General features: G+C 38.3%; 3 long non-coding RNA genes and 2 pseudogenes across 7 annotated transcripts; 3 read left to right on the forward strand and 2 right to left on the reverse strand.

The window, feature by feature from the left end:
• Positions 1–31,928: 31,928 nt before the first annotated feature.
• LOC105480096 (uncharacterized) lies at positions 31,929–153,329 on the reverse strand. 4 transcript variants are annotated; one of them, XR_011619929.1, is made up of 9 exons: positions 153,265–153,329; positions 142,643–142,707; positions 117,947–118,038; positions 111,728–111,777; positions 55,884–55,946; positions 44,929–45,062; positions 34,380–34,429; positions 32,916–33,070; positions 31,929–32,056 (listed from the first exon to the last, which is right to left on the reverse strand). It is a non-coding gene; the product is annotated as an uncharacterized lncRNA (long non-coding RNA). The 4 variants fall into 4 exon arrangements; XR_011619932.1 differs by lacking the exon at positions 55,884–55,946; XR_011619930.1 differs by lacking the exons at positions 142,643–142,707; positions 153,265–153,329 and adding an exon at positions 125,692–125,829.
• Positions 76,587–77,243, reverse strand: LOC105480597 (eukaryotic translation initiation factor 4E pseudogene; annotated as a pseudogene).
• On the forward strand, positions 91,488–104,275 carry LOC105480095 (uncharacterized). Its single transcript, XR_986285.2, has 3 exons — positions 91,488–91,692; positions 94,656–94,795; positions 99,947–104,275. It is a non-coding gene; the product is annotated as an uncharacterized lncRNA (long non-coding RNA).
• On the forward strand, positions 114,100–226,199 carry LOC105480093 (uncharacterized). 2 transcript variants are annotated; one of them, XR_986283.3, is made up of 3 exons: positions 114,100–114,243; positions 222,504–222,709; positions 225,416–226,199. It is a non-coding gene; the product is annotated as an uncharacterized lncRNA (long non-coding RNA). The 2 variants fall into 2 exon arrangements; XR_011619933.1 differs by lacking the exon at positions 114,100–114,243 and adding an exon at positions 117,912–118,009.
• Positions 226,200–232,144: 5,945 nt separating this feature from the next.
• LOC139361929 (ribosomal protein uL30-like) lies at positions 232,145–232,880 on the forward strand (annotated as a pseudogene).
• The last annotated feature ends 55,478 nt before the right edge of the window (positions 232,881–288,358 follow it).

Raw genomic sequence — 288,358 nt, forward strand, 5'->3', positions numbered from 1 at the left:
CTCAAAAGTGAGGTTGTTTTTACATTACTGTTTCCTATTTCAAAATACAAAACAGTGGGGAAGTGATGGAGCCAGATGTAAGGAAAGAGATCAAGAGTTGAGAATATGGGCACTGCTTCTGGACACTCCAACTTACTCAAGCTAATATTTTACTCCTTTAAAAGCCATGTTTATATACATTATCTTTTCCCCAATACATGCCTTTGCAAGTGACTTCTAAGTACATATTAAAAGTTGATACATACAACCTTTTCAAATAAAAAATCAATAATACCTGTATGGATGGCTGAGTGCACTTTGAATTAAAAATGTATGCATATATTTACTGAGCATTATTGAGCCTCGGTGAGAACCTTAAGGTTTTTCTAGAGTGGTGGCAAAGGCCCAAGGCTCTTAAACTAACTACTCCACTTCAGTCATCTGGAAGTACCAGAGATATAGAATTATAGAGAGAATATATAGAAAAATAGAAAAACCGAATGAAAATAATACAACTCTTTCTCTTCTAATTTAGTGTCTAATTTAAGCATTTGAACGTTTTTCAAAGTAGTCATTATCTAATATGATGTTGTTTTGGCTCAATTTAACTTAAGAAGTCAATTTTAATAAATCTGTCTATCCTGGAACGCTTATGCTAAATATTGCTGAAAAGGTATATATAACAGAAAGCCTTGAGTTTCTCTGTTTGTAAGATGATAAAAATTTATCATAATTTGAAAATTCTTCTACGTCTTTTTCTACAACCCAGCTACCTAACAGTATCAGGAAATAGGAACAAAGGAAACATAATTTTAGATAGTTAATGTGCCAGTGGTAGGTTTCTCCCTGCAAGCAAAACCTGGAACTTAGCTTTAGATGGCAGATAATTTCCCCCCTCCCCTGCCTGCCAACTTGTTTGTTGTTTCTAAACAAGCCCTTCAGTTGATATTTATTTTTAATTTAATCTACAGGTCCTTTGTCTATAATTACAATTTATTTGAGCCAGTCCTTTGTGACTGTAAGTTTAAAGGTAAAAACGTTTTAACCAGGTGCATTTTACCATTTTGTTATTGCTATTGTCAAAAGAGTAAGAAGGAAGGAGGAAGGAAGAGCACATAAGGCAAACATGTCATGTTGAATACCTAGATCAGAGAGCAGAGCATATGTCCCAGAGGCAGGCTATCGAGTGCAAATCCACAGTGCACTAGGAGACTTACTATTGGAATTCAAAATTACAATACATCTCTTTTGGATGAAAAAGTTCTGCTACATTGGCAATGGCTAGTACTATTGAAGACCTGCTCACCTTTGACCCAGCAATTCTAGTCCTTGGTATATAGATAGAAAAACTTTCATACTTAGGCACACAGAGACATGTAAAAGATTTTAAAGAAATATAAACAATGCTGACAAACAACATATATACTCATCGTTAACAGGGGAATGGATATAGCGTGTCATGGTCATACAACTGATAAAGCAAAGGGAATTAACTAGAACTCTGTGAATCAACATAGAAAAAAGCTCACAAACACAATTTGAAGCAAAATAAATAACACTTGTACAAGTAGATATGTGGCATATTACCAGGTATTGAAACTTTTAAATTGTGCAAAACAACATTATGTAGTGATTATTGATACAAACATATGTGGTAAAAGCATAAAAGCAGTGTAGAGTGCTGAATGCAATAGTGGAGGGGTAGACAGTGGACTTCACCTATGTCTGTAAAGGTGTATTTCTCAAATAATTTGAAGCAAATATGGCAAAATGTTTAGAAAACCAAACAGGGATACTTAGGTATTAATAGAGTACTGTACTTTTCTGTAAGGTTGTAATATTTCATTAAAAAAAAAATTGAACAAGAACAAAAGCTTACTGGCCTCGATGAATTTTTTTTAGGTTTTAAAAATTTTATGTACCACATTTCTTTCTTTTTCTCTTCTATTTAAGTTTTTGCTTCTCCACAAGCATATGCAAGAGCTTTAGAAAAAAGATTTACTAATAATTCTTCAAAGAAATTAAACAGGGAATCACAAACAGAAGAATCTTCTACAGTTCTAACCAGATTATTTTCAACTGGGCTGAATTTTTGAAATGATAGGTCATTTGTCACACATATTAAAGTTAGAGAATTTGAAGACTTCCCAAAATATCAGAGCCCAGAAGGCTCTGAGGATGCTCCAAGCATTTGAAAATGGTTGTCTATTTTCTCCTCAATCGTTTCTAGGGGCTTTCACTTCTTAAGTTTAACTAAACTTCTTCCAATATTGCACCCCCCATCAGTGTCATTCTGGAACAACATATTCTCTTTGGGCACATGTGCACTGTTCATTTTTATCTGCATCCACTTTTGAGAGCTTTTAATAGTTGCCTTTCAGGCTACACAGTAAGGTTTGCCATTCTCGTGGAAATATGAATGAACGCTTACTTCCTTTCACCTGTAAAGTAAACTGAATCTAAGTAAATCAACTTATAAAGGGTTGGTCTGGCCCCATGAAGTTTCCATTTGCAGATGAAAGTTTTCAATTTAATCAATCTGTACTTTGAATATAATCAAAAAAGAAAGAAGACATCAAGGTAGGATTCCTCTTATTAAAAATATATTTTCCATGGTTACATTTCTCTATTTTCTTATTTTTATTTCTGAGGAGCTCAGTGTCATGTAATCTTCAATAGAATGGAAAATTCTCCAACCAGCAATAATCCAGGAAGACATCAAAAACACCCAGACAGAATAAGGCTAATATTTCTTCACCAGGTGTCTAGCCTCTTAATCTAGTGATAATATCACATTCCAAAGGAAAAGGCACTGAGACCCTCCCAACTACTGCTCTAAGCACTTACTTCTGCACCTAGGATTACCAGCTTGTTGAGCAGCAAACATTCTCACCTGCACCTGAGGTGGGGGCTGATCTCCAGTTGCTGAGAACAGCAGCATTTAAGGAGTAAATGAGAGCCCAGGAAAGATTTGGTTCTTTAGAAACCAAAACTCAGCAGCAAACTTGCTGGTTTCAGGTGCAGGTGTCAAATTATCTGGGGATTCATTTATGCTTCCTGAGACTGTGGCCTTTCTTTGGAATTTAGAATTTAAAAGGTGGTCTTTTCTGAAAGGGTGTATTTTAGGAGGCTGTATTTTATAGGTGTGTTTCAGATTCAGTTAAAAGGATGGCACGGCACACCCTCCTTGTCAGAGGATAAAGCCGGAGACTCCTCTGTGGGTGATATCACATCAGACCCTGAGTAGGGCCAACGGTCTGATCTGATAGAATGCTTGGTGAAGAGAAGTACAGGGAAACAAAGCAAAGGACATTTTGGATCCCATGTATTGTCCTGTTGCTGTGAACTCACCTTAGACAACACAATTTCCCTCTGAAAAATAAAGCGTGGCTATCAGAATACCCTTTGTAGGATTGCTGAGTGATCACTCTGAGGCTGTCTTATGGAGGAGAGGACACAGAAATGGAGTAAAAAAACATGGGTTCTAACACAACTTAGCCACTAAATTGCGGTCTACAGCATCGTTATCTGTACCATTAGAAGAGGAAGGACCTGAGTCAAGAAATCTGAATTCCAGCTACAACACGTTGGAATCACTTGGAAAGTTAAAAAGTAACAACAATGCCCTGGCTGGCCTCTCCCTAGAATAACAGAATTAGCATCTCTGGGAGGTGGGCCTTGCATTAGGATTGGTTAAAAGTTCCCAAGATGGCTGGACGAGGTGGCTCACGCCTGTAATCCAAGCACTTTGGGAGGCCGAGGCGGGTGGATCATGAGGTCAGGAGTTCCAGACCAGCCTGGCCAACATGGTGAAACTCTGTCTCTACTAAAAAGACAAAAATTAGCTGGGCATGGTGGCAGGCGCCTGAAATCTACTTGGGAGGCTGAGGCAGGAGAATCGCTTGAACCTGGGAGGCGGAGGTTGCAGTGAGCCAAGATCATGCCATTGTACTCCAGCCGGGGCGACAGGAGCAAGACTCCATCTCAAAAAAAAAAGAGAAAAGTTCCCAAGATTATTTTAATATAGAGTTAGATTGAGAATTCGGGTAGCGTTTTCATACTTCAAGTAACTCACCTGGAAGCTTACTAAATGTAGATTCTGATGCAGTACGTAAGGGATGAGGCATTTTTAACAAGCTCTCAAGTGACACAATGCTGCTGGTGTACAGATCATACTTGGAGTAGCAAGACACTGGATGATTTCTAAGCACCCTTCCAGCATGGTGATTCAGTGAGTCTACTTTAGCTTTTGCTTTCAACAGAACAGCCCCACCACAGACTGTTGTTGGATAATTGAGAAACTTAAGTCTCCCTTGCTTTCTCTGCCTCACCACTGCCGCACACACCCTTCCCACTCAAGATCGCCTAGATCAGAGAAATGCTTTCTCTATTGCAATGCGCTCTGCTAGGCTTTGTGAAATAATGTCATGTTCTTTAGAATTTAGGAGATACTTTAGAATCTTTTGTTGCTTACGTGACACCAAGGATATTCATTACTCTTGAGTGGTATGATAGATATAAAAACTACAGGAGATTTGTGGGGGATTCACACAAATAACGAGGCGCTCACGATGTGCAGAGCTGAGGCTATGAGGGGATACATACCGGAACATCTCACCCAGGAAGGTGGATGCACGTGGGTGTACAGGAGTAGGATGCAGGCTGGAGATTGGAGTGGCTTAGGGAAAGCTTCCCAGGGAAAATTACTTTCAAGCTAAGATCTAAAGATGAGCAAAATTTGGTGGTTGGGAGGGGTGTCCAAGCAGAAGAAATTGTAGTGTAAATGCCTATATGTGAAGGACACACTGAGGAAATTGGAAGTAGCTCCATTTGGCTGGAACGTTTAAAAAAAAAAAAAACATGAAGATTGCAGTTAAGGGGTAAGCTGTGGCTAGACAAGACTGGGTAAACCATAAGGAGTTGAGTCCTTATTCTAAAGGAAGAGGAAGGCATCAAACGGTTTTAAGCAGAAGAGCAACATGACATGCATTTTCAGAAATGACTTACCGTGTGCTGCGTGGGAAATGGATCATGGAGGCAGGCATATGGGTTAGAGGATGTCTCAGTATGCTAATAATAGTGGAGAGTGAGTCAGGCTAGCTATTCCATGTCCAAGAAATTCTGCAGATACTTGCATGCACAAAGATGTTTGGGCACTAATGCTTATAATAACAGAAATTTGGAAACACAAAAAATGTCTATTAACTTGGCACCAGTTGTATAGTTTCTGCTATATCCATATTATGAAATACCATGTGGCCATTAAAAAGAATATAGTAGATCTGTATGTACTAACATGTAAAAAGTTCCAAGACATTTTATAAAGTGAAAAAAGCAAGTCACAAGATAATTATATAGTATGGATCCCATTATATAAAAACAAAAATAATATATTCTCTATATTTATATTGTATATGTGCATGTAAATAAGTAGGAAAAGGACTGAAAGGATACATCTCAAACTGAGAACAATGGCTTTCCTTAAGAAGAGAAATGGGAGATAATGAGACACTTTCACTCTCTATGCTTCTATTTCGCTTAAGATATTTACAAAAAGTAGTTATCACTTGTGTAATAGAAAAAAAAGAACATGAATGAATTGCTACATTGCATAGTTTAATTCATCAATAGCACGAGTTTTATCTTCATTATGTCTGACGATTCCTATGATTTTAAATTCCAAATTTCTAAACAAAAATTAAAAATAAAAAACCTTTTAAGAATTTAAGATTCTAAAAATTCCTCCGCTTTCCCTTCCAAGGCTATGTCCCAAGGCCACCTTTCTTTCCACCTTAACAATCCTCTTCACTTTAATCTTTCCTCTAGTTTTCATTATGCAGCTACCCTAAACCTAAGATAACTCAGGACACAATCTAAACTTCCAGCAGTTGAAAATAATTTTAAAAGATTAAGTAACAAACAGAAATCAACAGAGATTGAAAGAAAGAAGTTTTTCTCTTCACCCTTCTGGGCACTGAGAATTTTCAGTGCTGCCATAATTTTCTAGAAAGATCCTCTGATGACCCCTGAAAACAATCCAGGACCCCCCACAGCTGCCCTTGGATCCCAGTATAACCAATTCAGCTGTGCACTGAAGGGAAAGTTATAAATTGCTTAGAGGAGGAGGTTACAAAAGAGAGCGACCAGCCTGGCTTTTGTTAGGGTAAATCTGGGCTCCCCAACCTGTTAAGATGCTTTGAAAGAGGTAACAAAATGATCTATAAAGGCGAACCAGTGGGTGTCATTTCTTTAGATAATCAAAAACCTTTTGATTGGGGAATACACAAAAGGCTGAGGAAGGTTAGTAACCCTGGGATAAAAGAAAAATTTCCTTCATCAATTAAAAAACAGTTATGGAAAAATGGGAACTAGAACTCCAATTTCCCAAATGGAGAAAGATTAAAATGTTGGCATCATTCAACATTTATTATATTCAATGTACAATTTAAGGGGATCTCTTGTAAGAAATCAGTTACCTAAAATTAATTTGAAATATTGTAAATCAAAACATGAAGTGTAAAAACAAGGATTTATTTTCTAATTAATAAAAGTAACAATAAAGATTTTTATTTCCATTCTAGTAGACATTCTTTGGCCTAGTAACCTAAGATGCATTCACCAGCACTCACACAGCACCACATTCTAATGCTGTTCCTCCTTTTCTCTCCATTCTTAATTTTTTACTTGCATTTTATTCAAATTCTGTGGAGACTCCAATATTTAATCTGAATTGTTTTTGCTGTTTTACTTAGTTCAAAGTCATTAAGTCTTAGTCTTATCTAAACAAAGTCAGCACAAAAATGACAGCAACACTAAGCTTATTGATAATAAAATTTGTAGCTTATTTTTTTCCCAGAGAAACTAAAAAACTCTTCAAAGACACTTACCACTTAATAATCATTTAATATGACCAACATGCTAATATGGTACATGTGTTAGAAAAAGAATAACAAAGTCTGTATCATGCCAATTTAATCCTACAGTCTCTAGAAAACCTCCAAATTGGTGAAGCATCATAGAGGCATTGTATTTGCAGTGGGTACTTAGAATTATTTGGCTGGCAAAGGAGAGCAGAGCAAGAAGATGCCAACCATATGTAAGAACAGAGTTGACACAGTGACAGCCAAAGCAGCATGTCTGTCTCATCAGCCTGCTCCAAAATACAAAGGCAGTGCAATGGAGCCAGCTTCTTGAAGGCCAAGGAGTCTATGTGAAGAGGAGATCAGAACAAACTCAATGCTTTACATCCTGTAGAGCAACTAAGATGGAAAAAAAAAAAAAAAAACGACTATCTCCAGGGTTGAATGATAAATAATCCAAGTACACAGATCTGATACAGTAAAGTACCCGTACAATGAAGGATATTACCCAATGCAGGATAACTATGGCAAGGGCTGACACTTTATTGCAGTGTCGCAAGAACTTGAAGAGGATTCCAGCAATCTGGAGTCTTCTGAGCCTGCTCATAGTTCAGCAGCTGGCTTTACATGCACTGAGTTTCTCCTACAGCATCCTGCACAGTTTCCTAACACCAGTTCCAGCCCAATGCCTATCTGTGACCCTGTTTTCACCACTCCATGGTAAAATTTGAAAAATATGGGTAATAAAGTGACATTGTTTTTTTAAAAAGTGAAACTAATTTATTTATTTTCAAATGCTCTTACCTTTATGAAATGATGGCTATAAGAGATAGTGGTGACATTGTTGCAGTAATTGTTGTGTTATTGCAAAAAAAATGTGGCTAAGTTGTGATTTTTTTTCCATTAAAAAATAATTTGTTAAATCTAAAGATTTGGTGACTTTTGATGAAATGGTAACAATTCTGGCTGAAATCAAGTAGATTTGGTCAAGTCTCAGCTCTGTCACTTTATTAGCTAGGTGACCTCTTCTAAGTCTCTGTTTCCTCACCTGTTAAGTAGAAATAACAGTAGTGCCAACTTCATAGGTTGCCATGAAGATTATTGAGATAATGCTTAGCACAGAGCACAGTATAGAATAATGCTCAAATGTTAGCTTTAAAAAAAAAAAAAAGCCAGAAGAAACACTAGTCATCATTTCTGGCCCTCAGTTTTCTCATCTCTCAAATGAGGCATTTGGCCTCAGAAATGTCTACATACCCTCTAATTGTGACATCCTATATTTCACCCCATGATTCTAGTTCTAATTCTTCTCATCTATTCAAATCCACAACTTTTCACAGGCTCAGGCTGAATAAATTATGATCCATCCATATAATGAACCACCATCCAGCCATGGGATGACATCCACATATATTATTGAGGGGGAAAAACATAGTTACAAACAGTTATTAAGAGCATAATTTGATTTTTATAAAATCAAATAACAGCATAATTTGATTTTTATAAAACGAAATACATAGAAATGGTAATTTCTAACTCATCCTCCACCCGCCCCAATTACTCTAGGCCAACACTGTCTCACAGAAATATAATGTGAGCCACAATATAAGCCATATGTGGAATGTCAAATTTCTAGTTGCCACATTAAAAGAAACAGATGAAATTTATTTTAAATATATATTTTATTTATTCCAATATAAGCAAAATATTCTCATTTCCATATGTAATCATTACAAAAAATTATTAATGAGATATTTTACATTTTTTATATTGTCTTTGGAATCTGGTGTGTATCTTATACTTACAGTACCTTTTAATATAGACTAGCTGTAACCAATAGCCACATGTGGTTAACAGCTACTACATCAGACAGCAGCTCTAGGCAAGTAGTCCCCGTCCTCACATTGAATTGGAATTGTCAGACTGAAAGGAGATTCCATTTTATTTATCTCATATACCTATTGTCTAAAACCATTTCCAATGCCTATTGGATACTCGACAGCGATTAATTTGAATGAATACACTTAGTTCCAAGATGGGAGACTTTGCATTTTTAGTCCCCACGTTAATCATAGAATAAAAGGCATTGCACAACTCCTTAAGAAAGAGCATAGAAATTTTGAAAAGCATCTCCCCTAAATCACACCTCGCAAGTCATCTCCTACCTTGTATAGGAGTAAAATCAGCCATACAGAAATGTAAGATATGCCCACAAAATGACCAAAAAAAATTTAAAAGACTAAAGTTAATGCCAAAATATATATTATAGACAAACGAATGTTAAAAGATAGGTGGGTTAAAATAAATGAATAATAAAAACTTTATTAAATGCCTATTATGTTTTAAATAATTTACATATCTCCTTTATAATCTTCACTAAAGCTCTGTAAGGTAAGTCAAGTTGGAGGAATGACACAGAGGAGAAAAATTTGGCTGTGAAATTGTTAAAACAAACAAAACCACTTTGGGTTTAAATCTTAGCTCTATGACTTAAGGCAGTTTTCTTAATGTCTCAGTTTTTTCGTCTATAAAATGGTCATTAAAAAAATACCCTTGATTGCTGTGAGGATTTGATTAATTGTCACATAAACTTATGAATGATAGCTAGCATTATTATAGTAGGACTCAATTAAAAACAGGAGCTATTGTTATCATCTTGGTTTACAGAAGGAGAGACAAGTTCAGAGGAATAAAACAGCCTCAGTGTCATGTAGCAAGTAAGTAGATGAGCCAGAATTCAAACCCAGATCTGTCCAACTTGGTGAGCCCATGCACTTTGCACATTACCATGCCTAAGAAGGTCTCATGGCAGAGGCCATAATGTTTGAAAACAGGAAAGACATTTTACAAGCCTATTCACATGGCGAAGGATATAGACTGAACACGATTTCAGGAAAAAGGCACCGCGCTGAACTGAATCAGATCACAGCAGGGAACTGGAGGAACTCAAGGTGAGTCAGTACAGAGAGTTTGGCTTAAGGGAGGCCTTGAGCCAGTTGGAGGAGTTGAGACTTGATTGCCGCCTCAATCCAGTCGTAAATCTGAGAAACAGTTGACCAATCTCTGTGCAATTATGAAGCTCTTCTTTTTCAAAACTTAATTCCTTAGGCTGATAGGAACATTCCTTTATTCAAGTAAAGGCTGAACATATGCTTCTCTACACTTTTCAAATCCTACCCTAAATTTGTCTTAATCCTTTGAGTCTACAGGAGGAGTGGCGTTCATGTTCCCGTATATTAACTGGGTTGTGAAAGAAAAACCGACCAAACTCTTTTCTGTGGTTAAAACATTGCAACAACCTTGCTCAGGTTAGATCCTTTAGCAGAACCTTTAAACCATCACAGCTGCTCACCATTAGTTACCCTTTCTCATTTGGCTGTTTGCCTAAACCACCTCATCAATGAGGTATGAGCTACCACACCTGGCATGTTTATGTTTGAACCTAGTCATGTGAAGAATGTTATAAAAATATACTTTTTTAAAATGAATAAAGTGCAGGTATGTATATTTAGAATCTGCATATAAATATGCATGCACCCATATACACATGATAACATATGTTTTTAAGAAACACATGTAACCAGGGAGTCTCTCCAATTGAAAAGATTATTTACCAAAAACATTCTAATTATTTTGTTTTTCTAAAGGCTATTCTGTATTTTAAAATTGTTTATTCTTTTTCTCAAATGATTTACTTTGGCATACATTATTGCCTTACACACATAATGAAACAAAAATCTACTAGCAAAAATTACTAGTAAAAAGAGGATAAAGTTTCAGGGAGATTGTTATTAACTTTTAATAAAAAGTTATGCCCTGTGATATAAGTTCATAGGCAATTATTTCCCATACTTTTCTAAAACAAATATGTGTGTGTGTGTGTGTGTGTGTGTGTGTATATACACTTGCCAATTTGAAATAAACTGGACAAAAGATTAAAATTGACATCTTATAAATATTTTTAAAGTTTGCAGTCTTCTCAACAAGAAAACAAACTAGACATTACTGATAAACTGAAACATGATTGAAAAGCAAAAAGTATTGTAATTACTCAAGACATTTTCTCCTCCTCTGGCTTGTTAGAGTCCTGGTGGTTTCATTATGTGACACTTTTCAGCACTTTTAGCTGGTTTGTGGCGCAACCCCCCCCAAAGAAATAAGAAGAGTAATTTTCAAAAGGAACTTTTATTTTTAATATGGATTGATTTTTTTAAAGGCAGCTCCAAGCAGCCCAGTATATCAAACAGGAGCCATCACACCAATCCCAACACATCAAGGGGCAGTTTTAACACGTGAGGTTTGTTGTTTCTAGCAGGTATCCATGTAGCGAGAGAGGTCACCACTCAGCGAGGTGCTTTCTTTCTGGTGTATAAGAAAAGAAATCACCAGGAATAAGGGGGGAAATGGGCTTGGGAAACAGGAGGGGACCTTGTCAATCTCCAAGATGCTAGAAAATGATCGTGGAAGTCTTTTGTTAGGGAATCCTATAATGGTATTGCTGCTCATCTCTTGTGGACACGAACAGCAACTAGCCTAAGATGGTAAGGGCGATAGAGGATTAGACAAATCGTGAAAAGGCCCTGGAAAGGACATTACTGGTGTTTGGAATCATAAAGGCCAAAATTGTATCATTATTTACTCTCAACAGCAGTGTCCTTATAAACACAAGTGCTTGGGAGGAAAAAACTGAAGGCATACATAAAATGTTTATTAGGAGTGAATGTGTATAAATTATTTTACAAATGAGGGAAGAACAAGCTCTTATAGGACTATTCTTACATATTCTTAAGGGTCATAGACAGCTTCTTTTAATGTTAAGAATGTATGCTACTTTTAAGAGAAGGATGTTAAGCTTGTTCCCAATCCCTTTTATTTTAAACATATGTATCCCTGAGAAGGTTAGCATTGTGCTGGAAATAATTTTGATGCATATAACAAAGCTATAAAAAAGAACAACAGGAAGATATAGGTAAATGTGTGAGGTTTCAAAATAGCTGGTAGGCTTGTAAGATCACAGAGCAGGTTCCTGGCATTACCCACTAGGGAGAATAACAGAATATTCCTGAATCTTGGATTTCAGGAAACTACATTGTAGAGCACTAGTTTCTGAACACACAAGTCAGTCTCAGCACATATCTGTCAATCACCCCACTGACACAATTGAAAAGGAGAATATTCTATAAGTATTTTTATAGAAGACAGAATCCAAGTCGTGTTATTTAATAAAGGTAAGTGTATTTTGACTAAGATCAAACAATATTTCATCAACTAACTAAATCCCTTTTCCCTGGGTATTTTTTCTAAAATGATTGTTTGGGGGAAATTTAAAATTCATTATTTACCAGTAATTTGGATGAGTTTTTTTTTTCATTCAACTAATAATAGTAAATACAAAAACAGCAATAGTTACAATACTAATCATGAGTGTTTGTCTAATAATGTAGAGTCACCGTTGATGTGTCAAGCACTTGCTCAAGCCAAGGGGGGGTACAGAGATAAATCAATCTCTGCCCTTATAGATTCCAGACTAATAAGGGAGATAAACATGGACCTAAATGATTATAATACAATCAGATAAGTAATCACAGAGTTATCTGTAAAGACCATGATGACCTGGAATTCCGTACATGCAGGAATTGCTATTAAGTGCTTTTTGAATGAAGAGAGTAGCCATCTGCCTGATCAACCTACATGTACATTATTCTGTCATTCTCCCCTTCTCTTGGTTGGACTCCACTTATAGCCTATTTGACCTGTGTCCCTGGCCAGACCTTTGGCCAATTTCATAGACCTAATTCATTCTAGTCATTAATGTCCTGTTGCATCAAAATACAGTATTGGGTGGGGAAAAGTACAGTACTGGAATTATTTCTCCCGAGAAGAAGCAAACCAAAGCTTCCCTAATAGCAATTAAATGTTTCAGAAAGCACAATAACTCTTTTCCATATGTTGGGAAATAAGGCAATCTTATTAGACAATTAGAAGAGTCCTGGACTTGGATAGGGAAACTAATTCATTGTGAGTCTGTAGGCAAGACATTTTCTGAAAATCTGCCCAAGATTTATATCACTTCTGTACTTAACTGGGTTTGCAAGGCTATTTCTTTCTATGCATTTATTTTGCATTTAGGGTAAGAAACCACCAGGTGGACTCATGAGCCTTTTTTATAGCCTCACGGTTCAAACAGCTAGGCTCCCTGCAGGTGTAGTTCACAAAGAAATACAGCTTTTCTTCCCCCATGAAAACAGTTAAGTGCAAATATTAAAAATATAAGGACTCTTTTTCTAGAAAGAATACAGAACACAGAGCAAGACTTGGAGGAGTAAAAACAGCATAGATTTTTAGAACTGGAAAATCTCTTCTTTCTAATTCAAACTCTGAAATGATGGCCCAGAGTAGCTCAGTGACTTTACTAAGGCTACACTGCCAATCTAGGGAAGAATTGAGAGCAGAATCCTAATCTACAAGCTTCCTATTACTCTTCTACTGAACACGTTCCTCACATAACTTGTGTTAATGACTCTTTATAACCCACCAAGGCTTCTTTTCACACTCAAGTTAAGATAGGATATTTCCTTAAATTCACCTTGAATCTCTTAACCCAAGTCTGTACACAACTTTGGGACTTTTTAGGACATTCAAAGCCCCTGAGGATAAGGCCCCACATAATAACTCCTCACAAGACAGGTCTTATCTTCCTGCTTATAACTCCTTAAGAACTGCCACCACTGCCTGCATACCTCCTGCTCCTAGTCCTTGTTTTACATATAGTGGCAACGTCAAACAAGGAAAAAAAAAAAGAGATACGAATGATAATAATTGCTTATACAATTGTCTCAAGCAAATGGAGAGGTTTTATTTCTTTTCCGTCTGGACTAATTCATCCCAAACATCTCCATATTCTGACTTTTTGATACTTTCAAATATAAATATATTGTTATGTTTACTCTTTAAGTATTTGTTCCTTGAAGAGACGTTTTCAAGCACCTATTAGGTGCCAAGCAGGGTTACTGGGTACCGGACCAGCAGCAAAGCCACACTGTGCCTGCCCTGATGGTGCTGACACTCTGAAGGGGAGGGGGTCCAGGGAATGAGCAGCATGCAAATAAATATGTATGTTTAGATTATACTGTGAGTGTAAAGGAAAACAATGAGGGAAATGAGAATGAATGCTGTGGGTATCTACTTTAAATTGAAGTGGCAAAAAAATTACAGCTTCTTTCCCATGATTTTTATAATTTGTCTTTGTGACAAAATCTGTACTTTTCCAGTGGGATGCTACTTGTTTTCTCAGAATAAAACTTTCAGAAAAAGAGACACAAAATAATTTCTCCATATCACCTTAACTTCCTTGTCTATAAAATAGACAATCATAATGTTCCTCAGCCTACTGACCTCATATAGGTACTTTGTGAATAAAATAAGTCCATAAATGTGAGGTTGCCTCCAATATGTCACATATTATCTAGAACAACTAATAGCATTTATACTGAAGTAGACTTTTTAAAAAAAGAATAACAGCAATACATTTGGAAACATCGTGACAAACTGAAAGAAACATTATGTCTCACCACAGGTTTTGATGGCAATTAAAGATGCCCACTTTCTAAAAATGTAACAAAACTTAGGATTCCCAAGTGAGCCAGCAAATGTGCCCCTTTTAGCTTCTGTGCCAGTATTATAGACTCTGCCTTTAATTTTGTTTAACTGTAATAAAAGCTTATCATGCAGCCAAATCCCCACAGCAATGGCCTCAAAGTTCTGCATGTGGAAGCCTGCTACCTTTCAGCTTCCCCGTTAAACACCTGTTCTGGGCTTGGGCCATGCTTCTGGTTTCTCCTTCAGGTGGAGAGTCTTGCTGAAGGGGACAGGCAGGTATTTTTGCTGTCACCAAAGAGAGCTAATTTGGGAGGCCTAATCTCACAAAGGGGCCAAGTTTCAGCTCTCACAGTGTTAGGTTTAGAGTAGAAGGAGCTCCACCCAGAAATGCAACCTGAATACTTCCCCCTTTGCCCCTCTCCTGTCATTGCTGAGAATCCTCTAAATAACTGACACGTTTTACAGATCTCAGGCAACCAGGTCTGCATGGGAAGCTCCCATTCTTTCCTGTCATCATACTAATTTAATACTTTCCTCCTCAGATGGATATAGCACTCTTGACAAGCAGTTGCCTTGTGGTTTATTTCCGTTAATTCAAACTCAGCAGTAAGTTGATAAATTAGTTATGGGGATTGAAGGAAGGAAGAATTTTACAGGTGTGAATTCTTAGCCATGTCTGATCCAAATATTTCCAGAGGAATCATATGCTAGGCAAATACCATCTCCCCACTTTCCAGGCCCTTGTATCTCTGAACAGAAAAAGTTGTCTTTTACAGGCAACAATTTTGCAATTTTGTTTAACCATAAGGATGAATCTTTGCCAGTCCTCCTTTCCAAAGCACTACTATGGAATAAAAACCCAGTTTCATTCAATAGTTTATTGAATAATAAGGGTTGGTGATGCCAGTCACTGATTTCATTTCCAAACTGACTTAAAATGTATAATAGTGCTAGCAGCTGTTGACCATCTTAATGCTGGTGAGAAACAAAAGTAGTTACTCTCTGTCCCAGACCATTTTGATTTTAGAATGGAGAATTCTGTGCATAAAATATTAGCTTGGAGGATTTTGTCATCAAAGTTTTGGAGAAAGAGCAAATAATGTCTCAAGTACCTGCCTACTCAATCATAATCACTATTTCACAAGTAGGGAAGTAAATTCTCAAAAAGCTGTGCACGATTTTTATAGTCCCCAGAAAATTCTGATGGCAGATTAGCCTTGAGAACAAGTACAACTGAGAACATGGTTGGACTCTTGATATTAACTTATTTATTGAGCATCTACTATATTCCAGGAACTCTGGATCATCTGTGAACAAAACAAAGATTCCTGCCTTTATAGAGCCTACATTCTTGTGGTTTTCAAGAATAACGTCCATATATTTTTGGGGAACTATGTCCCTGTTAATTGTTTCACTACATGTTTTTGTCCTACAGTTCTGGAAGATGGAGCCAACACACACACACATACACACAATGCACTAAGTACACATGAGCATGTTTATAAGAATTGAAGTAAAACTGGAGTGATGAGGGCCTCCTAAAATTAATCAGGAAAAGCCACTGGGTTTAACAAGCCTTGATCCTCTGTTTTGTTTTTGTTTTTGTTTGTTTTAGAAAGCAATAGCTATTAAAACAGGCAGGAAAGAGAAAAAAGTCCCAGGTGGGGAATACAAGAGGAAGTGCGCACAGACTGGAAAGAGAACACGAGTCCAAGAAACAAGGGGAACCATTACAGATAAGGCCAGAGTTCAAAAAAACTTGTTGTGGAATTTTACCTTGCCCATTTTCTTCACAGAATAATTAACAGAAGCATTAAATATAATATGTTAATATATCGACATATTATAGGATGGCTTTTCAAGAAAGAAGTGTGTTTTCCAAACACCAGCCATGGACAAAACCATAGGTTAAGGTCAATCTCCACAAGTCAACAGGCTTTTGTGAGATTAAAGAGTCTTTTGGAAGAGTTAACAAATTTTCAGTGTCTTCTCAGTCAATTAGAACTTATATTTTGATGACTTACCTCAGCCATTTATTAAGTTGAAAAGATTTAATGTGCAATGCAAATGTTTAAGGTACATAATAAATTTGTTGTAAGGTCAATACAAGAGATGTTTTCATAAAACATATTTGGCATAATGTCACCACCCTGCTCACCAGGGAGATGCTTAATAAATGACAATCTGTAAAAGGTATCTCTAGAGTCCACTGGCCCTATCGATTATGATCAAGTAAGCAGGTGCTTGAGAAATTACCAGTGATTTTCAATGTTTCCAATAGGCCAATCCTTTTTAATACTAAAGAAAGCACCTCCCAACCCCCAGGTAGTCTTTTTTTTTTTTTTTTTTTTTTTTTTTGAGACGGAGTCTCGCTCTGTCGCCCAGGCTGGAGTGCAGTAGCATGATCTTGGCTCACTGCAGTCATTGTTTTATCATTACTAGGCAGACAGTATGTGGCGCTTGTACCTCTTTCAGAAGCCCACACTTCTGAGGTAGAGATGTGGAAGCCCAGTTAGCTGATTGTGGCCTTTCACCCACGCCCACCTTTCTGGTTATCACAACATTAGCACAACTATATATCCAGCATAAACCGTTCTGCTTTTATCTGCTAACTAGTGATGCTTGGGGTACTCAAAGTAAAGGCTCATTGGTATGTAGAACTCGATTTTCTTATCCCCAATTATATAAACATATATTGAATAAAATACTTTTTCCTGACCCAGGTTTTGGCTTTAAAATGATGTTAAATAGAAGCCCAGATTGAGGGTTCATTCACTCTAAAAATACATGTGAAGGAAAGGCATTGTGTCTTCTGGGCATTTGTATTTCCAATAGATTTTACAAGGTTATCTAGGTTGTAGAAAGATTCAAATCTTTACAAAATCTTCAGAAAGGTTTCAATGTCATGTGACCAGACTATCAAATGGTATTTCAAGTTATTTCCTAGAAAGGCCAAGCGACCTATGGAATGTCTATTAATAATTTTTTTTAAAGCTATGTACTGAACTCTAGCTCTGCCTCACTCTCTCACGTGTTCCAGTCTGCCAATTCACTTCACTGCAGCCCAAAGCAGAGGGGAAGGCAAAGACTACAGTCTGGCTCTCAGGGCTCACTCTACTATTCACTATTTACGTATGTAATGTCAACTCTCTCCCTTTCTCACAATCTCTCTGTCATGAACTTCTTCAATGGAATCACAGTGAATCAAATCTGGAGCTCTTTCCATCCCTGCTGCTAACAGCCTCAATGTACATCTCCGCATGGGTGGTGGAATGGAGACTGAGGATTTCCTCCTCCTACCATACCACCCCTGGCTCTGTGCCATCAAGGTGAGGACAGATATTTACCTGCCAAAACCCCACTCTCCAACACCTCCCTCACTAATTTAAAAATGGTAAGCCTAGTAGGAAAAATTAGAAGAAATAAACAATAATACAAGTGATGACTCATCAAAGCTTAACTCTCAGTGCAAGGTAATCCACATTGCATTGAATCCTCTAATGATTATTGTTTTTACACTTCACAATTGTTGCAGATAAGCAACTCTGTTCACATTATTAAGCACCCCCCAGCTTCAGCTTTCGGGATCACGCGGTTGCAAGAGGGCACATAACAAGCCAGTTGGGCCATTTCTGTTGAGTAACCTTTGTTGTCTTCTCATTATTATGCTTCTGTGACCTTGGCATTCCTGATCATGACAAAATTGTGTCAACTCACTGAAGAAAGAAGGACCATCAAACAGTACTCCAAGCCACGTAAAGGGATTGTTCAAAACTTCTTTAAAATCAAATGAGCCAGACGTGGTGGCTCACATCAGTCTGCAATCCCAATATGTTGGGAGTCTGAGGCAGGATGATTGCTTGAGTCTGAGTTAAAGACCAGCCTAGGCAACACAGAAACACCCCATCTCTACAAAAAAAAATATTAATAAAAATTATTTAGACATGGTGTCGCACACCTGTGGTGCCAACTCGGGAGGCTGCTGCAGGAGGATTGCTTGAGCCGGAGAGATTGAGGCTGCAGTGAGCCATGATTGTGCCATTGCACTCCAGCCTGGGTGACAGAGTGAGACCCTGTCTCAATTAATCAATCAGTTATTCAAGTAATCAATACTCTAAGTGAAGGAGAATAATAGAGTACGATCTCTTCAAGAAGGGAGCCACAGTCCTGTGTCACAGATTAGGTTTAGCTGAGTGTTTGGAAGCCACTTTACTTAAGGGAAAGCTGTGAGTTTAAGACAATGTCTAGCTTATGTTATGTTCAACCATGAATATGTTTTAATCATACCGTTTGGCCCAATCCCTTCTATGTTAGTGATATTATTTGCCCCAATCCGTTTTATGTTGGTGAAGAAAACTCACTGTGACTAGGTAAGCACCCGTAATGCCGTTCAGATATCTTTATAGAAAGATCTAGAAATTGCACTTAATTCCTCTCCCTTTCCTCTCCACCTGTTTAATTAAGTCTTAATTTTTAGTAAGGCACCTCCCTGACTTTTTCTTTCTGCCCCAGGACATCCTTGAAAGAAGTAGCTACATCTCAGAGGAGGCTCCTTGGCAAAGCATTAACCCAGGGACTGGCATTTCACTTTCTTTCTTTTTAAGTTCCTTAGGAATTGAGCTGTTCCTTGGTGCCCTGGAGTTTTCACCCACTGCTGACTGCTGAGGGACCTCAGCCTGGGTCTGCAAGCTGGAGAAAGAGCCCTCCTCCTGCAGCAAAGCTCAGGCCACGGTGGGCAAAACATCATTGCACAATGGTGCAGTCTGGAGAAGGACCCCTCTTCCCGCAACCAAACATCAGGCCAGCCTGTTGTGACTGCCACAGAGTTGATGCCACCAAACAGACTGAGGAAAGAGTTGGCAGCCACAGCTTCACACAGAATTTCTATTCGGTCTACTAGAGACCCACAGCCCGTGGGGGCAGGGAGTGATGGTGGAAGTAAGGATACATAATCTTATCCCCTCTAGAACTCCAGCTAGGATGCCCAGATATTCAGGCTGGTGAGTTTCTTCAGTTTTGCCTTAACCGAGACTTTCTACTTCTAAGAAAAGATGGGAGAAAACTACCAAAGACTTTTTGGACACTTTAGACTCTTAAAAAACAACCATTTTATGGTTAAGTGTAAATTAAATAATGAAACATGTGGGTTGAATTTTCCTTAAAATGCACAAGGGTTTTACAATTAAGTGGAAAATTCTCCTGCAAAATGCATTTAGAATTTGGTTTCTTGCCATGGTATAAATATTTGAAACAGAAAAACATCTCAAAACATAGTTTAAAACTTTCAAGAAACTCAAAATAGGACTTTATTCTGGCATCCTGGTATTAATAATTGTGCTACTACTCTTTAGACCATGAAACTGAAGCAACATTCAAAAGACTCTTGTAATTCATTATGTAATTCAATTATTCCTGTATTAATTTAACAAATCTTTCCCAGCCACTTACTATGGCTCAGGCACCGTCCTAAGCTTTTTCTATCCTGGTCTATGAGGTGACATTGCATCCTGACAGTATTTTGATATTGGAATTAGCTCTCAAAAGGATGAGTCTAAAAGATGTGCATTAAATCCTGGACTAAGCTCCAGAGGGATAGGGGTTGTGTTGTTTTGAGAGAGCTTTGGCATATTTTGAGAAACCTTTGACAGATTTTGTAAGAATCTATCACTTCGATAAAGAAACCATTAGGTTAGAGGTAAGGAAATAGCTACCATGCGTTTTCTTGCCTCTTCCCTGCAACTGCCCATATAAGTCTGACAAGTGAACAATAAATCACTTTCTATGGTTAACACAGAGAAGGACCACTCAGAAACCCTTTCAAGAAAGTGATTGGTAGCCAGCGGCAGGCAGCGTGGTGAGCTGGCATCTTCTGGCTGGAGACTTCTTCAAGACTGGCCCAAGTGTTGGAGCTGAAGCCACACTTTGTTTCGGGGTCCCCTGGCCAATGACTAAGGCAGTGACATGAAGCCAGTAAGGCAAGTTGCAAATGGGCCTCCTCTAATGTGCAATCTTTGCTTCAGAGCTCCCTGTTGGGTTCGCAGAGCCTTTGTCAGGCCCACGGCACAGTCTGATGCCTCCCTCTGCCCACGCCTGCTTCTCCCTTTCCTTTCCCAGGGTTGGCTGCCTGGAGAGCCCATCCTGCAGCACTTCTGACAACAAAGGTTTTGCTGTCAAATATTTTTTGTTTCATTGTCAAAACAGATATTTAGGATCTAAATTCTAATAAAACTGTTTTCACTAAAGAAAATTTCATTCCCTACTCTGTAGGCACTACATTTCTATGTTAGAAATGAACAATAGATATCTAGGCATCTGCTAGATGGACTGTTTTCTTTTGCATTTCTCTGACATAGAAATTTCAGGACATGCATTCCAAAAACGTAACACTAAACTAACAATGACCACATGGGCAACTCAATAAAGTATAAGAATCAAATAAATCTCTCTGTTTATTCACATACTATGATTCATAGGAAAGAAAAGGAAAGAGAAAAGAGGGAGAGAAGAAGGACAAATAAATCTGGGAGGAGACCAGGAAAGAGAGGGGCAGCACACTGGTGACCAGGGACACAAGTAACTTGTATTTTTCTTCTGAATTTAACAGGAACTCAGGCCTATTATTTTCCTTTACTTGCCATAATTTCTTAAAAGTGAAAAATCTGTACCCTTACAATAAAATGTAACAAAAGAGTAAACCTTTGGTTTCTCTGGGACAAGTATTCTGTATGTCTTGTAAGACATTTTATTTAACTATAAACCGTGAAATTTGGCCTTTTAAAATTGCCTTTAATACCACCTTGAAGTAATGGAACATATACTGGTCACACTTATATAACTTTGTGCTTGTTGTTTGAAATCTTCAGGTAGAGCAGAGTTGGTGAAGGACTGGCTAATATCATTACCTGCAGTTCTTGCCTATCCACATGCAAATGACAAAGACAGTAAGTCACTGACATCCTCTTTCTTATTTGCTCTTTACGTTCCCTTACATCAATCATTCTTCTCAAACTTTGCACACTAAAATCACATTCAATGGATAGGAGGCATCTTAAAAAATATGGATGCCTGAAAAGGGCTTGAATAAATATTTCTTCAGAAAAGATATACAAATGGCCACCAACCACATGAGAAGATATTCAACACACTTAGTAAATACAGAAATGCAGCCGGGTGCGGTGGCTCACGCCTGTAATCCCAGCACTTTGGGAGGCTGAGGCGGGTAAATCACCTGAGGTCAGGATTTGAGACCAGCCTGGCCACCATGGTGAAACCCTGTCTCTAATAAAAATACAAAAATTAGCCAGGTGTGGTGGTGGGCATCTGTAATCCCAGCTACTCAGGAGGCTGAGGCAGGAGAATCTCTTGAACACGGGAGGCAGAGGTTGCAGTGAGCCGAGATCACGCCACTGCACTCCAATCTGAGTGACAGAGCAAGACTGTCTTGAACAAAAAAAAGTAATTACAGAAAAGCAAATCAAAACCACAATGAACTGCCACCTTACACCTACAAGGGTGTTGTAATTTTTTTAAAAAAGGAAAATAAGTGTTTGCAAAGATGTGAGAAAATTGGAACCCTGGTACATTGCTGGTGGGAATGTAAAATGGTTCTGCACTATGGAAACAGTTTGACAGTTCTTCAAAAAGTTAAACTTAGAATTACCATACAACCCAGCAATTTCACTCCTGTATACCCACAGAATTAAAAACAGGTACTCAAACAAATATGTGTACACATGTGTTCACAGAAGCACTATTTACAATAGCCAAAAGGTAGATATAGCCCAAATATTCATCAACAAATAAATGGATAAACAAATTATACTGTATCTATAGAAAAGAATATTATTCAGCCATGAAAAGGAATGAAGTGCTGATATATGATACAATATGATGAACCTCAAAAAGATTATGCCAAGTGAACGAAGCCAGACACAAAAGACCACATATCGTATGATTGCGTTTACACAAAACATCCAGAATAGGTAAATCCATAGGGACAGAGCACATGCTGGTGGTTGCCTGGAGTTGGGGGAGGATGGGAATGAGGAGCATCTGCTTAACCTATACAGGGTTTTATTTTGTGGTGATGAAAATGTTTCAAAACTAAATAGAGGGGATGGTTTTTCAACATTGTAGCTATACTAGATGCTACTGAACTGTTCACTTTAAAATTGTTAATTTTATATTATGTGACCCTCATCTTAATTTAAGAAAGAAAGAAGAAAAAAAGAAAGAGAAAGAAAGAGAAAGAGATAAAATGTCTTACAAGACATATAGAATACTTGTCCCAGAGAAACCAAAAGGTTTACTCTTTTGTTACATTTTATGGTAAGGGTACAGATTTTTCACTTTTAAGAAATTATGACAAGCAAAGAGAAAAAGAAGAGAAAGGAAGGAAGGAAGGAAGGAAGGAAGGAAGGAAGGAAGGAAGGAAGGAAGGAAGGAAGGAAGGAAGGAAGGAAGGAAGGAAGGAAAGTGAGCTGTTAAAAAACATATATGGGTGCCTGGTTGCTGCCCTGGATTAGATAAGTAAAAATCTCTTAAAGCCTAAAATTCACTAATTTTAAAAGTTCTCTTGGTGGTTTTATTGTGCAGCAAGAGTTGAAGTGGGCCTCAGTTGTAGCTTTATGAAGATGACTAGGGCCGGGCATGGTGGCTTATGCCTGTGGTCCCAGCACTTTGAGAGGCCGAGGTGAGCGGATGACCTCAGGTCACAAGTTTGAGACCAGCCTGACCAACATGGTGTAACTCCATCTCTACTAAAAATACAAAATTAGCTGGGCGTGGTGGTGCACACCTGTAATCTCAGCTACTCAGGAAGCTGAGGTGGGAGAATCACTTGTACCTGGGAGGCAGAGGTTGCAGTCAGCTGAGATTGTACCATTGTACTCCAGCCTGGGCAACAAAAGCGAAACTCTGTCAAAAGAAAGAAAGAGAGAGAAAAGAAAGGAAAAGAGAGAGAGAGAGAGAGAGAACACACTAGCTAGATATTCAAAGTATTAATACTTTAGATTTTGAAGGTTACTTTTTTGGGCCATTTATTGAAAATATTAACAGAGCATTTACAATGTGCATCATACTACCTGGTACTTTAGACAGATACTTATAAAGAAAGAAAGACGAAGGGAAAGATAATTCTTACTGAGAGTTCTTATTAAGCACAATAGTTTTATTAAATAAAACTACTGCTTACTACTATTTATATACTTTATTAAATATTATCTCAATTACTCCAACAGTTACAGTTACTTTGGGAGCCATTGAGTTAACATTTAATAAAGTATATAAACATCAGTAAAGTAGCTTTCTTTACTGACCAGGAAAAGGAAGGTCAAAGAAGTTATATATACTTTTACTGGGGCCCACCATCTGTTGAGGGACAAAGCAGAGGTCATTTTCAGTTCTCAAGTGTGTAACTAATAGCATCCTGAGGCTCCTGGCGTGGAGGGAGGTACAGATTTACCTGCGGAGCCAAAGTCCCTATGAACTGTGGATGAAAGCAGAAGCTTTGGAGCAAAACAGCCCTGGATTAAAACCCCAGGTCTGCCACTTATTCATCTGCCATATGACAGGAGCCAGGCTAAATAACCCAGGTTTCCTCATCTGTTTGATGGGATAATAATTCCTACCTATTTAATTGTTGTAAGGATTTAAATGAAACAACAGCTATAAAGCACTTAGCATAGTGCACGCTCCATATAAGCACTCAATAAATGGCGTCTCTTATTTTTTAATTTAATTTTTGATAATTTTGCTCCTAGTTCCTAGGGAAGGATGAACTCTGACCCCCTAGCCATCCCTTTTCATATTGAGCAGTAAGTGTCGCCAGAACTGGACCCCTAACCATCCCACTTATTTTCTTCAGGACAGCCTAATACTATTGTTCTCTCCTATTGTTCTATCCAAATGCTAATTTCTAAGAGACTTTAAAACATTTAAATAGCAGAATTTACTGGCACAAGTTGATCATAAATTCAACAGACATAGGAACTAAAGACATGCATCTATTTTAGGGATAAACAAGCTAATTCTAGCCTAATTTTGTTCATTCTTATAAGCACACTTTTTTTGTAATGTGAACAGATGAATTTTACTGCAGGACTAATTTTATTTTCTTATTAAAGTTTTTTTTTTTTTTGAGATGTGCTAAAGGACACATTCCAAGAAGCAAGAGTGTAATTATAGATTTAGCATCTCCTGTATGGCCTGACAGAAGTCTACCATCACTTAGGAAGCCATTACAGCATATACTTAATGTCAGCTTGATAGAAAAAAACACTTTCATAGGTTCTCTTTGATTGACACATTTGAAATGACATCAGTTTCCAGCTTTAAACCCTACTGTTATTAGGTCTCTGTTGCTATTTATGTTAGAAATATGTGCACGTGTGTCAAAACAATATATCAACTTTGCTGATTGGCTGCATCTAGATTCTGTTGCCAGGGGTAACAGAACAATTGCTTTTAATCTTTCCAAAATTGCTTCTTGTGTGTGTGTTTCTTTTTAATACTTGGGGTTTTCAGGGATTTTTTTTCACCCCAGAGCAAAAATAAAGAAATTTTGTCTAGGAAGAAAACGAACACATATTGTCTGTGTATACTAAAAGGAAAATTAGATGCAAAAGTGTAGTTGTTATATTTGCAAATTTCTGTAGCCATCTACTGTAGATACTGTGATAGTCCTATATCCTTAAGGCTAGATTGACCAGGAAAAGGCAATCTTTCCTTTCAAATGATCCAGCACCCAACCATTTGCCCCTCAGGTTCAAGGTCTTTTCTCTTATGGTGGAAGGCCAACTTCATATACTTTATTGAAGGGTAAGAATGTATATGAAATAAAATAATGTGTCTTTAAAGCTTTGCTCCATCTTTCCTGCCTAATTGACTGGGCAGAGAGTCATGAGCAACTTCTTATTGATTATGAATCCCAACTCCAGCCTCTGAACTTTTGAAAGATTGAGAAAATTGATCTACATGCTCTTGTGCATGTACATGCTATGCCTATAAATTAAACAGACAGATTTTTCTGTATAAGGTTTTGTTGTTTTAACAGCTCAGACTTCATTAGGGTATCTGTTAGAATGGTCCTGAATATCAACTTACGCTAATTTAGGATCACGAGGACTGTGATGGGACCCAGGAATTTGGTTTTAACCATTGATTCTGAGGCAGATAGGTCTACACATGAAGAAATATTGCTTTGCTTTGCACTTTCCACATAGCACATACTTTCCTAAAACAATTGAGCAAAACTCCAATGACTATGCTCAGTCCTGTACTTAGATGAAACGGCAAGTGCCTCCACAGTAAGGTTTTCTCAAAAGCACCATCCCCTACCCCTTACACCTAACCTCGCTCCTGAAAAACCTCGCTCCTCAACCCAAACTAAATACCCCAAAATGTATTCTGCTTGATGGCCTCTCCCATCCATTTTTGCAATATTTGAGACTTTAAGAAAATGCAAGTAGGCTTGGGAGGTGTAACACCTCAAGTTATGACCTATGACCCTCCCTTGAATGTATAAGAGGCCTTGGCATAATGAAGAAAGATGACAAAAAAGCATGAGAAAACTGGATACCTGATGTTTTTGGTTAAACTGTGCCCTTCCAAAAATATGTTGAAGTCTTAACTCCCAGTAACTAAAAGTGGCATCTTATTTCCTTACTTTGGAAATAGGGTGATTGCAGATGTAATTGGTTAAGATGGGGGTCACTAAAATGAGCCCTAATCCAACATAACTGGTGCCTTTTTTAAAATAAGAAATTTGAACAGTGCATATCTATAGACGGGGGAAACAGTATGAAGACACAGGGAGAATATCATCTACAAAGCAAGGAGAGAGACTTGGAACACATCCTTTCCTCACAGCCCTCAGAAGGGACTCACACTGCTGATACCTTTATTTTGGACTTTTACCCTCCCAAATTGTGAGAATAAATTTCTGTTGCTTAAACCACCCAGTTTGTGCTGCAACTTTGTGACAGCAGTCCTAGAAAAAAAATACACCTGCCACAAAGAGTCAGCAGAGGCAAAACAGAGCCAAAGATGATTGTCTTTGAAAACAAACTCTTCCTGTTTATGCTGTTGCCTGTGCCTGTAGCTGTCTTGCTTAATAGAGTGAGATGAAATCAGCATTTCTAGCCGGACGCAAGGCCATAACCCTAGAAATGGAGAAATTCCTTCTTACACAGAAACAATCTAAAAATCATAACTTTAATAAGTTATGCATTTCCTTGAAGGTGATAACTGTCCAGCAATACCACCCAAGGCAGCATTTTAAGATATTGGCAGCCAGAGTTTCATATAAAAATAAAATAAAACAAGTTGTTGTTTAAAATTCGATGAAGGCATGTACTTTGTAAAAGAGAGACAATTGCAAACACAACCTGCGAGAACCAGATTCTCATGGCAAACATTTCATTTCAGCAAACAGTGAAAGAAATCATTTGGAGCTTTCCAGGGTAGCTCCACAGGAATCAAATTTCTCTGAAATTGTTCTTTGTGTTGCCAAATCTGTTTTTAATGTTGTCTCACCACTGCTTCTCCTCCCTTCACAGAGATGTCTGTTGTGGCACAATATTTGGCCAAGAGCTGATATAATCTCAACCACCAAACTCAGACCATGATCAATCTGCATAAATCTTCAGACAGAAGGGTTTCAGGAATAGTTTACTGGGAAGGAAGGCAAAAAAAAAAAAAAAAAAGCAAAGGATTGAGTTATAGACTTACACACAAAAGAGGGTATAAGATATGCCATCACACATTTCACCGGTAAAGTAATCAATGTGAAAACCTGGAGGGAGAATCATTTACCTGTGACAGAACAAGGTGAAAGAACTATGGTAGTGGACTTTAAGTTTTCTAGTAAAAAGAAGAACACAGTATAATCAGATCAACATGCAAAGAGTGATGATGAAAATGTAATAACAATGTGGTATTTAATTATAATGTGAGGAGTTGAATGGAATAGAGGACCAATTATATATTCAGTAGAGTAGTAAAAAATGTCAAGCTTGGAAGGAAAAGAGAATTTAAGTCTCATAAAAAGAAGAAAGTGATGAGGAGTGAGAAATATACTAAAACATTTGTCCTGTTTTGCAACCTCAGAACAGTTCACAGCCTTTTTATTATACCCCCAGATGTACCTCTGGTGTATGGGGCTAAGAGAAACAAGTTAGTGTCAATGATCAACACATTTACACTATCAACTTTTCATGTGACATGGACTCCATTACGGCAAGAAAATGATAAAGCATGGCATTAATTTTTATGTCCACTACTAAACCGCAAACAAATAAAAAGAATTTGCTTAACCCTTTCCACTGCAGAATTGATCCTAACCATTCGAATAGAAATCTTTTTCCCTTTTTCAGAAATTATGTTAAAAAACAAAATTTAAAAAAATCCCTGAACACCTGGAGACTCTTCCTTTTATAATCAATTTGATTTTGTTGCTCATTATGGCTTATTGTAGAACAAGATCTAAATTACATTTTGTTGGAACCAGAAGCCAGCTCCGTTTTTCTAGTTCTTTGACTTTATTCCCTTTCTCTGCCTGTCAGTCATTCTCTCTATTTCTCCCTCTCTTTCTCGCACTCTCTCCTTCGCTTGTCCGCCCAATTCACTTTCAGATTTTAAACTTACCCACGTACCCAACATCATAAAGGACATTTTACTCCATCTCTAGTTTTGTGGCTGAGGGTTGCAGTGTCCAGAACAACATGGCACAAAGTTGTTGTGAGGATTAAAATAAATAATGGAATCCCAGCACTTTGGGAGGCCGAGACGGGCAGATCACGAGGTCAGGAGATCGAGACTATCCTGGCTAACATGGTGAAACCCCGTCTCTACTAAAAAATACAAAATAACTCGCCAGGCGTGGTGGCGGGCGCCTATAGTCCCAGCTACTCAGGAGGCTGAGGCAGGAGAGTGACATAAACCTGGGAGGCGGAGCTTGCAGTGAGCCGAGATCTGGCCACTGCACTCCAGCCTGGGCGACAGAGCGAGACTCTGTCTCAAAATAATAATAATAATAATAATAATAATAATAATAATAATAATAGATAAAACATGCCATGTAAAGCTTCAACAGTAGAAAGCTCTCAAGAATTATCATTATTGTTTCAAGTTTTGCTTTCTCTCATTTCTTCCTCCAATGCTTGAGTTTATTTCTTCAGATCCAGGTTTTGGTATGTTTGCCTGAGATGTGGAGTGGGAAGGAGTGGGGAAGTAGAAGAGGCTAAGCAAAAACTCAGGCAGGCAGAAGGAGGGAACTATTGAGTTCAGCTAATAAGGCATAAAGCAAAAGCCAGCCAGAAGCAGGCACAGTGAACGGCGGCAGGTATGCAAGTGAGGAGCCAACATCAGGAGCTGCTGGTCAGAAAGAGACCACAAAGGGTCTGATGGGCTGGGACATTGTCATTCGTGGGAGGTAGAGGAAGTAGAGGTGGCAGCAACAAGACTAAGTTTTGAGGCAAAGCCTGAAGCATTTATTAAAAACAGCAGTTGTGCAAAAATAGATATGCTCTGAATGCAACCTTTGAGAAGGTAACCCAGGGCTTCTTGGGACCTTCCGCCCTAGGCGTACAGGTCTATGCTTACTGAACATCTGCTTCTATGGTCCAAAAGCTCGATTATTTTTCAGTCTTTTATTCTTCAACTCTGAAGGAAGACTGCCCCAAGTCCCTCTACCTCCCCTACACCCAGTGGGGCCTTGACCATATCCACTTTCCTTGTTAAATATTTGCAGTGTCTGTTAATACCTGGCTCATCGTGGGTGGCCAGAAACAGTGTTTGAATGAGTGAACAAATGGACATCCATGAGGTCCTTTACACAAATCTCTTCTCTGTTCTCTTCCTCTCTTTTTTTGACAAAAATCTAACACAATCTCTAAAACCCTCTAAGCATCAGCTTAAGGAAAGATAAGCTGTCTTTCCAGGCTCTGCTTCTGAGTCCCTGAGAGGAAAGTGGTGTGGTCGGATGGATGAGCAGAAACTTTGAAGTACTTGGTAAACAGAACTTCCCGTCTCTTAATATGTTCTAGCATTAAATTCTTTCATCATCTCTCCAAAGTTGAAAAATTTCCCCATTTTTATATATTAGAAAATGCAAGAAAAAAGAAATTAAATAAATTGTTCAAACCCACACATTTCACAATAGAGCCCTTGGGAAATAAAATGATCAGACCAATAAAATATATTAGGATGTCAAAGATCACATCACGTTTTAGAAATAAACCTATTTAATCAGGAGAGAAATAGGCTTGCACCAAAACACAGAACCAATACTACAAAGGCAGAAAAATGAATAAAACAACAATAACAACCTAATAGGTTAGTTTAATATTAATCTGGACACCGATCTTATGTCTTCCATAAAAATCGACTTAAAATGGATCATAGACCTAAATGTAAAATGCAAAACCATAAAATTGGACTACATCAAAATTAAAAATTTCTGCCCTTCAAAAAACACTGTTAAGTGAATGAAAAGACAAGCCACAGACTGGGAGAAAATATTTGCAAAACAGATCTATCTCATAAAGGATGTGTATCCAAAATATGCAGTGAAGTGTCAAAACTCAGAAATAAGAAAACAACCCCATAAAAAGTAGGCAAAAGACTTGAACAAACACATCACCAAAGAAGATATAAAGACAGCAAATAAGTATATGAAAAGATACTCAATAACGTATGTTATTAGGGGAATACAAATTAAAACAACAATGAGGCCAGGCTCAGTGGCTCACACCTGTAATCCCAGCACTTTGGGAGGCCGAGGCAGGTGGATCACGAGGTCAGGAGTTTGAGACCAGCCTGACCAACATGGTGAAACCCCGTCTCTACTAAAAATACAAAAATTAGCCAGACTTGGTGGCCCGTGCCTGTAACCCCAGCTACCTGGAAGCTGAAGCAGGAGAATCGCTTAAACCCAGGAGGCAAATGTTGCAGTGAACTGAGATCATGCCACTCCAGCCTGGGCGACAGAGCTAGACCATGTCTTGAAAAAGAAAAAGAAAGAAAAAAAAAAACAATGAGCTATCACTACATACCTATTAGAATGGCCAAAATTGAGAACACTGACAACACCAATGCTGATGAGGATATGGAGCAACAGGAACTCTTGTTCATTGCTGGTGGGAATGCAAAATGGCACAACCACCTTGGAAGACAGTTTGGCAGTTTCTTACAAAGCTAAACATCATCTCACCATATGATCCAGCAATCATACTTCTAGGCATTTACCCAAATGAATTGAAAGCATATGTCCACACAAAAACCTACCTGCAAATTTTATTGCAACTTCATTCATAATTGCCAAAAATGGGAAGAAACATAGGTAACCTTTAATAGTGAATGAATAAACAAGCTGTGAAACATCCACATATTAGAATATTATTCAGAAATAGAAATAAATGAGCTGTCAAGCAGTGAAAAGACATGAAGAAACTTTAAATACACAGTGCTATGTGTAAAAAGCCAGTGAAAAGATCAATGGTCATCCGGGGCTGGAGGAGAAGGAAGGTGTATCACAGGGGGATTTTTAGGGCAATGATTCTTTCTGTTTAATACTCTAATTGTAGATAACATGACATTATGCTTTTAGCAAAACCCATAGAACAACACGAAGAATGAACCCCAATATAAACTGTAGACTTTAGTTAATGCTGATCCATCAATATGAATCAATATTGGTTCATAACTTGTAACAAATGTACCATACCAATGCAAGACATTAATAATAGGGAAAATGAGTGAGAGAAAAGAGGGAGAATATGGGAACTTTCTGTACTTTTTACTCAACTTTTCTGTAAGTGTAAAACTGCCCTAAAATAATATCTATTCATTTCAGAGAGAGAGAGAAACCAGTTGGAGTTGAAGTCTAATTGTTTTTGCTTAATTTCAATTCTAGATAGATAATATGGTTTGCAACTCTTGGAGGGGATAACAGCTAATACAAGATTGTTATTCAGTAAGTTACCAATAAGATATCCAGGCTGAGGCCGGGCGCGGTGGCTCACGCCTGTAATCCCAGCACTTTGGGAGGCCGAGGCGGGCGGATCACAAGGTCAGGAGATCGAGACCACGGTGAAACCCCGTCTCTACTAAAAATACAAAAAAAAATTAGCCGGGCGCGGTTGTGGGCGCCTGTAGTCCCAGCTACTCGGGAGGCTGAGGCAGGAGAATGGCGTGAACCCGGGAGGCGGAGCTTGCAGTGAGCCGAGATCGCGCCACTGCACTCCAGCCTGGGCGACAGAGCGAGACTCCGTCCCAAAAAAAAAAAAAAAGATATCCAGGCTGCCAGATCTCTCCCCAGGTTATATTAGAATAGCATGACAGGCCGGGCACGGTGGCTCACGCCTGTAATCCCCAGGACTTTGGGAGGCCGAAGCAGGTGGATTACTTGAGTTCAGTAGCTCGAGACCAGCCTGGCCAAGATGGCGAAACCCTGTCTCTACTAAAAATACAAAAATTACCTGGGTGTGGTGGCAGGTGCATGCAATCCCAGCTACTCGGGAGGCTGAGGCAGGAGAATCACTTGAACTTGGGAGACGGAGTTGCAGTGAGCTGAGCTCGGGCCACTGCACTCCAGCCTGGGTGACAGAGCGAGACTCTATCTAAAAACAAACAAACAAAAATGACAATACAAGAGGTGTATGCAGAAGCCTAGTACACACCCAGAAGTAGACATTCCTATAGGACTATCTAAAAGTGGTATAGAAAGAGGAAACAAGGAGAGCAAGGAGCTGGGCTGTATATATGACTTTCTGCAACTCAAGATTCTGGTGAGGTCACTGCTGGGCATACCTGCTTGGTGGAAACCTTGGCCTGAGATGGGCAGAGCTGGCTCTCCTGGCATCTTTGTGTGCAAGCAGGGTCTTGCACACAAGGATATACAGGACATTGTGCCAGGTTGCTGCTGAGACACATCTTCCTGTCCTTGTCATCCTCATGGAGGGCTGGGCCTGTCCAGAGTTGGGTATATAGCCAAGTGCCAATAAGGCAGAGATTGAAATCTGAGTTTCTCTGAGCCCAAAGCCCTTGCACTTTCTGCCTCACCCCACTGTCTCTCTCAACAATTTTTTCTCTTTGGGCCTCTATCTTGAGCCCTCTATGTTTCTCCCTACACAACACCCAACCAACACAAAAGAGGCTAATACCTCTCTGTACCTCTCCATTACATAGTTTTTAAACTTAACACTCCTTTATTAAGCAGTAACTTTGTGCCAAGCCCTGTTAAGTTGGAGATACTAAAAGAGGAATAAGATTAAACTCAAGGATCTCACAGTCTAGAGATAAAGACATGTAAATTACAGTGAAACAAGATATTAATTGCTATAAATAAAGGCAAAAAATTTATTGGAACCACAATAATCCAGCACTTTGAACTCTACAGGATATTATGAAACTCTATGAAAGTCCACGTCATCTACATTTTTTTGTACCTCTCTATCTAGCTTTTTGCCAGAGCCTCACATTTAAAATTCCTTTCAAACCTCTCCCTCCTATTCATATTCTTCAGCCTTTTGTTTCTTCCTCAAGATTGCTAACTCTTGCTGATTTCCAATTCAGTCAAACTGCTAGGCCACTGTATGCACATTCATCCAACATAATTACTGTGATTCTTTCACCTGCAGGAAAGAAGAAATGAGATTTACCCACGGCACATTGTCATTAAGCAGGGGGGATTACCAATATGCAACCTCAAGGCCATATACCACAAGGAGGGTGATGTGGCCAGAAGTGAAATGATGCTATGGAGTCTAGATGACAGAGCCAGCCAGTTCCTTCCCACTGCCAACCCCTGTGTTAGGGCCAAGCTCCAAGGTGGAACAGGGAGGATGGAGAGCAGTGAGCAACTAGTCCCAAGCCCCACATGTCAGGGCTTTTCTCTGGCGGTAGACAAGGGGAGGAATCAGGTATTGACAGTTCCCTGTTTTTCACACTGCCACAGGCAGGCCGTGTTATGCACTCTGGTCTTGGGACAACTTATCACCAAATGCCTCACACATAACCTCTACCTGCTTCTCTACATTCCTTTCCTGTCACTGTCCGGATTCCCAGGTTGCATTTTAGTAATACCATGGGAGGAGATGCTCCTCACAACCACACTGGACTCCTGGCTTTCTGCCTCAACTCATGCCTTTCCTTCCCTCCTGGGATCTCCGAACCTTCTTCTGCACCTACCTTGACCTCTACTCACTATTCATTTGGCCAGGTTCAGATCTCCTGGGATATTTCCTCAACCATCTTCATGCCCACACATCCTTCCTCTATAATATCTTTGTAGTGAATTAATCTGTTTTCAATTCTGATCCTTTGCTAGACTGTGGGCAATTTCAAGTCAGGAGAATTTTGTCTTTCCATTCCTAATGCCTAGCACTGCCTAGAACTGTGTAGACAACAATATATTTGTATTACTGTCTCCTTCCTAATGTGTAAATATATGTGATATAGCACGTGGTTGAAAGTACACATTTTTGAGCTATCCTGCTTAGGTTTGAGTCCTGATTCAGTCATTTACTCTGGATTTGGGGGATGCAGCTAATGTTATTCTTCCTCAGTGTCCTCAAATGTGAAACAGGAATAGAAATACTTATCTTATATGTTTGTTGTGGGATTTGAATGAGTAGATAGATGATAGATAGAGCGATAGATAGATAGATAGATAGATAGATAGATAGATAGATAGACAGATAGATAGATAGCTTTTGAATGATACCTGACACATATTAAGTGCTGGATAAGCATTAACTATCACCATTGTCATCATTACCATCATTATTATCATTATCATCAGATTTGTAGTCCTGACAATAGAGCACATCACAACAGAGAATAGAGTTCTTGGTTCCCACAATGCCTTTCTTGAGATTAAGAAAATACTTGCTTAGATTTATCTGACCTCCAGATTGTTCAGAATAAATGGCTGATACTGACCCTTCGTGTTCAGATCTGCTGACACGAGCTTTGCTCCAGAGTGGTTTCTGCTGATTTAAGTAAGTAGAACAACTGTTAAACAGTACTTTAGACAAAACCACAAACTCTCCTCTCAAATAACATTTATAATTAAAGAACAATTGGCTATTTATAAGGGGGGAAAGCCACCAGAATAGATTTTTTTTAAAGGGGGAAAAAGAGAAAATTGTGTTATTATTGGTAATGACTTTGGAAAGATAAGAAATGTTTCTTAAAAGGAAAATTAGCGAGGCTGTTAATTTTAGAATATTACGTTCAAAATTCTGGATTTCTTTAGAATGATACAGATATTGAGAAGGAAAATGCTAAGGGGAAGAAAAAGAAATTTAAAAAAAAAAGCTATCCAGGCAACTGCAAGAAACTCAAGCCAATATGTAGCATGCATCTGCTGGCAATACCCTCATCAAATAAGGAAATAAGATACAAAACTGAAATTGCTATTCAAAGAAACTTGATAAACAAAATAATCCATTCAGTATAACAGATGTCTGTACAATAGTGTGTGCCATGACTAAAATATCTGACCCACCCACCTACCCACTGGCATTGCTACCAAAAACATCAATTTAAACTGGGCAACCTGAAATGTGCAAAATAAAACTGGCTATAACTACAATGTCAGCAAAACATATTCACGCGGAAAAGACTGGAAGTATTTAAAAGGCATCATCTAAAAAGTGTGCCTCCAAATACTATACTCTCTCTCCTTGGCCCAGGTACACGTTCTGTCCTTTTTTGACATTTTTACCTCTAGTTCAGTTCATTGGTTCTGCAATTTTAATGAGATAAAAGAAGCTATGCTCAATTTAGTTCACTCAAAAGATATTTGTTACCCGTCCTGTATTCCAGGCCCAGCGGCAGTTACTGGAGATACTAAAATGAATGAGGCATGTTCAAGGTCTTGAAGAGTTGACGCTCTAGTGCTATATCTGTTTAGGAGTAAACCGAAGCATCACTTTGGATCTATTTGAGTCTCTGCAAATTTGGACGCACTAGATGAATGGTTCATATTTATCTCTTTGGTGGAAAATTATCAAATTTTCTGGACTATTATATTTCCATTAAGAACATGAATGCCAGGTACCTAGTTTAAGGTTGCTGTTATGGACTAGCCTAAAAGATTTGGTATAAGGCAAGAGAAACTTCAGCACTTTGCGATCTAAATCTAATCAGTAGGAAAGTTACTTCTTATTTTTCATGTTTTCATATACAAAACGGAAGGTTTGAACAATGGCTTTTTATACCCACTGTGTCTTTCTTGGATACTGTGAATATTACCAGAGTAAAGCAATTCTCATATTTCAGGGGAAAAAAAAAGACAATACACAAATGATAACTCTCAAAACAAAATTAATCATCACATTTTTCTGTTGCCTAATTTCTTGATTAACTTCTGATGGCCCTCTGAGACAACGAATAAAAATGCTCAAACAAAAAGGACCTTAAAAGGAGGTGAACTTTCATTGCACAGTGTTTCTGACAGCTTGCTCCTAAGCAAAGCAACTGGCGTCCCTGGGGACTCATTCAACATTCATTTGAATCATGGAGAAAGAGACCCAGTTTGGAAGATGTTTTTCTGCAGTGCAGAGGGGGACTTTGATCCTAGCTCAGATAACAGCTGCTATCCCTGAGAGGATTTTCTGGTCGTTCTATCCCTCAGGCCAGGTAAGTCTCAAGGGAGGTGTCTAGTTGACCTCAGAGCTCAGCCAAGCAACTGATACCTGAGGGAGGGTCTTTGAGTGGGCAAAGGAGCCTGGCATCGAGTGTTATCATTCTGTCAGTCTCTCTCCTGGCTGGAGACAGAGCACACAGGAAAGGAACTCCTAAATGGAGTCAGGTCTCACCTGGATTCTCCCCCTCATTGTAAAATTAAAGGAAAGCGGGAAGCCAAAATGCCATGATAGATTTTGGTCTCTGCCATTATGTTTTCTCACTATTCTGGAATTGTAACAAAGTGTTTCCTTTGAAATTCCTGACCCTTAGCTTTTAAATACAGAAGCAAAGGTGACTATGTATGATTAATCTCTTAGGAGAAAATAAAATATGTTGTATAGTTAATCAAGTAGCATGGAAGAATATAAGACTACATCAATATATTACCTTGTAGGAAACCATTTTTCTTTTTTTTTTTTTCTTTTCCTTTTTTTCTTCCTTTTTCTTTTTTAGTGATGGGTCTCACTATATTGCCCAGGCTGGCCTCAAACTCCTGAGCTCAAGCAATTCTCCCCCCTCAGTCTCCCAAGTAGCTGGGACTACAGGCATGCATAACTGCACTTGGCTCATTTTCATTTTAGAATTAGGTATATTTGAAAAAGAATTGTAGTATCCCCTTTAAAATGTAAAAAATGACATTTATGCAGCCAACAGACACATGAAAAATTGCTCATCATCACTCGCAATCAGAGAAATGCAAATCAAAATCACAATGAGATACCATCTCACACCAGTTAGAATGGCGATCATTAAAAAGTCAGGAAACAACAGGTGCTGGAGAGGATGTGGAGAAACAGGAACACTTTTACACTATTGGTGGGACTGTAAACTAGTTCAACTATTGTGGAAGACAGTGTGGTGATTCCTCAAGGGTCTAGAACTAGAAATACCATTTGACCCAGCCGTCCCATTACTGTGTATATACCCAAAGGATTATAAATCATGCTTCTATAAAGACACATGCACACATGTGTTTATTGTGGCTCTATTCACAATAGCAAAGACTTGGAACCAACCCAAATGTCCCTCAGTGATAGACTGGATTAAGAAAATGTGGCACATATATACCATGGAATACTATGCAGCCATAAAAAGGATGAGTTCATGTCCTTTGTAGGACATGGATGCAGCTGGAAACCATCATTCTCAGCAAACTATCACAAGAACAGAAAACCAAACACCGCATGTTCTCACTCAAAGGTGGGAATTGAACAATGAGAACACTTGGACACAGGGTGGGGAATATCACACCCTGGGGCCTGTTGTGGAGTGGGGGGAGGGGGGAGGGATAGCATTAGGAGAGATACCTAATATAAATGACTAGTTAATGGGTGCAGCACACCAACATGGCACATGTATACATATGTAACAAACCTGCACATTGTGCACATGTACCCTAGAACATAAAGTGTAATAAAAATTTTCTTCAATGTAAAAAATTAACCTACATATTGACCCTGTGAGGTAAAACTACATATTTGTCATTGTATTTATGATATGAAACATCAAGGAAATCACTGAAGTTACAAAGACATAAGAAAAACACGTTTATGATAATTTGTTTGAAAAGGTGACTATCAGAGAAAACTCCAGCCATCACAAAGTTATTCTGCCACTCATAGTTTAATAAGCCTTTATTTTTCATTTGTGCAATCCTCTAATAAATAAAGGAGTTAACATTTATTTGTTAAGCACTTATTACGTGCAAAACATTGTTTTAGATGCTGTGGGGAATAAAGATATTTATAACAGTCTCTAGATTTACTAGAGGGATCTGTACATGGTAGGAAATGGTAAATACCATAGAGATGACATAAACTAGAGGAGTTAAAAAAAGTCTCCCAATGACCACCAGTCCCAGACGCAGTTTTGATTTCAACTATTAACTCAATTGAAAGCTAATTTCAGGATATCAGGATATTTAGCCAATATCTTCCCCATCACAGAGGGAAAACGAGCTGCTATCAGCCCATAGAGAGAGGCTTACACCTCTCTGCAGAGTTATGAAGGCGAGTGAAGACAGGCAATTTGCCTATCTTTCTCCACTCTCCTCTCTTCTTTCAACCTTTATATTCAGGTATGAAGTGTGGCATTGGCTGCAGTAAAGGAAGCTGAAACAAGAAGAGAAAGAAAGTTGCTTCTCCAGGCTTCTGCAAGCCATCTTGCATTCTTGGGCAAACCTCCCTGGCTCAGCTGGGAATATGTGTTTGAGAACCTACATTCTGAAGGGAAGTCTGGCAATACCAAGGGTATCTTCAACTGATTCTTCTTAACAGGTCAAGAGCCAGAGCCTTGATGAGGGAAAGAGAGGAGATATTTTTGTTTTGTCTCAAGGAAAGTGCCTTCCTTTGAGTCCCTGAGACTAAAAACGTTGTCATTATAAGAACTATTGACAAACATTCAGCATGACAGGAATGTGTGTAAAATACACAATTGTGTAGAAAACACAAACTCCACATGGGATGGATTTTGTGTTTTAATTCAATAAGTTAGTTAGATGTCTTGCAGTATACGCTGGGCACCTGTTCAATATTTCTATTCTTTGTTCAATATTTCTATCTAAAGGAGATCTTTACCACTTAAAATAACTAGATCAGTGGAAAAGACTCATTCTTACTCGAGCATTTATACCAGTTATATCAGATGTGTTCATTCTTTCCCCTTTTTTTCCTACTTTCTAATACTTCAGATTGTCCATAATAGGATTCAATTAGGAAACCTACTTTGTACCTTGTGTCTTAACTTGGATTCTTAACCTTTTAATCTTTTATCCTTTTATGAAGATTTTACATTTCCCCCTTTCTGATATTACCCTTCTTCTAAAGACTTTCAGTGTGAATATCTTTTACAATCATCTCTACATAATAGTGCTTTTTCACATATGTCCAGGTCCCCCCATCTATATCTGCATATTACATACCTATGAACCCGTATCAATACCCCTGCCTACCTACCTATCATGCTAGGGTTGCAGGACGAGCATTCCTCTCTTTTCTGTGTGGACTCCTCTTCTTGTACAGCCAACCAGAACATCCTTGATTGTTTACAAGATGTAACCTTGTCTTTTCCTTGTCTTCTTTTGATACTTTGTCTCATTAAGTTTTTTTTTCTGTTCATTATTATCATTGTCAAGTTCAGCTGGTAAGGTCAGTAATACACCTTCACAGTCCTACCTCAGGGCTGTATCAACTCTCCAGTCAGGCTTATGTCATAATTTAGTTCACATTGTCTTTCCCTCTTCCCATCACAAGACATCACACAGGTCCATTACACTGAGGACATTATGCTGATTAGACCTTGTGAGCAAGAAGCAGCAGCTACTCTAGACTTATTGGTAAGACATGTCAAAGAGTGGGAAAGAAAGCCTAAAATACGGAGGCGTTCCACCTCACTCAAATTTCTAGGGGTCTAGTGGTGTGGGGCATGTCCAGATACCACTTCTAAAGTCAAGGATAAGTTGTTGTGTTTGTTCTCTCCCACAACTAAGAAAGAAGCACAGTGCCTACTAGGCCTCTTTGGATTTCGAAGGCAGCATATTCCTCGTTTGGGTGTGTTACTCCAGCCCATTTACCAAGTAACCCAAAAAGCTGCTAGTTTTTAGTGGGCCCCAGAAAAAAAGGAGGTTCTGCAACAGATTTAGGCTGCAGTACAGGTTGTTTTGGCATTTGGGCCATGTGAGTCACCAAATCCAGTGGTGTTTAAAGGCTCAGTGGCAGATAGGGATGCTGTTTGGAGCCTTTGGCAGGCCCCATAAGTGAATCACAGTGCAGGCCTTAGAATTTTAGGATAAGACCCTGCCATCATTTACAGATAACTGCTCTCCTTTTGAGATACAGGTATTGCCCTGCTACTTGGCCTCAGTAGAAACTGAACATTTGACTGTGGGCCATCAAGTTACCATGCGACCTGAGTTGCCCATCATGAACTTGGTGTTATCTGACCCACCACGCCATAACATTAGGCATTTACAGCAACACTCTACAGTCAAATGGAAGTGGTTTATACATAATAGGACCCAGCAGGCCTTGAAGGTAAGGGACATGAAGAAATGGCCCAACTGCCAGGAGCCCCACTCATGCTACACTGATTCTCCCAGCCTGCATTTCTGGACTCATGGGGAGTTCCCTGCAATCATTTGAAAGAGAAAGAGAAGACTTGGGCCTGGTTTACAGATAGTTCTCCACAATATGCAGGTACTACCTGAAAGTGGACAGTTGCAACATTGCAACCCTTCTCTGGGCCATCCCTGAAGCACAGCAATGGAGAGAAATTCTCCCAGTGGGTGGAATCTGAGGGTACACCTGGTTGTTCACTTTCTTTGGAAAGAGAAATGGCAAGACAAGCAGTTATATTCCAATTCATGGGTTGTGGCCAGTGATTTGGCTGGATGCTCAGGGAAACGGAAGGAACATGGTTGAAAATTGGTAATAAAGAAATGTGGGAAAGAGGTAGGCAGATACACATCTCTGAATGGACAAAAATATGAAGATATTTCTGTCCCATGTGAATGTTCACTGAAGGGAAGCCTCAGCAGAGGAGGATTTTAATAATCACAGGGATAGAATGACCATTCTATAGATACCAGTCAGCCTCTTTTCCCAGCCAGCTCTGTCATTGCCCAATGAGCTCATGAACAAAGTGGCCATGGTGGCAGGGATGGAGTTTATGCATAGGCTCAGCAACATGGACTTCTACTCCCAGAGGCCAATCTGACTATGGCCCACTACTGAGTACCCAGTCTGACAGCAACAAAGACTAACGCTGAGCCCCCAGTATGGCACAGTTCCCAGGGGTGATCATCCAGCTACCTTGTGGCAAATTGATTACATCAGACCATTTATTTCTATCATAGAAGGGGCAGAATTTTGTCTTTATTGGAATAAACACTCTAGATATAGATGTTTCTTTCTTTCACACAATGCTTCTGCCAAAACTACCACCCAAGGACTTACAGAATGCTTTATCTACTGTGCGGCATTCCATACAGCATTGCTTCTGATCAAGAAACTCACTTCACAGCAAAAAAAAAAAAAAAGAAAGAAAAAAGAAAAAAAGGTGTGGCAATAGGCCTATGTCTGTAAAATTCGCTGGCCTTATCATGTTTCCCATTATCCTGAAACAGGCATGATAAAACAATGGAATGGTTTTTTGAAGATTCAGTTTTTGCCCATTCATGATATTGGCTATGGGTAATTAAACTAAAGAGCTTCTGCACATCAAAAGAAACTACCATCAGAGTGAACAGGCAACCTACAGAATGGGAGAAAATTTTTACAATCCAGCCATCTGACAAAAGGCTAATATGCAGAATCTACAAAGAACTTAAATTCACAAGAAAAAATCAAGCAACCCCATCAAAAAGTGGGCGAAGGATATGAACAGACAATTCTCAAAAGAAGACATTTATGCAGCCAATAGACACATGAAAAAAATGCTCATCATCACTCGCCATCAGAGAAATGCAAATCAAAACCACAATGAGATACCATCTCGCACCAGTTAGAATGGCAATCATTAAAAAGTCAGGAAACAACAGGTGCTGGAGAGTATGTGGAGAAATAGCAACACTTTCACACTGTTGGTGGGACTGTAAACTAGTTCAACCATTGTGGAAGACAGTGTGGCAATTCCTCAAGGATCTAGAACTAGAAATACCATTTGACCCAGCCATCCCATTACTGGGTATATACCCAAAAGATTATAAATCATGCTACTATAAAGACACATGCACACATGTGTTTATTTCAGCACTATTCACAATAGCAAAGATTTGGAACCAACCCAAATGTCTATCAATGATAGATTGGATTAAGAAAACGTGGCACATATACACCATGGAATACTATGCAGCCATAAAAAAGGATGAGCTCCTGTCCTTTGTAGGGATGTGGATGAAGCTGGAAACCATCATTCTGAGCAAACTATCGCAAGGATAGAAAACCAAACACCGCATGTTCTCACTCATAGGTGGGAATTGAACAATGAGAACACTTGGACACAGGGTGGGAAACATCACACGCCAGGGCCTGTTGTGGGGTGGGGGGAGTGGGGAGGGATAGCATTAGGAGATATACCTAATGTGAATGATGAGTTAATGGGTGCAGCACACCAACATGGCACATGTATACATACGTAACAAGCCTGCACATTGTGCACATGTACCCTAGAACTTAAAGCACAATAATAAAAAATAAAAAAAGAAGATTCAGTTAAAGTGTCACCCAGAAGACAACACCTTGCTGGACTTGGGAAAGGTTTTCCAGAACGTTGCATATGCTGTGAATCAGCATTCAGTATGTGATGCTATTTATCCAATAACCAGAATTAACCAGTTCAGGAATCAAAGAGTGAAAATGGAAGAGGCACCACTCATTATTATCCCTTGTGACCCACTAGCAAACTTTTGATCCCTATTCTCATGACTTTATGCTCTGCTGGCCTACAGATCTTAAGCTGGAAGGAGGAATGCTTCCAGCAAGAAACAAAATAATTCCACTGAACTGCAAGTTAAGACTTTCACCCAGCTACTTTGGGCTTCTTATGCCTCTGAATCAACAGGAAAAGAAGGGAGTTACAGTGTTGGCTTGAGTGAATGATCCAGGCTACGAAGGGGAAATTGGACTTCTCCACAAAAATAAGGAAGAGTATGTCTGGTATACAGGAGATCCCTTAGGGAGTCTTTTAGTATTACCACACCTTGTGGTAAAGGTCAATGTAACACTACAACAACCCAATCTAGGCAGGGCTATTAATAGCCCAGATTCTTCAGGAATGAAAGTTTGGGTCACCTCATCAGGCAAAGAACCATCACCAGCTGACATGCTTGCTGAAGGCAAAGGGAATACTGAATGAATAGTAGCAGAAGGTAGTTATAAATAGCAGCTATTGATCATGTGACCACTTACATAAATGAGACTTTAATTATCATAAGAATTTTCTCCTTATTTTTTATGAATACACTTGTGTATATACATATATATATACACACACACATACATTAAGCAGATATCTTTGTTTTCTTTCTGTTCTTATTTTCTTATTATGTAACAGAAGATGTATTGACTTTATGGCAGTATTTAAGTACTGTTATTTTTATATCATTGTATTTAAGGAATATCAGGGGAAGAATAAACATCACTAAGAACTTTTACTTCCTCTTTTGGGGAAGGGATAAGTATTAGTACCTTTTCCTTGTATTCAAGATAGTTGTATCATGTTACGCAAAATAATGACTTCGTTATTATCTGTATTTGGAGATTCAGCATGATTTACAAGAATGCATGTCGTACCAAGGTGACAAAGAGTAGACTTGTGGTGGTTAATTTTACATGTCAACTTGACTAGGCAAAGAAAAGCCCAGATAGCTGGTACATTATTTCTGGATGTGTCTATGGGGATGTTTCCAGAAGAGATTAGCATTTGAATCGGTAGACTGAGTCAAGATCATCCTCACCAATGTGGGTGGACTTGACCTTGTCTGTTGAGGGACTGAATAGAACAAAAAGGTGGAGAAAGGGTGAATTTGCTCTCTGTGCTTGAGCTGGAACATTCATCTTCTCCTTCCCCTGGACATCAGCACTCATGGCTCTCAAGCCTTCAGACTCCAAATGGGTCTTACACCATCGGCCTCCCCTGGATCTCAGGCCCTCAGGCTTAGACTGAAATTGCACACTGGCTTTGCTGGCTCTCCAGCTTGCAGGCAGCAGATTGTGGGACTTCCAAACCTTCAAAATCATGTAAGCCAATTCTTCTTAATAATTTTTTTTATCTATCTATCTACGTATCTATCTATCCATCTATCTGTCTACCTACCTACCTACCTATTGCTCCATCTATAGCCTATTGGTTCTGTTTCTCTGAAGAACCCTGGCTAATGCACCTTTTATAAGGGCTTTACTTTTCTTCTCCTCTTTCTAATATTATCCTTCTTTCTGGGGAATTTCAGTGTGAGTATCTTTTAAAATCACCCCTACATCATTGTGCTTTTTCACATGTCCATCTACCTATATCTACATATGTGTAAAGATATGTGTTTGTGTGTTTGTCTATCATGCTAGGGTTGCAGTATGAGCATTACCCTTTATTCTGTGCAGATTCCTCTTGTTATACAGCCAACCAGAACATCCTTGATTGTTTTCAAATATAGATATCTGATGGGTATGTAATATACATTTATATAATCAATAATATATGAGACATATAATATACATACAATGTTTTCAAGATGTACTCTTGCCTTCCTTTCCTACTTTGCCTCATTTAAAAATTTTTCTTTTCATGCCAGTCATGGTGGCGTGTGCCTGTAATCCCAGCTACTCAGGAGGCAGAGGTGGGAGGATCACTTGAGCTCAAGAGTTCAAAACTGCAGTAATCTATTATCGTGCCACTGCACTCCAGCCTGAGTGACAGAGCAAGAACTTTTATCTAAATAAATATGTATATACATACTCACATAAAATATTTTTCTCTACTCTTCATCATTACATTGTCAAGTTCAACTCTGTACTCAGATATCAGCTTGAGGTCACCTTTTCTTAACTTGTCATTAGTTAATATACATTAAGGAATTACAGTGTTTCCAAAAGTGACTCTCTGAAATTTTTAGAGTGGGCATTAATAAAAATATTTCTGATCTGATCGCCCCTTTGATATTGTTCAACGAAGTATGATAATGAACAGATTCAATCCTCTGAAAATTCCCTTATTTTTCTGTTTGCAAAGATAGCCCATCCCACACTTGGCAATGTGACTTCACCTTCTCCCATAGCAAGGTGAAATTTCTTCCCCCTCTCTTTACCTCTAGGCTGGCCAAGTGACTGGCTCTGGTTTAAACACTGCAATGGCTGTGTCTCTGTGCCGGCTTCTGAGCCTCAGCTTCAAGGGGCCTTGTGACTCCTGCTCCCATTTTCTTGGAACTCAGTAGTTAGTATGCTGTAAAAAAGACCCGAATGGAAGACCGTGTGAAAAAGAGAAGTGAGCTGTGCCAGTCATTCCCAGAATTGCAAACGATACTTCAAATGTGCAAGTGAGACCCTCCTAGACTCACCTATCCCAACTGAGCCCACACGGGATTACGGTCTCGAGAATGAGACCAGTTGAAAAAAGCAAAACAGCCTGGTCAACACACAAAATAATGAGAAAAAATAAATTGCCATTGTATTCAGCAATGAATTTTCTGGTGATTTGTTACTCAATAATACAAAATTGATATCATCTTCATTGCACCTAGTACCCTACTAGTTCACATTAGGTACTCAACAGGATTGAAAATATGTGTGGCAAACAAGCCAATAGAGATGAGAGGACCACCACCTTTGACTTCATTCATTCAATATTTATGGATACATAGATAGATAGATAGATGATAGATAGATAGATAGATAGACAGACAGATAGATAGATAGGTATCTGATGGGTATATTTATATAATCAATAATATATAATACATAAAATACAGTCATATGTACATATAATCACATATATATTCATTATATCTATAAAATCAGGCCCAGTCCTCACGCTGGGGTACAACATCAATAAAATTATATCCTTGCCATCAGAAGTCTCATGATCTACTGGAAGATGGCACAGGTGAAAATGAATAATTATACAGCCACATGGAAAAGTCTGGCAGAGTACTACAGGAACACAAAGAAAGGAGTGATTAACCTTGACTGAGAGAAGAGAGGCGTGGGTAGGAAAAATTGAGAAGAAAAAAATCAGAGCATAGTTAACTGAGTTAAAAGCGGAGACAGCGGCAACAGCATGGAGCTCAGAACCACGCTTAGGGGAAGCAAAATGTACCAAGCTGCTGGTCCATGCACCGTCTTCTGCCATAAGGACTTGGAGTTAAACTGTTTGAATAAGATATCACCTGAAATTCTTTTCATGACATATTTGCCCTCTCTTCCCTTGCCTATTTCAAACTTTATTCCTGCAAGCCTTTTTTTCTATTCTTTTTTTTTTTTTTTTTTTGAGACGGAGTCTCACTTTTTTTCCTTATTTTCTTTTATCTTTTCTTTCTTTTTTTTTGGAAACAGAGCCTCACTTTGTCACCCAGTGGCATAATCACAGCTCTCTGCAGCCTCAACCTTCCAGACTCAAGCAATCCTTCCACCTCAGCTTCCCTAGTGGCTGGAACTACAAGTGTGTGCTACCACACTGGGCTACTTTTTTAAAATTTTCAGTAGAGACAGGGTCTCACCCTGATGCCCAGGCTGGCCTTGAATTCCTTGGCTCAAAAGATCCTCCCTCCTAATCCTCCCAAAGTGCTGGGATTACAGATATGAGACACTTACAAGCTTGCTTTAACACAGTATGATTTACTTCTAATACTAATGAGATGAATCTTGCTATTGGTTAGTATACATTTTAACCCTAATTTTCCATAACATAATATGCATCTATTTATTCAATTGGATAAATACTAGCTGTGTACTTCATCAGGCACACAATTAGGCCACAAGTATCTTGAACTCAACATGTCCCAGACTGAAATTATTTTTCTCTAAAACATGCTCTCTCAATTTTCTATCACTGTAAAGAGAGCTACCTACACAGTCACTCCAGCCATAAACCTGAAGGTATCCTTAACTCTTTACTCCTCAGGAAGTTCCCTCGCAAGTTTCATCCCCATGCCAGCGTAACTCTGACATCTAATCAATCATCAAGTCCTGTTAGTTTCTAAACACCGCTCAAGCCTACCGCATCCTCTTCATCCCATTTCCTGAGTTCAGGATTCTGACTGCTTTCTTGGGTCATTACCAAAGCTCCATTATCTATCATTCTGCTTCCACTTTTGCTTTCCTTCATTCCATCCACTACCTCACCCTCAGAGGCATCTTTGGAAAGTGCGGATCGAATCATATTAGTTCTCTGCTTAAAGTCTTTTCATGACTCCCCCTGCTTCAGAATAAAATGCAAACTTCTAGGCATAATATACAAGGTCCTTTATGGTAAATCTACCTTTATGATCTCAGCTCTCTACTCTCCCATCCCCAACATTTACCACTCACTTTCCCGCAATAGGATTATTTGTAGTTTCCCTTGCTGGCTGAACAATGGTTCAAGCTACAACTGAAGCTTCTAAATTTTTCACATCAGCCACTAAATACAATTCATATCCTGATCTAGCTACAGAGCAGCAACTCATTGTTTAAGGCATATCTCACCTCCTCTGGAAGCCTATCCCTTCATCTATTGTCCTAATTCCTTTGGCCCAGTAGTACAGAATGGACCACTCCTGCCTTTGTGCCCCAATTATATTCTGAACATACTTGTATCATAGTGCATAGTTAGATTGCACTTCATTTCGTGTATTCATTTATGTCTCTGCTTCCTTCCCTCCAATCCTGTCAGCACCAGGCTGACCTCTTTAGAGACATGAAACATCTTTTATTCCTTTGGTATTTACATTATGTCACCCATTGCCTGGATCATAGTAGGAATTCCATAATGAAGATGAATATTTTCCAAATAATTTGAATATGATAAATTCAGACAGAATTTAAAACTATACCAAACATAACTTAAATTTGCTTTCTCGATTGTGATTTTGTCAGCATTATTCTAGTTGTTTGAATTATAAAAGTGCTTAAATTTTGGACAAATGAGAATTTTCTGTTTCTTTTCTAGTTGGTGTAATAACCAAGTCTTTATATAATAAGCAAGTCAGTGCTTCTGTGGAATAGCAGATTTGGACAATTTAGAGTTACAATTTGAGTGTCCAGAAACCAGATTTCTGGCATATTGAAAGCCACCAGTCAATGAATAGCAAAATGTCTCGAAATTCTTACACTAAAACGCATACATGGAAAACCGTGTCTTAGAAATCTGTATTCCAAAGCTGCAACAGAGTACAAGCAGAAAATCAAAATGAGAGCAAGAAACAGCTACCAGCAAACCCACAAGCTGTAGCAAGAAATGACAGCTGTTAGCCAGGGAGAAGATATAAAATTAAGAAAAGCAGGCCGGGTGTGGTGGTGTAATCTCAGCACTTTGGGAGGCTGAGGCGGGCAGATCATGAGGTCAGGAGTTCGAGACCAGCCTGACCAACATGGGAAACTCCGTCTCTACCAAAAATACAAAAATTAGCCAGGGGTAGCGGCGCGTGCCTGTAATCCCAACTACACAGGAGACTGAGGCAGGATAATTGCTTGAACCCGGGAGGCAGAGGTTGCAGTGAGCCGAGATCGCACCACTGCACTTTAGCCTGGGTGAGAGAACGTGGCTCCATCTTGAAAAAAAAAAGAAAAGCAGATCTACGACTTCAAAAAGGACATTATCCAGCGCCAGTAAAAGCAGGATAAACAGTAGCCTCTACCTTAACTAGCCTGTGAACATTACTAAACTATTCTACCCAGTGAGTATATAGCATATAGTGTACAGTTACCATTTACATTAACTACACTGGGGACCATGATTTTTCAACTAAAGTTATGTTCAGTATACTCTACATAAAAAGAGGAATTGTGTAAAAAAATTAGAACATTTTCAAAATTATTAATTTTAAAAAGATGTTTAAATCTTTATCCAAGATATTGAGAATTACCCACTTTTAAGTCTTTAATATGAATAAATACTAAATAAAGGTACCATTTATCGAATACCTTGGAGCTATACATGCTACACTTTACACTGGAGCTTAAAGGATAACTCTTATTATCCTCATTTTACAGATAAGGAAACCGAGGCTCAGAAAAATGAAGGAAATCACCCAAGATCATACAGTTAGTAAGCAGCCGGATAGACATTTGATACAAGTTCATTAGCATTCTGGTAATCATTGACGTTTCAATGACTGAGAGTTCATAAGATTAGTAATAAATGGATCTGTAGTTCAACTCAAGTGCTTACCTTCAATTCACAAATCTGTACCACAATTGAGTGTCCTTTCACAGTGAAAAAACATTTAAAATAATTTCTCTACCAAGATAATCTCAGCAAAAGCAGACATCAACCAGGATGAAATGTTTATTACATAAATCCATGCCTATTTGCTAATAGGGGTATAAGCATTTACCAAAGTTAACAGTTACAAAAACTCATGTTACAACATAAAAATATTGCCCTTTCTCACAGGCGGTCAAGAGTTGAACAGATTTTATAGTTAAGGTCCAAAAAGTTATAACCATCTACAAACTACAATCGTTCTTCTAATTAAAGATATACGAAATACACTAGCAGGAAACATATAAAAGCCAAAGCAGCTGCTATAACTGATATCTTAAAAAAAAAAATAAGGGGTGGGCAATTTTAATTTAAAAAAATAGATAAATATTAACCTTTTAAACTGTTAGTATAATAGTTAAAACACAAGAAATGTCCCCAAGAGTTATTTATTTAAGGGCTTTATCCTTGAAAGTCATTACATTATTCCAATAAAGATGAAAGAGTTTATTTTCTCTAAATTATTTAGTTGTAAGAGTTAGCCTTCAGACAGGTGTTCTATTTATGCAGATGGCAAAATAAATTATTCAGAAATAAAGACAGGTGAAACAGATGGAAAAGCAGGGTAAACCAAGAAAGCCATGAGCAGCTGCTTAATAGGCCCCCAGTGCAGCACCCAATTCTGTACCATGGTCCAAGTTACCTTGTTAGGGACAGTTCTCGATACGTACACCATCATCCACATCTCAAAAACTCCTTTGAGGCCTTGTATCAACTTCACTGATATTGTTATTGTTATTATTAAAGTAAGTCATCCAAAATTCTTTATGAAAACTTAATTTTAAGTGTCTTCACCTAAACTATAAAATATTCCTGTGGGCATTTTTCCTTCCAGATCTGAGAGTGAATTGCATTTCTAAATTACGTACTTGAGGCTCTTTTTAAAAAGTAATTCTTATATTCTAAACAAGAAGAGCTATATTAGGCTTCCTCCTAGCATCTTTCATAAATTGATGGAGTTGCCTATTAAGATTCCCTTTTAACAATAAAGGTCTGTTTCTTACTCCAATGATTTGCCGATTCAACCCCTATGGGTAAGAGTGCCAGGAATACCTACTTTTTGGTAAATTCCGCTCTAGGAGAATATTATAGTAGCGTGCCATCATATAGCATGGCGATCTTCTGAAGAAATTCTGGGGAATATCTGTTTACAAAAATGGACCATGAAGGGGAAAAAATGTTCAGGATGTGCATCCCTGCCTTTGTTTAGTTCATTTAATAATGCAAACAATTTAAAGACTACCCACTTAAGGGAGGTCAGTTCAGGCATAGGGGTTACAGGAACAGAGAGGAAGGAATGCTGAAGGAAAGACCAGCAGCATTCCCTAGAGTGATACATTCTAGCCTGAATGCCAGGAGACCTGGCTCCTAGTCCCTACTCTGCCTTAATCTGGCCTTAAGACCAAGGCTAGTTAACTTCTCTCAGCTCCAGTGTTTTTATTCACTGAATGAGAAAGTCAGAATATTACCAAGGTCCCTTGAGCTCTTGTGCTCCATAAGTCTATATGAATTTGAGAAGGGAAAAAGGTAGTCATACATCCATAAATAAAAGCACTTAATGTGCATTGCTTGCATTAGTTTTTAATCTAATAGTTATTTCAGAGGACACATTTTAGTTGTAAAGAAACAATTACACCTGCTTTCCACAAATAGAGAGAAGCAGAGGAAGGCTATGATGTAAGTTAAAGATTCAGTCTTCTAAATGGTTTCTATGAGTTGGATGTTTGGTGCTGATAAAGTTGACCATTCAAAAACTTGACTGAATTTTTCACTTTTTACTGAAACTTGGTTCATATGATGTAGACATTGCCTTTAAAAAACTTGTTTTGAACCAATGTCCAAAATGCATGTCTAAATGCTCACTGATGTATTTCAAATACTGAGTATTAAAGATGTCTTCGTTGTTATTGCCATGTTGTCTAAACACCATCTTAGCATTAAAAATTAACCCAGGCCCTTATCTGGGCAACATTCAAACCGAATATTTCTGACTTTATTCACCCCCAAAATATTTTAATTTTAGCTCATGGCCAGCATTGTGAAAGGACTATTACTTCACTAGAGGAACTAATGGTCTAAGAGGAGAAACAAATGTGTAAGCAAATCATTACAACTCAGTGGGACAGTCTGTGATCATTGTGCTGGCTTTGTGATGGATTTACGCCCATTTCAGGCCTTATTTAATGTTCTGTCTTTAAATAAACTTGCTGTTATAGCCTACTACGTTTATCTCAGAAGTATGTTTTATGTCATTTATACATATGGAAAATCAATAATAGCAAGTCATATAAATTAAATATATAACCACTGAAGTAAATATATTTGTTGGTAAATTACCACAAAACCTCCTGCATGCCATCAGCAGAATTCATAAAATACAGATGGGCCTTATTGATCATACTGAGGATCCTGGACTTTTTCTTAAATAATTTATTCTTTCCTTCATTTAAAGAATAGATATTGAGTACTTATTAGGTGCCAGGCACTATTCTCTGTGGTAATAACAATCTATTTAGGGACTTTAAACAGCATGACAGCATTTAGACAGTTTGGTTTCTAATTTGGTTTGGAAGATTAATTGAAAGGACATTGAGACTAAGAGACCAGGGGTTAGTTAGATGGCTACTGCAAGTTCAGACAAAATAAAGACCCAAATAATGAAAGTAATAGTTGCCATGGAGATGGAGATAATCACTTCAGGGTATGAGTAGGAGGTGAAGTCAATAGGACTTGGGGACTATTTAGCTGTAGGGAGTAAGGAAGAGAAAGGTGTCAAGGTGATCACCAGGTTTCTGGCTTGCACGAGTGAGTGCAGCTTGGTATCACATTCCTGATTCATCTCGTACTGGGAATGTTTAATGGATCATTAAAGGTTGTTATCTCCACCTTAGAGATTTACTGATGAGATACTATGGTATTAAGCTCTCTATGCGCTATTATAAGGGTAAGTTTACCAAAATAACTATGTGGATATTGGTGGATTGGGGCCAGAAGATCAATTGAATCAATTGTCTTAAGACATGAAGTAGACCTCAAACTACATTTTGTCTTTCTGAAAATTGAATTCACTCAAAGACTTTGTGCAGAAGCCATCTAAGATGGCCATAGACTCAAGACTAAACTCACTTGACTGTCTAGAAAGAAAGAAAAATTCAAGACTGAATAAATAATGTGGTCTTTGACTTGCTCATTCTCCTTTTAAGGAAAAAATAAAAATTGCTGCAAATGATGAGGAACAAATGGTAAAATCATTAATACTCCAGATAATGTCACTGGAAATGTCCCCATCCTTCAGGTGTGGCCTCCACTTCTGCTGCTTCAGTCAACAATATATATTCCTGGTGAACCAAGTAAAGTTATAAAGATACCTAATTATTACTCAGAACAGAGATATCAGTCAACACAGTGAAGAAAACCACATTGACCTTCTGTCAACAAGAAGAGGATCCTGTTACAGTCGCTCTTTGCTGCGTGATCCAACAGGTTATTATCCAGCCACTCTTTAGAGTAAAAGTAAACAAGTCAAATAAATGGTCACTTTCAGTAAATTGACATATAAATTATGAGACATTATGTGCATACTCTTAAGGTAATTACTTTCATCATTACAAAACCATTATTTATAATCTTCTAGGTAGGGCATATTGAAAGTTGGAGATTTATGGATATGATTAATAGAGTGCAGTGGAAACTCAGAAAACAAAAAAAAAAAACGCTAAGGTTGTTTAAATGTTTAGGATCTCAGTATTTCTGAAATACATTTTATAGAGATGAGATCCAGAGAGGATAAATGACAGGCATAACTAGAAAGTGGCAAGATTTGGGGGGAAGACCCAGACATGCTGATTTCTAATTCATTTCACACTAACAAAAAGCAGTTTTCCTGAATGTCTCCAGGCATGCATCCAGCTTTTAGCAATTAAATTCAAACATGTATCTACTCTTTAGGAAGACCAGAGCCTATACCCACAACCCCAGGCAGTCATCTTTCACATATGGCTCCAACAGTATTGTTGGGAAAACAGCTCAAAGTGCCAAAGACATTTAGGCAGGATCCAAGGCATCGCCTTTATATAGAAAGCACAATGCATTGGATTTTTTTAATGTATCTATTAATTTCTACAGGGAGTTCTTAGAATTTCATTGTAACAAAATCGACACTTCACCATTAATGAAAGAATGACTTTTAAGCAAATCTTTGATCCAGGAAAATCATTCTCGTTCTGTGAAAGAGCTAGTGTGCATAGGTTTACAAAAATGAACCCAATATTGAAAAACTTCACAGAATCTCACTCCAGAAAGTGGGGCTCAAAATGGCTAATCAGAAATTTTTTCCTCCCAGAATTGCCTTTTAAAGAAAGCTAACCCCAGATCCCACCGACTTTTTAATGCTAACATAATTCAGAAGCTTTTCTTCAGCAGGAGAATTACAAGTCTATCTTAATAATGCCTGGGGCTAGAGAGTTGGGAAATTAAATGTTATTTAGTTATCTCTATGAGCAAGAAAAGAAACACTCTAAATACCCAACTGAATTTTTTAATCCTTGAAGAAATATGTGATATATATCAAATGTGTATATATGAGATATATATATAAATTTTTATAGTTTCATATATTTAAAAGATTCATTAAAGGTTATTATCAATTGATTCCATTTATCCTGTGGTCTCAACTCACCAATATCCACATAGTTATTTTGATAAACTTACTATTATATTAGTGCACAGTGAATCTAATATCATAATATTTCATCAGTAAATCTTTAAGGTGGAGATAACAATCTTTAATGATCTTAAAGTTATATGTAAAAGATTATATGTAATATATAAATTTGACACAGTTATGCTATGTATCTATAACCATATATAGTTATGCTATATATAGTTATACTATGTATCTATAAATATATATAGTTATGCTATATATAGTATATATATTTGTTATGACTATCTTTTTATGGTTTATATATATATATATATATAGCAAAACTATATCAAATTTAATATCACAGTCCTTAGACAACTACAAAAGCTAGATCGTGGCAGTCTCGTTTTGTTTAATGAATGTATGAGAGCCTACTATGTGCCAAGCCTGGTGCTCAAAGAATGATAGAGAAATAAATAAACATGATCACCAACTCCCAAAGACTTTATAAGGTAATGGAAAGACAGCTGTAACAATAAGAAATAGAAAGAGGTACTGAACATGAAAGTATTGACATTCTGCCCTAGAACTGTGTTAGTGAGTCCTCTCTTGATCAGGAGAATAGAAGGAAGTATTTTGAAATCCTCTCTACGTGCAATAAGTCATTTGTTCAATCATTTAACCATTCTTTGAGCAAATATTTATTGAGGATCAACTACATGAACAAAACAAAGCGCCTAGCCTATCAAAGCTTCATTCTAGTGAAAGAAGGCAGATAATAAGCAAGCAAACAAAACAAAAGACAAATAAATTATGTGAATTTTGTTTCAGTAACAATACTATGGAAAAACATCAATAGGACAAATAGGATATACAGCATGCAAGAGCGTAAGAGCAGGCCCCACTGACGAGACCTACGCTGAAGAGGAGGTATTAAAGGGGCAAGTCATGTGGGTATTTAGGAAAAGGGTATTCAAGACAGCAGGTGCAATAGCCCAGGGACACACCAGGAAGGCCTATCTGTCTGGAGCAGAACGAGCACAGAGCAGAGTGGTAGAAGGTGAAGTTAGAAAAGTAACTGGAAAATAGATGCAGATTGAGAATGTCTTCACTAGCAAGGGTCACTAACTTGAATATTAGGTCATATGTTTATATGAATTTTCATTATGTCTAGTAGGCAAACAGTAAACTGGTAAAATCACAACAGATGTGCTTAGAAGACTTCAGAGGAAAAGTACATCAAAATTAATATTTTAGTCCCTAACAATCTAGTCATACCTTATAGAAGAGTTGACTAAGGAACAATGATTAATAAACATAGAAAGAAAAAGAATAAGATGAGCAAAATGTGATGCCAACTTTCAAGAAACTCTCAGTTCAGTAGATTCCTCTGACCCTTACAACAACCTAATGAATTAAGTATTATTACTCCCATTTTTAATTGAGGAAATTGATGTAAGTAGCTTGATCTAAATTACATACATGGTGGACAAACCAGAATTTAATACCAAAATCTTTAATCTCCAAGTCTTGTGAATTTTCATTCTAAAATGGCCTACTTAAAAATATCACTTTTTCTCTCCTCCCTACCTTTGTAGAAATTGACTTAAACCAATTCACTTTGAAAGAAAGCAATGTAAAATATAACTTTTATAACTGTGTGCTTGTTTATAGAAGAATGAGAACTAAAGGTAGAATGTTTTAAATTGTGTCTATAAGATCTTAATTAATTAGTTTGATACTGTGGAAAATATGTCTCTATATTGCATTCAAAAGTACCCATAATTTGTTGAAGAGTTCATTTTGTGATATAATAAGAGAAAAAAAGATGGGAATTTCTGTTGTCTAGCAATTTTCATTGGTTGAACAATTTATACGGAATGAACTCTTTCAAAAGAAAAAAATTAAAACTAGCAGAAGTCCACTTTCCCATTAGCTTTAAAAAAAAAAATCCCTAAGATTTGTTTTTAAATATAAAGAAAACTGTTAAATAATTCTTTCCTAGTATTCTCTGCTGTCCCATAGAGGACCTGATTAGAAGGTTTCAGAGAGAAACAAGTACAGTAAAATTAAGAATGAAGGTAGATTTTACTTAATAAGCTAATTTCTTGTAGTCTGTATTATTGCAACAATAAAATATATATAAAGTTAAAATTCACCTTCTATGTGTGTCTTCTTGCAATCTCATGCGGCAGGGTGCCTCGGGAAGAAGACTTCACTATCTTTAAAAAAAGAAATTTAATTTTTTTTAAGTGTATGTGTTCATTCACAACTGTTATGTTACCAACTCCTTCCCTGAGTAGCTGAAATTTCCCCTACAGTTAGATGTTCCTCTTCTTTTACATGCTTTGTAATCAGATAAGCAAGGGAGATCACAAATGTTCTGTCCCAGCCCTGGGGCTGTATCAGGAAAGAAAGGCTACTTTCTTTGCCTTAGCTTGCCATATGCATTTTCACATCGTGAATTCTTTACTGCTTGAAAAGTTAACACCGGCGAATCCCTTTAACTGGCCCTCACTGGTTGAATTCAGGAAAGGTGCCAATTATACAATATTCCTGATTTCCAGAGTTCACAAAGTGCGCATTGTCTGAGAAATAGATACATTTTATTTTCTGATTTACTTTTAAAGACATATACCTCTAAGCAATAAAACATCTCAGATTTTTTTTTTTTTTTTTTTTTTTTTTTTTTTTTTTTTTTTTTTTTTTGAGACGGAGTCTCGCTCTGTGGCCCAGGCTGGAGTGCAGTGGCGCGATCTCGGCTCACTGCAAGCTCCGCCTCGCGGGTTCACGCCATTCTCCTGCCTCAGCCTCCCGAGTAGCTGGGACTACAGGCGCCCGCAACCTCGCCCGGCTAATTTTTTATATATTTTTTTAAGTAGAGACGGAGTTTCATCGTGTTGGCCAGGATGGTCTCTTTCTCCTGACCTCGTGATCCGCCCGCCTCCGCCTCCCAAAGTGCTGGGATTACAGGCGTGAGCCACCGCGCCCGGCCCAGAATATTTTTATTAGGTGATCCTTGACTCACTTTTATTGTTCAGAATGTAGTAGAAATACTGGCTGGGAAAGGGAAGACCCAAATTCTAGTCTTCTCATGGTAAAATTAGTGATGGTGGTAGTGACCAGGTCTATAAGGTCCCCTCCAGATCTAAGATTCCCAAAGCTGTGCTGGCCACTGATGAGCCTCTTTCTCTGACGTCCAGCTTTGCCATGTATCTATAGCATTGTCATTAAGCAGTGGTGAACTGTTTTACTGAATCCCTGTTCTAGCATTTCTGGAGAATATTCCAGTTAAGCGGCAGTGCCATTTATCAGGGAAAAGATGTGGTAAGTTGTTGTTATCAACTTAGAGAATTTACCTTTATTCAATTATTTCCTAAGATGGATATGCACTTATCTCTAACTTTGGGAAGGGGGATATAGAAGAATAAGGCTTATATTTTAACTTTTAATTCCTCCAAACGTAAATGTAGACACATTTGTATCTCTGTAAACTTTTTAAAAACCATTCTCATTATTTCAACAATTTAATTTAAAATAATGTTTGGGGACAACTATTCCAGATATGACAAAGTTTTCAGTGCCTCATTCTCTGACATTTTCAGCAAGTGTACAGCCACAACGAAGGCTGAAGTTTGGCAGTACGCTTTTGAAACCACAGCTGTCTTGAACATGCTTTAAATCGTCTTGACTGCACAATGTACTAGAGCAATGAAGTCAATTCTGCAATCCCAGTGAAATGTTCAAGTCTTCTATTTTCTTTTAATTGACTTTGAAGAGCAGTTTATATTTTCTGAATGAATAGGTGATTTTTTGGCTGTTCTTAATTAGATTCTCCTTTTATTGCTTTATAATCAGATAATATGGTCTATATGATTTCTGCTTTCTGCAATTAATTGAGATTTTCTTCATAGGCCAACAGTACATGGTTAATTTTCTATGCTATTTATGTTTCACAAGACAGTATATTCATTCCTTTTTGGATACAAAGTTAAACATTAAACATGTTAACGGTGTTATTTAAAACTCTAGAGCCTTTCTTGTTTTTAGCTAATTGTTCTGTTATTTTCTAGGGCACTGTCTGCTACTGTAATGGAACATTCATGACTTTTTTCTTTTCATTTTTAGCTGTTCTTGATTTACCTCCTTTAAAGCTATACAGTTAGGTACAAAATGTCCATGACTGTTATATATTGTTGGAGATTTTTTTCCTTTCCTCAGTGTGAAATATCCCTCTTTGTCACTTTGGCTTTTTTACCTGACTTCTGTTTTGTCTTAGGTTAATTTAAAAATACTTAAACTTTATTTTTCATTAGTGTTAACCTGGTATGTATTTCTTGACTTTTAAATTTTTCTAAGTAATTTATTTTGCATATCTGTTATCAATAAAATATAGTTGGATTTTTTTAACCCAAACTGAGAGTCAAAGTAATAGGAATACATTTATTATAATTTCTTATGTGTAAACTTCTTCTTGCCATAGTAATTTAAATTTTGCTTGTCTTGTTTTGTTATAGATTGAATTTTTCTCCATATTGTTGTATTGATTAAAGCTGTTGTAGAATTATTTTATTAATTTGGAGATAGAAAGATTTGTTCTACTGGCTTTTCTACATGGTTCAAAGGTTATGTGTTCTATTTCAACTTTTCCAGCCTTTCCCTTATACTTCTAACATATATACTTAATGTGTATTTTCTATCAGTGGCAAAATTTAATTATAAGTGAGAACCCTTAACATACTTTCATGATGCTATTAGGATCATTAAGTTTTTTATTGTGTCCTCAATTTTGAAAAATTATTTTTTAAATTGATAATACACCACATAAGAAAAAAATTAAAAGGTACAAAGAGGAATACAATCAAATCTGTCTCTCTTCCATCTCTGTCCCCTAGCCTTTCAGCTCACTTCCCCAGAGGTGACTACTAGTAAATATTTCTTGTGTGTTCTCACAGAGATAGTTTGTGCATTTATAGCCTTGTAGTCAAGCTTTTTTTTTTTTTAAGACAATGGTATCATATTCTATACACTGTTCTGTGTGTTTTGTGTTTTATGTATATATTTTGCTTTTGTTCTCAGCAATATATTTTGGGCATCTTTTAATATAAACATAGGAAACCCCTTTTTTGGTCTGATTGTCTTTTGCTTTTTTTAAAAAAAAAAACTGTTTTAAAAGGAAATATATTTATTAAAGAAGTAAGACATCCATATGTCTTTTTTTAAAAAAATTAAGACACGCAGTGAAAACTCTAGCTTCTACTCTCTGTTTGCCCACTTTCCAGCGTCAAACTAGGAAATCGCTATTTTCATTTTCTTGCATTTTTCTATTGTCCCAGAGCTTTTCTGTACAAGTACAATAAAAATGTACATGTTTTCCTCCTCCTTACTCACAAAAGATAATATAATATAGTTGCTCTTTGAACAACATAGATTAGAACTGTGTGGGTTCACTTAAACGTGCAAATTTGTTTCAGTAAATATCTAAGAAAGTTTTTTAAAAATTTGTGACAATTCAGAGACTTGCAGACAAATCACATAGCCTATAAATAGTGAAAAATTATGAAAAAGGTAAGTGGTGAATGTATAAAATATACATAGATACTAATGTATTTTATTATTAACTATCATGAAGTGTACACAGGTCTATTAAGTTGAAATTTATCAAAACTTCTATCCACAAACACAGACCATACATGGAACCATTTGTAGTCCAGAGAAATGTGAACAAATATAAAGATGCAGTGTTAAATCATAACTGCATAAAGTTAACTGTAGTGAATACTGTACTACTGTTATAATTTCATTGCTACCTCCCATTGCTATTGTGGTGAGTTACTAGTTATTAGTGTTTATTTCAAATATTGTGTGCTGTGGGATGCTCATCATCTCCACTTGAGTAGTTCCTCTCTCCACTAAATAGCATATTGCAATAAAAAGTGATCTCTCCCAGTTCTCAGATATTTGTCATATTTAGTGCAATACTGTAAACTTTGAATAACACTATGGGACTCATACAAAGTGCCACTGGTGATGCTGGGAGTGCTCCCAAAAAGCAGACAAAAGTCATGATATTGCAAGGAAAAAAAAATCAGCAGATATGAACTGTAGATTGAAGTTTGCAACTACAGTTGCCCGCCATGTCAGTACAATATCAATGAATATAATACAGTAAATGTGACTATAGTACATGTAAATGTGTCTTCCCTTCCTGATGATTTTCTTGATAACATTTTTTTCTCTGGTTTTTTTTTGTAAGGATACAGTATTTAACATACAAAATATATGTTTTAATTGATTGTTGATAGGATTGGTAAGGCTTCTGGTCAAGAGTACGCCATTAGTTGTTAAGTCTTGGGGGAGCCAAACGTTATACGTGGGGAACAGAAAATCAAAAATCGCATGTTCTCACTTACAAGTGGGAGCTAAACACTGAGTACATACGAACACAAAGAAGGAGACAACAGACACAGGCCTACTTGAGGATGGAGAGTGGGAGAAGGGTGAGGACGGAAAAAATACCTATTGGACATTTACATTAACTGGGTGATAAAATAATCTGTACAACAAACTCCCACTACACATAATTTACCTATATAACAAACTTGCACATGTATCCCTGAACTGAATATATATATATATATAATTTTTTTGGACAAACTCTCACTTTGTGTATGTGTGTGTGTGTGTGTGTGTATATATATATATTTTTTAGACAATGTCTCACTCCTTCACCTAGGCTGGAGTACAATGTCACAATCTTGGCTCACTGCAACCTCTGCATCCCGGATTCAAGCAATTCTCCTGCTTCAGTCTCCCAAGTAGCTGGGATTATAGCACGTACCACCACGTCCAGCTAATTTTTTTTTTTTTTTTTGTATTTTTAGTAAAGATGAGGTTTTGCCATGTTGGCCAGCCTGGTCTCAAACTCCTGTCCTCAGGTGATCCACCTGCCTTGGCCTCTCAAACTGCTGGGATTACAGGCGTGAGCCACCACACCCAGCTGAAAATAAAAAATAAAATAATTTAAACACACACACACACACACAAAAGTTAGTTGTGGTTTTCACCTGTTTGAGGAGTTGGTATCTCTAACTTTCATGCTGTTCAAGGGTCAACTGTATATACTTGCCTTTTCACATAACAATATATTTGCAGAGAACTTTCAATATTTTACCCATCTAGTTTCTACAGTCATTTTTACAATGGTGTGGCACTTCATCATTTGAGTGTACAATAGTTTATTTAATCATTCTGCTGTTAATAAACATTTGGTTTTTGTCTAACTTTTTGCAATTACAAAGATGCTTCAATAAATACCTTTTTTATATGTTATTTTACTCACTTCACAAGTGTATCTGTTCAAATAAATCACTTACGTGCAAGAATATCTGTAGGATAAATTCCCATATGTAGAATTGTGCTATCTTCTTAATGCGCAGTTTTTCTTTATATGGATGTTCTATAATTTACTCAACCAGTTTCTTATTGATAGATATTTGGATTGTTTTCAGTATTGTGCTAATACGAAAAATTATGCAATTAATTTCCTTGTATATAAACAAGTGAAATTTCATTTACGTACGTACATATTTGTAAGGTCACTTCCCAGATGCATGATTGCTGGGTCAAGGCCACTGTATAACCTGATATGTGTTGCTTGACTTCTCTCACTGCTCTTCATATAGACTTTACTGATCTTACTCTCACCAGTAGCATTTAGGAGGCTTATTTTCTCATTCTCTCACCAAATCAATGTGTTATCAAAGCATTCAAACTTTTTAATCTTATAGATGAAAAGTGTTATCTAATTGTACTTTTAGTTTGCATTTTTCATAGTATGAATGAAGTTGGGTATATTTTCAAATATTTAAGAATCCCTTATATCTTCCTGCTTTTGCCTACTTTTCTATTATATTATTGGCCTTTTTATTGATTTATAAGAATCCGTCGTATATTGAGGATATTGATCTTGTGTAACAAATATTTAATCTCCAAAATCCCTCATTATTTATTGTTGGTAGATGCAATAATTCCTTGGAACTCTCTAATATTAATTGTCCTTATTTTAAATTATTCTTCTGTTTGTTCTCTTACTCCAAGAATGTGGGCTAATCTTTAAAAATTCCTGTTTATCTGTTTTCTGTGTTTGCTCTAAACCAGCCTCAGTGATGATGGAGGAAAGATAGAATGTACTGTCAGGTAATATTTTATGTCTTGGTATAGAGTCTCCACATCCTTCCTAGGGGGAGAGAAGTAAATGCCTTGGGCAATATTCTGCCCCTCTGGCCCCAGAGCCCCCTCACCTTGGCCTGTGGGCCAGTTCAGCCACTGCCTACTTTAGCATACATAGGTTGGAGAGACCAGAGGCAGGGACTGCCCTGTCACAACAGTGGGGCTGCCAATTACACATTCTGATGTGTGTCTGCGGACCCTTCCTTCTCCTTGTAATCACTGACTCTGAGCTTGGGCTTCCCCGGAATTGTTTCTACCTAGGGATAAGTCCAGACATACTTCTTTTTAGTATGTTTTGCTTTGTTGTGCTTTGCAAACACTGCATTTTTTATAAATTGAAAGTTGGTGGCGACCCTGCATCGAGCAAATATATTGGCACCATTTTTCCAAGAGTATGTACTCACTTCGTATCTGTGTCACTTTTGGTAATCCTTGCAATATTTCAGATGTTTTCATTATCATGTCTAGTATGTGGATCTGTTATCAGGGATCTCTGATGTTACTACTGTAGTTGTTTTGGAGTGCCACAAACCATGCTTTTATAAGACAGTGAACTTAATAGGTAAATGTTGTATGCATTCTGACAGCTCCACCAACTAATGGTTCCCCCATCTCTCCCGTTTCTTGGCCCTCCCAATTCCCTGAGATAAAACAAAATTGAAATTAGGCCAATGGCCTCTATATCTTCATGTGAAGAAAGGGTTGCACATCTCTCACTTTAAATAAAAAACTGCGAGGTAGACATGTCAAAAGGTGAGAGAGGTTGAAAGCTAGGCCACCAGTAAAAGATTGTGATTCACTGAAGGCTCAGACAATCGTTAGCTTTTTTTTTCTAGCAATAAGGTCTTTGTAAATTAAAGTACGTACTTTTTTTTAGACATAATGCTATTGCACACTTAATAGACTATAGGGCAATGTAAAAGTAAATTTTATATGTGCTGAGAAACCCTACTCTTTTGTTCAAGTTTTGGGCCATATCTTCTACAGGTTATTTCTCCCATAATTTTGTCCTATATAGTCATTTTGTTTGGTGGGTTGGTTTTTTGTTGTTGTTGTTTGTTTTAATATTGAGGAATCCTCAAGATTTATGGTCTGCTATTACCATTTTCTTGATAATAAAAATAAATCAGCATAGTTACTGACGTTTCAGTCTGAAATACTGTTTCTCTCTGTGGCATGTTTTTTGTTGTTGTTGTTGTTTTTTGTTTTTTTGTTTTTTGTTTTTTGGCAACAAGAGAGATGCGTGCTCAGGATACAACCTTAATAAAACCTCCCCAAATTGTCTTGAAAACCTGAAAGGTGGGAACACTACCTACCTCTCCGACTGGATGATTTTGCTCATTCTATGCTTCTTGAGGTCAGAGTTGATAATATCTACAAACTTGGGACTTACTTAACATGGTGTCTGGCTCATAAGAGGAATTCAATAAATGTTTATTGCATGATGAAAAGAAGGAAGGAAGAAAAGAAGAAAGGAATTTTAAGAATTATTTCTATTAGGGTTAACTCAACATGTTTTTATTGAGTATATTACTACATGCCAGGTCCCTCTAGGCACAAGTGTTATAAATCTGAGTAAAACACTTTTCTTGCCCTCCTAAAGCATGTGTGTATAAGCAGGGGAAGATTAGAAGCATTCTTCCTAAAGTCTAAGGTTAATATCCTCAGGAAAAAAAAAAAGATATAAATATATTGTAACTAAATCAGGCTTTCGAGGAGAACAGAGAAGGTAATTACTTGGTAATTTGGACAAATAGAGAAGCTTATTTCTAGGTGACTAAAACTAGAGGTAGAGGGGGAGAGAACAGAGGTCTAAACCATATGTTTTATTATAGGCACAGGAAAGGTTTTGCAGATGTATCGCCAACTTTTCCATATACTCTCAGTCATAAAAAGGAGCAATAACTGCATATTTTTAAAAGATGATTTAAAAGTAAAGTTTCTTGGAAATACAGATGACAGATAAAGTATAGCAGGCAAGAATTATTTCAAATATTAAAATAATCTTTTGAACTTTGTTAATTTTAACGTAAATTTTGCTTTTGAACACATTAGGCTCGTGCTTTTAGGAAAGTGGTTTAAAATTAGCAAGCAAGAGGTTTGCTTTTGTGGTGGGTGCTCCATTCTGAAAAACTTAAGAGCTCACTTCTGTTCTCCACCATGCATAAATTCTGTAGCGCGAACAGTTCTCACTGGCGTAGCCTGACACAAGAGCAGGGGCAGGATGCCTGCAACCAGGATACTGGGAAGCGACAGGAGGGGTGGAGGATAAAAGGAAAGCAGACAGCAGGGAGGCCAAGAGAAGAGAGATTGATCTTATGATCTAAAAGGTGACAATGCATTACATTCTAAAAGTATGTTTTCCAACATCCTCCAAATGTTGCCTTCTTATGTTCTATGGCATGTGAGATTGGGTTCTTTCTGATAAATAAGCCTACCTGCATGCACAGCCAGACACTGTAAAGCACGGCAGTGGGGCAGCATACAGAGCTGTCCAGCACGTGGCCATCTTTTTGCAGGATGGCGTGAGATGAGAACAGAGAAGAACTGTAGGTAGGGAGTGGTCTAAAGAACCAGCAGTGGGGACAAACACCCTGGAGAGTGTCATTAAGTTGCTTGATTCTTTCTGCCTCAGCTTCCTCATTTACAAAATGGGGGTAATCACGGTAATTAGCTCTTACGATTGTGGACAGGATTAAACAAAATCACATACTTAAAACTCTCAGCATAGTTCTTGGCACACAGCAAATATTTGATAGTGTACTCTTTTTATGATGATTAATTTCTTCATACCACCCAGCTGCAATACCTTAAACAGGTCATTCTTAAAGCTGCTGTCTGGTGATCCCCAAAGGTTCTGAGACCCTCTCAGGGGGTCCACGAAGTCAAAACAATTTTTGTATAGATGTTATTTTCAAAATAATAATATGTTCATAACAATAAAAAATATGACTTGCCTTTTTATTCTCATTCTGGCATGAATGCACAGTGAAGTTTTCCAGAGGCTGCATGGTATATCATGCCACAGGAGATTGAATGCAGGGGCAGATATGAGAATCTAGCTTCTTTCTGTGAAGTCAGGCATTAAAGAGATTTGCAAAAATGTAGAACAATGTAACCCTTCTGACTAAATGTTTTTGTTTTAGAAAAGTATAGTTACTTTTTACAAAAATATGTTACATGCACTGCTAGGGAAGCTGAGGCAGGAGAACCGCTTGGACCCGGAAGGTGGAGGTTGCAGTGAGCCGAGACTGTGGCACTGCACTCCAGCCTGGGCGACAGAGCAAGATTCCTCAAAAAACATAAAATGTAATAAAATAAAAAAGTTTACATGTAATTAGTTTATTACTATTTTTAATGAATTAGTAAACAAACATTTTATAAATTACGGATCACAAGGTCAGGAGATCGAGACCATCCTGGCTAACACGGTGAAACCCCGTCTCTGCTAAAAAATACAAAAAACTAGCCGGGCAAGGTGGCGGGCGCCTGTAGTCCCAGCTACTTGGGAGGCTGAGGCAGGAGAATGGCGTAAACCCGGGAGGCGGAGCTTGCAGTGAGCTGAGATCCGGCCACTGCACTCCAGCCTGGGCGACAGAGTGAGACTCCGTTTCAAAAAAAAAAAAAATTTCTTACTTTAAATTTCTAGTACTGTAAATATAAATATATGGAACCTACATAAATAAAACCTCTTTGGAATCCTTAATAATTTTTACGAGTGTAAAAGGGTCCTGAGACCAAAAATTTTCAGAACTTCTGCCTTAAATCACACAGGTAATCATTAGTATAATTCCTTTTTTCTCTATTTTTATTGATTTTTAAACTTTATTATTTACAAAGGCTATGGGAAGATTTAGAGTATAAAAATAAGTGAAAAGAAGGATTAAACATCCTATAATCAAACCACTCAGTGACAGTCATTATTAATATGTTGGCCTATATACTTCTCGTGTTTAATTCATGAGTATATCATGCACACATAATTAAAATAGAATAATATGGGACATAATGTTTTGGGACTTTTTTATTCAAAATATAAAATCAACCTATGTCATTAACTGTTTTTCTACAATATCCTTTATAATGACTGCATTATTATTTATTTAATTAAGCTCCTATTTTGGGCTATTTATGTTGCTCACTTTTTTTTAACGTTATACAGAATGTTACAGTGAACATCCTTTATATGCATACTTAACGATTTCTTAGAATGAATTCCTAGAAGTAGAATTGTTGCATCAAGGATACGCCTTTTATTTATTTATTTATTTTTTAGACGGAGTCTCGCAATGTCACCAGGCTAGAGTGCAGTGGTGAGATCTCGGCTCACTGCAAGCTCTGTCTCCTGGGTTCAAGCGATTTTCCTGCCTCAGCCTCCAGAGTAGCTGGACTACAGGTGCATGCCACCACGCCAGGCTAATTTTGGTATTTTTGGTAGAGACGGGGTTTCACTATGTTGGCCAGGATGGTCCCGAGCTCTTGACCTCGTGATCTGCCCACCTCGGCCTCCCAAAGTGCTGGGATTACAGGCGTGAACCACTGGAGTCTCACTCTGTTGCCCAGGCTACAGTGCAATGGCGCAATCTCGGCTCACTGCAACCTCCGCCTCCTGGGTTCAAGGATTCTCATGTCTCAGTCTCCCGAGTATCTGGGATTACAGACACGCACCACCACGCCCTGCTAATTTTTTTGTATTATTTTTGGTAGAGACGGGTTTTCACCATGTTGGCCAGGCTGGTCTCCCATACCCGACCTCAGGTGATTCGCTCGCCTCGGCCTCCCAGAGTGCCGGGATTACAGGCGTGAGGCACCGTGCCTGGCCAGGATATCCATATTTTAAGGTTCCTAATATCTGTTGCCAAATCACTCTTCAGAAATGTTGTACAAGCGCATATATAGGCAGTTTATAATTGACACCCTTGCATTATTTCATATCTTTGCCAATCTGATAGATTTAAAATACCTCATTTTTATGATTTATATTTGTTGGATTACTAGCCTGTTTGATTATTTTTTCATATTTATCCTGGCTTTTTATAGTTTACTTTCTGTAACATGCTTATTAGAATAATGCATTTTTATCGAATTGATGTAACTTCTAAAAGTTGCTCAATTCCCTCAAGTATTATATACTGGGTTACACACTGGCTTATTAAACACCAGTGATTACATAGTTGTACAATGTTTAATATCTTTATAAATATAAGCGAAATCCTGTTGGGTAAATTCAGTTGCTGCAAACCCTCCTCACTGTGTTTTATCTCTATGAAAATTTGAATATCAAAGAATCAGGTAACCATCATTTATATGATCTAAAAATTAGGAGTATGTAATGGAACGGTACAAAATTACAAAATGCTATTTAAAAGTAAGTAAAATTATTTTTTATTTTTAAAAATTATTTTTCAATATTTGAAAATATTCAAAAGCAAATAAAAATAAATATTTTTTAGTTAAATATTTTTTGGTCACAAATAGTTTCCCAAGCCTAGCATGATATTAGCCAAATCAGGCAAAACTCCCACGAATGTTAACTAATGAGAAGAGGAACCATGCCTGTGTGGCACAGGAAAGAGAAAGACGGCTAAGGATAGGATACTGCAGGGATAGAGAGGGCTGGACAGGGCCACCTGGGGCCCCGGCAGACCGTGGTGTTCACAAGTGCTGGATGCGTGTGGGCTGAAACAAAAAAGTGTCAGGCAGTGCGTTAGTCTAAAGTTGGGCTGGCTACAGCCTTATAGTCCCAGCATGCATACCCTCTTCTCTCTCCTCAACCCCTCCCTATCCACTATCTGAGGCCAAAGTAAGAGAGACAGGACTCATGGAGAAGCCAGAAATAGCTGAGCAGAGCAATAGCCCCCAGATTAGCAGGCTGGGGTTCAGTCCCGTGAAAGGCTCCAACAGGAAGAAAAATCCATGCTGATTGTATGGCTCAGTCCACGCAACAGAGGCAGAAGACTTCTATGGAGCTCAGTTTGTGCCTCACACCAAGTCAACAACAGCAGGCTCCAAAGATCCTCCCTGTCCTTGTTAAGAAGAGCTAAACAAGTAGGTTAGACCAAGGCTGTAGCTGCAAAGAGCTGAGCAAGGAACAGACCAACTGAATACCAGCTGCTTCTAACTGTAATACCATTCATCTCATTCTGTCCCTGAAACTCCAGGCAGAATCCTGCACACAGTGGGGCCTGCAAATACTTGATCAGTATTCTTAAGAATTTTTGTGAACTCTTTAAAACAAGGATTTTGTTTACTAAAAATAGTGGGAAAATAAAAGTTACTCCCACTTATGTCACTGATCATTTTATCTAAAGTGGGGCCTGCAAATATTTGATCAGTATTCATAAGAATTTTTGTTAACTCTTCAAAACAAGAATTTTTTTTTTTTTTTTTTTTTTTACCAAAAATAGTGGGGAAATTAAAAGCTTTACTCCCATTTATTTCAATGGTCATTTCATCTGCTTAAGTTTCCTACTGGGAATCCTAGTAAATATTTAAGCCATTCCGATCTACCTTGCCAGTCGCTACTTAGGGAGAATTAAGCAGTGGATTACAAGAATGGTTTCTTCAGAAGCTTTGAAGTCTACTGTTTTAGGCTTTACAATCACAGGAATGTCTCATCCACTTCCCCTTCTCCTTTCTTTTTTAATCTTTTGTTTTTTTAAAAAAATAGCTATAAACACACCAACCTATGTTGCTATAATGATTTTCTTAGTGAACACTGTAGTTAAGGTTATATGCAGACTTTTATTATAATCCCTCATCTTCACTAGTTCCCAAGTTTTTGAACACATCCCTTTACCGTAAAACTTTCCAGGCTTTGTTCCTCGTTCAGATAAGCTTTAAACTCAGTCTGTTCAGCTACTTCTGAGAAGGGAGCAAACAAGAGTGTAATGTTTTGCTCGTGGGTATTGGAAAGCCTAATTTACAAAAGTTCACATATTCAGCAGCACCACTCATTACTTGGGAAAATGTCATCATCCAGGGAATTATCAAAGAATCAAAAGAACAGGAGAGAGCAGTTAAATGATATGTAAAAGGCCAACCAATTTGGCTCCTACTCAGACATCGCAATTCAAAATATCTGAAAACCCGCCTATTGATAAGTGGATATTCCATATATCAGAATTTTCTACTCTAAGAATGAATATCATTAACTTGAGTTATTTTCATGTACTTGAGAGTAGTTTTTGTGCACAGCTACTACTCTTCAGTGGTTTACTTTGGTTTAAAAATTAATCTTCAATTCACTATGGTTACAAAATCAAAACTTCCTTAAGATTTTACATTTACCACATAAAACTTATAAGCCTAATATATTTTAGCAAACATTTTAAGGGCCTTAAATTAATATTTTGTCCTACCTACAAAATGGATTAAATACCTTAAAATATTCTTAATTATATTTACTAATTCAATATATTCAATTTTCCTTTAATTATAGCTTTTTTGACTCAATAAGCTTTTCCAAAACGTTTAAATAAATCATATAAATGTAACAAATAAATTTAACTTAAAAACCTCAAATCTAAGCCAATTACTTAATTCCACATTTAAAAGTTGAATCATAAGTCTGTCATTTACTCTAAGAAGCCAAATTTTCTTAAACAAACTATAAATGCCTGAATTAATAACCAGCACAGATTTTTATGCAAAAATGTCAATACTATGAGTTTGGATTTTATAAACACTGTGTATTTAATTCTGTATTGAGGGGAGTTAAATCCTGTTTACTGGATAATAAGTAATTATGTCATCCTAAGCAAATTTTAGGATTACTTCTCAGTTCCTCAAGACCCTTGTCTGCTTCCATCATGCCAATAATTCTTTTCTGAGTTATTTTCTTCATTTCTTTCTTTTTTTTCTTAGTTATAGCACCTGCCTGCTGCTACCCAAAATCCACAATTACCATTAATATCTTAATGCAAAGCAATTTAGCCATTCTGGCTAAATTTCTCCTAATTGGACCTAAACAGGTCTTCTTTTCCGTCTCAAAATTTCTACTAAATTTTATAATGTAATAAGCCTTAAAAAAAAAAATCCAGTGGTCTTTGAGATATCTGGTGCCTTAACTAATGCTCCTGATCTAACATGTGGAAGCAGAGTAAGATATTTCATTCTAAATAGCATTTATCTTCCTTCCAGGTTAATTAAGTGTTAAGCCTCCTAAGGACAAAGATTATAATTTTTACTCTTTTTTATTTTTATTACTTACTTATTTTTACAGACAGGGTCTCGCTATGTTTTCCAGGCTGGAGTGCACTAGCTACTCACAGGCACAGTCACAGTGTGCTGCAGCCCTGAACTCCTGGCCCCAAGTGATTCTCCCACCTCAGACTCGTGCGTAGCTGGGACTACAGGCACATGCTACCACATCTGACTTTACTCTCTTTTCAACTCCGCCCATACAATGGCCTTCTAACAGTGTTTCTGTTGATTCATGGGGGCCCAGAAATCATGCTGGTGTCCTACATAGTGGCATCTTTTGAGAGGAAGTGCAGAAAACTAAAGTACAAACTTTTTGCTACTCATTCCATTGAGAAGTGGAATCTATTTCCCCTCCCCTTGAATCTGGGCTGACCTTAGTCACTTATTTGACCAACAGAGTAGAGTAAAGGCAAAGTTAGGCCAGCTTCAAGGCTAGGCTTTCAGAGGATTGGTAGCTTCTGCCTTGCTCCCTTGGAGCCCTGTGACATTGTGATATAAGATGGCATACATAGTTGGTCTCTGAGGCCGGTCACTCCGGCACGAGCTTCTAAACCCTTGTACTTTCCTGCGTAATCAGGGTGCTAAGGGACGCATTCGTTCTAATATTTGGTCTTTGACCCCAGTTCTTGACACAGAGCTTCTAATCTCTTGGAATTTTGTGGGTGCTAGGAGCATTTTTTTTGGTGCCTTTTGGTGGGCTCCTGAATGTGTGCTAACCCATGGTTAATGGGAATAACCCATGATTAGAAGCTTGAACTTTCAGCCCCACACCTCATTATCTAGGATGGGGAGAGGGGCTGAAGATTGAGTTAACAGTCAATTATGCCTACATAATATAGCCTCCATAAAAATCCCAGAACTTTAGCACTCAGAGAACTTCCAGGAGGCTGAACATATGGAGGTCCTGGGAGGAAAGTGCACTTAGAGAGTGCATGGAAGTTCCTCACCCCTCTCTAAATACCTTGCCCTGTGCATTTCTTTCATCTGCCTGTTAACCTGTATCTTTTGGTGTATTCTTTATAACAAATCAGTAAATGTAAGTAAACCACTTTCCTGAGTTCTGTGAGTCACTCTAGCAAATGTTCAAACCCAAGAAGGGGGTTGTGGAAAACTCCAGTTTGCAACCACGGCAGACAGAAGTTGTGGGTAAGCTGGGAACCTACTACTTATGATTGGCATCTGAAGTAGGGGCAGTCTTGTGAGACTGAGCCATTAACCTATGGGATCTAATGTTATCTCCAGGTAGACGGTTTCAAAACTGAGTTGAGTCCTAGGGCACTCAGTTGGTGTCCACGGGATAACTGCTTGGTTTAGGAAAACTCCCACATTTTGGTGACCAGAGATATTCTATGTTGATAGTATAACAGGAGAAAACAGTTGGGAGTTTTCCTATTATATACCACTACCAACAAAAAGCCTGAATTCCCTGAGGCTGCTATAAACTGAGGAAGCTCAAGTCATGTGAAGAGGTCACACACGGGTGCTCCGCCCAACGGTCACCCTCACTACTAGATGTTTGAATGAATTATCTTGTACATACAGCTCAGTCAATACTTCAGAAGACTCTAGTTGATCTCTGACTGTAATTACATGAAAGATCCCAAGCAAGAACCATCCAGCTGAGCACAGTCAACCCACAGAAATAAGAGCAATAATAATATAATGTTTTTGTGAGCCATTACACTGTGGGGTGGTTTTACTAGGAAGCAAGATATAATTGGCATAACAGATAATCATGACTACGGTTTTGGGGTTTTAAAAATTTATTTTTAATTGATACATAATAATTGTACACATTTATGGAGTACATGTAATAATTCAATATATGTATACAATGTTTAGTGATCAAATCAGAATAATTAAGATATCCATTACTTCAAACATTTATCATTTGTGTTGAGAATGTTCAAATTTCTCTCTTCTCGCTATTTTGAAATATACAACAAATTATTGTTAACTATGGTCACCCCACTATGCTATATATAGAATACTAGAACTTATTTCTTCCACCTAACTGTAATTTTGTACCTCTTAATAAACTTGTCCTTACTCCTCCTCCCTTCCCAGCCTCTAGTAACTATTATTCCAGCCTCTACATCTATAAGATCAATTTTTTTAGCTCCCACATATAAGTGAGCACATGTGGTATTTTTCTTTCTGTGCCTGGCTTTTTTCACTTAGCATAATATCCTCCAGGTTCATCTATGTTGCCACAACTGCAAATGAGAGAATTTCATTCTTTTTTTATGGCTAAATCATATTCCATTGCGCATATATATATATATACACACACACACACATATATATATACACCACCTTTTCTTTATCCATTTATTTGTTGATAGACACTTATGTTGATTCCATATCTTAGCTGGGATATAATACTGCAATAAACTTAGGAGTGTAGCTATCTCTTCTATCTCTTCAATATACTGATTTCCTATCATTTGGATATACCCAGTAGTGGGATTACTGATTTATATGGTACTTCTATTTTTAGGGTTTTTTTGAGGAATTTCCTCACTGTTTTTTTAATGGCTGTACTAATTTACATTCCCGTCCATCAGTGTATAAGAGTTTCCCTTTCTCTTCATCCTCACCAGCAATTGTTATTTTCTGTCTTTTTGATAACAGCCATTTTAACTGGAATGAGATAATAGATTATTGTGGTTTGATTTGCATTTCTCTGATGATCGGTGATGTCAAGCATTTTTTCACGTACCTGTTGGCCACTGTATGTCTTCTTTTGATAAATGTCTATTCAGATTACATGCAAATTTTTAATAGGATTATTTTGATTTTTTGCTGTTGGGTTGTTGGCTGTTGGTTGTTGGTTGTTAAGTTTCTTATATATTTTAAATATTAATCCTTTGTCAGATGGATAGTTGGCAAATATTTTCTCCTATTCTGTGTATTGGCTCTTCGCCCTGTTGTTTCCTTTGCTGTGCAGAAGCTTTTTAGCTTGATGTAATCTTACTTGTCTATTTTTGCTTTTGTGGGCTTTTATCGTCTTACTCAAAAAACATTTGCCCAGACCTATGTTCTGAAGCATTTCCCCAATGTTCTCTTCTAATAGTTCCATAGTTTCAGGTCTTACATGTAAAATCAACTCTAGCCTAATTTTGTATATGGTGAAAGACAGGGGTCTACTTTTGTGCTACTGCATATGGATATCCAGTTTTCCTAGCATTATTTATTGAAGAGACCATCTTTTCCACAGTGAGTGATTTTGGTACATTTGTCAAAAATCAGTTGGCTGTCAATGCATAGATTTATTTCTGGATCCTCTATTCTGTTCCACTGGTGTATGTGTCTGTTTTTATTCCAGTACTATGTGATTTTGGTTACTATAGCTTCGTAATATATTTTGAAGTCAGGTAGTGTGCTGTCTCCAGCTTTGTTCTTTTTGTTCAGAATAGCTTTGGCTATTCAGGGTCATATGTGGTTCCTTACAAATTCTAGAATTGTTTTCTGTAAAGAATGTCATTGGAATTTTGATAGGGATTGCAGCGAATCTGTACCGTATAGGCATTTTAACAATATTAATTGTTCTGACCCATAAACATGAAATATCTTTCCATTTTTTGCATGTCCTCTTTAATTTTTCATAAGTGTTTTATAGTTTTTATTGTAGAGATCTTTCATCTCTTCAGTTAAATTTATTCCTAGAAATTTTGTTTGTTTGGTAGCTATTGTAAATGGAATTGCTGTCCCGATTTCTTTTTCAGATCGTTTGCCATTGCTGTATCGAAACGCTGTTGATTTTTGCACCCTGATTTTGTATCTTGAAACTTTACTGAATTTGTTTATTAGTTGTAAGAGTTTTTGGTGAATTTTTAGGCTTTTCTGCAAACAAGACAATTTGACTTCCTCCTTGCCAATTTGGATGCCCTTTATTTCTTGCTCGTGCCTAACTGCTCTGGCTAGAACTTCTACCACCGTGTTGAATAAAAGTGGTAAAAGTGGGCATTCTTGTGTTGTTCCAGATCTTAGAGAAAAGGCTTTTTTCCCATTTGGTATGATGTTATATATGGATTTATTATATATGGTATGCATTGTTTTGAGATATGTTCCTTCTATAACGAATTTGAGACTTTTTATTGTGACACAATAATGAATTTTATCAAATTCTTTTTTTGCATCTGTCGAGATTATCATATAGCTTTTGTCCATTCTGTTGAAGTGATGTATCACATCTATTGATTTGCATATGTTAAACCAGCCTTGCATCCTTGGGGTAAAACCCCCTTGATCATAGTGTATAATCTTTTTCATGTGCTGTTGGATTTGGTTTGCTAGTATTCTGTTAAGAATTTTTACATCGGTGTTCACCAGAGATATTGGCCTATAGGTTTGTTGTTGTTGTTGTTGTTGTTTTGCGGTTGTTGTGTCTTTGTCTGGTTTTGTTATCAGGGAAACACTGGCCTCCCAGAGTAAGTTTTGAAGAATTCCCTCTCCTTTGATTTTTTGGAGTAACTTGAGAAGAATTGGAATTAGTTTTCTAAAAGTTTGGTAGAATTTAGCAGTGAAGCTGTTTAGTCCTGGATTTCTCTTTGTTAAAAGATGTTTTATTACTGATTCAATCTTGTTACTTGTTATTTATCTGCTCAATTTTTCTCTTTCTTCATGATTCTATCTTGGTAGATTGTATGTGTCCAGAAAGTGATTCATTTCTTCTAGGTGTTCCAACTTGTTGCCATATAGTTGTTTGTAATCGTCTCTAATTATCCTTTATATTTCTGTGGCATCAGTTGTAATGTCTCTTTTATCATCTCTGATTTTATTCATTTGAATCTTCTCTCCATTATTCTCACTTTCTAGCTAAAAGTTTAGTGATTTTGCTTATCTTTTCAAAAAACAACTATTGAGTTCATTTATCTTTTGTATTTTTATCTCCATTTCATTTACTTCTGCTCTGATCTTCATGTTTCTTTTCTTCTAATAATTTTTCATTTGATTTGTTTTTGCTTTTCCATTCTTGAGGAAATGGAAATCATTAGGCTGTTTATTTGAAATATTTCTATTTTTTATGTATTTGTTTATTGCTGTAAACCTCCCTCCTAGGGCTACTTTTGCTGTATCCTATAGGTATTTGTATATTCTGTTTCCATTTTCATTTGTTTCAAAATGTTTTTAAATTTCTTTATTAATTTTTTGATTGACCCATTGGTCATTTCCAAGCATGTTGTTTATTTTCCATGTATTTGTATAGTTTCCAAAATTCCTTTTGTTATTGACGTTTAGTTTTGCTCTACTGTGATCAGAAAATACAACTGTTATTATTTGAATTTTTTAAAACTTTTCTAAGCCTTATTTTGTTTCATAACAATGTTCCACGTGCTGATGAGAAAATGCATATTCTGCAGCTATTGGATGAGATATTCTGTAAATGTCAGGGCCACTTGGTCTAGAGTGTAGTTTCACTCTAATGTTATATTTTTATTTTCTGTCTGAATGATATGTTGTTTGCTGTAAGTGAGGTGGTGACATTCCCTATTATTATTGTATTGCCAGTCTATCTCTTCCTTTAGATCTATTAATATTTGCTCTAAATATTTAGGTGTTCAGTGTTGGATGCATAGATATTTACAATTGTTGTATCACCTTGCTGAATTGCTCCCTTTACCATATATAATGACCATCTTTATCTCTTTTTACAATTTTTGACTTAAAATTCATTTTATGTAAGTATAGCTACTCCGCCTTTTTTGGAGGGGTTTTATTTGCATAGAATGTATTTTTCTATCTCTTCATTTTCTTTTATTTTTCGCACAAAACTAATGTTTATTCCACCTTTGTGTCGTATTCCTGTATCCTTCACCAATGTTACATGAGGAAAAGAACAAAAGCAAAACAAATGAAAAACTGAAATCAGAATCACTGTTATCAAGTAGAAAAACAAATAAGTTATAATCTAGTAGTCATCAGCAAGAGTATAGCAAAGACAATGCTATAAAAAGAAACAAAGAAAATTGCTAGAAAACTATATGCATCATAATCTTTCAAACCAGCAAAATATGCTCCTGCATACAATAGAACATCAACAGTATTTTTTTTGTGTGTAAAGTGTAAAAATGCCAAGTTGTTTTTTGAATATTGTGGATAGGTAAAATGTATATGTAATTAATGGTAATTCTACTGAACTATTACAGAGTGGGCCAGGAACACATTTATGGATTCTGGGGATGTGTACTGTAATTCTTTGATTGGGATAGTGGACACACTAGTCAAAAAAAAAAAAAAAAAAAAAAAAAAAAGCACCCAAGTACAAGACAAAGGCGAATGAGACTTCTCTTATATCTTAGCAACATTTAGATGGAAGTCAAATTTAAATGCAATCCACTCTGCTTTTTGAAGAGGCTTTGGTTCGGCTCCCAAATCTCAACTGCTTGACACGGTCTCCTATGAGAATACTCAGAAGGTGTCTACTTAAACAACAACCTATTTTTAGTGGTGGAGTGGCTCTTAGTAGCTCTGTCTGCGTGGGACTGACAACCAATCACTATCTTTGGAGGAAGCCCTAACCTTTTCTTGCATACCCTCCCTATATGTGTAACAGCTTTTCTCTTATCACATTCAGTAGTCCATACTGCTATATTATCACCTTTAGCTCTAACGTTAATAACAGCGCCACATACATCATTACTGTAGTCATCAAAAGATTCTCCAATAAGGCGCAGCAGTGTCTCTAACCAAAAGTGATCGAGGTCACTTCATCTCTGCTATTTGTTCAGTGTAATTAGCCATCATCCTCCCAGTTTGTTTTTCTCATGTTGCCACATAGGCTCAATACCACCCTTAAAAAGTGAGTAGTCACAGCCAGCCATTAAATTATGAGACAACTGGATATGGTTGTACAGAGCCCAAAGTCTTCAACAGTATCAAACTCAGAGATCAGCCACAGGTTTGCTTGCCAAGTTTTGCTTTTATCATTTAAAAAAAAACCAGAGGGCCCATCTGTTCTGTAGAGGATGTTTAATATAGTGTTCTGGGGTAGCAACCTCCTGAATAGCTTCTGTTTTCTCCTCTTCTGTAGTCGCGGGATTAGAAGTAGGGGTGTTCTCCTGTTCAATAGTCACCATCTTTGATCGATCTCTCTCTCTTCATTTTCAATCTGTGTGTGTCCTTACAGGTAAGGTAGAGCCTCTTGTAAGCAGTATATATTTTGGTGTTTTTTTCTTTTTTTCTTTTTTTAATCCTTTCAATTACTCTACCCTTTTTTATTTTTATTATTTTTTTTTGAGACAGAGTCACACTCTGTCGCCCAGGCTGGAGTGGAGTGGCACCATCTCAGCTCACTGCAACCTCCACCTCCTGGGTTCAAGCGATTCTCCTGCCTCAGCCTCCCAAGTAGCTGGGACTACAGGCACCCACCACCACACCCAGTTGATTTTTGTATTTTTAGTAGAGATGGGGTTTCACCATGTTGGCCAGGCTGATCTCGAACTCCTGGCCTCAAGTGATCTGCCTGCGTTGGCCTCCCAAAGTGCTGGAATTACAGGCATTAGCCACCACGCCCAGCCTCCATTCAATTACTCTACACTTTTAACTGGAGAATTTAATCCATGTACATTATTATTTATTATTGATAGGTATGAACTTATTCTTTTCAATTTATTGATTTCTAGTTGTTTTGTAAATCTTTTGTTCACTTCTCCCTCTCTTGCTTTCTTCCTTGTGGTTTGATGGCTTTCTATAGTGGTATCCTTTGGTTCTTTTCTTTTTATCTTTTGTGTATCTATTATAAGCTTTTGCTTTGTGGTTTCCCTGAGGCTTACATAAAACATCTTATAACAGATTTATTTATGCTTAGAACAGCTTGATTTTGATTGTATACACAAACTCGCCACTTCTACTTCCCTTCGTCCCATGTTTTATGTTTTTGATTTCACACTATACATCTTTCTATAATATATTCCATAGGTAATTATCAAGCCTTTTAAAAATAATGTTGCCTTTTGACCTTTATAGTACAGATACAATCAATTTACTCACCACCATTATAGTATTAGAGTGTTTTGTATTTGACAACATACTTACTTTTACCAGTGAGTTTTATACTTTCATATGACTTTATGATACTAATTAGCATCCTCTTCCTTCAGCTTAAAGAACTTCCTTTAGCATTTTTTTGTAATGCAGATCTGGCATAATAAATTCTCTCAGATTTTGTCTGAGAAAGTTTTTATCACTCTTTTGTTTTTGAAAGACAAGATTGCCTGAATATAGTTTTCTTAACTGGCAGTCTTTTTCTTTTAGGATTTTGAATATATTATTCAATTCTATTCTGGTTTGCAAAGATTGTGCTGAGAAGTTCACTGATAGATTTATGGGGGTTCCTCTATATGTCACAATTTGCTTTTATTCTTGCTGCTTTCAGCACTGTCTCTTTGGCTTTGACTGTTGACAGTTTGACTATGGTGTGTCATGGTGTGGATCTCTCTGGAGTTCTCTTATTCAATATCCTTACAGAGTTTTTCAATCTATCTTTCTAATTTATTTTCTAGACTTAGGAAGTTTTCTGCCATTATTTCTTTGAATATATTTCTGTTCCTTTCTCTCTTTCTTCTACTTCTGGCACACCAATGATGCATAAGTTGTTCTTCTTGACGGTGTTTGATAAGTCACTTTAAGCTGTCCTCACTCTTCTTCATTTGTTTTTCTTTTCTGCTCCTCAGATTGGATGATGTCCAGTAATCTGTTTTCAAGTTCACCAATCCTTTCTTCTGCTTAACCTAGTCTACTACTACCATTGAACCCCTCCATTGAATTTCTCAGTTCAGTTATAGCGTTCTTCAGATCTTTCATTTCTGTTTAGTACTTTTTATACTTTCTCTTTGTTGAAAATCTTTGTTCTTGTATCGCCGTCTTGATCTCTATGAGCATCTTTATGATCATTATTTTCAATTTCCTGTCAGGTAAATCACAGAACTCCACTACATTTGGGTCAGTATTTGAAAATTTATCTTGTTCTATAGTTTGGAATACATTCCCTATTTCTTCATTTTACTTAATTCTCTGTGTTGGTTTCTGTACATTAGATAAGACACCTACCTCTCCATCTTGTTAGACTAAGCTTGTATGGAGAAGGTTTTCACCGATTAATCCAGCCAGAGATTTTAAGATGCCTCTCTAATCCTTGTGTTTGTCCAGATTGCTATCTCTGTTTTTCATGGTCCTTGATATGGTTTAGCTGTGTTGCCACCCAAATCTCATCCTGAATTCCCATGTGTTCTGGGAGGGACCTGGTGGGAGGTAATTGAATCACTGGGGCAGTCTTTTCCCATGCTGTTCTCATGATAGTGAATAAGTTTCATGAGATCTGATGGTTATATAAAAATGAGAGTTTCCCTACACAAGCTGTCTTCTCTTGTCTGCTGCCATGTGAGATGTGCCTTTCACTTTCTGGCATGATTGAGAGTCTCGCCAGCCACATGGAACTGTAAGTCCAATAAATCTCTTTCTCTTTTAGATTGTCCAGTTTCAGGTATGTCTTTATCAGCAGTATGAAAATGGACTAATACAGTAAAATGGTACCAGGATTGGGGCGCAGTTGAAAAGATACCTGAAAATGTGGAAGCAACTTTGGAACTGAGTAACAGGCAGAGGTTGGAACAGTTTGGAGGGCTCAGAAGAAGACAGGAAAATGTGGGAAAGTTTGGAACTCCCAAGAGACTTGTTGAATGGCTTTGACCAAAATACTGATAATGATATGGACAATGAAATCCAGGCTGAGTTGGTCTCAGATGGAGATGAGGAACTTGTTGGGAACTGGAGCAAAGGTGACTCTTGTTATGTTCTAGCAGAGACTGGCAGCATTTTTCCCCTGCCCTAGAGATCTGTGGAACTTTGAACTTCAGAGAGACAATTTAGGGTATCTGACAGAAGAAATTTCTAAGTAGCAAAGCATTCAAGATGTGACTTGGTGCTGTTAAAGGTGTTCTGTTTTAAAAGGGAAACAGGGCATACAAGTTTGGAAAATTTGCAGCCTGACAATGCCATAGAAAAGAAAATCCCGTTTTCTGAGGAGAAATTCAAGCTGGCTGCAGAAATTTGCATAAATAATGAGGAACTGAATGTTAATCACAATGACAATGGGGAAAATTTCTCCAGAGCATGTCAGAGGTCTTCATGGAAACCCCTCCCATCACAGGCCCAGAGACCTTGGAGGAAAAAATGGTTTCCTGAGCTGGGCCCAGGGTCCCCATGTTATGTGCAGCATAGGGACTTGGTGCCCTGCATCCCAGCTACTCCACCCATGGCTGAAAGGGGCAAATGTAGAGCTTGGGCCATGGCTTCAGAGGGTGCAAGCCCCAAGCCTTGGCAGCTTCCACATGGTGTTGAGCCTATGAGTGCACAGAAGTTAAGAACTAGGGTTTGGGAACCTCCACTTAGCTTTCAGAATATGTATGGAAACGCCTGGATGCCCAGGCAGAAGATTGCTGCAGGGGAAGGGCTCTCATGGAGAAACTCTGCTAGGGCAATGCAGAAGGGAAGGCCTACACAGAGTCCCTACTGGGGCACCAGCTAGTGGAGCTCTGAGAAGAGGGCCACGTCCTCCAGACCCCAGAATAGTAGATCCACTGACAGCTTGCACCGTGCACCTGGAAAAGTCACAGACACTCAATGCCAGCCTGTTAAAGCAATCGGGAAGGAGGCTGTACCCTGCAAAGCCACAGAGGCAGAGTGCCCAAGACCATGGGAACCTCTTGCATCAGTGTGGCCTGGATGTAAGACATGCAGTGAAAGGATATCATTTTGGAGCTTTAAGATCTGACCCCCCTGCTGGATTCTGGACTTTCATGGAGCCTGTAACCCTTTTACTTTGGCCAGTTTCTCCCACTTGGAATGACTGTATTTGTCCAATGCCTGTACCTATACCCCCATTATATCTAGGAAGTAACTAACTTGCTTTTGATTTTCCAGGCTTGTAGGTAACAGGGACTTGCCTTGTCAGATGAGACTTTGGACTGTGGACTTTTGAGTTAATGCTGAAATGAGTTAAGACTTTGGGGGACTGTTAGGAAGGCATGATTGGTTGTGAAATGTGAGGACATGAGATCTGGGATGGGTCGGGGTGGAATGATGTGGTTTGACTGTGTCCCCACACAAATCTCACCTTGAACTTCCACATGTTGTGGGAAGGATCTGGTGGGAGGTAATTGAATCATTGGGGCAGGTCTTTCCTGTGCTGTTCTCATGATAGTGAATAAGTCTCACAAGATCTGATGGTTACATAAAAATGAGAGTTTCCTTGAATGAGCCCTCTTCTCTTGTCTGCCACCACGTGAGATATGCCTTTTACCTTCCACCATGATTGTGAGACCTCCCCAGTCACATGGAACTGTAAGCCCAATAAACCTCTTTTTTTTTTTTTTGTAAATTGCCCAGGGTTTGCCTTTATCAGCAATGTGAAAATGGACAAATACAGCCCCCTAAAATTTAGGATGTACCATGTCTTGTCAGTATCCCAAGATGAGTTTGAGGGAAGTCAGACTCTTTAGATGTAGCTGGAAAGCTTGGGGGATTGGGTGTGAGTTCCAAATCTTTCTGTCTCACAGTGAGGCTGGGTTCAGGTGTCTATATCCCACTCTCTCTAGACTAGTCCAGGAGAAGAGCTGTGGCAAATGCCTTGACTCACGTTCAGGTTGCACCTTCTGATTCTGGAGAGATAGCTTCTGGGAGTAGGCCCGTCATACATCCACCTGTTTGTTTTCTATGGCCCTGGGTTACTTCAAATAGCAAAGTCCTCTGATCTTCCAAAGCAAGGTTGTTAAGGAAACAGTCCCTTGGGTGGGAGCTATGGAAGTTGTGGCACATGATGCCTGGCCAAACTCCTCCCAGAAAGACTGGATAGGCCTGAATTTATCTCTGTGGCAAGCCAGGGAAATAAGTGCCAAGCTCTGGTTTCAGCTAATGGAGAGGTACTGTTTGCTTGCCTCACGGGCTCCCTGATGCAAGTTTATTAGAGGCCAAGCTGTCAAGTAGTCACTGAGTGTGGGTGTGGTAAGCCCCTTATGAAGAGAAAGGGAGAGCTCCATGTGCCTGCTTCTTTCCTGCACTGCCCCAAGAGGTTATAGCCCCTGGAAGTATTTGGATGCCCATTTAAAATCACCTCTTTGTTCTGGGATCAGGGAAGACTCACATATGTTTATTTCCTTCTGTTCCCAGAGCTATTAGGTTTAGGATGGAGCCCTTCAATAGGAAGCTTTAACAATTTGGTGCTCTCAGTGTGTGTCCTAATCTCCTTCTGGTGGAAAAACAGGGAGTTAGCTGTACTTTTTTAGGCCGCTTCTCTGCACCACTCCAGAGGGATGAAGTCCCTGATGGTGCTTGCATGCATGTTTAAAGACACTATTTTTCTCTTGCTATCCAGGGAGATATGGGCATGCTACTCCCCTCTGCTCCAAGAGTCATGAGATTAATCATACAGTCTTTTAGGTGGATGTGGTAAAAGTTGAGGTGCTTAGTATGGGTGCAAACTCCTTCCAGACTGGTGGTGAGTTAATAATTGGCTGTCTCTTTAACTATACAATGCAAGTTAGCTTGAAGCCAGGCCACTTGCCTGCTTGGCAGCCACTGAAAGTGTTTTATGGTGAGAGTAGGCAACAGAGGGCTGTGGTTTTTTAAAGCCTCTTCTGTGCAATGCTCCTGGGAGATGAAATACCTGGAGATGCCTGAAAATCTATATAAGACCACCACTTTATTTCCTATAGCCTGGGGGGACACGTGTGTGTCTAATCCCCACAGTGTATAAAACAACAGGGAAGCATGAGGTCAAGGTCCTCTGTGTGAGTCCAGACACTCTTCTCCACGGGAAGAAACTGGGTGTTGGAGACTCCTTTTTCCAATTTTATGGCATAGTGCCCAGGGTGAGGTCTGTGCCCAAGTGTGCCTGGGCGTCTCCTATCTGTTTTATGTTGTTTTCTTAGTTGCTTAGTGGATGGGAGTCTCTCAACTAGTCTCCGACTTTCTCTTAGAGGGAATTGATCCATGGATAGATGTTTATTTGGTGCACCTGTGGGTGGAGGGCGAGTCAGAAGCTTCTGTTTGCCATGCTGGTGTTGTCACTCTCATGACTACAGTTTTAAACCTGAACCTTCGGCTTTACTTGAGCCAAAGCCAGTGCTGAGTTGTTGAAATATGCAACAGTATTATAGCACATTCAGAAAAACATTTGCTTTCACATGGCCTCTGGCATGTCTCATACCTTTATTCATAGCACCCTGGTAGCTGAAGTCTCTTTCTCTCCCTTTCTTTCTTTTCTTTCTATCATTTTAAAATCATTTTCTTTGGTTTTTATATCTTCCTTTCTTTCTTTCTTTTTTCTCTATACCTTTTTTATGTTTTCCTCTGCTTTCCATTCTCCCCTTTCTTCTGTGTCTCCTCCTTCTGTCGTTTGTTAGTATTTTCTTTTATGGAGACAATTCTAAGAAATCTATTTTTAAAGTAAGTGACATTAGCTCTAGCATTAACACTGTAGCTAGCATGAACTGAGAACATGTTAAATGCTGAAATTATCTCATTTATCCTTATTGTAACCCAATGAAATACGTGTAAATACTTTCAAGTTAAAGGAGAAAACCGAAGCTTGAATTATCATCTGGAATCCTTAAGTTAATCATCCCGTGGATGTCAGATAGCCACTGTCCTTGACCGCCCAATGTGCTTATCCATTAGGTCCAATAATGAAGTCCCAACAGTAACAGGAATAGAGGTTGTGCATGGGAGAACCCAACAGTATGGGCTCCCACTATTTAAGGCTGCTGTTGAATACACAACCTGCCAAACTCTGTTAACAACCTGGCATGAATCCTTTGATAGAGCAGCAAAACCTAAGATCAGCCAAACACTCAGTAGCAGGTTGATTAGATCAAATTCCTTCCACCCTGGAGGGGGTAATGATTCATCCTTACTGGAGTTGGATATTCCTGTCTGCCATGTCTGACAGCACCACCATTCAAAGGCATATAATGCACCTTGTTGATTATATGGATTCCCATATATTGTCAGTCAAAATCAAGGGTTCTATTTTACAGAGAAAAGTTTGCAACAATCAATTCATGACCAAATGATTCACTATTTCTACCACATAGTGCACCACCTGAAAAAAATCACCTACTTATAATGATGGAATTGCTTATTAAAGGTTCAACTAAGGTGCTAACTCAGGGCAAAGACCTCTGTGAAGCTGGGACATTGTCCACCAAGAACAAGTATATAAATTAAACAAATAGTCATGCTATGCCCCCAATAACTGAAATAAACAGGTCTATATAGTTGTCTGACCCTCTCACCATCATTCCCAGTGGATTCTAAGTGGTCTGCTTACAGAATGTGTGCTTCTCGTCCCTGCGCCTTTAGGTTTTATAGGATTCAGAGGTTCTAATACCGAGAGGAGTACTGCTTTCACTAAAAGAATTGATAAGAATCTCAATGAGGCGGAAACTATGACTACCGCCTCTACTTTGGGTTCCTCATGCCAGCGACCTAACAAGCAAAGAAAAGAATTACTATACTTGCAGAAGATAATCAAATGTGATTATCTTGAGGAGTAGGGTTTCTTACCATACAATGAGAACAGAGAGAATCTGGAATACAGGGATTCACTGGGGGTCTCTGGGTACTTCTATGCAAAATGATACTGGTCAATAGTCAATTTTAGCAATCATAGCCCAGTAAGGACAAGGAAGCTAAGAGCTCACATCCCTCAAGGATGGAGATGGCATGCCAATTGAGGAACTGAAGTTTTGGGCAAGGGTGAGGGAAATCTAGAATGGATGTTGGAGAAGCTAGATGATGAATACCAATTATGACCTCAGATTCAGTTGTGGCAGTGGAGATTGCAGCTTAGTATACTAATCCTTTGCATTAAGCTTCTTTTTGGAGTGATTGCAGCTGCCAATACTTTGAAGACTCAGTGACAAATTGGTCTTAACATATGCAGAGAATGGATTGAATCAGGTGCCTCTTATGTTCTGCCTCACTTCTTCTCAGTCTTCTGTTGCCATTTGCAGTTGTGGCTGTGGTGAATAATTACATGGTAAAAGGGGTGAAGAGCTCCAACATTGACCACATATTTCCTCAGGCATATCATTGACCTTCTGTGGCATTTTTCTGGTACTGAAGAAGTGGGATACCCACAGGAGTTTACTGGGCATGGATGCACGCACAGCTCAAGTGCAGGGTCTGAGATCACCACCCAAGGCAACCCTCAATGGGGGATGTGACTCAATGACAAGTGCTTCCACTTACTGATTCCTTGGGTCACTTCCCAAAAAAACTACCTGAATGCAAGCTCTTTTCTCAATCTCTGCTTTCCAGGGTAACCCAGGCTAAGAAAGAAGCCAATGAAAATCCACACAGCTCTTGCAAATAAGATATAAAATGCTGCAGAGCTGAGCGCCATGGCTCACGCCTGTAATCCCAACACTTTGGGAGGGTGAGGTGGGAGGATCGCCTGAGCCCAGGAGTTCAAGTTCAACATAGTGGAACCCCATCTCTACACAAAACAAAATTTGAAAGTTAGCCAGGCATGGTGGTGCACGCTTGTAGTCCCAGTTATGCAGGAGGCTGAGGCAGGAAGATGGCTTGAGTCCAGGAGGTTGAGGTTGCAGTGAGCCGTGATTGTGCCACTCCAGCCTGGGTGACAAAGTGAGACCCTGCCTCAAAAATAAATAAATAAATAAACAAATAAAATAAATAAAATGCTGCAGAAAAACAATAAAAACTTTCATTTTGCAAACGTGCTGGTTTCAAGGGTAACAGAAAATATAATTTTTGACTCATTCTAGCCAATTCCTCTATTATCATAAGCCAAAAGTTAGGATAACTCTGTATTCCCTTACAAATTCTTCCTCACCAAAAGTTAATAAAGAGAAATTACTATAGGACAGAGAATATATTTTGTATTTGTTTTCCATTGCTGCTACAACAAATTATCAGAAATTTGCTGGCTTAAAACATAAATCTATTATCTCACAGTTCTATAGGTTAGAAGTTCAGCACAGGTCTCACTGAGCCAAAATCAAGGTGTCAGCAGAGGTGAATTCCCTCTGTAGACTCAGAGGGAGAATCTGTTTTCTTGACTTTTCCAGTTTCTGATGGCTTCCTGCTTTTTTTGGCTTATGATGCCTTCCTCCATCCTCAAAACCAGCAAGGGGAGATCAACTTCTTTTTACATCATATTATTCTGACCCCTCTTCGGTCTTCTTCTTCTACTTTTAAAGACTTTTGCAAGTATACCAGGTCTGCCCAGATAATCCAGTATGATCTCTCTATCATAAAATCACCAAATTAGCAACCTTAATTTTAGCTGCAATCTTAATTTCCCTTTGCCATGTAATGTAACATACTCGTAGGCTCCAAGGATTAAGACACGGACATATTTGGGGTAGGGTGGAGAGCATTATTCTGCCTATCACAATATTACAGAAAAAGAAAGTTTATAAATTTCCTTTTAGGTCTACTGTCACATTACTTTAGACCCAAACTCTCATTCAGTTTAATCCAACTTCAATTTCTTGGCTGTACTTATATTGACTTACAACATTTGATTACATCAGGTCAGTGAGTCCATTTTCATTTTGTAGGTGAACAGAATGGGATATGAAAAGCAAAAGCCAGAAAACCCCCCCAAAAAATGGGGGAGGAAAGGAAGGAAGGAAGGAAGGAAGAAAGGAAGGGAGAGAGGGAGGGAGGGAGGGAGGCGGGAAGGAAGGAAGGAAGGAAGGAAGGAAGGAAGGAAGGAAGGAAGGAAGGAAGGAAGGAAGGAAGGAAGGAAGGAGGGAAGGAAAAAACTTGGGTTTTATTTTTAGGTAAGAAAAATATGCTTAGATACTCAACCATAAGATCATTGGGTTGGAGAAGGCTGTCCCAGGAGGAAGTACTCATCTGCTTGAAATTAATCTCTTTTAAACTCAAAGTTCTGGTGAGAGATCCTGGTTGTCACAACTAGTCAAAACTCTAGTTAAGTAGGAACTTTTACTAGCATTATTTGTTAAAAATAATAATAATGAGAGAACTCATTATTTAAAAATCATAATGTAAGTTACTTGCATCTTGTCTTTCCAGCTCAAATTTTCTTGAAGCAACTCTTTTTTCTTGATCATGATATTATGGACAATATTAAAGAGTAGATGGTAGACCATAACATCTCTTAGAAAAACAAAAAGGCATGAACTGATAAAATGTATCTTATAGGCATCTTCAGTAATTACCATTCATTGTTCTCCTGCGAATTGTTCATATTTTGTAGCCTCCCAAATCTGATCTGTTAGATTAAATGTGATGAAACGTTTCAGTTGACAACATGTAATATTTTAGTTTACTATTGATCTCAATCCATGTGATTAAGAGTAATTTTGTAAGACATATTTCTTTTGTACTAGTAAATCCAACAAAAGTGATAAAGAAATGGCAGGGAGGCGACATCCTGCATATGCATTTGGCACTTCAAAACAAATGGATTGTTAAAAAGTTATTTGAGATTAGTTGAGCATGAGTAGGTATTTATTGCTTTCTTCTTGGCCAGAAACTTGTTAGTGAAATAAGGCTAATGGTAGAAATATTTCCTCCTGTAAAGCATAATCATCTCTTCTTGAGAAGATTGGTTTTAAAATATCCTAGTGCTTTTAGATATTGTACCTTTTTGGTTATGCCAAATATCAGTTCACTTTGGAAAGCCAGTAATATGAATAATGATGTCATTCATCATTAGTACAGAGGATTAAAGAGAAAACTGGAATGAGAAAGATGTCTCAGAAAGGGAAATCAGTGTCTGGGTCTGTGTTGTACTATGCCATTCTCCACCTAATTAAGTGACTTAATTCCTTTTGAAACTATGAATTTCCACTCCAGAAAGCATCTATTTATAAAGAACCCTTTTCTCTGCCTCATTCTCAAATTATTTCTTTTTGTTGTTGTTGTTATCCTTATTTCTATCGGCAAAAAATATCTATTGATATTCAAACAATATTAAGACCAAAAAAAAGTTGGCCACATTTACAACTAATCTTACTTGTAAAGATGGAGACTACCTGAAACAAAAAATATTTAAAATCAGAAAATTTGGTTTTTTTTATGATTTGGAGGATCAGGAAGGAAACTATTGGGGAACTATATGCAGGCATTACACAAATGATCTTTGGAACCTGTATTTACTATTCCATTCTTAAAGGACATTTATTCTTAAAAACATTATTAAATAAACTTAAAAAGCAAGCAGATCCACTTCTTATTTACTTAAGAGTCAAGTTCTTGAAAAGTGAAAGGAAATTAAATTATAAATAATTTTGTTCAGATGAAATAAATGTAAAACGGGTAACTTATTTCAGTTGAGGACAATGTGAATTGTCCCATTTTCCACATTTCCTTAATCTAAGGAGTAACAGAAAGGTTTTAGAGAAAAAAAATACACAAAAAAAATTTGTCATAAATTGCATTTTAAAAGTCACTGGTAATCTCTAGTCAATCTGCAGACAATGGTAGCATCTTTAGCTCTTTTACTTTTCATCATATCCATTAAAGAAATTCTCAAACATGAAGTCTTTGACATATATTTGTTCACCAAATTCTAATGAGTATCCCTAGGCACAATAAGTAGGACACTACAATGAGGAGATTTATTTCACCCAGGAGGAAGGCAAGTTAGTGAATTTCTTACATTGTATAGTGCTCTGTCCTCAGAACCCTCTAATTTCCACAATCTTACTTGACAAACTCTACAAACTTGATATCACCAGGAAGGCACCCCCATCCATAATTACAGAAGAAGCAAGTGAACCCAAGAAGTCTTAGTTACTTACCAAATAAGTGCACATTTAAATATGAAACCTGTGTTTTATCCAACTCACTAGGTAATTGCTCAGAGAACTCATTATCTAAAGACATAGTAGCCATTAAAAACACAAATACACCTAAAAAAGGCATAGATAAAATTCGTATGTAACAAACCTCTGATGGGTGTTATTTTGTGTGTAGCTATTTAGTTCCTCCTTTAACATAAAAATAATGTCGTTTATGAGATATTTTTCATGTTCCATAGTAAAAAATCATTTACCATGTTCTGGTAAAAACCATTATATTTGCCATGTGATATCTTCCATCAATTTTAGCAGGAGAGTTCTTTAAACATAAGAGACATGTAATTCTTTTGGTGAGGAAGTAGAAAATTGCACTACTATATATTCTTGGTATATTTATTTGAATTAATCACAGTGTATTAGTAATGAGAACATGAAGCATACCTTAATACCAGTACTGACATCTATCATAACATCTGCATTGTATATAGGGGCTTGTCTGTACGTAAAGATTTAATAAAACAATCTTCATGGATTCCCATTTCTATTAGAATTATCAGATTAGGAGGTTGGCTGATTTCCATTTCCAAACATCTCCATGTTAAAAAAAATATTTGTACGTTATGATTACTGCCCTTTGTGGTTGTGAGAGTTTTAAATTCAAAATAATATCACCAAATCCCAGCTAGTCAAAACACTGAAAAATGCACACTGCTCTCTAGGATTAATAATAATAAATTCCATGTTAATGAATGTCTTTTACTAAGTGCAAACACTAGTCAGTTTATTTCATTTAACCCTCATCTCCCTGAGTAAACTCCTTAACTAGGTGTTAATATCCCATTTTACAGATGATAAATATAAGACTTTGCAAACCATGTAACTTGCCCAAGAATAAACAACTAATAAATGTTGAAGTTGGCATTTGACCAGAGTCAGGTAACTCAAAATTCTTGGACCACTAGTTTAAATTATTTTTTTAAATTAGCATGTCAACAATTATCTTAGAAGTTTTCATGAGAAAGAGTTTTATTTACCATACTAAAATATCAGCATAGCAAACCCAATTACTTTTAATTTCTCTGCAAGTGTCTTTTACACACGTTGAAACTATCCTCTCTTCTTAGAAGACAGGCTAATCTGTCTATATTTTGCTTAAATGACAAATCACAAAAGAACTTCCAAACATTGGGTTCAAAACGGTAATAACAAGAGGCAAGAGATATCCTTGGCAGAGAGCATTAAACTGCATCTTCTTGTAGTGAATTACACAGATATTAAGGAGGATGATCAGTTGACAGGGATACAAGTCTGCTTTCAAATCACCGTAAACCCGTCAAATGACTGCACGAAGTTCCATAGCAAGTCACTCTAAGCAAGATAAAGCTTATCTTGCTTTATTTTGCTGATCAACCTAAAGAATCATCAAACTAAATTTCAAAATTATAATAATCCCAAAGCACATGTTTGTTGAAGACAGGGACACGATGTACAGCTTAGCAGAAAGCAACAAGAGTCTTGCGATTTAATGATTTTTTTTTTCAGATTTAGAAAGTATAAAGAAATTAGCAATGGGCTTTTGACTCACTTTGAACTGTAGGACCAATATTATGGCTGGCAGGTATCCCCATAATAGGGACATGTTAGTGCCGCAGCCCCACCCACAGACAGCCATACTGTACCTGTCCTTTTCCTCCCAGTGGGTATGAGGGGCATCTCCCCTGAACATCCCTGAAGATAAGCTCTTGTTACTGGTCTGGCCTTAAGCTCCCAGTTGGGGGGATGCTGAGGTCTCCCACAGATTGAACTATGGCCTAATTTAACGTAGAAATCCTGGAGTCAACACTGAACAACAAAGCCACCTGAAAGGGGCAAAGGGAAGGACTGGGACAGATAATCTAGGTTCAATTCCTGTTCCTGTCCTTGCTAGTCTGCATTTTTGGAGAAATTACCCAACTCTTTGGAGTATTTGTTTGCTATTCTGTAAAATTACAATTGAATAATAAAAACATAAATGGTATTGTGAAGCTGATAGAATGCCAAAAGACTTAGCATAGTGGGTTCTCAGTAATCTTTCTTTCCTTCCTTCTTCCTCCCTTCCTTCTTTCCTTCCTACATACCTGTCACTATATCCAAGGCTCTCCTCCTATCTGCTGGGTGGTAGGACCCAGAAGCTTTAAAGAAAGCACTTTTCTGTCATTTAAAGCTTGCACTCCTCAACCTCCTCATTTGGCTCCATGTCCACGTTTGCAGTTTACCTTTCCTACATCTAACCGAGGAAGCGAAAACTGGTAACCCTCCTTCTCAGTCTGTTTCTATGGAGCCCTAGGGTCATTGTGAGCAGGCCTGGGGAGGATTTTTTCACTAATGCTGAACTAAATGATGCATTAAATTGGGTGAGGGCTGCCTTCAGGTGAAGATGAAAAGTACCCTGGCTGCCCTAGGAGAGAATGCTTCCCCCAGGATGTTTTCAGCTGCACTTTTCCATTCCACTTTAAATAGCACAGGTGATAAGGACTTTATGTGCATAACCCTCTGAACCAGCCCAGCAGCCCAGTGTCACCTTCTGCTACACAGAAAGAGAGAAGGGAAGGTTGTGCAAGAAGAGATGCTTTAGCTTTCCTTTCAATTTTTTTTCTTCCTCACTCCCCTATTGGAAGGAAAGAAAATACAAGCACAAAGAAGGTACCACTTATTTTACCAAAACTTCAAAAGACACCAAATCCAGGTAAGTTTCTGGAGTATTCCAGTTATCTTTGATTATAGTTCCAATTAGGATAAGTTTTGCTAAAATGAGTTAGGTATTTCTCTGTGCCTGCCGTGGTCATATAATGGAGACAATCAGTCATTTACTGTACACATCAGTGCAGGACCCAGGGAAAGCTTTTAGAAGATGTGGGACTCCATCTTTTCAAAGGGTCAAAGGGCAGATAATTTCACAATAAAGGGCAGAGAGACTTGGACCTCAAGGTTATGGGAGAAAACCTGCTATCTGATCAGAGTGCAAATTGCTCTAAGGATTGGTTGTCAATCACAGAAGAATAAGTAGACCATTATATTTTACTGTCTGCTGCTTGCATAGATTAATTAAAGCAGTTTGTGTACTTTTTATCACTTTCTTTGTACTTCATGCTGTTAAAAAAATGAATATGGCATATATCCAGTTTTGCCATCAGAGCTTCAAATACAAAGAATATTGACAGAATATTTTTAATAATTTTTAAGAAAATCTTCCCTGGCTATATAAGAGAAAAAGCTGTTTTTTTTGTTTTTTTTTTTTTTGTTTAACCATACAAATAGAAATTACAGGAATTAGCCCTAAAAATATGGATACTCCCTACTTAAAGCTTACATATTTTTACAAGTAAATGGTAGAGCAGGGCTTTAATGCAGGTCTGTCCAAACTCATACCTCACAGAAAATTGTGAAAATTAAATATAACGAACTCTAAAAACTAACTAGAGCAGTGCCTGGCATGCAATAAGCACTCAATAAAGAACACGCATACACACATTTTATTTCTGCATTTGTCCACAGGGCCCTACTCACTGTATACTCTGTACTCCATAGACATCAAATACAGCTACTTAAGTGACACAGTAGCCCAGCAGCTGGTTAAACATCAGCAAGTAGAAATGACAGAATGGACAAAGAGGCTATAGAGAAAGGAAGGAATAGTTTTTAAGGCGTGCTACCTGGAGAAGAAGAAGGCTCTATGAGGTAGCCTAGATGAGGATGGGGGAAAAGTTCTTTTAAAAAGACAACAGGTAAGAGAAATGCTACTGGCTTAGTGGCAAGTAGGAAGATTATAGGATGCAGTGTGCGACTGAGTTCTGCCAGCCACTAGACCTTAGTAACAGCCTGTCTCTGAGTCTCTTTTTCTGAAGATGGAGGTCATAGGTGAAAAGAGGATATGTCGAAACCCTGAGTAGATGTACGACAGAAGTAGAAACAAGGTCTCCTCTTTGTTTGCCCTGGGATGTAGCCATATTTCCCTATGACCGTATGCCCTGTCTGGCTTGCAGACTACTGTACAGTTTTTGCATTTTTTTCTTCAGAAATGACTCACAAATGCTATATTATTTTACCTTACACAAATTGCTTTCCATAAACCAAAACAGGGGGGGCTTGGAGCAATATTATAAACATGGCACATCTGTTTTTAATAAATGAAGAAGTATTATAAAACCTTTACTTTGGGGAAATATCCAGAATTTTATCCTGAAGAAAAATTGTATCCATCTGGTCCCATGAGAGCTGGTTTTTACATTAAGGAATATTTGTTGGTTGGGTGATTGGAGAGTGGGAGTAGGGAAAAGGGGGAAGTTGTTAGATCCAACACTTATCGTTAAGTGGAGTTAGTTTCTAAAAATGTAGCATCCAGAAACTGGTGAGTAATCCTTCTTCGTAGTGCAATATTATGTCACCAGATCTGCTGAGCTAATGCACAATAAAATTAATCCTCCATTTCTGCAAATGCTGGTGATATGGCAATCACAGATGTGCTGAAATAGAAGTGTTCATGCCAGGCAGAGTTCACGAGCCACAGATCTAGCCAATTGTCAAATTTCCGGCCCACACTTCACTCCAAGCCCACACTATCTGAAGGGAGGAGGAAGTCGCTGAAGATTCACTTATCAGCTTTCCAACCCCATCTCATCTCTTTCTCCAGAGTTGTTATTGCACATTTTTGCCATTATTTTAAAATTTCCAGCCAACTTGGCAACATACTATTTATGAAGACAGCATGTGGTGGGGTTTGGGCAGGAGAAGTGAAAGTAGGTAAGGGCAAAGAACTAACATTCATGGGCATGGGCATTAAATAGGGCCGTCTAGATTTAAACTTCCCAAAAACCTTGTGGAGCTGGTGTTATGCTTCCAATTTTAGACTGGGGGAAACTGCCCGGTAAGCATACCAAAATCAGCACAACCCCAAGCTCTTTCCATTATACCATGCTGACCCAGTCAGTATGTCTGCGCTTACATTCTTCTTCTTAATGATCCCTATTGATTTCCAAAAAGGAAGCACTAGGTGAAAGGAATTTAGGGTCAATCTAGTTTAATAACCCAGCCCAATGAATGGCAAAGTAAAGCAAAAGGTACCCTTAACTCACTGGTCCAGTCCATTATGGGTGTTCATGACTATTCTGCGATATCAATGGGGACCTTCTTTCCAGAATCTGGCCACATGCTCATGGAATCAACACCAAGCCCCTCAAAACTCCAGGAAAGAGATTCTGATTAAGCTTGGGTCACAAGCCCACTTCCTGGCTAGAGAGAGACAGAATCTCTTGACCAATATAAGACAACATGCCAAGGAGAATTGGGTTGCTGTTACCAAAAAGTCAAAATAAAAGATAGCCACTAGAATGGTACTTCTAGAACCCTGCAGTTACCCCGTCTGTTGTTTGAAATTTGTATTACCTCTCCCTCTCCAACAAGAAAATGGGAAACTCAACTCCATGCGGGCAGAGCCATTGTCTGTTTTGTTCCTCTCTCGAAACCAAACATTAGCACAAAGCCCGATACATGTAGGGCACGTGGTAGACACAAGTCTGTTATATAAACGGACCAGGCAAGATCTACATGTTGCCTGAAAGTCTCATCATGAGAAACTAAATGATTTGAGTTTGGTGTTTACTTCAAACCAAGTGACTTGGAGAGCTCTTGTGAAACTTGTTCTTTTTTCAGATGAATCTCAAAATTTATCGTGACTCCCAGCAGGCCCAGCAACAGTGAGGAAGAAGCTGCCCAGCAGTAGCTTTAGCCCTCCCGCAGAATAAACACTCACCAAGTCTGAGTGCTTGGATGGCCAAAATCACCCCAGTCAGGTGAGCTTTAGCAGTTCTCATTTCACTGAAAATCATTCAACATCCTTTATTTTTAAATAAGAAGCTTAGCTACCATATACAATGCGATATCTCTGTTTCATGTATTTATGACCATTTTAGCTTGTGTCTGAATGTCATAGAAGAAAACCTCTTTTAATTGGGAGGTTGATACACTTTTTAAACTGAAAATCAGAAAGCAAGGATTTCCCCTACCTCATTTTTATCAACCCACTACCTCCTGAAAATGTCATTTTTATGTTTCTTCTTACTGACTTTCTCTGAAGCTTTTGGAATTAAGGAAGAATATCTTATTTCCTGTTATATCCGTAGCACCTAGTACAGTGCCTGGCACACAGCTGATGCTCAATAAATAGTTATACTTAATGAATAAGTATATCAGTGTGCTTTTTCTTTAAATCAGTGTCCAATATATACAACCAATTGTTAAATGCCAACTCTATGCCAGTCAGGGCACTGTTAGAAACCTAGAGGGAATGTGCGTTTGATGCTTTTGTTAACCAAGAGAGTTTTTTGTGTTTTTTCTCAGAGACTCGCTGTCAGTAGAATCTACGGTGAGAAAACACTAGTAAGGGGAAAAAAAACAGGTTGTCTAGTAAAGTCATTTAACTTGCTTCAATGGCCTCTTTGGGGCAGGACCACATGATGACTTTCATGGGGTGCAGGCATTTTGCCATTATCCCTTCTTCCAAAAAATAATTAAAAGTTATACTTTACAACTCTACTGGTATCAAGATGAATATAAACAAGGCTGAATTCATCATCATATATTCATTATCATTAGGTTCATTTTTCTTCTTTGTTTTACATGTAATTAAAACATTGAAAGTACCATAGGCCCCGTAAACACTGCCTGCTGCACCTAACGGAGAAGTCAGCGCTGCTTTGGGGGCCATTTGAACAGTACTATTCCCCAACCAGAGCAAGTTCTCCTCCTCCCTCCTTTTCTGATGGAATAAAGCTTCACCCCAAGGAGCTGATCTAGGCTTTCCAGTTAGAATCCTAACTCAGAAGACCTCTCCTTTTCTTGTCCAACATAAGAATACTATGCTGAGACCTAAAAGGGGAAAAGTCCTGCCTGCATTAACCTTCTACCAGTTCCGAATCATGCTGACTCTTATCTTTTCTGTTGCTAAGCTGTGGGACTATTATGCCTCCCCAACACTGCAGAGCCCTCCTCTTGTTTATGTAAAGACTCCAGTTAAGCCAGAAATAGAATTTCACACTGCAAACGTCGTTTAAAAAATGTTAAGACATTCAGGCCTGTGTTCCTGTTCATTATTCTCTGCTGAAACCTAATATTAGTAACAGCATGTACTGAGGACCTGGACCATGAATTAAAAATGAAGTACTTGTACTGGAAAATATGTGAGCACCTAGTTACTTTATTTGGCAGGCACCTGTAGGGACAGGAGTTTGCTCTGTCTTACACAGCACTTTCAGTGATAGTTTTGCAGAATAAAACTAGAAATCAATTCTTTCCAAAGGATTACCTGAAGGGGAAAAGATAACCAAACATTAATCTACCACCTACACTCTTCCCTGCTCCGATGCCATAGACACAGGGTTCCTAAGAAAAGTTCTGATCCAAATCACTTCTTCCCTGAAACTTTGACTTTCCTAAATCACTTAGCCCTGTTGATATTTTAACAAGTGTAATGTCAATTATTTCTTCATCTAGTTTACTCCACCACGGGATTAAAACCACCTAAGGACAAAGAAAGACTTGTATCTCTATTCGATCTCTAGAAAATGTGGGAGAACAGTTATGGACAGAGTTCCTAGATTAAATCCAATGTAGATTGAAATTCTATCTCTATGGCTCGCCACATAACCGAAGCATGATCATGAGCAAATCATTTATCTTCTTTGATCCTCAGTTTCTCCTTCTGTAAAATGGAATAATTATCTTCTTGAATTAATGTGAGGATTAGGATAAATGTAGAGTGCTCAGTACAGTATGGTATGCCGTGAGCACTACATAAATGGTAGCTGTTATCATTATCATTATTATCATATCTCATTACCTTCTTTGTATCCTTATCCTGCAGCATGATAATTAGTACATACTAATGTTTGCTGTGTAAGTCACGGAATAGAGTTCATGCAGTTATTTGATCCAAGAAGAAGGATAATTTGTTTTGTTTGCCTTGGTTTTTCTTTTTGTTGTTGTTTGTTTGCCTTGGTTTTCTTTTTGTTGTTGCTGTTGTTGTTTGTTTGTTTGCCTTGGTTTTTAACAAGATTAATTTTCACCTGAGTTTTCTCCTTCTTTAGTGCATCATCCCTGCTTCCTGAAAAGATTTGTTAAATACCTGATAACAATTTATCAAGGATATTTTTCATTTCTGATGGATTTTACTCCATTGAAACAAACTCCCAACTAGAAACGATCATAGCCCCTCTTGTAGCAATCAAGAGAAATGTAAATCCGAACATGAAAATAGGTTTGTGTACAGAGATGTCAAGCTTTTGGTTCTGTATATGTTACTACAACTTTAAGGATTATTTGGTTTATTTCTTGCAAGGCAATTCACTCACCTGTCCCTGAAGACCAGGTTTTTTGTTGCTTCCTGCACATGTAAAAAAAAAAAAAATTGCCTTTCTACATCTGCAGAAAACAAGTAGTTGTTGTCATCACTATACTTGCCCTGTGAAACCTTAGCAAGGGGATAGAGTTACACATTCCGCTCCTTTTAAGAGGAGCAGAGCATTTCAGCTCCATCGATGGGGAGTTGCAGCCAGTGGCTCTAATAACCTTGGTTTTTAAGTTTTGTGAATTTAGACATTAAATTATGTTTTAAAATATCACAAAATCCAAAACAGTTTTCAAAACCAAAAAAAAAAAGATGAAATAAAAATAAGGGGTTAGAATGATCTCTGATGAAAACCAATTCATAAAGAAAGGTCTAGTTTCTGTTTTTGTTTTCTTTTAAGCTATTGCATAACTGATTGTAGTATGTGGTACAGGAAATAATTTTGCCCATGCACCTGCACAGAAAAACCCAAATCAACGAGTTTGCTTCAGCCATCAATCTGTGGGACCAAAAGCTAAGCCTGAAAGCAAAGGTGAAATAAAATACGAAAATTGCACAGCAGCCGCAGAGGAGTCAGCTATCCAGAGGCCCTACTGAAACCCCATCTTTAGGGTAGAGTTTCAGACACATTTTGATGTTTTGGTCACCTGACCCAAGCTCTGGAGCCCAATTGGCCTCCAAATTTACAGGCTAAGTAATGATGTAACTAGAGTGTGTGGGAACCAGGAGGATGAGACAGATACAATTTTTCCCAGTCGTTTATTAGACTTGGCTACTAATTCTGCTTGTTCTTCAGTTTGACTCCTGGTTATCAGGAAATTCGAACTACTTAAAGAACATAATGAGTTTATCTATAACCAGGGCAGAATTTAGTCACATTCATGTAAAATTAAACCACAGTAACAGAAAATAGTAATTTGTGAAATTCAACTATTTATATTTGAATTTGATAGTAGATATATTTTAATGTATCTATATTTTGTTTTTCTGTACTCTTTTTTTTTACTAAACATTATTTACAGTATCACTTATAATATCATTCTTATGTTGCCTGAGAAAGAAATCCATCAAAATAAATGTGTTGGTTTATCCATGATTTTTCTAAACCTTTTCTTAATCTTAGAGCATTTTTGTCTAAACAGAATAAATGTTTATACTCAAGTAATTTGTCACTATGGTAACTTTTGACCTTTAAAATGCTGACACTGTATCAGAGACGACCAAGAGAAGAAATTATCCTTGTTCGACAAGAATAAGCAGAACCAGTTTGGCAAACTTCAGGATGCCTAGGGATGAAAAGCGTTTGTTGTTCTAGCAATGCTACTTCACGTCAGGAAAATGAGAGCATATCCTGGTTTCATGACAAAAACAGGAGCTCTAACACTGATAGCAAAACTTAAAGATTGAAGACTTTTTTTCTCTAAATTTCCTATAACACTACCCTCCCCACCCCCAAGAAATCATGTAATTTCTAATACTCACACAATATTATCTTTCTAATGTGTAGGCATGAGTTTTAATAAATTTTCTGACTCGTAATCCTAAATCTCTTGAAGATAGTCTTACAGTTGTACCTCGCAAGACTTTATCCACAGTTTCATAACAGAAAATGTAATACGTCTCCAAATGGATGGTATGACTATTTATAATGAACTCCCTGCCTATTTTTTAAATTAAAGGATGTTATATTTTGATGTCATTCATACTCATACAAAGTATTTCCCATTCTCAAAATATTTAATCTAGTTAGCAAATATCTTTAGGAAAGAAATCTCTAAAAATCCTTCTTTATCACTCTCCTTGTTTGAGTGTGTATCATGCCAAACACACACACAGTAGATATGGTGTCTGACATCTTCTGAAACCTGTTGGGGACTATATCAAACATTAATGGGGATTAGTGTTAGAACTGGTGTAAACATAGCAAACAATCTGCTGAAAGTGCATACTCACATTTCCATATGTTATGCAGGAAGCGGAGTCATTTAAGAAGTGAGGTACTCAGGGAGATGGTGTTCAGGTAGTGAGTATTTGACTGGTGAAAAGTAAACACACCCTGGATGTATTTACTCTGTAGTACCAGCATATTCATATCTACCCGACTCCAGTCCTTAAGCTTCTCTTCAAGAGACAAGTCAAGTTTGAGATATGCAATTTCACTACACAAAGCTTCTAAAACATAGATAAAAATGATTTAGTACTTCCAGGTGCACTGTAATTCTTGGCAGAAAAAGTTAATTCCAGGTGTGTAATCTCCTAAAGAAATCTGTTGTCAAAGCTGGATAAAACCATCATATCAGAAAAATAAAAGTTCACCTATGAACAAAGTATAAGGTATGGCTAGGAAAACTCTCTGCTCCATGTAGAAATTACAGCGTAAAAGTGAAACTCCCTTTTACTTATGTAAACATTGCTGGGCTTTGGGCATCATTTCAAAAGAGGTAGAGCTGAACATGCATGAGCATATAGAAATATGACATACTCTCGGTGGGAGGTTTGGGGTGGGGTTCTAGTGCCAAGCCAGACTCTAATACACAGACAAAGGAAGAAAGAAGCTGAGTTTTATAGCTTACAGATTTTTTTTTCTTTATTTTTTCAGGCCTCTGAACCAACCAAATAACTCAATCAACAACAACAAAACCGAGATGGGCCACAAAGTGGAAAATGTTATAACAGCTTAAGTAACAGGGAGGCGGCGGGGCGGCCCTGGCAGGGATAGGAATGCTGGTGGAGGGTGTGGGGAGGAGAGACCCTGTATTATGGAATATTTACGCTTTGCGATTCAATGCACATTTATTAATTGGTTTCTTTTTAAGAGACACTTATTTATGACAGGTTTATGAACACTATAGCATGTACAGAACTGAAGTTCTCCCATGGCTTAGTTTTATTTCCATATGTTTAGACAAAATGAACATCACATTTAATAGGAGTACTAGCAGCTCTTGAAGTGTTTGCCAGTGCTACATCCCTTGGGAGTTGTTACCACCAGATTAATATCCTGTGGGTCACTTAATTTTAAAAACCACATTATAGAGGCATTGTGTGATTAGATGTACTGCTTTTACAAGCCAGTTGGGGTGCGTCCTTTGCGTCTGGTTCAGAAAGGCTGGTGAGGGTAACTTATATAGACCTCCAACCTGGAGTGTCTGAGCAGCCAATGATTGTACAGACACATGGATGAGCAGAGAAAAATGTGTCCTCTGTCTACCATCAGAAACTGCCTCGAAGACAGGATCTAAAAGAAACAACTTGCTTAGTCAGAAACCGGCCTGAACAGCTGGGAGAAATTGGCCACTTCAGAGACTGAGGGGTGGTGCTATCATACCCTGAATCAGGCCTGTTTGTCACAAAATGCTCATAGTAAATAAACAGCCATGCTATTTCCACACTCTGCTATCAAAACCAAGTTCTACCAATCAGAGAGTATTTTACTTGAAAATTCAAAATATGCTCTTTATTTTCTCTGTTAAACATTCTCAGGTCTAGGTATTGGGAAGACCACCCAAAAACAACAGGAAGCATGCTTTTGGAGTGAACAAGAGGAATTTGCCACGGGCTTCAAGGACACTTGGAATGGGATGCCCAGTATTTCCTGCGGGAGTTTCAAATGGCATCAGGTGCAGTGGCTCCAGGCAACCTGGAAGCATTCATCATCATTTATGGTCTACTTTTGATTCTATGAGGAGACGATTCACTTAGGCTTCCTCCAGGCCAGGCCCAAAGAGGTGGCAGGCTATGAGGAGAAGAAAGCCTAAAAGGCATCCAGGTGGGACATTGTGAACTAGAGAACCCATGTGTGAGTTAGATTGCAAGTATCTCTGGTCACATTCACAAGCCAATAAAAACAATGCTGTCCTCCACGAGAACAAATCTAATTAGAACAAATCCCAATCCTTTACAAATATTGTAGACTGAAATGCTTGTTTTAAAGATAAAGACATTTGGCCAGGAGTGGTGGCTCATGCCTGTAATCCTAGCACTTTGGGAGGCTGAGGCGCGCAGATTACCTGAGGCCAGGAGTTCGAGACCAGCCTGACCAACATGAAGGAACCCTGTCTCTACTAAAAGTACAAAAATTAGCCGGGCATGGTGGCATGCACCTGTAACCCCGGCTACTCAAGAGGCTGACGCAGGAGAATAGCTTGAACCCAGGAGGCAGAGGTTGCAGTGAGCTGAGATCTCGCCATTGCACTCCAGCCCGGGCAACAGAATGAGACTCTGTCTCAAAAAAAAATAAAATAAAATAAATATAAAAATTAGCCAGGCATGCTTGTATGCATCTGTAGTCCCAGCTACTCCAGAAGTTGAGGCATGAGAATCGCTTGAACTGAGGAGGCGGAGATTGGAGTGAGCCAAGATTATGCCATTGCACTCCAGCCTGGGCTACAGAGCAAGACCCCATCTCAAAAATGAATAAATAAAAATAAAGACATTTGTTCAGCCCTTCGAACTGTCAAATGAGTATGTTCTTGGAAAGGTTCCTTGTCATCAAATATAAATTGCAATGATCAAAGGCAAACTACATATCAATATGTAACGCAAAAGAGTTTACCAGGAGTCTACATTGGAGGAGATGAACTCGACGCAGAAATGGTGCACCTCTGGGTTTGCCAAAGCAGAAAAATTCTGGACAGCCTTCCCAAAAGTACAACCAAGTTCTTGTGCCCCAGAGTGGGGTGAGATCTTAGAGAAGAAAGGCATCTGAGGGATTATTTTTGAAGTCTTGTTCACAGGTTTAAGCAGTTACAATCACAAGTCCTTCTGCTCAACCACGACCATCTAGGTTTGCCCATTACTTTATTTTTTAATCTGACACAAAAGGAAAGATGCAGAGGTGAAAAAGGGAAGGGTAGAAAGGTGAGTCAGACTCTCTGTATCCTGTTCTACCACTTGCCACATTTCTAAAATACCACGATTCCCAGGCACAAGAGGATGTGTGAATATTTTGTTCTGTTTTTTTTTTTTTACTTAGTACTAATAATACACAAGAGCTGAATAGTTACTGAAACTATTTCCAGTTTCTTGCATTTGATAATAGATGGAGACCCGATTCGAACTGACCTAGACCCTTAGATAACTATCCCAAACAGAGCCATCCCTGAGTAGGTCACAGAGCTTCTCTGTGTCTGTTTCTTTATTTGCAAAATCACATTGTATCACCTGTCAAATTCACAGATTGTTAAGAATTAAGTAAGTTCATGACTATGGAACACCTTTAAAACTATGAAGCACTAAAACGAATTCAGTGGACAGTGGCAATTATGAAGAGGATGATGATGGAAATGAGAGATACTACAAATGAAAATTCTGTATATTTATGAAATTATGGCTTAGTATTTGTCATTTGAGAATTTCAATGGTTTTGAACATGTAGGACTGGGATCATAAAAATTCATGAGCATATTGGTGAGCCTCAAATAAAATCTGTTTTAAATACACAATGTACACTTTCCAAAAGAAAATTTGTGATATGCATATTTATATATTTACTAGCACTATCAAAAGGTACCAAAGACATTAACACTAAGTTCTAAGCATTTTGCAGACTTCTGGAAGCTATTCTTCCCTGCTTTGCCTACGTAAGTCACCTCCCTTGAATGATACTTGGGAAGGCCTGGTCACGATTATCTTTAGATATTTGATCTGGCTGAGATAATGTCCTGCCCTATGAAGGTGCTGTGATTTCCGCCAAAGGGTAAAATAAACATTTTTCTCAGTATTATTGTCCAAGAGCTTTTACTTTTGACACTCTGGGTCTGCCTCAAGTGGCGGCTAGGTGATGGAGGACGAAAAAGAGGAGTGCGTAAAACCTGAAACGAGAACCAGAAGTTTTCCCTAAAAGAAGCTAAGTTTTTTTAAGATGAAGATAAAGATTTAATTTCGCAATATTAATTTCTACTGCCAGTATAAAACTTTATCTTTCTAAGTATCTGTACATGTCTCTGTCCAAAGTACCCTCCTGCTACTAAGGCAAAGGAAAAGCATATTGATTTTTCTGCAAACTCCCATACCTTTCTTTCAAGTTGACTGCTTGGAAATCTATTCAAATTGGAGACTACATCCTGTTTAGGCAGTTGAAGTTGACAGCAGAGCTTTAATTAATAAGGCATGCAAGGACAAAGACACCAGGCCCAAATCAGATGCAGGCGACATCTTCTTGTGGCTGCTCTAAGAAGCACGGCAATCATTTATACTCTACCTTGGTGCTCAGATGGAAGAAATAAGGCTAGAGCATGAAGAGCAAGGCTATCTACTAAGATATGAGAATTACAGCATTCTGGATGAACAGAGTTATATTATCCCTGCTTTCAGATAAGTAAACCAAGAATCAGAGTGCATGGATTACTCTGCAAATGGAGGTAGAAAGCCTGTGCCCTATTTTCTTGTCCATCTTCAATATCCTGTGCTGGGATTTCAAGAACACTTGAAATCCTCTTGCTTTCCTCCTTTTGCCCATTATATTCCTTATCTACGGTGGGCATTTTCAGTGCTGCCAACAGTGCCTATGAATCTATGTTCTAAATGTCAGGACCTGCCAAGGTTTGTTAATTATCCTAACTCCCCCTGCTGGCGGATTTAACTACAACCCCAATTCAAAACTCAATGGAACACAGTAACTGTTTAAAACGTTTTTCAACCTAATTCACATCATAAAAGAGTAGGTCCGAAAAAGGAAGAAAACTGGAAGGTGAATTTTAGTTGAGAACATAACTCACTATAATATAAATAAACTGGAGGTTTAATAGTATTTTTTAAACCAGCCTCTGGGATAAGATTTGTGAAATATGAAGTAGATAAACGTCGGTATAATTTTTCCCCATTCTCTTTTTGTTCCCACACTCCTTTTCATTTTTGTGGCTTGTGATATTTCCCTTTGTCTCTAAGCTCTAGACTTCTACTTAATAAGTACCAATAAAGATTGTATGTTATCCTTAAACAGTGGTAGCATTCCCCACCTGCTAATTGCTTTATTTGTACTTACTGTTTCCGCCCTCTCATCAACAGGGGCTTTAGTATAAAGGGCAATGAAGTAGAACGTGATGAGGCGAACAGGAGCCAGCCGAGTGAATGCTTCTATAATTACACAGTAGCCTGGAGTAGCTCTTCTCAAATCAAATTATGAGCCTGGATTACCTAAAACTCTCAGGACACAGCCCGGGTTTTCATTTGTCTGTAGGTTACTGTCGACAAGCAGCCTTCTTTCCCCTTGCCATTATTCTTCACAGAGATTATCAAAGCTCCCATTCCACTGCAATATTCCCAAAGCAATGAGATGCCATGGAGAAGGCCATTTTCTTAAATGGCTTGCCTGACCCCATGTGCTTTACCACTTACTTTTTTTTTAATTTAAAAAAAAACTTTTTTTCATGTTTATAACCACCTCTGTCATTTGCATATCAAAGTTGATTTCCAGCTGAGCTTATTCATGATTCTTTGGCAAATATTTATGCTTTGTCAATGTCCCAACCACCCATAAGGCAACAGGAACAAGAGTCAATAGGCCTCAGCAATGTTTGGATCCTTGTTTGAACACCTGACTATACCCTCGGAACTGTACACTCCACTGGAAACAGCATAGTAATAGGACGACCAGACTCGAGGTCAGGCCATCTGGAATAGGGGCACAGATCTGATGCTGGCTAGCTGTGTGGCCCTGTAACACCCGTTCACTTCTCATTTTCTCCATCTGAAAGCCAGGGCAATTGAACTAGATAATCTCAAAGGTCCCTTCTAGTTCTGTGGTTTCATAGACTCAGCACAGTGCTGCACGGATCATGTGCACAGGAGACTTAGTGCATATTTAATTGCAGCAGCTAAGCAAAGCAAAATAGCAATCTATTTCTCAAGTGGTTTAAATGTTTATTAAATCAAGATTTGGTCAAAAGTGAACAAAACATGTTGAGATTTGGTTGGTTAGTGCCTCCTAGAGAGAGAATCCAGGCTCAAGTTTTAGCTGTGTGCAGTGTTGGGGTCGGTCTACTAAAGCTTCTAAGAGAGAAGGACTAGATGATCCCTACAGCTGTTTCTAACATTAAAATTACAGCTCAAAAAGATAAAATTCAGGTCACCAATTCCTGTGTGTAATAGTCAGTGTGTAATAGTGTGTAATAGTCAGTGTGTAATAGTCAGTGTGTAATAGTGTGTAATAGTGTGTAATAGTCAGTGTGTAATAGTCAGTGTGTAATAGTGTATAATAGTGTGTAATAGTCAGGGTGTAATAGTCAGTGTGTAATAGTGTGTAATAGTGTGTAATAGTGTGTAATAGTCAGTGTGTAATAGTGCACTTTATCTTCTTGAGGAAAAAATGAATATTTTTATGAATAATTGTTTTAAAAATTCTCCATTCTGTTCTATAATAAAGATTTTTCATTTGGTTTAAAATAAGTATTTAAAATGGGCATAGTGATCGGGAAGATAGGTAAGATCATAACCATTACAAAGTTAAGAGAATGTTTCAGATATGGTCATAGTGATGCAGTCTGAGGTCACAAGCCAATTTGTTAAGGTGACGCTTAGCTATCACCAGAAAGGTAATGAGCATTTTGTTTTCACGGGTAGTATCTTAATGTAGAACGTTATACCAAACAGAACTTACATTACTAGTTGCATTTCTGTTTTAAAAAAAAAAAGCCATGTTTCCCATACTTAAAAAAAAAAACAAAAAACTACTCATTAGCAAAAATGTTACAAAATAAACCTAGTTTTAAATTGTTTCCACTTGAGAACTAAAGGACTTTGTTAATGATGAAAATTTAATTTAGGTTTACGTATTATTGTTCCTAATTGAAAAATTATAAGCATAAGTGCTAGCACTTTCTAAGTACTTCTGTATTTACTTAAAATAAAAGCTATATCCACAGGACTAACCCACCCAACAAGTATGATATCAATAACACCACAGTCCTTTTTTTCTTTTTTTAAGGAGCCAGAGTCTTGCTCTGTTGCCCAGGCTGACAGCAGTGGTGCAATCTCTGCTCACTGCAATCTCCACCTCCCGGGTTCAAGCTATTCTCATGCTTCAACCTCCCCAGTAGCTGGAATTACAGGTGTGTGCCACCACTCCTGGCTTTTTTTGTTTTTGTTTTTGTTTTTGTTTTTGTATTTTTAGTAGAAATGGGGTTTCGCCATGTTGGCCAGGCTGGTCTCAAACTCCTGACCTCAAATGATCCACCTGCCTCAACCTCCCAAAGTTCTGGGATTACAGGTGTGAGCCACCACACCCAGCCTAGAACCACTCTTAACACTTGAAATGGCAATGGCCCCAACACGCATGTGGTACTTGTTGTGAAAAATTATCATCCTTTGTGAGGATAATGGTGAGGATAAAACTGAGATGGATGGGCAAGTGAACATCATTTGGGAATGCATTAGATAAGTAGATACAAAAGAATTCTTAACTTCCAAGTGCACACCTTACACACAGATAACAGGAATTTAAATTCTGGTCATTCAAGTCAAATCTGAAATCCTTCTTCCAAAATTTTCCTGAAACATTTGCAAAACTTTTAAACCTACTTTGCAAACTTGAAAATTTACGAAAACAATGAGATTAGTTCATTTGGGTTTGATTTTAACCAACATTTTTCTCCCTTACTTATGGTTGAAGCAGGCAGAGAAAATAAATTTTACCAATAATTAACTATATAATAGTTATTGCTTTCCAATTACAATATCCTTTCCTTTTATCTTATTTACTTCCCATTAACAATACTATATCTGACTTGGTCTCATAAACTGCTATGCATACACACACAGAGAGACACAAATTTTGTATATATGTGTGTGTATGTACTTAAAATATGTATTTTATGCATATAAAATTATATGTAACATGTACTTATACTGCACACACATGCACACAGACAGCATGCAAAAGGAAGTATTGCTTGGTTTTCAGTTTACTCTGTTTTTTAAGAACAATGCATTGTTTTTTTATACCTCCATTTCTAACCAGCAACTTACTCTCAAAACTTTCTCCTATGTACGCTTGTAAAACATTCTTGTATGACATAATGGTTATGCATCCAGTATCTGAAGCCAGACTATTTGGTTTACAATCCTGGTTTACTTTCCTTTATCTGGATAACCTTAGGAAGTGGCTTGACTTCACCGTGCCTCAGTTTCCTCATCTATAAAATGGAGATCATATGGCATTTGCTTTGTAGGATTTTTGTGAGGATTAAATAAGTTCATATGCATAAAGTTTAGAATAGTACCTACCACATAAGAAGCAGTGAACAATTAGATACTACTATTATCGTTGCCATTGGCTTAGTTAATGCTATGTGTCTACAACTAAACGACTTTCTTTGTTAAAGATTTTCCAAGTACATCAATCTTTCCCTTTACCTCCACCATTCTTCACTAACATAGAAGAGTTTCACTACTGTTATTTTCCACAAATACTTCTGCCAAACAAAGTTCTCAACATGGTTATAGAGAGGCACAGTCCAACAGAACTTTCTTTGATGGAGAAAATATTCTACATCTGCATTGTTCAATACTAGCCACCAACCACATGCAGTTAATGAGCACCTGAAGTTTGACTAAGGAATTGAATATTTTATTAAATTTAATTTTAATTTTAATTAAAAGGGCTATAATGGCTAGTAATTATCATATTGAACAGCACAGTTATGGAGGATTTTGCAGTCACACCGAGACTTGAATACGTGGCTCTACCCCTTACTAACTCTGTGACATCTCATTTTTCAGAGTCTCAGTTTCTTAATATGTAAAATAGAATAACACCTCTCACCTAGAAAAAATGCAGTCATTATAAAGATCCTAGTTTAGTGCAATTTCTATTACTTTTCCCATCTCCCTACCCTATGTTAAATTGGTATTATTTGGGCAGAATGGCTCTTAGAATGGCCAGATACAGAGCAGAAAGAACCTTTTAGCTCTTTTTAGATTTCAAAATTAAAAGCACTACCCCCTCAAGTTTTCACTTGCTCCACTGTAACTTTCAGTCTTGAGTGGAAATGTGATGCTGCTTTTTGTTAGAGACCCCTGAAAATGTCTGAGCATCTCTCAAATGGCAAGAAACTAAGAGAATCCTCAGGACACTCTCACACTGCTAGAGCTGCATGTGGGGTCCCCAGCAGCCGTGGTCATGGAGAGCTCATATATACAAGCTCCCCCAGATGGTGCACTGTGATCCAGCAGCCTCTTATTGCTTGCTCATCAAAAAGCAATCATTGGAGCCTTTGTTCCAATCACCTTGTGATCTGGCATCAATATCTTCATTATATGGAACCAATCTCAAATAGTTGGGGCTTCCAGGAGATTCTCTTTACATTGAAAACCCCTTGCAATTACGTTTTTTAAAGGTGGTAGAAGAAATATTCATGTATCGTGGAAAGAGAAGTGCAGTCTCTTCCAACGTCTTCAAGGATGTGGTCATAGGGGTCTGGGAGACACAACCTCAGGACAAATCTGAGCAGTAAATCACAATCCCAGGTCTACTGTGAAAAACTGTAGGAGTACAGATGGAGGCATTAGCACTCCTAAAATTGGAACTTAATTTCAGAAGGGCAGATTTCAGGGAGTCTAAGATACTTTATCAGCAGCCTCAGTCCTTTTCTGGAGTTATATCCTCTCTGGTGAGAAAACCTTTTACTTCTTTTTGATACTTTAAAAGTTTTAGCCAACTTGGATTCTTACCAGATCCTGAAAATAAAGAGTTTCTGGATATCCACAACTATATCAGAATAATATATCATGATTGTACCAAAAATAGGAAGAACTATACATCCACACAACCATTATAACCTGTATGCCCAGTGAATTGGGGGTTGGGGGACAGCATGGGTGAGAAATATTGATTTCACCCAACTCTGAGATAATCTATCCCTAAAGGAAAAAAACATGTCCAAATTATGTGAGACAGCATGGTGCTGTGGCACAGCAGTGGCTTGCTGTCATAAAGACCCACTCCTTATCACTCAGTGACTTTATCTGGGATTTGGGTCCAGTTACTTGACTTTTTAAGCCTCTGGGTCTGTAATATGTGGATAATACTACTTTATTTTGAGGATTATAAGGATTAATTAGGCAACGTTGGAGTGCTTAGCACAATAACTACTATGGGTTGATAGTCAACAAAGATTTGATTTCTTCACTCTTTAGATATTTTGAAATGATATTATGATCATTCAGTTTAGTTTCCACAGCTAGCCCAATCTGTCCAAATGTCCAAACATTTAGCCCAAAATGTCCAAACTTTACCTTTTATCCACATTTCAAAAATGGGTTAATTATGCATTAAGCTGGGATATCAATGTCAGCGAACTTTGATTAAGATTTGGAATTTAGTAGTCCTAAGCAGGTAATAAGGATTTTGTTTTTCCCTGATGCATAAATTAGAGGAGTAAAACATCCAAAATACAGGTTTGGGGCACTGTTTGCCTGGATTAATACAATTTCTTCACCAAACTCCAGCCTCTTATTGTTGTTACTGAAGAGATCACCTCACTATCGGTTTTGATTACACCAACTCTATTCTCCTCTAGAGCCTTCTTAAATGGACTACACATAAGGAACAGGACCCTTTTGAGCAGCTTTGGAGGCCTCTTCTTGGTCATGATTACATCCAAGGAAGGCCTCACTTCCTGTGCCTCCTTCTGTGTCCCTTGACAGGCTCCTCTCATGCTGACTTGGCCAACATCTTATTCAAAACAACCTCTGAATTTGCCTCAATTTTTAGATGGAATTAACCATACAGTGGGAAGGGTTGAAAAAACGATATTTCAGGCCCATTCCAAGTCTGCACTTTTGTGATTTTAAAGTTATCCAAGTGTCTCAACCATCACTTATTCACTCTCCCATCATAGCTATTTTATTCTTTTCAACAAGTACCAAAGTGGAAACACACATCCTCCTTTCATTCCCATCCTACTGCCTCCGCAAAGCTTTATCCAGAATGGAAAGTAAACTTCTTTAGTTTCTCAACTTAAAACTGTAATTAATTTAAAAAAAAAAAGTTCTTCCGATTTTTAGCTATTTAACTTGGATATCACCCAAACCCAGTGCTGAGCATGTAATTACCACACCATAAATACCTGTTAATTGATTGACAATGTTAATATTATCATTCTTTTCATTTCACATACTTGTTCAGTGTTTTACCTGTTGTCTATTTATCCTCCGTGCCTACCTCCATTGTTGTCTTCTCTTAAACTACAAGCTGCAAAGCATAGAAGCCATGTTTCTTTGACTCAATGTGGATAATAGGCTATAGAGAGATGCTTAAACAGGCTTTTCAATTGATTGATTAATACAACGATTGATGGATGGATAGAGGAAAGGGTGAATGCATTATAGCATTCTCCATTTGCTATTCCAACAGGCTAAATTTACCAAAAGGGTCTCGCTTTGCCTCTGCCCCCTGAACAAAGCGCCAGAGGTAGGTGAGTGAGAGGGGTCAAGGAACAGCCATCCCTACTGCACACAATAGAGGAGGATGTCTTGCAGAGGATGCGGCTTTTTCTTTGGCTAATTGCTGCAAGACATCTTTTGAAGCAAAGTGGTTATTTTCTATTATTTCTTGGTCAGTTTTCCCAGGGTAACTTAGAGTTTTTAAATTGAAAAAGAAAGAAAAAAATCCAGTGAACCCTACATTTTTTAACCCCACACTTCCGAACTTTGAGTCACATTAAGTGCAACTGATTCCCCTCCCATTGACAACGTATTTATTCATTTCCTAGAGCAGTACACATTCCACCCACAGACTGTGTAGGTTTCATAGGTTTTTATATAGGCTTCATAAACCTATTTTTAAAAAGGAAAAAAAGAGATAAGTAAAATATTTAATTCTTTAAGTTGCCAGATTTAATTTATAATGCAAGTTAATTGCAAGTTCAAATTAAGGACCTTGGGACTCAAAACGTTTTTTTGTTTGTTTGTTTGTTTGTTTTCTCTTTTGACCAAATTAAGGAGCAGGCAGGACTAGACACATAGGAGCAGAAGACAGATAGATCTCAGGGTTTTCATGAATTCCGGCTAGAAGTATAAAACCATGTATCTGCTCATATGTGTTACTTCCAATGCAACATACAAATGAATGAGTTCCTTCTGGAGATACATCCCTGTGGGCATTCCAAGGGCACTGACTAAAAGTCCATTACTCTCTCTGCCACTTAAGAAAATGCAAACTAGAAAACAGTCAAATGCATTTTTTAATTGTTCATTCATTCATTCATTCATTCATTCATTCATTCCACAAATATATATAATCTACAATGTGCCAGGTATGGTGCTAGGTACTGCCGATCCACAGGTGAAAAGATATACAAACTCCCTGCTGTCATGAAGCTTACAGTCACATTGTTTGGCCCTTGGTTTGCTAAAAGTTAATTAATTTGACACAGCATACCTTGGTTATTCTGATCTCTTCTCTTTGGCTCCTTGGCACTGGTCTGTAGACTGTAGAAAGAAGAGAAAGAAGCAGGATTTAAGCTAATGGAGGGATATGACTCAATCCTCAACAAACTCTCAGTCCACTGGGTAGGGAGGAACTGGCCAGGATGGAGCCTGTGCCCTTCCCTTTAGCACTGGGGCCATCACAGTAATGTGGCTCTGTAGTCACTCTAGAAATCGTCATTAACCATTCATGGTCAATGGAGACGCATGGCTCTTAGTAGAGGCTGCCATAATATGCTATTGTAGAAGAACATTTCACGACAAGTTATGGTCAGATTGTTAACTTTATAAAGTAATTTATAAAATATTATCTGCAGTATGATACAATTTCAGTTAAAAGAAAAAGCATCTCTATGCACAAAAAAAGATAGCTAGAATATATGACAACATGTTGGCGATGGATATAGTTCTGTTTAGGATTGTGGGTGCTGTGTGTGCATTTGTGAATACATGTGAACATGTATGCATATGCTTTTCAAATGTTTTCTAAATTTCCTGCAAAGAAAATGTACTAAATTATTTAATTATAAGGAGAAAAATTGTATCCCTCTCCCCAGAAATCTACATCAAATATTAGTGCAACAGAAGGTGGGCTCCAATGAAAGAGGAGCCAGACGCCTATCTAGGCAGCCTCTTCCTCCTCTGTGGTTTAGGAGGTGATATTGCTTGACCTGTCCACACTTGGAAGTAAAGCTCTGAAGTTTTTCTTGTCAAATTTTACTTGGACCTATTAGCCCAGAGCAAAGTAGTAACCACAACTTTTCAAGCCCTGCTATTAAGTGCAGTTATGGTGATATTTCATCACCTATGAATAGTTGGTAATTTTTACAATAACACTTAATCTACCAAAATAAATTATACATGTATCAAAAACGTCATTAACAGAAACTTAACACAATGATATCAAACATATGACCTTTCAGCAAGTAAGATATGTATGTGTTTATATATATATACACCCACACATATATATGTATCACCCTTTCCTCTATCCATCCATCAATCGTTGTATTAATCAATCAATTGAAAAACCTGTTTAAGCATCTCTCTACAGTCCATTATCCACATTGAGTCAAAGAAACATGGCTTCTATGCTTTGCAGCTTGTAGTTTAAGAGAAGACAACAATGGAGGTAGGCACGGAGGATAAACAGACAACAGGTAAAACACTGAACATGTATATATATATGTGTGTGTGTGTGTGTGAATATATATATAGTATTTCTAAATCAGCCAAGGTGTTATCCCAACCTGAGACATATATATTAAAAAGAAAGAGTGTGCTAAAACAAAAACAATGGTATAGCATACTTTCTTCCATTTTAGTTTGTTTCTTCCAAACCGAATCCCCACTCCCTTTGCTTGGAGGAAATACAAGGCCATTCTCCAGTGAGGGGAAAGTAAATGATTGTGCAAACTCAGACAGAATCAGCCTGTCACAAATTGGCAAATACAATTAATGGTTAGTTGTCTACAATGACTTCAGTCCTGTCACTTTTCAATTTTCTGGTCAGCATTCCAAAAAGGAACCAACCCTAATTAGTAAAATAATTCTTCAGGTCTTTATAGAGCTGATTCTCTATAAAGCTCTGTGAAAAGCTTATTTTTGTTTGTTTTGTTTTAAAAGTTATCATAATTCCCTTACTCCAGTATGAGAGATAAGAGCACTTACATGCTTAACCTACCTTCTAACTAGAAAAAATATTTTCAACAATTACTATTATTTTTTTAAGCACGCCTCTAGGCGCACTGAGTTTCTGCTGCCATTAGGTAATCTGTGCTGAATGGTTAAAAAAAAAAAAAAAAAAAAAAAGGCATGCAAACCCCACAGAAAAAAAGTTGTATTTGAAAGCTAATAGGAGATTTGCTTCACCCATGTGAATCATCTCTGGAAAATAAAAGAATCTGATTGAGAAGATGATATGTATAGCTAGCACATAGTCAAAATTACAGATATACGTGTAAATGGTTAAAATTAATTACTGGCTCCATTTAGAAAAGAATCTCCTCTGGACAAAAGAGGGTTTGAGTACATCTCCCTGTTCTTCACTCCTCTACCTTTGAGCTTTTGGGGGGCCAGAAATGCTAACCTTAATTAATGGAAGACCCACTAGACCCCAGGCAAGGGTTTGGGTCCCAGGCCCAGGTCTCCTCCTGCGCCTCTCCCGGGAGTAACGAGCAAGCGGGCTTCATTACTGGCAGCTGAGGGGAAGGGTCACTGGGAATGGATTTGCAGGGCCCTCATTGAGCGATCACTCCATGCTGAGAGGAGCTGGCCGTACTCTGGGACACCTGGTCATTAACATTGCTAATTAGCAGCCATTAATCAGGACGCTCGGTTTTTTTTGTTGTTGTTGCATGTCACCGGCTCAGAGGAACCAAGTGAATAAGAAGATTGTTTCATTACCTCCACAAAAGGTAGAATGAAAGCAGTTCCCATCAGCTCAAGATGAGATGGATTAAGGGAAAGGTTAGACAACAGTTTGAGATGAGCTGGGGAGGGGGCGGACGGAGGGGGCCGGGAGACCTGAGCTGTCTGCCCAGGGAAAATCAGTCACCTATAATTAATGAAATCTTCTGCAACCTAATTCTAATCACCGTGTGAGCGGTTCTTCAACGACCAAATTTTTGTATTTTAAGAGCTTTATTTTTTTCTGTTAGTACAGGGAATTATCTTTAAGTTATTTTAATTCTGTTTGATACTCACTAGGTTTTAAGTTTGATATTTTCAGCCTTCTCATTCTAAATTCATCTTCTCCTTCCCAAAGATTATGAAGTCATTTAAAATTTTAAGTAGTTATAACTAAAACACTTTTAGAATATCTTCACTATTTTATGATTACTTTCCAACCAATGGTCAAAAAGTAATTTTTAAGTAATTTATTCTACAGTTTTTAGAATGGGAATAAGAAGAAGAAATGGTTTATTCTTACTACTAACTGCACCCAAAAGTCAAAAGGGAATAAAATGATTCTATCGATTTCTATATAATAATACTGAGAAGAATAACATGTCATTGAAAAGGGGTATGGAGTGTGTGTGTGTGTGTAAATAAGTTGAGTTCTTCTTGTTAATTCAAATGTAATGTGATAAGCATTCTTTAATGGAATGTTTTCTCTTCTGGAATGTAGTGTTGTGTGTATATACCATATTATATTTATCTTCATTTCTGGAAAATGGAAATCCTGGTAACTGGTTGCATATCTCACAGTTGTTTTAGTTATCGTTTTCCATCTAGAAAAAATGCTGTGAGAATACTTATTTAATTAGCAACTAGTTAGCTATGAATTCATTCTTTTATTAAAATGTTTTCACCCAAGAACTGCAAAACAGATCTTGACTTACATGGGAAGCTCTCTTTATTAAAGAAATAGTGAGCATTTTATCCAGCTTTTTGCTATGTTTTGCTCTGAGTTCCGTGGTGGGTTACAAAATGTGGTTTGCAAGTGGTACTAAGTGACTAGAAAGCAGAAATTGCCTAAGTATTTCGTAGTGTTGTGACCTCATTTGGACATGTGTAATAAATATATATTTGCACATATAATATGTACCCCTGCATTTTCAAAGCAAAATTATTCATTTAATGTGCCCTACATTTCAAACAATAAAAGGCTAAACTTGTTTTTTATGTACTAATTTGCTCTGTTTATGAAGAACTATGAAGTTTCGGGGGGAAGGAGGCAAGTATGTAAAACTAATCTGTAGAGCATTTCAATTGGGTTGGAAATCCATAATATGATTTCTAGGACTTCATGGGAAAGTTGAACGCTCAAGGGGAAATTACACAAAGAACAGCTGAGAAAAAGTTGCATTCTGGCACAGAATCATGCAAATGGGGCACATTCTTCAGTTTTCTCATGACGGATTGCCTCTGAAACCACTGAGCCAAGCTGCAGCAATGCTAATGAGGGAGATGCATCAATGAACAGTGTCATCCCAGGGGCTTCTGAAGGGGACAAGGGGGGAGTGGGGAGGACAAGAGGGACTTGGAGAAGGAGGAAGGAAGAAAGGAAGAAGAGAGGGACAGACAGAGAGAGAGAGAGAGAGAGAGAGGAAGGAGAGCAACTGAATTTTTAATACTTAGGCCTAGGTTATTAAAAAACAAAACCAACTTAGCAGGTAGGATGGAAGGTACAAAATGAAGAGTGCTATAATTCTATCCTTTTCAGATTTGAAGGATTTTAAGAAAAAAAATAAGATGCGAGAGAAAACTTTTTAAACCATCTGCCCATTGAACAAAAAATGAAATTAAAGTTGGAAGCTAAAATGCTTCTGCCCAGAGAATAGCTTGTGTGTGATTTCTTTATAAGGACTCCAGACTACAGTGAAAAAGACTACGCGATCATCTATGCCAGGAAAAAAAAAAAAAAAAAAAAAAAAAGTAGCACTGTTTCAGTCTAAACTTCTTTGTGATTTCTCATTTAAATATTTTTTTAATTGTAAAAGCATATATTTGTAGCTCATTTACACAAATGAAAGATAGTTTGCTTGTCATATCAATGATGTTTTGAAAGATTTTTTAATCTTTATGAGCATACACAAAAAGATTAGTTTTTTAAAGAATATTTCTCTTGAGATTAGCAAATGATTACTTGTGTAGAATTCTGTGAGCAGATACATCTTTCTTGAGTTGCCAAAACCATACATATCACTTGCTTCCATACCCACCTAGTAAATACCAAGTTGATAATTTGCTTTGCATTTTACTTCTATTCTGACTTCCAATGCAGTATGTTTCTGGTGGAAATTAAATCAATAGCTACTTACTGAGTGGTTATTACATCTAAGGCACTTAAAGGTATTTTTATAAAGAAATTTGAAAAAACACATAACACTGAAGTTTCAGAGCTTTAAAGTGACATCGAGTTTCCAGACATAATGAGTTAACTCCCTTTATAATAACACCACGGTGAGCACAGCCAATTTGGTATTGATGTGAATTGCGTGGTTTACTTCCAAAATGTCCCACTGAAATGTACTCAGTGCTAGTTCAATCAAAAGTAAAGTTAAAATGCATTATTTTTTCTCTTCAATATCTTGTTTTATGAGCATTTAGCTTTTTAAAAATGTGAACAGTCAACTGTGCCCCCTGTTTGTTAGCACTGCTAATTCAGGTCCTTTAGCTAGGTAAATAAACAACTTAAATTGAAAAAAAAAATAAATAACTGCGGCAAATTTAAATCCTTTAAGTAACAAAGAGTATATAAGGAATTCTGCTCTAACACATCAGTATAGGTTGGTGCTAGAATAAAATCCTTTTTGTTATTTTGCTCAATTTCAACCAACAGGAGCTACATGATTCAGAATTAAAGCTGAAAAAAAAAAACCCAATTTGCTCTATTGTGTATTATAGTTCATATGGTATAGTTTCCAAGACCACCCACAGTTCTGAGACTGCCTAATGGAAGATTGTATCAGCTGCTGTACCTAATGACAACTAGATGAGTTAAGAATGAAGTGTTAGCCTTCATAGTACTTGTGGGCATAAAACAGATTACTCATATCATTTTAAAGATAACCTTGAATGAATGCAAAATACATTCATTCGTGTGACACACTTCTAATCAAGTACATTACCTATTAAAATTAGCTCAAAAAATTTTCTAAGATAAAAAATTAAAATATATTGTATTAAAGGATCTGTTAACATGTATTTAGACGATTTTAAATTATACATTAATGGAAAATGCAAGGCATGTTTCTGACATCTCACCAAGTTATTTAACAGCATAATCATGAACAATGTTATTAATTGATAGTTCACTATTGTCTATCACACTTCTAAGAGATCCTAGAATGTCTCAAAAACAAAACAAAACCAAAAAAAACAGAAAACTTGCCCTCTGGAAAATCTCTAAAGGAGAGAGAATACATTTAAACCACAAGACACACGTGATAAAGGCTGAGGCAGTCCCTTTTCTTGCTCTCCTGCCTTCTTTCCAAGAAAAGGTATTTCTTTGAAGTTTCCTGTTTTGTTTATTAAATCCCTGTGGTTTACTCTACAATATGGCCATGTTAGGCTTAATATAAATATGATTTAAATGACTATTTAATTTGCTTGCTTGCTTTTAAATCTTAAAGTAAAAATGATACTCCAGGAAGATGTATCGTGTTAATTCCACTGGGGAATACCGTTAGCCAGGATGAGCAGGTGTGACCATCAATGAGCTTGCCTCTTATCAGAAGAAACTCTGGTCCGAAGCCGGGCTGCAGACGCACTGTGTGACTTTGGGCAGGTCAGTCCTGTAGCTGCTTTGGTCCTCAGCTTTCTCATGTGTAAAATAAAGGAGTTAGATTAGGCATTTGATCTGTAAACTCTTTTCACTATTTGGATGTTGTAATAATTCTGGTGACACATTTTGTTTTTCAGTAAGAGGAATGGCTACTAAATAATTAGGGTAGATTAACTCTGTGCATCTTTTCCAATTTGAGGATTGTGAAAGTGCGTGGCCTCCATATGTGAAATGTAAAAATAAAACCCTACTTACTGTTTTGGCAGATTTAATCCTCCAAAAGTTTAAGTAACAAAACCTGGAAAAAAAATCCTACTTATATTTCCTTTTGCTTTTGTATGTTTAGTAAAACCAAGTTTAATTTGAAACAAGTATTCCTAACCCTTATTAATCAAACCTTTTTCCTGCAGCGTAATTCCAAGAGGAAGATGCAGGAAGAAACCAAAAGACTTTTAGTTGTTTGTGCTTGTTCATTTTAAAAATGTCTAATTTGTACACAGTTAATCCTTAGACTCAGTGTCCAATACATCCTTAACTGTGGCAGTTTGGTTTCTAGCTTAGGCTCTGGAGTCAACCCTGGGTTGAAATCCTACATCTATCATTTAGTTATGGTGTTATTTACCTTCTCTAAGCCTCAGTACTCTCATCTGTAAAATACAGTTAATAATAAGACCTCATTGAGTTTGGGGAAGGAAAAATGAGATAATACATGACAAGTGCTCGGCACAGTGCTTGCTCCAACGTAAGTACCTTATTAATGTTGTCTTTTATTAATACCATTACCACATGGTGAGAACTGATGCTCCCCTTAACATTAAAGGCTCACTGTCAAAGTAAAACAGGATCATGAAGCATACTGGACATTTATAATAGGAAAGTAACTCAGCTCACTTAGCCAAATGTTGTCCAAAAAAATACTGTCCCTGATCAAAAATCTTCAAAAAATACTGTCTTTGATCAAAAACCAAAGAACTTCCATACTTCCTACCCCACTCGCCTGCATGATCTCACCCCCAAGCCATTATCATGGTGCTCAGCTTATATATAGGACAGTCCTCTCTGCTGGGATGGTGATGACCTGCACTTTCGCCATCAGTCCCTGGAGATCATTTCGAGGTTATTGCCTGTCCTAGCTGGCCCAGTGTGACCCACCCTGCAAGCACCCTCAGGCTCAATTGGTCAGATTGCTCATCATGTTTCACCCTCCCCTCTGTGCCATCACCTATATTTCCACCTCCTCTCGCTCCTCTCCAGGGCAGCCTTTCTTCCCAGATTTGAGTCTGGCTCTCTTAACTCCTTTATTAGCTCTCTGTTTCACTCAGCATCAAATCTAAACCACTTCACATGGCCTTCAAGTCCCGTCCTTCTTCAGCTTCAGTTTCTGTCTCTGCTCTCCACCCACCTCCCAATCTGCAGCTATGGTGATCTACTTAAAGTTCTCGAAACTCCCCATACACACCTTCACCTCCAGGCCTTTAGGGGTCCACTCCTTCCCTGAACTTCTCCCTTTAGACTCCCCTCACTGATTCCTGTTTTAGCCTTAAGTTCTCAGCCTATGTGGAAGCCTGTCCTGACTTTAGATTTGGTTAGGGGCCTGCTCATGTGTTCTATGAAGTTACAGTCCTTACCCTTATCAGAGTTTTTATCAAATATCATTGCAATAGACTACATGCTTGTATCCCCAACGCAGAGTCTTTCACATAGTAAGTCCTCAGCTAAATATTTGTTAAGTAGGTTTCTTTGTTTGTTTGTTTGTTTTTTGAGACAGAGTTTCGCTCTTGTTGCCCAGGTGGGAGTGCAATGGCTCAGTTTCAGCTCATTGCAACCTCCATCTCTCAGATTCATGCAATTCTCCTGTCTCAGCCTCCCGAGTAGCTGGGATTACAGGCACGCACCACCACACCCGGCTAATTTTTTGTATTTAGTAGAGTTGGGGTTTCACCATGTTGGTCAGGCTGGTCTCAAACTCCTGACTTCAGGTGATCCACCCACCTCGGCCTCCCAAAGTGCTGAGATTACAGGTGTGAACCACCACACTCGGCCTAAGTAGGTTTCTTTTCTATCTGTCACAGTACTTAGAACAATGCTAGGATCATCTTCACTTACCAATATAAAACAGACACATTGATCATAAAAGTCATCCTTAATAAGCTTCATCAGGCCGGGCATGGTGGCTCACACCTGTAGTCCCAGCACTTTGGGAGGCCAAGGCGGGTGGATTACCTGAGGTCAGGAGTTCAAGACCAGTCTGGCCAACATGGCGAAACCTTGTCTCTACTAAAAAATACACAAATTAGCCAGGCGTGGAGGCAGGCACCTGTAATCCCAGCTACTCGGAAGGCTGAGACAGGAGAATCACTTGAACCCAGGAGGCGGAGGTTGCAGTGAGCTGAGATCATGCCACTGCACTCCAGCCTGGGTGACAGAGCAAGACTCCATCTCAAAATAATAATAATAATAATAATAATAAGCTTCATCAACTTTAGAAACTGCCATTAACCAGCCAACCACAGAACAGATGTAAGCCTAAAGAAACACATCAGCACTCACCATCCTGCCATATTGTCCTGGAGAATAAAATCATGGATGTTGTAAAGAAATCATTTTACTAAATTTCTACTGAAATTTCTACTGAAGAAATATTTTCTAGCTTATTTATGCATCTTCGAGGCCATGCCTTCCATCTGAAGCCTGAAGAACATGGTGGGAGGAGTGTCATGGGGAGATAAAGGCAATATAGCCATTAAGAATGACTGGAGGCCAGGCGCGGTGGCTCAAGCCTGTAATCCCAGCACTTTGGGAGGCCGAGACGGGCGGATCACGAGGTCAGGAGATCGAGACCATCCTGGCTAACACAGTGAAACCCCGTCTCTACTAAAAAAGTACAAAAAAAAAACTAGCCGGGCGTGGTGGCGGGCGCCTGTAGCCCCAGCTACTCGGGAGGCTGAGGCAGGAGAATGGCAGGAACCCGGGAGGCGGAGCTTGCAGTGAGCAGAGATCGCTCCACTGCAGTCCAGCCTGGGTGACAGAGCCAGACTCTGTCTCAAAAACAAAACAAACAACAAAAAAAGAATGACTGGAAAAATTTACAAAGTAAAGTCATAATGTGCTTGTGGAAGGGTTGGGGATGTAAATCTTTAGAAAATGTTTTATTTATGATTAAGAAAAACTGTGAGGTTTACCAATCCTTTTACCTCTATAGTGCATTCGGGTGTGGGTATATGGAGGTGAGCTGAGGAGTTCTCAGCATTGTGTTTTATGACTCACACTAATTAGCTAAGAATTGCTCTTCTTTCTCTACTCTGATTTTACCCAGTGTTTTACCCAGCCATTCTGTCTTGCACATCACCTGCTACTACATGAATACCTCAGATACCTCAGCTCTGATCACAAATGCTTTTTTTTCTGGAATATCCATCTCAATCCATTTCTGACCATATTTCACCTTCTCCAGGCTTTTGATCCCCTTTTGACTCCCCGTTTTAGTTCCTATTATGGCCATTTAGATCCTAGCACTTGTTTCTCCTCGTTTTCCCCTTGACATTCTTTGAGAACTTTGGTTTGCTCGGTATTTGACTAATCTACGACTAGACCCCAGTTCTCCTGTAAGAGCAATTGTTTTTGTCTCTCTCTTACTAGAAATACATAGTTCATACACATCATGAGCCAACTTTAAAACATAAATAGCCATTTTAGAGCCAAATATTCATGGTGGACTTCGGGCCACCTGAGCCACAAACAACACGTTTGTGTGGAGTACGTTTCCCAAAGCGCAGGACCTGCAATGCGCGGGGACATGCCCCAGGAGGAGAGCGGTATGCAGTGGTCCACTGGCATGGCATTAAATGCCGCTGGTCCACAAAGTGAGAGAGTCGCTCTCTTTTCAGTTCTCTTTTAGTCCTTCTGATCATAGTAAGAACAGAGTCTCAGTGCTCATCTTAAACACCTTTCCTACACTTTACAACACCTCTAACACGAAACAAAGTAACAGCAATTGTTTGCGTTTATTTAATTTTTATAGTTACTTTGTCTTTATGGTAAATTGCATTTGTGTACCGTTGATAGAAGTGATATTTTTGTAGCAATTAATTTCTTTTGCAAGTAGATTATATTTAAAAGCAAAGTCCATATAAAGAAAATACTATTTAAACAACAGTTTAGGTATTCGTAGCATGTAGCTGTGATAAAAATCATGACAGTGGTTATGAATAGCTGGATTTTGATAAATAATGAAAAAGGCCAAAGTTGCAGATGAAAATTATAAATTAGCACAGGTGGCAGTAATAGTTTAGATATTTTCTGACTCTCAAAATATCAGATTTTTTAATTTCAGGAATAAAAGTATTTTTTACTAATTATCTAAGCATTTTTAATGTCATGAAAAAAATAGAATCTCCCCATATTTTTATGCCTCTCCCTTTCTTCCTCAAAACCATGAAATGATTGTTCCATAGTCTAAAGCACTCATGGGTAAAACAAAAAAAAAGAAAAAAGAAAAAGGACCTTTTAGTCTCATAATTACCAAAGGAATAAGCAGAACCTTGAGAAAACAAGCTGGTGTTCAAGAAAATAATTTTCTTTGCCAGCACCTAACCACCAGCCTCTTTCTTAAGAAGAGGATGAGGCCCACAGGGTAATAAAAGGCCCTATAGAACCACATAAAAGTTCCACATGTGCTACTCCCTGAGTGGCCTTCAAGGGGGTTAGGACTGGAGGGGGCCAGGGGACAGGGCTCAGAGTAAAACAAAACAAAAACAACAACAACAACAACAACAACAAAAATCTTGCTTCCAGAGAAGCAACTCATCTTACACAAAAACTAATTAACATGACAGTTTCCTGTTTGCAGAAGATGTTGTTATCAGTGAAAAACAACAATAATAATTGTAATAATAATATAAGCCCTAGCAGTTGGGGTTTCTGCAATTACAGTGTGAATTGCATGAGAGGATTATATGAAGTGCTCTTGGCTTGGAGGGGGAAGTAAGACGCTTCAGCTTGCAAGTCACAAGCAGCTGCTTGGGGGCCATGCACCTGCCGGTTCCAAGGCTGTTTTCACCTCGAAAGGAAAACAGGCCCCTTCTCTTTCCCATTCACAACCCCCAATCTAAAAACCACCGCAAAGAAGGAGGGAGAAATGGAGAGGAAAATGGAAAGGAGAGAAAGGCGGAAAGAAAATAAAACTAAAGATGTTCATCCATAGCAAGCAAGTCTCCCCCACTTAGGAAGAAAATTGTGGGGCTGGAGAGCAGCAGGGAAGGGGGCAAGTGGGAGGGAATGACTTCATTTTAATGCAGCAACAGACAGAGTGCGATCTGATATTGGCAAAGTTTCAACGAAAATGGGGGGCGAGGGGGTGGGAGGAGAAGAAAGGACTCTTTTACTGTTTCATGCTTCAAGTCTTCCCGAGAAGCATAAGCTCCGCTCGACATTCTGGGAATAGCAATGAGGCACACACAACAATCAAAACACACTAAATCTGTTTGATGATTCAAACACATCATGCATCTGCACCCATAAAATAGGACTTCAATTAAATAACCTTGCAGATTTGAACAGAAAAAGAAGGGAGAGCATGAGGGTTTGTAATTAGTAACTCCGAATACAAGCAGTTTTGTAAAAATTAGGTGTTTGCACACTACCCTTCATTCTAAAGTGAGTTGCAAGCGTGTGCTGTTGGAGAGCTCAAGCAGTTCCTCCCTGACGTTTGCTGGAAGTTGTGTTTTCTGTCCTCACCATGAAAACTATAGGAAGTTGTTTCAACCAGGCCTTTACCAAAGAAGTGAGAAAAAGTCTAAATGAGGCTTTTTTAGATCCACATTCACACAAATAAATGCACATACACAGACTATTCTCAGTATTACAGTAAAACCCTCTGTGGTTTACTAAAACAAAACAAAACACTCCCCCCCCACACACACACACAATAACCAGAAAAAGAATAAAAGCTCCGCATCTCAGATCAGGTCATGTACAAACCACAATTTTTGTTCCCAAGAATTTTTGCTTCCAGGGATTTCTACTTCCACAGTAAGGGAGAAGTTATTTCCCTACATAAACATGATTTGGTCTTTGCACATGTGACCTATCATATATGTTTGTATCCACGCTGAACAATAACACACACAGTCTGCTCTGAACGATGTGCTTGAGTGCCCCAGAAAAGGCCTTTTTTGTTGTTATTAGAGAGATCCAGATTCACCTATTTTCAGACTGACCTCCAAATAAGCTTGGCCTGGTCTCTGCTTGCTTTGAAAATATCAAAAAGGAAATAATTCATATTGAAAAGTGGGAAAATGTTTGTAGGGCTCTCTCTTTGGACTCTTAAAAACACTTCTCCCTTTTTTATTGAAAAATTATTCTACCCAGCAACCCAAACAGAAATCTGAAGGAATGGGAAGAATATTGTGAAACTCACTAGGACTATGCTCCCTCCCCCAAAATGACTCCAAATGCCACCATTCTCTGATTAAATAAAACCTATTTCAAATATAACCACTTTTCTCAGTCTGGATCTCTGGGATTCATAAACAGACTGTTTTGGCACAACAAGAAAGCCAAATTTGGGAATTAGTAAGACATGAAAATTAACTAAATCATTGTTTGGGGTCTGAAAATATAAATGAATCACAAGAAGAGAGGCAAGTTCAAGAGAGGGAGCATATAGCTAAAATGCCTCAGCACATTCCTATTTACAAGAAATTATTTGAGCAACTGGGGAATTTGAGCTATGGTGGAGGTGATGCTTTTTTAGAAAGTATACAACTTTTGGTCAAAAACAGAGTGAAAAAGGGACCCAAGCCAGGGACATTGGACATGCTCATCAGTCCCAGGGAAAATATGCCCATTTTGAAAGCCTGCAAGCCTCGCAGGCCCTTAAAACTGACAATTTGGTTACTCATGGAAGTGAAATTACCTGCACCCATGGTAACTTGTGGAAGTTAAGTAGAAAAGCTAGACAGCATGTTCTTTTCCCTCTGCCATGATTAAAATCCTCAAAGTGGTGAATGTCTAATAATGCACAGCTACAGTGGAAGCTCTTCAGAAAGTGAAGAGCATTTTTAATCTACTCACAACTCCTTTCCCAACTCAAAACCCTCACCGCATAGTAAGGCACTACTGTTAATTGGAGTGTGTCTTATCAGGTGGTAGAAGGAAAAAAAGATGAAAAACCATGATGCTTCCTTACCTCCCACCCAGCCAGATTAAACCTATCTTTCAAGCTTCCGTTTTCCTTCAGAAAGATTTTGGAGCTCATTCCATATTAATCTTTCTTCTTTTCAAATTGGTGCCATGGAGAGTCTGGCACTCATCTGGCATTAATTGTACTTTGTGACATATTTTATTTCATTTTATATTTTTATTTCACTTTTAAAGCAGCACTTGCTCAGGTATATTACGAGGTGTTTCTTAACATGACTTTGTGGTCAGATTCTAGTATAGCTAGATTAAACAAAGTTGGACAAATTTTAAGGTAAAAATATTCCAGAGCAATTAATAAACTCATGTACATTATGACATTCCAAGTGGCACAGGTAGCAGTCTTCCCAGCCTTATTTAAATTAAAAGCAAAAAAGAAACCTTTAGCAGAAAAGATTTTCCAATCTCTATAACAGAGTTCCACTTAAGAATTAAGATCCAAAAGTTCACTTCTTTGTTTGATCATTAAGGCTACACATACTTACCAAGTATCTGCTTTGCATCAGGCACAGCTACGCTAGGCATGGAGATATCACACGGGTAATTCCCAGGCCTCCAGTCCAGTGGGGAAGACATAATAACAGCTTATCATAATGCAATGTGATGACTTTAGTGACCATGCTATGCATACGATAATGTGAATGTCAATGGAGAAGTGCCCACCCGGTAGGAGAAGAATGATAAGGAAGTTAGAGAAAGGTTTCTCCATGGGGTGACCTCAAAAGACAGAATGGCAGGGAGCTACCAAATTCCTGACGTATGTATAACAATTCACAATTTATAACATTTTCTCATATATTACTATAATACTGCCTTTTTCATATCCCATTGAGCACTTGCAATATATTTGATATCGTGAATTTATCTGTGCTTTAGTTTACCTTTCCGAGAAGGTGAATTTCCTTCAGAGTTTTCTCATATATTTTTTTCTATCTGTGAAATCCATCTAACTAAACTCAGCCTTCAACCTGAGGTCATAGTAAAAGACAAATTAAGTTTGGGTCTCCCATATATGTCTTTTTTTCCCCATATATTCCTTAGAGCAAAATTTTTTGAGTGCTATCTATTAAATTTTCAAGAAAAGAGTAAGATAATATTTTTTCAAAAGAGTGAGATTTAAGCATTCAAAGTCTGTGAACAGTTTAAATCACATGAAGAAAGTTTTTGTTTGTTTCTAATGAAGGTTTACTTGGAGTTCTTTGGTGAAATACAAAAAGGGAGACCTTGAACCCTGGAGGAGTCTCGCTTGACAAGGAGAAAGTAGTTTTGTCTATGGAAACCCTTAAAGATACTGCACTGCAGGTGGGACCAAGGCTCACCTCATTGACTAATGGGTGAGATTAGAAAGATTGCTAATCTTTCAGCCTACATCGTAGTACCATTTACAGCCCATGTTTTAACCACCCAAATCTATTTGATAATAACCTGTGGTTTATTGACATTCAGTGATACACTGTTAGCAGTTCTCATGATGTGTCATCTACAGAGGTTGGCACCTCTTATTGCTCCTTTAAAATAAAAATTTAAGACCCATCTAATTTTCTTCAGTGACATGTTAGACTCATGACATAACAGCCTACATTCTTCCTTCTTTAGAATAATTTTTGAGAAAGAATATAAGGTGGGTCTTTCCCATCCCTACCGGGTGCAGGAAAGAAGACATCTTTCCCGCTCCCTCATCCCTGCATGTCTGTGTAGAGAAATCTTCTACGGATTTTTTTTTTTTTTTTTTTTGAGGTGGAGTTTCACTCTTGTTGCCCAGGCTGGAGTGCAACGGCTCAATCTCGGCTCACTGCAACCTCCGCCTCTCAGGTTCAAGCAATTCTCCTGCCTCAGCCTTCCAAGTAGCTGGGATTAGAGGCACGAGCCACCATGCCTGGCTAATTACGTATTTTTAGTAGATACGGAGTTTCACCATGTTGGTCAGGCTGGCCTCGAACTCCTGACCTCAGGTGATCCGCATGCCTCGGCCTCCCAAAGTGCTGGGATTACAGGTGTGAGCCACCGCGCCCTGCTCCTTCTATGGATTTTTAAAATCAATTACAGAAACTTGTTGGGATCATGGGGTGGTAGAAGGCAGGGCAGCATGTGGGGAGCATAGCAATCGCTTCTGTGCATGTGGCCGACTCTCCATTCATTCTGCAGTGAAGGGAGCAGCACTACGCTAGAAGTCAAACAGCCTGAGTCCTAGCCCAGCTCTCCCTCTTACTAACTGTGTGACTGTGTGACCTCCCTGCTCTAAAGCTTCATTTTCCTTGTCTTCAAATGGAATGATAATGCCCTGCCAGTGTCATCCCCGGGATGCTTAAGAGAGGTTCAAAAGAGTCAAAACAGGTGAAAGCACTGTGAAAAGTCTAAAGTGCCAAGTGCTGTACCCGAGGCCTCTCTTGATTATGTACACTATTTGGGCAAGAGCCTGGGCCCCAGGGTCGAACCCATCTGAGTTAGAATCCTGGCACTACGTCCTGTCAACCGTATGACCCTGCGCAAGTTTCACTCTCTAAGCTTCATGTTCTTCATCTATAAAATGGAGAGCACTCACCCTCAAAGAGTTGTAAGGATTTAATGAGATCATAAATGTGGCACCCTGACAGTGTCTGGAATAGAGATTTCTCAATGGATGCTGGCTCATATCATTAGTGAAGAGCTACAGCTGTATGGATCAGATCACCCTTTGCTGCAGTGTGGGAGAATGAGACTCATCAAGTGTGCTTGGAAATCCCATCAGATATAAAATTCATATGTCACTTCCTCGTTGGAAGATTTTTCTCACTCCCCAACCCCTGCGCAGTTTACTAGTCTCTCTCCCATACCACTTTTGTTTGAATATTCTATCGTACTTAGTAGGCACTATTTTGTAATTTCTTTACTTGCATGTGTCCTCTACTAGACTGTAAGAAACTTGATGCTGGAACTCTGTACTACTCATCTCAGAACTCATCTTAGAATCATTCATGCCTAAGGCAGTGCTCACCTCACAGTAGGCACTTAATGAATGCTTTGGAATGGGATATGTGAATATATGCTATTCTGCTATAAGTTAGCCTTCAGATAAGTGATGGAGACATAAATACGAAGAGCTGTGACACAGGAGAAAAAGCAACATCCTCAGGGATTCATAGAGCGTTCACTCCGGCATTCTCTCCCACTCTTCTCTGTAATGTCAAGTCAGACAGATCTGGTGCCTCTGCTATGCAATTCAAGCAAATATTCATAACTCAATTATTTTACTGGCCCTATAAAACCAATAAAAATGAAGCAAAACGATGCTAGAAATAAATATTTAAAATTCAGTTAACTCCATATTTTGCCAGATTTTGTATCCCTGATAAAATGTCACAAAATCCTGAACTTCAAAGAGAACAAACAGTGTCAGAATCAGGAAGGCTAAAGCAGAGGATAGTACTAGATGAAGTGGCTGTCTTCCCACACAGCGTGATTTCCAGATATAACCACAAGACCCTGGCCTCTTGAAAATTTATTCCCATTAGTCTTTCCCTCTCTTTCTACCTATCCTGATGTTCATGCCATCGTAAGTTTATATGTGTTTGTGTGTATCTGAGGTGGGCAGGGGTGGGCTAGATGCAGCATTTTCAGAAAACACTTGCACAAATGCCTGTTTTCTTTTCACATGCCTTTTCCCATTAGCATATTAACATCATCCATGGGAATGTGCCTTATAATCATAAATATTATTACTACTGACACAGAATAATTCATCAGGTCAACTTTTTGGTCCCACAAAAGATAGCTTGGCCTTTAGGGAAGGAGATAGAGAGGTAGATTTTAATCACAGGCCTCGGGTTGCTGTGAGCTTGGAACCAGGTGCAGCCTGGAGAAGGTAGACCAAGGAGAGGTAACTTAATTAAAGCCTGGGCCCTGGGGACCCGGGGAGAAAGCCAAATAATGGAAATCAATGTCAGTCAGTCAGTATTCGATCTTGTTGTCCCTTGAGTCTACTCATGATTCTGGTTTGCTGTTGTTGTTTTCCAGTAAGGCTTACCGAGCACAATGTGCTAACAGGAAGATGGGCTTGGTGTACAGTAGTATGACTTCTTCTCTTCTTCCAGGAAACTGACCCTACCGCTACTTCAACCATATGACTTCAATAGAAAGTGGCAATCACAGTTCTTCCTCCCAATTCCCAACCTCAATTGATAGGCTTGGGAATGGGTTCATGACCCATTTGGACCAAACCAAATCCTACCCCCAGAGTTTTCTAACTGGAGCTCAGAGGGGATTAGCCCCCTCTCTAGGGGTAAAGCTGAGAGATGTGGGCCTGAGAGCAGTAGAAGATCATCTTTCAAGCCAAGTAGAAGTGGGGCTGAGAAAATACAGTCAGGAATCTAGGAGAAGAGTGGAGAAGAAAGATGAAGAGTGTCCTGGTGATGGTCCCCCAGAGAGCCCTGTTTGAAGGCATCTCTGAGACAAGCTGCTGATTGGAAAAGGGAAAGAGTAAATCCCCCTCTTGCCTAAGTTAGTTCAAGTGGTGGATTTGCTGCTTGGAACCAAATAATCTCCAATATGCTAAATTTGAATGCCTCCTGTGAATCTTTAATCAAGTATAAGCCACCACGCTGGATTCAGGGTTGCTAATAAAGAAGAAAGAAACAAGAGCTGACACATACTGAATGTCCACTACATTCTGGACAGTATATATAAGTTACTATATTCTTCTTCACAGCAACTCTAAGAAACAGGTATTGCTTTTAGGAAAATGAATCTTAATGTGGTTGGTAACTTCTACGCTAAGTTACCAACCACAGTAAGTTCTTATAGAAAGTAAATAGAGACAAAATCTTAATTTAGACATCTGACGCTGTATCCATATCCTGTTTTTATTCCTCTGCTACACATTGCCCTTTATGGGGTCTTATACAATAATTCAGAAAAGAGAAATTTATACCAAAAATTGTAATAAGATATGAGATAATGCAAATGAGAAGAGAGGAAACATTGAGTATGCATTGACCCACTGTCCAAAGGACCACCCAAATTCTAGGTACCAAATTAGAATGTTGAAGCCCTATTACTGCTTTTAAACCCTGTCCTTGCTATGAACCTAAAAATGTCATTGTTACAAGATGAGAGCCTTAGTCAAGGTTTTTCACCTAAATATGTTCAGATCTGTAAGTTGGAGGTAGAAAATAAAATCTTCAAAGACTTCAGCAATTTTATTGAGAGAGGAGTAATGTTTAACCAAGTCGATAATAAAATGTGGAAAGATCAGCAAAATACAGCCACCCAAAGACAAGGCAGGGAAGATGGGTCTGAACCACAGCAGAAATTACTTAAGTTCTTCCAATGGGAAAACTGCTGGCTGATAGCGAGGGCTGTTAAACAATGAAATGGGTTACCAGGGCAAGCTAAAGAATCTCCTCATCTGGAGGCCTTTAAAATAGTAAAAATTTTCTTGGTCTGAATGGCTTTACGTGTGGTCTTCCTTGAGGCGGGGTGGGGTCAGAGAGCTACAGAGGAGGGATGACCCCTCCAAATCCTTTCCCAAAGACTGGGATTCTCCCTACCTGACTGTCATCACCTTGGGGAAGGGGGGCTTTGCCATTTGTCAACTGCCCCCTTTCTTAGTTCTTGCCTACCTTAGTAATGCACTAATTCACAACTGCTGCAGAAATAATTGAAATATTTAGACATAATGGGGGAAGTTTAATAGGGTCCAGTGGGAAACCCAGGTGTTTAGATCAGCTTAAAAATAATAACCCCCTCCCCTGCCGGGGGGTTTCCATTCACAATCAGCTCCGCTTTTATTCTTAACCATAAAGGCTACCTCAGACAGGAAATTATTCACGTGATTGGTCTTTACAAGTGCTGTTGGGTTTAAACTGAGGGCTGTAGAGGTCATTAGTGGGCAGCCATGTGATTAACCTTTGCTAGCCTGTTGCTTTTCACACTTTGTTAACAGCTTCCATTATTGCCCCTCTGAGTCTTGAGGAAGCTGTTTATTGACAGTATTAAAAATACATTGCTACAAATTCTTAAGAGCCTTGTGTTAAAGAAAAAATCACCCTCCCAACATCTTATAGCCAGCCGACTGGGGAAATGGGAAACCTCTAATTTGCCATAAAGGTTTATCAAGAAGCACTAAGTAATACTACATTTAACTCAAAGGTAGCACCTGACATCACTCCTTGTCATACTTAGTTATATGCTATGGTGACAACAGAGAATTTGAGGAGTGAGCTGTAAAACGTCTGGACAAATTTGAGACTCAGACTCAGTTATTTCGAAGGAATTTAGATTGTGCATAAGTTTGGGGGAGAAGGAGGGAAAGAGACTTATAAGAAAAATGTTCCTCTTGAGGAAAATAAAGCCCTTGCCCACATAAGACGACCAAGAGTTTTGGGAAGAATGTGTATGTGTGAGTCAGTATGTAATCTGATGTGAATAAATGATGGTTGTTGTAGTTTTCACCCCACTCCCACCCCCAGCCTGGGCTGTGAAGTGTTTTGGGAGACATTTCCTACAATTGTCTGGGCAAGAAAGACCATATTGATGTTTCCCTACCAGTGATGTGCTTAAAACCTCCTTAAAGGATGGCATTCTTCAAATGATCCTTGGTCCATGACTCCTCCCACTGCCCCCATGACCTTCCTGTAAGAATTCAATGGCCTTTCTATGACCCCCTACCTCAGCATAAGATTTTTTCCCAAGCACTTTCCTTTTACTTTCTGAATTCCATGGGGGAAATCTAACTCCTTGCTCCAAAAGTATCTAAAGCTTTTTCCCTCCTACGTCAGGGTCCATACCCAAGGAAGTGGAAGTAGAAGATGACTCTTCAGGAGATTCATGCCCTGCTGTTACATGTATACATACAAGATATATGTATATAAGGAATGCATAGGAAAGGAAGGCAGAATTCCACAAGAAATTTCTGTGCTTAAAAGATTAAAGGAGACAGTGTACAAAAAGAGAGATCATTGATTCTCCATCCACTGCCTTGACTCTATGTTTGCTTGTTTTCTATTTTTATACTGTTGCTCCACTTACTCATATGCTGTTTAAAATGTGTAGCTATAGACCCAAACATTTTTCCTGGGAATGATGACATGGCAAGTATTATTTCTCTCAAAGAAAAACATAAATTAATTAATGTTCTTAAAAGGAGAGGAGCATAGTAATTGGGGCTACTCCCTTCTTCCAAAACTGCCTGTTGGACATTCTAATGACCTCTATGTTTGTGTGAATTGTACAATAGCTGGACTTTAGTTCTCACATACACACTCTGGTCAACAAATCCAAACAAACAAACACAAAAGGTTCAATTCCCTTTTAAAATACCTTTATAACTTTTTAAACTGACAAGCCACATATTCCTATATTTCACGATGGAAAGGTGGAGGGGAAATTTTTGCCAGAATGATTTTGTATTTTATGTCAAATTGTATCTGGAAGCTCATTTAAAAAGTGGAATTATACACCGCCCACCCCCCAAAAGCAAAGATTTGAGATGAAAATGCCAAAATAACTTTAATTATAGGTTTGTTGGGGGTGTGACATTAAAATATCAGTCAGTGGAAAACTTCGCATTGTTAACATGTCACTCAAAAATTTTGAAATTTGTGTTATACCATTACTATTTATTTGTACATTCTTGGTCTCCAGTGCACATACTTGCTAGGATAAGAACCCAAGTCATTATAACAAGTGATCCAACATTTTCACATTTATTTTAAAATTAGAATTGAATATAAATTGATGTAGGCTTATTAATGTAGAACCTTGGTTTCACTTATTGCAGATTTTCAAATTTAGGCTGAAATCATATATAATTTTTCAATATAAAAAATAACAAATTTTAGGCCGGGTGTGGTGGCTCATGCCTGTAATCCCAGCACTTTGGGAGGCCGAGGTGGGCGAATCACAAGGTCAGGAATTTGAGACCAGCCTGGCCAACATGGCGAAACCCCGTCTCTACTAAAAATACAAAAATTAGCTGGGCGTGGTGGTGGGTACCTGTAATCCTGGCTCCTCAGGAGGCTGAGGAAGGAGAATCGCTTGAACCCGGGAGGCGGAGGTTGCAGTGAGCTGAGATCACGCCACTGCACTCCAGCCTGGGAAACAGAGCAAGACTCTGTCTCAAAAAAAATAAATAAATAACAATTTTTAATTTTACCTATAATCTGTCAGTTTTTCTACAAAATTTAAAATAATATTGTGGCACCAGGGGAAAAAAATCTTATAGTAGCCTCTAACATCAAGCTAGACTTATTGTAGCTAATAATTGGTTTTCTCTGCTCCCTCTTCCAAACCGCATAAGAAAGGAAACCATGGAAACTGGGCCACCATAAAGCAAAGCTTTCCAACCTCAGCTGAGCTCTCACTGATCCTCAAAAATGATTTTACACATCTCTTGTTGACTAATTATTGCAGGAGGCCACAGTGGCTGTTTTAAACATTCGTCAACCTCCAGGGACCACCCCTTAACTTCCTTCAACTTAACCTCACTCCTGGGAGATGACCTATGGGCCAATTTCACTGAAGAGGGCCAGGCAGCATGAGCTCCTGGTGCTGGTGCATGACCAAACTAGACCTGGGCTTTGGGCTGCCTGGCTGGGTCTAGGAATATAACTGGCTGAAGTTCTCCCTGCCTACATTCCCTGCTCTGATTAGGCAGCCTCAGCTTGACAGTTCATGCTTCCTTAAGGCCTACATGCTGCTGCCTGGTCCCAGCTAACCTTGATCCCTAGTCCATTACAACTTTTTTTTTAATTGGCACATAATAACTGTACATATTTGTGGGGTATGGTGTGGTGTTTCAATACATGTATGCATTGTATAAAAAAATCAAATCAGAGTATTTTACGTAGTCATCTCCTCAAACATTTATCATTTCTTTGTGGTGAGGAGATTCAAAATCCTCTCTTCTCGTTATTTTGAAATTTAAAATGTAATATTGTTAACCATAGTCACCGTCCTGTGCATTTCTAACAGCATTTTCTCTCTTCTGCCGGTGGCCGCATTCTTGTGTCTGAGAACATAGCCAGCTCTTCCTTATCCTTACAGATTTCCTTTGAGGACTCTTCCTCTACCATCATTTCCACTTCTCTAAGGCTTTATCTTTGGCTTTTGTCCTTAGTTCTCTCTCTTTTGCAGCCCTTCACTGTCCTCCTTAGAAATCTGACTACATATAAATGACAATATTTATCAAAATGAAGAAGTGGAGAAGAAGTTCTAGTTTGATGAGGAAAGAGAATTTTAGTTTGAGGGACTAATTTCTCAGTCCCTAAACTCACATTTCTCACTTTCAGAGCCATCAAGTAATTCCTCGAACTGAAATTATTTTTCCCCATCAGACTAGCACTTCTTCTCAGCTTCCTCATTTTGATAAATATTGTTACTAATGTTCCAGAGCCATGAGTGTTCTTTCTCTCTCCCTGGTCAGTAAATTACCATCACACTTAGAACAAAATTCAAACTTCTTTCCTTGGCCTAAACCTTTCTATGTGATCTCGGACCTCATACCCATTTACCATCACCTGGTTTGCCATGATTTTGCCATTCTGGCCTTGTTTCTGCTTCTCAGACACACTAAACTTGTTCTTTCCTTGGGGTTTCATGTGGCACTTCTCTCCTCCAGGTAGTTTCTTGTCACATGGCCAAAATATCACCGCATCAGAGATGGTCCCAGAAACTCTGCCACATCACACTGTTTATACTTTCCCCATCACAACTCTCATGACTGATATTAAACCCTTGTTTATTTTTAAACTTGTTTATTGTTCATCTCTCTTCTCTAGAATAGAAGCTCCCTGACACTAGGAACCTGTATGTTTTGCTCACTACTGTAACTTTGTGGACATCAGTGTCCTATAGATCTCAATAACTATTTGTTCTATGAATTAATATGTAAGTGAAATCTGATGGATTCAACTGTCACAGCACCCCTCAAATCCATCCTGCCTTTGTCTTTCCACTGATACCAGCACGGATCAAGCCCTTACTATGCAACGCGTTGGCACTGCCTGAGACATTTCATGTCCCATCAACACTTCATGCTACCACTAGGTTAATACATGAGCAGCAGTTCTGATCCTATTACCCTCTTGATAAGTGTTTAACAAATGGGATATTTCATAACCCAAATTAAGTATAAACTTATTACCATAGCTTTTAATATCCATCCACTTATTCAATAAACATTTTGGGTACAATTGTACAAAGAAGACACTGTGTGGACTGTTGCACTTATGAAGATTAAGCATACCACATTAGAGAGTTCTATTATAGATATGTGCCCCAGATTTGAAGATGAGCAGAAGAGAAAACCCTAAGTTAGCCTGTAGGAAGTGATACTTCAGCTGACTCTTGACCAACCAAGGAAAATACATAAATGCAAGTGTGAGAAATGGGCAACTATTTTCTAGGAAGAGAGACTAGCATATTGAAAAGTAAACAGAGTATTGTGAGCTATGTTTGATTATTAGGACAATTGGTCCAGTTTGGCAGGGGAATGGGGGGGTTTTGTCAGTAGAGCAACAGGTGAAGCAGATTGGTCAGTGGAGACCAGATCAGCAAGGACCTTGAATTCTGTGCTAGCAACAAAAAGGCAGAATAGAGTGGCAATTAGAAGCATATGCCCTAGACTAAGACTGTCTGGGCTTACTGCCTACCCCAACGGGGCAAATTCATTACCCTTTCTATGCCCTTGTTTCCTCATCTGTTAAGTGGAGATAAAAATATAGTAACAGTTACCTATCTCATAGGATTATTATGAGAATTAACATATGAATTAATATATGTAAAGCCATTACAACAGTACCTGGCACACAATAAACACACTATTTTCCATTGTTATTCTATAAATAATGGGAAACTATTGAAGAATTATATGCAGGAAAGCGACCTAAGATTACTATCTCTTAAAGATAATTGTTAGAGTAATATATAAAATGAGTCTTGAGGAGAAAGAAACTGGAAGTACAAAAAATCAGTTAAGATTTAAAATGATGAGTAGCTAAAACACAGCAGGAAAAAATGGGTGGGCAAAAGAAAAGAGAGGTTTGAGAGTCATTTAAGAAGCAAAATCAGGAGAATTTGCTGACAATGATATGTGTGGTAAGGGTGAAAGAGTTATCGATGATTTCCAAATTTCTGACATAAGAGATCAAGTGTGTGGTGGAAGTCATAAGCAGAATCAGAAACACAAGAGGAAGGACTGATTTTGGAGGAGAGACAATAAATTCAGCACATCAGTGATAGGCTGATGTGATATCCACCGAGCAGACGCGAAAGGCTTCCACAAAGCAATTGAAATATGGGTCCAGAGCTCAGAAAAAAAAAAAAAGCCTTTGAAACTGCATGAGTCGAACACATTGGGTATGAAAAATAAAATCAGAAGAGCTACCTAGAGATCACCAGACAACACCAACATGAAAGGGAAAAGACTCTCATGAAGTAGGAGGACAGCAAGGTAAGAAGGAAATTGTGGAAAGGAGTTTTAAGAATAAGGGGGAGATCAGCTGGGTGCAGTGGTTCACGCCTGTAATCCCAGCACTTTGGAAAGCTGAGGCAGGTGGATCCCCTGGAGTCAGGAGTTTGAGACCAGCCTGACCAACATGGAGAAACCCCGTCTCTACTAAAAATTCAAAAATTAGCTGGGCGTGGTGGTGCATGCCTGTTATCTCAGCTACTCAGGAGTCTGAGGCAGGAGAATCACTTGAACTCGGGAGGTGGAGATTGTGGTGAGCCGAGATCGTGCCATTGCACTGCAGCCTGGGCAATAAGAGCAAAACTCCGTCTAAAGAAGAAGAAGAAGGAGAAGGAGAAGGAGAAGGAGAAGGAGAAGAAGGAGGAGGGGAGGAGGAGGAGGAGGAGAAGGGGGAGGAAGAGGAAGAAGAAGGTCAACAAGATCAGACCTTAGATGTGTTGCCTGAGATAAGAACTTTAACATGCCCACTAGACTTGCAGTTGTGACATTAACGAATTCAGTGAAATATGTTACAGAGGCAAGGTAGAAGCTCACATCAGGCCACAGTAGATTGAACAGTTTAGAAGCCAAATGTGAGGGTAAGAAAGAGACTTCAGATAAATCTCAGGAAGCTGAGGTATGAAAGAGAAAAGATTAGGTGACAGTTAAAGAGGAATACAGGATGGAGGTAGGTTCTTTCTTTTTTTTTATTTTACTCTAAGTTTTGGCATACATGTGCAGAATGTGCAGCTTTGTTACATAAGTATATATGTGCCATGGTGATTTGCTGCACCTATCAACCCATCATCTAGGTTTTAAGCCCCACATGCACTAGGTATTTGTCCTAATGCTCTCCCTCGCCTTGACCCCTACCCCTCCACAGGCCCCAGTGTGTGATGTTCCCCTCACTGTGTCCATGTGTTCTCATTGTTCAACCCCTACCTGTGAGAACATGTGGTGTTCAGTTTTCTGTTCCTGTGTTAGTTTTCTGAGAAAGATGGTTTCCAGCTTCATCCAGGTCCCTGCAAAGAACATGAACTCATTCTTTTTTATGGCTGCATAGTATTCCATGGTGTAGATGTGCCACATTTTCTTTATCCAGTCTATCATTGATGGGCATTTGGGTTAGTTCCAAGTCTTTGCTCTTGTGAATAGTGCTGCAGTAAACATACTTGTGCACTTGCTGTGTTGGTGTGTTGAGGGAAAAAATGGCAGACTGAGAGACAGAGACTCTCAAGTTCCTTCTGTCTGCCTGTCCCAATATTTCCAGTTTTATCTCACACTTCTCTCCATCTCACTCCAAATGCTTCCAAACTGGAACTATGGAGTTGAAAGAAAACACTGGAAGGGGAGGAGGTAGACAAGAAACCAAGAATCCCTGCCTCACCATTATGCCTCCAGCCAGCACCAAATACCTGAACTGCAACTGCTGGATGATTCAGCTGTTTCTCCCGGTGTGTTGTCACATGTTTACCCCACCCAGACTGAATGCTGTTTGGGATTCAGAGGGTGTGTAAGGGAATGTGCATGTGCCTTGGAAGAGAAAATGCTCCAAGTGTCTTAAACTTAAAATGATGAAGCTTAATCCCTCCCCCAACTCCCACAAAAACCTTCTCCATTCTTTTTTTTTTTTTTTTTTAGATGGAATCTTGCTCTGTCCCCCAGGCTGGAGTGCAGTGGTGCTCGGCTCACTGCAACTTCCCCTCCTGGGTTCAAGCAATGCTCTGCCTCAGCCTCCCAAGTAGCTGGGATCACAGGTATCTGCCATCACACCCCACTACTTTTTTTTGTATTTTTAGTAGAGACGGGGTTTTACCATCTTGGCCAAGCTGGTCTTGAACTCCTGACCTCGTGATTCACCAGCCTCAGCCTCCCAAAGTGCTGGGATTACAGGTGTGAGCCACCGTGTCCGGCCAAAACTTCTCCATTCTAAACAAACATTTGTCTATATATTGAAGATTCTTAGTGCACTTTAAATAAATTTCTAACATTTAGCTACAAAAATATTTAATGCTCATTAATATCATCCCCATTAGGGAAGGAAAAAAAATGAAAGAAAAACTAGTCTTTTCAAAGAAGTCAACATCCTTCTTTCTTGTTCTCATGGCACCTATGCTTCTCATAAAAGCATTGTAATCTTATAATCCTCTTCCACATTGGGCCTTCTGGATCTCAGCCTGCTTAATTAGCTCTCAAATAATAGCTACCAACATGGCACCTGAAGCAGATCATCTGGCCGTATGACCTTGAGCAAGTCACTTTACTTCTCAGAGTATAAATTATTTACTCAACCTACTTCCAGCTCAGTTACACTGTGACCCAATCACATGTTAGATCTTTATCACCCGCTCTACTGCAGGTGAGGCATACTACAAACCTACTGAAAAAAATCTTTTAGGATAGGTAGGAGAATTCCTGTTTCAGTTTCAAAGTCACAGCAGAAAGTTGAAACTTGCAGCCTTGAGGGAGCTTACAAGGTCATTCTAAATAATGGAAAGATCAAATAATGTTACTGCAAGCTGCTATTGTAATTCATTCTTCCATAAAGATTACCTCTGTTGTACTAGCAAGTTCAGCAAGACCTTGGGTTATCAGCCAAATAAATGCCACTTCAGTAAGTTATTGCTGCCTGGGGCCAGCTTTAACTTGCATCGTCAACTTTTTTCCTTTCTAAAGTTGTACTGTAAGTTTTACATTCATAAACCGTATTCCCTCTTGGCTTTATTGCTTGCCCTCTTGACTTTTCCCCTCCTCCTGGTTACTCAAGAGAGCCGCATTGTGTGCACTAACACTCGAGAGCTTCACCCAGTGATGTCAAAGAGTCACATTCAAATATTTTTGGGGGACAGAACAAAATGCAAAGGCCGCTGAATACTTTCTTACTATGTGAAAATTGCTGCCTGCATCTTTGCACCACAGTTGTGGGAATTCTATTCAAAGGAGATGTGTTCAAAAGTATATAACTGTGGCTCCCATGTATGATCATGAAACAATAGAGGAAGAATAAGCTCTGTGACAATTTTTCAGATTTATGGTTCTGTGCAAACTTTACCAACTTTCCATTACTTGAACAGAATTCAAAATGGATTTAGAAAATGTGGTACTTGCCTAAATGACAATAAATGATAAATTTTGTTTCAACAGTCTTTTCCCCCACCCCTTTAAATTGATGGTTAAGTGTATAACAAAAGGAGAAGACAAAAAAAACAACATATACATACTTGTCTGAAAAGGCCAAAAAATGCCACCCACATACACAGAATACCACACACAGTTGCTTTATGAAGAAAAGTCAGATGCCATATAGGGTAACTATTGAATGTTGATGACATTTTTTCAACTCCATACAAATTAATCCTGCTAAAGTGCATCCAGCTTGTTTTTGTCAGTTTCTCTCCATTTAATTGTCAAGTGTAGACTCAAGACACATCCTAGGAACCTTCTTCATAAGAACATTTCTCTCAGTGCTACTTAAACATGGCCTCTCACGTACATGCTCTGTGTCACTGGTCTTTGATAGTCAGTAAAGTGTTTTTGTTTGAAGAAAAATGAGTAGAATAAGCCTCTTCTAGGAAAAATCAATAGGTGTAAATAGGTAGTGGAAGTTGAGAGTACAAAGCCCAGAAACTTAAGATGCACTCTTTTTAAGGACATACTGTTCTCCTATGATATGAAAATGCCTGACATTGCCCTAATATGTTCCCCCATGCATCCTAAATTGTTCTAGAGCATCTTCCACTAAGTTGCTGGAACTGACGACTTTAAAAGCATCACCCTAGTCCCTCATGTTAATAAACAGAAACCTGGTTAATCCCCGCAAGGCAGATTATACTGATTTGAAGAAGGGAGGAGGGAATTCTTGTACTTACATCAAATAAGAGTATGCCTAGAATGTTTGGGAATTGATAACTCTGCAGAGTTCTCAGCAGAGAAATAAAATCACACTGTAAAGTTTTGTGTTCTCCACTTTGCCTCCTTTGCTTAACTCATTCTCTCTTTCCAACTCCATGCTAAGCATTTATTTATTAATTCAACAAATGTGTATCATGCACTAACCTGTGCCAGGTACTGTTCTAGGCACAGGAATGAAATAGATAAAAATTCCTGCTTGCATTCCCCACCACTCAGACTTATGTAACAAGTCAAAGCAGAGCTGTCTTTTGTCCCTCAGATCTTGCTGATCTGCACTTTCACTGGGGAAGAGGGTCAATTGTTTAAGAAAAACAGTGTTCTCATTTATTAAACAAAGGTCTCCAACAATTATTCATTCACTCACCCAACAGTTATTGATGAGCATCATGTAGATGCCAGGATCTGAGCTTCATACTGGGAACAGCAAGATAAAAAATACTCAGTCCTTGGCTTGACAGGAATTACATATATATATTTGTAATGTGTTTCATGTGAACAAATTGACTATTGATAGTTTTCAAATTAAATTTGAAGTTTCAAAGTCTGCTGATAGCTGGGAGTTAACTGCTTTTCCTTTTTCCCAGGCCAAGTATTTCTCATGATGCGCTGAAGTATAGACTCTGGGGATAATGGCCATGTTTTGAAAATATGCTATTGCCCAGCTTAAAAGGGGTAAGATAGACTTGGACGTGCATCTGAGTGTTTTCACTCCATTTTCTATAGTGACAGCTCTTGCTATGTTTTCAATTAGCTACAGTAACTAAAATTAATATTGCATTATACTTTTTTGATCATGCTTTAATTTAAGCAACAATAATGATCAGTGCATAAAATAGCCCAAGTCCTTTGTTTAGGGCTTGGTGAATAGAACCATATGCCTGACCTCAACCCTTTAGGGAATGGACATTCAGACAGTATTTTCATGGCCCCTTAACTTTTTTTGTTGTTATTTTCCTGTTGCTTTTTTGGTCTATGTGACTTTGTTTACTCACTATATGTGGCGGTGAGGGTGGAGTTAGAGGGTTTTACTTTACTTCTGGAATTATGGCATTTGAGAATGTTGGCCATTTGTCATCTATTAGTCCTCTTTTCTGCTAAGTGTTTATTCCAGAAAATTTGGGTCGAGTTGTACACAGAAATTAATCCAATTAATCAATTTTTCTTTTCTTTTTTCAGGTTGATTGTGTGTGTGCGTTTGTGTGTGTGTGTGTATGAATTAGCAGATAAACAGATATACTTTAAAGTGTTGATATCTAGATATTCCACCTAGAGTAGGTGTTTGACAATCTATAATCGAAATGTCCTATGGGAGGCCTGCAGGGCCCTGTTAGAAGATCCCTGTCATTCCTCACCAAGGGATTATGCTATGGATTGGAGTCAGACATTCCTGAGAGCAAAACCTGGCTCTCCCACTTAGCAGTGTATGGCTGGTCAAGTAATTTATTAACCTCACTGAACCTGTCTGCTCATCTACACAATGAAAACAATAAATATTCCTGACCTTGCTGGCTGGGTTGTAAAGATTAGAGATAACACATGTGCTGAACACAACATGGAACCTCTATGATAGGCATTCAATAACTGGCAGGCATCATAAATATTATTGATTTTGTTTCTTCCTTTCCCTCCATTCTTTTCCTTGCTCGCATCACCTGACTTCTCCCATTTCCCTTTTTTCCCTTCTTCTTGCTTTCTCATCATCCTATTCTCTACTCTGTCCTGCCAGTGTCTCAGCTCTGCGAGTGCTGTCCGTAGGCATTGCTCACCCACCAACAAAGCTCGGAGAGAAAGGTACTGTGGAATCTATTCTATATCACCAGCCAAAGGAGAAACAACCAGAGAGAAAGCCATCCAGGAAATATTGTCTTGTGTAGACAACGCCCAGTATATTCAATCAATGCAGCATAGCTGAAATTATCCTGTTGCCTAACAGTGCAGATTTTTTTCCTATGGGTAATATCAATCCTCAGAAATTTAGCATTTATTTATTCATTATTTATCCATTATAAAATCTCTTAAAGATATATGATGGTCTGGATTCTCTACTAAAGTTAAAGCTGTGAAAGGTGTGTTTCTTATTTATCTTTGAATCAACTCACTGTACTGACAGTTGCTGAATAAATCGCAAGTGAATGATGACCCAAAGCTTCCAGGTTTGAAGACACTAAAAAGAAAAAAGTGAAATTTTTATTCATGAATGTAGGTCATACATATTACAGCTTCTTTTTCAATAAAATGAATCAGAAACCTCTACATGTTGGGCTCTGAATTGGATGCCAAAATACAAAGATGAAAAGACAAACATGGTCTCTGCTATTCATTCAATCATTCATTCATTCAGTAAATGTTTTCAAATGCCTACTTTGTGCCAGAACTGAACTAGGGGCTGCAGATACAACAGCCCTAACCGAGATTGATTTGTACCCTAATCTCGTGAACTTTATTTCCTATTATGAAAACTTTAAAGTAAAACAAATGAACCAAAAGAAAAGAAATAAAAGGATTACAAATTATGAGGAGAGCCATAAATGAGGCAACAATGGGCTAAAATGGACAGGACATCTACTATAGGTAGCTTAGTAGGAGATGGCATGAATAATCTGATCATTATAATTCAATATTTGCTTCTCTGCCTGAACCTACTGGTTCATCATTCCCTCCTTCACCCTCAAAAAGTTTTGCAGAAGCAATAAAATATTGTAAGCTCAGTAAAGAAGCAAACAGTACGATGTAAACATGACTGAATGAGCAAACAGATCTCTGTGGGCTCTCAATACTAATCCAGAAATACAAGAGACCAAGTAATACATTTAGAATAAAGGCCAAAGGGACCACAAAAACAGGGACAGTAATAGGAATGGGATTGGTGGGAAGCCATCTTCTAGCCCAGGCCTGTGCCAAGTGGTAGCAGCCCTTATCAGATACTGTCATCGAAAGCGTCACTGTGGCACCAAGACCTTGGATCTGCATATGTGATTTCTTTCTTTTTTTAAGACAGTCTTCCTCTGTCACTCAGGCTGAAGTACAGTGGCACAATCTCGGGTGGCTGAAACCTCCACATCCATGGTTCAAGCGATTCTCACGCCTCAGCATCCAGAGTAGTTGGGACTACAGGTGCACACCACCACTCTCAGTTAATTTTTGTGTTTTCAGTAGAGGTGGGGTTTTGCTATGTTGGCCAGGCTGGGCTCGAACTCCTGGCCTCAAGTGATCTGCCCACCTCGGCTTCCCAAAATGCTGGGATTATGGGCGTGAGCCACCGCACCAGGCTGATGTGTGATTTCTTTTTATTTTTCTTTCTTTTTTTTTTTTTTTTTTGAGACGGAGTCTCGCTCTGTTGCCCAGGCTGGAGTGCAGTGGTGCGATCTCCCCTCACTGCAAGCTCTGCCCCCCAGGGTCATGCCATTCTCCTGCCTCAGCCTCCCAAGTAGCTGGGACTACAGGTGACTGCCACCACGCCAGGCCAGATTTTTTTTTCTTTTCTTTTTTTTTTTTTTTTTGTATTTTTGGTAAAGACTGGGTTTCACCATGTTAGCCAGGATGGTCTCGATCTCCTGACCTCGTGATCTGCCCGCCTCGGCTTCCCAGAGTGCTGGGATTACAGGCATGAGCCACCGCGCCCGACCAATTTCTTAATAGCATCTCAGTGACCCTGGGGATGTCTGTCGCCTGATCTCTGAGACTGTCACTTGTCTTGCTGCCGAAGGAGCCCTATTTTGGCATTAGAGGGCCTAGGCTCACAGTCCAGCTCTGACACTCATTAGCAGTGAGATCTTGGGCAAGTTGCTTCCCATCTCCAAGTCTGTTTTCTCTTGTGTGCAATGGATCTATTTGTCAGAGCAGAAATACAGAAAACAAAATCCATGCTAACTAATTAAAATAAGAAGAAATGTATAACTGAGTTGCTTTCCAAAGCATTGGAAGGGTTGGATAAATAGGCCTCTGCTGTGTTCTGACACAACCACTTACCTCTGGCATCTTCCTTACTAGCAAGGTAGATGCCTCATGCCAAATCTCTCTCCCTATATTCAACTCTATTACTAACGCAAGTCTTGTGAGAGTACAAGTGGTAAAATTGGAATTGCATCCAACCTCATAGCTGCAAGGGCATGTGGAAAATGTCATCGCTACTTGTACAGCCTCTGTAGATGAAGAAGGCACGCCAGAAGGGGTGGGAAAAAGCAGAGCAAGCCTATCCATAGTTTGTCATAAGGGACAACAATGTATCCATTACAGGGTTATTAAATAATTGGTATTTATGAATATGTTTCCATTTAGTAAACACTGACTTGACCTGACGACATCAGCCAGCACTCCTTGTCCCCTGACACCAGGTACCAAAGGTATTGAGTCCAGCCTGGGAGCCCAGCTCTGAAACCCCACACATATGCCAATGCCCTGAGGCTAGACCTTGCTTCCTGTCTGATGGACCCTGCTGGCTTACAACCTGGACCCCACCCAGAAAGATTCCTGCCCCCAAGCAACTTTATGTCCACAAGGTAGAGTGACGAGTGCTCAAAAACCAGAAACCCAGAGAAGGAGTGAAAACATAGAAGGTGAGTCACTAATTCTGCCAGTATTAGATGAGACATCACATTTCATCATCCTTGATAATATGTAGTGCAGTTGGTAGAATAGAGTATTACTTATCAAGAAAGACCTCGGCCGGGCGCCGGGGCTCACATCTGTAATCCCAGCACTTTGGGAGGCCGAGGTGGGCAGATTATGAGGTCAGGAGATCAAGACCATCCGGGCTAACATGGTGAAACTCCGGTTCTAATAAAAATATAAAAAATTAGCCGGGCATGGTGGCAGGTGTCTGTAGTCCCAGCTACTCGGGAGGCTGAGGCAGGAGAATGGCATGAACCTGGGAAGTGGAGTTTGCAGCGAGCCGAGATCGAGCCACTGCACTCCAGCCTGGGCGACAGAGCTAGACTCCTCTCAAAAAAAAAAAAAAAAAAGAAAGAAAGAAAGACCTCAAAAAGTTTCAGTGCTTCAGCAAAAGAAATAATCAGCAAACAGAAAAGCCACAGACTGGGAGAAAATACTCACAAACTATGCATCCAACAAAGGACTCCTATGCAGAATCTACAAGGAATTCAAACAAATCAGCAACAACAACAACAAATGATCTCATCAAAAAGTGGGCAAAGGACACGAATAGACAATTCTCAAAAGAAGAGATACAAACAGCCAATATATGAAAAAATACTCAAAATCACTAATTATTAAGGAAAGGCAAATCTAAACCACAATGAGAAGCCACCTTACTTCTGCAAGAATGGGCCATAATTAAAAAGTCAAAAACAATGGATGTTGGCACAGATGTGGTGGAAAGGGAACACCTTTACATGACTGGGGATTGGAATGTAAACTAGTACAACCACCATGGAAGTCAGTATGAAAATTCCTTAAAGAACTAAAAGTAGAGCTATCATTCTATCCAGCAATCCCACTACTGGGTATCTATCCAGAGGAAAATAAGTCATTATAGGAAAAAGACACATGCACATGCATGTTTATAGCAGCCCAGTTCACAATATCAAAGATTTGGAACCAACCTAAGTGCCTATCAACCAACAAGTGGATAAAGAAAATCTGGTATATATAAACCGTAGAATACTACCCAGCCATAAAAAGGCATGAAATAATGTCTTTTGCCGCAGCTGGATGGAACTGGAGGCCATTATCCTAAGTGAAGTAACTCAGGAATGGAAAACCAAATAGCATTATGTTCTGATTTATACATGGGAGCTAAGCTATGAGGGCGCAACGGCATAAGAATGATACAATGGACTTTGGGGACTCAGGAGTAAGGGTGGGAGGGGCTGAGGGATAAAAGATTCCACATTGGGCACAGTGAACACTGCTCGGGTAATGGGTGCACCAAAATCTCAGAAATCACCACTAAAGAACTTATCCATGTAACCAAAAACCACCTGTCCCCCCAAAAACTATTAAAACAGAAATTAATTTTTTAAAAGTTTTAGTGGTAAGAGCTACTTGTATGACATATAAACTGTTGCATGAGAATCTAGACCCCGCATACTAAGCTTGATCAAAAAGAAGGATCTCTCCGCACTCTTAATCATTTTTCAAATCAAAATTTTAAAATGTAGTTTTTCTTATTATGAAAATAGTACATGCTTATTAAAGAACTTTTTGAAAATATGGAAAAGCAGAAAGAAAATAATAACTACTTTTTATCTCATTACCCAGCATTAATGACTGTTAACCTTATGGAAATATTTCCTTCTGAGCAAATATGAACCAAAAGAAGCTGATGAACCTATATTAATATCATGTAAAATAGACTTTAAGGTCTAATAGTGCTAAAAAGCACTATTAGAAATAAGAATGGTCACTACATAGTAATAAAAGCTTCAATTCACAAGGAACATATAACAATTTTAAACTCTTAGGTATGTGTTATGGCTTCAAAATGTATAAATATAAAATTGAGATATCAGTTAAGGGAAGGTTATATGTTCATACACTTTAACACACTTCTCTCAGTAATTGATGGATCGAACAATCCAAAAACAGCAAGGATATAGATTTGAACAACACAAAATAACAAGCCTGATCCAAAGGACTTATTTTTAGAACACTGCATCAAACTACTTGTCAAACACACAAGGGCTATTTACCAAAATTAGCCATGCATTAGGCTATAAAGCAAGTCTAATACATTTCAAAGACTCTCTACACACCACATCCTCAGCCCACAATGTAATAAAGATAACTTTTCAAAAACAAGATAACAATCTATTTCATTGGAAATTTTTAAATACATTTTAAATAACTCATGGCAAAATAAGAAATTATAATGGAAATTATATTATTGTATAATTTTTCAATAAATTATGTATGAAAAATGAACATCAAAACTTGAGGGATGCAGCTAAAGTATTTCTTGGAAGAAAATGTATGTTTTGCATGCCTCCAAAAAAAAAAAAAAAGAAAGGCTCAAAATTCAGTAAGTTAAACATGTATGTTATGAAATTAGAAAATAATTAGGTTTAAGCAAAGCCAGAATGTAGAATGTAGTCACTGAAAAGACTAACAAAATTGAGAAGTTTTTAAATAATGTTAATGAAGAGGAAAAAGAGAGAACAAATAAATAAACAATACTAAAAATTATGAGGCCATAACTACAGATGTTATGTAAGTTAAAAATGATAAATTAATAGTGTGATAACTATGCCAATATATTCAAAAACTTAGGTAAAATAGATACATTCCTACAAATACATAACAAAAGTGAATGAAGAATTTTTTTTAAATAAAGAAAAAAAGGTAAAAAACCTGAATAGGTCCATAACATTATGGTTCAGCCCAAAAATGCAAGGTTGGTTTAATGTTAAGAAATGTTATATTTCAAACAATGCAAGTATCACAATAAATAAAAGAGAACAAATAGTCTCCATAAGTGAAAAATATCATTTGAAGAGAGGTAGAAAAAAAACACAGGAAATAAATGAAACAGTTATTTATGATTTAGAAAAAAAAAAACTTTCAGCAAACTAGAAATAAAAGGACCTTTCTTAACCTAATAGCAGATAATCATAAACACCTACTACAAATGTCATACTTAATGGTGAAATGTTGGAAATATTCCTTGGAAATACATTTCCATCATTAATATAGCATTTATTTATGAATTACAATGACCTCTTTACATGTTCGTCTCACCTCTCCCAGTTCCCTCTACCCTGTCCCCAATGCTTAGTACAGTTCTTGGCACACTGTAGACATGCCATTCATGTTTGGTGAATGGATGGATGAATGAATAAAGTAGAGTTCTTTAGTGATAATATGCAGGTTAAATAAATGTTACCCAGTAAATTCTAATTCCCCAGTTGTATCAATTTAGCTTTCAAGGGCTCTTTAAATGATATTTGAGAACTGCAAATGTATTTCCTTGTAACACTTAAGAAATTCCAGGCCGGGCGCGGTGGCTCAAGCCTGTAATCCCAGCACTTTGGGAGGCCGAGACGGGTGGATCACGAGGTCAGGAGATCGAGACCATCCTGGCTAACACAGTGAAACCCCGTCTCTACTAAAAAATACAAAAAAACTAGCCGGGTGAGGTGGCGGGCGCCTGTAGTCCCAGCTACTTGGGAGGCTGAGGCAGGAGAATGGCCTGAACCCGGGAGGCGGAGCTTGCAGTGAGCTGAGATCCGGCCACTGCACTCCAGCAAGGGGGACAGAGTGAGACTCCGTCTCAAAAAAAAAAAAAAAAAGAAAAAAAAGAAATTCCAGACTATTGGGTAAACATATTCCCAAGTTGTTTTCATTTACTTAGCCTTTCCGAAAATCAGTTCTCTCTCTGTAAATGGGAATATAATAATATGCTTGACTCAGAGTTGTTGTGAGAGTTAAATGAATGCTCATGAAGCAGTTAGCACAGTTCTTGTAATCTAATGCATATGCAACTAATGTTGGTTATTGTTGTGTGGTTGCAATTATTAGTGGCAGTTGTGATTATTAGTAGCATTAGGCTATTTCAGATTTCCATGGCATCTAGTATCGTGCTTGCACATAAAAGCAACTTCTCAAAAAATACTTGCTAAACGAATGATGAATCTGCAATGCTGAGATTTACTAACGGCTTTCAAAACAACCTGCACTGCCTCATTCATTGATTCATTTAACAAAAATAAATTTCATACCTGCTGTCAGATACTGTACTAAATATTGGGGATACAGAGATGATTAATGATTAAGACATGATTCCAGCCTCTGAGGACTTCATAGAGTATCTAAGAACTAGATAGCATGAATTTATTTTAATTTGAAAAATCTACATTGGCAGGTCTCTACTTTTATGCCTATCTCTCATAAACAAGATACATTGACCCTTATCAAGACAGAATCAGCATGGAGAAAAACCAAGCTATGTAAGGGCAGAGCCCCTCTCAAAATAATTTGAGCCCAGTACTAGAGAGACTTCGTCTGGTTGAAGTAGTTGATCTTAAAAAACAGACAGAGAATCAAGGACATAGTATCCAAAGGGAGTCACAAACTGAGGCATGGCTCAGAAGTTATTAGCAAGTGACAGTTCCATCTAGAGGCTGCGCTGTGGCCACTAGGGATGTAGGGTACCAATTGGAAGTCACCATTAGAATACACATTTCATACATTAATGTCCCCCCAATACATGAGAGAATGAATTTGAGAGAAGAGACAATGTAAGGGAAGTGATAAGGAGTAAGGTCCTTTATTAGGAGAGATGTCAGAAATGGCAGGGGTGGTCCAACCCCAAAAGCCCAGAAAAAGCTTTCACATCCTACTATGTTGGACAGAGTAAAATAATTGGCATAATCAAGACATATTGTTTAATATTGGCTAAAATTAAAAATTTAATGCTTATAGAATATATTACATTTTGTCATATTTTCTGTTGCTCAGCTCCTTTTGAGAGTCCTTGTAACATTTGAAACCTTTCTGCCTTATGAATCTTGCCTTCTCAAAGTAGAGGCTAGAAAACAAGTCTCCCCAACTCAGTAGCTCCTAAGGTGTAAGCATGAGACCTAGGATCTGCCAATCAAATGCAGCCATGTGAGACATATCCAAAAGTAAACAATGCAAAGAAGATTTGTGAAATTCACCTTCCAGAGAACATGTGACAAACACATCCAAGTCTTAGAGGGCAGCAGGGGCAAAGCTCCTGGTGCCTATTCCCTTACGTTATCAGTGATAGCTGCCCAGTGTTTGTCAAGCCATGGAGCTGTGGCATGAAATGTCATGAGCACTGTTTTTGCCAGTAAAGGTCATTGTAGCATAGTTGGTCATTTTTACTGGTTGTGTAAAAACTTAAGCCAGAATTTCCACCCCACTAGAATATGGGGGTCCTTTACCAGCCTTACTGGATTCTTGCAAGCAACAATCTTGACACATACACTGGGTTAGACTGACAACTGAAAAAGGATCAGCCCTGGGAAGAACAGACATGGGCACCTAGGGACTGATATGGACACCTAGGATCACCTCCTGGGTCACTAAGTGCCATCTCCCACTGGTGATAACGGATTCAGAGAATGTGTTTCTTCTATCAATTGTGCCTTGATCACCAAATTCTGTTTCTGCAAAATATGGCTTAACTCAGGGGGTCTCTATATTGTATACTGTTTTCTCCTCTCCAGGAGACTCAGGAGTCAGGGTTAGCCTGTGGTCTGCTGGTCAAAGACCCAGGAAAAAAGAAGAAAATGAGAACCTGGGGAAGTGAGGCCAATTAAGCCTCCACCTACCTTTCAGAGCTACCCTAACTTCTCCCTATATGAATTCTATGTTAATACTTGGAGAGTTCTTCCTGCAAACAGGTATTTCCAAGAAAAACTGACAACACTTAGAAAAGGGGGAAGAGGAAGCAGAATTTTCTCACTTACTACAAGAGAACTGCCCTGACTGCTTTTAGAGAATGAATGCCTTGCTTTCTGCTTATTCCTGTGGTTGCTCGTTATGAACTTTCAAGGTACATTTGATATAAGACATATTTCAATTTCATTTCTTCACCAGCATTAAAACCTTGATATCAAAAGTCTAACTGCTTATACTTCTGTGATAGAAAAGCTGAAGGCTTCCCCTCTTGAAGTAATCCATGAGCTTAACACAGGAGTATAGAGATGAAGAAGGCCTAGGTTCTACCTTTAAGGAGCTAGATTGAGCAGAAGACACATAAAGGTACCTTAATGAAGTAAGGTGTAATATACACATAAACAAAGTATTATGAAAGCTACGCTTGGCTTCTCCACAAGTGGGGAGGGGAAAGCTTTTGAAGGCTTTGTAGAAAGAAGAGACATTTTGGCCTTTATGCATGAATAGAATTTTGATGAGAAAATGAAGATGTCCCGGGAAGAGGAAGCAACATAAACATAGACATGGAAGTACAAACTTTCAAGTACTTTTCAAGAATCATTGAATACTTTCTGGATTCAAGCATAGTTTGTGTTTGTAATAAAGGAATGGAGTGGTGGGAAGGACAGACTGCTTGAGAGAGGTAGAAAGAAGCCAGATACTACCAGTGTTGATTGAAAGATTATGGCACAGAATCACTAAAACTTTGAAATAGAAAAAAGGCAAAAAAAAAAAAAAAACAAAAAAACAAAAAAATCCACACAGAACCTTCAACCCAATATCCCATACACTAAACTCTTCAAAAATCTCTGACAAAACTCCCTTTTGTTGCATGTATTTTTGTAAACTTTTATTTTAGGCCTCGGAGTACATGTGAAGGTTTGTTACAGAGATAAACACATGTCATTGGGGTTTGTTGTACAGATGGTTTCATCACCCAGGTATTAAGTTCAGTACCCAATAGTTATCTTTTCTGCTCCTCTCCCTCCTTGCACCCTCCCCCGCCAAGTAGACCCCAGTGTCTGTTGTTTCCTTCTTAGTATCCATAAGTTTTTGTCATTTAGCTCCCACTTATAAGTGAGGACATGTGGTATTTGGTTTTCTGCTCCTGCGTTAGTTTGCTAAGGATAATAGCCTTCAGCTCCATCCATGTTTCTGCAAAAGATCTCATTATTTTTAATGGCTGCATAGTATTCCATGGTGTACATATACCACATTTTCTTTATCCAATCTGTCATTGATGGGCATTTAGGTTGATTCCATGACTTTGTTATTGTGAGTAGTGCTGCAGTGAAAATTCATGTGCATGTTTCTTTATGATCGAATGACTTATATTCCTCTGGGTATATACCCAGTAATGGGATTGCTGGGTCAAATGGTAGTTCTGTTTTTAGTTCTCTGAGGAATCGTCATACTGCTTTCCACAATGGCTGAACTAATTTACACTCCTACCAACAGTATATAATTGTTCCCCTTTCTCTGCAACCTCACCAGCATCCGTACTTTTTGACTGTTTAATAATAGCCATTCTAACTGGTGTGAGATGGTATCTCATTGTGGTTTTGATTTGCATTTCTCTAATGATCAGTGATATTGAAGCTTTTTTTCATGCGCTTATTGGCTGCATGTATGTCTTCTTTTGAGAAATGTCTGTTCATGTCCTTTGCCCACTTTTTAATGGAGTTGTTTGCTTCTCTTTTGTAGATCTGTTTAAGTTCCTCATAGATGCTGGATACTAGACCTTTGTCAGATGCACAGTTTGCAAATATTTTCTCCCATTCTGTAGGTTGTCAGTTTACTCTGTTGATAGTTTCTTTTGCTGTGCAGAAGCTCTGAAGTTTAATTAGATCCCACTTGTCAATTTTTGCTTTTGTTACGATTGCTTTTGGTGTCTTTGTCATAAAATGTGCGCTCGTTCCTATGTCTGACAAAACTCCTGCTTTGCTTGGTAAAACATGAGGTTTTTTTCTTTTTTTAAGTGGGAGGTTCTTTGATAAGATTTTTGAAGGTATTTTAATTCAGTAAAAGTTAGCATCATGATGATGGCGAGGAAAGCCCAGAATAGATTGAAGTACTGCTGGACTGTGAAGAGAAAGAGGTCCTGAAAGGGAAATATTCAAACTTGAAACTCTGGACCCTGAAATGGCTAAATGTTCAGCTACTCCAATTTCCTCTTGACTGGTTCACACACTTCTAGTTCCTTCCCTACCTCACCTAAGCCCTCTTTGCCTCCCAGAAAGTGGGAAATGTCCCTCTTAAAGAGATCAAATGAAACAAGAAGAGAAACTATATATTTTGTCTGAATCCCCGATCAGCTCAGAAAGAAGGCAGAGTTGACCTAACTTAGCACCATAAACCTCACCTTTCAGCTGGTACCTTTGTGTACCCTTTCCTGATGCCAGCAACTCAGCCCATGTCTCCCACTCAGCTCTCCCAGGCTTCTTAGAACTCAGATTCCCAAGACAAAGGACAATTGAGGCCCAGTTAGTGCTCAGGTTTACTGAGAATTAAGCCATAGGCAGATACCATCAAAACACATCTCACTTGTGACCTTTCACAGCCAACGAATTGGAAGGATTTTCCTTTGCTGGGGATTGAATTTAAAACGACTTCCCAGGAGTGAAAGGTCAGCCCATGGAACCATGATATCCAGTTAAACACAGCTAAATAGAACGTTTTAGCATGACAATAAATGGAGTTATATTTAGCTGATTCGGGAAACTATCTGGCTGAGGGAAAAGCAGTACAGAGATTCTTCATCTACCAACCCCCCTCCCCTGGCTGGGAAAAGTAATGGAGTAGTACAAAGGTGAAGAATTTTACCAAATCTGTCTGGAGAGACCGTTTTTGCTTTCCCAACATCTACCATGTTCTGAGTAGGACATGTTGGTTGAATGGCATAAAGGCTATATTGTTTTCTTGATGCACACATGAAATTCTTATTAGCATGACTAGAGCAAGATGGGTTCCAAAGGGAGAACATATCCTCAAATAACTCTCTAGGCAGCTTTGATTTCTAGATACGTATGAGGTGAAAGCACATTAGCCAAACTGGCTTTGATAACAAACGCATTCTTCTTTAACAAGGAAAGACTAAAGGGAAAAAATACTTGGCACCCCACTCCCTTAACTTGAAATGCCCCATGCCATTTTGAAATAGCCTCATATTTTGCTGTTGTTAACTAACAGATGGTTTTGTTAGCTGGTGACTGTTTCTCTAAATAACTCCTGACAATAAAAGACTGTGACACATGAGAGCAAAATGGGGACCATAAGTGGTAGCCTTTTACCTCCAGAATCTTACCTCGTCGTTCATTCTGAAACTTGATGTGTGTAATTGCAGCCACTGGGAAGGTGTGGAGTGCTACAGCATCACAGATCTGCCAATAGTTAGAAGAGATTAAAGGTGTATGTTGTTTTTTTAGAAGGAAAAAATATATTTAATTGAAACCGATTTAGAAATCAGGATCCCTGTGAGTTTAGAGTGAGAATGTTTTCAATGAAACACTGTTTCATCTTGGCTATGAAAGACTCATACCGTTTCTCTCCCAGGCTAAGTGTGCTATTTGATAGGGAATCCACTGTTTATGCTTGTCCTGCAAGACCCTCTTTACTACACAATGAATTGGTACTTTCGGTAAATATAATCCCATAGTGATTTAGCAAAACCCATCAGTCTCAGCCTTAGCCTTGTGGATACCATCTAACATTCAGTTTCACTTGTAGTGGCTGATCTCTTTGCTAACAAAGTCTTTTTCATACAAAGCTGCCATCTTCCATTTTATCTTTATCTTTATCTTTTTTTTTTAATCAAATCTCACCTAATCTGGCTATTTGTACCTTTATTACTAATTTTTTATTCTGCCTTTGGATAGTCCAAATTAAGCATGACCCAACCTGGTTGGACATAACAAGGCCACTTTTAAATCTCTAGCTAAGGAAAAGGTATAATCAAAGAACTTAACTAAACTCGTAGAACTGATACTCAGACTTCAAGCCCTTGGCTCCTAAATGTCTATACTGGCCTAGGCACTTTGAGTCAACTCTCAAAGTCGGAAGATCTTGATACCACATAAACAAGACTACAGTCTATATACAATTCAACAAACATGTCCTACTTAGAACTTGGTAAGTGTTGGGAAAGTAACCATTTTACTTCTCCAATTTTATTTTGTTTTTTTCTTGTCTATTGCTGACCTCCCATTGATCTCTTAATACCTTCACCCAGCCTCTAAGGCATGAAGCACTATTCTGTTATGCCTAGAGTCCAAAGACAGCTGCACTCCCCATTTAATAATTTAATCTCTCATCCTTGGTTCAAAGAGTTCCAGTGACAACTTTAGCCTGGCACTAAAACAAACTGTGCCAATCCGTACTCTTCACCAGTTCTGTGGCAACCCATTATCAGCCAATTTCGCTCTGCTCTGTACCCTCTAGGACCCAAGTCATCCCCAAAAGCCCATGGCTCCAAGAGGTCTGGTTATGTAGAGACAACAGGAGGTATTTCCTTTTAGGTACAGCTAGAATATTATTGCAGCAATCCCATCACTGTGGTGGTAACAGTAGGAAGAAATAAAAAATGTCATATTCAAATGTTATGGTGACAAAACCAGCTGACTGATTGACTGAAGGACATAAAAAAGAGGGAGAAATCAAAAGTGACATTCAGATTTCTGGCGTGGAGAAGGTATTGAATGCTGGATGTGGAAAAAAGAATAAGCAGGTAAAGAGGTCGGGATTTGAAAACGACTGAAACAAGGGCTAAGTAAGCATATGTCTTGGTTTTATCCCATTATTTATCAAAGTTCTTATTTGTTTTGCCAAGTAGGCTTCTCTCTTGAGAAGAGGTTATGGTCACTCATCTACAGAAATAACAAAGTGCCTATTTAAATCATGTTCAATATAACATGTGTTTGAGTGAATCTTCTCCAGGCTCTTAAGAAGACCAGCCATGGTTAAGTGGTGGAAAGAGTTCTAGATCAAGTAAGAAAACTTGTGGCTTAGAATTTAAACCACTACTTACAAGCTGTGAGATCAAAGTCATTAAGTAAATAGAGGGTTCAAGAAAATGGTATTTTCCAATTTCAATATTTTATGACTATAATGAATATTTTATGACTCCACTTACACAAGAAGACTAAGTGGAGTGTTTTAGTGTGCAGCTAGTTCTTAGGACTAGAATTCCCAGCCTTTGTTTATTGTGTCTTCTCTCTGCCATCTAACTCATAAATAATGAAAAGGAAAATATTTGGGAGACAGCAGTGGGTCAGAAATTGCAGGCCAGTTGGGCACAGTAGCCCACATCTGTAATCCTAGCACTCTGGAAAGCTGCGGTGGGAGGATCGCTTGAGCCCAGGAATTCAAGACAAGCCTTGGTGACGTGGTGAGATTCTCTACAAAAAAAATGCAAAAATTACCCAGGTGTGGTGGCACACACCTGTGGTCCCAGCTACTCGGGAGACTGAGGTGGAAGGATCACTTGTGCCTGAAAGGTCGAGTCTGCAGTGAGCCATGATCGTACCAGTGCACTCCTAAAAAGTTGCAGGCAACAGAAACGCTTTAAAAACTGAGTTCCTATAAAAATTGGATTCACTTACAGTATTGGCTCTCGGCAAGTACGCACACACTAAAGAAGCATAGACATACTGTAATATCTCTGTACAAATATGCAGGACCAGGGCATACTTCATTTGAATAAATATCAAAACGTAGGGCATGGGAATTTTTGATAAAACTTTTATCATATCACAGAACTTCAAATCCCAGTTCCCTTGTCTATAAGTGTTACCACATCAATATCGACCCAAGATTTTGGTTAACATAAAACACACTTTTTACAAAGCACCTACTACAGTGTCTGGCACTATACTCAATAAATGGTAGCTACTATTGTAGCTATGTTTTGGAATCACTTACTATAATCTGAAGATTAAGTCAGGCAATTTAAAAACCAAAAACTAGCCAGGTGCAGTGGCTCATGCCTGTAATCTCAGTTCTTTGGGAGGCCGAGGCAGGCAGATCATTGAGGTCAGGGGTCCGAGACCAGCCTGGCCAACATAGTAAAACCCCATCTCTACTAAAACTACAAAAATTAGCAGGATGTGGTGGCACACACCTGTAATCCCAGCTACTCAAGAAACTGAGGCACGAGAATAGCTTGAACCCAGGAGGTAGAGGTTGCAGTGAGCCGAGATCACCCCACTGCAGTCCAGCCTGGGCAACACAGTGAGACTCTGTAAAAAAAAAAAAAAAAAAAAAAAAAAAAAAATCCTGAACCAACAATGGAGTGTTGAAGAATGCAAAAGGTACCCAACCTAGACAGTGATCTCATGGAGTCACTACGATTATTTATTGTTTACCTAGCACTTTAGCCCAGCAAAATTCAAGGTCAGTTATTATTGTCTACAGAACACAGGAAATAAAAATAGCACTTCACAAACGGGAAAAACACAGCACCCTTGCTGGTAGGAGTCATATGTTCAACTCAAAGAAGTTCAAACACTTGATGGTCTAAAGCCATTGTCAATAACCATCCCAAAACATCAAAGAAAACAACCCAAAAGTACCTCTGGCCTTTTCCCCCCCCATGAAAACAGAGGCTGAGTAATTATGTTATATATACAGGATACGCAACCTCAGATAACCTTAGGGCCAGGGTGGTGAAGTTACGTAGGCCTTTCCCTCAAAGATGGCTTTACGCTTTCTCTTTGTGAAAATGACAAAATATGAGCAATCTATCATTTTCATATAAAAATAAATAATTCCAAGAAAACACATAGAAAAGTACATAAAACACATAGAAAAGCAAAGTAAGCTTCCAAAAAAAAAAAAGACAACATGTTTTGTGAATAAAAGTAACTCACATTTTTCCCACACACCTTGTCGTTGACTGAAATCTTCTTTCAATGAACTGATGATGGCATCATGCAAATGATTTTCAAAATCACTTGCCATGGTTACAGTATAAGCTATGGACACCCACATACCCACCACTAAAATGAGTGTCTCAGTTAGGATTCTTTGGTGGGAGGTGACGGAAATGGACCCCAGTTAACTTAAGCAAAGTAATAATGATCATAATAATCATTAACAATAAAAAAATTATGAAATCTAAAGAAAAAGTGAACATTCAGGCTTTGGGAAGAATAGGATCAGAGATGCTCCAGGAAATTAGGAAATAGGTATTAAAAGACTATCTCTTAGTCTTTAGGGGACAGTCATTGGAAACACTCATGTCAGTGCTTTGTGTCAATGTCCAATTGGTGAATATTTGAAATTCTGAGAAGGTAGGATAGTCTCACCTCAGACATGTGTCTGAGGAGGCTGAGGATAGTGTACATGACCACTTCATCAGAAAAGCAAGGAAGGAGGGAAGAGAAGTCCCAGAATGAAAAATTGAAGTACTATTAACGAAGAAAGGAGAAACGGCTGCTGGGCAGACCAATATTACAGATTCAATCACAGCTAATCTCAGAAAATATTGGTACTGGACAGAAACAATCCATGGTTTACAAAACCTATTTGTGCAGTTTTATTTTTAAAGTGAATGCAGCATGAAAACATATAATTAAAATTTTTAATTGAGAAAAAATGTGATATAGGCTCAGACTCTTAAAGTTTTTCCCAGCCCTGCCACTAAAATCATTCCACCTGCAGCAACAGCAGTACTTGCATGCACAATGTGCCATCAGGAGCACTCGTAAAGCACGGATTATGTTTTCAAATCACACTCATAGGAACCAGGACTTCGTAAAAAGCACCTGACTTCATGTTTTAGGGTAGGAAAAGTTAGGATGGCAAGGGTATGTCAGCATTTTTTCTAGGATGACAGGGGATGTGCCAGAAAGACAACAAATCCAGCTGGAGAGCTACTACTCACAAGGTGTGATAATTCAAACATCCAAAGCAAACAAAAATATGATAATGATTATGGTTAATTAGAATAATTGAATCTGTGAAAGGTAGAATTCATTATGGCCCTGAAAAGAGAAAAGTTTATTTCAAAGGTGTATAAAAGTAATTGTAATATAAAGATAGTATTTTATTTATTTTAACAGATAGTGAAATGTTGATGTATGTGAGCTTTTAATTATTTCCATACATATATATGTGTTTTTAAACCATAGCAATATACTTGTTTTTATCTGTATGTACCGGAAAGAGTGAACACAGGAAGCCATGAATAAGTCAAACAGATCCAGAAAAGCTCACAGTACCGACAACAGGACAGGACTGCTTAACACCAGTGGTCACAGATAATAACCAAGTGAGAAAAAAACCATCCGTTGGTCAGTCCCAGAGATCATACACAACAGAAATTGAAAAAAGGAGCTCACAGTGTGTTACACAATGAATAATTAAAACAAAATCCCAAAGAAGAGAATTAACTGAGCAAACTTGATCCCTCGTTGTCTGTGGAGAAAACCTCTGGGTGACTACTTATTAAAATCAAGTACTTACTTGATATATAATTTGATTCCAGTAGTGCTAAAACTAGATAAACATATCACAATGGCAGCACAATACCCAGTTATAGGCAGGGAAGACTCAAAATTCCAAAAAAAGTAAAAAGTAAAGGATTTTAGAATTCCCATTATTAACCACCAAGTATGAAACAACCATTGAAAAAAGGTTTCATCCTAATGACCATAGACTTGAGTTTCATTTAAATTGGGCCATGCAATCAATTATTGTCTCTGCAAGAATCAATTCGAATCCTGCAGCCTAAACTGGTCTCAATTTTTTTTTCTTTATGTCTGGTAATATTACTACAACTAGGATGATTACTGCAACCCTAGAAATAGTATCTTCTTAGTTATAGCACCCAGGAAGGCAGTGTTGGGAAAGGTATAAAACTAAAGTTTTAAAAATGAATAAAGAGAGAGATAATTAAGAAACAAATGCAAATCCATTCCATGGTATTAGAACTTTCATAAACACTTTTAGTGTAAGTTTTTACATGTTTTGTAATCACTGATATTTTGTAATCATTGTGATATTTTTCATGTTTGGTTTGTTTGGAGGCATGTTTAAAATATTTAAGAGAGTAATATATATTAAGCTTTGTAGATTCAATTAAAATCAAACAAAGGTATTAAATATGTAATTAATTTGTATTGGTTGGGGTACTTATTTTGACAAAGCCATAAGTATTTTCATAGTAGGTGGGTCAGCAGTGCGAAAATATTTAGACCAGAAGTTAGCAAACTTAGTCTAAAAAGGGTCAAATAGTAAATATTTTAGACTTGCAAGCCAGACTGTCTCTGTCACAATTACTCAGCTCTACTGTTGTAGCATGAAGGAAACCACAGATAATACCTAAAGGAATGGGCATGGTGTGTTCTCATTAAACTTTATTTACAAAAATAGGCAGCAGGCTAGATTTAGTCCTTGGGCTATATTTTTTCAACTTCTAATTTGGAGGAATAGTAATGGTTTTATATTTTAAAGATTTTAAAAATAAATTCAAAAAATAGGCATTAAACAAGATACAAATGGTACTGAGTATTTTTTCCACATACGAAATTCCCTGAGATTTGAAAGAAATCAATCCTTCTAACCCCAAGTCCAATCCAGAGCCAACCGTAGATTTTTAGAGGCCCAACTCCCCCTTCTTTTCCACTATCCTATATTGATAATGTATTAGCAATCCCTCATTCTGCCCAAGTTATGAGATATACTTTGCCTGTGATATGCTACTTTATAAGTCACAGTCTCAAAATCTACTTCTACATTTTCTTTCATTATACACATATATTATAAATTATTCTGACCAATGAAAGATGGATGGAAAGACAAGGGCAAGGTCATGAAGAGACTTTTTGAGACATCAGTTTGCTAAGAATTGGAAAATAGTCATGAACTACACAACCTTATGGAATACTGGATAAATGTAAAAGAATAACTTAGTGCTGTTATAATGTAAGTTCTATTCAAAATATCAATCTTACCTGCTTTGTTTATTCCCATATCACTAATATCTAAAACAGAAGTGCTTTGAACATAGAAAGCACTCAAAAATATTTTAAAATAAGTCATATAAGTGAATTAATTCATGAGTGTGGCTACTTGGGTCCAAATTTGCCATAATGGTTGGTCCATATGATAGCTAGTCTGCAGCTCTGTCAGTGCCAGCACTTCTGGAAGCAGACACAAAGATGGAATTAGAAGTGCAAAGGTGTACTTCTCTGTGGAGGATAAATAAAGCAATTGTAGGAAGGGAAAGACTTTGTATCAAAATGCCGATCTAACATCTATGAAAAGAGTGCAGGAAGGAAGGAGGTTTGAGAAAGAAGTACTTCAAACAGCACTGTAGCTCGAGAAAGTCCCAGCCAGGCCAAAGAAAGCCACAGAACAGACTGTTTTTTAGAGGAGTCTCTCATTGGGCAGAAGTGGCCTGGCTCACAGAACCCCTCCTCTGCCCAGTTACTCACTGGGAGCAGTTCTAAAAGAGCACAGACTTGAAGTTGAAGGCTGTGGTGGATTCCAAAGGTGCAGCATCTGGAAGCTGTCTGCTGATTGCACTCTTGAGCAGGCTCTGCCTTGAGGGAAGGTCTAAGTGACCCACCTCCATGACCACAGAAACAAAAAGGTTCCCGGTTTCTAAGGGTGAGCAGATCAGATTCAATTCCAACACTCAATTTTCTCTCCCATTTGTTACCATGAGCTCTGTGAGCTTTTTCTTCTTGAATATAGGAGGGCGGTTCTTGTCATGTCGCTTCACCATTGGTAGTGAGGCAACGCTCAAATCAGTTGGAGAAGGGAGAGCCAATTAAAACAGGTGGCGGTTTTCTTGGAACACAACTTAGGAAGACGACATGTCTAATACATGTCTCTCTTCTCATTCAAATGTGCGCATGGATTTGAAGCCTTTCACTTACAGAAATGTTTCTTTCATCAAGAAAGTTGACAGATGTCGACTTTTAAATTTACACATAGAAACGGCATCTCTATGTGCCAGCGCCATTAAAGGCTACAAAGCCATTCCCTCATCTGACAGATATCCCCCACCTAAGTGCTAAGTTTCCAGTAAATAACCACATCTAGTTTGTAAACCGAAGATGGCAACCCTTTGCTTCTATACCTAATTCTGAGACACTTCCTCCATTAGTCCAAATAAAGTGACAATGTATAGACAAAGTAACTATATATTGTATAGAAATATAGCTATAAAATTATGCAAAATGTATAACAATAATACACTACTATTAGTTAGATAGTAAAAAGCACTAATGAAATTGCAAATAAGTTCTATGGATGTTCAAAAAAATATTATTTCCAACTGTGAAAACTAGGGGAGAGTTTCATGGAGAACATGGCATTTAATCTGGGCCTTGAGAGATGAGTAAGATTTGTATACATGGAGATGAGGTAAATGATACTGACAGACAGAATCACAGACAAAAAAGCATGGACCCAGAAAAGCGCAATTTTATTTTTAAAATCAGGGCAAAATAGTTTTCATGGCAGCAGGATCGATGACCTAATAACTTTCAGGCAGCTCTCTGGTTCCTAAATTTTAAATCGTAAGACATTGATGCCAGTCACTGATATATACACCATTATTGTTATCTGTTCATAAGTTTGACATCAGAAAAATTCACTTGAGCATAGAAGATTGTCTCTTGGCCACAAGAGCCATTCTGTCTTGAGGATATATTTTGTTAGCAGGTATGACATAAGTTAAAACAGAACTGAAGACACCCGTAAAGTATAGCGATTGCGTGACAGACAGAGTGTTTAAAAATAAGTTTAAGAGGTGTCATTAAGTTCAAGTGGTGGCTCTGACACCAAATAGCTCCTCTTTGACGCATCTGAGAAGGAACACATTCTCTCTGCACAGTGTTCCATTAGTGATTTTAATTGCACGCTAAGCTTTATAATTTGTTGCTGTCATTGAGGTTCATGTACTGTGCTAATATTTGTTCTGCATATTATTTAACACCTAATTAAGTTTATTGCCCGCTTTCTATAAACTTTTTCATCTGACTTGCATGTGAAGAGCTAACTTACATATCTATTAAAAGTAGTGCTTGAGTTACGGGTCCTGTTAATATTCTCGACAGTTGTTTAACTGTTTTAAGTCCATGAAAGGAAAAAAAAAAAAAGGATAGTTTGTTTCCTACATTTTAAAATAAACTATACTTACATCCTATTATGTAATATTTATGCCCTCAGGACCACCAATAATATAAATGCTAACTACCTAGTTGGTTTTTTACACCCTCTCTCCGCCTGCACCCCTGCCATGGAGCTTGTTTCTGACAAATGGGACGAGAATATGTACCCTCCTTTAACTCACATCCAATAAGTGAAGGATGCTTTCTTTTAAGTGCCTAGCACAGTGTCTCACACATTGTAGATAATTAAGGTTTAATGAAAAAAATAAAATGCAATATATTAAGAGTTACTTTCTAAACATCCCCTGCATCACATCAGATCTTATGTTGTATTCTCAGTACATCACAGTAGTGGCAGAGACACAAATCAAGAAGATAATTACAGAGCAACAACACATTCCTCATCATTATCTCACCACATATCCTTGCCTCTCCCATCGACTTCCTTTAATCCTTTCTCTACTTTTTTCTAAACCTAAATCTTTGATGCACTAACTCCTGCTGAACATCTGCCATCTGAATATCGAGAAAAATGTGTGAGCACTCAAGAATACTTCTGTGAGGCTTCTCTCTTCTTCCCTTGCTTTCCTCCAATTTCTTTCTCAGCAAACTATCGCAAGAACAGAAAACCAAACACCGCATGTTCTCACTCATAGGTGGGAATTGAACAACGAGATCACTTAGACACAGGAAGGGGAACATCACACACTGGGGCCTATTGTGGGGAGGGGGAAGCGGGGAGGGATAGCATTAAGAGATATACCTAACGTAAATGACGAGTTAATGAGTGCAGCACATCAACATGGCACATGTATACACATGTAACAAACCTGCACGTTGTGCACATGTACCCTAGAACTTAAAGTATAATAATAAATAAATAAATAAATAAATAAAAGAAAAATATCTCGAAAACATGAATGGGTGAGTCCACAGATCCTATTCTTCCTACCAAACACAAAAATGTAATAGAAATGCTTTTATTCATTATAGGCCAGAGGTAATCACCACATGATAGCAAAGTTCCTAAGATGATAGGTGCTCTTTTCTTACAAGTATAAGTTAAATTAGATAAAAGTCTATGAACAATAAACTTCGTATATTTATGCTCTAGAGATAATGTGATTATTTTGGGGATGCTGATACAGTCATCACTTTTCCATAATTCTACTGACCCACCCAAAGTATCATTCTTACCTTCACTGACTTGTTTGGTAAAAGCAGGGTTCAATGGCAGAGAATGGGCTGGCTTGCATGACTCCCACCAATAAAAATAAAACGTGTCACTGCTTCCCTGGTAATAAGGGCTGTGGGCACAGAACAAGCATGGGCTCTAGAGCCAAGTATACCCAGTTTGAATCCCAGCTCTTCTGTTTAGTATCTTACTCAACCTCTCTGCAACTCTGGTTCTCGAAGGTACGAGATAAGGTAGTAATACATACTTGATAAGGTTATTGTTAGGGTTAAATGAAAAAAAAATGTCTTATGAAGTGTCGGGCACAGAGCATGTACTCAATAAACGGTTGTTTTCGTTTTTAAGTTATGTTATTTCCTGTCCTTATTCTCCCTCGATTCCTTTAAAATTGCCCTAGAATAGTTTGTTACACACACCTGCAGCGACGGCATTCCTGGAAAACTCTTGTCATGTCACTTCACCATTGATAGTGTAGCAACCCTCGAATCAGTCGGAGAAGGGAGAAGGGAGAGCCAATTCAAACAGGTGTAGGCTTTCTTAGAATACAACTTAGTAAGGTGACATGTCTACCGCAAAGTATGTGTTTCAGGTGAGTTTTACATCTTAAAAGAACCCAGAATCTATATTATGAATACATTACTGCTAAATCTTTTTTGAAGTCTTGGGTTTCTTATCATTTCCCACAAGTGAAAATGCTATAGAAGTGGAGAGGTGACAGGGAAGAAACTGAATTAATGGCAGTAAGTTATGGCCCTGTTTCATCTGTTGCTAAAGGCAAATTCAACAGAGAACGGGAAAGGAAGTGCAAGATGGAAAAGAACAAGAGGTGCGTTTGACAGTACGGTATATCAAGATATCAGTATCTAGCTTATTTTTTTCAAAACTCACTAAAAATACACATCATTAGAAGATAAATATAATCCTTATTATCAAGGAGCTTATGAGGAATGAATGAATATTTTTGATTAATTCAGATATAAAGATGTGTTCAGTGGAGAAGCCTAGGTTAATTTCTCACCCCAGATGCCGCCCACATGATCAGAGAGTGGAGAGCGGAACAGAATATTTCAAGCCTGGCTATGCTGTCAGTTACAAACCTCGAAGTTTCTTGAACGTATCATCACATACTCAAATGTAATTTCTCCAACGTGTATGTTCACTTCATGTCATTTTAAATCTATACTAAGCTGTTGAGATAAACAAGCTTTTGGTTTAATTCAAATAAGTCTAAGTTGGTTGATTGTCCTACCTTGTTGCTTTGAAGTAAAAAGAAGATAAGTAGATAATTTTGGAAAAATTAAACTAGTCACTAAAATCTTCAAAATGAGTCCTACTTAATATGTTTGTTATGGTGGCGGTTGTTTTCTGCTCCTGTTGTTAAAAAAGGAAATCTATTTTTTAAAAGATGTCCAGGATGATCTGAGAGTGATTTAGATCAATACAGTTAAGACCTCATTACAATGCAACATAATATCTTCAAAGAAAACTGCCAGGCACACCTAGCCAAACCTTAGGGGTTTATTGTTCCGGAGGGTGGAACTGACTGTGATGGTAAAGAAAAACAACCTGTATTATCAAGGCCAATGAACCAGAGGTGTAAATATAGTCAATGATGTGTTTTTACAACAAATTCTCATTTTTCCTTTTAACCCTACTGAGACCATGGTCATTTTGACATTTCCGTATTTGGTGCTAACCTAACAGCTAGTGTGTGTTTTCAAATGGAATAGCTAAAGAATTTCAGAATAGAAGCTCTACCACAATGCAGCTTTTAAATATACTTTCAACTATTCTTTGATCTTTTTGCAAGGAAAACTTCTTATGAACTCTAAAGTGTTCTTTCATCTATTCTACTTTAGGTGACCTGTTCATTTTATTTCTACCTTCATCATGCATATCCATCACCAAAAGTATATGCTTTATTTGTTTTATCAAGTCACAGCATTTTATTTTCAATTGCCTGATTGTACATGATATAAAAAAAGATGTATTAATATTTGCATGTGTTACCTGACTTGCAATTAGGGTTATTAGCAGCGTTATATCCAAGAAACATTCTGTGTAAAATAGGTTCGGGGCTCCTGGGTAACAGATAAAAAAAAAAAAAAAAAAAAGAAATTCAGGACGTTTCCTTCACAACAATCTCTTTCCATCTTCTTGTCTTTTGTTGGGTCTTTTCATTTTAGATTTTCTTCCCCAGAAAGTAGGTAGATACGACTGCCGGCATCCCTACAGCCTTTTGTTAATACAGTAATGACAGAAGTAGACCATTCAAAGGTGTGCTTGAAGTATGCAATTTCCAGTTCCTTTTGAATGGTTCAATACACACCCTTTGCTTTTTATTCAGACTAAACACAATCAAAAATGTCCCTTCAGAAATTGTAGATTTTATGCTTTCCAACTCCACATTTCCCATTTATGTTGAACTAGAAATCAGGAGGTTATCAATATTACACCAAGGAAAATGTGGGAAAGAAGGGATATCCTTTCTTTTAAATAACAACTAAGAACTCTACTATATTCATGGTGATTTTTCTTTATGGCATTTCACTAGGATTCCAAACCACCATGATCCTACTTCACTGTAATAAAGTATCCACATTATTGGGTGAAGCAACTAGGACACACGTACTTCTTCTATGTTACCAGAGTAACTTTTACCATTCAAAAGATACTTGGAACCAGGGAAAGTAAAGATGGCATGTTGATTCTAAAATGCATTTTACTGCATATTTCCAAGTTCTTCAAAATCTAAGACTTAGTTCTGGAAATTAGCCAACAAATCATTTTTTATTAATAATTAGAAAAAATACATAATAAATGAATGCATGGTTCATTTTTTATCTCTGATTTATTTTATTTCATTTTATTGATTTTTGGTTAGTCAGCTTATTCTCACATTGAAGAAAATGACACTGACTACTGGGATCACTAGGAGGTCCTAGTCAAAAATATTCCCCTCCAAATTGAGCTTTAACATTTATTTGGTAAAAGATCGTTTTCCTAGCTGTTCAGTGGTAACAGTTGATACTACTAATAGTCATTTAAGACTGAGTGTGTTTTAGAGGATTTTAGAGAATATTTTGGCAAAGAAATGGGAAATAAAACATGAATGTACTAAGAAATCCAGGAGATCTGGGAAATTGGTGTTGCTCATGTAGGAGCTCCTTTTTCACCACCAATGGATGATGTGTGTGTGTGCATGACCTACCAATCATGACACAGGATTCTCTATAACATAATGAATAACTAATCCAATATTCTATTTGAATGTTTAATAGAGTTTGCACTTAGGAAAATTACCAAGACCTGGTGAATTTGAGATTAAGCAAATTCACCATGTGACAAGATTAAGGAATGAAGATTATTTATTATCAAGAGTTATTTAATTTTCCATCTATTCTTCAGTCAATTCTGATAATTTAAATTTTCCAAAACAACTGTTCACTTTAAGATTTCAAAGTTATTGATTTAAAGTTCATAGTAGTCATGTTTTTAATCTCTGTAATATCTCCACTTTTATCCTTAGTATTGTTTTACTTTGTACCTTTATCTTTTCATTTTCTTGATTCATTTTTCTAGATCAGTCTGTTTTTAAAGTGTGTATTTATAAAACATATAAAAGTTCCCATCTAGTAGGTTACATAGGATACAATGAAAGTAGAAGAAATAGATCTCATATAAGGAATACTTGGAAAATAATTTCTTTGTGAGGTGCAGAAGCCTATTTCTATATATTAGATAAAGTGTTAATTTTATTGCTCAAAAACACTTTTTGGCCCACTTGATTCATCAGTTTTTGACAAGGATGTGGTAATCTTCACTCTAAATGAAATTTCCTTTTTAATTTAGTACATACCAGTTCGTGGCTAAAATATTTCTCTTCCTAGATTGTTCCATTTATTGTTTGCCATGCCCCTCCTTATTTCTTTTTTTAAAAATTAATTTTATTTTATTTTAGGTTCCAGGATACATGTGCAGGATGTGCAGGTTTGTTACATAGGTAAACATGTGCCATGGTGGTTTGCTGCATCTATCAACCCATCTCCTAGGTATTAAGCCCTGCACACATTAGCTCTTTATCATTATGCTCTCCCTCCCCCAAACCCCCTCACAGGCCCCAGTGTGTGATGTTCCCCTCACTGTCTCCATGTGCTCTCATTGTTTAGTTTCCACTTATAAGAAAGAGCATGCTATGTTTGGTTTTCTGTTCCTGTGTTAGTTTGCTGGGGATAACGGATTCCAGCTCCATCCATGTGCCTGCAAAGGACATGATCTCATTCCTTTTTATGGCTGCATAGTATTCCATGGTGTATATGTACCACAGTTTCTTTATTCAGTTATCATTGATGGGCGTTTGGGTTGATTCCATGTCTTTGCTATTGTGAATAGTGCTGCAATTAACATACGCATGCATGTATCTTTAAAATAGAATGATTTGTATTCCTTTGGGTATATACCCAGTAATGGGATTGCTGGGGCAAATGATATTTCTGGTTCTAGGTCTTTGAGGAATAGCCACAACATCTTCCACAATGGTTGAACTAATTTACATTCCTACCAACAGTGTAAAAGAGTTCCTGTTTCTCCACAGCCTGGCCAGCATCTGTTGTTTCTCGACTTTTCATTATGATCAGTGTGAGATGGTATCTCGTTGTGGTTTTGATTTGCATTTCTCTAATAATCAGTGATGTTGAACATATGTTTGTTGGTCACATAAATGTCTTCTTTTGAGAAATCTGTTCATGTCCTTTGCCTACTTTTTAATGGGGTCGTTTGTTTCTTTCTTGTAAATTTGTTTAAGCTTCTTGTAGACTCTGGATATTAGACCTTTGTCAAATGGATAGATTGCAAAAATTTTCTGCCATTCTCTAGTTTGTCTGCTCACTCTGTGATAGTTTCTTTTGCTGTGCAGAAGCTCTTCAGGTTAATTAGATCCTATTTGTCAGTTTTTGCTTTTGTTGCAATTGCTTTTGGTGATTTCATCAAGTAACCTTTGACCATGCCTATGTCCTGAATGGTATTGCCTAGATTTTCTTCTAGAGTTTTTATAATTTTGGGTTTCACATTTAAGTCTTTAATCCATCTTGAGTTAATTTTTGTATAAGGTATAAGGAAAGGGTCCAGTTTCGATTTTCTGTTTGTGGTTAGCCAGTTTTCGCAACACAATTTATTAAAGAGGGAATCCTTTCCCTATTGCTTGTTTTTGTCAGGTTTGTCAAAGATCAGATGGTTATAGATGTGTGGTCTTAATTCTGAGACCTCTATTCTGTTCCATTGGTCTACTGCCTGTTTTTGTACCAGTACCGTGCTGTTTTGGTTACTGTAGCCCTGTAGTATAGTTTGAAGTTGGGTAGCATGATGCCTCCAGCTTTGTTCTTTTTGCTTAGGATTGTCTTGGCTATACAGGCTCTTTTTTGGTTCTGTATGAATTTTAAAGTAGTTTTTTCTAATTCTGTGAAGAATGTCAATGGTAGTTTAATGGGAATAGCATTGAATCTATAAATTACTTCAGGCAGTATGGCCATTTTCATGATATTGATTCTTTCTATCCATGAGCATGGAATGTTTTTCCATTTGTCTGTGTCCTCTCTGATTTCCTTGAGCAGTGGTTTGTAGTTCTCTTTGAAGAGGTCCTTCACTTCCCCGGTTAGCTGTATTCCTAGGTATTTTATTCTCCTTGTAGCAATTGTGAATGGGGGTTCATTCATGATTTGGCTCTCTCTGTTGGTGTATAGAAATGCTTGTGATTTTTGCACATGGGTTTTGTATCCTGAGACTTTGCTGAAGTTGCTTATGAGCTTAAGGAGCTTTTTTGCTGAGATAATGGGGATTTCTAGATATCGTTATTTCAATGAATGCCTTTATCTTAAATTATTTTTCTTTTGATATTCACGTCACTACACTAGCTTACTTTTGGTTGTTTTTTTGTATGACATTTTAACTTTTTTGCTGTTGTTGTTGTTGTTTGTTTGTTTGTTTTTTGGACAAGGTCTCACTCTGTCACCCAGGCTGCAGTGCAGTAAACCTCCTAGGCGCTTTATTCTTCTATGTCTTTGCTGAAATTATTTCTTTTCTGAGGCTTTCTATATTTTCATTTGCTTCAAGTGTGTTTGCAGTTGCTCACTGAAGGATATTTTTCATGGCTGCTTTAAATTTATTTTCAGATCATTCTAACATCTTTGTCATCTCAATATTGGCATCTGTTCATTGATATTTTTCATTCAATTTGAGTTCTCTGCAGTTTCTTGTTATAACAAATGATTTTCAATTAAAACCTGGTCTATATATATATACACAAGGTCTCACCCCATTAGAGTGCAATGGCATGATCATGGGTCACTGCATCCTCAACCTCCCAGGCTCAAGCAATCCTCCCACCTCAGCCCCCTGAGTACTGGAACTACAGGCATATACCACCAAGCCTGGATAATTTTTTGTATTTTTTGTAGTTACAGGGTCTTACTATGTTGCCCAGGCTGGTCTTGAGCTCCTGGGCTGAAATGATCCTCCCACCTTGGCCTTCCAAAGTACTGGGATTATAGGCATGAGCTACAGGGCTACTGCTTAACTTTTAACAGGTTTGTGAGACTTTGTTTTAATCGTATTCTTTAAGGAACATGTAGATGGATGTATTTAAATCTACTTTAATATTCTCTATCTCCTAATATTTAATTCATTAACATATACTATGATTACTGATATAGTTGGCTTTATTTCTACCATTTCATTTTGTGTTTTCTATTTAGTATTCTGTTCTTTTGCTTCCGTTTTTTTCTCCACTCCTACTTTCTGTGAAAGTCATGCATTATTTTCTGTTGCTAATTTTAAAGCTAAACATTAAGTTTCTATTGATTTAGTGCTTACTCTTAATTTTTTATTTCCATGTTTAAATATAAAATGTTATAACAATTACTAAATATATTAAACATGCTTTTCACTTTTCCCAAACGCTGAGTTATTTAGTGTGCTGTTTATAAAACACCACTCTCCTGTTGACTTTTTATTCTCTAGTTTTAGTTTTACACATTCGAGTTGTTTTGCTTTGTTTTGTTCCACTTTTTACTTGCTATAAGCTATTAAATTTCCAAATGTATTTATATCAGTGTCTATGTTCATTCTTCTCCCTTTTATCTCAAGCTTTCTCTCTGAATTCACTTTTCTTTTTATGGAGGTACATATTTTACCAGATTTTTTAGTAAGGATGCACGGGTCGTAAGTTCTCTTGAACTACGACTGAAAATGTTTTAATTTTTCTCTCATTCCTGAATTTTGTTTAATTGAATATAAAATCATAATTTGTATTTTCTTTCATCATTCTAAATATATTATTTTGTTGTTTTAAAGATATTTCTCTTTAATCTGTGTTAGTCTAAAGTTTTACTATGATTTGTCCAGGTGTAGATTACATTCATTATATTTCTTGATATTCAGAGGGAAGTTTTAATCTAATGACTCACATCCCTATTCAGTTTGGGAAAAACTGCATGTGTTTACTCTTCAAAGACTGCTCTTTTGTTTGCTCTTCTGTTTACCATTCTCTTCTTCTGGGATTTCTACTGTACATGTATTGAAGATTTTTCTCCCCTCTATGCCCCTTTTTTATTTCTTTCCTTCTTCCCTCTCTAGATCCCTCCTCTTTCTTCTTTCTTTTCCTTCTTTTTTTAACTCTTTGTCTCTCTGTACATTTTATTGGACAAATTACTCACCAGCAATATTAGAGAGTTCTAGTTGCTTTACATTTATCCCATTGTTAAGTATAGTCCAATGTTAAGTATTGTCAGCTTTTTAATTTTTTTTCTTTTTCTTTTTTTTTTTTTTTTTTTTGTAGACATGGGGTTTTGCCATGTTGACTAGACGGGTCTCAAACTCCTGAGCTCAAGCCATCTGCCCACCTCAGCCTCCCAAACTGGTGGGACTACAGGCGTGAGCTACCACACCTGGCCAGCGTTTAAATTTTAGTCATTCTAGTAGGTGTGTATATTCATTGTGGTGTAAATTTGCATTTTTCTAATGACTAATTATGTTAGATATCTTTCATTGGTCATTCACATATCTTTGCTGGCAAAGTGTATTTTCAAATCTTTTGCCTATTTTATATTGAGTTGTTTTTTTATTATTGAGTTGTAAGATTGCTTTTTTATTTTTATTTCTTTGTACTCTGGTTATGAGCCTTTTTTAATGTAAGTTTTATAAATATGTCCTCCTAGTTTGTAGCTTGACTCTTCTTAATGGTGACTTAAAATCAGAAGACTTTCATTTTGTTAAAGACTTTTATTTGAATCAATTTTTTTCTTTTATAATTAGTGTTTTTCTATGTCCTGCATAAGAAATCTGTGCCTATCTCAATGTCATGAAGATTTTTGTCTATGTTTTATTCTAGATGTTTTTTAGTTTTAGGTTTTATATTAAGCCTGTGATTCATTTGAGTTAATTTTTATATATACTGTGAAATAAAAGTCAAGATTTATTTTCTCCAACAGAATAGCCAGTTGTTCCAGCATAGTCTGTTGAAAAGACTTCTTTTCCCATTGAATTATCTCACAATTTCAGTCAAAAATCTATTGACTTTATATGTGTATATCTATTTCTAGGGCCTTTTTTCTGTTCAGTTAATCTGCATGTTTATTTTAGTGCTAATACTATACTCTCTTGGCTATTTTAACTTTATAGTAAGTCTGAAAGAAAGGTAATATAAATATATCTGCATGTCTACATTCATATATGTTTTAGACTCCGTTTGTCAATTTTTTTAAAAGTTGCTGAGTTTAGGGGATTTTTTTGTTGAATCTGTGCATCAATGTGAGACAACTGACATTTTAACAAATTTGAATCACCTGATTCATGAACATAGTATATTTCTTTATTTATTTAGATCTTCTTTAATTTCCCTCAGCAATGCTTTATGGTTTCAGTGTACACATTTTTTAAAGATATCCCTAAGTATCTCATGTTTTTATCTATTATAAACAATATCGTTTTTATGGTTTCTATCTTTAATGATTTGGTTGCTAATATTTTTGTATTACATTTTAATCCATGACTTTGCTAAACGTATTTACTGGTTCTAGCAGTTTTTGTGGATTTTTTTAGAATTTTTGCATACATGGTCATGCCATTCTTGAATTGAGTTTTACATCTTTATTTCAAAAACATATGCTTTTTATCTTTTTTTCTTGCCTGTTGCACTGACTAGAACCTTCAGTAGTAGGAAAGCAAATGTCTTTGTCTTGTTCTTAATCTTGGGAGGAAAGCATTCATTCTTCTACCATGAAGTATGATGTTAGCTCTAGGTTTTTAGTAGATGCTCTTTATCAAATTGAGAAAACACCTTTTTATCTTAGCTTGCTAAGAGATTTTAGCCTGAGTGAATGTTATATTTGGTCAAATGCTTTTTATAAATATGTTTGAAAAAATTATATAAATTTCCTATTTTATTCTGTTAATATGAATTATATTGGTTATTTTTGCATGTTCAGTTAAATTTGCAGTCCTCAGATAAATCCCTCTTCGTTATGATATATTGTCAATTTTATATGTTGCAATTCAATGTTAGCTACATTATTATATTTAAAAAATTATTTCATTTATGTTGCAACATAGATGAAAAATATTGACTAAAATTTTTTTCTTATAACGTCTTTGTTTAATTTTAGTATCAGATTAATGTTGTCATTAAAAAATGCTAAGAAGTCTTCTCTTGTATATTTTGAAAGTTTGTTTAAAGTAATACCATTTCTTTCTTAAATAGAAGGAATTTATCAGTTGAAAGAACCTAGGTCTACTGGTTTTTTGATGTGAAAAAAATTTAAATCATGAATGCAAATCCTTCAATAGGGTTTCTGATATTTTCTAATTCTTCTTGTGTCCATTTTGGTAAACTGTGTCTTTCAAGGAAATTGTTTATTACATATAAGTTGTGGGATTTATTGACATTATTCTGATATCTTATTATAATTTTAATGTCTATAGTATCTATAGTGTGTCTTCACTTTTCATTTTTGATAACTGGCAATATGTGTCTTCTCTCTTTTAATCTTGAACTTTGCAGTTAGAGTTTATACATTTTTTAAAATGTTTTCAAAGTACCAGCATTTGGTTTCATTGATTTTCTCTATTGTTTGTTATCTGTTGCATTGGTTTTATTACCTTTTTTAACCACATATCTGTAGCATTTAGAGATTTAACTTTCTTTATTGCTTTCTTTTTCCACACACTAAGCTCTTCTTTTTCTAGTTTGATTTGCTCTTCTTTTTCTAGTTGTTAGAGCAAAAGCTTAGAAGCTTCTATACCTTCCATTTTTCCACTGTAGAAGTATTCACTGATACAAATTTCTCTCAAAACACTGCTTTACCTACACCCTATCAATTTTGAAATGTTGTATAGTATCATTTCTTTTGTGACTTTTTTGACCCAGGAGTTGTGGAGAAATGTGCTGTTTAAGTTCTAAATATTTCATGACCTTCCAGATATGTTTTTGTTATTCACTTTTATTTTAATTCTGCTATGGGCATATAACATATTTTACATAATTTCAACCCTTTAAAATTTGTTAGTTTGTTTTTTGGCCCAGAATGTGATCTATTTTGGCTAATGTTTCATATAAACTTGAAAATAATGCATATTCTGCTATTACTTGGTGAAATGTTCTTAAAATGCAAATTAGTTGATTAGTAGTGTTGTTCAAGTCATATATATGATTTCTGATTTTTATCTAGCAATTACTGAGAGGGAGTCTAAAATGTTTGACTATAATTTGGAATTATCTATTTCTCCCTTTACTTCAAGGGTTCTTTTATCAGATATTTTAAAGATCTGTCATTAAGCATATACACATTTAGGCTTTTTATGTCTTCTTGATGAATTGACCCTTTAATCATTATGAAATCTCCTTATTTATTCTTTTAATCAAAGAGTATAGTCCACGTATTGATATGGCTGGTCCTAAGTCTGCTATGTTGCTATTTGTTTTGCATTGGTCCCGTTTGTCTTTGTTATTATTTTGTGCTGTTACAATTTCTGGAAGATTAATTAGGTTCTTTGTGATTTCATTTTGTCCCTCTATTGGCTTATTAGCTGTAATGGTTTTAATTCTTAATGTTTTCTCTTTTGAAAAAAGTCAAAATATGCATGTTTAACTTTTCACAGTCTGCATGCAAGTATATCATACCACTTCATATATAATATAAGATCATTACAACAGTAATCTTCCACTTAACACTGCCTTGTCTTTTTTTTGTGGTATTGTCATATACTTCCACACATGTTATAATCAGTCTCCTTAATATATTGCTACTATTTTTGCTTTAGACATTACCTTATCTTTTAAAGAGATTTTTTTTAAAAAAAAGTCTTTCATATTACCCACATATTTTCTATTCCTGGCAGAATAGAAATTTTAGAACAGAAAATAGAAATTCATTCCTGGTACAATGAAATTTTCTACTGGGAATAGAAAACATGTGGGTAATATAAAAGATATTTTCATTAAAAATTTTCCTTTAATATTTTCACAATGCTCACATAATATTTGGTAATGCTGGTATCAGTACTCTCACCTTTGGTTTTTGAAATATGTCTTTATTTTACCTCCTTTTTAAAAGATAGCTTTGCTTTATATAGAATTCTAGGTTGATGTTATGGATCGAATGCTTATGTCAGCACCCCTCCCCCAACCCCCCATCCCAGCACACAAAATACCTATGTTGAAGCACTAACCCCATTGTGGCTATACTTGGAGATGTGTCCTTTAAGGAAGTAATCAGGATTAAATGAGATCATAGGGTGGGCCCTTGTTCTAATAGGATTAGTGCCCTAGTAAGAAGGGACACCAGAGTATTCTCTGTCTCTTTTCCTCTCTTTCTGTCTCTGTCTCTCTCATTTTCTCTCACTTTACCTCATTCTCTCTCTCTCTCTCTCTCTCTCTCTCTCTGCCTCTCTCTCTCCCACCATGCATATGCACTGAGGAAAGGCCTTGTGAGGACCTTAATAGAAGGCAGCCATCTACAAGCCAAGGACAAAGACCTCACCAAAAGTCTAAGCAGCTGGCACCTTGATTGGAGACTTCCAGCCTCCAGAATTATGGCAACATGAATCTCTGTTATTTAAACCACCCAATCTATGGTATTTTCTTATGGAAGCCTAAGCTAACCAATACAGTTGATCTTTATCTTTTTTATACATTGTAAACATGTTTTTCCTTTTCTTTTTGCTTGCATTATTTCTAATGAGAAGACATTTGTCATTCGTATCTTTGTCCTCCTGTATATAATGAGCATATTTTCTCTGGCTTCTTCCCAGATTTTTCTCTTTATCATTGGTTTCTGGAAATTTTATTATGTTGTCTCTGTGTGTGATTTCATTTGTGTTTATCATGCTTGGAATGTATGGATCTCTTACAAATATAGATTTATAGTTTTAAATTTGTAAGTTTTTGACCATTTTCTTCAAATATTTTCTGCATCATTTCTCCATACTTTTTTCTGTCCACATGGGTTAAGTGGCTTGATATTTTCCCATAGGTCTTTGAAGTTCTACACCTTTGTTTGCCAGCCATTTTCCTCTCTGTGCCTCAATCTGGAGAGCTACTACTGCCCCACACTTCAAGTTCACCGATATTTCTTCTGCACTGTCTAATAAACTGTTAGCCTCATCCAGTAAATTTTTCATTTCAAATTTTGTATTTTTTAACCTACGAGTTGATTAAATTTTTCAAAAATACTTTTATATTAATTTGCTAGGACTGCCATAACAAATACCACAGACTGGGTGACTAAACAATAGAAATTTATTTCTTCATAGTTCTGGAAGCTACAAGTTCATGATCAAGATGTCAGCATGGTCGATTTCTTCTGAGGCCCCTCTCCTTGCCTCCCTGTGTTTTCAGAGGGTCTTCACTCTATGTACCTGGGTTCTAATCGCCTCGTCTTATGAGGACACCAGTTGTATTGGATTAGAGCCCACCCCAAATACCTCATTTAACCTTAACTACCTCTTTAAAGATTCTATCTCCAAATACAGTTACATTCTGAGGTACAGGAGGTTAGGACTTCAGCATACAAATATTCAAGGAACACAATTCAGCTCAAACAACATTCCATTTCACTTTTCATTATTTTTGTATTTTCATACTTTGATTTAAATCTTTGTGCATACTTGTAATAGCATTTTTGATACCTTTGTCTGCTAATTTCATCACCTCTGTCACTTCTGGGTCTATTTCTATTACCTGACTTTTTTTCCTGGTTATGGATCACATCTCCCGTTTCTTTGCCTGTGTAGTAATTTTTTCTTTTTTTTTCCCCCCCTTCAACTTTTATTTTAAGTTCAGGGGTACATGTGCAGGATGTGCAGGTTTGCTACACAGGTAAACGTGTGCCATGGTGGTTTGCTGCACAGATCATCCCATCACCTAGGTATTAAGCCCAGCATCCATTAGCTATTCTTCCTGATGCTGTCCTTACCTGTACAGTAATTTTAAATGACTCCACAAATTTTTTCTTTGTCATCTCGAGTGTCTGGATTTTGTTCAATCTCTGGATGTTGTTTTCTTCCTTTAAAGAGTGTTGAATTTTGTTTTGTCAGTCAGTGAAGCCACTTGCAGCTAAGCCTGATCCTTTTAAGGATTACATTTAGGCTTTTCTAGGATGGATCTAGAGTAACCTTCGTTATAGAGCTATTTGAGCCCTAGAACTAAGGTGTAACTTTCTTGAAGTCATTATTAATACACTGGGTGTGTGAAGAAATCTCTTTGCTCAGTCTCTTTCCACTTAAACATTTCCTAGCCCCTGGTTGAGCTCCCTTGTGGTTGTTCTTTCCCTAGTAATTTTTCTTTGTCCATCCTCATGGATTCTCCTTCTATGAATATGTAGCTTATTCAGCCAGAGTCAAAGGAACCCATGTGCAGATCTCTGGAGCTCTTTCTCTGCACAGCTCTTGTCTCTCTAATACTCTCCTCTGAAAATTCCAGGTGCTTCAAACCCCTGAAACTTTGATTTCTGTCTTCAAATCAGTGAGATGGCTCTGCTCCTCCTCCTGAGTTTCCCATTTCTGTGCTGCAAAGTTTAAATTGCCTCCAGGAAGAAATCCAATGCAGTCATCAAGCAAATGTCATTTGTTTCCCTCCTCTCAGAGATCACAGACCTATGTTGCCCTATTGTCTAGTATCTGAGAACAATTATTTCACATATTTTGTTCAGTTTCCTATCTGTTTTACAGAGGAAGGTTAGTCCAGTACCAGTTACTCAATTACAGATTAGTCAACAACAATGTAATGAAGTCAATGACTATGTTTTTATTTCACTTGATACAGAACAATCCTGCCCTTGGAGTTTTCATTATTTTGATTGGTAACAAATTGACTTTTATAATGTTTAAGGGTGATTTGCTATACTAAATAATTTGCTTATCAACTAGAAAATAAGTTAGGGGCATTACTATAAACCTGTGAATCACCCATTGTTCCAATGTGGGTGAAAATTAGTAACCCTGAATGAAAATGGCCTAATAAGTTAATCTAGTTAGAGGCTTATTTGTCCTGCTCACCAATGCTATGATAGTGAGGAGGACTGCTGACTGACAGGTTTTCTATACCTCAGCTCTCAGTATTTAACACTGCATCATTGTGGCTTGATGTGGAATGGCATGAGTACCACCAAAATATTACAAAATGACACAAGTTACAATGATAATAACTTTTACCACTTAATCTCCCAAAGTAAAATAGTACAAGGAAACCAAACTTTGTTTTTAGTCTTTACCCAGTGGAGATCTTTGGGATAAAGCAATTTAAAAGTTTATCATACTAAGTGTTTGGGAAGTGTACAGAAAAAAATCTATTCTAACATTTATAAGAGATAAAAAGTTATGAAAACTAGAACATAAAAACATAAGATTTCTTTGGTCTGAATGAGTAAGACCTAATGGAAACAGAGTCACTAAAACTGGCAGGGTGGTGTGTGTGTGTGTTTGTATGTATGTGTGTTAAGCCTGCTAATAATGAACAAATTCCCAGCAATGCCTCCACTCTGACTAGCATGGCTCACTAGCACATGACTAACAGTCACTCCTTAGTAACTACTTAAAATCTTTCAACCATCACTTGTTTAACACTATGAGAAACTTTTACTATATTCATATTTCATCATCTCTGCAAAGAGTTGTCCGTATAAGATCAAAATAAGAAGAAAATGATCAGAGGAAAAGCAAAGATGAAATATATTGGTAAGAAGCAAAAAGAATAATGAAACATTTGTAGAGATGCTATTTGCTCTCTGTTTTTGAAAAAGTCTGAAAGCCAAAGCTAATTGGATTAGTGTAAAAGATGAAGCACCATTTGGGGGAGACTGATAAAACAAGGCTCAGACTACCTGGATTTCAAAGGCTGGTTCTACATTTCGTATTTGTGTAATCTTGGCTGAATCACTTAACTTTGCTGAAATCCTGTTTCTTTATAAAATGACAAAGTATTAATGATTTTCAAACTGCTCTACAGAGGCCTAGGAGTTTTTTGGCAGCAATTTTTTGGAGTTCAGTAGGAAGGGGTGAAGTTAAGAGGAAGTCCCTACTCATCCTCAACTTCAACCAAAGGAGCTCTACTTTCTCATACATTGGGCTTCCAAATATAATTTTTGTTTCCTAAAGTATTTTGAAACCACTAAACTGGCAAAGGCAAAGAAAAAAATCAGCATGATGTTACATATCTGGATTGAAGAAGAGCTATCATAGTGCAACAATAGAAAATCTAGATGATCTCAACATGTGAATGTCAAGAATTTCCGCTATATGAAGATGATGTGACGGAGACATCTTGCTGAGCTCCAGCTGAGACACAGGGATGGCTCTAGTAATCAGACAGTGCTGGGTGAGGGAGTTAGCTAGGATGCAAGAAATGAAAGCTGCCCTGGGAAACGTTTCTGTTTAAACATTTTAAATTTCATAATAATGCAGAAATAAATTACTGTAAAAGAGTCAAATAATATAGAAATATGTAAAATGTAAAATTTCCTGTTTATCTGCCCATCCCACAATACCACCCTTTCCACCATAGGTAACCACTCTTTTCATTTGGTCTGTGCTTTCACAAACCTTTCTTTCTATGCATATGTATTTTATACATGTATATATACACATTAATCTTTTTTAAAAATAAATGAAACCACATGCATTGCTGTGCAATTTGCTTTATTTACTTCTTAATATGTCTGGGAAATTTTTTGTATCAGTACACGTCTATCTGTCTTATTCTTTCTAAAAGAATTTTATTGTATTTCATAATATATACAAACCATATTCATTTAATGATTCCCAAATGAATGGGCTTTATGATTGTTTCCAGTTTTTCATTACTATAAACAATGAACATCATTGTACATAGATCTTTATGTACAAATGTGAATTCTTCTATAGGATAAATTATTAGAAGTGGAATTAAAATGTTTAAGATTGTGAAAAAAATTTAACTGCATCTATTTACACAAACACCAATACGGTGTTTTCCAACAATTAAATTTTCTTAATTTTTATCAAATTGATAAAGAAAATCTTTGTATTTTAATTTGCATACCTCTGATTACTAGTGATATTGATAATTATTTTATCTATTTGTTGACCATTTATGTTTGCATTAGTTAAAGAAAGCACTAACAATGGGAATTTAAAGACTAGGTTTGGTGCTACATTTATAATTAGGTTTGCAGACTTTGATAAACTAAACTCACCTTTCTGATCCTCATTTCTTAATCTGACAGAAATGATCATTCTAGCTCTGCCTTAATTTAGAAAGTTATTGTGTTTATTAAAATAATGGATGAAAAAGCAAGTATAAAACCCTAAAATTCTAGAAATGGGATTTCTTTTAGTTTTAAAAATGTGCAACATTGTGGAACAATTCTGTAACTGGGAGTTTTCTAAACAAAAGGTAGTTGATATGTGCAGCTACTCATTTACAGACCAACTTGAGTGTCTCCTCAGAAAAGTCTGTGGGCAGAGTAGAAGGCAAAGATACTTGTTCAGGTCCAGAATTGCTCCCTATCCCCACCTGGCCTGGATGAAGACAGGAGAAAGCTTTCTCCTTATTAGATTTTTAATCTAAGTTTGGAGTTTCAAGGAGTGTGGGTGGGGGTGGATACCCTCCCACTTCTTCGGTTCATCCATCAGCAACAACAATGCCATCTGGTTACCGGGGACCAGTGAGGCATAAAAACCCCAGAAAAGCAGCTGTCTTCTCCTTTACCTGTGTCAGAATTACTAATTAAATGACAAATTTGCCTTTAGCCATAAATGAAATTTTGTACTGTTGAAACTAGTGCAGCTCTTACTCTTAATTAACTATACTTTTTTGTAACTACAATGCGTCCCTTAAAAGAAATGTGTACCTCAATTAAACAAGGATGAAAATTCTCATCTGACTCTCTTTTTTCTTTCTTTTAGGATGATGTATGTAGTAATTTGTATAAACTTTTAAATGTCATCTTGCCTTCATGTTTTACCCTGAAGTAAAACCAAATTACCTGTTTATGCTGCTTCCTTTCCCCAGTTTGGGTTTCTAAGATTGCACATGACAGAATTTTCATTTCCATTTTTGTTCCGCCAATTCAAATTGCCAGCATATCACATATGCCTGGATGTGAAGGTGGTATGACTGAGACCTTAGTCATATGACCCTTCACAAACTTTGTAAAATTTCATATAAATATAAATAGGCTATCTCATACTCACAAAATGTCAGCACTAATGTTACTGGAATTCACTGGTAAACCAGAAATTACAAAATCTGAATTGGATTAGATTTTAGATACTTTTCACAATCAACAATTCTACTGAACAATCTAAATATTTTTGGTAACTCATATGCAAAAAAGAGCAATACATTTTTCAATGTCCAGCACAAATACATTTATTTCCCAAATGTCAGCTTCTTCATGTGTAGCAAACTCTTTCACCTCACGCTCCAGGTTGCAACTCTGGTTTTTCTTACACCTTAGTGGAAAGTTAACAGAATCATGAAAACCATGAAAATAATATCTCCTTCACTTTTAAGATTTTCTCCTTCGTTTTGATAATTTTGGGTAGACATGTAACCCCTGGATGCCCAAAATCAAAAGGATGCCCTCAGATTATGATATCTTTTGTTACTGCCTTGAAAACCTTTTCTATTTGGTAACTTCCCTCAAGGCAGGATTAATTTGGATCAGACCGTACATTTTGTGATGTAACCCAAATCCCTAGAGTCACCAAGGCACTTTCCTCTCTGTGATTTGTGTTATATAATTATTGAGCACTTTATTTTCCCTAGAAAGAGCAATGTTGTGACCCTTTTAAACATACTGCATCTACAGGCAATGGTTACCAATTAAATGCAACCATCACTTCTTGAGCTTTGGTTATGATAAAAAGTCCTGGGCTAATCAGTTGAAGGGGATAAATATGAGTACTTTACCCACTTCAGTAAGTTTGTTATCTAACAAAAAAGCTGTCCTGCTATATACAACTATAGTATAAGACAAAATGCAGAGTTTTCCCTAAGATGGGTGCCAACCACACACCCAGCATAAGAAAGTCATCTGATCACCTACTGGATCCTCTGGAACTACTGGGTTGTCCTGTCTGCAAACACCAAGTTAATGCTCACGCAGTCTCTACTGCTATGCTCCAGACTCTTTTATTTCACTGCTATGGCTCAGCCTCTAAGTTCACCTCAGTACCATTGAGAGTGGGGAGTGCTTAATGCTGTTTTAGAGAAAATGTCAGTAAGAAGATTCATTTTCAGCTAGCACTCCCAACAGGAAGTAAGTCATTAAACCAAAAAGATTTACAATGCTTCTCAAACTTCACTGTGCATATGAATCATCTGAGTAACTCATTAAAATAAAGATTCTAATTCAGTAGTTCTTCGGAGGAGCCTGAGAGTCTGTATTTCTAACAAGCACCCAGGTGATGTCAATGCTGCTGGTCTGCAGCCCACACTTTGAGCAGCAAAGATTTTGAACATTGCTCCCACAGCTGCAGAAGATGCTGATCATGACCGAGAAAATGTTGTCAAAGAGAGTTCAGACTGAAGAGAAATGGAAGAAAGCAGAACCCCACAGTCACCCTCATTAACTAATAAAGCCGCAGTCAACATTTCACACACATAATGGGAGGAGGCAAGGGCTTGCACACAAATCAACTGAAAAGGACTCAGTACTTAAAAGCTACATTTTGGGCAAGACATGGGCAAACGTTCAGAGCAACTTCATCATTAGAAATATGGGATATGAAGCAAAAAGCTGGCATCCCGGACAACAACAAGCCTGTGGACACAGGAAACATAATTGAAACTGTATCACAACAATTCTCCCCACCACAAGTTTCCAAGTCTCACTAGTTCCTTGGTAAGCAAGAGTCGAAGCCTGATCTAAGAACACACTCTACATCCTCATGCACTGCTGTACATACGTGGAGTAAACTTTACAGGGTCGTTATTGAAGAGCGAGGAGTCAGTCACCTTCAACAAGTTGTTTTGCTGTCTTCATGAAGTACTGAGCTAAAGGACCTCCTCTGTTATTAACACAGAGATAGGAACCTGGTAGAATTTAAGTACTAAAAATCAAGATCCTGGTGCCTAGATTATTGATTTGATATATTTGTGTTCAAATATGGCTATTTACTTCAGAAACAAGAAAATTAAAGGAAGATGTTTTTAGATCTGGTCTTTTTGTTCTAAAGTACATGGCAAAACAAAAGGATCTTGTTGTAAGATTCTTATACTTCTAAGGAAAAAGACCATGGCATGGACCTGGAGGTGGATTTTATAACCATGTTGCAGAGTAGCATATTTTCTTAATGATAATAGCTGTTGTGCCTGGCTGCTAACTCTGAGTAGAAGTCAAAGCCAGACAAAGCAGATTTACTCTCTTTCTGAAGGGAGATTTTTATCATATTATTTTCAGGGAAGAGGCTAAGCATGATCTTCAGTTGAATTCTGAACTTATTACCCAATAGACTTAAAGTTTCTTCTACTACCCAAAGGTTGAGAATATTTTATCTAATGTGGAAAAATAAAGGGATAGTTATATCAATCTTAGATTGCTTTAAGACAACTACTTTAAAAGTTCAGTTTAAATAGTTTCAATAAAAACTGGCCCATCATCACATTCTGTCGAATCCTTTCGACCTCCAATTAACAAATGGGAATTATGGTTTATTCTTTAATGTACATTAATTTGGTTCAAGCAGGATCCAGACTGCACAGCTCAGCATTCTACTTGAATAAAGAAGAAAGCATTCAATCCCCCTCCATAGCAAATTCAGCCTTCCACAAGTCAGTTCTGCCAGTCAGTGATGGCTGCATTGCAAAAACTGCTTTGCAAATGTTTTGCTGGGTTTTGTTGCTAGGTGATGACTGGGAAAACTTTGCAATTCCTGCTGAGAGGTTTAAAAAAATGTGCCTGTAACCAGTTTCATATTAAAGAGGAGGAAAAAAAATAGGGCAGCCTGCACCTTAATTCCTCCAGGTTTACTCCTTGCCCTATACTCCCCCTTAGCTGCCACGTAGAGAAATTGTGACCATCAGGAAATGTATACATACAACACTTGAGGAAAAAAAAAAAAAAAAGAAACAATGTTCAATTTATCGCCAACCAAACCAGAGTAGAGTTAATAACACAGAACTTGTCAAAATGTCTTCCTTCCTTTTACTCTGAACTAGACGTTAAATAATGGGATGGGGGAGGGAATAGCAGAGGAAGTGGGTGAACGGAGCAGAACCAACCCATTCTCCCAATGTTCTTTTCTATTCTACACATTAGCAAAGACCCTCTGCTTAAGAAATTGGCCTGAAGCTAGAGTCAGCTTGTACCTGAGCTGTGCTTCAGAAACCCTTGGCCTGGATGCGACTTTCCAGCCAAGCAGCAGGGATTCCTGGGAAAGCCTGGAGGCCTGTCTGAGGCCTGGTCCTATGTCAATGATTGATGAGGACAAGTGCGAGAGGTGACGCACTGTGAAATCAGACTGTGGCACAAAGAGTTAATCCTTGGGCTTTTTCCAAACTGGATCCTTTGAGAGAAAACATAATATTTATTCCTTCCTTTGTTAATTTTGCAGCTAAAAAAGCACTCGATATCTTATTCACTAGGCGAGATGCCAGCCTGCAACCTCCATAAAATTTCAGGAGATAAATACCACACTAGTGGCAGTAATTATTTGTCCTTGCATTATCATCATCAAATTATTTTAAACTGCTGATTTAACAAGTACTGTATTATAACCAATAGAAAGAGAAAAGCAGTTATTTCTGCATACAAATTTCTTTCCACAAATTAAAGAACCTACCTACAAATCACAAAAAAGAAAAAAAAAACTGAGAAATTACAACTTTGCCACCTTGGGCTTCTCTATTCTTAGAAACTCGGAAACAGCTTGGTGGTAAGAGTTCCTTTTCTCCCCTGCGCTAACTCATTCACTCTTTCTCACTCCCCACTGGGTTCTCTCCTGGGAGGACAGGGAAGGCCATGTGTGGTTTTGACTTGGCTGTAAAGGCGAGTTTCTCGTACTTTCGCACCCTCCATAGCAGATGCACAAACTTCGGCAGAGTCTTTTTAACACTTCATTAATTATTGAGCTGTGCCAAGAGTAATTATTGGGCTATGCCAGGAGTCCTTTTCTCCCACATTAGTAAACAGTAATTTAGAGAAGGGGGGTTATAACCTTAGGGTGAGCAACGTTTTCCCCCCACAGCTGTGTGGTGAGCTCAACAATGATGGATATGCTTCAACAAATGAGGAGGTCCACAGCCCAGCCTCTGTTACATGCAGGAAATGTTATGGGCCAGCAAAAAGAACCCACCATGCTAATTCTGTGACGCAAAATTTGGAACATGTCATTTGCTAACAGATCCAAGATATCTGTTCTTTGTGCTTTTGCCCTAATTTAATAATAATAATGATATCCAATAACAGCGAGGGAATTGACTTTCAGGATATTCCCGATATGTTGTAACAGGAACACGCTAACATTGATATAACACTTTCTCTTAATTACTAAGATTTCTTTTCTTTTGCCATTATTCAGTAAAATGTTAATTATCTACATGTCCTTCAATTAACAAATGTCATTTCATGGTCACTTGACAACCCTAACCAACTCTGAGACTCGGCAAAATAGAAATGCCTTTTTTCAACATTTTAAAAGACAAATCAGACACAGGAAAGGTTAGTTTGAGCTCTTGTTCCTCGGGCTACTTAGAGCAGTGGTGAGAGTTTGCGGTTTGCATTTCAGAAAAACAGAACCATGGAGTTAGAAGGTTACTTAGTGCAACACTCTTCCCGTGCCATATGACAGTAAAATTCCCTCCAAACAACCCCCCAAAACATGATTATCTAGTCTCTTTTTCAATGGAAGAGAATTCTTTTCTGTAAGATACAACTCATTCTACTTTCAAATGTTCAGCATTTGAGTGTTGTTCATTCTCCTAAAGTAAAATGAATTTGTCTACTTTTAGCTTCTATTCATCAGTCCCTTAGTGGAGATGTAAAACAACTTTGGAAATATTTCACGTCAGCTAGCCATCCCTAAATTGGTAGTTTTCAAACTTAAGGGTGAATAAGAAACACATACTGCTAAAAATGCAGATTCCAGGGCCCCATAACCTAGAGGTTTGATCGTAGGAGTTCTTCAGGTGGTCCACAATAACACCTTGAGAAACACCACTCTAAAGCTTTTCTTCCTGAGGCTAGATTTATTTTGATTAATTCTGAGGGACTACAGGTCACCAAAGAGTTCCACGTTGCCATATCCAATGACCAGTTTTCTGCTCTCATCTTATTCATGTTGGTCATTCTGTCCTTCTTGAAATGCTTTATTTACTTTTCCTCCTGCATCATTGTCTACTAACATATCACAATGGCTTCCCTGGGTACCCTCCAGAACGTATGCAGCAAACTCCCACCTCAGGGTTTTGTCCTTTCTTTTTCCTCTGCATAAAATTGTCTTCTTCCATTTATCTTCTATTTATGATGCCCTCCCTTAGCTATTTAAGGTTTCTGATCAAATAGCAACTCTTCAGAAATGGCTTTCCTGACCAACTTATCTGCAACAGCTCCTGACTCATTCTCTACCCCCTCACACTGCTTAATTCTCCATTACCAGTCATCATTGACACAATATTTATTTGCTCACGTGTTTTCTTTTGCCTCTCCAGTGAGACTAATGTAAGCAACAAACACACTGTTTCGTAAATCGCCATTCCCTCAGTGCCTAACACATGCCTGCACATAAGCCCTCAAAAAAAAAAAAAAATACATGTCGACAAAATGAAAGAAAAGTGGTACTGAGTCCTTTCACGAGTCTAGTTAAGCCTGTCTATGTCCCCCCCAAAGGTGTGCTGCCCAGAACACCTCACAAATTCCACATGTGGCCTGACCAGAATAAAATGGAATAATCTATCCTCTTGTTTGCAATACTAGATTTGTACAAACATGGCATCCATTTTCATTCACTTTTAGGGCAGCTATGTCACATTATTGAATCACATTGAGCTTATGCAGCTGCTAAGCCACATTGCCCTGTGCAGCTGGATATTTGGAACCAAGCTCAGGATTTCACATGCATCCCCTGTTAAATGTTCTCTGATTAAATTTGCTCCAGCCCATTAAAATTCTTTGGGATACTAATTCTGTCGTTAAGCACGTTCCTACAGCAGTAGCTCTTCCACATTCATTTCATATGCCTACTGATGCATTTTCTTGTTCTAATCATTATTGAAAAACCTAGGCAGTGAAGAGGAGTTAAAAACCAAAGTTTGTATCTGAGCACTACCATTTACTAGTTGTGTGACCAACCCTGGCGAAGCTAATTAAGTTCTCTGACTCCCTTTTCCTCATATATAAAATGGAGATAATAACTGTGATAAGGTTATTGCATAATTAAATAAGATAATGAAATGTTTAGTACCGTACCTGACATGTACAAGGCAGTGTTATCCTAACACTCAGTGCAGTGCCTGACACACAGTGTGCACTAAATAAACTTTTGTTGGTTTTTGACCAGGACAAGGACACAATCTGTGTGGTAGGACTCTAGAATTGTATATCAGGTTATCAACTATCCATTAATTAGCATGCTTTGACATTCAATTAGTCCCTTGACTGGTTATGAATATATACCCTAGTGTTAGCATCCTATTTGCCTTTTTCCATTTTATTTTTTAAAAGTTCAAGAGAAACAGTCAAATGCAATCTTGAAGTAAGGATACTCTATGTTTGGTGCAGTCTCCAGAGCTACCAAATATCCCTGTCAAAACCACAAAATTTGATGGACAAGGTCAACAAGTTCCTAACTAGGCATCCCTGGTGCTCATCATCCCCCACAAAAGAGGACCAAGGCAACAAATAAACAGCTAAGAGTTGACTGCTGTGTTGAAGGGATAGCACTGGAGTGCAGTGGATGAGTAAAGACACAGGTGTGGTGATTGGAAGCCAGAGGGCAGCATGAAGGTACTTGGCCTCTGCAGTGCCATCTCCCTTGCCTGGATCAGATTTTCCTGGAGTCAAGAAGGAGGTAGAAACACATCAAACAAGAAAATGTAAGCAGAAGAATCCCAACTGCCCCACCACCACCACAAAAGCCTACTCTCCTTACTGTAAGAGAATCCCACAGTCCTCACAAGCTCTGAACCCAGTTAGGAGAGCTGCTGGGAATTTATGCAGCTACATTGTCCCAGATTAGAAGTACAAGGTTGTGTATTATCCCCCTCCCACCCAGGCCCTGTGGGCCAAGTTGCTGCAGCATAGCACTATGTTGAGACCAGAGCCACCTCTGGGGTATGCCATGCTCTGGGGCCTAGTAGCCACTGCATCTCTCCAGCATTGGGCCTCCATCTTCTTTCTACCAAACCCAAACTGGGGGCTGAACACCACAACCCCAGCAGTGCAGAGGCTGGGCCCAGGATTGGCTGTGACTCTGGACCTGCACAGCAGGGAACCAAACCTTGCCATCCACACTTCCAGCTGGAGAAATAGTCTGCCAGTACCACCTAAGGCAAACCCACCCTTGAGCTGACCAAATTGTTGTATACGTTCTCCTAAGCAGGAAAGGCCTTCAAGCCTCCAAGCAGCTGACACTCTCCAGGCCAGCATAGCAGCTACATATTCATACCCAGGACTTGATTAATAGCCCTGCAGGGCCCCCACCCCCTGCCAACAAGTCTCTGGCATGACCAATGACTCTATACCTGCAATCGGGGTCTGAGAAACAGCTCTGAGGGCAGCCCCTGGCAGACACACCCCCAGGCTGGTCAAGCAACTGTGCATCCACATCCTGGGCCTGAGAAACATTTCTGCAGGCTACCCCTGGCAGGCAGGCTCCCCGATCAGCCAAGAAGCATGGTGCCCACATCCCAGGCCTGAGAAGCAGCCACATGGGCCATGCCTGGAAGGCATGCCCACAGGCCATCCAGATAACTGCATGCATACACTCCCAGTCAGAGTAACTTCCCTGTAGCTCCAACCCCAGCCCCAAGTTGGTTAACCCACTACATGAACACATGCACTCTTGAAATGAGAAATAGGCTGGCAAGCCCACCCCTGGCAAAGCCACACCACGTCTGCCATAAAGTCTCTCAGCCTAGGCCACTGAGACACTCACAAACATCACTAGTGTGGATTACAGCTAAAGAAATTACATGGAGAATATACTACCGCATCCACATAGAACTAAAGCCAATACATCCCAGTAAAGTGACATTTTAAGACCCATTTACATAAATGAGTCTTTCCTGATGAAACCTACTTCCTAAAATTGGAAGAAACAGCTCTTTCACCAGATGCATAGAAATCAAAATAGGGACACATTTAACATGAAGAAGCAAGAAAACATGCCACTTCCAAAGGAACATGTAAGTTTTTGGTAACAGATGCTAATCATAAGGAAATATACAAACTGCCACAAAAAGAATTCAAAACAATAATCTTAAGGAAATTCAGTGAGATATGATAGAACACAGATAGAAAATTTAATGAAATCAGGAAAACAATTCATGCATGATTTGAAGGAAAACATTCAACAAAAAGATAGATATAATTAAAAAGAACCAAACAGAAAATCTATAGCTGAAGAACTCAATGAATGAATTAAAAAATACAATTGACAGTTTCAACAATAGACTAGATCAAGCAGAAGAAAGAATTTTTGAAACATGAAGACAGATCATTAGAAATAACACAGGCAGACAAAGAGAAAAAGAATGAAGAAAGCCTACAGGATTTATGGGACATGGTTAAGTGAACAAATATTCACATTTGGGCATCCCAGAAGGAAAACAGAATGGAAATGGTGTAGAAAACATATACAAGGAAATGGTAGCTGAAAACTTCCCAAGTCATGGGAGAGAGATGGACATTCAGATTCAGGAAGCTCAAAGAATCTCAAATCCATTCAACCCACACAGATCCTCCCTAAGGCACATTATAGTCAAATTTTCAAAAGTCAAAATAAAGAAAGAATTCTAAAAGCAGCAAAAGAAAAGCATCAAATCATATATACAGGAATCCCCATTAGATTGACACTAAATTTCTCAGCAGAAACTTTACAGACTAGGAGAGAATGGAATGATATATATGTTCAAAATACTGAAAGAAAAACACTCTCAATCAAAATATTATACCCAACAAATATACCTTTCCGAAGTGAAGGAGAAATAAAATCTTTCACAGACAAGCAAAAACAAGAAATTAATCTCCACTAGACCAGCCTTACCAGAAATGCTCAAGGGAATCTTACATCTGGAAGTGAAAAGACAACTACCACTTATGAAAGCATGTGAAACTATAAAACTCACCAGCAGAACTAATAAACGAAGGGGAAAGAAAAAGTAATCAAGTCTTATTGATACAGAAAACCACCCAACTACAAAAATAAATAATAAGAGAGAAAGTAAGGAAGAAAGGATATATAAAACAATCAGAAAACAATCAATAAAATGACAGGAATAAGTTCTCACTTATCATTAATAACCTTGAATATAGACTTATTAAATTCCCCATTTAAAAGATATCAACTGTCTAAATGGATTTTTTAAAAACCAAGACTCAACTATATGCTGCCTACAAGAAAGTCACCTCAATTGTAATGACACACATAGACTGAAAGTGAGGGAATAGAAAAATATATTCCATGCGAATGGAAACCAAAAGTGAGCAGGAGTAGCTATACTTATATCAGGAAAAAAAAAAAAAAAACAGACTTTAAGTCAAAAAGACAGTAGGAAGGACATTATACAATAATAAAGGGACCAATTCAACAAGAGACTATAACAACTGTAGGTATATATGCACCCAAAACCAGAGCATCCAGATATAAAAGCAAATATTATTATATTGAAAAAGAGAGATAGACCCCAATACAATTATAGTTAACGACTTCAGCACTCCAATCTGAGCATTAGACAGATCATCTACACAGAAAAATCAAAAAAGAAACATCAGATTTCAGTGACACCATAGACCAAAAGGACCTAGCAGACATTTATAGAACATTTCACCCAACAACAGCAGAATACATATTATTTTCATCAGCACATAGAACATTCTCTAGAATTGACCATACGTTAGAACACAAAACAAGTTTCAAAAATTTTTTTAATTGAAATCGTGCCAAGTATCCTATCTGGCCACAGTGGAATAAAATCAATAATCAATAACAAGAGGAACATTTGAAACTATAATAATACATTGAAATTAAACAGCACACTCCTGAAAATTAAAACATCACATGTTCTCACTTATATATGGAAACTAAAAGAAAAAGTTGATATCATAGAGGGAAAAAGTAGAACAGATAATATTAGAGACTGGGAAGGATGGGGGAAGGTCAGATACGGAGACATTTGTTAAAGGCTACAAAGTTACAGCTAGATGAGAGGAATACATTCTATTGTTCTATAGTACTATAGGATGACTATAGCTAACAATAGTATATTATATAATTTCAAGTAGCTAGAAGAAGGATATTAAATGTTCCCAAAACAAAGAAATGATAAATGTTTGAGATGATGGATATGTTAATTACCCTTATCTGATTACTTACATTATACATATCACATCACTACCACACAAGTATATAGTATTAATTTATTTATTGGGTATTAATTTTGAAATTTTAAAAAAGAAAGAAAATTTAGTTTATTTGGCATGACTTAGTGAACCCACTGCTTTCTTTTCTATATATCCATAAATCCTACTTTCTTCTGGGATTGATACTTGGATTACTAGTTTGTCACTAAGTCATATGTACCTCTTCTAATGCTTTTTCCATTCTCCATAGTTCCCTAAGTACTAAGCTCATGCACGGTTTTTCTCAGTGCCCTGGAATAGGTAGCCCAAAATAGAAAACTAGTACTTATTTGTTGCCACTAAGATGCTCCCTTACAAATTTAACATACCTGAAGTTTCAAGAGTCTCTTACCAATATCATTCCTGCATTTGTTAGTTTATTCCCAGCCATTTCTAAGAAAAGTATGTATCTACATGGGCACTTCAAGAATATGTATCAGAGAAGCAGAGTTTGTATAGTATGAGCTTCTCTTCCCCTTTTCATCATATTTCAAAAACAGAAAGGCAGAGATCTTCCTATTTTTCTGAATAAATATTTTGAATACATAGTCAGAATTGTTTATTTCATTAACTGAGACTGAAATCTTCATGCCAGGCTGCATTGTTGAACAGCCTCTCTACCCACAGGCAGGGAAGATTCCTATCAGCTTTGATGGTAATCCTTCCAGATCCAGGCTTTCTAAGACTAGTCACTTACTGGGTGATATGGTTTGGTTGCTGCCTAAATCTCATCTTGAATTGTAGTTTCCATAATTCCCTCATGTTGTGGGAGGGACCCAGTGGGAGATAATTGAATCATGAGGGCGGTTTCCCCCATACAGTTCTCTCAGTAGTGAATAAGTCTCGTGAGATCTGATGGTTTTACAAAGGGAAATCCCTTTCACTTGGCTCTTATTCTCTTCTCTTGTCTGCTGCCAGGTGAGATGTGCCTTTCACCTTCCACCATGATTGTGAGGTCTCCCCAGCCACGTGGAACCATGAGTCCATTAAACCTCTTTTATTTGTAAACTGCCCAGTCTTGGGTATATCTTTATCAGCAGCGTGAAAATGGACTGAAACACTAGGCACCCTGTAAATATCAGTTTTCATTATTAGGACTAACTAGTCTTCAGAAAACCTAATATTGATCTCTTCTAAACTCTCGTAACATTTTATCCACACTTCATATGAGAGCTTAATCTGATATTTTCTGTATTGTAAGAGCCTCAAGTACAGAGACTGCAGTTTATTCTCTACATTAAAAATTCCATAGTAAGTGAATCCAAAAATTACAACTGTGACTTTATTAATATCTTTATTGTCTGCAATAACTAAATATTTCTAAATTATCTTTTTTTGATTGTTTTAAACAGTTAATCTTCATTTCCTTGGTGAATAATTTTGCGACGTAGAATACAAAAGTGAATTTTATTTCAGGATATTCTGAATTACAGTAACTGTTGGAGGTTAGTGGACTGCTACCGGCTACAGTTTATTTATTTACATAGCTTTTAAAGGTGTGCCCATTCAGCCTTTGGGCTCACCACCAGAGAATGCAAATTTTTGTCACTTTGAAAATTAATTAAATGAACTAGGAAGATAAAAAAATGTTTTCCATCACCATATGGTAGCTTTTTTGTTCTTATTAATGGATTTTAACTTTGATAGAAAATAGTCTGCACATTTCATTTCACCTCTCCAGAGCGATTAGGAGCCAATTTACAAGAAATGCTCCTACTAATAGTAGGCCATTGATAGCCACGTAACTTTTCTGAACCTATATTTCTAGGCAAGATGAACAAAACATGCATATGTATGAGCAGTCATGTTCACCTCAAAGAGCTAACACAATTCTGAATGATGTTTCTGTGACTATTGACTGGTTTGTTCCCTGGGTGATTTTACTCTAAAGCCAAGGACCTTCCCACCACACCACATTAGCACTCTGAAAGAATGCAACATGGCCTCTGAGCACCAAAACTTCATTCATCTAAAACAACATCAAGAAAATCTGTTAAAACACATCAACCAATGGAATACAATAGAGAGCCTAGAATAAACCCACACATATGTGGTCAATTGATTTTTGTTAAAAGTGCCAAGAACACACAATGGAGAGAAGACAGTATCTCCAATAAGTGGTGCTGGGAACTGGATATCCACATGCAGAAGAATAAAATTGAACCCTTATCTCATCTCATACAAAAACTGAGTCAAAATAGATGAAAGACTTGAATGTAAGACATGAAATTGTAAAACTACTAGAAGAAAATATAGGGGGAGATTTTCACAGCATCGGTCTGGACAATAATTTTTTTGACATGATCTCAAAAGCACAGGCAACAAAAGCAAACCTAGACAAACAGAATTGCATCAAACTAAAAAGCTTCTGAACAACAAAGGAAACAACAGAGTGAAGAGACAACCTACAGACTAGGAGAAAATACTTGCAAACCATACATCTGATAAGGGGTTAACATCCAAAATATCCAAGGAACTCAACAACTCAATAGTAAGAAACAATCCAATGAAAAAATGGTCAAAGGGCCTGAATAGACATTTCTCAAAAGACGTGCAAATGACCAAGTATATGAAAGAATGCTCAACATCACTAAATATTAAGGAAAATATAAATTAAAATCATAATGAGATATCACCTCATATGTATTACAATGTCTGTCATCAAAAAGATGAAAGATAAATAAGTGTTGGTGAGGATGTAGGGGGAAAAGGAGCTCCTATACACTGTTCATGGGGAGGACTGCCATTATTAGGACTGCCGTTATGAAAAATAATATGGAAGTTTTTCAAAAAAATTTAAGAGTAGAATTACCATATGATCCAGTAATCTCACTACTGGGTACGTATCCAAAGGAAATGAAATCACTATCTCAAAGGGATATCTCCATTCCCATGTAGATTGCAGCATTATTAGCCAAGATATGAAATCAACCTAAACGTTCATTAATGGATGAATGTATAAAGGAAATGTGGTATATATACACAGTAGAATACTATTCAGCCTTAAAAAAAAAAAAAAGACATTCTGTCATTTACAACAACACAGGTGAAACTGCAGGCCATTACACTAAGTGTAATAAGCCAGGCTCAAATCTCATTTGTATGTGGAATCTAAAAAAGTAACTCACAGAAGTAGAGAGTAGAATCCAGTGGGGGAGGAATGGGGAGATATTGGTCAAAGGGTACAAAGTTTCAGTTAGACAGAAGGAATAAGTTTTTGAGCTCTATTACACAGCATGGTGACTATAGTTAAAAATAATGTAATGCATATTTCAAAATTGCTAAGAGAATAGATTTTAAGGGTTCACACCACAAAAAAAGTATGTGAGGTGATGAATATATGCTAGCTTAATTTAATTATTTTATGCTGTATACTTGTATCAAAATATCACATTGCACTCCATATACATATCACTTGTCAATTAAAAATAGAAATTTTAAAAGAAAATCTGTGAAAAGACACCTTGTTATTAGCGACAATTATTTAATTTTATGAGGAAAAAATTTACTGACCATTTAAACATACACTTCAAGATGCCAGGTACATGGTGGTGCGTAGTCATTTGAGATTTTGCATTGTAGTTACAATGTTTACAGTAGTGGAAAGAATTGTGTCTTCACTGCTTTTCTTACAGTGGGAATTATGGCTGAAGTCAAATTTCGAATGCATTGACATGAACAAATATTTGGCGCTTTTCTTGATATCTTATTTGCATTAGTTTGTTTTGCATTGCTATCAATAAATACCAGAGACTGGGTAATTTATAAAGAAAAGGTTCACAGGCTGTGCAAGCATGAGACCAGCATCTGCTCAGCTTCTTGTGACGCCTCAGGCAGCTTTTACTCATGGCAAAAAGTGAAGGGGGAACAGGCATATTGCACGGTGAGAGAAGGCGCAAGAGAGAGGGGAGAAGGTGCCAGGCTCTTTTAGCAATCAGATCTCACAATAACTGATAGAGTGAGAACTCGTTCATTACTCTGAGGACAGCACCAAGCAGCTCATGAAGGATCTACCCCAATAACCCAAACACAAACACCTCCGACTAGGCCCCCACCTCCAACATTAGGGATTATATCTCCATGAGATTTGAAGGGGACAAACATTCAAACTATATTACTATTACTATTACTATTACTACTACTATTACTATTAATTTGTCCTTGGAGTTTTCCTGCTTTATGTGTGGTCCAGGGTCAGCTAAAGATTTCAGAGGAGTTTATGTGCAGATTATGACATTACATAATAGAGAGAAATGATGATAGGAATGATAGGTGACTTAATTTTTCTGCCTAGATGCCATAAAGTTCAATAACTTAATCATTATATATCTTTATATAGATGATTTTGTGTCAGTTTTCTCTGGTATGTGATGTGCCCTTTTGATCTTCAAATTCAGTTTATGGGGCATTTCTCTGTGATCCAGTTTCTTGGATTTCCCTTTACTCACTTTTTCACTTTTTAGCTGCTTTGGTAGCTTCAAACTCCATTCTCTGACTCCTGAGCCAGGAAGACGGTAGCTTCCTACTTAGAAATAGTTGTGATGTCCTGTGTAAAACCGATGGTGATAATAAGTAATAAGCTACATAAAAATGTAAATGTTGCCCAGAAAATGTTCCTTTTATCAAAGATCAACTCCTCTCTAGTTTTTCCTACCTCTTCAATGTATTAAACTCATTAAAATAACTTTTGCCTAGATTTTGTAATTTTATCTGTGGAAGGGTTAGTCTGATAAGAGATACTCTGCTATTACTGAAAACAGAAACTTGATATTAACTTTCACAATGTCAGTTATATTATAATATTTTCATTTATTTCTGCATCCAAAGTTCCCCAAAGAATAGTCTTTGTTATATATTTAAATGAATTAAAATATCACCATTGTTTCTTTTACCATATTTTATTTAAGGATGATTTCTTTATTTAGGTTTCACACTATATTATGAGTATTTTGTTTCCTGAGTTCTTTCATGTTTAAATATATATGGCCTGCAAACTTTCTATTTGAATGGTAACATAGATGGATATAATATTCTTGGTCACTGATATTTTTCCCTTCAACTTTGCAGCTTTTTCTTCATTCTTCAGACATTGAGAGATGATCAAGGGATGCTAAAACTAGAGGGCAACATTTTGATGAGTCATAGAATATAAAATAATCTCAGAATATTTCTGTTCAATATACTTAATAATTAGAAAGGGGGAAATGTTTCTTTTACAGAAGAGAAATTTAGCGAACACCGTCTTAATTATGTAATTAAAATTAGCATTACCAATGCTAAGACAAACGGACATCTTATGCCTGCTAATCTGATGCCCTGAAAAAGACACATTGGCTCATGGTATTCTTGCCAAAAATACATAACCTGAATCTAATAATGAGGCAACATTAGACAAATCCAAACTGAGAGACATTCTACAAAATAACTGCCCTGTACTCCTCAAAAACGTCAACATCAAGAAAACTGAAAGGTGGAAGAATTGCTTTGGATTAAAGGAGACTAAAAAGACAGGATAACTAGGCAATGCACAGTCCTCAATTGGATTCTATGAGGAAAACATGTCAATAAACAGTACATTATGACAAATGACAAATTTGAATATAAACTGCAGACTTAAAAATGGTGTGGTAACAATGTTACCTGCTTTTGAAAATTGCCCCGTGATTATTTAAGATAACATCCTTGTTCTTTGGAAATATATAACTATGTATCAAGTATGCTTCAGACAAAAATTATATACATCTATGTAAAATATATAGAGAGAATAATAAAAATGGGGCAAAATATTAAAAATTGATAATTTGGGGTAAAGCATATATAGGAGTGCCTTTCATTATTCTTACAACATTAGAGAAAAATTAAAATTATATTAAAATGAATACAATCAGAACAAAAAATACAGGTGAAGCAGAGAGAGTTAGAAAGTAGAGTAAAAATATTAAAAGCTTTACCTTTCATAGGAGGAAATCAGTCAGTACTGTCAAAAATTGAAATATTTTCATTTCAAAAAGTAATATTGCTGATATCTTAATGGTTTTTAAAATCTTTCTTTAAGCTTTGGATCTTTGAGGAAGTAATATGTCTTGTGGAGAAAAACGTCAAAAACTCAAAAATCCTGCATTTCAAATTCTAGTAAATTAGGATAAAATTAAATGTATTTTTACTAACTGGTAGGTTGCGATTCTATTTTTATGAAACTATTTCTGTATATGTATATGTATCTATCTATTGCTCCACCTATCAATGCATCTGTCAATCTCTATATGTGCATACAGGTTTGACTGTAGTAATGTTCACCAAATCTTATACTACGTTACTTCTAAGTAATTTTTTCTTTGTACTTTTCATACGGCTTAAAATTTTGAAAAGTATGTATTATTCTTATAAAACTAAAGTGTGTACTCTAACATATATAAAGGCACTTACATCACATTTACATTTTGATCCTTAAAACATAATGGTATTAATTTTAATTTGATAAAATATGAACATGCTAAAGTCATTTCCAGTTCTATAAACAAACTAAAAACCCAACACAAAGTATCTGCACCACATTTCAAGAGTAATGAGTTCAATCATGTTAAGGTTATAATTTTGTTAGTCTGTTCATTTTTTTCCTCTCAATGCAACTAGAAATTAATTCTTTGTCAGTCTTAACAATTAGTGTTCTTATCTTTTTTTCTGAAATAAAGATGACATTAGATCAAAATCTTTTTATTTTTCTTCTTTTAAAAAAATTCACTGTAATAGCCTAGTCGTGACAAGCATTTGATAATATCATCTGCATAGAAAAATAAAATTCAGTGATTTTACAATCATTCCTACCAACTACTCCATTTGGTATATGGCTAAATTAAAAGTTCTCTCTCAGATTCATCTTCAATTCATCCTTTATTTGAATTATCCCATGTAAGCTACAGCACACATTTTTGAGTTGTAATTTCTTTCTGCATCCACCTAGTGCATCTGATGAATTCTAACTGGACTCTAAGTTCCTTGAGAGGAGGCACTTTATCATAATCATGTGTATACCCCCAGAAAATTAAGATAAATTCTGACATTGAAAGGCCTCTTTACTGGTTGACCAAGAGCAGTCTGCTTGCAAAAACTAACAGACACAATGGCTCTATGTAACTCCAGTGTTGGGGCCAAATGTATGTATCTGCCTTCTATAAAATGAATATCACACGTTGTGGGAACTATGTCCTCCTAAACAGATCAGAGAGGTTTGAGTGACCAATTACTTCTTCATTTTGTGTGTGTGTCTGTGACAGAAACTTGCTCTATTGCCCAGGCTGAAGTGCAGTGGTGTGATCGTAACCCATTTCAGGCTCTACTCCTGGGTTCAAGCAATCCTCCCACCTCAGCCTCCTGAGTAGCTGTGCCCAGCCGAATTACTGCTTTTGTGTTCAGCCCAAGAAACAATTGAATGTTCACTGTATACCAGGCACTGTGTAAGACACAAGGAATATAGCTATAACTAGTGGTACCTTCCCAGAAGGACTTCCCAGGCTGGTGAGTGAGATGGATAAGTAAAACAGTTGTCCGAACCAGGTCAGAGCCCTCCCTCACTGCCCATAAAGGCTACAACCACCCTTTAATAAATAATTGTGCTTGCCCTCTGTAGTCTAGGAAATCCTGGAAATTAAGCAAGGCCTGATAAAGTGACTCCTTCAAGAGTCACCTGTGATGTTCAGTGAATCAACAAAGCCTTGACAGTTTTCTTACAGCCTCTACATCCTATCTATAACCACATTCTTTCCAGTCTCTCTCCAATTCCTCTTAGATTCATTCCCTCTTTTGCTTTCCCACCTATACTTCACAACTTTATTATGTTTTATCTCCATCACTTTAATCCTTTCACGGCAATGTAAGGTTCATGTTTTGATTCACCCTCAAGATCTTTTTATTAGAGAAGAGGGCCCATGCCTACTTTGCCTCTGTTCCCTGGCAGAGCCTGTTCCAGAGTCCTGTGTGCTGTAAGAATTTCATAAACTCTGTTGAATGAATCAGAATTCTAACATAATATCATCTCCAATAACCAATATTGATTATGAAGCTGATTTTAAAAAATGGGTTTGTCCAACTGGAGTCACCTGGAACGTTTCCAGTGACCCCAAAGATGAAAATTACCACATGTACTGCTAAGCAACCATAAAATCCAGCAAGCAAAAACCATCCAAACTGTCTCATGACTCATAGCTCAGTTCATCAGTAGGACTGCATCTTTGTCTACTCTAGTTGTTGACTCACTTTCATCTCTGGATATTAGATTATTGGTTCCCTTATAAAATAGCTTCTAGTATCTCCTCATACGATACTCAGAACCCACTGATGTACCCACTATGACACTACCTCCCGGATCTTGGCCAAATCCTGATGTTGGAAAGAATACTAGGTCCTAAATCATCATGACTTTGTATTTTATTTATGTCACATTCTAAGTCTGGTTTGCACTTATTGATAAGAATTGCCCAGTCTTCAGTTTTAAATACTGATTTTTGTGTCCTATTAAAATCTCCTGGGCTAACATTGTGCTTGATGATACAGAACACAGAATCTTCACATCTTAAAGACCTTTCATCAGAGTTGAGACAATAATTATTTTCTTTACTTATACATACTTTTATTTATAAAATTGATTCATGAAGATGTACACATATAATCTCAGAAATATAGAGAATAATAGTGGGTGTCTACTTTCACTTCCCCTCCAGTCAATCTTATTCCCAGAGGTAACCACCAATAACAATTTAGCATATATTCTCCCAAACATTGTTCTATGCATTTAAATATATAAACAAATATTCATAACTATACATGCAATCTACTCTATAACTTGTTCCTATATAGTTATTTTATATAAATGTAGTAATATGATAGATTATTCATTCATTCAACATGTTGCATCCGTTCCTACTATGTGCTGTGTAGTGCTATAGGTACTGAGATACAATAATGAACCAATGAACAAAAGAATGCCCTTGGCCTCAAGGAGCTTACATTCTGTTCACATACTTACACACTGAAGTATACTTACATACTTTACATACATATTATGCATAAATGGTTTTTTACCAAAATAGATTATACTACATCGTTTTTAGTACTCTTGGAGCTTCTTCGGAGCATATCAGCTCTATCAGAACATAAAGTACATCTATATCTACATCACTGTAAACAAATAATAGATTGATTAAAAATTGCATCTTATAAAATAGACTAAGATTTTATATCCAGAATATATGTTTAAATCCTACAAATTAATATAAAAATATATAAATAAAAACAGGTAGAAGCAACCTAAGTGTCCACCAATGGATGAATGGATAAAGAAAATTTTACATATATACACACACATATAGAGAGAGAGAGTATACACATATATAAACAAAATATATATAAACATTTTATATATAGCATATATATATAATATATATAGTATACACATACACACACACAATGGGATATCATTGTGTGTATATAAAAAACCACCAAAATAATGAAATTGTGTCATTTGCAGCAACATGAATGGAACTGGAGGTCATTATATTAAGTGAAATAAGCCAAGCACAAAAATGCAAACATCACATGTTCTTACTCATGTGTGGAAGCTAAAAAAGGTGGATCTCATTAAGATAGAAAGTAGATTGGTGGTTACCAGAGGCCAGGAAGGGCAGAGGGGAGGGGGGATAAAAAGAGGTTAATTAATTGGTATAAATATACAGTTAGATAGAAGAAATAAGATGTAGTATTAGATAGATCAGTAGAGTGACTATAGTTTGTAATAATCTATTGTACATTTCAAAAGAGCTAGAAGATAGTAATTTAAATGTTTCTATCACAAAGAAAAATTAAATATTTAAGGTAATGAATATCCCAACTACCCTGATTGATCTTGACACATTATACGAGTATATTAAAATATTACATGTACCCCCAAAATATGTACATCTATTATGTATCATTAAAATAAATATATGAATAAAATCCAAAAAAACTGAAAAATATGAAAAAATAATTCACATTTTTAAAAATAAATATATAAATCTCAAAAACTACCTGACATTACTATAAATAAGGAAAATTAAACTTAAAATCAAAACACTTGGAACTTCTACTTCTAACAAAAATGAAGTAACAGGGACCAGAGTTAGCCTCTGCCCAAAACAACTTTAAAAACTAGACAAAATATACACACGTAAAAGGACAGCTTTAAGACATTAGAATCAGGTGGCACAAGAAAGAGGGGAAATAAGGTAAGTCCAACAATCATTCCAGCTTACTGTCTGGAGGAATATTCCAGGTCAAAGTGCAGGGAGAACTCAACTCAAATGTTGCCCAGACATCTTTCTGAATAAAAGACAATGAAGAAATGGAGTTGACAGTCTGGGAGATCAAGGGGAAGTACGGAGGAGAAAGCTGAACAGAGAGAGAACTCTAGAGATCTTCAGAGGGTCCTCTTTGAGTCTTTTAGCTAAGTACTGATCAGCACATGCTTGTGAGGAAACTGAGGCCAGGGAAATAATTACTTGAAATGATTAAAAGGTATAAGCCCAAGAACTTACACAGGGCTAAAAGCAGTTCCTATTCTCATCATCAGATTGAATTAAAAAGTAAAATCGAACTATATGTTGTCTGCAGTAAACTTGCTTTGAATAGAAAGATACAAGGAGATTAAAGTTAAAGGATATACCAGGCTAACACTAATTGAAAGAAATCTGGAGTCCCTACATTAATCTAAGAAGATCAATACACTAAAAGGACATAATAATCCTAAGTGTTTATGCACCTAATAGAGCTTCAAAATACATGAAGTAAAACTGATGAAACTAAAAATAAACTATTTATAAATAATTTAATTATTTAAATAAATATTTTATTTAAAAAGTTAAGCAAATAAACTCACAATATAAAATTTGTTTTAACAACTTTGTTTTCAGAATTGACAAAAGAAGTAACAGAAAATCTTTAAGGACATAGAAGACTTGAACAACACTATCAATCAATTTGATTTAATTAACATTTGTAGAAGACTCCAACCAATGAAACCAGAATATATTTTTTTCCAAAGACAAACAGAACATTTACCAAAATAGACCATATTCTGTGCAATAAAGCAAGTCTCAATACATTTTAAAAGACTCAAATCATACAAAATATATTCCCTGTCTAAAACAGAATTAAATTAGAAATCAACAACATAAAGACAACTGAAAAATCTTCAAATATTTGGAAACTATACAATATACTTCTAAATAATCCATATATCAGGAGAAAATCAAAGGGGAAATCAGAATGTAATTTAAACTGAATAAAAACAAAAACATGCCATGTCAAAATTTGTCGTATGCTACTAAAGCAGAACTTAGAGAAAAATGTATAATACTAAGCATTTATATTAGAAAGAAGAAAGATCTCAAAGAGTTCTCCATCTTACAATGAGCAAAAAAGAAAGGCAAGTTAAACCCAAAGTTGGCAGAGAAAAATAAATAATAAAGAAAAGAATAGAGACAAATTACTTGTAAACAGAAAAACAATAGAAAGCCATCAATAAAATTAAAAACCTGGTTATTCTTAAAGACAAATGAAATTAACAACACTCTAGCTAGGCTGATCAGGAAACAAAGAGAAGACACAAATTACCAATAAAAAGAATTTGAGAAATGGCATAATTATAGATAGTTTTGATTATAAAAGAACAGAAAGGGAATGTTATTTTAAAAATTATGTCGATAAATTTAACCACTTAGATAACATAGGCAAATACCTTGAAAAAGTAGCCTTCCAAAGCTCACTGAAGAAGAAACAGCCTGAGCAGCCCTATATCTATTAAAGAAGTTAAGTGGATAGTTTAAAATCTTCTCACTGAGAAAACCTCAGGCATAGAAGTCTCCACTGGTGAACTCCACTGATCATTTAAGTACTCTTTTAGAAAATTGAAGAGACGGTAGTGTTTTCCAATTTATTCTATGAGGTGAGCATTTCCATGTTATCAATACCTAATAAAGGCATTGCAAAACAAGAAAATGATAGATCACTATCCCTCACTGACATAAATGCAATCATCCTTTACAAAGTTTTAGCAAACTGAATTCAATATAAACAGAAGAGATAGTACATCATGGCCAAGTGGAGTGGTCTTATTCCAGGAATATAAAGTTGATATACCATCCAAAGTCAATCAATGTGATTTATCATATTAACAAACTTTTTTTAAAAGACCATATAATCATCTCAACAAATGCAAAAAAAAAAAAAAAGAATTTGTCAAAATTCAACATCTATTACTGATTAAAATTTCTCAGACAACTAAAAACAGAAGCAAATTTCTCAAATTCTCAAAAGGGCCTCTATGAAAAATCTATAGCTAACATAGAATATATGAATATCTTTATATAATATACATATATATTATATATCTGTAGCTAACATAGAAAAATCTATAGCTAAAATTTAATGATGAGAGGCTGAATGCTTTCCCCCCTAAATCAGGAAAGCGATAAGGATGTTCACTCTTACTTCTAGTCAACATTATTCTAGATATTCTAGACAATACAGTAAGTCAAGAAAACAAAATAAAATCTTCCATATTAGAAAGAAGTCTACAAAAAGCTATTAGAACTAACAAGTTTAGTACATTTGAAAGAGACATGGTGACTATATAAAAATCAATTTTATTTCTGTATACTAGTAGAGAAAATCAGAAACCAAAATTAGAAAAACAGTTCTACTGTTGCTGTAGCAAATTACCACAAACTCTGTGGCTTATAACAACATAAATTTATGATCTTAAAGTTCTGTATGTTAGAAGTCTGACACGGGTCTCATTTGGGGTAAAATGAAGGTGTTGCCAAGGCTGTTTTCTTTTCTGGAAGTATGAGTGAATCTTTTCTAGCTCCAGAGGCTTCTGGTTCCTTGGATTGCAGACCACATTCTCTACCTCCAAAGCCAGAAAGTGACCTTGAGGTTGGCAATAATTTCTTAAATACAACACAAAAGCACAAACTATGAAAGAAAATAATAAAATAAATTTGATGAAAGTTAAAAATAGTTGCTCTTTGAAAGACACCATTGCCAAAAAAGAAGACACGTCACAAATTGGAAGAAAATATATACAAAACAGATCCAACAGAAGACTTGTATCTAGAATATATAAAGAATTGTTACAACCCCATAATAAGACATACAATTGAAAAAAGCAATGGGGAAAAGATTCAGATACATCACCAAAGAAGATATATGAATGAAAAATAAGCAGCTGAAAAGATGTGCAATATAATTAGTCTTTGGAGAAATACAAATTAAAATGACAACGACATACCACTACACATCTACTATTAATAGAATAGCTAAAATTTGAAACATTGAGTGTTGAAGAGGATGTGGATCAACTGGAACTCTCACTGTGGGAATGTAAAATGTTACCATCACTTTGAAAACAATCTGACAGTTTCTTTAAAAGTTCAACATAAACCTGCCATACAACCCAGCCCTTCCACTCCTAGGCACCCAAGAGAAATAAAAGTATACAGACACACAATTCTAATAGCAAAGAAATTTGAAAACAACCCAGATGTACATGAATAGGTGAGTGGAAAGTAAATTGTGGTATGTCCATACAATGGGATACTACTCCTCAATTAAAAAGTTATAAACTATTAACACACAATATGGATGAATCTCAAAATAATTATGCTGAAGGGAAGAAGCAGACTATCAAAAAAATATAAGGTTTGATTCCATTTAAAGAAAGACTTGAAAATAGAATAGTGACAGAAAGGAGATCATTGGTTACCTGGGGACAGCAGCAGCGGGGGGGAGGGAGGAAATAAGGAAGAATTACAAAAGGCACAAAGAAACCTTTAGAGGTAATAGTAATGTTTATTAACTTGGTTGTGGTAATAGTTTCTCTTTCTCTCTCTCTCTGTCTCTCTCTCTCTCACACACACACACACACATTAAATTACAAGTCAAGTTTATTGTATGTCAATTATACTTCAATAAAATTATAAAACAAAAAAATGAAACTACAGGAAGTTGTATTCACTCATCAAATGACCAAAACCTAAGAGTCCAGCAGTGGAGAATATAAGGGTATGAAGATTCTCATGCTGTGTTCATGGAAGGTTAAATCTCACAAAATCTGTCAATTAAAATACACAATCCCTTTAAAACTGCAATTTCACTTTCAGAATAGAATCTTATAGAAACATTTCCACCTGGGTACAAATATAAACCTTGTCTATAATCATATAATAGATCACTCTTAAATGTCTATCAATAACAGAATAGTTAAATAAATTATGAATAATTAGATGATGGAAAACAATTCTTTTCTAAAATAGGTTTTCTTTTACCTCACTATATAAACACCTATTTTATTTTTATAGGCATTGCGTAACTAAATTAGTTTTGTCCCCAAGTTGGATTTTGCTTAATAGGTGAGGGGTGTGTGTATGTGTGTGTGTGCGCGTAGGATCAAATTTTATCTGACAGATATAAGTTACTTGGAAGAGCTCATTTGATTTATTGGGCACAGAATAATATGTTCTTGAAAAAAAACGTACATGGATATTTGCTTGACAGATTGAAATGCTACACAACTAGCACTTTTTTCATATATATATGAATGTTCTCCTGGCCTAATCACTCAAATAAACCCAAAGAAGTTATTTCAGCATCTTGAATAAATATCACCCATTTTGTAACTTTTCATTAAAGCAAAATATAAATATCACCTACACATTGCATACATCGTCTATAAACCTGTCATTGGAGTACAGATATATGCAAATTATTTACAGTCATGTATTCATACCTACTATCAAAAAGCCAAACAATAGCTAGAACATAAGAGTGGAATTTTCTTTTTAAATTGTGAGGCTTGTATCACATTTCTTTTTGCATATTGGTTCTCCTATGCTATGTCTCAAGCTGGCAACCGTGTAAATTTCGCTGTTCTTCATTTGCCTCACCAGACTTTGCAGTTTGATGAGCCTTAATATATTTAATTATATGACTGCTCTTCCTCAGGAAGGGTCAAGAGAAAATAGCACACTTCCTGATTCACTCATTTCTTGGAAAGGTGGTGGTGAAATAGCCACGATCATAACTGCAGTGGAATTGTGCTTGAGATGAAAGTGAACCTGTCTTCCTTAGCCTCTGTTGGCATTTAGCTTCACACTGCTTTTTCTTGATGCCCTGTTTCTCCAAAATGTGGTAAATAGCCCTAGAGAATCTTGTAAGATCTGACAGGAGGCCAGCACCAAGGAGAAAGAGAGACAAACTAAATTCAAGACGGATGTGAGAAGCAATAATCGAAACAGATGCCACAGCCTGAGGCTTGGAGCACAGATGAAAGCCAAATGATTCCAGTGACAAACTGGAGGGAAAGTTGTCGTAATTCAGCTTTGTAGACTCAGAGGTGAAACACCATAGTTCTCTTAGCCACACAGAGCAAGACAAGGCAAAGAGAAATGGGCCTCAGAAAAGCAGCTCCAAAGGTAATTGTAGATGACTAGCTAGAAGTCAGGCAAGACGTAAGGGCAGAGTTCCTAATTATATTGAAGACAAAGGCAGAGAAATAAGTGTTAATAGGTTCAGACTGGGACCTTTTCCCAACTAGACAAGGATTCTAGAATTTATTTATTCAAATATTTCCTTTTTTTTCATTTCCATTTTGTTTATTTATTTATTTATTTATTATTATACTTTAAGTTCTAGGGTACATGTGCACAACGTGCAGGTTTGTTACATATGTACACATGTGCCATGCTGGTGTGCTGCACCCATTAACTCATCATTTACATTAGGTATATCTCCTAATGCTATCCCTCCCCCCACCCCCTCCCCACAATAGGACCTGGTGTGTGATGTTCCCTTTCCTGTGTCCAAGTGATCTCATTGTTCAATTCCCACCTATGAATGAGAACATGCGGTATTTGGTTTTCTGTTCCTGTGATAGTTTGCTGAGAATGATGGTTTCTAGTTGCATCCATGTCCCTACAAAGGACATGAACTCATCCTTTTTTATGGCTGCATAGTATTCCATGGTGTATATGTGCCACATTTTCTTAATCCAGTCTGTCACTGAGGGACATTTGGGTTGATTCCAAGTCTTTGCTATTGTAAATAGTGCCACAATAAACATACGTGTGTATGTGTCTTTATAGCAGCATGACTTATAATCCTTTGGGTATACCCCCAGTAATGGGATGGCTGGGTCAAATGGTATTTCTAGTTCTAGATCCTTGAGGAATCGCCACACTGTTTTCCACAATGGTTGAACTAGTTTACAGTCCCACCAACAGTGTAAAAGTGTCCTTATTTCTCCACATCCTCTCCAGCACCTGTTGTTTCCTGATTTTTTAATGATTGCCATTCTGACTGGTGTGAGATGGTATCTCGTTGTGGTTTTGATTTGCATTTCTCTGATGGCAAGTGATGATGAGCATTTTTTCATATGTCTGTTGGCTGTATTAATGTCCTCTTTTGAGAAGTGTCTGTTCATATCCTTTGCCCACTTTTTGATGGGGTTGTTTGTTTTTTTCTTGTAAATTTGATTGAGTTCTTTGTAGGTTCTGGATATTAGCCCTTTGTCAGATGAGTAGATTGCAAAAATTTTCTCCCATTCTGTAGGTTGCCTGTTCACTCTGATGGTAGTTTCTTTTGCTGTGCAGAAGCTCTTTAGTTTAATTAGATCCCATTTGTCAAATTTGGCTTTTGTTGCCATTGCTGTTGGTGTTTTAGACATGAAGTCCTTGCCCATGCCTATGTCCTGAATGGTATTTCCTAGGTTTTCTTCTAGGGTTTTTATGGTTTTAGGTCTAACATTTAAGTCTCTAAACCATCTTGAATTAATTTTCGTATAAGGAGTAAGGAAAGGATCTAGTTTCAGCTTTCTACTTATGGCTAGCCAATTTTCCCAGCACCATTTATTAAATAGGGAATCCTTTCCCCATTTCTTGTTTGTGTCAGGTTTGTCAAAGATCAGTTGGCTGTAGATGTGTGGTATTATTTCTGAGGGCTCTGTTCTGTTCCATTGGTCTATAACTCTGTTTTGGTACCAGTACCATGCTGTTTTGGTTATTGTAGCCTTGTAGTATAGTTTGAAGTCAGGTAGCGTGATGCCTCCAGCTTTATTCTTTTGGCTTAGGATTGTTTTGGCAATGCGGGGTCTTTTTTGGTTCCATATGAACTTTAAAGCAGTTTTTTCCAATTCTGTGAAGAAACTCATTGGTAGCTTAATGGGGATGGCATTGAATCTATAAATTATCTTGGGCAGTATGGCCATTTTCACAATATTGATTCTTCCTATCCATGAGCATGGTATGTTCTTCCATTTGTTTGTGTCCTCTTTTATTTCACTGAGCAGTGGTTTGTAGTTCTCCTTGAAGAGGTCCTTTACATCCCTTGTAAGTTGGATTCCTAGGTATTTTATTCTCTTTGAAGCTATTGTGAATGGGAGCTCATTCATGATTTGGCTCTCTGTTTGTCTGTTACTGGTGTATAAGAATGCTTGTGATTTTTGCACATGGGTTTTGTATCCTGATACTTTGCTGAAGTTGCTTATCAGCTTAAGGAGATTTTGGGCTGAGACAACGGGGTTTTCTAAATATACAATCATGTCATCTGCAAACAGGGACAATTTGACTTCTTCTTTTCCTAACTGAACACCCTTGATTTCTTTCTCTTGCCTGATGCCCTAGCCAGAACTTCCAACACTATGTTGAATAGGAGTGGTGAGAGAGGGCATCCCTGTCTTGTGCCAATTTTCAAAGGGAATGCTTCCAGGTTTTTGCCCATTCAGTATGATATTGGCTGTGGGTTTGTCATAAATAGCTCTTATTATTTTGAGATACGTTCCATCAATACCAAATTTATTGAGAGTTTTTAGCATGAAGGCTGTTGAATTTTGTCAGAGGCCTTTTCTGCATCTATTGAGATAATCATGTGGTTTTTGTCTTTGATTCTGTTTATATGCTGGATTACGTTTATTGATTTGCATATGTTGAACCAGCCTTGCATCCCAGAGATGAAACCCACTTGATCATGATGGATAAGCTTTTCGATGTGCTGCTGGATTCAGTTTGCCAGTATTTTATTGAGGATTTTTGCATCAATGTTCATCAGGGATATTGGTCTAAAATTCTCTTTTTTTGTTGTATCTCTGCCAGGCTTTGGTATCAGGATGATGTTGCCCTCATAAAATGGGTTAGGGAGGATTCCCTCTTTTTCTATTGATTGGAATAGTTTCAGAAGGAATGGTACCAACTCCTCCTTGTACCTCTGGTAGAATTCGGCTGTGAATCCTTCTGGTCCTGGACTTTTTTTGGTTGGTAGGCTATTAATTATTGCCTCAATTTCAGAGCCTGCTATTGGTCTATTCAGGAATTCAACTTCTTCCTGGTTTAGTCTTGGGAGAGTGTAAGTGTCCAGGAAATTATCCATTTCTTCTAGGTTTTCTAGTTTCTTTCCATAGAGGTGTTTATAGTATTCTCTGATGGTAGTTCGTATATCTGTGGGGTCGAAGGTGATATCCCCTTTATCATTTTTTATTGCATCTATTTGATTCTCCTGTCTTTTCTTCTTTATTAGTCTTGCTAGCAGTCTATCAATTTTGTTGATCTTTTCAAAAAACCAGCTCCTGGATTCATTGATTTTTTGGAAGTTTTTTTGTGTCTCTATCTCCTTTGGTTCTGCTCTGATCTTAGTTATTTCTTGCCTTCTGTAGCTTTTGAATGTGTTTGCTCTTGCTTCTCTAGTTCTTTTAATTGTGATGTTAGGGTGTCAATTTTAGATCTTTCCTGCTTTCTCTTGTGGGCATTTAGTGCTATAAATTTCCCTCTACACATTGCTTTAAATGTGTCCCAGAGATTCTGGTATATTGTATCTTTGTTCTCATTGGTTTCAAAGAACATCTTTATTTCTGCCTTCATTTCGTTATGTACCCAGTAGTCATTCAGGAGCAGGTTGTTCAGTTTCCATGTATTTGAGCGGTTTTGATTGAGTTTCTTAGTCCTGAGTTCTAGTTTGATTGCACTGTGGTCTGAGAGACAGTTTGTTATAATTTCTGTTCTTTTACATTTGCTGAGGAGTGCTTTACTTCCAACTATGTGGTCAGTTTTGGAATAAGTGCGATGTGGTTCTGAGAAGAATGTATATTCTGTTGATTTGGGGTGGAGAGTTCTGTAGATGTCTATTAGGTCCGCTTGGTGCAGAGTTGAGTTCAATTCCTGGATATTCTTGTTAAATTTCTGTCTCATTGATCTATCTAATGTTGACAGTGGTGTGTTAAATTCTCCCATTATTGTTGTATGGGAGTCTAAGTCTCTTTGTAAGTCTCTAAGGACATGCTTTATGAATCTGGGTGCTCCTGTATTGGGTGCATATATATTTAGGATAGTTAGCTCTTCCTGATGAATTGATCCCTTTACCATTATGTAATGGCCTTCTTTGTCTCTTTTGATCTTTGATGGTTTAAAGTCTGTTTTATCAGAGACTAGGATTGCAACCCCTGCTTTTTTTGTTTTCCATTTGTTTGGTAGATCTTCCTCTATCCCTTTATTTTGAGCCTATGTGTGTCTCTGCATGTGAGATGGGTCTCCTGAATACAGCAAACTGATGGGTCTTGACTCTTTATCCAATTTGCCAGTCTGTATCTTTTAATTGGACCATTTGGTCCATTTACATTTAAGGTTAATATTGTTATGTGTGAACTTGATCCTGTCATTATGATATTAACTGGTTATTTTGCTCATTAGTTGATGCAGTTTCCTCCTAGCATCGATGGACTTTACATTTTGGCATGTTTTTGCAATGGCTGGTACTTGTTGTTCCTTTCCATGTTTAGTGCTTCCTTCAGGATCTCTTGCAGGGCAGGCCTGGTGGTGACAAAATCTCTAAGCATTTGCTTGTCTGTAAAGGATTTTATTTCTCCTTCACTTATGAAACTTAGTGTGGCTGGATATGAAATTCTAGGTTGAAAATTCTTTTCTTTAAGAATGTTGAATATTGGCCCCCACTCTCTTCTGGCTTGTAGAGTTTCTGCCGAGAGATCTGCTGTTAGTCTGATGGGCTTCCCTTTGTGGGTAACCCGACCTTTCTCTCTGGCTGCCCTTAACATTTTTTCCCTCATTTCAATTTTGGTGAATCTGACAATTATGTGTCTTGGAGTTGCTCTTCTCGAGGAGTATCTTTGTAGTGTTCTCTGTATTTCCTGAATTTGAATGTTGGCCTGCCTTACTTAGGTTGGGGAAATTCTCCTGGATGATATCCTGCAGAGTGTTTCCAACTTGGTTCCATTTTCCCCCTCACTTTCAGGCACCCCAATCAGACGTAGATTTGGTCTTTTCACATAATCCCATATTTCTTGGAGGCTTTGTTCATTACTTTTTATTCTTTTTTCTCTACACTTCTCTTCTCACTTCCTTTCGTTCTTTTGATCTTCAATTGCTGATACTCTTTCTTCCAGTTGATCGAGTCGATTACTGAAGCTTGTGCATTTGTCATGTAGTTCTCGTGTTATGGTTTTCATCTCTATCAGTTCTTTTAAGGACTTCTGTACATTGGTTATTCTAGTTAGCCATTCGTCAAATCTTTTTTCAAGGTTTTTAGTTTCTTTGTGCTGGTTACATAGTTCCTCCTTTAGCTCTGAGAAGTTTGATCAACTGAAGCCTTCTTCTCTTAGCTTGTCAAAGTCATTCTCTGTCCAGCTTTGTTCTGTTGCTGGCGATGAGCTGTGTTCCTTTGGAGGGGGAGACACGCTCTGATTGTTTGGATTTCCAGCTTTTCTGCACTGCTTTTTCCCCATCTTTGTGGCTTTATCTGCCTTTGGTCTTTGATGCTGGTGACGTACTGATGGGGTTTTGGTGTGGGTGTCCTTTCTGCTTGTTAGTTTTCCTTCTAACAGTCAGGACCATCAGCTGCACGTCTGTTGGAGTTTGCTTGAGGTCCACTCCAGACCCTGTTTGCGTGGGTATCAGCAGCGGAGGCTGCAGAAGGTAGAATATTGCTGAACAGCGAGTGTTGCTGTCTGATTCTTGCTCTGGAAGCTTCGTCTCAGGGGTGTACCCAGCCGTGTGAGGTGTGAGGTGTCTGTCTGCACCTAGTGGGGGATGTCTTCCAGTTAGGCTACTCAGGGTTCAGGGACCCACTTGAGCAGGCAGTCTGTCCGTTCTCAGATCTCAACCTCCATGCTGGGAGATCCACTGCTCTCTTCAAAGCTGTCAGACAGGGACATTTACCTCTGCCGAGGTTTCTGCTGCTTTTTGTTTAGCTATGCCCTGTCCCCAGAGGTGGAGTCTACATAGGCAGGCAGGCCTCTTTGAGCTGTGCTGGGCTCCACCTAATTCGAGCTTCCTGGTGTCTTTGTTTACCTACTTAAGCATCAGCAATGGTGGGTGCCCCTCCCCCAGCCTCGCTGCTGCCTTGCAGTTAGATCTCAGACTGCTGTGCTAGCAATGAGGGAGGCTCCGTGGGCATGGGACCTCCGGGCCAGGTGTGGGATATAATCTCCTGGTGTGCCGTTTGCTAAGACCCTTGGTAAAGTGCAGTATTAGGGTGGGAGTTACCCAATTTTCCAGGTGTTGTGTGTCTCAATTTCCTTTGGCTAGGAAAAGGAATTCCCTTCCCCCTTGTGCTTCCCAGGTGAGGCGATGCCTCGCCCTGCTTTAGCTCTCGCTGGTTGGGCTGCACCCGCGGACCAGCGCCAACTGTCCAAAATGCCCCAGTGAGATGAACCCGGTACCTCAGTTGAAAATGCAGAAATCAACCAACTTCTGTGTCTCTCATGCTGGGAGCTGGAGGCTGGAGCTCTTCCTATTCGGTCATCTTGGGTGTGCCCCGATGTATCTCAAATGTTTCTTGAGTATCTCTTACATGCCTGTCATTGTTCCAAGCACAGGCGATACAGCTGTGAACAAAAACAAAGGCTGTGCCCACATGAAGCTTACTTTCTTACAGAGAAAGACAGACAATAAAGGTGTAAACAATCCAAAACAATTTTTTAGAAAGTCAGCAATGATTCACACTAGAGAGGAAAAAATACAGGATAATTTGAGTGAGAGTGACTTTAGGTAAGTTTCGGGAAAGGCCTTTCTGAAAAGGCAATGTTTGAGTTACAGCCTTAACTACAAGGCAGAGGCAGCCACGCAATCATATAGGGAAGAGCATTCTGGAAGAAGGAAGCAATAAATGCAAGGGCTTTGCTGTAGGAGAAACCTGACCATTTCAGGGAGGAGAAGAAAAAAGAAAGCATGAAATGATACCAGAAAGTGAGAAGGGATTGGATTAGGTGGGGCCTATGGGTCAGCGAAAGGTGTTCAGATGTTATTCTAAGTGCAGTGGAAAGCCATAGGGGTTAAGACAGGAAATGATATGATCCTGATGGATTTTTGCTGTTAAAAGAGCACCCTGCCTGCTCTGTGGACAACAGACTGAAGGAGCAAGAGCAGAATCAGGAAAAATTAGTCAGGAGGCTGTTACCATAGTCTAGCGGAGAGACAAGAGGGGCTTGGAACAAAACAAAAGGTGACACATTGGAAATACATTTTGGATAGAGAAACACCAGGACTCACAGATGGATTGGATATGGGGGTAAGGAAAAGAGAATAATCAAAAATAATTCCTAGGTTTTTAACCTTGGCAGCTAGATGCAGCTATTAACTAAGAAAGGGAAGAAAAGAGCAAAACAGTTTTCAGGAAGGAAAGTCTAAGTTCATTTTAAGTTAAGCTCTTAAGCCTAAGTTCTTTTTAAGATGGCCATTCTACCCTAACATATTGATTATGAATTTGGCTATATGTGTCTGAAGCCCAGGAGAAAGGTTTAGATTAGAGATACTACATGGAAAGATATCAGTGTGTACAAATGGGATTTATTTTTTTATTTTGTTTATTTTTTGAGACAGTGTCTCACTCTGTCTCCCAGGCTGGAGTGCAGTGGTGCAGTCTCCGCTCACCGCAACCTCTGCCTCCTGGGTTCACGGGATTCTCCTGCCTCAGCCTCCTGAGCAGCTGGGATTACAGGCGCCCACCACTACACCCAGCTAATTTTTGTATTTCTAGTAGAGACAGGGTTTCACCATATTGGTCAGGCTGATCTCGAACTCCTGACCTCAGGTGATCCACCTGCCTTGGCCTCCCAAAGTGCTGGGATTACAGGCATGAGCCACTGCGCCCGGCCTGTACAGATGGGATTTTAAACCCTAGGGCCAAATGAGAGCACCTAGATGGAGAAGGGAAGAAAATTTTTAAAATAATAATAATAATAATGAGATTGGCATAGGATTAGTTCATGGTCTCCCCAACCTTTAGAGAATGGGAAGAAACAGTAAGAAAGGAAGAAAACACAGCAATTTTGATGTCAAGGAAGCTAAGAAGGGACGGTAACAATGGCAGCCAATCAGCAACCCAGAAGGGCCATCTGAACAGAATTGTAACCCTGTGTCTTGAAGAGCTGAAGGGAGTCTGTGATTGAGGTGACAGATATATGGAGCCCAGGCTTGCTCTGACAGAAGCAGTCCATGGGTCTCTTTGGCAGCCAAGGGGAGTTTGTGAAAATGGAAACCCAGCAATTGTAATGTGCTGTCCAGTAGTTTAGTTGAGACAGCAAAACTTTAATAAAATTATGCATGTGCAATTTAGGGAAGACTGCTTACACACATCCTACCTTGTGGACATCAGCTTTGGAATTGGGCTGTGTTTGAACCTACGTTAGTGGTACGGATTGGGGGTGGGAGGGCCAGCAATAGCTAATCTGATTGCCAAAATTCAGGGGAAATGGCAACAGGAGAAATGAGATAGGAGATGACACAAAGGAACTAGAACGTCTAAGCCCTGGCCAAGAGAAACCAGGAGATTGGCAGGATGTTAAGAGAGCAGAACAGGTAGGCAAGCCTACTTGCAAACATCAGGTGCCAGGTAGTGCTCAGGAAGAAAGGACGGTTACCCAGTTGCCTTAACCTGAAGTTCTGTAATAAGCCCAAGAAGGGAAAGAAAGTCTGCAATTAGAGTTGGGAAGGAAGAGACCACAGTGGCAAACATACAGCATGTAGCACAGTGCCAGGCACATTGTAGGGCTTCAGTTTATGAGAGTCACATTCATTAATTATTGTTACTGTTTTAGTCAGAACAAAGCCCCCCTATATACAAGATAATCACAGATTCCATATTTAAAGCCTATAAGAGAATAGCCTGCCTAAGATTTTGACCCTGAAATTACTTTCTTTACAGAAAAAAAAAACTTTGAAATTCTATTTCAGAGTTCCTACTGAGTCATTGTGTGCTAAGAATACATAAATATGTTCCTGCTCTCTTCAAAGGTTAAGATTATCTTCTTCTAAGCATACCTTCAACTTTACATCCAGCTTCTAACAATGTTGCTAGGGAAGAAGATTAAATCAAAAGGCATTGGTGAGCCTTGAGGATTACTTACAGATTTCATTCATGAAGGCTCTATTTCTTCCCATTAATATGATAACAGAGAGACCCCTGCTCAATATGCTGTGTGCATGTTACATGAGGCTGCTAATGTTCTCATGGGCCAAGGAAAGAAATCCAGAACTTGGTTGTAGTGGAATTTAATAGTCTTTAGTTCCACTAGTGTGCACCCCAGCTGCACACGTGTATTTGGAAAGACTACTAACTAGGGTGAACCACTGAGCTTTTCTTTACCCAGTCTTAAAAGGCCTCCCCTCTCCTCACATTGACCTACAGTATCCCTTTAATAGTCTTCCTCTACAAATACAGAATGACAACGTTTCATTTCCCCCCAACCCCGAGACAGAGTCTTGCCCTGTCACCCAGACTGGAGTGCGGTGGCGTGATCTCAGTTCACTGCAACCTCCGCCTCCCAGGTTCAAGCAATTCTCGGGCCTCAGCTTCCTGAGTAGCTAGGATTACAGGCGTCCACCACAATGCCAGGATAATTTTTGTATTTTTTAGTAGAGACGGCGTTTCACCATGTTGGCCAGGCTTGTCTCAAACTTCTGACCTCGTGATCTACCTGCCTCTCCCTCCCAAAGTGCTGGGATTACAGGTGTGCGCCACTGCATCCAGCCAACAACGTTTAATTTTAAAAGGCGGATTTCTAAGTTCCTCCAAGGACTAGCAAAATCAAATTAACATTGAGAATCTTTTAGGAAACAAACTTCTTTGTAGCTGAACTCTCAGCCTGAGATGCTACCCAGATTTCTATTTCATCTTGTGCCCGAGGTTTGGACTAGATACAGAACTGGCTTCTCTCTTCTGTGACTATCAAAACTCCAAGGTGTCATTTAGTGCAATGCATTAACCTATTGGCCAAGCATAGCTAAGTAAAGCAATGGCAAAGTCGAGGTGAGCTACGTGTTAGGAGGCATCTGAACAACTGTATTTGTCCAGCAAAATCTATGCGGATGCCTTATACCTCCGAGAGCAGAAGTACAAAGGACATGGAAACAGCCAGTGGGGAAGGTGCCATGGATAGCTGTGCTTCCCCAACCTAGAAAATTCACATTATCGTTAAAAGGTAGCAAGTGCAGAAAGTTTTGAAGTCAGCATTTAGCCTTTTTTCTAAATCCTGCTGATAGTGAGCAGAGTGGTAGGAAATCCTAAAACAGCCACTGTTTTCTTTATGTTGGCATTAACAGGCAACATGAAGGGTTTAAGAAAAACTTTGTTGGAAAATGTCCACTTTGAACAGCAAGGGATTTGGTGTCTATTCCAATTTCTTTCTCGCCCCCTCCCTTTCTGAGAGGGGAATTCACTCTTAAGTTGAAAAGCAAACAGCCACAAAAGCATTTCCAGGTACAAAGCCACTGGGTATGTTCTAGCCTTTTGGTAGAGTCTCCTAGGTCTCTAGCCACAGTTGGTTTTATGTTCCAGGCATCAATCCACACTCATGATTGATACCGTACACCTGTATGTCATTCGGAGGTTCACCCAGCTCGAGCAAATTATATTTTAAAACTGCACTGATCAAAAAAAAAAAAAATCAGGGGAAGGGATTTCCTAGCTCTCAAATAAAAATGTGCAATGGAGCGCTTACTAAGTAAACAGAAAACATGGGCAGCTGAGAAATCAATTTAGCTGAACAAACAATGTTCCATGTAATGAACTACTAATTATCCTTTTATGCCATGTCAGTCTGAGTGATTACAGAGCTGTGCAGTTTAATTTGACGTTTGAGCATTGCCTTGCTCCATTAGCTTCATATAAAGCTACAACACATTCAAAAGCGGGGGGGTGGGGGGTTCTGTATTTATCTGGAACTAAGTAAGCACCTGTATTAATAATAAGACGAGAATCTCAGAATCTTTTTAAAAATGTGCTTTTAATATGAGGATGAATAAAGCATGGAGAACCGGAGGGAGTGTGAAGATCAAACCAGGTGTCTTTTGGTCAGTGGAGGAAACACCCGGAAGCAGTGAAACGCACTGGGCTTATTGCAACAACCCCAGCTACGAAAATGCCACCCTCTCCATGATGAAGCACCACCAAATCCCAAGCTCCAAGCAGCTGCTGGGCTGGGAGGCCGAAAAGGCAAGAAGACACAGAGCAGGGTTGAAATGAAGAAGGAACTCTTTTTCAATGAGACTCATTACATTATGCAAATCCTAAAAAATTGTACCCTGTGTTGTAATGAGAATATGACTGCATGGGAAATGTGGGTTACAACTCTTGACTTTACCTGCTTTTCACATATTTTCACATAGTGAGTAAAATCACTGTGGGAGGAAACGGCAATGTGGGGATTTTTATTTTTAATTCCATCCAATTCAACAAATAACTCATTGAGTTCCTGCCATGTGCCTGACCTGTGCTAAATGTATGGAGAATGAAGAGAGAAGTAAAAATACGCAAATCCTTCAAGGATTGGGCAGTCTTTATATCTGAGCCACATTCCATTTCTTTAACTTGCTGAGCAAAAAAACTGGCCTTCTAAGGCAGTGGTTCTCAACTTTGGCTGTACATTGGGATTACCTGGGGACACTTAAAAAACCCAAAACCTGGATTCCATTTCCAGATATTCTAATTTGATGGCTCTGGGAGAGTCATTACTTTTAGACCTACTTAGGTGAATCTAATGAGAAGCCATTATTGCAATCCATTGCCATGTTGACTAAAGTTTTATCTTCAAATTATGCCATTTACTCAACCCACAAATATTTATTGAGTACATATGAGGCATTTGCACTGCACTGAGACTTGTGAAACGCTGTGCAGTGTTTTCATCTGAGCAACAGGTTATACCTCCAAAGTGTCGGCTCTGGTCACTAGACCGCTGAAATTAGGATCTTCAGTGAGCAAGGGTTTCATAACTCACTTTTTTTATCCCCAAATCAGACGATGATTAAGAAAACAAATTCACTGCTTAGCACGCATTTTTCGAGCCAGTTTTTTTTTTTTTTAAGTAAGTAAATAGAATAATATTGTCAGTTAAATCTATGATAAAGAGTCTTAGGAAAGATATAAAGCTGTGATACAAGGATTCCCCAACCAAGAGAGGAAAGAATCACCCATCTTTTCAGAGAACATTACGGGTAGAATTGCACAGCACTTCAGAAAGATCTCAGTGTCCACAAGTATTCCTATCCCTACTCAGCAGATACACAAATGGGGTTGGCAGGATCCAGTGGCTCCCTTGAGGTCAAACATTTAGTTAGTAACAAACTGAGATTTTAAAGGTAGTTTTGGGCCCAGCGCGGTGGCTCATGCCTGTAATCCCAGCACTTTGGGAGGCCAAGGCAGGTGGATTACCTGAGGTCAGGAGTTTGAGACCAGCCTGGCCAACATGGCGAAACCCTGTCTCTACTAAAAATACAAAAATTAGCTGGGTGTGGTGGCAGTCACCTGAAATCCCAGCTACTTGGGAGGCTGAGGCAGGAGAATCACTTGAACCCGGGAGGCAGAGGTTGCAGTGAGCCAAGATCGTGCCATTGCACTCCAGCCTGAGCAACAAGAGTGAAACTCCATCTCAAAAAAAAAAAAAAAAAAAAGACAGTCTTCTGACTCCTTGAATCATAGAATCTCAGAGCCGGAGGAGATCTGTCATGACCTAATTCAAACCCTTTCTGGTGAGTTCCCTGAGTTCTAAGGAATCTGAGTGACTTGGTCAGTCAGCCAGTGGCCAAATAGCATTTAAAGCCTTAAGACTGAAATTCTGTCTCCCAACTCTCAGGGTAGTGTTTTTGTCTCAGCAATAGATTATATTAATACCTCTTCCAGCTCTGGTGACTAGACACTGAAATTAGGATATTCAGTGATCAAGGGCAACTCACTCGTTTTAATCCCAAATCAGATGATGATTAAGAAAACAAATTCACGCCTAGCACTCAATTCTCAAGTTAAGAAAAGTAAGTAACTAGAATAATACCATCAGTTAAATCTATAATAAAGAGGCTTTTTCAGGATCCCAAATCTTTAACTAATTTGTGTACCTGGAGCCTACTCCTTCTCCATGGCTATATCTAGGACACGTATGCAAGTATGTTCTTTATTACTAGTTAAGTCTGAAGTTCTCCATCCAGGCTGCCCATTAGAATCACCTGGTGTGCTATTTTAAAATATCCATGCCTGGACCACATCCCCAGAAATTTTGATTTAATTGGTCTTGGTGGGTTCTAGGTATGAGTATTTTTGGAAAAGCTCCCCAAGTGATTCTGACGTGTAGCAGGGTGAGACCACTAACTCAAGGAGTTGCCCTCAAATATATTGGGCCACCTATTATTTCACGTGCTCCTCTTCCCCCTGAGCAGTATGGGAGAAGTTCCAGTCTCCTTCTCCAGGCCTTCTCTCCCCCAGGATCTACCAGGATTCCTTGTTGGCCTTTTAAGACAGAAAATAGCTTCTCCCAAGCAAGGGATGATCAGGCCTCACTTTAAAAGAGAGACTTTTTTTTTTAATTCTAAAAATATCTGGCCAATACTCCTTAAAACTGTCAAGGTCATGAAAAACAGGGAAAGACTGAGAAACTGCCACAGACCAGAGAGGACTAAGGAAAAAATGACAAATAAATAAAATACAGCATCCTGATTGGATCCTGCAGCAGAAAAATAAAATACATTATTAGAAAAATGGGTGAAATTCAAAGGAAGTCTAGAGTTAATAGTAATGTATCAAAAAATTGGTCTCTTACTTTTGATAAATTGCCAAGATAATATAAGATGATAATATAGGGAAAGCTGAAACTGGTTGAGGGGTAAAAGAAAATGTTCTATAATATCTGTAATTTTTCTGTAAGTACAAAACTATTTCAAAATTTCAAAAAAAGCTTATTTTTTAAAAAGAGGGAGTGGCTGGTCACAGGGGTTCACACCTGTAATCCCAGCATTTTGGGAGGCCTAGGTGAGTGGATTACTTGTGGTCAGAAGTTCAAGACCAAGCCTGATCAACATGGTGAAATCCCATCTCTACTAAAAATAAAAAAATTAGCCTGGTGTGGTGGCATGCACCTGTAATCCCAGCTACTCGGGAGGCCAAGGCAGGAGAACCGCTTGAACCTGGGAGGCAGAGGTTGCAGGGAGCCAAGATCGCACCACCGCACTCCAGCCTGGGTAACAAAGCAAGACTCCCTCTCAAAAAACAAACAAACAAAAAAAAAAAACAGAGGGAGCAACTTGTTTAGGTGCACTCAAATATATTGGGCCACCTATGATCTTCAGGGCTCCTCTTTCCCCTGAGCAGAAGGTCAGTATAGGAGGAGCTCTCTCAAACGTGAGAATATGACAGATTGCTTACCTCACCTGGTTTTCATGATACCATTTGCTCTCCCTCTCAAAGCTTTACCCCTTGGTAGCATAGCTAATTGCCTGTGTCTGAGGACTCCATTTAGTCCTTAAAACTATTCCATAGCTCCAGGAGGAGATCTGAGTTCTCCCCAGAGGTTAGAAGCTATCACAGACAATTCTATCAGTTACAAGTATAGTATTGTGTATTAGTCACGTGGAAAAAGCAGAGGATTGTAGCATTATACCAAATTTCAACTCAGAAGAAGATAGCCAGGCTGCCATACTCTGAGACGTGAAGCTACACGGTGTAGTCATCATAACAGTATCTCCATTGTGTTGGCAGCACCATTTCTACTGTCATGTTCTTACCACGCTCGCATGCATATTTTATGATCTTACTGAATGCAATGTGTTCTGTACATATTACATATGTAGTCTCCAAGCACATTAAAAACAGCTGCTGCCTGGCTTCCTGTCTGTTTTCCCAGCCTATGAGCCTGGTTCCCAGGCTGACTTCCAAGACTCTTCTCCTTAAGAAAAAAAATGAATGAACTATTAGCAAGTGATATTTGGCCACTAGATCTTCAGAACGATCTTCATGGGAGCTTACTGAAGCTGAAAGGAGTATAACTTCCTAATAGAAGAAAGAAGAGCTAATTCCCTTCATTTCTATTGGAAGAGAAACCAGCTCATGGTCAGTGCAGCAGTTTTGTTACTAAAAATACAAACCCACTTGGTTCTGATCTGACACCCACTAGAATTATACTACCTGTATCCCACCAGCAAAGAATGTCCTAGGAGCTTGCTAGACAGTGTCTCTTGGAGGTAAAACAAAAATAAGAGGCTGGGAGAAGAAGATGCTAAAATGTGGCCTTAAAACAAGGCTTTTTTATCCAGTCGAGTCTGTTCTCTCCCTAGAGCAGAATAGGGTGTTTTAGCTTTGACCAGAACTTGGATAATGTTTTAAATTAAACCTCTCCATTGGGTCTGCTTCTGACTTTCCATCAGCCAGGACAGGATTTCGGTTGTAGCATGTTCCAGTGCAGAACCTAGAGGCTAGGTGGTCTGTAATTGGACCACGCACAAATTGTCTCTCCACTCAGCCTCCCGCATCCTTGTGTTGTGCGTATCTACGTTCTCCACTAGATTATAAACCCCCATGAAGGAAAGAATCATATATTATTCATTTTGAGGTCCTTTGCTATGCCTGCCACAGTGCCTGTCAAATAGCAAGTGTTCAACACATGTTTGTGGAATATGTCTTGTAGTTCCTTAAGTGGCAAGGCTTCCTGTGGAGCTCGTTTACATCTGCAGTCAGGATCCCTGGAGTCACGCCAGCAGGGGAGGTCGGGGCAATGCTCAGTCAAAATTCAAATGGATGACCCTATGTTTCGCTGCCCACCCTGGAGAGAGTACGGGCTGATTCATTGGAGACTAAAGGGAATGCTAGAAGCATCTCAGAGGCATGCACTATGGTCCCAAATGTTTTCTCGTCTTTAAGTCAAAGGGAAATCATCATTATTTTACTCCATGGTGCAGAATTCATTACCCAAAATGCAATGTTACAAGTATGTGTCAGAAAGGAGACACAGAATACAAGGGCACTGGGGACTAAGGCAAAGAAGAGACAGAAACTCTTTTAGCACAATGGTATACAGATGACTTGGAAGTAAGAGATTGCGGTGACATCGTCCATAACAAATGGACTTACAGTAAAGCACACAAAACAAAGCCAGGAGAAAACATATTATTATTTTTTTTTTTCCTGAGAAGAAGTCTAATCTGTTGCCCAAAATTTTTTTAAAGAGAGAGAAGGAGAGTAGAAAATAATATCACCCAGGCCGGAGTGCAGTGACACAATCTTGGCTCACTGCAACCTCCACCTCCTGGGTTCCAGCGATTCTCCTGCCTCGGGCTCCCGAGTAGCTGGGACTACAGGCATGCACCACCATGCCCGGCTAATTTTTGTATTTTTAGTAGAGACGCTCTTTCACTATGTTGGCCAGGCTGGTCTTGAACTCCCGACCTCGTGATCCGCCCACCTCAGCCTCACAAAGTGATGGGATTACAGGCGTGAGCCACCATGCCCGACCAAAAACACATTCTTTTACTGTTAAGTTGGAGACATCATCCAACCTGAGTCCACAAGGGATACAGACTAAAGAAAGGAATTTCTATTCCATTCCACCCATCTCCAACCACTTCAACTGGCATAAAGTTTCAGTTTTATACTCTAGGACCTTCCTAAGAAGGTCCCCCCTCCTTTCTTACAGAGCCGCCCACTCAATCTTTTTTCTTCCACACCTCTTTGGCTTTAAAAATACTTTATTTCCTCCCACCAGGGCTCTACCTTGAGCTAAGCATCCAGGTGGCTTGTCAATCACCAGCAATATGCATTTATGTTGCTGGACTCTGAAGGTAGCCAACTAAAGAACATAGAGAACTCTTAGTAATTACCTTTCGTCAAGATACAGTATTTATAAATTAACCATACCCGTCATACTGCCAGGTTAACCTCTTGCTAGCATATCTCCTTTATGTCATGAAGCTAAAAAAGCACCAGGTTCTTTCCTTACTTTAAATCCTGCTGCTTTCTTGTGTTCAAGCACTCCCCTTGTATTTCCTGTGTACACATCTATCTTGCTTATTCAACTGACTGTAAGGTTGTTTGAGGGAAGAACCGTGTCCCTAATGTTTATTGTAGATTTAGTATGTGCTGGGCCCCAGTAAAGAGTAAAATACTTTGGGAGGCCGAGAAGGGTGGATCACCTGAGGTCAGGAGTTCAAGACCAGCTTGACCAACATGGTGGAATCCCATCACTACTAAAAATACAAACATTAGCCGGGCATGGTGGCAGGCACCTGTAATCTCAGTTACTCGGCAGGCTGAGGCAGGAGAATTGCTTGAACCCGGGAGGCGGAGGTTGCAGCGAGCCGAGATCATGCCACTACACTCCAGCCTGGGCAACAAGAGTGAGATGCTATCTCAAAAATAAATAAATAAATAAATAAATAAATAAATAGAGTAAAATGGTGAGGAAGAAAAGGAAAAATACCTGGGACATTCTGTGCTTTTATTTCAAGTCCTTAATTTTGTGTATTTTAAAATAAATCCTATATAAGATGCTTGTAAAATAATCTTGGCCATTTTGGCTGCCAAAGTCCAACAAAGTCTGAGTCATCTTATTCATTATTTTCACGTGTTAAAATTCTTCTCTGCACACAGGTGTGGGCTTGCATGTATCTTCTTCAGCCAATCTAGACAACTAGTTTCTCTTCTAACTTGGCCTATCCTTTTTGGCCTAATATTAATCAGATTTCTGCTGAGATTATTCTGTGTAACAGGCAACCCGCAAAATCCCAGGAATTCATAAAAACTAACATTTATTTTCACTCACAGGTTTGTATAGCTGCTGTCATTTGACTGATTTCAGCTGGGCTGATCCGGGCAAGGCTGGACTTAAGCCAGAGCACTTTCAGGTTTGTTTCCACGTGCCTTCATCCCAGACCTCAGGCGGAAGGGGCAACAGTCACCTGAGATGAGCTGTTCTCGAGACAGACGGAAGAAGCTTCAAGAGGGCTGGCAGAAACTTACCATGCGTCTTTTGAAGTCTGTACTCACAAACACCATGCTACTTCCGCCCACATTTCATTGGTCCAAGACAGTTACAGGGCCAAGCCCAAAGTCACTGGAGGTAAGGGAGCATGCTCCTCCCTGAACAGTTTGGAAAATAAGATGAATATCTGCTGTTTAGTGGTCTAGTCTATCATAAGCCTATCCAATTTTATGCTTACCATTTCATTTGACTGAAATGTCCCTACTATCCACAAACCCACCCATTTAAATCTGGCCAATCCTTCAAGTCTCAGTTCAAATGTCACCTCTTCCATCAAACTCTCTCTGGTGTCACTGGGCAAATATAAGCATTCTTTTTTCAAAACTCCAAAATCTGTATAGCTCTGGAAGAACTGCACTGCAACCCTCTTTATGTGTAATATCCCCTATAAAATCCTAAACACCTTTAAAAAAAAGGTGGGGGATGTAAGCAACTCATCTTTTTAAAAACAACATCATCTAATGCCTCTAGCATGGTAGACAGCATATGTGACATAAAGAAATTAATATGGGCTGGGCACAGTGGCTCATGCCTGTAATCCCAGCACTTTGGGAGGCTGAGGCAGGCAGATCACAAGGTCAGGAGTTCGAGACCAGCCTGGCCAAGATGATGAAACCCCGTCTCCACTAAAAATGCAAAAATTAGCCAGGCACTGTGGCTGGCACCTGTAATCCCAGCTACTCGGGAGGCTGAGGCAGGAGAATTGCTTGAACCTGGGAGGCAAAGGTTGCAGTGAGCCAAGATAGGGCCACTGCACTCCAGCCTGGGTGACAGAGCAAGACTCTGTCTCAAAAAAAAAAAAAAAAGAAAAGAAAAAAGAAATTAATATGTATGCCTGTGTGTGAACATATGACTGGAGGGTGGGGGTGTCTACATAAAGGAGAAAATGTAACAATGATTAAAGATTCCAACTCTGGCATCAGACAGATCTCAGTTCAAATCCTGTCTTCCCCTGTCCTTGGCTGTGTATCTTCTGGAAACGTAGTCAACCTATTTGTACCTCAGTTTTCTCAGCCATAAAATGGAAATTATAACAATCCACGTAAAAGTTGAATACAGGATAAGCATCTAATAAGGGGGGCTATTTTATTATTACCATATACATTATGGTAAAATGTTATTTCTCTTATTATATACAACGTGATGAAAATATTTTTTAAATAAGTACATACTGACAGGGACTAAATGGGAACATGTGTTAGGGTAGTAGGATTGTAAGTAAAACATCCTCTTTTTTATTTCCTTCATGGATAATATGGTTTTGTTTACATAATTTAAAAAATTAAACATCTATTTTCCTTGGTGTTCAGCCAGCTCCAGGGGGGGGACACCCATATGGACCTACCCTGCTCCATAGAAATGACTTTTTGAACAGATGCTCTGTGTCAGGCCCATTATAAGTCCTTTTTCTTATTCTCACAATAATCACATGAGGTAAATAATTTGCCCATTTTGTAGAAGAGAAAGGTGAGATTCTGAGAGGTTAAATTATTTGTTCAGGGCTCTGTAGTTAGTAAGTGGGAAATATGGGAAATAGATACCAGGCCTGACTCTGAAGCTCAGACTTCCTTCTCTACCCCACATTCCTGTCCAGACTATTTCACAGGCAATTTATAGTGTGAAAAACAAACCAGCAGAACTACACAGATCCTGGCTCCCAGTACCATTCTCTAAAAAACAGGAGAAACAGCTGATTCTAGAACTATAGCAGGAAAAATACAAGGTCAGCCTGGACCATCTTGTAGGGCCAAAAGGTAAGGAAGTACTGGAGAAAAAAAAGTTTTGAAGAAGACACACACACATACAAACACACACAGATACAATTATGTCTAAGGGGCATGACAGCCAACTGAAAGAGCTTCCAGCCAAAGGTAGAACAATTTGAGACACAAAGTTAAATAGTGTTGGATTATAGCCCAAAGCATAAAATAAATATCCCTGAGTCAATACTGATATAAATAAATGATTGACTAAAGAAATAAATGAGGAAGAATAGACAAGTTTACCATGCAGAAGACTGCCAAATAGCTTGTATGGATACTCCACCCTAAAGGAGGTGAAATATAACTCCTTAAGTACAGACTGCACATGGTAACTTCCTTCAAAAAGCACAGTATGAAAAGGGCTGGGGAAGAGTAACTTTATAGCAGAGAAACCTGACAAACACTACCTCAGCCAGGCAATTAAGGTCAACATCAATAATGACAAGCAATGTTGATAGTAAGTACGCTTGATATGATGTCATGAGAATGGCACTTTACCTCTGTAGTTTCCCTCCCAGAACCTCGTAACCCCAGTCTAATCGTGAGAAAATCCTGAGGGTTCCCTTAATGAGACATCCTACAAAATTCCTGACCAGTACTTCTCAAAAACCATCAAGGTCATCAAAAAAAGAAAAATCTGAGAAACTGCCAAAGTCAAGGAAACTAAACTGGACAGGATTCTGGAGCAAAAGGAACAGTAGGTGAAACCTGAGGAAATCTAAATAAAAGCATGAACTTTGCTTAATAATAGTGTATCCATATTAGTTCATTAATTGTGACAAACGTACCATTTTAACATAAAATGTCAGGGGAAACAGGGTGGGGTGTATATGGGAACTCTCTGTACTATCTTCGCAACTTTTCTGTACATCTAAAACTATTCTAAAATTAAATTTTTATTTAGAAAAACAAAATCCAGAGCCTATTCAGGCTAAGTAATAAGTAAAAACGAGTTTCAACTCTGGAATTGGCCCTGGAAGAATCTAGAGTACAGGCTAGAAAAGGATTTTCTCGTTTTCTTGGAAAACAAGAAAGTACCACCTGACAAAACGCTTGCATTCCATCACATTTTAAAGCCGACTGGCCTAACCAAGTGGCTATCTGATGATCCCAAATGAGGAAGCAATTTGCCAAGTCATAAAGCAATCTATTCCATGGTTATCTGATAACATCTATCAAAGTCCCCCCTGTTATCTTTCTTACAGCACACATTATTCACTTCTCTTTTAGAGCTTACCCCTTGTGAATAAGTATTTCAACACTTATCTGCTCAATGTCTATCTTCCACAGGGCACTGGAGTTTTAAGAGGAAAGAAACCTCTTTCTGCACTGTATTCCCAGAACTTAGCAGAGTGGTACCTGCTAGGTGCTCAATTACTATTTACTGAATGCTTGAATGCCAGTGCAGCCTAGAGGAGCAATGATCAACACTGCTAACTGTGGTGCAGGGAGAATGACAAGCCTGAGCTTTCCGAAGATTGAGGGGCCACTGGGACAAATGTAGCTTCTCTCTCAATCTTACCATCTCTTAGTTCACCCTCCAAGTCACCAAATACAATTATTTCTCTTTTTTTAACTTAAGGTCAGGGGTACATGTGCAGGTTTGTTACCTAGGTAATAATGTGTGTCATGGGGTTTGTTGTACAGATTATTTCATCACCCAGGTGATTAAACCTAGTATCCATTAGTTATTTTTTCTGATCCTCTTCCTCCTCCCACCCTTTACTTCCAGTAGGCCCCAGTGTGTGTTGCTTCCCTTTATGTGTTCACGTATTCTCATCATTTGGCTCCCACTCATAAGTGAGAACATGCAGTATTTGGTTTTCTGTTCCTGTGTGAGTTTGCTAAGGATGATGGCCTCCAGTTCCATCTATATCCCTGCAAAGGACATGATCTTGTTTTTTTATGGCTGCATTGTATTCCATGGTATTTATGTACCACATTTTCTTTATCTAGTCTACCACTGATGGGCATTTAGGTTGATTCCATGTCTGTGCTATTGTGAATAGTGCTGCAACGAATATACGCGTGCATGTATCTTTATAATAGAACAGTTTATATTCCTTTGGGTATATACCCACTAATGGGATTGCTGGATCAAATGGTATTTCTGTCTTTAGGTCTCTGAGGAATTGCCACACTGTCTTCCACAATGACTGAAATAATTTATACTCCCACCAACAGTGCAAATACAATTATTTCAAAGGCTTTCAAACAAGATCAAGGAGTGAAATTTAACCTGTTTTAATCAAATCTAGTCCTAGAAAACACTAAAGTTTCCTAAAATGCAAGGAAATTATAAGATCCACATATTTTCTTTTATATGGCTCATCTGTGCTCTCAGAACTGAGTCTAGTCCAGGCATCACAAGGAAAACCAAGACCCCTAAAAACCACAGGAAACATGTGGCCAAAAGCACTGTGGGGAAAAACCAAAAGCACAGCACAGATTTCAGTAGGGACACTTGGTATTAAGTCTCTCTGGTATATCAATCTTCATTATTATTATTTTATTCTATAAGTGCATTCCAGATCACAGCAAGTCAGTAGTTTTGCCATATCTTTCACTGCCTGGCTTTATGTAAGTGCTGCTAAGAATAAAATTAAGCAGTGGGAGAAAAACATCAGTTTGGTGTCTAAATTTAGAAAACTTGATGAATAAATCTATTAAATCCATCATGGGGAGAGAGAAGAGCAAATCATGTCTTATTGGAAAGATAAAATAAATAGAAAATAAAAGGTGATTGTCTTTATAATTTAGAACAACAGATTTAAATGTACAGTCCCCCCCTTTTATTTACAAATGAGTATATTGGTTGATTGTGTTATTTTCATTCACATAACCCTCAACTTGAATTTTTAAAAAGACATACTGTGAGGCAAGAAACCATGCAGAGGATCATTATTGGAGCCCTGAATTCTGTATTTATTGGGGAGGGGGGGACCTTTATGAGATCCTACTTATGTGATATAAATCATCCTCTGAAGATCATGGAAAGCAGGTGCCTAACATTCTGCACTGCAGACATCTGGCAGGCTTTTATCCTCACACTCCACCCTCCCGCTCAACATCTGGCAGCCCCTTCATCCCTGCTCCCCACCCCCACCCCCAACTGCCTCCCAACATCTGCCACACACTTCTCTTAACCTCAGAAGCAAATCCAGTCCAAAGCTCAAAGGCACAATGTTCCAGGGGTGGTGACCTGGAGTTACACGCTGGGTGGGAGTAAAGCAGGGTTTGTTTTTATTTTTTTCCTAAACTTTAAATGAATACACAATTCACTTGGAAGTATGCTTTCATGTCACACTGGTTCTCACTGAGAAGCTTGTTTAAAATTGAAATCCATCGTTAATATGAACCTCTTTTTATAAGTTTTAAATCACCTTGGGAATTGGAGGCCACAATCAGAAAAGTATGGGGAGGAGAATAATTTTATGCTGATGACATGCATCTTATGAGCAGGGAGAATTAATTCTGATTGGGGAAAAATGGACAGAATGCTTGTGGCTTGTCTATGAAATACAAATCACTTAAAGGAGCTGTCTTAAACCTAATCCAAAACGTTTTGAAACCTATTTAAAGAAGTGAGTGCCATTTGAATTCCACATTAGTTTAGAAATTCTGCCTTATGGCACTCACTGGTTTTAGAACTATCTCACTCATAATCTCCCCCGGTTCTGAACAGGAAGGCAACTTCCTAGTTAGGGCTCACCCTGCAGTACTTCTCCTCACCTGAGTAAATCACCTGACTTAATGCTTCCTACTAACACATTTGTATTCCAGCTACACTACTCTGACAGTTTGCTGCTAACCATTTCACGGTATTTACCTTAGGGTTACCTGAATGAGTAAACTCCCCAACTATTTCCTCCCACACCCACTCTCTGCCACCCATACACACGTAATTCTCCTTCTCCTCCCTTCTTCAGACCAACCCCTATTCCTTTCCTTCAAATGAAGAAATGCTCACTGTTTCTTTTTCCAGGGGAACATGAATAAAACCACGTAACTCTGAGTGATCTGGGCACAGGTGACTTCCTGAGGTGGTCCTGGCTCCTGATGAAATAAATATTCCAAACTCAAAGCCACTCTGGGCCTTGGATGGCTGCCAAGATGCTGGATGTATCACAGAGACTCCGCAGGCCAGAGCTCTATCAAAGCATTTTATCATTTCATTACACACTTAAATTAGTAATTACTTCTGGGATATTATTTAGATTCTGTTGCAGTGTGCAATTTCTTGTTTAAAAGTTTAAATATGTTTAGTGACTATTCCTTTTTTGAAATTCCTTGCACATATGTTTGTCTGGGTTTTTTTCCCTAACAATCCTTTATTTTGGTTCCAAAGAATGCTAGAACAAAGAGATACATCAACATTGTTTTCTCTTTTGATAGTTACCTGGAGTAGGGAAATTTTTATGCTTATTAAAATCACAGGGGATGGTAAAGTTAGATTGGAAGTAGACTAGAATTGTTAATGGCCTTTGCATGTTGAAGTTATTATTACCAGGATGATGGTGACAAAAATTAAGTCTACAGGGAGAGCACAACAAGCTGAACTGATACATGGTTTACCAGAAAGAGAATGTCAATGGGAGACAGAGGACTTGCCTTCTAGTCCCAGTCTCCGTTTTGTTAACTTTGTGATGTTTGGGTATTGGTTTTTCTCATCTAGAATAAGTTTGTCTAAATATAGTTTTCTTAACTTTGTATTATGAAAAAATCTAGAGTAGCTGCAACACTAGAAAGATGGGGGACCAAGAGCAAAGAAAAATCCCTTTGGCTCCAGAAAATCTCCTGAAAAAGAGGAAGGCTTATCAAGCTCCCAAAGCCATCCAGTCAAAGCAGGCACTTTTGGCAAAGAAGGAGCAGAGGAAAGGAAAAGGGCCAGGTTTAAGCGACTGGAATTATTCCTATATGATTCCTGGCAGCAGAAACGTGACAAGGTGAGTCTCAGACGACTAGAAGTGAAACCTCACGCCTTGGAATCACCAGATAAACATTCCTAGGCCTTTGTTGTACGCATCAAAAGGATTGATGGCGTGAGTTTACTGGTGCAGAGAACCATTGCAAGACTTCGCCTAAAGAAAATTTTTAGTGGTGTCTTTGTAAAAGTCGCCCCCCAGAACCTAAAAATGCTGTATATAGTGGAACGTTGTGTGACCTGGGGATTTCCAAATTGTGTGACCGGGAACTCATTTTGAAATGTGGACAAGCCCAGGTCAAGAGTAAGACCATCCGTCTGACAGATAACACAGTGATTGAGGAGCATCTGGGGAAGGTTGGTGTCATTTGCTTGGAAGACCTCATTCATGAAATTGCCTTCCCAGGGAAGCATTTCCAGGAGATCTCATGGTTCTTGCACCCTTTCCACCTCTCAGTGGCCTGCCATGCTACCAAAAATAGAGTGAGCATCCTCAAGGGGATGGGCATATCTGGCTATTGGGGCAAACGCATCAATCAGCTCTTCCCCCTGCTGAACTAGACCCATTCATTTTTATCAATGAAATGGAAGCATGTGTTTTTGTTTTTTGGGGGGTAATTTTTATCAAGTATCTTCAGAGAAGATTGTTTCTTGCTTTATCTTCAAAAACTGGAAAGGAAGGTCAAAGAAAAGACAGTAGCTATGTTCATGGCAAGCACCTCTCATCACAGTCCAGTTCCAAGGAAAAATTCCAGCGTTTTCCACATTGGCTGCCGCCTCGTCTGAAATCAGCACATTCCATGGAGGAAGGAGTCTTGCTTTGTTGCATCTTCTTTCCTAGGGTTTAATGTCGCCAAATGAGTAACTCTAGCATTTATACAAGGCTCCTAAGACTACTGCAGGAGCCGACCAAGCCCAGGGACATATTTGAATCTGGAGATTCTTGGGGCCTGGTTTTGAAAAAGACTTGAAATGCACATAAGAAGAAAGGCACACAAATAAATGTTCTCTTGACTCTGCAAAAAAAAAAAAAAAAAAAGAAAGAGAAAGAAAAGAAAGAAAGAAAGAAAAAGAAAGAAAGAAAGAAAGAAAGAAAGAAAGAAAGAAAGAAAGAAAGAAAGAAAGAAAGAAAAAGAAAGAAAGAACCTATTTTAAGAAGTAGTGAGAGTAGTATAAGTAATCCAGCTTCAGTAATTATCAATATATCCGGTCTCATCTCTATTGCTTTAATTTGCCCCTCCTTTCCTGCTGTTTTTTTAAAGCAAGCCCTAGACATCATAACATTTCATCTGTAAATATTTGAGTATTTCTAAGAGATAATGACTTTTGCCTTAGCCACATTAATTAATCATTACATCAAAACAAACTAACTGACAAGACCAAAAACAAAAGAACAAAACCACTTAACAATAATTCCTTCAATCCCTTTCAACTCAAACATTTCAAGACCCAAAGCCTACAAGCTAGACCTGAGTCAGGTATAGCCACAGAGTCGTAAGAAATGACGCTTTTTACTCTATTCTATAAATGACTAAGAGTTTTAACATTTTTACCTGATAGGCCTTACTGGTCTCCAATTCTGGACTTCAAACCAAAGAAGAACATGAAAAACATAGAGAGCATTAAGTAAAGAGCCAACCAAAAGGTTTTGGTGTTCAAAAAGAAGGCAGATTCCTTATAAAACTTGAAAGTACTAGAATTATTCTGACTAAAAAGAAGACATGCAAATGGAGTACACTAGAAGCGAAAATCATTCATTCATTCATGTACTTTTTCATTCATTCATTCGTTCACCAAGCACTAATTGAGGGACAATGGTGACAGGGATGCAATGACACAAAGTGTCACCACAGGAAGTGTGACAATAAGCTAGTCTCCATCTTCAATTAAGGAAAAAGTAACACCAATGGGGCTAAACATGCAGCGGGAAGACCAGCAAAATATTGAAGAGGGTTTTCAAGGGACACTGGGAATCTCCTCTCAGAGAGAGGAACTTCATTTTTGTTTAGGATGGTTTAAATATGCATAGAGGATAGAAAGCATTTTATAGATGCTGTAGGATTTTGTAGACTCCAAATTTATCCTTTGTCAAAAAAGGTATAAAATACAGAATAAATACCATAATGATTTCTATTACCTGATATTTGCATCTGTCTCCTGTTGGGAGTTACCCTATATGTAAAGACAAAATCACCCTAAAAATTTAGATTTTCTGGCTAGGCACAGAGGCTCACACCTGTAATCCCAGCACTTTGGGAGGCCAAGGCGGGTGGATCATGAGGTCAGGAGATCAAAACCATCCTGGCTAACACAGTGAAACCCCGTCTCTACTAAAAATGCAAAAATTAGCCGGGCGTGGTGGCACACGCCTGTAGTCCCAGCTACTTGGGAGGCTGACATAGGAGAATTGCTTGAACTTGGGAGGTGGAGGTTGCAGTGAGCCGAGATTGCGCCACTGCACTCCAGCCTGGGCAGCAGAGTGAGACTCTGTGTCAAACAAACAAAAAAAAATTTTTGGTTTGCTCCTCTCTGAAATTGAAAATGTAAAATATAACTCAACTTCACCTCTCCAAACAGAAGTCGAAGGTGTGCGAAACACAATTGGAAGATAGAGAGGTCCATTAAAATTTATTTCAGTCTTGTTTCTCCTCAATGCTCCTGCTACGAGGATACCAGGCTCTATTATCTGATAACTGTAAGATCTATAAGTTGCTGCATCACCACAGTAATTTTGATATTGGCAATTTAAAAGCCCAGTGACTGAGAAAGACCACCTAACTCAGATACCTGCAAAAAGACAGCCCTGAGACAAACAGTGAAGTGATTGACACCCTTATTACTCTTCCCTTTTCTCCCACCCCATGGCCTTCACCTGGGTTAGCCGTTCACAACCTCCCTTAGATAAGGTTCTGGCTCCTGACTTCATTCTCCTGCCTCCCACCTACCCCAGTCAAAGAAATGCCCCTACCTGCTTCACATTCACCCAGAGTCATTTTTATCATGAAATTAATGTTTTTAAAAGATAATGTGAATGCAAAAACAACTGAATTTGTTTGCTCTCCCAAAATGTATATTTTCATTTTTATGTAGACCTCCTAAATTCATCAATTGGTCATTAATGTAAAACAGGTGGGTACATACCGCTGAATTTACCAAGAGCTTTCTGATGCATTGTCCAATTTAATCTAATCTCCGCAGCACCCCACTGCCCTCCCAACCCAGATTTGTAGCATTTTACAGATGAAGAAACTGAGGTCCAAACAGACTAAGTTGCTTTTCCATGATCACTCAGAACTAAGAGTCATTTCTGACTTCAAATCCTGCCTCAACATCTGGAAACCTGAGTGCTTATAGTCAGTCTCTCTTATGGAATACTAGCAGGGCCATCACCTGCTTAACTGGGAAAGAAGCAACACTCAACACTCACCCTAAGGTCTGACCCTTTGCAGACTGGTCCTTTAGATTTCTGATTCCAAATGCTTCACTGTTGTTGTTGTTGCTCATTTATTTCATTTTGTTTCCACAATCTCAGCATCCTTAGCTAAAAAAAATGCTTTAGCCCTAAGAGACTTTTCACTGTGGACATCTTAGACACTTGTGGTCCTCCAGTAGAGGCAAGGCCTCCAAATGGCACTTCACACTCAGCAGACACCCAGGCCAGCTCTTGAATCCCTGCTTGCCATATAAGAAAGCAAAGTCAGTCAAAAAATAGGGAATGTCTCAGTCTTCGGTGCATGAATGGTCAACTTTGGCACCCTTGGTTGACTTGGTCAGTGATCTGGAAAGATCAGTATAAATAAATCACATAGTTGCCACATTGAAATGAGTGTCACTGGATTAGCCAATGAGTGAAAAGAGAAGCAATCAGACCCCTTTATAAAGCAGACAGTACTACCACCATCCTAGGGTTCACTAAGCCACCTCTGTCTTTCACTACACATAGGGTTTATGTTGAAGGGAAACTGGCTAGATCCATGTATATTCAAACCTGTGTGATAACGCACCATCTTCTCACAGGAATCTCCTAGACTGGGAGTCCAGATGCCCACAGTCTAATCTCAGATCTCACGAGCTCTGTGATGCTAATAATTCACTTAACCTATCTGGGCCTTGATTCCTTCATCTGTAAAACAGGCCACTGAGAAGGTTTGAGCTGAATTAGAATTCCCACTTCTAACACTGCACAAGGGACACTAGACTGCATTCTCTTCTGGAAGGATGTAACTTTGCACAAACAGGCAGTAGGACATACACACTGGAGTTAGTCAACCTGCATTTGAATTCTGCCACTTACTAGCTATGTGTCTCTCAGCAACTTACTTAACTTTTCTAAGACTCAGTTTTGTTATTTATTATAAATAATTATTGAGAAGTCAAATGAAAGAATGCATATAAACTGATGAGCAGAGTGCCTGGCATACAATAAGTGATCTTAAAAAATGCTAGTTCATATGACATTTAAACATGTTTCTTATCTTTGTGCATCAAAAATGTGCATGTGTATCAAAAATGGAAATGATTCATTTCATTCTGTTTTTTAAGCTTTCTTGTTTCTGTGTAAACCTGGAAAAATTGTTCATAAGCTCAAGTTCAACTCCAGTTATAAATTCAAAGATGTCTGATTAAAAACTCTCTACCTCCTTGTGGAAACTCATTTATTTAATATTACATTCAGCCAGCTGTGAGCTGGTCAACTGAGCACCCACTGTGTGTCAAGCACATCTGAAAGAATGTAAATGTTTGAAAGGATCATTTAAGCAAAACCTATACAAAGAAATATACTCCTAATTCCTTTATTTTTTGATTCTCTTATTTTATATCATTGACCCTTAGACACAACCATTGAAATCAGTCCAGCAAGAGAGTGTGTGTTTTATGTCATTCATTTACTCAAAAAATATTTATGACCACGTATTCTGTACATGATGCTGTGCAAATCTGAGGCAGATGCAGATTATCTAATCCCCATCTCCTGGGAGCTTGTTGTCTTGTAGAAAAGATGCCACATACAGATATACCTATCAACCAAAGCAGTATTCATGTGCCATTAAAAAAGACGAAGTAAAGAAAAATGAAAAATTATTTCTAGCTGCAGACAGAGAAGAAATAGGGTGAATGTCTTGAAGAAGGTGGTATTTATACTGGTCCTTTAATGGCAAGCAGGATTTCAATGATTAAGAGATAGGTTTTAGGGAGGAGAGTCCCTGAGGGCCTCCGAGGAATTAGGAATGACAGGCACCAGTAAAGACCGGGAGAGTCAGATCCATGACATCCATCCATGAAACGTGGCAGAGTCCCATCTGGTCAGCATGTGAGACACAGGCAACAGTGAGCACCAGGTTGGGAACGCTTTGCCTCTGTGGAGTTTAGGCATCATTTAGTAAACAAGGGCAAAGCATGAAGGATTTGAAGAGCAAGGGGAAAACGCTCTCAGAAGTGTTTTAGGAAGACTGATGTGGCAATAGGATCTATTTCTCCTTTCCCAGAGAAAAGCCCTACAACCTATGTCCCTCAAAACAATTTGTTTATCCTCAATGTCTCTAAAAAGTGTTACGGCCATCCTTAGTAGCATATTAACTGTTTAAATAAAAGCATTGTGTGAAAGTCTGCAGTCCTTATGTCAGGGTAACATTGAAGGTGCAAGGCACATGTCAGAAGATTAAATAAACTCACAGTAACCTATCCTCTCTAGGGTGCTGGCTTTAAATTCAGGTTGCATCATAAATGAATAGGGTTTGGTGGCCTCCCGCCTATCTCCTGGGAACATTTGTTTGATTTACGAAAATACGACACAATTGGACACACTCAGTATAATTAGCATTCGATATTTGGGAGAATGCCCCAGACAGCTAGAATTCAAATGTACTGAAGCCAGACCTGAATGTTTCTCTGTCCTCCTCTTCCATTTTTTTTTTTTTCTGCTCTCTCCTTTCTTCATCAGAGGACCTTGCAAGGTAGAGATTCGAGGGAGCAAATCCCAGATGTCCCGGGTGCTCTACACACCAAATCAAGCAACAAAATGCATGTTCCAGCCTCTACCGTTCTGCTACACGTAGAGAACAGAGGCTGTTGTTACATGGTCTGCTCCCCAGACTTCTTCATGCAACTGTTGATTACACAGTGTTGGTTTCACATAAAGAGTTTTTCTGGAAGAAGTCCCATTTCAGAGAGAGGTGCTTAGTATTTAACAGTGCTCCTGCTAACAGTGATTAAAGTTATTGCTGTTACTTAAATAAAGCAGGGCATAAATACACAGAAGACATTGGGGGAACTACTGCTCACAACATATGAAAATATCCTTTTTTCTCAAGCACAGGAGTTTGCCTGTTCATTTTAAATCTGTTTAATTCCAATTTTAGGGGGGCCTTGTGACAGTCATCCAAAAGTTAGCTGCCAAAACTGTGACTATATTAAGCTGTTTATCACACACCAACTCAAGGTGGTGCGTGCTGGTAGACACACAGAAAAGCAAAGAAAATTGGAGCTCATTAGCCAGAGAGGCCAGGAAAGCTTTAGGAAAATTCTGAACTGGGAAATATTTGTTAGAGAATTTTAGTTGTGTTACTTCTAAGGACCAAAAAAAAAAAAAAAAAAAACCCCAATCTAAGTTTATAAACAGAAGCAGCGTAAATAAGTTAATTTTAAAGTCATAATAGACAATGAAGAAAACAGACCTCAAACTCTAAGGCAAGCGAATGGAATCTTTGATTTCTTGATCTTCTGGTTTGACATGGTTGACACGCTTCCTGTGGCTCACAACCTGGAAATGCAAGGCAAGAAATTCATTTTCTATTTTTTTTCTATCCAGAAGTTACATGTGTCATTTTAGAATCATCACAAGTTTGAACTGGATGGGATCCAAAAACATGTCATCTTCCTGTGAGTGTGTAGCAATATAGCAATGCAGAAATGGAATCATAACTGACCTGGAAAACAAGGAGGGCCTCTCCAAACTCCACATCCAAATGGACACACCACATTTGGTTTCTTCTCAGCAGTGACTAATTTTGATTAGATTTGAAGGCCCAATTTAAGCTTAGCCTAGAAGCTGCTTCCACTGCTTATTAGTGGTCTGTGCCCTCATTAACTATCATTGAAGAATGAGGTGGAAACAGTCATTCAAGAGCATCTACTCAACTCTACATTCAAAGCTACAACAGTTTATTTTATCCTTTGGTTTGGTGACGGCTTGGGAAGGGGAAGTCAATTTTCCTTCATTTCTTGGAATAGAATTGGAAACTAATTGCATGTTGCTCTTAAAATTCCTTAAAAGATAGTTTGAAACTAGCCCATAATGTCACATAACCATAGATGACAATTGGCCCCTAATTGTACCTCAAAGTTTAGCCACTGCTGGTTCATTTATATTTTCCTTCTCAACACGCTTTCCCCCTCCCCAGCACCCCAAACAAAACATCTACTTTTAAATATGATTTGTGGAGTCCTAAATGGAGTACCATAGATGAGTAAACAGTGTCACCTAGTGGGCTAGAGGACACTAGGAAAAGAAGAAAACTAGAGAATCTGCACAAATGAAAATATCGGCCAACTGGCAGCATCAGGCCACATTTTGCCTTCATTTTTGCCCTCTGTTGTCAACCACGAGCAAAGAAGAAAGTTTCCTCAAGAAGATACTAATAAATAATCACAAACAAATAAACCCCAAACCCCACAGCTTTCCCTCCCTAGTTCCCTAATAAAGATCTTACCTAAGTAAAAATAACAGCTGGCATCAATTCAGCATTTACAGAGGGCGGATATTTTGCAGACAGCTTTACCTGGGACATCTCACTTAGTTACCCAAAGAGTCCAGTTACTGGTTAGGGAGCTTTGGTGACTTGCTTGAAATCATAGACTCTGACACAGCCCCTGCCGTAACACCCGCTCTGTAGTATTCCCCACACAGCTCAAGGGCAAACAATGAGATCTTGGAGGGACAAATACATGTAATAACACAATAATTAGATACATATTAAGCATTTACTGTGCCCCAGACTATTTAGGGAATACTAAAATGCACTGACATGGATCCTGCCCTCTAATAAGTTGTCATCCAAAGGATACATTTGTAGAGTACTTTAGAGTTACTATCATTTCAGGCTATCTTCATGTCCCTACAATGTAATCAAGGTCCTGATTTTAGAAATGAAATTTTGTGATTCATCCAAGTTCACACAGGTAAGAAGTGGCAGCTCTTTAGATTTAAAGGCGAGAGAATCACTCCACCTCTTGCTGCCTCTTTCACCAGTGCAGCTGCTAGAGATCTCTGGTTTCATGACAAGGTGTGGAGGCCACAGACGGCAGAGAGCTGACTCAGAGAACAGTTACCATAGGGTTCAGGGGTGGAATGTTCTTTCTCTCTACCATCTCCAAACCATCCCGACCCTGACAGGAATGACCATAAATCAAATCTCTTGATAGATCAGATTAAAACAGACCATTTCTATTCTATGGGTCTCAAAGAATGAGAACTCTAGGGGATTTTCTTAATTTGAAAAGAGGTGCCGGGCACAGTGACTCACACCTGTAATCCCAGCACTTTGGGAGGCCAAGGCGGGTGGATCACCTGAGGTCGGGAGTTCGAGACCAGCCTGACTAATATGGTGAAACCCCATCTCTACTAAAAATACAAAAATTAGCCAGGTGTGGTGGCGGGCACCTATAATCCAGCCACTCAGGAGGCTGAGGCAGGAGGATTTCCTGAACCTGGGAGGCAGAGGTTGCAGTGAGCCAAGATGGTGCCACTGTACTCCAGCCTGGGTGACAGAGGAAGAGCCTGTTTCAAAAAAAAAAGAGGTAGGGGGGTGGCAGGGGGCATAGCATAAATGAGAAACCTACAGCAAACATACCTAACAGTAAGAGATTGCATGCTTTCCCCTGATATCAGTAACAAGACAAAGATACTCTCTTTCACCAACCTATTCAAGGTCCTAGCCAGTGCCGTAAGATAAGAAAAAGAAATAGAAGGTATACACATTAAAAAGGGACAAGTAAACTGTCTTTACCACAGGTGACATAATTATTAAAGTAGAAAACTCCAAAGAATCTTTAAAAAATTCTTGGAACTACTAACCAGATTTAGCAAGGTTGCAGGATATAAGGTCAATATACAAAACTCATTGTTTTCCTACATACCAGCGATGGAAAACTAGAATTTGAAATTAAAAAATAATACCATTTACAATACCACCCAAAAAAAGAAGAAGAAAAAGGACTTGGACATATATCTAGCAAAATACATATAGGATCTGCATGTAAAAATTATCTTCAGTAAGGAGAAAAAAAATCCTTCTGTTTCATAAAAATAAGTTAACAGAACAAGGAACAGTGTATTCTTTTTATCTTTGTACAGAATGGGAAATTCTTCCAGAGACCAGACTCAAGATTTCAAAATCCTGGGATTAGTGGCCCACCTGGGGCCATCTGGGCTCCTTCTCTCTTCTGTGGTCTTCTTACAGAATAAGGGAACCAGGGTGTGGCATATTCAGAATGCCTTAACTCACTTAGGAAAGCTAAGGAGAGAACAAAGAAGGGAGGGGAAAAAAATAGGGTTTTTCATTAAAAGCCTTAATACCATCAGATGATTAAAAAGAAGCAAGTACAGCCTTTCTCCTGACTCTAAAGACGTAATGTTTTGCCATTCTTCCTGCAGTTAAGATCCCAGATCTAAAATCCTTTGAGGATCTTTTTAATTAAAGAGATCATTTTAGCCTATTGAATGAAGCTGAGAGATGCAGCTCAAGTTTTCCTGCCTCCTACCTTCCACACTATCAGCAGCACAAAGTTCATCTGCATAAACTATGCATCCTAAACCCAGACAAGTCCTTGTCTTGACTTGTATGATGCTTACTCGGTGTTACTCTGGGCCAGGCACTTCTCTACTAACGCACTTTACACCTATTAGCTAATTTAATCTCAATACTCCATGAAGGAGGTGCTATTGTTAGTCCTATCTTAATAGCTAAATAAATTAATAGCTAATACATGTTTTAACATTGCAAATTTTCTTTCAGGAGTTTTACTTTGGGCTTCCTTATATGGCCAACAACTTATAACATGTGTCAACTAAAATATCTTATAATAGTCTGACTGCTTCAACATTTCAAGAAGCTATTGTTTGTAAAAAGCAAAATGTATTGGTGCGGTGGGATCCTGGTGTGGAGGTCAAGAGGCAGGGAGGGTGACTGAGTTCAGGAGCATCTCTGTAACCCCAGTGTTGTGCTGATTAGTGTTCAGCAACCAGCTCTTCATTTAAATAAAAGGAGAGGTGGGCAGAAGAACAAAACAACAGCATAGAAAGCCCTGATTTGTTGTGGTTGCCATTTTCTGTGTATAAATACTCTCACCATTGCCAATTTTGAAGCTCATGAAGTTCCTGAAAATTTAAAAATAGGCTTTCAACCAGCCAGTAGGGGTTGGCTCTAGCACACCTGCAAAGCTCCATGAGGACAGAGTCCATGGCTGTTTTATTCAGCCTCACAACTAGCATAGTGCCTAGCATGTAGTATGCACTCAGGAAATATGTGTTGAATGACTGAATGAGTGGATTAATGAGACGCAATCAAGTAAATTAAACAGAGGGAAGTGCACTGTCTTCCTTTGGCTATACTATAATCAGAACCTGGCTGCTTCAATGACATCACAGTCTTGATTCATTATGATGGTTATGATTTGTGCTACAATTCTGTGGGGGGAAAGCAGTGTTATCTCAACATTGTGCTTTGTTAATCATAATAGGAGTGCTAAGGGAGATAAGACTCTTGAATATGTGTTTTCAAAAGCTGGAAAAAAAAGAGACATTAGATTTGTTTTTGTCTGATTTAATCAAACAGAATATACTTATAATTTTCAAATGGTATTATTATTATTTAAACTCCTATAAGCAAAAAATTGTTCTGTTATATGTATCTGAGACTCTAGCCTCCAACCCCTTGAAACAATAATTGAGACAATTATTTTGATAACCAAATATTCTTGGGAACTCAATTGTTTCACTGGAGCTGAGCAGTTAGGGGACTAGCTCTCCACTGCCCCCAGACAGTTTTCCCTGCCCCTGGAAATGGTTTTCTTGTAGCACACATTGGACAAAATGTTAGAAGGGAGTTAGTTATCCACACATTTGTAAATAAGTTAATTTATTTCAATCTAACACCAGTTGTATGCTCAAACTTCAGAACCTTTAAGAGATGCATGCAAACACTGTAGAAAATACCATTAAGCTTTTAAACAGCAAATGAACAAAAGTAGCAGGGCCCTGATATATAGCCTAAATTGAGATTCAACTCAAACTGAAGTATGTAAGCAAATGGACTAGTGGCTCCCAACCTAGGGTTGCCAGATAAAATACAGGATGTGCAGTTAAACTTGAATTTCAAGTAAACAATGAATAATTATTTAGCATAAATATTTCCCAAGCACAGCTCCCAATATTGCATGTGACATACTTGTACTAAAAATTTATTTGCTGTTTATCTGAAGTAAACATATGTATTTTAATTTGCGAAATCTAGCGACCGTATCTAAACAACATATTTGCTTGAAATGGTTTAAAGAGGAGTCTGAAATTTCAAATAGGTTCAATATTTAAATGTAAAATACATAAAGAAAAAATTGTGAGAATTCTTTTATAACCGCGAATGTTGAAAGCCCTTCTAACTAATACAAAATCCAGAAGCCATGGAAGAAAAGATCCACTCTTTAAGAATAAAAAGGCTATTTTCTGAAGAAAAAGAGCCAAGTGAAAAACAAATGACAATTAGGCAAAAATATTGGCAACCTGAAACACAAAGGGCTAACGCCCGACATAAAGAAACAGTATCTACAAATCCCTAAGAGTAAAAGAAATATCATTCATCCGATTACAATGTTCACAAAGATATGAACAGATCATTCACAGAACAGAATATCGATATGGTTCCTAAATAAGTGGAGAAAAATAGATGCCAAACTTCATTTATCATAATGAACATACAAATTAAAACTAGATGAAGTTGTTCCCCCGCTACCTATCAGATCGACAATATTCCAGAAGTTTAAATAATAAATTATGTTGCAAGATTGCATAAAAATAGCACTTTCATATATTGTTGTTGAAAATACTAATTAGTAGAATTCTTACAGTGGGCTATCTAGTGGTATCTTTTTTTTTTTTTTTTTTTCTGAGACGGAGTCTGGCTCTGCCGCCCGGGCTGGAGTGCAGTGGCCGGATCTCAGCTCACTGCAAGCTCCGCCTCCCGGGTTCACGCCATTCTCCTGCCTCAGCCTCCCGAGTAGCTGGGACTACAGGCGCTCGCCACCTCGCCCGCTAGTTTTTTGTATTTTTTTTTTTAGTAGAGACGGGGTTTAACTGTGTTAGCCAGGATGGTCTCCATCTCCTGACCTCGTGATCCGCCCGTCTCGGCCTCCCAAAGTGCTGGGATTACAGGCTTGAGCCACCGCGCCCGGCCCTAGTAGTATCTATTAAAACTTCAATTACCTATCCCATTAACTTAGCAATTCTACATCTAGGAACTTATGCTACAGATATAGAAATGCTCAAATGAATAAAATACAAAGATATTACTAGCAGCATTATTGTAATAAAAAATTTTGACGACAAACTCAGTGTTCATCAACAGAGAACTGATTAAATAAATTATGGAATATTCACACGGTGGAATACTATGGAGCTGTAAAAAAAAATTAAAAACTATTAATGTATTGATATGAAAAGATTTCTAAATTACACTAATTAAAAGTAAGGGATATATATAGCATTTCTCTATTCTTGACAAAAGACAAAAAATATATACATATATATATTTGTATTAACTTCTATTTGCATTTAAAAAATATCTCTAGGGTTGGGCATGGTGGCTTATGTCTGTGATCCCAACAATTTGGGAGGCCAAGGTGGGCAGATCACTTGAGGTCAAGAGTTCAAGACCAGCCTGGCCAACATGGTGAAATCTTGTCTCAACTAAACACAAAAATTAGCTGGGTGTGGTGGTGCATGCCTGTAATCCCAGCTACTTGGGAGGCTGAGGCAGGAGAATTGCTTGAGCCCAGGAGGCAGAGGTTGCAGTGAGCCAAGATCATACCACTATACTCCAGCCTGGATGACAGAGTGAGATTCTGTCTCACAAAAACAAGACAAATATATATATACACACACACACACATATATATATATATATAAAACATATATAATATGATGATAAGAAATCAATAATAATGTTACCTATCAGAGGGATAGGGACAGTTGAATGAAGGAGTGGTAAGAAAATAGCTTTTTAATGAATAGCTTTTATATGTTTTATATTTGAAACACGAATGTATTACCAATTCAAAAAAGTATAAAAATAAAATTAATGTCCTGTGATTATCCCGATACTGATGTCATTCAAAAGTAGGAGGGCTTAATTTTTTTGATTGAGGTTAAAATACTTTTCGAAACTCTGTAATCCACCTCCTTATCCCACTGTGATGAACTAACACTCCCAGTATTGTTTTTACTCTGCAGAAAAAAGTTATACAGATAACAGAGTTTCAAGGCCTGATTCAACTATACTCAGGTTGTAACTATTACAAACCCTTAAAATTCCTCATCAAACCTTAGCCTAGGTTATCAGCAACAGCAAAAATAAATAATTATTGAGCACTAGCTGTAACTAAGGCATTGTGCTAGCTTCTTTGCTTCAGAAAAACCTATCAGCGCTTGCACTGACAGGCTTACAAGAAAGGCGTTGTGTATAAATTAGAAAGATAAAAGTTTCCATGAATGGTATAGACAAAAAAAAAAAACCGAAAGAAAATGTTATCACCATACTTTGTGTAGGAGGATTTATTAGCTATTATTTATAATTTATTATAAAATTTATTAGCTATGAATTATTAGCTATTAAGATAGGACTAACAATAGCACCTCCTTCATGGAGTTGTTGAGATTAAATTAGCTAACATGTGTAAAGTGCATTAGTGGAGAAGTGCCTGGGTCAGAGTAATACAGAGTAATCATCATACAAGACAAGGACTTGTCTGGATTTAGGGTGCATAGTTCATGCAGATGAACTTTGTGCTGCTGATAGTGTGGAAGGTAGGAATTAGGAAAACTTGAGCTGCATCTCTCAGCTTCATTCGATAGGCTCAAATGATCTCTTTAATTAAAAAGATAGTCAAAGGATTTTAGATCTGGGATCTTAATTGTACAACATACTTTGTGTAGCTTCAATATGGACCTTAAAGGATGAGAGCTCCAAACGAGAAGAGGAGTCCAGAGTCATTTCAAGCAAGGAAACATTATGAAAAAGGGCACAGAGGTGGGAAAATGTGTACCATATTCAGACCAATGAGCAAACTCTGTCCTCCCCACAATATGTATAAAGGGGAGGGATGAGAAGAGAAAACATTAAAATGTGAGTTAAAAACTATGGCAGAGACTGCTGGCTCTTTGCCCCAAAATACATTATTCTCCTCCTTTTTAAAAATAGAATGCTAATTTTTTGGCTAGATACAGGTAGCATAAAAGACCACATTTTCTTAGCCTCCCTTGCAGCTAGAGGTAGCCAAGTGACCAGGTTCTGGTGCATGAAATGTGAGAGGAAAAGCTCTAGTCTCCTTAAAGGGAAAAGGAATGTCCCAAAATATAAACACACAAACAGGAGCCAAAAGTCTGTAAGGAAGAGTTGTGGTAGAGACACCTAGAGCAAGATGCGGGAAGATGAAGAACAAACTCTGCCTCCACTCAGCCCAAAATGCCAGCTGTGAGCCTGTGAAAAACAGGGCTTCAATTAGAAGACAAAAGGGTTGCTGTCATGAGGACTCTGATACATTGGAGCACAGATGGCGTGTTTTTTGTTGTTGTTGTTGTCGTTGTTTTATGACCAAGTAACAAAGGACAACATACTGAGGAAGGTGCGTTTTCTCCTGCTTGAGGCAATGTGGTTCTAGAGGAGTGAAAGCTAAATGTGCTGCCATTTTGGCATCTCACAGGTTTGCAACTTTGGAATGTTCTAGAAAAGGATCAACAATGGTCTCATGAAGATTGGCAGAGAACAAGGAGCCACTCTTACACGGTAGAACTGGTTATGAGCTCATAAAAGGCCCCATGAAGTAACAGAGAAGAAACTGAGTGATACCAGAAGTAACTGAGAGAGACTTGGAACAGAGGGTCTGAAGTCTTGTGTTTTAAAGGAAAATTTAAAATCAGCCACTGAAATGTGACTTACTGCTATTAATGTCAACTTGTTTTCTCAGGGATTATTGGGGTACAGTGACTGCCTGCTACATAAGTGTCAGTGTTCCTTAGACAAGAGCCCCCACTAAAGGAACGAAGTAAAAAACATAGCCAGGATAAGCCAGGACCTTTCCATGGTGTTGAGATTCTCTTCCTGGGCATGAGAGGGTGATTGATCAGTGATGGTGACTCAGAAAAGTGAAAATGATGAGTAGTGGTGACCCCAAAACAGAAGGTAGCTACATTGTAAGGAAAGAGCCCTGGATTGCCTTGGAAAATCCAGACCCCAGGGAAGAGGATAGCTAAATCTCAAGAGCCTCAGGGGGGATTTTGGCACCTCAGAGAAGATGAAAGTGTACCTTCACTTTGACCAGTAGTGGTCATCTCTCCACACAAATTGATTTAACACCCTCTATATTCTCTAGAGCAGGAATAACTTGAGATTTCCAGAGCCATACTCAAACTGCTTGCAAGTCTGAAACACATTTTCCCCATAACCCTCAGTACAGAGAGGATTAATGGGCCCACCTACTGTTTCTACTACTTTGCTATAGCATCTGATAAAACCTTGAGGGCTCCTGACTGCCCAGTCACCTCCAGGAGAGACTGCGCCTTGAGCTCAGAGGACTGAGAGTCACTTCTTTGCTATTAATTTCTATTTGTTTAGTGTGCCAGTCATGGTAATCATCTTAAGTTCAAGGTTTTTGCTTGTGGCTAGAAAGGAAAGCTATTGTTAAGGATGTGGTCATTCTAAATATAATCTTTAATTCTTTTTTTGAAGTCTGGTGTTATACAGTTATCTGTCACTCAAGGAAAGGGGGAATGGGAAAGGGAAATGAACGAGGGGGAGGGAGAAAGGGAAAAGAACTAGTGGGAAAGCCATATGTGATTGTACCTGGAGCTATAGAGAACTTTCTCGCAAAGTACCACAGACTGAGTTGTATACGACTCTGTAAGTTTCGACATTCTGCACACAAGAGTGAATAGTCTCCACAGTCATATTCTTACATTCATAGTATTCTTATATTTTATATGAACTTTTGTGAGGCTAAAAGTATTTCACATTTCAAAGAAGACTTTTCTGGCATTCTGTTCAGTTTAGTTAAAATATTCAGCTAACCATTTCAAACTTCCACAAAAGAAATTCAATAGGCAAAAACAGAATATTTGATTTTCACTATTTACATTGGCTCTAACTGTGTGTACCACTAGGGTGGGGGAATGGGAGGAAACAGGATTTCCACAGTTGGCTCTTTATAAGGTTCTGGTGAACCAGACCAGATTAAACATTAAATCGCCTTTGATCATTCTCACCCTAACGTTTTCCACATTCAAACAGAACCTTCAGCTAACCAAAGAAATCTACATATTTTTTGTGCTTTGATGGCATCTAAGCATATATGTAACTAATCATTTATTAATGATTCTCAAAAAATCTTTTAGGCCACATCTAGGTATCTAAACAACCGGAGTTTTCTTTATTTTTTTTTAAATTTTGTGGGTACATAGTAGGTGTATACATTTATGGGGTACATGAGATGTTTTGGTACAGGCATGCAATGTGAAATAAGCACATCAGGGAGAATGGGATCTCCAGCCTCTCGAGCATTTATCCCTTAGTTTACAAACAATCAAATTACATTCTTTATTTCAAAATATACAAGTAAGTTATTATTGACTATAGTCACCTTATTGTGCTATTAAAAAGTAGGTCTTATTTATTCTGTCTCATTTTTGTGCCCATTAACCATCCCGGCCCATCCCCCAAACTCCCCACTACCCTTCCCAGCCTCTAGTAACCATCCTTCTACTCTCTATCTCCATGAGTTCAATTGATTTGATTTTTAAATCCCACAAATAAGTGAGAACATGTGATATTTGTCTTTCTGTGCCTGGCTTATTTCACTTAACAAAACGATCTCCAGTTCCACCCATATTGTTGCAAATGACTGGATCTTATTCTTTTTTATGGCTAAATGGTAGTTCATTTTGTATATGCACCACATTTTCTGTATTTGTTCATCTGTTGATGGACACAGGTTGCTTCCAAATCTTAGCTGTTGTCAACAGTGCTGCAACAAACATAGGAGTGCAGATACATCTTCGATAGACTAATTTCCTTTCTTTTGGGTATATACCTAGCAGTGGGCTTGCTGAATCATATGGCAGTTCAATTTTTAGGTTTTTGAGAAACCTCCAAACTGTTCTCCATAGTGGTTGTACCAATTTACATTCCCACCAACAGCGTACGAGGGTTCCCTTTTCTCCACATCCTCGCCAGCATTTGTTTTTTGCCTGTCTTTTGGATATAAGCTATTTTAACGGGAGTAAGATGGTATCGCATTGTAGTCACGATTTGCATTTCTCTGATGATTAATGATGTTGAGCACCTTTTCATATGTCCCTTTGCTATTTGTATGTCTTATTTTGAGAAATGTGTCTTCAAATCTTCTGCCCATTTTTGGATCAGATTATTAGATTTTTTCATATAGAGTTGTTTGAGCTCCTTATATATTCTGGTTATTAATCCCTTGTCAGACGGTTAGTTTGCAAATATTACCTTCTATTCTATGATTCATCTCTTCACTTTGTTGATTGTATCCTTTACTGTGCAGAAGCTTCTTAACTTGATGTGATCCCATTTGTCCATGTTTTCTTTGGTTGCTTCTGCTTGTCGGGTATTGCTCAAGAAGTCTTTGCCCAGACCCGGAGTTATTCATGTGACTAAGTCCACTACATCCTGGTAATTGGCACAGCCTAGAAGTAGCACACCACATTTACTATCTGGTCTGATCTATTATATGGTCATTTGGACTATTTATTCCCTCACTTGGTCAAAAACCATTTATTGAGCATGTACTATGTGATCAGCCTTCAAGTGGATGCTTAGGTTATAGATGTGAATAATAGAAACATGGTTCCCACCCTCTTTGTGCTTAAAATCTGGTTGAGAAAAGACACTAACAGCTAATCTTTATGGAGCATTTACTCTATGGCAACAACTGTGTTATGCACTTATGCATTTTGTATCAGTTCATTCTCACAATAACTCCAAGAGGTAAGAACCATTATTTGAACTGGAGCTTGAGGGATCAAAAGATTTTCCATAGGCAAAGAATGAAAAGAATCAACCCCAGAAGTTGATAAAACAGCATAACAAGTACAAGAAGATAAAGATAGCTGGAAGATTTGGTATGAGTATACCATAAGGTTCATGGAGGGAGAAAAAGTTGAGAAGTAAATTTGGAGACTTATCTCCCAAGCTATGGGGGTTTGGAAGTTTATTCCAATGAAATAAGCATAGATAGCATTTGATACCTCTTCCTGCTTTTATTTGGCCTTCTGAAGATTGTGGACCAAAATTTCAGTGCAAGAACGTGGCAGAAGACAGAGAGTAGAATTCAGCTTGAGAAAAACTAGGCTGGCTCTCCCAGATGTCTTGATGATGAAAACAAGCTACAGTTACATCTCCATTCAACAAGCACCTATCAAGTGTCAAGCACTGAGCCAAGCTCTAGAGATGCAAAAATAAACAGGTGGAACACATTCCTTGGGCATGAAAGTTCATAGTCTAGCAGAAAAGAAAGATTATTAAACGAGCAATTACAACTTAGTTATGCTGGTATTTTGGTCTGGGAAGCATGAAGTGCTGTGGGCAAAGTGAGCAGAGCATATGTCTTAGCATGTTGGAACCCAGGCCCAGGAAATGACTCAGACCCAAAGCATAAGTAGAATTTAGCCAAAGTGGGGAAAAGAAGGCATAGCATGTGCAAAGACACAGAGGCTTGGAGAAACGAGGTGTGGCTTGAGTGTGAAGGCAAAAGAGTTGGTTTTATTTATCTTGTGCACTTCGTGTTTCTTTCTCTTTTTTTAAACCACGTTTCTCCCCCAGTAGTCTAGGAAATAAATGGAGGACTGGAAAATAAGAAGGTATGGAATTTTTAAAAGGAAAAAACCAAGTGGAAATAGGAAAGGAAGAAAACAAGGCAAGAAAAAGAAGGAAATGAGGAGAGAAGACAGAGAGGAAGAAAGGGGAACGGGGCAAGGGCAAGGTGGGGGCGGCACAAGTCAGGAAGAGAGGTGCTGATCTAACTGCCGTTGTCCCTGAACCACAGGGACCTGGTGGAGATTAAAATGCTCTGAGAACACTAAAACCCAGCGTGTTTTTGAGAGAATTCTTAAAATAACAATCAGAAGGAAGAAAACAATTATTGAGCATCTACAGTATGCAATAGGTATTTTCACATATGGTATCTCATTTAATCTTCGTGAAAGCCCAGTTTGATGAATATTATTGTGTTAGCTAGGAGAAAACTAAGGCTTTGAAAGACTAAACTGAGTGACCGAGTTTACACTGTTGGTAAATGATGGAGCTGACATTTATACCCGGGTCTACTTGAAAATCTCTGCCATTTTAAGACAACAGGAGAATACAGGCACTGCAAGGGGAAAACGCCAAACAACCTTCATGTTTCTCGCCATTTTGTTCAAGGCTTCCTTTGACCCTGAGAGAGGAGTCATCTGCCTTCTAACATGAATAAAATGCATGGAAATTGCACAACTCAAATTTATAAATCTCTTTAATCTACTCCTGGCTGCACATATTATCCATGATCAGTGATCATAAGAAAACAAGGAAGAAATGGGCACGTGAACTTTGATACTGACCTACAATCTCAGATTCAAAGACTTCTCTTTTGTTACTATCACAAGCAAACAATATGGCATTAGCCTCTTTGCAGTTATGCCCTTGCACACTTATGTAGTTCTGTAAGTTAGATTTCTAGAACTGGAATTACCAGATCAAAATAGTTAGACTTTATTTTGGTAGCTACTGTCAAGCTGCCTCCAAAACATCTAAACTTTTTACTTTTATGGCCAGGAGCGAAAATTTTGGTAAAACCACCACCATAGATGTGGAGTCTCATATCGTTTCAAAATCATGTTTCATATTTCACATGAAAAAAAAATCATGTTTTACAAACAATTTTCTTTAAAAAAAACAATATTTTTTCAGGAAAAAATTGGGATTTTATTACAACTAAATGGAAAGCTTAAGTATTCTGAAACACACTACCTGACACGGATCCCATCAGAACTTCAGAGCTGGCAGCAGACATAGAAGGCCAGAGCTGGAGGCCCAACCAGGCTCCCAAAGCCAGGCAAAAAGCTGGGAGTTCGCAAATGAGAACAAGATCAGAAGTGGCAATGCCAGTGGCAGCCATCAGGCACTTTAACCTGAAATCTTGATGCATAGAAAAAAGGGGTAGTGAAGTTAGTAAAGGTCCACATCAGTTTATTTATTATTCTGTCAACAAATATCTGCTGAGCAATTACTATGTGCCAGGCACTGCACTAGGCTTAAGAAATATAAAAATAAATAAATGTTCTTCCCTAGCTCTAGACTTGCTCATAATCTAATGAGAACCCTCTCCCTTGTTTTCTGGAACTCCCTGGCTCCAGCATTTGTTGTGAGCCCTTATTCCACCCCCAGCTTCCTTGCTTCTCTCCACAATGCACATACCTTACAGTCTGGTCCAACACCAGGTTGGCAAGGCCTGGCCAGAATGGGAAGAGATGTGTGGTGAACTACAGGATACACTTTAGCCCATCCAAGGTCTCTAACCAGGCCAATGGAAAGCCATCTACTTTTGCCTCTTATCCAGCCATGAGTCAGTCTTACTCACCTGTATTTTTTTGTTCATTTAATATGTTGAACAGTTAAATACTTCCTGCTGCTCTGAGTGGATTAAGACAGCCGATTTGGAATGGCCATTCACATTCAGTTTTACAAACTGGAGGGAGTGAGTTCCATGTTTGTCTCCATGGAGATCGCTCTGCAGCAGAAGGGACAGGATCACTCACTGCATGTAACAGGTCATCCAAAGCAGCCTCTGAGGCAGATCTCACAGGGTGACACCTCTAGCCTGTCAGAACACCTCCCTGCAGGATCACATGACCGAGTTACAAACGAGGGGAAATATATTTTAGATTCTTACACTGAACTTGTAGATTCATTCAAATCCATCTCTTGTATTCTAAGGGTAACCTCAGTCTATGCACAAAATGAGAGATCGGCCACGCGCGGTGGCTCACGCCTGTAAACCCAGCATTTTGGGAGGCCGAGGTGGGCGGATCACTAGGTCAGGAGATCAAGACCATCCTGGCCAACACGATGAAACCCTGTCTCTACTGAAAATGCAAAAAAATTAGCCGGGCGTGGTGGCGGGCGCCTGTAGTCCCAGCTACTCGGGAGGCTGAGGCAGGAGAATGGCGTGAATCCGGGAGGCGGAGCTTGCAGTGAGCCGAGTTCGCGCCACCGCACTCCAGCCTGGGTGACAGAGCGAGACTCCATCTCAAAAAAAAAAAAAAGATTAGAGTTCAAGGCAGGCTAAGATCTCAGCGCAGTTAAAGTGCTTGGTGTGCTCCTCCTACAACCCACCTTGAAGTGCTTCAGAGAGGGCGGAACCAGGAACTGGAAAGTGTAGATTCTCTTCTTTGCTCTGATGCTTGATGCGTGGTTTCAGAGACTCTGCATCGAAAATGGTGAGACAATCCACAGCCACCCGGACCTTACAGGACTGCCATAACAACCAAATCAGATGATGCATGAGAAAATGTTTCTAACTGCAAAGTGCAATTGATATATGAGAGGTGGTGGTGGTGGTGGTGGTGCTGGTGGTGACAATGATGAAGGAGGAAGACATGGCCAAAGTCTACCACCTCAATAACGTTGGTCAGCAAATCGTTTTGTCACTATAAGTGCATTACCTCTCAACTCTAAAGTTTATTTCATTAACTGTTCTAAGTGCCAATTTTAGCCTTAGAACCCAAACACAGTGTATCCTTTCTTGGGTTCAGATAGCAACATTCTGAGGAGCTAACAGTTACCAATGAGGTCACTGGGCCCAGTATATGTGTCTATAGATATGCAAAAATAAAATTATGAAAGCTTCAAGTGGGAGAATCCCACGGCCACACAGGTTGCTTAATCTTTGCGTTAAACGACTTCAATCCCCAGGGAGTGGCAAGATGAAAAACAACTGCATACTGTTGCTAGCGACCCAGCTGCCAGGTGTGTTTTCAGTTCATGTGAGTGCCCTTTATTGGGAAGGAGAATGGGTTGACCTAGTGAGACATTTTAAAATGGCCCTCCTTAATGGAGCGCTCATTGTAGACATCTGCAGTCTTTTTTTTTTTTTTTTCTTCAGTTGAAAAAGCTATACCCTTTCTGCCTCAATCTTACGATTTCCACAGTTGGCTCTAAGAAACTGCAAATAAAACCCAGAGGCCTCCTTAAGCTAAGACTTTTAGAATTGGCTTGCTTTTCCAAAACCAGTGGGGGAATAGAAACGGTGTGAGAGAGAGACTGGGTTGTGACTGGATGGGACCACAGATACAATTTTCTTGAATAAAATTATTATATAATGAGACGGCTGCAAGACCAGAGATTATATAAGACATAAAAGACATGATTCCAAATCAAAGCACTTTATTTGTCAAAGTAACTAAAATAGTTGTTTAAAACACACACACACACACATGCGCACGCATGCACACACACTGTTTTCTAAAGCGTGATATTTTCTGCCTGAGCCTTTTCTTCTCACTTGGCAGCCCTGTTGTGTACACGATCTCTACAGGAATGCAGAAAAACCACCTGAGGGAGAAAATTACTAATCACTAAAAATTACTAATCACTCTCTCACACTAAACAAATCCCACCGGGAGGTTTTTAGTTACACACAGGGATATGGGCTCTCTCTTTTTTTTTTTTTTTTTTCTTCTCAGGTTAATGATACAAAGGCATACAAAATTTTAAAAAGGAAGCATGTCACATCTTAATATGCATTAGCAGGGATATTTTTACATGATAGCATCTAGGTCTCAGTCCAAAATAAAGGCAAAGTAGACTGAAAGTCTCTACTGCCTACCACTGGGTCTCTCAGAAAGAAAAGAGCCTGGAGGGAATCGTACTTCCCACAGCATTGAATACAGCGCCTATCATTCCGCCAGCTGTCTCCCTGTCGCTCTCTCTAACATTCAACGACCTCCTTTTCCCATGATATTCAATTCACAAAGCCCATCAAGTGCCTATCATATATTATTTCATTAAATAGATTAGTGTGTTATTTATGGCAGGCCTCATCCAGTTATATCATATCTTCACATTGTTTATCTCTTACTTGTTTATCTTTTACTGTTTCTTTCACCCACTGTAAATAGTCTAGGCCCGTGTCCCTACTTAGTTGATCAGAAGTTGAGGGTATCCCATTCAATGGTCATATTACAAATGAGAGAAATTAGTAGAAGCAATAGAATTAAGAGTTTCATTGTAATGCCCCTTGGATTTTTTTTCTTCTTTATTATTATTGTTTTCACTGATTATACAACATAATACCATTCACTATTAAAAATATGTTTAAGCAAGTGAAAAGTGTATCAAGTACAAAGTGAATGTTCTTCCCCGCTAACTTCTTCTACCAGAGACCATTGTATACAAATACATTCTTTATGTATCTAAGTATAGATATAAACATAAACATGTCCATCTAAATATAGATATAAACATAAACATGTCCATCTAAGTATAGATATAAACATAAACATGTCCTTCTAAGTGTAATAATGTGAAACATACAATTCTGTAATTTTATTTTCACTTAACAGTGTATCACAGCTGTCTTCCCATATGAAAAATATGGAGCTACAATCTCCTTTTGAACAGCCACTGAGTATTTATTCCATTTGGAGTTATATCATAATTAATTTAAATAATTTCCTATTTGTGGACACGTATTTTATTCCCCATTTTTCACTCTTATCAATAAATCTTAGAAAAACAGGCCAGGTGCAGTGGCTCACACCTGTAATCCAAGTACTTTGGTAGGCCAAGGCGGGTAGATTACTTGAGGTCAGGAGTTTGAGACCAGCCTGGCCAACATGATGAAACCCCATCTCTACTAAAAATACAAAAATTAGCCAGGTGTGGTGGTGCATGCCTATAATCCAAACTGCTCAGGAGGCTGAGGCAGGAGAATCACTTGAGCCCAGGAGGTGGAGGTTGCTGTGAGCCAAGATCATGCCACACTGCACTCCAGCCTGGGCAACAAAGTGAGACTCTGTCTCAAAAAAAAAGGAGAAGAAGAACAAGGAGGAGGAGGAGGAGGAGAAATAAAAACTTATAAATACGTCTTTGAATACCTTTCTAATTTTCTCCTAAGAATAACTTTCTGGAAAAGAGATCACCTCATCAAAAGACATGAACACAGTTTAAATTTTGAAATGTATTGACAATACACCTTGCAGAAAAGGTAATCCAATGCACCCACATCCTCACAAACACTACATATGATCAATATTTTTTGTCTCTGACAATCTGATAGATACTTATTAGATATAATGCCTTTATTTTTTCAGGTGAATTTCCTTGATTGTTAATAAAATGAAATCTTTTCAGATGACTATTTCATTAATATTATGATGAAATCTAATTTTTAAGGTTAAAATTCTTCACATGTTATTTTGTAGATTAAAACTACCCCTTGCTTTTATAGACTTCTATCCATCTATCACAGCATTAAGGAATCATACCTATTTTATAGATGAAGAAGCTGAGTCCAAAAAAAAAGTAGATGGTTAAAAGAAAGTAAGTAGTTGGCAAGCGTTCACATACTACTTCTTAAAACAACAACAATAACCAAGATGGAGCATACTCTGTGCCCTAGATAGGATGTAGAAAACAGAAATGAACTCACATTTATCCCTATTCTAATCCAAGCCAGACAGCGTTGAATTGCAAATGCATGCAAAAAAAAAAAAAAAAAAAGAAAGAAACCTAACTGATAAAGCATTTGAGTTTTTGCTCCAAAATCCCAAAATGTAGGCCCCTTGATTTAACCTAGGAAAGAACATGTAGGAAAGGGTGCACCTCAGAGAGAAAGAGTGTGTGTGTGTGTGTGTGTGTGTGTGTGTGTGTGTGTGTGCATGTGTGAGCATGCACATGCATGTTAAAATGTGACGCTTGGTCTTCTAGCTACATTTTTCGTTCAGACTAATTAAGCAACACCTGCTAACAACCCTGACAAAGGTGTCCCTTTCCCTCATTCCAGCCCCCAACTCCACATACACTGGCTTTGCAACCCCCACACACCTTTATTTGGTTGGGTTGGGAGCCTGTTGAGACCGCCCTGTCACCACCTGTGTGGCAAAACCAGCCTTCCCCGAGATCAGCTGCTCTGCAACAGTGCACAGGTGTGTCCTGGAGAAATCTCAGCATTCTTGTTCTTCACTTAGGCAGAAAGAAAACAAAAAGGCAGAAGATTAAGTTATACACAGGTACAAACAGATGAGAGAGAACCCAGGAGAAGCCATGTAAGCTATAACCACATTTAGATAAATGCTACTGCAGGGTTCATGGTGATGCAGCTGAGCTCAAAATAAACTTTAAAAGAAAAACAGAGGCTCAGAAATCTTACTTTTATGTGACAGCGCCAATTACTTTTAGTTGTTATGCCCATAAAAATTCTATGGTAAATATGATTATATTATTGGAGGAGGAGATTAGAATAGAATTGACATGTATTGAATACATCTATTATGTGCCATGTAGTATTTATGCCAAGACTTTATGTGTTTTTCTTAAAAGAGTGCGCTTTTTCTCCCAGACACAAAATACATGAATCTACAGAAGTAAGGCTCTCTGGTATCTTCTCTTGCCCCTCACCAGTTTGTTGGCAATTCCTGGTGCCACAGACCTGCTATCTTTCAACGTGAAAACCTCCCCCTAATCCTGGCGTGCTCTCGTCCTCTCTCTCCTCTCTGTCTCTCTGTCTCTCTCTCTCTCTCTCTCTCTCTCTCACACACACACACACACACATTGTGATAATAATAATGAAAATGTTGCACTCTTAGGAAGGCACTACACAAACCCAAAAATCACTGTATCCTGCTGATGTTGTGTGTAATCCAAGGAGACAATAACGGAAGTTTCGTACCTGTTGTGTTGAGGGAAGGCAAGTTAAACTCCTTAAAGAGAGAAGGACTTTTTTTCCGGAGAGGTCAGGTGGCCGCTTGGATTGTTTGTTTGTTTATTTGGGGTTGACTCCTATGCTGCAATAAGACTTCCATAACCTTGGGCAATCAAAATTCCAGTCCTCAGCTACAGAATATTACTCATTCTGTGATTTAGGTTTTCTCAAGCATTGGCATGCCGGGACATCAGAACATTACAGAGAAAAAAAAAGCCAGAGCAATTAATTTTTCTTATGTCTACAAGAAGACAAAATATTTTAGGCAAACAACCTCAGCCAACTTGGATAATTAACAACCATGTTTTAGAGAGGCGTTCCACTCAAGGAAACTCAAGCTTGGTTTTGTTTCTGGGTTTTTAATTCCTGAATATAAAGATGGTGATATCAAAACTAACATAAACCTATTTCTGGTAGAAATTTGCCCTTTCTACCTGCTTGCAGGATGCTTCAGACAAGCTGGCAGGGTGTAGGTGGCCTTAGCTCAGAGGCAGAAAAACGAAGAGCAGAAATGCACAGGTCTCCAGGCTGCTGCTCCTACACTAAGGACAAATGACCTGAACATGGTCCTTCCCAGACCTTAGAGATGCTGTTGAATTATGACAAGCCATAGAAGTAAAAAGAATTGAGAAGGAGGGGTTGTGGGGTTGGGGGGTGCATAGCTTTGTGTTCAGGAGCACAGGTGTTCAGGTCACTGGGGTTCAAATTCCACCCAGCTCAGCTACTTACTAATGCCGTGACCTTGAGCAAGTTTTCTAACCTACTTTACTATACCTTCATCTGTAAAATGAGCGCAGTAATAGGACCTCCCTCATGAGTTTGCTGCTATGACAGAATGGGATGATGCCTATTACACTCTTACCTGCACAGAGCTGGCGTCATGGCTTGACAGACAGCAGAAGTTGGCATTTCTATCCAGTGCCATGCTCCTAGAGAGGACACATGACTTCTCCAATGTCTCCCAGCTGGTTAACCAGGACTGGGACTCAGTTAAGCCCACTTCTTTCATTGTTCTGCCATCACCAGGGTGAACCGATTTAAGGAAACAAGTTGATTTTCCATGTAGCCCAGCCCCGCCTAGCTCTACTGGCCCCACCTTTACCCTGGGCCCTGCCCTGCCATGCCCTGTTCTGCATTACCCTGCCCTGCCCTCCCCCAGCCACCCTGGATCAGCCTCAGTAGAAGGATCTGGATCAGCCAAGCCTGAGCACCAGCCTAACAGGATAATGAGGCCAAGGTCCAAAACCAACACCTTGTCCCGCAAACCCAGATTGAAAACTGCTGCCATGGTAAGCAAAAGGTGCGGGCTTCCAAACCAGGAGAAAGGGAAGTGCAGGCAAGTAGGTGGTGCCCCAACCAGCTCTTGCCAAGAAGCTATGTGAGAGGTTTGTCAGGGTTCTGTCAACAATAATAAGCCCAACAAACAAACAAAACAAAGACAGACAAACCTTCACTCAAGGGTGGAACGAAGTGAAGGAAAGGCAAAGGGCAGGGCAAAGGAATGGGCATCAGCTCCAGGGTTCCTGAGAAATGGGGACAGCAGTTCAGAAAATGAAAAGCAGCAAAGGAAGATGAGCCACACCAGTCTGAGCAGAGAAGAAAGACCTGAGCTGTCATATTTGCACCAGTTCTGCCCCTATCAGGCTCACACAAAGGTCTGTGTTCCATGCTGGGCACCTACAAGAGAGGAGAGAGGCAAACACTGGGATGTGCCCAGGAGATGGCAAACAGGCTAGCGGTGAGTCTTAATACCATATGAGAGGAGAGAAAAGACTTCAAGGTGATTGTTAAAGAGATGAGACTTCTCGGTGTGATATGGCAGCTTTCACTGAATAGCTGATATTTTCCCAGGTAGGCCCACTTTGTCAATGTGGCTCCAAAGGGCAGAGTGAGGCTTGGAGAATGGAACTCGCAGGCAGGCAAATTTCAGCACAACATAAGAAAGGTGTGTCCACTGACATTCAAAGTTGTAATGGACTCCAGTGGGAAAGTTGAGCTCTCCTGGCAGTTATCAAGGAGATGATGGAAATAGTACTGGCAGGATTCCTGCGTTGGGTATGGGGGTTGTAAAGTTGACCTTTGACTGTTGAGGTCCCTTTCAATTCCAACACTGGTAAAATGGGGTGAGTCAGTGAGCACACCTAGAGCTACTTTTATTTAGAATAAATACTGATTCATGTGTCTTCCCCTCTTCCCATCACTTGGCTTTTTTCTAAATAAGTCAAGGGGACATAATTGTTCTCTAACCTCAGATTCAATAACATTTAGATGCTGATTATTAACTCCTTGAAAATAAAATGCTACATTACAAATCTCTCTCTCTCTCTCTCTCTCTCTCTCTCTCTCTCTCTATCCCTCTCAAATTCTAGTGTGTTGGAAACAGGGAAATCAAGAAGTGATAAATATACTTTTACAAGCTCAAGACTCAACTACATACATTTTAATATTCTGTATGTCAAGTAAACATAGAAAACAAAACTAAAAGGCAAATGCCTTGGAAAATGATCATTTTGAAACAAATGAGACTAAACAATAGTGTCTAAATATATGAGTAGTTTATATAAATCAATATGGGGACAATCATAGCAATAGAAAAAAATGCAAAGGGTATGAATAGAAAATATTCAAAATGAGATATATAAATGACCAATAAATATATGAAAAATGTTCAAAGTAGTCAAAGAAATGCCAGTTAAAACAATAATGACGCCGGGTGTGGTGACCCACACCTGTAATTCCAGCACTTCAGGAGGCTGAGGTGGGCAGATCATCAGATCAGGAGTTCGAGACCAGCCTGACCTACATGGTGAAACCCCCCTCTCTACTAAAAATACAAAAATATTAGCTGGCGTGGTAGCACGTGACTGTAATCCCAGCTACTCAGGAGGCTGAGGCAGGAGAATCACTTGAACCCGGGAGGCAGAGGTTGCAGCGAGCTGAGATTGCACCACTGTACTCCAGCCTGGATGACAGAGCAAGACTCTGTCTCAAAAAAAAAGAGAGAGAGAATTATATTGCACCTATAATACTGGTTTGCACTTTTTTATTAAAAATTCAAACAGATCTGGATCCCTATTTTCGGGGTGAACAAACACAATGGGTTTCTACACAAGGGTGTTTGCTTCAAAGTGGGGAGCATTCTGACCCCTTTAAAGTAATATATTAAAGTATAATCTCCCTTTAGACAGAAACAATTGGCAGTGGAAAATTTCAAGCACAGTTCTATCATTCATTTGAAATGGATTCAGTGGCTGAACTCTTTTCTGGTTTTTAGTTGCAGCATTAGAAAAGAACCTAGCACAATTTTTGCAGAGACTTCTTGCAAGGTCCTCATCATAAGCATTACATATTTTATTTGCTGAAATGTAAAATTTACCTTTTTGATAATGGTGCAGACAGGTCTTGGTGAAACATACCAGACAACCCTAGATATGAGTCACAATTTGCTACTTCCAGCTCTTTGCAAGACAGAGGTAAATATTTTATTAAATGTATGGTAAGTTTCAGGGCCCTTTAGGTCCATGACAGGAAAAATGACCAAGGGTCTCTGAAACGCAATTTCAAATGGCTGATTTTAAAAAAACAAACACACACTCAAATTTCATTTTGATGCCTGTAAAAACTTACGTGAAAAGTTTGGTTTAGGAACATTTCGAGGTACTAATTGGAAAAGGATCCCTGAATATCTTTAAAATTCCCTTGTGCTTTCCTTCTCCCCGACGAGTGAGAAAAACTCAGGGGTAACTGAGTGGAAAACAGGGAAGAAACATTGTGATAAGGAAAGTATGAAAAGATGAAGTATGGAAAAATCTTCCCTGAAAGAGACACTACTGGACTATAGTGACTGGGATGATGATCAGGAAGGCAGGGATGGTTGGTTAAAAGTAGAAGGAAAGAACCAAAAGGTGTCTTTAAAAAGGAAGTAGAAGTAGGAGACAGGAAAGCTGGAAGGAAAAATAACATGAAAATGAATTCAGTACAGCCAGCTGAAGGACAATCGCTCTTGGGGCTTTTCTACAACAGCTGAAGGACAATCTCTCTTGGGGCTTTTCTACAACAGCTGAAGGACAATCTCTCTTGGGGCTTTTCTACGAGCAATTAGTCTTCTGGGTGTTCATCTCCTCAAAGGCAGGGGGACAAACATTGGGTTGTGCCCAGGAGATGGCAACTAGGCTAGTGGTGAGTCTTAATACCACGTGGGAGGAGGAATAGAGAAAAGATTTCAAAGTGATTGTCTTGGAAATCTTTTTTTTTTTTAATTGTTTTTAATGTTCCCATTTTCCAGTCTCATTGGTTTGAAATATTGTTGATTGGAATTGAATTTATAGAATATTGAATTTCTCCTTGTTTTCTTTTCTAAATTTTAGTAACTTTTTATTATTGTATGGTAATTGGAGGAAATTTAGAGAATACAGAGGAAACAGAAACAGTAAAATAAAATTCACTTTTACTTTCCTCTCACAGGTAACACTATTAGGCTGAAGTATAAATATTCCTGTCTTTTTACCATTGTTTTCATTTACAAAATGAGGGCTGAAACCAATGAACAATATCTGAATGTGGCACAATACTGTTTCAAAATAAATAAATTTTTAAAAGAGCAGAAGCCATTTGACATTTTCTAGACTTCTCAATGATATAAAACCTTTAACTCATTGTTTATTAAAAAAAAAAAAAAAAAAAACCTAAGGAGCATCAACTCTGATTTTGTCAAGAGCTGACACCAGAATGGAGATAGCCAACGAGAGAAAGAGGATAAAAAAGGAAATTTGTCCAATCCAAAAACTCTTACACAAAGAGTAAACTACTTTGTATAAGCAAATAATAGAATGTATAAATTACTTTGTTTATGTAAAAAAAATAGCGTATTATATATATAAAACAAGTGTACAATTGCATAAGCAAATGCTATTACTCTACAGAGTTTCCAGGTAACAACTTTCACTCCAGTCATTATTAGAGTCTGTATTGCATCCTAACACTTTTTTTCAAACCAGTCGAAGGACATCAGGACAAACCTCCCCGAGATATGCCATGTAAGCTGAGACCTGAGGGATGTGCAGACAGGTGTGAGCAAGTTGACAGGCTAGCCTGGGGCTATAGTAGCAAAGAAAGAGCCTTTCCAGTAGAAGGAATAGTGTGTGCAAGAGCGAAGAGAGCATACCACTTTCTAGGACCTAAATGGATTCAGCATGTAGATGTGGAGCCCCAGGAAGATGCATGATGTGAAATGAAGATGGAGATGAGGCCAAATAGGGCACAGTCTTGCCTAGCCTCTTACCAAGCCTGTCACCAGCACTTGTTCCACTTAGGAAATATTAGAGAGGCTATTTTTTGTGAGCCCTAAAGAATGTTCTTTGTAGGGAAAGGCACTGACCTGGATCTTTGGCATGGTGGCACTCTACCGTGGAGCTTACCATTGCCATCAACACGTGGCTCCTGCCACCTCTATCAAGGCTGGTCAAAATCCGAAAGCAAGTGCAATAGCCAGCACTTCTATAGCACTTAGTATGGTTCCAGGCATGGTGCTAAGAGCTGTGCATGAACTGACTCATCTAGTCTGTGACATAATCTTATGAGATAGAGCCTATTCTTATCCTCATTTCATTGATTAGAAAACTGAGACACAGAGAGGCTAATGTGCCCAAAGGCACAAAGCAGGCAAGTGGCAGAGGCGGGCAATTTGGCTCCAGCAGCCTTGCTCCTAAGGGTTACCCCACACATCCTTTTGGTGAGTACTGTGTGCGTACCATATGGCCTGCACTTTGCATCCATGTGAAGCAAAAAACCAGCATGTGGAATGTGTCCCGGTGACAAAAGGCCCCACTTGCTACTCTGCTACATAAGACAAGACTGCTCGGCAAGTCCTTAGCTAAATATTTCAGTCATTCATCAACAGGTGTGCCTCCTTCAGTGGCAACAGAGGAATGATGATTCTCTCTGGTATTTGTATAACACGCTGTCACTTACAAAACACTTCCTCATGTTGTCTCTTGGTTATGGTTGTCACAACAACCCTGGGAAGCCAGAAAGACAGGATTCTCCTGAGAATCAGACTCTGAGGACGGAAGGGACTGCCAAGGACACTAGCAGGGGAGCCCAGGCTCAAACCTTGGGGTCCTGACTTGAGCAAGGCTCTAAGGAAGGTCGCTGCACCTGACCTGGCCTTGGTTGGAATATTGGCTTAGCCAATTAGAAACTACTTAACTCGCTGATGATACGGGCTCTCTGCCTGAATTTCCTCACCTCAAAAATAGGGATAATACCTGCAGTATACACTAGCTGTAAGCGCTTGATGAGGTCACAGGGGACAAAGGCCATTCAGCGAATTCTGTGTTTCCTTTTTACTGTCAACTTCATGTGCCTGCCCTTGGAGGAAGTGTATGTCACTGAATTTTTAAACTAAATTATAGTTTAGATGTTGTTTTATAGAAGAACAAGTACGGTATGGTTGCACGAATATTCAACATTGCCTCTCCTGTCTCCCCACCATCATTTTCACAGGTTTCAATTTTCTCTTCAGAGTTTTCTTAAGGCAGGCAACTTAATCTGTAGCCTCCAGACTATGTGCATGTGATGGAGTGGAGGGCACAGATTCTCCATCACATTTCTGAAGGCAACAGTATCTGGCGGCTCAGATGCAAACTCCCATGACCAGAGACAGGATGGGACTTGCTCCAGGACCCCTCCCCGGAGGCAGCACTAGACCCTGGCCTTCCTGAAGCCCAGCCCAGCATGCAGGCCACTGGATCACACTCTGTTTTCTCCCAGGTCCCAGGAACTCCACTGTCCCCAGAAGCATAAAAGCCTGCACATCGGGGTAAGATGTTCCACCAGAGCATTTAAACCCCCAAGGACAAGCATCACAATCCATCTGCCATCAGCCCTGTGGGCTTCATTCTGGCAGCCGTGACTGCTAAAAGCATGTTCTGTGTTCCCCTGCAGAAGTAAACAGCAGAAAACACTGAGAATTGGGGAAATTCACTGTCATCTTTAAAAATATATAACAAAAAAAACCACATGTCATGCATTTTTTATGTGAAATAAGTTCAGAAGCTGAAATGTCTGAGGGAGAAAATGAGTCTTTGAATAGAAGCCTGCAGGAGGGACAGAATGGAGGGAAAAGGCCACATTTTGAAAATAACTACATTTCTCTTATTTCTTTTTTTTTTTTTTTTTTAACACTGCCTGTTCAAGTGAGAATAAGCAGTCTCCAACAAGTATCCTCGCCTTGGCTCTTCCTGAGGCCTCTAAATCCAGGGAGGAGGAAATGGTGCAGTTTGCTTTGCATGTTTCTGCTGTATTTCTGTGGCGCTTGATTGCCCTGGTGGTGTTTACCTCACAAATGCCGCCTAATTCAGGCCAGAGGGAAGGCAAAGCCAGTGAAAAGAGCTCCACGGGCTAGAAGGTGAGCAGGCTGAACATGCAGCAGTGGAAGCCTATTCAGAAGCAATCAATAAGAGGTAGTAGTAGCTTTGGCTGCAGAGCATTCAGTGCTTGTTTGGGGGATGGATAGGGACAGCCAGCCTTTGGTTACTGACAAGTTCTCCATTATCTTAGAGGGTGGACCCAGGAAGGGGTGGCCTCCCCCTGTCCCTGACTCAACTGGAGCTCAGTTCACTCTGCTTTGAAGGAGTAGGAGGAGAACATTACTCACAAAAAGGAGGTTTGTAATGGGCTATCACACTCCCTCCTCCATCACCCTGTATCCCACAGCCACCGATATAGCTCTGTCCTTTCAACCCTGTCTGTTCCAGGAAGCCTTTGTGGATCTCCCAGGGCAGAGTTAGGGGCTCCTGCTGGGTCTATCATATCCATCTGTTTCACTTTGTTAGTGGTGCTTCACTATGCTGAATTTTAAGTATCTTTTCACTTGTCTCTCTCCTCTCCCTGGCTCTAACTTCCTTAAGGGCAAGAACTAGCTGGTTCACCATTGTATTCCTGCACCACAGCATAAGCACTCAATCATTATGGGTTAAAGGTTGAAATCCAAAAAGAGAAAGAGAGATGCTAGACACCTACTGACCAAGGAGGTGCCCTCCATCCTGCTTAACCACTGCCCAGGCCAGTCCTTGCTCTCCCTGGAAGACTTTGGGTCATTCACATGCAAGGAAAATGTTAGTAGATGAGTTGGATTATGAGCTGTAGTAGACAAAACAGAGGCTTTGATGTTAGAACAGCTCTGGCTTTGATTCTTGGCTCCACCAATGCATACTCTCCATATAAGCTTGCATAATTTTTTGTAAATTCTCTTAATTAACTTTCTCATTTAGCAAATAATAAGAAGGTACAACAGAACTAATATAAAGGTATGTGAAATAGTCATGCAGTTGTTGGTGTTATGAGTGTTAGCTCCTGCATTGCTCTGCTAGTCTGTTTTCCACTCCTGCACTCTTCTACCCAACTCTTCAAAAGCTCCTGTACCCCAACCTCTACTGCAGCCTCCCATTCCCAGTGCTTTATACAGTGAGAAACAAAATAACTATTGATTTTCTCTTGTTTCCAAAGGCCCAATTTTTAATAAACCATAGATTTGGAAAACCTGAGTGATCCCTTCTTTCTGCAGAGGACTTTCCACCTCTGCCTCCAAGCCCTTTAGGAACAAAAACCTTCTACAAGCTGAGTGAGTGAAACGAACAAGTTAGATGCTGGTTTGGAAGCCAAGCTCCTGCCCTTTGGGGCCAACTCCCATTAAGAAGAGCTGGTGCTGGAGAAGGGAGATGATAGAACACCTGTGTAGGTTTCAGCCTCCCTAAAGAAAGAGGACTTGAATCTCACTTGTTCTGAGAGAGTCTGCTGGTAGACTTGTAGAGTGTCAAGGCAGAATTAGGAGGTGCTGCAGGAAGGATACATACAGAATGCACCATCCCTTGGGGGAGCTAAGAAGAATGCAGTTATTTCTTAGGAGATTGCTCCTGTCAAGGACATGCCTAAAGACCAAACCGACTGGCTACATCTCATGGGAGACAGAAGGAGATCTCAACTAATCAAAATTGAGAAGTACATGCCATGCTCTCCTCCAAGTCCAAAGTGGCATATTCACAGATCTCTACAGTTTTCACATCAGTATCAGGAAGGAGAAAAGGAAGAAGAGGAAAGCCCACAGTTACATAGGTATAAATATGAAATGACTAATGTGATCACCAAAGGAACAGAGCTGACACAGATATAACTGGACTGTTTTTTATGTTATAAAAATGTTGGTTTATGATAAAATTTAAGTTCATTTATAGAAAAATAGGGAGAGCGGCCGGGTGCGGTGGCTCACGCCTGTAATCCCAGCACTTTTGGAGGACGAGGCGGGAGGATCATGAGGTCAGGAGATCGAGACCATCCTGGCTAACATGGTGAAACCCCGTCTCTACTAAAAGAATACAAAACATTAGCCGGGCGTGGTGGAGGGCTCCTCTAGTCCCAGCTACTCGAGAGGCTGAGGCAGGAGAATGACGTGAACCCGGGAGGTGGAGCTTGCAATGAGCTGAGATCGTGCCACAGCACCTCCAGCCTGGGCAGCAGAGCGAGACTCTGCCTCAAAAAAAAAAAAAGAAAAGAAAAGAAAAATAGGGAGAGCTACATTCTTGCTTTTTTGTGGGCTTAGAAATTCACCAGAAATATAAATATACTTACAAAAATATAAATACACTCACAACAAATATGAAACATCTAAAAAGGGGCCTTGTACATAGGAGGTTCTGAATAAATTAGCTTCCCTAAGCTGGATTATCTAAATTTTTATGCTAATACTTATCTCTAAAATCAGAGACATTTGTAACTTGACTCCAGTAATGAGTAAGGCTTACTTTGAAAATGCAAATAAATCAACCAACAATCTTTATAACATCCAACAACAGTAGAAGAAGAGCACTGTCCTTCCAGGAAGTGACACTGTAATTAGTAAAACAAGATAATGTCCATCATTACTAATGGCCATTGCCCTCATGGTGGTGAAGGCAGAAGAGCAATATAAAACCCATAGGCTCTATCTCCCAAGCATACACAAATCTCAACCACTTCTCATCATTTCCCTGACTGTCACCCCAATCCAAGCCACCATGTCTTACCTGGACACTACCCAGGCTTCCTGCTTCTGCTCTTATCCCTATAGTCTGCTCTCAACATAGAGTGGCCCTTCCCTTTTAAGAGCATAAATAGGATTATGTTACTCTTCCCCTTAAAACACTCCTAAGTAGCTTAAGTCTCACCATCCTTCCCTTAAGAGTGAGCTTGATTCCAAAGAATAGAGTAGGGAAAGGTGAAAATAGTAACTTCGTGGTGGAGAAATCTGGAAAACCTACCTCAACCAAGTGATAAAGGTTAACATCACTAAAGATATCATGTGGATGCAGGTACCTGTTGATATGATGTGATAAGAAGGGGACTCACTTCTGTATTATTTCTGATGACTCATTGCCCTAGTCCGATTATGAGAAAAACAAGAGACAAGCCCAGATTGGGAACATTCTATGGGGTGCCTGACTGCTATTCCTCAAGACAGTCAAGGTCATGAAAAACAAAAAGACTGCCACAGACCAGAGAAGACTGGGGAGGCATGGCAACTAAGTGCATTGTGGTACCATATATTGAATCCTGGAACAGAAAGAGGACACTGATGGAAAAACTAGCAAAATCCAAATAAAACCTGATGTTTAATAATAGTAATAAGCCAATGTCAATATTCTAGTTTTAACAAATGAACTGTGGTAATGTATGATATTAACAGAGGAAACTATATAAGGGATATACAGCAACTTTCTGGACTATCTTTATAACTTTTATGTAAATCTAAATTGTTCCAAAATGAAAAGTTTTGTTTTTAAAATTCATGCAGAAATGTAATTATCTTTATATTTCTGTAATGAACTTTAGTTTTTGATAGCCCGTTTTCATAAACAACAAAAAACTTTCAGTGTTATCATTTCAGTACAACAAAGATACTTCCAGAATAACATTTATTCATATTTAGTTAAAAAAAAAAAAAGATACCAAAAGACTCCACACATCTCTGACAATCTCAGTTCCAAAATTCTTACCAAGGTCTAGAATGTCCCAGGTGACCTGATGGGGCTGGCCACTCTTCCTTCTCCAGCATCCTTGCCTCTTCCTCACCTTACTGTTCTTGAAAAGCTTCAAGCACATTCTCACCTCAGGGCCTTTGCATTTGTTCCCAGAAACCTACATGGTCCCATTTTTCTCAAACCTCTACTCAAATATCAATTTTCCTTTCTTTAAGAACAAAACATGTATATTTCTACAGAAGATCGTGCGGTATGGATGGACAGTATGAATGAGAAATAATACAAATATATTTTATTTGAAATAAACAAAAATGCTTACACAGTTCAACGGATCACTTGGAAACAAACTCCTGCTTGGCTATATTCAAAGAAGTTTTCCATGACTACACTTCAATAACACTCTGACCGTCATCCCCAACACTGCCTAGCCCTTTACCTTGCTTTATTTTTCTTCATACTTCACATTACATGACATTACATTATATTATAGACTCTTTTGGGTTTGCTTTTTTGGATTTTTTTGTGGGGTTTTTGTTGTTGTTGTTTCTTTTGTCCATGAGGAGAGGAATTTTGTCTGTTTTGCAGTCAGATGGTCTACCCCTGAGCTACACCCCTAAGATTTTGTCTGTTTTGATCACTGCTGTAACCTCAGTACTTAGCAGTTCCTGGCACATGGTAAGAGTTTAATCTGTTGAATGAATGAATGAAAATAAAATTGGAGCAGTTCTTGCTGCAAACCATGTCTCTTCAGGTGGCTTTGGTTCATTTCAACTAGAAAACTGAGATTGCCTTCTGGGCCCAAAAGATACCTGATGATGGACATGTTTGATGTAAATGAAACAAAACCTCCTGCCTTGGACTAATTATAAGAAGCTATTTATAATTAGCTCGTTGTTAAATTAATCAGCAAGCTGTTGCTACCTTCAGAATAAAGTTTAATTTCCCAAATGATTTTGGCACTGCTGATAAGCCCATGGGCAATGGACAATATTTAACTGCCAGCAGACGTTGAAGAAAATGACTTGTTCGACTAAGATGCTGGTAAAATGTATTAATGAAACATATCTTTTTAACTTATTGGCATGAATAAGCCAGATTCCTGACTGTAATTATTTTTAGAATCAGAATAGTCTACATACTTCAAATTACGCCCCCTACCTGAGAGAACTTTCTGAAATTATAGAAATGTTCTATACCTTGATTGGGTTGGTGGTTACATAAGTAAACACATTTATCCAAATTCATTGATTGACTTAAAACCAGTGCATTTAGCTGCGCATAAATTTTACCTCAATTTTTAAAGTGTATCCCTATGTTGGTGATAATTTCATTGTCTACAACCCATCTTAAGAAAATTCGTTTTGTAGGAGAAATGCATATTTTTATAGATAACTGTATCAGTTATTAAAGGGGTGTATATATCACAAGGACCAACCTTTGAACTATATTTTTTTGTTTGGAAGTTTCTAACTAAAAGCACTGCATTCGTATTTCCCATTATTATTATCTTATACATATTTTTTAGTTTACACACAAAGCATCTTGAAAATGTTTGTTCTCTTCGTGCAGAAAAATGTAAAACAATAGTAGCAAAGTCTGTACTCCTCGAATCTAAATATTAGTAGCAAAATTTACTTGAATATTTCCAGTTGCAGGGAGAATTTGCATAGAAAAAAAGGTTTTTTTCTTTTGTTTTTTGAGACAGAGTCTCGCTCTTGTCGCCCAGTCTGAAGTGCAGTGAATGGTGTCATCTCTGCTCACTGCAACCTCCACCTCCCAGGTTCAAGCAATTATCCTGCCTTAGCCTCCCTAGTAGCTGGGACTACAGACATACACCACCCCGCTGAGCTAATTTTTTTTTTTTTTTTCCAGTAGAGACACGGTTTCACCATGTTGGTGAGACTGGTCTCAAACTCCTGACCTCAAGTGATCCACCTGCCTCAGCCTCCCAAAGTGCTAGGATTACAGACGTGAGCCACTGCCACCTGGCCAAATAAAGGTAAATATTTTAATTGGAATTAAGTCAAGTGAAATCCCTATTCCTTAATGGGGGAGAAATAAAGACACCTGCAGGTAATTAACATGATCATTAACACAAAGGGGAACACAGGTAATGAACTACGACTACAAGCACTCAGCTTGACTCGGCAATATTGTGAATTTGGAATTCCAACAGTATATTAGCTTTTAAAATTATTCCAGAACAATAACTCTGTAATATATGTTTCTGTGTCTAAATTGCTAGGAACTGACATCAAATTTTCCTAAGAGGTGGTACTTATATAAAAGAATAAACATTTGCAACATTTCTACCTTGAATTTCACAAAGCTGACCTAATTTATTATCCATTGCAATATAAAAAACTTTTCTCACCAGAAGGCCACTCCAGGTGACAATTGGATGTGTGTGGTTGTTATCCTTTCTCTCATAAGTATTTGCTTTGACTACCGACTCTCCTAACTATCCATGTACTTCACAGCACTTCTCACCATCTGAAATTACATCGTTTATGTTTGTTTGTTGACTTGTTGATGGGCAGCCTCCTCCATTGCCATGTGAGCCCTCTGAGGGTAGGACTTGGATTCTCCTGTCTTTGTTTTGCCCCAGCATGTAGAACAGCGGCCTGGCACATAGTGGCCATTGAATCACAAGATTCAGCCACTCTAATGATGTATGCATGCCCTGGGAGAATGGAGCCCACAGGTAACACTAAGAGAACTGTACTACCTCACCCCAAATGACTGTGTCTGGGACCACTGCAAACAGACTCATCCAGGGGAGCGGTGCAATGGCCAGGCGAGCAGTGGACCAGAACAGGAGTGTGGTGACTAACGAGGGTAGGGCAGTGGAAGAAGGGAGGGATCGTCAGAGCCACAGGTAGTGGAGAGAATGCCACAGGGAGCAAGGTGCCTGCACTGGCTGAGGTCTAGGGACTGTGGCACAGGGAGCCAGGGAGGGACAAACAGCCAGGTCTAGGTGAGCAAGTAGAGAACAGGACAGAATCCACAGTGCAAAGTTAACAACAAATAACAGGCAGTACGAGGGAAAGGTTCCAAAGGTGAGGCCCAGATTAATCCAAAAAGTTGATACAGACAACCAAAGTTGTTGATAGGATGACTGTGGCCCAGTTAAGGACACTGAGTCTATTCAGACAAGTAATCATAAATGCTAATTCATCTTCACACTATTTCTGTCAAAACTAATATTGTCTTTGGCTTTAGAAGGTAGATAACATGACGTATGTATGCCCATTCAATGACAGCTTGAATCGAGTTTCCTTTTCACATGAGAGTTGTAAGCATTCAGGATACATGCATATACATGATTTGTACACACATCCTACATATTTTTTATATATATATAAGTCAACTATATCTATAACTAATGTACACACAAAGTCTGAGAGATATATACATAACACATCTATAGGTATAAGTCTTTAGTTGATAGAGAAATAAGGAGAAAGACATAGAAACAGGAGAGACTGGAAGCAACAGAGAGACTAGGAGTTAGAGATTGAGAGAAAGAGAGAACATGAGAGACACTTTCAGAGATAGAGCTCTTCATTCAGGAAGAATCCAAAGTCTTGTTTGTTTTTTGAGGGGGGTGGTACACTTTGGATTCGGAACGCCATGTCGTAAAAACAATGTCCACATGTCTGGATTATGTTTGGGTTATCTGCACCCTCCGATCTTAGTGCAACAGGATTTGCCAGTGGACCATATCCACTGGAACAAAGACGCAAAAAGGTTTTCGCATTCCTTCACACACACCGTCACACTGTGACCTCCAGGGTCCAAGGGCCACTTCTGTCTGTGACATGTCCATCTCCTGTCATTAGGCCTCCATGCCTTCAACCATGAAGAGTTTACTAACAGGGAGAAGGAAAAGGAGCTTGACACCTTTCGCAGTTTAGTAAAAGCCCCTTTAATGGTTATGTTTTCTTTAGTATTGCTGTTTTCTATCTTTTTACCTAAGGCTGCACTTGACTACAGGTGAGGTGGCAGTCAATGACTTGGTTGTGGTCATTAGGCTTCAGGATGTCATTGTTTGTTGATAGGTAGGAGTACTGCTCAGCCTCTTCCTTTGCTAGATACAATGCCTTTGAGTGAAGGCTCCTAACTGCTAGCTAATATCCCCGCTGAGTGTCAGAGTGCTAAGGCATGCATGCTACTCTTCAATGTGGGTCACTTCAAAAGATAAATGCTGGAGGATGTTAGATTAGATTTTCCTGAAATTCTAGCTTTCATTTGTATAAATAAATGTCATCTAATGCTTACCAATAGCATTGAACCAAAATGAATAAGAATCTTGGGTTTCAGACAGAAATGACAAATGGAGATATCTGTGTCAGTGGATAAAAATTGCTAGAACTCTTCTAGCAAGCCCAAGCCTTGTCAGATACTGCCTACATGTCAATGTGAAAACGATTAATGGAAGAAGGGTCAATGCACTATAAGAAAACTGAATTTTCATTTTAATAATTGGAAGGGAAATTAATTCATAAGGAAATGAGTTTAAAAGACAAATGAGTTGATTCCCATAAGCTGTCCAAAATAACCCATTACTTGATAATTCATAAGAATATCCAAAAGTAATCTGATGTAAAGTATCTACCTTTAATCCCTACAAACATTCTTTCTGCCCTCATTTGTTCCTCCCATTTATCTAACTCACCAAAGTATACAACTATCCATATAGAGAATTTGTGACCCCAAACTGTCTTCTGAGAAATCCCATAGGAATGTGTAGTGGCACTGAATGTCTTTACTTATTAAAGACTACTCCTGTAACCCACAATTAATCTATTCATTCTTTTCTTCATTCAGAAAATATTTACTGATAACTACTATGCACCAGGCACTGACTGTGCTGAGAATGCAATGGGAAATAATATAAACAGGTTCCCTGCCTTTGTGAAACTTATAGTCTGCTAGGAAAGAAGCTACTAATCATCAAAAAATCATATAAATAGGCAGGGAGCAGTGGCTCACGCCTGTAATACCAGCACTTTGGGAGTCCAAGGCAGGCAGATGACCTGAGGTTGGGAGTTCAAGACCAGCCTGGCCAACATGGTGAAACCCCGTGTCTACTAAAAATGCAAAAATTAGCCAGGCATGGTGGCACATACCTGTAGTCTCAGCTACTCAGGAGGCTGAGGCAGGAGAATCCGCTTGAACCCCGGAGATGGAGGTTGCAGTGAGTCAAGATTACACCCGTGCACTCCAGCCTGGGCAACAGAGAAAGACTGTCTCAAAAATACATATATAAATGTATCTATATTTAATATATATTTATATATAAACATATATAAATATATATTATATATAAAATGTATGTGTGTGTTTATATATACACACACATACATTTATATATTATATATAAATGTGAGTGTGAGTGTACATATATAAATGTATGTATTTATATATAAATAAAACTACATTTATATTATACATATATGTAAATGTAGAGTTGCAACTGTGGCAAGCACTATGAGTGAAAATTACATGGTCCAATGAGAGTTTATAGTCAATGGATTTGACATAGAGTTATCAGAGAATACGTCCTCTAGGAAATGACAATTTCCATCTCTATAAAGAGAACAGAAAAAATAACCAAGTTATAGGTGAAGAGATTGGGAAAAGAGAAGCTGCACAGGCAAAGACCATGTGGAAAGATGAAATAGGATGCATTTTAGAAATCAAAAGTAAACCAAGAACTGCATTACTCACTAGGAAAATGCAAATCCAAACCACAATGAGATACTACTTCATAACTATTTACATGCCTATAATCAAAAAGATGAACAGTATCAAGTGTTAGCAAAAATGTAGAGAAACTGGAAGCTCCATACATCACTGGTGGGAATGTAAACTGGTACTGCCACTTTGGAAAACAGTTTGGCAGATTCTCAAAAATATTGAACATAGAATTACCATATGACCAAGTAATTATGCCCCTGGGTATATATCTCTTGGATATGTAAAAATATTGAACTTATTGTCTTGGATATGTAAAAATTTGGAAATACAAAAACGTGTACATGAATGTTCTCACCAGCGCTACTCATAATGGCAAAAAAGCAGAAACAACCTAAATGTTCATTAACTGATGAATAGATAAACAAAATGTGATATATCCACACAGTAGGATATCATTTGGCAATAAAAAGGAATGAAGTGCAGATACATGCTACAGCCTGAATGAACCTTGGAAAGAGTATGTAAAGTAAAAGAAGCCAGACACAAAAGGCCACATATCCTATAATTCCGTTTACATGAAATTTCCAAAATAGACAAACCCATAGAAGCAGAAAGTCAACAGGGGTTGCCAGGGGCTACAGGGGAGGAAAATGAAGAGTAACTGATAATGGATTTCTTTTTGGGGTGATGAAAACGTTCTGGAATTGGATAGTGATGGTTGCACAACCTTAAAACATACTAAAAACAACTGAACTTTAGACTTCAAAAGAATGAATGTTATGGTATGTGAATGATATCTCAATTTTTTTATTATACTTTAAGTTCTGGAATACATGTGCAGAATGTGCAGGTTTGTTATATAGGTATATATGTGCCATGGTGGTTTGCTGCACCAACCTGTCATCTACATTAGGTATTTCTCCTAATGCTATCCATCCCCTTGCCCTCCACCTGACAACAGGCCCCAGTGTGTGATGTTCCCCTCCCTGTGCCCATATGTTCTCATTGTTCAACTCCCACTTATGAGTGAGAACACGCAGTGTTTGGTTTTCTGTTCCTGTGTTGGTTTGCTGAGAATGATGGTTTCCAGCTTCATCCATGTCTCTGCAAACAACATTAACTCATTCTTTTTTATAGCTGCATAGTATTCCATGGTGTATATGTACCACATTTTCTTTATCCAGTCTAACATTGATGAGCATTTGGGTTGTTTCCAAGTCTTTGCTATTATTTTAAGTAAATTTCCTCTTTACTTTTTACTCTCAGGACAAGAGTAGCAAAGAGGGTTATGAGCAGTGCAATTCAAAATGAGGCTGAAACAAAAGGTAGGAGCCCAATCACGCAGGGTTTTGTAACTTATAATTTTAGTCTGTGTTCTAAGAGTAAAGGAGTCTTTTAAGGGGAAACTATATATGATTAGATTTGAGATAAGAACCATCACTTGGGCTATATAATGGATAATTGATTTAAGAGGGCAAGAGTGAATGGTTAAAAAGGCCAAAGAAGCCTTTATACGAACCTGGGTATGAAAAGTTGGTAACATAAACTAAATAAGGAGAAGCAGAGATAGAAGTGGATGTATTTAAGGTTATTAGGAAATAATATCTCTACTATTTGATGAGTGTGATGAAGGGTGGTGTCAGAGGTGACACTCAGGTATCTTACTGCATAACAGAATAAAGTGTTGTTCCATTTGCTGAAAAAAAGAATGCTGCTGAACACTGGGCAAAGGCAGGAAGATAATGATCTTAATTTGACATTGAATTGTCAATGAGAATGTCAAGTAAGCTGGTAGAGAAGGCTGGAGCTCAGAAAAGAGGTCTAAACTAGCTAGACATCTGTGAGACATCTGCATGAGGTGGTCATGGAGGCATAACAGGCATGGACGAGAAGAGAAGGCAATGGAGAGGACCTAAGGCCAAGCCTTCAGGAAATCTAATACCTAATGACAAAGCAGAAGACAAAGAGCTACAAAGCAAGTAGAAAGAGTGCCCAGGGAGGTAAGGGGTGGAAGAAATTGTTTCAAGAAAGAAGATGTGGTAGGGTTCTCCACATGTCAGTCTTGTCTTATGAAAAACATGTCCCAGGAAAAAGGGAGTCTGTGGTCAACTCTAGTGGAAAATATTGAATTAAGCAAAGATAAACAGTTTTCCTTTCTATAGATGTCCTCAGATGTTTTCACATATTTATGTGTATTGTCACTCTCCCATGGAATATACCATATCCCAAATTTACTTGGCCATAGAATGCTTTCTTGGGATGAAACACCTATTAATATGGTTTGAGATTCTGTTTGAGGAACATTTCAGTAGGCAACATGTTGGTGAAGCTCAGTTGTCAGCCCACCCTCCATAACCCTCTGTAACTAATAGATTTGTGTGGGAAAAAATGGTCATCTGTCCTTTGCTTTATCTCTGTCCTCCATGACACCAGTACACAAGCCTGTTAGGATACATCAGACTTGAAAAAATGGCTGAGGTAACTAGAAATAATACAGTCCAGGAAAGTGAAGTGAGCAGAGGATACATGGATGGACATAAAATTATATGTGACTTTTCTCACATCTAAGGGTAGAGCATTGTCTTTGTCTGTTTGGGCTGCTGTAATAAAACTCCTTAGGCTGGGTGGCTGATAAGCAACGGCAGTTTGTTGCTCACAGTGCTGGAAGGTGGGCAGTTCAAGATAAAGCTGCCAGCAGATCAGTGTCTGGTGAGGGCTCTATGCTTCACAGAAGGTGGCTTGTTGCTGTGTCCTTACATGGTAGATGGGACAGAAAGGGAAAACAGGCTGACTCAAGCCTCTTTTTTAAGGACGCTAATCCCACTCACGAGGGAAGAGCCCTCATGACTTAATCACCTCCTAAAGACCCACCTCTTCACATCACCACAATAAGGATTAGGTTTCAACATGAATTTTGGAAAGACACACACATTCTGACCATATTAAGCATCCAAGAAAATACCCAATAGCAGAAGGAGGGTCCGCATAGTCGAATGCATTCCAGCCCCTAAGTTTGCTCCACTGCACTTACAGCCCTGCCTCTCCAATGGAGCATCTCTGCAACGCACATCTCCTCCCACTCTCAGCAAACTGTACTTCTTACCTTCTGGACAGGAACTGTCACCTCAAGTAGCGTTTTTCTTTCCCCATGTAATATCTTACCCTGAGCCCGAGGTATTCAGACTAGAGAACATTCCTGAAACAGACTGGGTAGGATTTAACACATCAGGCTTGGGATAATCGAGGTGGATGGCAATGAGGATGCAAATAATAGCTTTAAGGCTCTGAGACCACAAAGCAGTCTAGAGTTGGCCTAAGAATTCCAAGTGGATCTCTACTGGTATTATTAATACATGTTCACCATACAGTCTCTTCAGTAGCTAACCATTGGAATACACACACACACACACACACACACACACAGAGAGAGAGAGAGAGAGAGAGAGAGAGAGAGAGAGAGAGAGAGAGAGATTTCCAAAGGACCAACATTAATTCTCAGATATGGTATAACTAATGAGGAGAAAAAATGTTTTCCTAACTTCCTTCACATCTTGCGAGATCAAACATCTCACAATGGAACTGATACTTCACATTCTTTTGGCCAGTTTCTTTTGTTCTCTGTACTCCAGCCTGTTTTAAATTGTGCTCCTTCCGGTCTACCGAAAACAAGAAACAGTCCCATTGTTAAGCCATACTTTTATCATTACTAAAAGACAGCTTATAATGAGCCCCATCAACCTTTTCTTAAAATGGGAGATAATGTGTTTGATTCTGCCAGGAAAATATAGCTCTTCATATTCTTAGAAAAACATTTGGAACAAGAAATTGTAATAAAAGCTTCTTTAATTATTAAATGCATCAAACACAGCTAAATTCAGACATATAATTTTTATGCATCATTGAGTTTCCTCATAAGAGATCCTTGAAACTCTAGAACTTCATAAAGGTAACGATAGGTTCTATGTGCCATTTTCAAGATTTTTAAATATCCAATGGAAATCATACACTTGGTCACTAAAAGGGAGTCTATGATATCTACAAGTTTCCTTGGTTTGGATGGGAATTAGAGCAATTTGGTGTTGAATATCTATTATTGCACTTTCATCACAGTAGTTAACTGATAGCTATAGTTGTCTTTGCTTATTAAAATCGAAAAACTCGGCCAGGCGCAGTGACTCACGCCTATAATCCCAGCACTTTGGGAGGCCAAGGCGGACACATCACCCGAGGTCAGGAGTTCAAGACCAGCCTGGCCAACTTGGTGAAATGCCGTCTCTACTAAAAACACAAAAATTAGCTGGGCATGGTGGCGCATGCCTGGAATCCCAGCTACTCCGGAGGCTGAGGCAGGAAAATTGCTTGAACTCAGGAGGCAGAGGTTGCAGTGAGCCGAGATCATGCCACTGTACTCCAACCTGGGCAATAGAGTGCGACTCCATCACAAAAAAATAAAAATTAAAAAATGGAAAAACTCAGAATTACTTAATAAATACAATTTCGTGGGGGAAAAGTCTTTCAAAGTTTACAGCTCATGGGGCAAGTGGACTTTTGATATTAACAATGTTGGAAATCACACTTCTATATCTCCTGAAACGATGCATTAAATAAAGCAGCTGCTTTCTGGCTTAGTAGTCATATAAGCAGGCAATCTTATGCTGACAAATTTTTGTTTCGTTTTCTGTGTTTGTGTTTACAGTTGAAAACATCTCTTCCCTTGTATCCACAAGGTTATAATTATTAGGTATTCCAATTAAAGCCATGTAAGAGCTCATCTATTGTTGCATGATTTTGAAAACATGGTATCTCTTTTGATGACTATGATATTATTAATCAGCTAATTATCATCATTGGAAAAATGTGTGCCCCAGTAGTTTTACAAATACCTTCTCAAAACAAAGTAATTTAAACTCTTAAAATGTATGCGTTATTTTCAGATAAGATGCATTTTTGCGTGTAATTGTTCAGCTCCAAGCAATGGCAAAAATAAGTATGGGACCCCACAGGAATTGTGTGTTACCTTGTTGACTTCTGATGTGTTTGTGACTCTCTCCAAGCTCAGCACAAGGTATTTGTCTGTCAGCAATGGTCAGCTAAATGATCAGCTGACACAGCTCTTCACTCCATGGGTCACTGGCAGAACAGACAGGTTCAAATATACAAGATATTGGCTCTCCCTCTTCCTGAATGCCTTTCTTACTTCATTAAGCTTTAAGCTTAGCTGTTTGTGTTGAAAAATAACACACATTGGCACTCAAAAATATAAGCTCACTGCAATCTATTAATCTATGTAGGAATAATTTACAGACTGATTCCCAAGGAAGATTTTTTACAAGGCTAAGATGAGAAGATTTTCAACTGTGTTTTATTTTGAGGAAGGCTTATCCATACATTCATATAATTATGACACAGCAGTACAACCCAAATGTGGTCACAATTATCCATTCTCCCTCTCTAAATCACACCCATGAATGTGGGAAATATCAACCATAACTTATCAAAATAAATATTGACCAATAAAATACATCTGGCATTTTCTCAATGCATCATAAGACAAGTGTTTGACTTAGTGCCATGGTATTACGTTTCTCTGGGAATGATTGAGAAAGACCAGCAAGTAGAAGAAAAGAAGCATGACTTGGAGCCACATGGAAATAATGCAAACCCTAATATTAAACAAAAATCTTTATTCAATATAACTGGCAATTGTCCTTTGATTGAGAGACTATTAAATATGAGATTTAGTCTCCTGAGTTCAGAGAGACCAGAAATCCCATCTCCCTAGTTCATCACTTCATTCCAAGTGTCTGACACTTGGTGCTCATAAATATTTGTGAATGAATGAATGGAGTTGGAAAGAACCTTAGGAAGCCTGTCAACAGGAAATTTCATTTCATAGAGGGAGATATTTGAAATCAAAGGAACTATGGTGCTTTCACTGCATCTTGCTGGCATTTCTTGGAGGAGAGCTTGCTCCTCCCCTCTCAAAGAAAGGTCTGTATTCTTTTATTCCAGAACTCTATTTCCTTTAGAACTGATAGGGTTAAAAGTGGCCACTCCTAATGTAAGATGTGTTTTCATTTTATTCCACATCCCTATAGTACCAGAATAGTTTCTCTCTAGGATTGCCCCAACTATGCTTCTCCTGAAGTGATAATAATTGCTGATGAAGGTTGAGGGATGGGCCCAAGGTAACCCCGCCAGCCCAAAATAAAGGGAAACATTGTGAAATTGGAGGAATTTTAAAAGTCGCTCTGGTGAAATAGAAAGTGTAATTGAAAGCTCAGGATATATTTAGACAGAAAAGATCCTATCCTAATGCCTAGTTTCCATGGTGTTGAAATGTAATCTAAAATCCTTATTATATAAAGTGGAAGCATTTCCCTTCTCATTTTGAATTTGCTTGAGGGCAATGGCATTAGAAGATTTTGTCACTGTACAAAACAGAAATGTATCCTTTGTATATGGTTTTGTACTGGAAGGACAGCATTCTACAAACCCCAAATTACATATTGAAGACATAAACCAATGTATAAATTCTACAGACTGAAGGGAGAGGTTTAACAACCTGCTATGGTGTTAAAGCCAAATATACACGTCCACGAACCTAAGAGGCTGGACTTCAGCCTTTCAGGACAATGTAAATCAGACCCAAAAGCAGAATATTCATCTTCCCGTTGTTACAAGGCACCCAGCTACATGTGGCCCTAGAAGAGCAACATTCAGACCAGATAGAACACATATTACACTCCAGGCACTTAGGATCAAAGACAACTCTAACACAACTACACCAAGTGGCATAGGGACAATCTGACACACATAAAGCAAACAAATTAATACTTATGTTCCCACTAATTTTTATTACACACAGCATAAGTATGTTTCACAGGGAAGTGGTAGAAGGAGGGAGAAAAGTCCTGGGGCTTATTTGTGCAGACAGTTTTGAGCCTGAAAGAACTTGTGACCTATTGCAGATATATTCAACATGATATCATGACGGTACTGGGCATTCCAGAAGACCCTGATTACAGAGGAAATTGATGACTGAATGAGGTGAAGGTATTGTAAACAGGAAATAACAGCCTGGGAGAATGCTCAGGAGTGAGATTGAGATGATTTGACAGGTTACTGGATAGATGTGCTTGAGAAGCCTGAGAGCCTGAGGCTATAGGAAAGCAGGGAAGATGAGAGAGAAGCAGGCTCTACGCAGAGAGGACTGAAGCCCCCAATGTGAAGAGGTTGGCCCTGACCCTACAGAGAGCGTCTACTGGACTCCTAGTTTGCCTGGATGAGCATTTGAGAATTCAGGAATATTTTTCCCTTTGATATGCTTGGTTAGAAGCACTTTGAAGGTAAGAACAATAACCTCCTGTTCTGATTGCATTTATACATATGCGGGAAAAATGAAATAGGGCATTCAGACACATGACCAGACCTCCTGGGAACCTGGGAAAATCAAACCATCAGGTTCAAGGGAGTTTCCAGGTCAGAACTGGAAGGACACTCCAGATCCAAGGACCCTCCAGAGGTGAAGTTATTTGTCCCCCATAAAAGTCCCTAGTCCCCTAATCTGGTATTTAGTTACAGAGTTATAATCAAATATATCTCTAAAGAAATTTTTATTTTCCCCAATAATGTTTACAAGACACCCTCCACAAGACACTTATCCTAAAAATGGCCAATGTACTTGTTTAGGTGGCTCTATAAATGCCTGTCCTGCTCAGAGGGTCCTGTGGTCTCCCTAGTGTGTGCTCTGACATGCAACTGCAGTACTACACACTGAAAAGTGTTGAGACGTGATTGCACCACTCTTGATTTTGTCATTAAGTAGCCAGTTGCCACTGGAAAGAGAATTTTCCTATTTTGCCCAAACTTGACTGAGCATCAGAATCTCTTGGAAGGTTTGTTAAAACACAGATCACTGAGCCCCACCCTCTAGTATTTGTAATTTAACAAATCTGGGGAAGTACCCTTAGAATTTGTATTCCTGAAAAGTTCTTGACTGCTACCTGATACTCCTGGTTCAGGAATGAAACTTCGAGAACTACTGGATTAAAGGACATTATTGTTGAACACTGGTTTTAACATGTACCAAAAAAAAAAAAAAAAACCCACCTACCAAAACTACCAAGATCTATGTTTTTCCAATGAGTATTTCAATAATGTTCTTACTGGCATATTCAGCAACAAATTGGTAGTCCAGAGCCAAGCAAACAGTGAACCTGCTGAGGGGTTAGTTAAGGAGTGTTCCAGTGGAATAAAGGAAAGAATCTAATATTAACTAACAGGCTCGGGTCAAAACTATCACATGAACTGAATTTCATTAAAGGAGCTGACAGGCAAAAGGCCAGATCTGAAAAATATTTGACTCTGAACACCTGAAATACCTGACTTTGTCAAGATACAGATTAAATGTGGGAGCTGTGAGGCAGTGGGTAATGGGAATCAAGTCAGGGAGACATCTCCTGGAGAACGTGGCGGAGATGATGTAAATGCCAATTCCAAGCCAGACTGTTCCAAGGTTGCTATGAGAATGAATAAATAAAGGCACCTTCTGCAGGTATTATAGGTGGTTATCGTGTGACGTTTGAAGGAGATTAAAAAATAATCAATATCCAAAAGTACCCATAATATATCACCTAGGGAACTTTTCAAAAATACCTATTCCCAGGCCCTAGTTCAGACCTTAAATAGAATCCCTAGTGGTAGAGCATGGATATCAATATTTTTTTAAACTCCCAAGTGATTTTGATTGATAGTAGATTAAAAATCATTTGGCTGGTTGCAGTGGCTCACATTTGTAATCCCATCATTTTGGGAGGCCAAGGTGGGAGGACTGATTGAGCCCAGGAGTTCAAAATCAGCCTGGTCAACATAGCAAGACCCTGTTTTTTGTTTGTTTGTGTTGTTGTTGTTGTTGTTGTTGTTGTTGTTGTTGTTTTTGAGACAGAGTCTCGCTCTGTCGCCCAGGCTTGAGTGCAGTGGTAAGATCTCGGCTCACTGCAAGCTACCCCTCCCGGATTCACGCCATTCTCCTGCCCCAGTCTCTGGAGTAGCCGGGACTACAGGCGCCCGCCACCACGGCTAATTTTTGTATTTTTTTTAGTAGAGACGGGGTTCCACCATGTTGGCCAGGATTGTCTCAATCTCCTGACCTCATGATCCACCCACCTCGGCGTCCCAAAGTGCTGGGACTACAGGCATGAGCCACCGCGCCCAGCTGCAAGACCCTGTTTCTAATAAAAACAGAAAAAAAAATTTTTTAATCACTGGGATAAATAACGATCTTGCTATCCTTGGTATGTTTAGGGTAGTATGAGGAGACAAAGTAGAAAAATAGATGCAAAAGAAAGAAACAGGCCAAAATATATCAATAATCAGGAAAAAAAACTTGAGTGAACCAAACTTTTAAAGACAGATATTTATATAGTGGACAAATATACAAAGATCCAGATATGTTTACAAAAGACACACTATAAATAAAAGGAGCCAGGCATAGTGACTAACACCTATAATTCCAGCACTTTGGGAGGCAGAGGTGGGAGAACTTTAGCCCAGGAATTTGAAACTGCAGTGAGCTATAACTGCACCACTGCACTCCAGCCTGGGCATCAAAGCAAGACCCTGCCTCTTTAAGAATAATAATTGATTAAATAAATACAAACAAAAGGACAAAAGAAGTTAAAAAATAAAAGGATGGAAAAGCATAGTCCTCCAAAATACTAACCAAAAGAAAGCTGCAACTGCTAGGTTAGCATTTAAAATAGAATTTAAGACAAGCATAATTAAAGACTAAAGTTTAATCCATAATTATAAAATGTTAAATTGTTCAGAATAACAATTGTAAACTTATTTGCACCCAATAAAATAGCTTCAAAATATATAAAGCAAATATTAATAGAATTATACAGAGACGTTAACAAATCAATGTTGTATTCAGAGGCGGCTACTAATTTAAAAGACTCTTGGTTTTTTTAACACTCTAATTCTTCCATGGTTATGCAAAAGGTAGATATAATTAGTCGCTCTGAAGACGGTAAACTTATACTGGCTCACTACTCTATAGTAGTATAGTATAACAGAGAAGTGATGCACATTTTCCCAATATAGACACAGAAAACATACTTAAAATTGGGGTGAAAAATAAAATATGACTAAATCCACTCCATTTTGTACATAAATAGCTTTGATTAAAAACAATTTTTAAGAGCAATTTTGATTACTAACCTGGAATTCTGCAATAGCATCCTAATTGACCTTCCCATTTCACCCACTTTTTGGTTTTTTTTTTTTTTTTTTTTGAGATGGAGTCTTGCTCTATAGCCCAGACTAGAGTGTAGCAGCACAGTCTTGGCTCACTGCAACCTCCACCTCCTGGGTTCTAGTGATTCTTCTGCCTCAGCCTCCCGAGTAGCTGGAATTACAGGCGTGCACCACCATGCCTGGCTGATTTTAGTATTGTTTTTTAGTAGAGACTGGGTTTCACCATGTTGGCCAGGCTGGTCCGAACTCCTGACCTCAGGTGATCTGCCCACCTCAGCCTTCCAAAGTTCTGGGATTATAGGCATGAGCCACCGCACTCAGCCATGTCACCTACTCTTGATCTGGCTGTCCTTAAGAGCTTCAGGTAGCATCCTGTTATTCTTTCATAACACCTTTTGTCATTGTGTTCATAATTTATAATAGTGTTCATAACACTAGTTATAATTGTATGTTAATTTCTATGCTGATTTGTAACTGTCTATCTCATAACTATAAGCTCCATGAGAACCAGAATCAAGTCTCTTTTTCTTAGGCCCATATACCCAATATTTAACAGAGTGTCTGGCACCTGGAAGGCATCCAATAATGTTTCTGAATGAATACTGTCATAGAATTTAGAACAGGTAAGAGGCAAAGAAGTTCATCCCATGTTATCTAACTAAAAGTATACATTACACTAGAAAAAAATTACAGCAGAAAAAAAATCATTAACTGAAACAAATTTTATTTCTAAATCATGAAGCAAAATGACCATGCCTAGCTATCATATGCTGGTTTGCGTTGGGCAAAGTCTTCCTAACTGGATGCTTTATATAGGAAAAGATAGTTCCTCCATTCACTAACAGAAAGAGATCACAATGATATGTACTAAAGTATCTATTAAGTAATTGCATAAAAGATGACTGAAAGACAAAATGAGCATAAAATTTAAGAGGGGGATGAAGTCTCAAGTATTTTTCTGCAATTTTTTCTGTTGGGAATTATTTACAGAAATAAAATGTTTTGGTGTGAAAGATATAAAATGGTGCCCTAGATCTTTCTATATTGTGCTCATAATTTTAGTAAATATACTATAAAAAGATACAAACATCAATAATGGAAATAGAATTTATTGACAACATGAGTCCTTTACTTTTTGAAATAACTTCTATCCTCATTTTACTTTCATCTATGTTTACCTGTTCAGTTTATGTTCAAAATTAAACTCATGAACTTCCCTCCAAAATCAGTACTTACTTGGGGGTGATCCAGTCTATATTGTGATCCAGTCTTCAAATTTAGAAACATAAGAACCATTTGTTTGTTTGTTTGTTTGTTTAGAAACATAACCCTTTGTTTGTTTGTTTGTATGTTTGTTTGGGGGTGGAGGATTGAGGCAGAGTCTCATTCTGTCACCCAAGCTGGAGTGCAGTGACTCGATCATAACCCACTGCAACCTCGAAATCCTGGGCTCAGGTAGTCCTCTCACTTCAGCCTTCCTATAGCTGAAACTGCAGGCACTCTCCACCACACCTGAACTAATTTATTTTGGTTTTTGCAGAGACAGGGTCTCACTGTGTTGCCCAGGCTGGTCTCAAACTCCTGGCCTCAAGCAGTCCTCTCACCTTGACTTCCCAAAGTGTTGGAATTACAAGTACGAGTCACCACGCCCTGCTGGAACCATTTTTAATTTGTCCTAATTGTGCACATGTGTGTGTGTGTGTGTGTGTGATGAATCTTGTTATTAACTCTTTGAAAATGCTTCCTTAAACCTAAAATCTATCTACAATATTTATTTAGTAATTCCTTTCTTCTAGAAAAAAATCAGAAACAAAGACAATACAGATATGAAAAAAATTATCACATCATTATATATAATAGTAAAAAAAATTAAAAAGTCTCATATATCCATCAATGGGAAATTAATAAATAAATTTTTATATCGATGAAAGAAAATACCTTCATTTTTGCAAGGAATATGTAATATGCAAAAATACTTATAAAATATATTGAGTCTGGGCACAGTGGCACATGCCTGTAATCTCAGCACTTTGGGAGGTCGAGGCAGGAGGATCACTTGAGCCTACAAGTTTCAGACCAGCCTCAAGAACACAGTGAGACCTCATCTCTACCAAAAAAATTAAAAAATTAGCCAGGCATGGTGGTGCACACCTGTATTCTCAGCTACTTGGGAGGCTGAGGTGGGAGGATCACTTGACCCCACAAGACTGAGGCTGCAATGAGCCATCATCATGCCACTGCACTCCAGCCTGGGTGACAGAGCAAGACCCTGTAGATAGATAGATAGATAGATAGATAGATAGATAGATAGATAGATAGACAGACAGACAGACAGACAGATAGAGCCTAAAAAGATATATAATAAAATGTTAACTTTTTACATTTCTATATTTTATAAATTTTCTATAATTTTTTTAAATAAAAAGGCAAAGCAAGTTATTAAGAAGGAAGGGGGAAAGAAAGAGAAGAAGGAAAAGAAGAAGGACAGAAGGGAGGGGGAATTTCTTAGATGTATTTTTTCCTGTCTGTTGGTACTTGAACCACTAAATTCCAGTGCCTGATCGTGGCACCTCTGGATCCCTCCATGGCTCTAGCATCTCTTCCTCCCATCCCTCCACCTACTGCTACTACTTTGCCTCTGGTCAAGAACTCCACTGAGTCCAGATTTCTCTGCCAAGAGTAAAATGAAAAGTACACACTCATATGCTCCTAGTGGAAATATAAATTGACACAATATTTCTGTAAGACAATTTAACAGAATATACTAATAACCTTTAAAATGTTTATATATTTTAGACCAAGTCATGTCATTCTAGT

This window comes from Macaca nemestrina, chromosome 2, assembly GCF_043159975.1.
Source record: "Macaca nemestrina isolate mMacNem1 chromosome 2, mMacNem.hap1, whole genome shotgun sequence".
Classification (NCBI taxonomy): Eukaryota; Metazoa; Chordata; class Mammalia; order Primates; family Cercopithecidae; genus Macaca; species Macaca nemestrina.